The sequence below is a fragment of the Pimephales promelas genome, chromosome 5, assembly GCF_988280905.1.
Source record: "Pimephales promelas chromosome 5, fPimPro1.hap1.1, whole genome shotgun sequence".
In the NCBI taxonomy this organism is placed as follows: Eukaryota; Metazoa; Chordata; class Actinopteri; order Cypriniformes; family Leuciscidae; genus Pimephales; species Pimephales promelas.
Window position 1 is genome coordinate 14,990,580 of NC_142773.1, and position 225,132 is coordinate 15,215,711.

Consider the following 225,132-nt stretch of genomic DNA (forward strand, 5'->3'; position numbering starts at 1 on the left):
GACCTGAGTGCAACAATGGAGGCTCTAGACCCTTCCAGAGCTGAGATATCGAAATTCAAAATTTCTACCAGAAAAAAAAAACGACAGTGTTACCCCTTACGTTTTTTTTTTTTGGGGGGCGAAAAATTAAGTATCCCCAATCTTCTCAAAACTCTGGATTCTGATAAAGGGCCATGAGACATAGACCTGAGTGCAACAATGGAGGCTCTAGACCCTTCCAGAGCTGAGATATCGAAATTCAAAATTTCTACCAGAAAAAAAACGACAGTGTTACCCCTTACGTTTTTTTTTTGGGGGCGAAAAATTAAGTATCCCCAATCTTCTCAAAACTCTGGATTCTGATAGAGGGCCATGAGACATGGACCTGAGTGCAACAATGGAGGCTTTAGACCCTTCCAGAGCTGAGATATCGAAATTCAAAATTTCTACCAGAAAAAAAACGGCAGTGTTACCCCTTACGTTTTTTTTTTTGGGGCGAAAAATTAAGTATCCCCAATCTTCTCAAAACTCTGGATTCTGATAAAGGGCCATGAGACATAGACCTGTGTGCAACAATGGAGGCTCTAGACCCTTCCAGAGCTGAGATATCGAAATTCTAAATTTCTACCAGAAAAAAAAACGACAGTGTTACCCCTTACGTTTTTTTTTTTTGGGGCGAAAAATTAAGTATCCCCAATCTTCTCAAAACTCTGGATTCTGATAGAGGGCCATGAGACATAGACCTGAGTGCAACAATGGAGGCTCTAGACCCTTCCAGAGCTGAGATATCGAAATTCAAAATTTCGACCCAAAAAAAACGACAGTGTTACTCCTTACGTTTTTTTTTTTGGGGGGCGAAAAATTAAGTATCCCCAATCTTCTCAAAACTCTGGATTCTGATAGAGGGCCATGAGACATAGACCTGAGTGCAACAATGGAGGCTCTAGACCCTTCCAGAGCTGAGATATCGAAATTCAAAATTTCTACCAGAAAAAAAACGACAGTGTTACCCCTTACGTTTTTTTTTTTTTTTTGGGCGAAAAATTAAGTATCCCCAATCTTCTCAAAACTCTGGATTCTGATAGAGGGCCATGAGACATAGACCTGAGTGCAACAATAGAGGCTCTAGACCCTTCCAGAGCTGAGATATCGAAATTCAAAATTTCGACCCAAAAAAAACGACAGTGTTACCCCTTACGGTTTTTTTTTTTGGGGCGAAAAATTAAGTATCCCCAATCTTCTCAAAACTCTGGATTCTGATAGAGGGCCATGAGACATAGACCTGAGTGCAACAATGGAGGCTCTAGACCCTTTCAGAGCTGAGATATCGAAATTAAAAATTTCTACCAGAAAAAAAAAACGACAGTGTTACCCCTTACGTTTTTTTTGGGGGGGCGAAAAATTAAGTATCCCCAATCTTCTCAAAACTCTGGATTCTGATAGAGGGCCATGAGACATAGACCTGAGTGCAACAATGGAGGCTCTAGACCCTTCCAGAGCTGAGATATCGAAATTCAAAATTTCGACCCAAAAAAAAACGACAGTGTTACCCCTTACGGTTTTTTTTTTTTTGGGCGAAAAATTAAGTATCCCCAATCTTCTCAAAACTCTGGATTCTGATAGAGGGCCATGAGACATAGACCTGAGTGCAACAATGGAGGCTCTAGACCCTTCCAGAGCTGAGATATCGAAATTCAAAATTTCTACCGGAAAAAAAAACGACATTGTAACCCCTTAGGTTTTTTTTTTTGGGCGAAAAATTAAGTATCCCCAATCTTCTCAAAACTCTGGATTCTGATAGAGGGCCATGAGACATAGACCTGAGTGCAACAATGGAGGCTCTAGACCCTTCCAGAGCTGAGATATCGAAATTCAAAATTTCGACCCGAAAAAAAAAACGACAGTGTTACCCCTTACGGTTTTTTTTTTGGGGCGAAAAATTAAGTATCCCCAATCTTCTCAAAACTCTGGATTCTGATAGAGGGCCATGAGACATAGACCTGAGTGCAACAATGGAGGCTCTAGACCCTTCCAGAGCTGAGATATCGAAATTCAAAATTTCTACCAGAAAAAAAAAACGACAGTGTTACCCCTTACGTTTTTTTTTTTTGGGGCGAAAAATTAAGTATCCCCAATCTTCTCAAAACTCTGGATTCTGATAGAGGGCCATGAGACATAGACCTGTGTGCAACAATGGAGGCTCTAGACCCTTCCAGAGCTGAGATATCGAAATTCTAAATTTCTACCAGAAAAAAAAACGACAGTGTTACCCCTTACGTTTTTTTTTTTTTGGGGCGAAAAATTAAGTATCCCCAATCTTCTCAAAACTCTGGATTCTGATAGAGGGCCATGAGACATAGACCTGAGTGCAACAATGGAGGCTCTAGACCCTTCCAGAGCTGAGATATCGAAATTCAAAATTTCGACCCAAAAAAAACGACAGTGTTACTCCTTACGTTTTTTTTTTTGGGGGGCGAAAAATTAAGTATCCCCAATCTTCTCAAAACTCTGGATTCTGATAGAGGGCCATGAGACATAGACCTGAGTGCAACAATGGAGGCTCTAGACCCTTCCAGAGCTGAGATATCGAAATTCAAAATTTCTACCAGAAAAAAAACGACAGTGTTACCCCTTACGTTTTTTTTTTTTTTTTGGGCGAAAAATTAAGTATCCCCAATCTTCTCAAAACTCTGGATTCTGATAGAGGGCCATGAGACATAGACCTGAGTGCAACAATAGAGGCTCTAGACCCTTCCAGAGCTGAGATATCGAAATTCAAAATTTCGACCCAAAAAAAACGACAGTGTTACCCCTTACGGTTTTTTTTTTTGGGGCGAAAAATTAAGTATCCCCAATCTTCTCAAAACTCTGGATTCTGATAGAGGGCCATGAGACATAGACCTGAGTGCAACAATGGAGGCTCTAGACCCTTTCAGAGCTGAGATATCGAAATTAAAAATTTCTACCAGAAAAAAAAAACGACAGTGTTACCCCTTACGTTTTTTTTGGGGGGGCGAAAAATTAAGTATCCCCAATCTTCTCAAAACTCTGGATTCTGATAGAGGGCCATGAGACATAGACCTGAGTGCAACAATGGAGGCTCTAGACCCTTCCAGAGCTGAGATATCGAAATTCAAAATTTCGACCCAAAAAAAAACGACAGTGTTACCCCTTACGGTTTTTTTTTTTTTGGGCGAAAAATTAAGTATCCCCAATCTTCTCAAAACTCTGGATTCTGATAGAGGGCCATGAGACATAGACCTGAGTGCAACAATGGAGGCTCTAGACCCTTCCAGAGCTGAGATATCGAAATTCAAAATTTCTACCGGAAAAAAAAACGACATTGTAACCCCTTAGGTTTTTTTTTTTGGGCGAAAAATTAAGTATCCCCAATCTTCTCAAAACTCTGGATTCTGATAGAGGGCCATGAGACATAGACCTGAGTGCAACAATGGAGGCTCTAGACCCTTCCAGAGCTGAGATATCGAAATTCAAAATTTCGACCCGAAAAAAAAAACGACAGTGTTACCCCTTACGGTTTTTTTTTTGGGGCGAAAAATTAAGTATCCCCAATCTTCTCAAAACTCTGGATTCTGATAGAGGGCCATGAGACATAGACCTGAGTGCAACAATGGAGGCTCTAGACCCTTCCAGAGCTGAGATATCGAAATTCAAAATTTCTACCAGAAAAAAAAAACGACAGTGTTACCCCTTACGTTTTTTTTTTTGGGGCGAAAAATTAAGTATCCCCAATCTTCTCAAAACTCTGGATTCTGATAGAGGGCCATGAGACATAGACCTGAGTGCAACAATGGAGGCTCTAGACCCTTCCAGAGCTGAGATATCGAAATTCAAAATTTCGACCCAAAAAAAAAACGACAGTGTTACCCCTTACGTTTTTTTTTTGGGGGGGGGCGAAAAATTAAGTATCCCCAATCTTCTCAAAACTATGGATTCTGATAGAGGGCCATGAGACATAGACCTGAGTGCAACAATGGAGGCTCTAGACCCTTCCAGAGCTAAGATATCGAAATTCAAAATTTCTACCAGAAAAAAAAAACGACAGTGTTACCCCTTACGTTTTTTTTTTTTTTTGGGCGAAAAATTAAGTATCCCCAATCTTCTCAAAACTCTGGATTCTGATAGAGGGCCACGAGACATAGACCTGAGTGCAACAATGGAGGCTCTAGACCCTTCCAGAGCTGAGATATCGAAATTCAAAAATTCTACCAGAAAAAAAAAACGACAGTGTTACCCCTTACGTTTTTTTTTTTTGGGCGAAAAATTAATTATCCCCAATCTTCTCAAAACTCTGGATTCTGATAGAGGGCCATGAGACATAGACCTGAGTGCAACAATGGAGGCTCTAGACCCTTCCAGAGCTGAGATATCGAAATTCAAAATTTCGACCCAAAAAAAAAACGACAGTGTTACCCCTTACGGTTTTTTTTGGGGGGTGAAAAATTAAGTATCCCCAATCTTCTCAAAACTCTGGATTCTGATAGAGGGCCATGAGACATAGACCTGAGTGCAACAATGGAGGCTCTAGACCCTTCCAGAGCTGAGATATCGAAATTCAAAATTTCTACCAGAAAAAAAAACGACAGTGGTACCCCTTACGTTTTTTTTTTTTGCGCGAAAAATTAAGTATCCCCAATCTTCTCAAAACTCTGGATTCTGATAGAGGGCCATGAGACATAGACCTCAGTGCAACAATGGAGGCTCTAGACCCTTCCAGAGCTGAGATATAGAAATTCAAAATTACTACCAGGAAAAAAAAACGACAGTGTTACCCCTTACGTTTTTTTTTTTTGGGCGAAAAATTAAGTATCCCAATCTTCTCAAAACTCTGGATTCTGATAGAGGGCCATGAGACATAGACCTGAGTGCAACAATAGAGGCTCTAGACCCTTCCAGAGCTGAGATATCGAAATTCAAAATTTTGACCCAAAAAAAAACGACAGTGTTACCCCTTACGTTTTTTTTTTGCGCGAAAAATTAAGTATCCCCAATCTTCTCAAAACTCTGGATTCTGATAGAGGGCCATGAGACATAGACCTGAGTGCAACAATGGAGGCTCTAGACCCTTCCAGAGCTGAGATATCGAAATTCAAAATTTCGACCCAAAAAAAAAACGACAGTGTTACCCCTTACGTTTTTTTTTTTTGGGCGAAAAATTAAGTATCCCCAATCTTCTCAAAACTCTGGATTCTGATAGAGGGCCATGAGACATAGACCTGAGTGCAACAATGGAGGCTCTAGACCCTTCCAGAGCTGAGATATCGAAATTCGAAATTTCGACCCAAAAAAAAAACGACAGTGTTACCTCTTACGTTTTTTTTGGGGGGGGGGCGAAAAATTACGTATCCCCAATCTTCTCAAAACTCTGGATTTTGATAGAGGGCCATTAGACATATACCTGAGTGCAACAATGGAGGCTCTAGACCCTTCCAGAGCTAAGATATCGAAATTCAAAATTTCTACCAGAAAAAAAAAAACGACAGTGTTACCCCTTACGTTTTTTTTTTTTTTTTGGGCGAAAAATTAAGTATCCCCAATCTTCTCAAAATTCTGGATTCTGATAGAGGGCCACGAGACATAGACCTGAGTGCAACAATGGAGGCTCTAGACCCTTCCAGAGCTGAGATATCGAAATTCAAAATTTCTACCAGAAAAAAAAAACGACAGTGTTACCCCTTACGTTTTTTTTTTGGGGCGAAAAATTAAGTATCCCCAATCTTCTCAAAACTCTGGATTCTGATAGAGGGCCATGAGACATAGACCTGAGTGCAACAATGGAGGCTCTAGACCCTTCCAGAGCTGAGATATCGAAATTCAAAATTTCGACCCAAAAAAAAAACGACAGTGTTACCCCTTACGTTTTTTTTGGGGGGGCGAAAAATTAAGTATCCCCAATCTTCTCAAAACTCTGGATTCTGATAGAGGGCCATGAGACATAGACCTGAGTGCAACAATGGAGGCTCTAGACCCTTCCAGAGCTGAGATATCGAAATTCAAAATTTCTACCAGAAAAAAAAACGACAGTGTTACCCCTTACGTTTTTTTTTTTTGGGCGAAAAATTAAGTATCCCCAATCTTTTCAAAACTCTGGATTCTGATAGAGGGCCATGAGACATAGACCTGAGTGCAACAATGGAGGCTCTAGACCCTTCCAGAGCTGAGATATCGAAATTCAAAATTTCTACCAGAAAAAAAAACGACAGTGTTACCCCTTACGTTTTTTTTTTTTGGGGTGAAAAATTAAGTATCCCCAATCTTCTCAAAACTCTGGATTCTGATAGAGGGCCATGAGACATAGACCTGAGTGCAACAATGGAGGCTCTAGACCCTTCCAGAGCTGAGATATCGAAATTCAAAATTTCTACCAGAAAAAAAACGACAGTGTTACCCCTTACGGTTTTTTTTGGGGGGCGAAAAATTAAGTATCCCCAATCTTCTCAAAACTCTGGATTCTGATAGAGGGCCATGAGACATAGACCTGAGTGCAACAATGGAGGCTCTAGACCCTTCCAGAGCTGAGATATCGAAATTCAAAATTTCTACCAGAAAAAAAAAACGACAGTGTTACCCCTTACGTTTTTTTTTTTTGGGCGAAAAATTAAGTATCCCCAATCTTTTCAAAACTCTGGATTCTGATAGAGGGCCATGAGACATAGACCTGAGTGCAACAATAGAGGCTCTAGACCCTTCCAGAGCTGAGATATCGAAATTCAAAATTTCGACCCAAAAAAAAAACGACAGTGTTACCCCTTACGTTTTTTTTGGGGGGCGAAAAATTAAGTATCCCCAATCTTCTCAAAACTCTGGATTCTGATAGAGGGCCATGAGACATAGACCTGAGTGCAACAATGGAGGCTCTAGACCCTTCCAGAGCTAAGATATCGAAATTCAAAATTTCTACCAGAAAAAAAAACGACAGTGTTACCCCTTACGTTTTTTTTTTTTTGGGCGAAAAATTAAGTATCCCCAATCTTCTCAAAACTCTGGATTCTGATAGAGGGCCATGAGACATAGACCCGAGTGCAACAATGGAGGCTCTAGACCCTTCCAGAGCTGAGATATCGAAATTCAAAATTTCTACCAGAAAAAAAACGACAGTGTTACCCCTTACGTTTTTTTTTTTTTGGGTGAAAAATTAAGTATCCCCAATCTTCTCAAAACTCTGGATTCTGATAGAGGGCCATGAGACATAGACCTGAGTGCAACAATGGAGGCTCTAGACCCTTCCAGAGCTGAGATATCGAAATTCAAAATTTCTACCAGAAAAAAAAACGACAGTGTTACCCCTTACGTTTTTTTTTTGGGGGGCGAAAAATTAAGTATCCCCAATCTTCTCAAAACTCTGGATTCTGATAGAGGGCCATGAGACATAGACCTGAGTGCAACAATGGAGGCTCTAGACCCTTCCAGAGCTGAGATATCGAAATTCAAAATTTCGACCCAAAAAAAAACGACAGTGTTACCCCTTACGTTTTTTTTTGGGGGGGGCGAAAAATTAAGTATCCCGAATCTTCTCAAAACTCTGGATTCTTATAGAGGGCCATGAGACATAGACCTGAGTGCAACAATGGAGGCTCTAGACCCTTCCAGAGCTGAGATATCAAATTCAAAATTTCGACCCCAAAAAAAACAACAGTGTTACCCCTTACGTTTTTTTTTTTTGGGGCGAAAAATTAAGTATCCCCAATCTTCTCAAAACTCTGGATTCTGATAGAGGGCCATGAGACATAGACCTGAGTGCAACAATGGAGGCTCTAGACCCTTCCAGAGCTGAGATATCGAAATTCAAAATTTCGACCCAAAAAAAACGACAGTGTTACCCCTTACGTTTTTTTTTTTTTTTGGGCGAAAAATTAAGTATCCCCAATCTTCTCAAAACTCTGGATTCTGATAGAGGGCCATGAGACATAGACCTGAGTGCAACAATGGAGGCTCTAGACCCTTCCAGAGCTGAGATATCGAAATTCAAAATTTCAAACCCCCAAAAAAACGACAGTGTTACCCCTTACGTTTTTTTTTTTTTTGGGGGCGAAAAATTAAGTATCCCCAATCTTCTCAAAACTCTGGATTCTGATAGAGGGCCATGAGACATAGACCTGAGTGCAACAATAGAGGCTCTAGACCCTTCCAGAGCTGAGATATCGAAATTCAAAATTTCGACCCAAAAAAAAACGACAGTGTTACCCCTTACGTTTTTTTTGGGGGGGCGAAAAATTAAGTATCCCCAATCTTCTCAAAACTCTGGATTCTGATAGAGGGCCATGAGACATAGACCTGAGTGCAACAATGTAGGCTCTAGACCCTTCCAGAGCTGAGATATCGAAATTCAAAATTTCTACCAGAAAAAAAAACGACAGTGTTACCCCTTACGTTTTTTTTTTTGGGCGAAAAATTAAGTATCCCCAATCTTCTCAAAACTCTGGATTCTGATAGAGGGCCATGAGACATAGACCTGAGTGCAACAATGGAGGCTCTAGACCCTTCCAGAGCTGAGATATCGAAATTCAAAATTTCGACCCAAAAAAAAACGACAGTGTTACCCCTTACGTTTTTTTTTTTTTGGGCGAAAAATTAAGTATCCCCAATCTTCTCAAAACTCTGGATTCTGATAGAGGGCCATGAGACATAGACCTGAATGCAACAATGGAGGCTCTAGACCCTTCCAGAGCTGAGATATCGAAATTCAAAATTTCTACCGGAAAAAAAAACGACATTGTAACCCCTTACGTTTTTTTTTTTGGGCGAAAAATTAAGTATCCCCAATCTTCTCAAAACTCTGGATTCTGATAGAGGGCCATGAGACATAGACCTGAGTGCAACAATGGAGGCTCTAGACCCTTCCAGAGCTGAGATATCGAAATTCAAAATTTCGACCCGAAAAAAAAAACGACAGTGTTACCCCTTACGTTTTTTTTTTTTTGGGCGAAAAATTAAGTATCCCCAATCTTCTCAAAACTCTGGATTCTGATAGAGGGCCATGAGACATAGACCTGAGTGCAACAATGGAGGCTCTAGACCCTTCCAGAGCTAAGATATCGAAATTCAAAATTTCTACCAGAAAAAAAAAAACGACAGTGTTACCCCTTACGTTTTTTTTTTTGGGGGGCGAAAAATTAAGTATCCCCAATCTTCTCAAAACTCTGGATTCTGATAAAGGGCCATGAGACATAGACCTGAGTGCAACAATGGAGGCTCTAGACCCTTCCAGAGCTGAGATATCGAAATTCAAAATTTCTACCAGAAAAAAAACGACAGTGTTACCCCTTACGTTTTTTTTTGGGGGCGAAAAATTAAGTATCCCCAATCTTCTCAAAACTCTGGATTCTGATAGAGGGCCATGAGACATGGACCTGAGTGCAACAATGGAGGCTTTAGACCCTTCCAGAGCTGAGATATCGAAATTCAAAATTTCTACCAGAAAAAAAACGGCAGTGTTACCCCTTACGTTTTTTTTTTTGGGGCGAAAAATTAAGTATCCCCAATCTTCTCAAAACTCTGGATTCTGATAGAGGGCCATGAGACATAGACCTGTGTGCAACAATGGAGGCTCTAGACCCTTCCAGAGCTGAGATATCGAAATTCTAAATTTCTACCAGAAAAAAAAACGACAGTGTTACCCCTTACGTTTTTTTTTTTTGGGGCGAAAAATTAAGTATCCCCAATCTTCTCAAAACTCTGGATTCTGATAGAGGGCCATGAGACATAGACCTGAGTGCAACAATGGAGGCTCTAGACCCTTCCAGAGCTGAGATATCGAAATTCAAAATTTCGACCCAAAAAAAACGACAGTGTTACTCCTTACGTTTTTTTTTTTGGGGGGCGAAAAATTAAGTATCCCCAATCTTCTCAAAACTCTGGATTCTGATAGAGGGCCATGAGACATAGACCTGAGTGCAACAATGGAGGCTCTAGACCCTTCCAGAGCTGAGATATCGAAATTCAAAATTTCTACCCAAAAAAAAAACGACAGTGTTACCCCTTACGTTTTTTTTTTTTGGGCGAAAAATTAAGTATCCCCAATCTTCTCAAAACTCTGGATTCTGATAGAGGGCCATGAGACATAGACCTGAGTGCAACAATGGAGGCTCTAGACCCTTCCAGAGCTGAGATATCGAAATTCAAAATTTCGACCCAAAAAAAAAACGACAGTGTTACCCCTTACGTTTTTTTTTTTTGGGCGAAAAATTAAGTATCCCCAATCTTCTCAAAACTCTGGATTCTGATAGAGGGCCATGAGACATAGACCTGAGTGCAACAATGGAGGCTCTAGACCCTTCCAGAGCTGAGATATCGAAATTCGAAATTTCGACCCAAAAAAAAAACGACAGTGTTACCTCTTACGTTTTTTTTGGGGGTGGGCGAAAAATTACGTATCCCCAATCTTCTCAAAACTCTGGATTTTGATAGAGGGCCATTAGACATATACCTGAGTGCAACAATGGAGGCTCTAGACCCTTCCAGAGCTAAGATATCGAAATTCAAAATTTCTACCAGAAAAAAAAAAACGACAGTGTTACCCCTTACGTTTTTTTTTTTTTTTGGGCGAAAAATTAAGTATCCCCAATCTTCTCAAAATTCTGGATTCTGATAGAGGGCCACGAGACATAGACCTGAGTGCAACAATGGAGGCTCTAGACCCTTCCAGAGCTGAGATATCGAAATTCAAAATTTCTACCAGAAAAAAAAAACGACAGTGTTACCCCTTACGTTTTTTTTTTGGGGCGAAAAATTAAGTATCCCCAATCTTCTCAAAACTCTGGATTCTGATAGAGGGCCATGAGACATAGACCTGAGTGCAACAATGGAGGCTCTAGACCCTTCCAGAGCTGAGATATCGAAATTCAAAATTTCGACCCAAAAAAAAAACGACAGTGTTACCCCTTACGTTTTTTTTGGGGGGGCGAAAAATTAAGTATCCCCAATCTTCTCAAAACTCTGGATTCTGATAGAGGGCCATGAGACATAGACCTGAGTGCAACAATGGAGGCTCTAGACCCTTCCAGAGCTGAGATATCGAAATTCAAAATTTCTACCAGAAAAAAAAACGACAGTGTTACCCCTTACGTTTTTTTTTTTTGGGCGAAAAATTAAGTATCCCCAATCTTTTCAAAACTCTGGATTCTGATAGAGGGCCATGAGACATAGACCTGAGTGCAACAATGGAGGCTCTAGACCCTTCCAGAGCTGAGATATCGAAATTCAAAATTTCTACCAGAAAAAAAAACGACAGTGTTACCCCTTACGTTTTTTTTTTTTGGGGTGAAAAATTAAGTATCCCCAATCTTCTCAAAACTCTGGATTCTGATAGAGGGCCATGAGACATAGACCTGAGTGCAACAATGGAGGCTCTAGACCCTTCCAGAGCTGAGATATCGAAATTCAAAATTTCTACCAGAAAAAAAACGACAGTGTTACCCCTTACGGTTTTTTTTGGGGGGCGAAAAATTAAGTATCCCCAATCTTCTCAAAACTCTGGATTCTGATAGAGGGCCATGAGACATAGACCTGAGTGCAACAATGGAGGCTCTAGACCCTTCCAGAGCTGAGATATCGAAATTCAAAATTTCTACCAGAAAAAAAAAACGACAGTGTTACCCCTTACGTTTGTTTTTTTTGGGCGAAAAATTAAGTATCCCCAATCTTTTCAAAACTCTGGATTCTGATAGAGGGCCATGAGACATAGACCTGAGTGCAACAATAGAGGCTCTAGACCCTTCCAGAGCTGAGATATCGAAATTCAAAATTTCGACCCAAAAAAAAAACGACAGTGTTACCCCTTACGTTTTTTTTGGGGGGCGAAAAATTAAGTATCCCCAATCTTCTCAAAACTCTGGATTCTGATAGAGGGCCATGAGACATAGACCTGAGTGCAACAATGGAGGCTCTAGACCCTTCCAGAGCTAAGATATCGAAATTCAAAATTTCTACCAGAAAAAAAAACGACAGTGTTACCCCTTACGTTTTTTTTTTTTTTGGGCGAAAAATTAAGTATCCCCAATCTTCTCAAAACTCTGGATTCTGATAGAGGGCCATGAGACATAGACCCGAGTGCAACAATGGAGGCTCTAGACCCTTCCAGAGCTGAGATATCGAAATTCAAAATTTCTACCAGAAAAAAAACGACAGTGTTACCCCTTACGTTTTTTTTTTTTTGGGTGAAAAATTAAGTATCCCCAATCTTCTCAAAACTCTGGATTCTGATAGAGGGCCATGAGACATAGACCTGAGTGCAACAATGGAGGCTCTAGACCCTTCCAGAGCTGAGATATCGAAATTCAAAATTTCTACCAGAAAAAAAAACGACAGTGTTACCCCTTACGTTTTTTTTTTGGGGGGCGAAAAATTAAGTATCCCCAATCTTCTCAAAACTCTGGATTCTGATAGAGGGCCATGAGACATAGACCTGAGTGCAACAATGGAGGCTCTAGACCCTTCCAGAGCTGAGATATCGAAATTCAAAATTTCGACCCAAAAAAAAACGACAGTGTTACCCCTTACGTTTTTTTTTTGGGGGGGCGAAAAATTAAGTATCCCGAATCTTCTCAAAACTCTGGATTCTTATAGAGGGCCATGAGACATAGACCTGAGTGCAACAATGGAGGCTCTAGACCCTTCCAGAGCTGAGATATCAAATTCAAAATTTCGACCCCAAAAAAAACAACAGTGTTACCCCTTACGTTTTTTTTTTTTGGGGCGAAAAATTAAGTATCCCCAATCTTCTCAAAACTCTGGATTCTGATAGAGGGCCATGAGACATAGACCTGAGTGCAACAATGGAGGCTCTAGACCCTTCCAGAGCTGAGATATCGAAATTCAAAATTTCGACCCAAAAAAAACGACAGTGTTACCCCTTACGTTTTTTTTTTTTTTGGGCGAAAAATTAAGTATCCCCAATCTTCTCAAAACTCTGGATTCTGATAGAGGGCCATGAGACATAGACCTGAGTGCAACAATGGAGGCTCTAGACCCTTCCAGAGCTGAGATATCGAAATTCAAAATTTCAAACCCCCAAAAAAACGACAGTGTTACCCCTTACGTTTTTTTTTTTTTTGGGGGCGAAAAATTAAGTATCCCCAATCTTCTCAAAACTCTGGATTCTGATAGAGGGCCATGAGACATAGACCTGAGTGCAACAATAGAGGCTCTAGACCCTTCCAGAGCTGAGATATCGAAATTCAAAATTTCGACCCAAAAAAAAACGACAGTGTTACCCCTTACGTTTTTTTTGGGGGGGCGAAAAATTAAGTATCCCCAATCTTCTCAAAACTCTGGATTCTGATAGAGGGCCATGAGACATAGACCTGAGTGCAACAATGTAGGCTCTAGACCCTTCCAGAGCTGAGATATCGAAATTCAAAATTTCTACCAGAAAAAAAAACGACAGTGTTACCCCTTACGTTTTTTTTTTTGGGCGAAAAATTAAGTATCCCCAATCTTCTCAAAACTCTGGATTCTGATAGAGGGCCATGAGACATAGACCTGAGTGCAACAATGGAGGCTCTAGACCCTTCCAGAGCTGAGATATCGAAATTCAAAATTTCGACCCAAAAAAAAACGACAGTGTTACCCCTTACGTTTTTTTTTTTTGGGCGAAAAATTAAGTATCCCCAATCTTCTCAAAACTCTGGATTCTGATAGAGGGCCATGAGACATAGACCTGAATGCAACAATGGAGGCTCTAGACCCTTCCAGAGCTGAGATATCGAAATTCAAAATTTCTACCGGAAAAAAAAACGACATTGTAACCCCTTACGTTTTTTTTTTTTGGGCGAAAAATTAAGTATCCCCAATCTTCTCAAAACTCTGGATTCTGATAGAGGGCCATGAGACATAGACCTGAGTGCAACAATGGAGGCTCTAGACCCTTCCAGAGCTGAGATATCGAAATTCAAAATTTCGACCCGAAAAAAAAAACGACAGTGTTACCCCTTACGTTTTTTTTTTTTTGGGCGAAAAATTAAGTATCCCCAATCTTCTCAAAACTCTGGATTCTGATAGAGGGCCATGAGACATAGACCTGAGTGCAACAATGGAGGCTCTAGACCCTTCCAGAGCTAAGATATCGAAATTCAAAATTTCTACCAGAAAAAAAAAAACGACAGTGTTACCCCTTACGTTTTTTTTTTTTGGGGGGCGAAAAATTAAGTATCCCCAATCTTCTCAAAACTCTGGATTCTGATAAAGGGCCATGAGACATAGACCTGAGTGCAACAATGGAGGCTCTAGACCCTTCCAGAGCTGAGATATCGAAATTCAAAATTTCTACCAGAAAAAAAACGACAGTGTTACCCCTTACGTTTTTTTTTGGGGGCGAAAAATTAAGTATCCCCAATCTTCTCAAAACTCTGGATTCTGATAGAGGGCCATGAGACATGGACCTGAGTGCAACAATGGAGGCTTTAGACCCTTCCAGAGCTGAGATATCGAAATTCAAAATTTCTACCAGAAAAAAAACGGCAGTGTTACCCCTTACGTTTTTTTTTTTGGGGCGAAAAATTAAGTATCCCCAATCTTCTCAAAACTCTGGATTCTGATAGAGGGCCATGAGACATAGACCTGTGTGCAACAATGGAGGCTCTAGACCCTTCCAGAGCTGAGATATCGAAATTCTAAATTTCTACCAGAAAAAAAAACGACAGTGTTACCCCTTACGTTTTTTTTTTTTGGGGCGAAAAATTAAGTATCCCCAATCTTCTCAAAACTCTGGATTCTGATAGAGGGCCATGAGACATAGACCTGAGTGCAACAATGGAGGCTCTAGACCCTTCCAGAGCTGAGATATCGAAATTCAAAATTTCGACCCAAAAAAAACGACAGTGTTACTCCTTACGTTTTTTTTTTTGGGGGGCGAAAAATTAAGTATCCCCAATCTTCTCAAAACTCTGGATTCTGATAGAGGGCCATGAGACATAGACCTGAGTGCAACAATGGAGGCTCTAGACCCTTCCAGAGCTGAGATATCGAAATTCAAAATTTCTACCAGAAAAAAAACGACAGTGTTACCCCTTACGTTTTTTTTTTTTTTTTGGGCGAAAAATTAAGTATCCCCAATCTTCTCAAAACTCTGGATTCTGATAGAGGGCCATGAGACATAGACCTGAGTGCAACAATAGAGGCTCTAGACCCTTCCAGAGCTGAGATATCGAAATTCAAAATTTCGACCCAAAAAAAACGACAGTGTTACCCCTTACGGTTTTTTTTTTTGGGGCGAAAAATTAAGTATCCCCAATCTTCTCAAAACTCTGGATTCTGATAGAGGGCCATGAGACATAGACCTGAGTGCAACAATGGAGGCTCTAGACCCTTTCAGAGCTGAGATATCGAAATTAAAAATTTCTACCAGAAAAAAAAAACGACAGTGTTACCCCTTACGTTTTTTTTGGGGGGGCGAAAAATTAAGTATCCCCAATCTTCTCAAAACTCTGGATTCTGATAGAGGGCCATGAGACATAGACCTGAGTGCAACAATGGAGGCTCTAGACCCTTCCAGAGCTGAGATATCGAAATTCAAAATTTCGACCCAAAAAAAAACGACAGTGTTACCCCTTACGGTTTTTTTTTTTTTGGGCGAAAAATTAAGTATCCCCAATCTTCTCAAAACTCTGGATTCTGATAGAGGGCCATGAGACATAGACCTGAGTGCAACAATGGAGGCTCTAGACCCTTCCAGAGCTGAGATATCGAAATTCAAAATTTCTACCGGAAAAAAAAACGACATTGTAACCCCTTAGGTTTTTTTTTTTGGGCGAAAAATTAAGTATCCCCAATCTTCTCAAAACTCTGGATTCTGATAGAGGGCCATGAGACATAGACCTGAGTGCAACAATGGAGGCTCTAGACCCTTCCAGAGCTGAGATATCGAAATTCAAAATTTCGACCCGAAAAAAAAAACGACAGTGTTACCCCTTACGGTTTTTTTTTTGGGGCGAAAAATTAAGTATCCCCAATCTTCTCAAAACTCTGGATTCTGATAGAGGGCCATGAGACATAGACCTGAGTGCAACAATGGAGGCTCTAGACCCTTCCAGAGCTGAGATATCGAAATTCAAAATTTCTACCAGAAAAAAAAAACGACAGTGTTACCCCTTACGTTTTTTTTTTTTGGGGCGAAAAATTAAGTATCCCCAATCTTCTCAAAACTCTGGATTCTGATAGAGGGCCATGAGACATAGACCTGAGTGCAACAATGGAGGCTCTAGACCCTTCCAGAGCTGAGATATCGAAATTCAAAATTTCGACCCAAAAAAAAAACGACAGTGTTACCCCTTACGTTTTTTTTTGGGGGGGGGGCGAAAAATTAAGTATCCCCAATCTTCTCAAAACTATGGATTCTGATAGAGGGCCATGAGACATAGACCTGAGTGCAACAATGGAGGCTCTAGACCCTTCCAGAGCTAAGATATCGAAATTCAAAATTTCTACCAGAAAAAAAAAACGACAGTGTTACCCCTTACGTTTTTTTTTTTTTTTTTGGGCGAAAAATTAAGTATCCCCAATCTTCTCAAAACTCTGGATTCTGATAGAGGGCCACGAGACATAGACCTGAGTGCAACAATGGAGGCTCTAGACCCTTCCAGAGCTGATAATCGAAATTCAAAAATTCTACCAGAAAAAAAAAACGACAGTGTTACCCCTTACGTTTTTTTTTTTTGGGCGAAAAATTAATTATCCCCAATCTTCTCAAAACTCTGGATTCTGATAGAGGGCCATGAGACATAGACCTGAGTGCAACAATGGAGGCTCTAGACCCTTCCAGAGCTGAGATATCGAAATTCAAAATTTCGACCCAAAAAAAAAACGACAGTGTTACCCCTTACGGTTTTTTTTGGGGGGTGAAAAATTAAGTATCCCCAATCTTCTCAAAACTCTGGATTCTGATAGAGGGCCATGAGACATAGACCTGAGTGCAACAATGGAGGCTCTAGACCCTTCCAGAGCTGAGATATCGAAATTCAAAATTTCTACCAGAAAAAAAAACGACAGTGGTACCCCTTACGTTTTTTTTTTTTGCGCGAAAAATTAAGTATCCCCAATCTTCTCAAAACTCTGGATTCTGATAGAGGGCCATGAGACATAGACCTCAGTGCAACAATGGAGGCTCTAGACCCTTCCAGAGCTGAGATATAGAAATTCAAAATTACTACCAGGAAAAAAAAACGACAGTGTTACCCCTTACGTTTTTTTTTTTTGGGCGAAAAATTAAGTATCCCAATCTTCTCAAAACTCTGGATTCTGATAGAGGGCCATGAGACATAGACCTGAGTGCAACAATAGAGGCTCTAGACCCTTCCAGAGCTGAGATATCGAAATTCAAAATTTTGACCCAAAAAAAAACGACAGTGTTACCCCTTACGTTTTTTTTTTTGCGCGAAAAATTAAGTATCCCCAATCTTCTCAAAACTCTGGATTCTGATAGAGGGCCATGAGACATAGACCTGAGTGCAACAATGGAGGCTCTAGACCCTTCCAGAGCTGAGATATCGAAATTCAAAATTTCGACCCAAAAAAAAAACGACAGTGTTACCCCTTACGTTTTTTTTTTTTGGGCGAAAAATTAAGTATCCCCAATCTTCTCAAAACTCTGGATTCTGATAGAGGGCCATGAGACATAGACCTGAGTGCAACAATGGAGGCTCTAGACCCTTCCAGAGCTGAGATATCGAAATTCGAAATTTCGACCCAAAAAAAAAACGACAGTGTTACCTCTTACGTTTTTTTTGGGGGGGGGCGAAAAATTACGTATCCCCAATCTTCTCAAAACTCTGGATTTTGATAGAGGGCCATTAGACATATACCTGAGTGCAACAATGGAGGCTCTAGACCCTTCCAGAGCTAAGATATCGAAATTCAAAATTTCTACCAGAAAAAAAAAAACGACAGTGTTACCCCTTACGTTTTTTTTTTTTTTTTTGGGCGAAAAATTAAGTATCCCCAATCTTCTCAAAATTCTGGATTCTGATAGAGGGCCACGAGACATAGACCTGAGTGCAACAATGGAGGCTCTAGACCCTTCCAGAGCTGAGATATCGAAATTCAAAATTTCTACCAGAAAAAAAAAACGACAGTGTTACCCCTTACGTTTTTTTTTTGGGGCGAAAAATTAAGTATCCCCAATCTTCTCAAAACTCTGGATTCTGATAGAGGGCCATGAGACATAGACCTGAGTGCAACAATGGAGGCTCTAGACCCTTCCAGAGCTGAGATATCGAAATTCAAAATTTCGACCCAAAAAAAAAACGACAGTGTTACCCCTTACGTTTTTTTTGGGGGGGCGAAAAATTAAGTATCCCCAATCTTCTCAAAACTCTGGATTCTGATAGAGGGCCATGAGACATAGACCTGAGTGCAACAATGGAGGCTCTAGACCCTTCCAGAGCTGAGATATCGAAATTCAAAATTTCTACCAGAAAAAAAAACGACAGTGTTACCCCTTACGTTTTTTTTTTTTGGGCGAAAAATTAAGTATCCCCAATCTTTTCAAAACTCTGGATTCTGATAGAGGGCCATGAGACATAGACCTGAGTGCAACAATGGAGGCTCTAGACCCTTCCAGAGCTGAGATATCGAAATTCAAAATTTCTACCAGAAAAAAAAACGACAGTGTTACCCCTTACGTTTTTTTTTTTTGGGGTGAAAAATTAAGTATCCCCAATCTTCTCAAAACTCTGGATTCTGATAGAGGGCCATGAGACATAGACCTGAGTGCAACAATGGAGGCTCTAGACCCTTCCAGAGCTGAGATATCGAAATTCAAAATTTCTACCAGAAAAAAAACGACAGTGTTACCCCTTACGGTTTTTTTTGGGGGGCGAAAAATTAAGTATCCCCAATCTTCTCAAAACTCTGGATTCTGATAGAGGGCCATGAGACATAGACCTGAGTGCAACAATGGAGGCTCTAGACCCTTCCAGAGCTGAGATATCGAAATTCAAAATTTCTACCAGAAAAAAAAAACGACAGTGTTACCCCTTACGTTTTTTTTTTTTGGGCGAAAAATTAAGTATCCCCAATCTTTTCAAAACTCTGGATTCTGATAGAGGGCCATGAGACATAGACCTGAGTGCAACAATAGAGGCTCTAGACCCTTCCAGAGCTGAGATATCGAAATTCAAAATTTCGACCCAAAAAAAAAACGACAGTGTTACCCCTTACGTTTTTTTTTTTTTTTGGGCGAAAAATTAAGTATCCCCAATCTTCTCAAAACTCTGGATTCTGATAGAGGGCCATGAGACATAGACCTGAGTGCAACAATAGAGGCTCTAGACCCTTCCAGAGCTGAGATATCGAAATTCAAAATTTCGACCCAAAAAAAACGACAGTGTTACCCCTTACGGTTTTTTTTTTTGGGGCGAAAAATTAAGTATCCCCAATCTTCTCAAAACTCTGGATTCTGATAGAGGGCCATGAGACATAGACCTGAGTGCAACAATGGAGGCTCTAGACCCTTTCAGAGCTGAGATATCGAAATTAAAAATTTCTACCAGAAAAAAAAAACGACAGTGTTACCCCTTACGTTTTTTTTGGGGGGGCGAAAAATTAAGTATCCCCAATCTTCTCAAAACTCTGGATTCTGATAGAGGGCCATGAGACATAGACCTGAGTGCAACAATGGAGGCTCTAGACCCTTCCAGAGCTGAGATATCGAAATTCAAAATTTCGACCCAAAAAAAAACGACAGTGTTACCCCTTACGGTTTTTTTTTTTTTGGGCGAAAAATTAAGTATCCCCAATCTTCTCAAAACTCTGGATTCTGATAGAGGGCCATGAGACATAGACCTGAGTGCAACAATGGAGGCTCTAGACCCTTCCAGAGCTGAGATATCGAAATTCAAAATTTCTACCGGAAAAAAAAACGACATTGTAACCCCTTAGGTTTTTTTTTTTGGGCGAAAAATTAAGTATCCCCAATCTTCTCAAAACTCTGGATTCTGATAGAGGGCCATGAGACATAGACCTGAGTGCAACAATGGAGGCTCTAGACCCTTCCAGAGCTGAGATATCGAAATTCAAAATTTCGACCCGAAAAAAAAAACGACAGTGTTACCCCTTACGGTTTTTTTTTTGGGGCGAAAAATTAAGTATCCCCAATCTTCTCAAAACTCTGGATTCTGATAGAGGGCCATGAGACATAGACCTGAGTGCAACAATGGAGGCTCTAGACCCTTCCAGAGCTGAGATATCGAAATTCAAAATTTCTACCAGAAAAAAAAAACGACAGTGTTACCCCTTACGTTTTTTTTTTTTGGGGCGAAAAATTAAGTATCCCCAATCTTCTCAAAACTCTGGATTCTGATAGAGGGCCATGAGACATAGACCTGAGTGCAACAATGGAGGCTCTAGACCCTTCCAGAGCTGAGATATCGAAATTCAAAATTTCGACCCAAAAAAAAAACGACAGTGTTACCCCTTACGTTTTTTTTTGGGGGGGGGGCGAAAAATTAAGTATCCCCAATCTTCTCAAAACTATGGATTCTGATAGAGGGCCATGAGACATAGACCTGAGTGCAACAATGGAGGCTCTAGACCCTTCCAGAGCTAAGATATCGAAATTCAAAATTTCTACCAGAAAAAAAAAACGACAGTGTTACCCCTTACGTTTTTTTTTTTTTTTTGGGCGAAAAATTAAGTATCCCCAATCTTCTCAAAACTCTGGATTCTGATAGAGGGCCACGAGACATAGACCTGAGTGCAACAATGGAGGCTCTAGACCCTTCCAGAGCTGATAATCGAAATTCAAAAATTCTACCAGAAAAAAAAAACGACAGTGTTACCCCTTACGTTTTTTTTTTTTGGGCGAAAAATTAATTATCCCCAATCTTCTCAAAACTCTGGATTCTGATAGAGGGCCATGAGACATAGACCTGAGTGCAACAATGGAGGCTCTAGACCCTTCCAGAGCTGAGATATCGAAATTCAAAATTTCGACCCAAAAAAAAAACGACAGTGTTACCCCTTACGGTTTTTTTTGGGGGGTGAAAAATTAAGTATCCCCAATCTTCTCAAAACTCTGGATTCTGATAGAGGGCCATGAGACATAGACCTGAGTGCAACAATGGAGGCTCTAGACCCTTCCAGAGCTGAGATATCGAAATTCAAAATTTCTACCAGAAAAAAAAACGACAGTGGTACCCCTTACGTTTTTTTTTTTTGCGCGAAAAATTAAGTATCCCCAATCTTCTCAAAACTCTGGATTCTGATAGAGGGCCATGAGACATAGACCTCAGTGCAACAATGGAGGCTCTAGACCCTTCCAGAGCTGAGATATAGAAATTCAAAATTACTACCAGGAAAAAAAAACGACAGTGTTACCCCTTACGTTTTTTTTTTTTGGGCGAAAAATTAAGTATCCCAATCTTCTCAAAACTCTGGATTCTGATAGAGGGCCATGAGACATAGACCTGAGTGCAACAATAGAGGCTCTAGACCCTTCCAGAGCTGAGATATCGAAATTCAAAATTTTGACCCAAAAAAAAACGACAGTGTTACCCCTTACGTTTTTTTTTTTGCGCGAAAAATTAAGTATCCCCAATCTTCTCAAAACTCTGGATTCTGATAGAGGGCCATGAGACATAGACCTGAGTGCAACAATGGAGGCTCTAGACCCTTCCAGAGCTGAGATATCGAAATTCAAAATTTCGACCCAAAAAAAAAACGACAGTGTTACCCCTTACGTTTTTTTTTTTTGGGCGAAAAATTAAGTATCCCCAATCTTCTCAAAACTCTGGATTCTGATAGAGGGCCATGAGACATAGACCTGAGTGCAACAATGGAGGCTCTAGACCCTTCCAGAGCTGAGATATCGAAATTCGAAATTTCGACCCAAAAAAAAAACGACAGTGTTACCTCTTACGTTTTTTTTGGGGGGGGGCGAAAAATTACGTATCCCCAATCTTCTCAAAACTCTGGATTTTGATAGAGGGCCATTAGACATATACCTGAGTGCAACAATGGAGGCTCTAGACCCTTCCAGAGCTAAGATATCGAAATTCAAAATTTCTACCAGAAAAAAAAAAACGACAGTGTTACCCCTTACGTTTTTTTTTTTTTTTTGGGCGAAAAATTAAGTATCCCCAATCTTCTCAAAATTCTGGATTCTGATAGAGGGCCACGAGACATAGACCTGAGTGCAACAATGGAGGCTCTAGACCCTTCCAGAGCTGAGATATCGAAATTCAAAATTTCTACCAGAAAAAAAAAACGACAGTGTTACCCCTTACGTTTTTTTTTTGGGGCGAAAAATTAAGTATCCCCAATCTTCTCAAAACTCTGGATTCTGATAGAGGGCCATGAGACATAGACCTGAGTGCAACAATGGAGGCTCTAGACCCTTCCAGAGCTGAGATATCGAAATTCAAAATTTCGACCCAAAAAAAAAACGACAGTGTTACCCCTTACGTTTTTTTTGGGGGGGCGAAAAATTAAGTATCCCCAATCTTCTCAAAACTCTGGATTCTGATAGAGGGCCATGAGACATAGACCTGAGTGCAACAATGGAGGCTCTAGACCCTTCCAGAGCTGAGATATCGAAATTCAAAATTTCTACCAGAAAAAAAAACGACAGTGTTACCCCTTACGTTTTTTTTTTTTGGGCGAAAAATTAAGTATCCCCAATCTTTTCAAAACTCTGGATTCTGATAGAGGGCCATGAGACATAGACCTGAGTGCAACAATGGAGGCTCTAGACCCTTCCAGAGCTGAGATATCGAAATTCAAAATTTCTACCAGAAAAAAAAACGACAGTGTTACCCCTTACGTTTTTTTTTTTTGGGGTGAAAAATTAAGTATCCCCAATCTTCTCAAAACTCTGGATTCTGATAGAGGGCCATGAGACATAGACCTGAGTGCAACAATGGAGGCTCTAGACCCTTCCAGAGCTGAGATATCGAAATTCAAAATTTCTACCAGAAAAAAAACGACAGTGTTACCCCTTACGGTTTTTTTTGGGGGGCGAAAAATTAAGTATCCCCAATCTTCTCAAAACTCTGGATTCTGATAGAGGGCCATGAGACATAGACCTGAGTGCAACAATGGAGGCTCTAGACCCTTCCAGAGCTGAGATATCGAAATTCAAAATTTCTACCAGAAAAAAAAAACGACAGTGTTACCCCTTACGTTTTTTTTTTTGGGCGAAAAATTAAGTATCCCCAATCTTTTCAAAACTCTGGATTCTGATAGAGGGCCATGAGACATAGACCTGAGTGCAACAATAGAGGCTCTAGACCCTTCCAGAGCTGAGATATCGAAATTCAAAATTTCGACCCAAAAAAAAAACGACAGTGTTACCCCTTACGTTTTTTTTGGGGGGCGAAAAATTAAGTATCCCCAATCTTCTCAAAACTCTGGATTCTGATAGAGGGCCATGAGACATAGACCTGAGTGCAACAATGGAGGCTCTAGACCCTTCCAGAGCTAAGATATCGAAATTCAAAATTTCTACCAGAAAAAAAAACGACAGTGTTACCCCTTACGTTTTTTTTTTTTTGGGCGAAAAATTAAGTATCCCCAATCTTCTCAAAACTCTGGATTCTGATAGAGGGCCATGAGACATAGACCCGAGTGCAACAATGGAGGCTCTAGACCCTTCCAGAGCTGAGATATCGAAATTCAAAATTTCTACCAGAAAAAAAACGACAGTGTTACCCCTTACGTTTTTTTTTTTTTTGGGTGAAAAATTAAGTATCCCCAATCTTCTCAAAACTCTGGATTCTGATAGAGGGCCATGAGACATAGACCTGAGTGCAACAATGGAGGCTCTAGACCCTTCCAGAGCTGAGATATCGAAATTCAAAATTTCTACCAGAAAAAAAAACGACAGTGTTACCCCTTACGTTTTTTTTTTGGGGGGCGAAAAATTAAGTATCCCCAATCTTCTCAAAACTCTGGATTCTGATAGAGGGCCATGAGACATAGACCTGAGTGCAACAATGGAGGCTCTAGACCCTTCCAGAGCTGAGATATCGAAATTCAAAATTTCGACCCAAAAAAAAACGACAGTGTTACCCCTTACGTTTTTTTTTTGGGGGGGCGAAAAATTAAGTATCCCGAATCTTCTCAAAACTCTGGATTCTTATAGAGGGCCATGAGACATAGACCTGAGTGCAACAATGGAGGCTCTAGACCCTTCCAGAGCTGAGATATCAAATTCAAAATTTCGACCGCAAAAAAAACAACAGTGTTACCCCTTACGTTTTTTTTTTTTGGGGCGAAAAATTAAGTATCCCCAATCTTCTCAAAACTCTGGATTCTGATAGAGGGCCATGAGACATAGACCTGAGTGCAACAATGGAGGCTCTAGACCCTTCCAGAGCTGAGATATCGAAATTCAAAATTTCGACCCAAAAAAAACGACAGTGTTACCCCTTACGTTTTTTTTTTTTTTGGGCGAAAAATTAAGTATCCCCAATCTTCTCAAAACTCTGGATTCTGATAGAGGGCCATGAGACATAGACCTGAGTGCAACAATGGAGGCTCTAGACCCTTCCAGAGCTGAGATATCGAAATTCAAAATTTCAAACCCCCAAAAAAACGACAGTGTTACCCCTTACGTTTTTGTTTTTTTTTGGGGGCGAAAAATTAAGTATCCCCAATCTTCTCAAAACTCTGGATTCTGATAGAGGGCCATGAGACATAGACCTGAGTGCAACAATAGAGGCTCTAGACCCTTCCAGAGCTGAGATATCGAAATTCAAAATTTCGACCCAAAAAAAAACGACAGTGTTACCCCTTACGTTTTTTTTGGGGGGGCGAAAAATTAAGTATCCCCAATCTTCTCAAAACTCTGGATTCTGATAGAGGGCCATGAGACATAGACCTGAGTGCAACAATGTAGGCTCTAGACCCTTCCAGAGCTGAGATATCGAAATTCAAAATTTCTACCAGAAAAAAAAACGACAGTGTTACCCCTTACGTTTTTTTTTTTGGGCGAAAAATTAAGTATCCCCAATCTTCTCAAAACTCTGGATTCTGATAGAGGGCCATGAGACATAGACCTGAGTGCAACAATGGAGGCTCTAGACCCTTCCAGAGCTGAGATATCGAAATTCAAAATTTCGACCCAAAAAAAAACGACAGTGTTACCCCTTACGTTTTTTTTTTTTGGGCGAAAAATTAAGTATCCCCAATCTTCTCAAAACTCTGGATTCTGATAGAGGGCCATGAGACATAGACCTGAATGCAACAATGGAGGCTCTAGACCCTTCCAGAGCTGAGATATCGAAATTCAAAATTTCTACCGGAAAAAAAAACGACATTGTAACCCCTTACGTTTTTTTTTTTGGGCGAAAAATTAAGTATCCCCAATCTTCTCAAAACTCTGGATTCTGATAGAGGGCCATGAGACATAGACCTGAGTGCAACAATGGAGGCTCTAGACCCTTCCAGAGCTGAGATATCGAAATTCAAAATTTCGACCCGAAAAAAAAAACGACAGTGTTACCCCTTACGTTTTTTTTTTTTGGGCGAAAAATTAAGTATCCCCAATCTTCTCAAAACTCTGGATTCTGATAGAGGGCCATGAGACATAGACCTGAGTGCAACAATGGAGGCTCTAGACCCTTCCAGAGCTAAGATATCGAAATTCAAAATTTCTACCAGAAAAAAAAAAACGACAGTGTTACCCCTTACGTTTTTTTTTTTTTGGGCGAAAAATTAAGTATCCCCAATCTTCTCAAAACTCTGGATTCTGATAGAGGGCCACGAGACATAGACCTGAGTGCAACAATGGAGGCTCTAGACCCTTCCAGAGCTGAGATATCGAAATTCAAAAATTCTACCAGAAAAAAAAACGACAGTGTTACCCCTTACGTTTTTTTTTTTGGGCGAAAAATTAAGTATCCCCAATCTTCTCAAAACTCTGGATTCTGATAGAGGGCCATGAGACATAGACCTGAGTGCAACAATGGAGGCTCTAGACCCTTCCAGAGCTGAGATATCGAAATTCAAAATTTCTACCAGAAAAAAAAACGACAGTGTTACCCCTTACGTTTTTTTTTTTGGGCGAAAAATTAAGTATCCCCAATCTTTTCAAAACTCTGGATTCTGATAGAGGGCCATGAGACATAGACCTGAGTGCAACAATGGAGGCTCTAGACCCTTCCAGAGCTGAGATATCGAAATTCAAAATTTCTACCAGAAAAAAAACCCGACAGTGTTACCCCTTACGTTTTTTTTTTTTGGGGCGAAAAATTAAGTATCCCCAATCTTCTCAAAACTCTGGATTCTGATAGAGGGCCATGAGACATAGACCTGAGTGCAACAATGGAGGCTCTAGACCCTTCCAGAGCTGAGATATCGAAATTCAAAATTTCTACCAGAAAAAAAACGACAGTGTTACCCCTTACGTTTTTTTGGGGGGGCGAAAAATTAAGTATCCCCAATCTTCTCAAAACTCTGGATTCTGATAGAGGGCCATGAGACATGGACCTGAGTGCAACAATGGAGGCTTTAGACCCTTCCAGAGCTGAGATATCGAAATTCAAAATTTCTACCAGAAAAAAAAAACGACAGTGTTACCCCTTACGTTTTTTTTTTTTTTTGGGGCGAAAAATTAAGTATCCCCAATCTTCTCAAAACTCTGGATTCTGATAGAGGGCCATGAGACATAGACCTGCGTGCAACAATGGAGGCTCTAGACCCTTCCAGAGCTGAGATATCGAAATTCAAAATTTCTATCAGAAAAAAAAACGACAGTGTTACCCCTTACGTTTTTTTTTTTTTTGGGCGAAAAATTAAGTATCCCCAATCTTCTCAAAACTCTGGATTCTGATAGAGGGCCATGAGACATAGACCTGAGTGCAACAATAGAGGCTCTAGACCCTTCCAGAGCTGAGATATCAAAATTCAAAATTTCGACCCAAAAAAAAACGAAAGTGTTACCCCTTACGGTTTTTTTTTTTTTGGGGGCGAAAAATTAAGTATCCCCAATCTTCTCAAAACTCTGGATTCTGATAGAGGGCCATGAGACATAGACCTGAGTGCAACAATGGAGGATCTAGACCCTTCCAGAGCTGAGATATCGAAATTCAAAATTTCTACCTGAAAAAAAAAACGACAGTGTTACCCCTTACGTTTTTTTTTTGGGGGGGGCGAAAAATTAAGTATCCCCAATCTTCTCAAAACTCTGGATTTTGATAGAGGGCCATGAGACATAGACCTGAGTGCAACAATGGAGGCTCTAGACCCTTCCAGAGCTGAGATATCGAAATTCTAAATTTCTACCAGAAAAAAAACGACAGTGTTACCCCTTGCGTTTTTTTTTTTTTGGGCGAAAAATTAAGTATCCCCAATCTTCTCAAAACTCTGGATTCTGATAGAGGGCCATGAGACATAGACCTGAGTGCAACAATGGAGGCTCTAGACCCTTCCAGAGCTGAGATATCTAAATTCAAAATTTCTACCAGAAAAAAAACGACAGTGTTACCCCTTTACGTTTTTTTTTTTTTGGGCGAAAAATTAAGTATCCCCAATCTTCTCAAAACTCTGGATTCTGATAGAGGGCCATGAGACATAGACCTGAGTGCAACAATGGAGGCTCTAGACCCTTCCAGAGCTGAGACATCGAAATTCAAAATTTCTACCAGAAAAAAAACGACAGTGTTACCCCTTACGTTTTTTTTTTTTGGGCGAAAAATTAAGTATCCCCAATCTTCTCAAAACTCTGGATTCTGGTAGAGGGCCATGAGACATAGACCTGAATGCAACAATGGAGGCTCTAGACCCTTCCAGAGCTGAGATATCGAAATTCTAAATTTCGACCCCAAAAAAAAAAACGACAGTGTTACCCCTTACGTTTTTTTTGGGGGGGCGAAAAATTAAGTATCCCCAATCTTCTCAAAACTCTGGATTCTGATAGAGGGCCATGAGACATAGACCTGAGTGCAACAATGGAGGCTCTAGACCCTTCCAGAGCTGAGATATCGAAATTCAAAATTTCTACCAGAAAAAAAAACGAAAGTGTTACCCCTTACGTTTTTTTTTTTTTTTTGGGCGAAAAATTAAGTATCCCCAATCTTCTCAAAACTCTGGATTCTGATAGAGGGCCATGAGACATAGACCTGAGTGCAACAATAGAGGCTCTAGACCCTTCCAGAGCTGAGATATCGAAATTCAAAATTTCGACCCCCAAAAAAAACGACAGTGTTACCCCTTACGTTTTTTTTTGGGGGGCGAAAAATTAAGTATCCCCAATCTTCTCAAAACTCTGGATTCTGATAGAGGGCCATGAGACATAGACCTGAGTGCAACAATGGAGGCTCTAGACCCTTCCAGAGCTGAGATATCGAAATTCAAAATTTCGACCCAAAAAAAAACGACAGTGTTACCCAATACTTTTTTTTTTTGGGGCGAAAAATTAAGTATCCCCAATCTTCTCAAAACTCTGGATTCTGATAGAGGGCCATGAGACATAGACCTGAGTGCAACAATGGAGGCTCTAGACCCTTCCAGAGCTGAGATATCGAAATTCTAAATTTCTACCAGAAAAAAAAACGACAGTGTTACCCCTTGCGTTTTTTTTTTTTGGGCGAAAAATTAAGTATCCCCAATCTTCTCAAAACTCTGGATTCTGATAGAGGGCCATGAGACATAGACCTGAGTGCAACAATGGAGGCTCTAGACCCTTCCAGAGCTGAGATATCGAAATTCAAAATTTCTATCAGAAAAAAAAACGACAGTGTTACCCCTTACGTTTTTTTTTTTTTGGGCGAAAAATTAAGTATCCCCAATCTTCTCAAAACTCTGGATTCTGATAGAGGGCCATGAGACATAGACCTGAGTGCAACAATAGAGGCTCTAGACCCTTCCAGAGCTGAGATATCAAAATTCAAAATTTCGACCCAAAAAAAAACGAAAGTGTTACCCCTTACGGTTTTTTTTTTTTTGGGGGCGAAAAATTAAGTATCCCCAATCTTCTCAAAACTCTGGATTCTGATAGAGGGCCATGAGACATAGACCTGAGTGCAACAATGGAGGATCTAGACCCTTCCAGAGCTGAGATATCGAAATTCAAAATTTCTACCTGAAAAAAAAACGACAGTGTTACCCCTTACGTTTTTTTTGGGGGGGGGCGAAAAATTAAGTATCCCCAATCTTCTCAAAACTCTGGATTTTGATAGAGGGCCATGAGACATAGACCTGAGTGCAACAATGGAGGCTCTAGACCCTTCCAGAGCTGAGATATCGAAATTCTAAATTTCTACCAGAAAAAAAAACGACAGTGTTACCCCTTGCGTTTTTTTTTTTTTTGGGCGAAAAATTAAGTATCCCCAATCTTCTCAAAACTCTGGATTCTGATAGAGGGCCATGAGACATAGACCTGAGTGCAACAATGGAGGCTCTAGACCCTTCCAGAGCTGAGATATCTAAATTCAAAATTTCTACCAGAAAAAAAACGACAGTGTTACCCCTTTACGTTTTTTTTTTTTTTGGGCGAAAAATTAAGTATCCCCAATCTTCTCAAAACTCTGGATTCTGATAGAGGGCCATGAGACATAGACCTGAATGCAACAATGGAGGATCTAGACCCTTCCAGAGCTGAGACATCGAAATTCAAAATTTCTACCAGAAAAAAAACGACAGTGTTACCCCTTACATTTTTTTTTTTGGGCGAAAAATTAAGTATCCCCAATCTTCTCAAAACTCTGGATTCTGGTAGAGGGCCATGAGACATAGACCTGAGTGCAACAATGGAGGCTCTAGACCCTTCCAGAGCTGAGACATCGAAATTCAAAATTTCTACCAGAAAAAAAACGACAGTGTTACCCCTTACGTTTTTTTTTTTTGGGCGAAAAATTAAGTATCCCCAATCTTCTCAAAACTCTGGATTCTGATAGAGGGCCATGAGACATAGACCTGAATGCAACAATGGAGGCTCTAGACCCTTCCAGAGCTGAGATATCGAAATTCTAAATTTCGACCCCAAAAAAAAAACGACAGTGTTACCCCTTACGTTTTTTTTGGGGGGGCGAAAAATTAAGTATCCCCAATCTTCTCAAAACTCTGGATTCTGATAGAGGGCCATGAGACATAGACCTGAGTGCAACAATGGAGGCTCTAGACCCTTCCAGAGCTGAGATATCGAAATTCAAAATTTCGACCCAAAAAAAAACGACAGTGTTACCCCTTATGTTTTTTTTTTTGGGCGAAAAATTAAGTATCCCCAATCTTCTCAAAACTCTGGATTCTGATAGAGGGCCATGAGACATAGACCTGAGTGCAACAATGGAGGCTCTAGACCCTTCCAGAGCTGAGATATCGAAATTCAAAATTTCTATCAGAAAAAAAAATGACAGTGTTACCCCTTACGTTTTTTTTTTTTTTTTTGGGCGAAAAATTAAGTATCCCCAATCTTCTCAAAACTCTGGATTCTGATAGAGGGCCATGAGACATAGACCTGAGTGCAACAATAGAGGCTCTAGACCCTTCCAGAGCTGAGATATCGAAATTCAAAATTTCGACCCAAAAAAAAACGACAGTGTTACCCCTTACGTTTTTTTTGGGGGGCGAAAAATTAAGTATCCCCAATCTTCTCAAAACTCTGGATTCTGATAGAGGGCCATGAGACATAGACCTGAGTGCAACAATGGAGGCTCTAGACCCTTCCAGAGCTGAGATATCGAAATTCAAAATTTCGACCCAAAAAAAAACGACAGTGTTACCCAATACTTTTTTTTTTTTGGGGCGAAAAATTAAGTATCCCCAATTTTCTCAAAACTCTGGATTCTGATAGAGGGCCATGAGACATAGACCTGAGTGCAACAATGGAGGCTCTAGACCCTTCCAGAGCTGAGATATCGAAATTCAAAATTTCTATCAGAAAAAAAAACGACAGTGTTACCCCTTACGTTTTTTTTTTTTGGGCGAAAAATTAAGTATCCCCAATCTTCTCAAAACTCTGGATTCTGATAGAGGGCCATGAGACATAGACCTGAGTGCAACAATAGAGGCTCTAGACCCTTCCAGAGCTGAGATATCAAAATTCAAAATTTCGACCCAAAAAAAAACGAAAGTGTTACCCCTTACGGTTTTTTTTTTTGGGGGGCGAAAAATTAAGTATCCCCAATCTTCTCAAAACTCTGGATTCTGATAGAGGGCCATGAGACATAGACCTGAGTGCAACAATGGAGGATCTAGACCCTTCCAGAGCTGAGATATCGAAATTCAAAATTTCTACCAGAAAAAAAAACGACAGTGTTACCCCTTACGTTTTTTTTTGGGGGGGCGAAAAATTAAGTATCCCCAATCTTCTCAAAACTCTGGATTTTGATAGAGGGCCATGAGACATAGACCTGAGTGCAACAATGGAGGCTCTAGACCCTTCCAGAGCTGAGATATCGAAATTCTAAATTTCTACCAGAAAAAAAAACGACAGTGTTACCCCTTGCGTTTTTTTTTTTTGGGCGAAAAATTAAGTATCCCCAATCTTCTCAAAACTCTGGATTCTGATAGAGGGCCATGAGACATAGACCTGAGTGCAACAATGGAGGCTCTAGACCCTTCCAGAGCTGAGATATCTAAATTCAAAATTTCTACCAGAAAAAAAACGACAGTGTTACCCCTTTACGTTTTTTTTTTTTTTGGGCGAAAAATTAAGTATCCCCAATCTTCTCAAAACTCTGGATTCTGATAGAGGGCCATGAGACATAGACCTGAGTGCAACAATGGAGGCTCTAGACCCTTCCAGAGCTGAGACATCGAAATTCAAAATTTCTACCAGAAAAAAAACGACAGTGTTACCCCTTACGTTTTTTTTTTTTGGGCGAAAAATTAAGTATCCCCAATCTTCTCAAAACTCTGGATTCTGGTAGAGGGCCATGAGACATAGACCTGAATGCAACAATGGAGGCTCTAGACCCTTCCAGAGCTGAGATATCGAAATTCTAAATTTCGACCCCCAAAAAAAAACGACAGTGTTACCCCTTACGTTTTTTTTGGGGGGGCGAAAAATTAAGTATCCCCAATCTTCTCAAAACTCTGGATTCTGATAGAGGGCCATGAGACATAGACCTGAGTGCAACAATGGAGGCTCTAGACCCTTCCAGAGCTGAGATATATCGAAATTCAAAATTTCGACCCAAAAAAAAAACGACAGTGTTACCCCTTATGTTTTTTTTTTTGGGCGAAAAATTAAGTATCCCCAATCTTCTCAAAACTCTGGATTCTGATAGAGGGCCATGAGACATAGACCTGAGTGCAACAATGGAGGCTCTAGACCCTTCCAGAGCTGAGATATCGAAATTCAAAATTTCTATCAGAAAAAAAAATGACAGTGTTACCCCTTACGTTTTTTTTTTTTTTTTTTGGGCGAAAAATTAAGTATCCCCAATCTTCTCAAAACTCTGGATTCTGATAGAGGGCCATGAGACATAGACCTGAGTGCAACAATGGAGGCTCTAGACCCTTCCAGAGCTGAGATATCGAAATTCAAAATTTCGACCCAAAAAAAAAACGACAGTGTTACCCCTTACGTTTTTTTTTTGGGGGCGAAAAATTAAGTATCCCCAATCTTCTCAAAACTCTGGATTCTGATAGAGGGCCATGAGACATAGACCTGAGTGCAACAATGGAGGCTCTAGACCCTTCCAGAGCTGAGATATCGAAATTCAAAATTTTGACCAAAAAAAAAACGACAGTGTTACCCAATACTTTTTTTTTTTGGGGCGAAAAATTAAGTATCCCCAATTTTCTCAAAACTCTGGATTCTGATAGAGGGCCATGAGACATAGACCTGAGTGCAACAATGGAGGCTCTAGACCCTTCCAGAGCTGAGATATCGAAATTCAAAATTTCTATCAGAAAAAAAAACGACAGTGTTACCCCTTACGTTTTTTTTTTTTTTGGGCGAAAAATTAAGTATCCCCAATCTTCTCAAAACTCTGGATTCTGATAGAGGGCCATGAGACATAGACCTGAGTGCAACAATAGAGGCTCTAGACCCTTCCAGAGCTGAGATATCAAAATTCAAAATTTCGACCCAAAAAAAAACGAAAGTGTTACCCCTTACGGTTTTTTTTTTTGGGGGGCGAAAAATTAAGTATCCCCAATCTTCTCAAAACTCTGGATTCTGATAGAGGGCCATGAGACATAGACCTGAGTGCAACAATGGAGGATCTAGACCCTTCCAGAGCTGAGATATCGAAATTCAAAATTTCTACCAGAAAAAAAAACGACAGTGTTACCCCTTACGTTTTTTTTTGCGGGGGCGAAAAATTAAGTATCCCCAATCTTCTCAAAACTCTGGATTTTGATAGAGGGCCATGAGACATAGACCTGAGTGCAACAATGGAGGCTCTAGACCCTTCCAGAGCTGAGATATCGAAATTCTAAATTTCTACCAGAAAAAAAAACGACAGTGTTACCCCTTGCGTTTTTTTTTTTTGGGCGAAAAATTAAGTATCCCCAATCTTCTCAAAACTCTGGATTCTGATAGAGGGCCATGAGACATAGACCTGAGTGCAACAATGGAGGCTCTAGACCCTTCCAGAGCTGAGATATCTAAATTCAAAATTTCTACCAGAAAAAAAACGACAGTGTTACCCCTTTACGTTTTTTTTTTTTTGGGCGAAAAATTAAGTATCCCCAATCTTCTCAAAACTCTGGATTCTGATAGAGGGCCATGAGACATAGACCTGAGTGCAACAATGGAGGCTCTAGACCCTTCCAGAGCTGAGACATCGAAATTCAAAATTTCTACCAGAAAAAAAACGACAGTGTTACCCCTTACGTTTTTTTTTTTTGGGCGAAAAATTAAGTATCCCCAATCTTCTCAAAACTCTGGATTCTGGTAGAGGGCCATGAGACATAGACCTGAATGCAACAATGGAGGCTCTAGACCCTTCCAGAGCTGAGATATCGAAATTCTAAATTTCGACCCCAAAAAAAAAAACGACAGTGTTACCCCTTACGTTTTTTTTGGGGGGGCGAAAAATTAAGTATCCCCAATCTTCTCAAAACTCTGGATTCTGATAGAGGGCCATGAGACATAGACCTGAGTGCAACAATGGAGGCTCTAGACCCTTCCAGAGCTGAGATATCGAAGTTCAAAATTTCGACCCAAAAAAAAACGACAGTGTTACCCCTTATGTTTTTTTTTTTTTGGGCGAAAAATTAAGTATCCCCAATCTTCTCAAAACTCTGGATTCTGATAGAGGGCCATGAGACATAGACCTGAGTGCAACAATGGAGGCTCTAGACCCTTCCAGAGCTGAGATATCGAAATTCAAAATTTCTATCAGAAAAAAAAATGACAGTGTTACCCCTTACGTTTTTTTTTTTTTTTGGGCGAAAAATTAAGTATCCCCAATCTTCTCAAAACTCTGGATTCTGATAGAGGGCCATGAGACATAGACCTGAGTGCAACAATAGAGGCTCTAGACCCTTCCAGAGCTGAGATATCGAAATTCAAAATTTCGACCCAAAAAAAAACGACAGTGTTACCCCTTACGTTTTTTTTTGGGGGCGAAAAATTAAGTATCCCCAATCTTCTCAAAACTCTGGATTCTGATAGAGGGCCATGAGACATAGACCCGAGTGCAACAATGGAGGCTCTAGACCCTTCCAGAGCTGAGATATCGAAATTCAAAATTTCTACCAGAAAAAAAAACGACAGTGTTACCCCTTACGTTTTTTTTTTTTGGGCGAAAAATTAAGTATCCCCAATCTTCTCAAAACTCTGGATTCTGATAGAGGGCCATGAGACATAGACCCGAGTGCAACAATGGAGGCTCTAGACCCTTCCAGAGCTGAGATATCGAAATTCAAAATTTCTACCAGAAAAAAAAACGACAGTGTTACCCCTTACGTTTTTTTTTTTTGGGTGAAAAATTAAGTATCCCCAATCTTCTCAAAACTCTGGATTCTGATAGAGGGCCATGAGACATAGACCTGAGTGCAACAATGGAGGCTCTAGACCCTTCCAGAGCTGAGATATCGAAATTCAAAATTTCTACCAGAAAAAAAAACGACAGTGTTACCCCTTACGTTTTTTTTTTTTGGGGGGCGAAAAATTAAGTATCCCCAATCTTCTCAAAACTCTGGATTCTGATAGAGGGCCATGAGACATAGACCTGAGTGCAACAATGGAGGCTCTAGACCCTTCCAGAGCTGAGATATCGAAATTCAAAATTTCGACCCAAAAAAAAAAACGACAGTGTTACCCCTTACGTTTTTTTTTGGGGGGGCGAAAAATTAAGTATCCCCAATCTTCTCAAAACTCTGGATTCTTATAGAGGGCCATGAGACATAGACCTGAGTGCAACAATGGAGGCTCTAGACCCTTCCAGAGCTGAGATATCAAATTCAAAATTTCGACCCCAAAAAAAACAACAGTGTTACCCCTTACGTTTTTTTTTTTGGGGGGCGAAAAATTAAGTATCCCCAATCTTCTCAAAACTCTGGATTCTGATAGAGGGCCATGAGACATAGACCTGAGTGCAACAATGGAGGCTCTAGACCCTTCCAGAGCTGAGATATCGAAATTCAAAATTTCGACCCAAAAAAAACGACAGTGTTACCCCTTACGTTTTGTTTTTTTTGGGGCGAAAAATTAAGTATCCCCAATCTTCTCAAAAAAATCTGGATTCTGATAGAGGGCCATGAGACATAGACCTGAGTGCAACAATGGAGGCTCTAGACCCTTCCAGAGCTGAGATATCGAAATTCAAAATTTCGACCCCAAAAAAAACGACAGTGTTACCCCTTACGTTTTTTTTTTTTTTTGGGGGGCGAAAAATTAAGTATCCCCAATCTTCTCAAAACTCTGGATTCTGATAGAGGGCCATGAGACATAGACCTGAGTGCAACAATAGAGGCTCTAGACCCTTCCAGAGCTGAGATATCGAAATTCAAAATTTCGACCCAAAAAAAAACGACAGTGTTACCCCTTACGTTTTTTTTGGGGGGGCGAAAAATTAAGTATCCCCAATCTTCTCAAAACTCTGGATTCTGATAGAGGGCCATGAGACATAGACCTGAGTGCAACAATGTAGGCTCTAGACCCTTCCAGAGCTGAGATATCGAAATTCAAAATTTCTACCAGAAAAAAAAAACGACAGTGTTACCCCTTACGTTTTTTTTTTTTGGGCGAAAAATTAAGTATCCCCAATCTTCTCAAAACTCTGGATTCTGATAGAGGGCCATGAGACATAGACCTGAGTGCAACAATGGAGGCTCTAGACCCTTCCAGAGCTGAGATATCTAAATTCAAAATTTCTACCAGAAAAAAAAACGACAGTGTTACCCCTTTACGTTTTTTTTTTTTGGGCGAAAAATTAAGTATCCACAATCTTTTCAAAACTCTGGATTCTGATAGAGGGCCATGAGACATAGACCTGAGTGCAACAATGGAGGCTCTAGACCCTTCCAGAGCTGAGACATCGAAATTCAAAATTTCTACCAGAAAAAAAACGACAGTGTTACCCCTTACATTTTTTTTTTTTTTGGGCGAAAAATTAAGTATCCCCAATCTTCTCAAAACTCTGGATTCTGATAGAGGGCCATGAGACATAGACCTGAATGCAACAATGGAGGCTCTAGACCCTTCCAGAGCTGAGATATCGAAATTCAAAATTTCGACCCAAAAAAAAAAAACGACAGTGTTACCCCTTACGTTTTTTTTTTGGGGGGGCGAAAAATTAAGTATCCCCAATCTTCTCAAAACTCTGGATTCTGATAGAGGGCCATGAGACATAGACCTGAGTGCAACAATGGAGGCTCTAGACCCTTCCAGAGCTAAGATATCGAAATTCAAAATTTCTACCAGAAAAAAAAACGACAGTGTTACCCCTTACGTTTTTTTTTTTTTGGGGCGAAAAATTAAGTATCCCCAATCTTCTCAAAACTCTGGATTCTGATAGAGGGCCATGAGACATAGACCTGAGTGCAACAATGGAGGCTCTAGACCCTTCCAGAGCTAAGATATCAAAATTCAAAATTTCTACCAGAAAAAAAAAAACGACAGTGTTACCCCTTACGTTTTTGTTTTTTTTGGGCGAAAAATTAAGTATCCCCAATCTTCTCAAAACTCTGGATTCTGATAGAGGGCCATGAGACATAGACCCGAGTGCAACAATGGAGGCTCTAGACCCTTCCAGAGCTGAGATATCGAAATTCAAAATTTCTACCAGAAAAAAAAAAGACAGTGTTACCCCTTACGGTTTTTTTTTTTTTGGGTGAAAAATTAAGTATCCCCAATCTTCTCAAAACTCTGGATTCTGATAGAGGGCCATGAGACATAGACCTGAGTGCAACAATGGAGGCTCTAGACCCTTCCAGAGCTGAGATATCGAAATTCTAAATTTCGACCAGAAAAAAAAACGACAGTGTTACCCCTTACGTTTTTTTTTTTGGGGGGGCGAAAATTTAAGTATCCCCAATCTTCTCAAAACTCTGGATTCTGATAGAGGGCCATGAGACATAGACCTGAGTGCAACAATGGAGGCTCTAGACCCTTCCAGAGCTGAGATATCGAAATTCAAAATTTCTACCAGAAAAAAAAACGACAGTGTTACCCCTTACGTTTTGTTTTTTTTTGGGCGAAAAATTAAGTATCCCCAATCTTCTCAAAACTCTGGATTCTGATAGAGGGCCATGAGACATAGACCTGAGTGCAACAATAGAGGCTCTAGACCCTTCCAGAGCTGAGATATCGAAATTCAAAATTTCGACCCCAAAAAAAAAACGACAGTGTTACCCCTTACGTTTTTTTTGGGGGGGCGAAAAATTAAGTATCCCCAATCTTCTCAAAACTCTGGATTCTGATAGAGGGCCATGAGACATAGACCTGAGTGCAACAATGGAGGCTCTAGACCCTTCCAGAGCTAAGATATCGAAATTCAAAATTTCTACCAGAAAAAAAAACGACAGTGTTACCCCTTACGTTTTTTTTTTTTGGGGCGAAAAATTAAGTATCCCCAATCTTCTCAAAACTCTGGATTCTGATAGAGGGCCATGAGACATACACCTGAGTGCAACAATGGAGGCTCTAGACCCTTCCAGAGCTGAGATATCGAAACTCAAAATTTCTACCAGAAAAAAAAACGACAGTGTTACCCCTTACGTTTTTTTTTTTTTGGGTGAAAAATTAAGTATCCCCAATCTTCTCAAAACTCTGGATTCTGATAGAGGGCCACGAGACATAGACCTGAGTGCAACAATGGAGGCTCTAGACCCTTCCAGAGCTGAGATATTGAAATTCAAAATTTCTACCAGAAAAAAAAACGACAGTGTTACCCCTTACGTTTTTTTTTTTTGGGGCGAAAAATTAAGTATCCCCAATCTTCTCAAAACTCTGGATTCTGATAGAGGGCCATGAGACATAGACCTGAGTGCAACAATGGAGGCTCTAGACCCTTCCAGAGCTGAGATATCGAAATTCAAAATTTCTACCAGAAAAAAAACGACAGTGTTACCCCTTACGTTTTTTTTTTTGGGGCGAAAAATTAATTATCCCCAATCTTCTCAAAACTCTGGATTCTGATAGAGGGCCATGAGACATAGACCTGAGTGCAACAATGGAGGCTCTAGACCCTTCCAGAGCTGAGATATCGAAATTCAAAATTTCTACCAGAAAAAAAACGACAGTGTTACCCCTTACGTTTTTTTTTGGGGGCGAAAAATTAAGTATCCCCAATCTTCTCAAAACTCTGGATTCTGATAGAGGGCCATGAGACATGGACCTGAGTGCAACAATGGAGGCTTTAGACCCTTCCAGAGCTGAGATATCGAAATTCAAAATTTCTACCAGAAAAAAAAAACGACAGTGTTACCCCTTACGTTTTTTTTTTTTGGGGCGAAAAATTAAGTATCCCCAATCTTCTCAAAACTCTGGATTCTGATAGAGGGCCATGAGACATAGACCTGCGTGCAACAATGGAGGCTCTAGACCCTTCCAGAGCTGAGATATCGAAATTCAAAATTTCGACCCCCAAAAAAAAACGACAGTGTTACCCCTTACGTTTTTTTTGGGGGGGCGAAAAATTAAGTATCCCCAATCTTCTCAAAACTCTGGATTCTGATAGAGGGCCATGAGACATAGACCTGAGTGCAACAATGGAGGCTCTAGACCCTTCCAGAGCTGAGATATCGAAATTCAAAATTTCGACCCAAAAAAAAACGACAGTGTTACCCCTTACGTTTTTTTTTTTTTTGGGGCGAAAAATTAAGTATCCCCAATCTTCTCAAAACTCTGGATTCTGATAGAGGGCCATGAGACATAGACCTGAGTGCAACAATGGAGGCTCTAGACCCTTCCAGAGCTGAGATATCGAAATTCAAAATTTCTATCAGAAAAAAAAACGAAAGTGTTACCCCTTACGTTTTTTTTTTTTTGGGCGAAAAATTAAGTATCCCCAATCTTCTCAAAACTCTGGATTCTGATAGAGGGCCATGAGACATAGACCTGAGTGCAACAATAGAGGCTCTAGACCCTTCCAGAGCTGAGATATCGAAATTCAAAATTTCGACCCAAAAAAAAAACGACAGTGTTACCCCTTACGTTTTTTTTTTGGGGGCGAAAAATTAAGTATCCCCAATCTTCTCAAAACTCTGGATTCTGATAGAGGGCCATGAGACATAGACCTGAGTGCAACAATGGAGGCTCTAGACCCTTCCAGAGCTGAGACATCGAAATTCAAAATTTCTACCAGAAAAAAAACGACAGTGTTACCCCTTACGTTTTTTTTTTTGGGCGAAAAATTAAGTATCCCCAATCTTCTCAAAACTCTGGATTCTGATAGAGAGCCATGAGACATAGACCTGAATGCAACAATGGAGGCTCTAGACCCTTCCAGAGCTGAGATATCGAAATTCAAAATTTCGACCCCCCCAAAAAAACGACAGTGTTACCCCTTACGTTTTTTTTGGGGGGGCGAAAAATTAAGTATCCCCAATCTTCTCAAAACTCTGGATTCTGATAGAGGGCCATGAGACATAGACCTGAGTGCAACAATGGAGGCTCTAGACCCTTCCAGAGCTGAGATATCGAAATTCAAAATTTCGACCCAAAAAAAAACGACAGTGTTACCCAATACTTTTTTTTTTTGGGGCGAAAAATTAAGTATCCCCAATCTTCTCAAAACTCTGGATTCTGATAGAGGGCCATGAGACATAGACCTGAGTGCAACAATGGAGGCTCTAGACCCTTCCAGAGCTGAGATATCGAAATTCAAAATTTCTATCAGAAAAAAAAACGACAGTGTTACCCCTTACATTTTTTTTTTTTTGGGCGAAAAATTAAGTATCCCCAATCTTCTCAAAACTCTGGATTCTGATAGAGGGCCATGAGACATAGACCTGAGTGCAACAATAGAGGCTCTAGACCCTTCCAGAGCTGAGATATCAAAATTCAAAATTTCGACCCAAAAAAAAACGAAAGTGTTACCCCTTACGGTTTTTTTTTTTGGGGGGCGAAAAATTAAGTATCCCCAATCTTCTCAAAACTCTGGATTCTGATAGAGGGCCATGAGACATAGACCTGAGTGCAACAATGGAGGATCTAGACCCTTCCAGAGCTGAGATATCGAAATTCAAAATTTCTACCAGAAAAAAAAACGACAGTGTTACCCCTTACGTTTTTTTTGAGGGGGGCGAAAAATTAAGTATCCCCAATCTTCTCAAAACTCTGGATTTTGATAGAGGGCCATGAGACATAGACCTGAGTGCAACAATGGAGGCTCTAGACCCTTCCAGAGCTGAGATATCGAAATTCAAAATTTCGACCCAAAAAAAAAACGACAGTGTTACCCCTTACGTTTTTTTTGGGGGGCGAAAAATTAAGTATCCCCAATCTTCTCAAAACTCTGGATTCTGATAGAGGGCCATGAGACATAGACCCGAGTGCAACAATGGAGGCTCTAGACCCTTCCAGAGCTGAGATATCGAAATTCAAAATTTCTACCAGAAAAAAAAACGACAGTGTTACCCCTTACGTTTTTTTTTTTGGGGCGAAAAATTAAGTATCCCCAATCTTCTCAAAACTCTGGATTCTGATAGAGGGCCATGAGACATAGACCCGAGTGCAACAATGGAGGCTCTAGACCCTTCCAGAGCTGAGATATCGAAATTCAAAATTTCTACCAGAAAAAAAAACGACAGTGTTACCCCTTACGTTTTTTTTTTTTTTGGGTGAAAAATTAAGTATCCCCAATCTTCTCAAAACTCTGGATTCTGATAGAGGGCCATGAGACATAGACCTGAGTGCAACAATGGAGGCTCTAGACCCTTCCAGAGCTGAGATATCGAAATTCAAAATTTCTACCAGAAAAAAAAACGACAGTGTTACCCCTTACGTTTTTTTTTTGGGGGGGCGAAAAATTAAGTATCCCCAATCTTCTCAAAACTCTGGATTCTGATAGAGGGCCATGAGACATAGACCTGAGTGCAACAATGGAGGCTCTAGACCCTTCCAGAGCTGAGATATCGAAATTCAAAATTTCGACCCAAAAAAAACCGACAGTGTTACCCCTTACGTTTTTTTTTTGGGGGGCGAAAAATTAAGTATCCCCAATCTTCTCAAAACTCTGGATTCTTATAGAGGGCCATGAGACATAGACCTGAGTGCAACAATGGAGGCTCTAGACCCTTCCAGAGCTGAGATATCAAATTCAAAATTTCGACCCCCAAAAAAACAACAGTGTTACCCCTTACGTTTTTTTTTTTTTGGGGCGAAAAATTAAGTATCCCCAATCTTCTCAAAACTCTGGATTCTGATAGAGGGCCATGAGACATAGACCTGAGTGCAACAATGGAGGCTCTAGACCCTTCCAGAGCTGAGATATCGAAATTCAAAATTTCGACCCAAAAAAAACGACAGTGTTACCCCTTACGTTTTGTTTTTTTTTTGGGCGAAAAATTAAGTATCCCCAATCTTCTCAAAAAAATCTGGATTCTGATAGAGGGCCATGAGACATAGACCTGAGTGCAACAATGGAGGCTCTAGACCCTTCCAGAGCTGAGATATCGAAATTCAAAATTTCGACCCCAAAAAAAACGACAGTGTTACCCCTTACGTTTTTTTTTTTTGGGGGGGCGAAAAATTAAGTATCCCCAATCTTCTCAAAACTCTGGATTCTGATAGAGGGCCATGAGACATAGACCTGAGTGCAACAATGGAGGCTCTAGACCCTTCCAGAGCTGAGATATCGAAATTCAAAATTTCTACCAGAAAAAAAAACGACAGTGTTACCCCTTACGTTTTTTTTTTTTGGGCGAAAAATTAAGTATCCCCAATCTTCTCAAAACTCTGGATTCTGATAGAGGGCCATGAGACATAGACCTGAGTGCAACAATGGAGGCTCTAGACCCTTCCAGAGCTGAGATATCTAAATTCAAAATTTCTACCAGAAAAAAAAACGACAGTGTTACCCCTTTACGTTTTTTTTTTTTTGGGCGAAAAATTAAGTATCCCCAATCTTCTCAAAACTCTGGATTCTGATAGAGGGCCATGAGACATAGACCTGAGTGCAACAATGGAGGCTCTAGACCCTTCCAGAGCTGAGACATCGAAATTCAAAATTTCTACCAGAAAAAAAACGACAGTGTTACCCCTTACGTTTTTTTTTTTTTGGGCGAAAAATTAAGTATCCCCAATCTTCTCAAAACTCTGGATTCTGATAGAGGGCCATGAGACATAGACCTGAATGCAACAATGGAGGCTCTAGACCCTTCCAGAGCTGAGATATCGAAATTCAAAATTTTGACCCAAAAAAAAAAAACGACAGTGTTACCCCTTACGTTTTTTTTGGGGGGGGCGAAAAATTAAGTATCCCCAATCTTCTCAAAACTCTGGATTCTGATAGAGGGCCATGAGACATAGACCTGAGTGCAACAATGGAGGCTCTAGACCCTTCCAGAGCTGAGATATCGAAATTCAAAATTTCGACCCAAAAAAAAACAACAGTGTTACCCCTTACGTTTTTTTTTTTGGGGGGCGAAAAATTAAGTATCCCCAATCTTCTCAAAACTCTGGATTCTGATAGAGGGCCATGAGACATAGACCTGAGTGCAACAATGGAGGCTCTAGACCCTTCCAGAGCTAAGATATCGAAATTCAAAATTTCTACCAGAAAAAAAAACGACAGTGTTACCCCTTACGTTTTTTTTTTTTGGGGCGAAAAATTAAGTATCCCCAATCTTCTCAAAACTCTGGATTCTGATAGAGGGCCATGAGACATAGACCTGAGTGCAACAATGGAGGCTCTAGACCCTTCCAGAGCTAAGATATCAAAATTCAAAATTTCTACCAGAAAAAAAAAAAACGACAGTGTTACCCCTTACGTTTTTTTTTTTTTGGGCGAAAAATTAAGTATCCCCAATCTTCTCAAAACTCTGGATTCTGATAGAGGGCCATGAGACATAGACCCGAGTGCAACAATGGAGGCTCTAGACCCTTCCAGAGCTGAGATATCGAAATTCAAAATTTCTACCAGAAAAAAAAAGACAGTGTTACCCCTTACGGTTTTTTTTTTTTTTGGGTGAAAAATTAAGTATCCCCAATCTTCTCAAAACTCTGGATTCTGATAGAGGGCCATGAGACATAGACCTGAGTGCAACAATGGAGGCTCTAGACCCTTCCAGAGCTGAAATATCGAAATTCTAAATTTCGACCAGAAAAAAAAACGACAGTGTTACCCCTTACGTTTTTTTTTTTGGGGGCGAAAATTTAAGTATCCCCAATCTTCTCAAAACTCTGGATTCTGATAGAGGGCCATGAGACATAGACCTGAGTGCAACAATGGAGGCTCTAGACCCTTCCAGAGCTGAGATATCGAAATTCAAAATTTCTACCAGAAAAAAAAACGACAGTGTTACCCCTTACGTTTTTTTTTTTTTTGGGCGAAAAATTAAGTATCCCCAATCTTCTCAAAACTCTGGATTCTGATAGAGGGCCATGAGACATAGACCTGAGTGCAACAATAGAGGCTCTAGACCCTTCCAGAGCTGAGATATCGAAATTCAAAATTTCGACCCAAAAAAAAAAACGACAGTGTTACCCCTTACGTTTTTTTTGGGGGGCGAAAAATTAAGTATCCCCAATCTTCTCAAAACTCTGGATTCTGATAGAGGGCCATGAGACATAGACCTGAGTGCAACAATGGAGGCTCTAGACCCTTCCAGAGCTAAGATATCGAAATTCAAAATTTCTACCAGAAAAAAAAACGACAGTGTTACCCCTTACGTTTTTTTTTTTGGGGGCGAAAAATTAAGTATCCCCAATCTTCTCAAAACTCTGGATTCTGATAGAGGGCCATGAGACATACACCTGAGTGCAACAATGGAGGCTCTAGACCCTTCCAGAGCTGAGATATCGAAACTCAAAATTTCTACCAGAAAAAAAAACGACAGTGTTACCCCTTACGTTTTTTTTTTTTGGGTGAAAAATTAAGTATCCCCAATCTTCTCAAAACTCTGGATTCTGATAGAGGGCCACTAGACATAGACCTGAGTGCAACAATGGAAGCTCTAGACCCTTCCAGAGCTGAGATATTGAAATTCAAAATTTCTACCAGAAAAAAAAACGACAGTGTTACCCCTTGCGTTTTTTTTTTTTGGGCGAAAAATTAAGTATCCCCAATCTTCTCAAAACTCTGGATTCTGATAGAGGGCCATGAGACATAGACCTGAGTGCAACAATGGAGGCTCTAGACCCTTCCAGAGCTGAGATATCTAAATTCAAAATTTCTACCAGAAAAAAAACGACAGTGTTACCCCTTTACGTTTTTTTTTTTTTTGGGCGAAAAATTAAGTATCCCCAATCTTCTCAAAACTCTGGATTCTGATAGAGGGCCATGAGACATAGACCTGAGTGCAACAATGGAGGCTCTAGACCCTTCCAGAGCTGAGACATCGAAATTCAAAATTTCTACCAGAAAAAAAACGACAGTGTTACCCCTTACGTTTTTTTTTTTGGGCGAAAAATTAAGTATCCCCAATCTTCTCAAAACTCTGGATTCTGGTAGAGGGCCATGAGACATAGACCTGAATGCAACAATGGAGGCTCTAGACCCTTCCAGAGCTGAGATATCGAAATTCTAAATTTCGACCCCCAAAAAAAAACGACAGTGTTACCCCTTACGTTTTTTTTGGGGGGGCGAAAAATTAAGTATCCCCAATCTTCTCAAAACTCTGGATTCTGATAGAGGGCCATGAGACATAGACCTGAGTGCAACAATGGAGGCTCTAGACCCTTCCAGAGCTGAGATATATCGAAATTCAAAATTTCGACCCAAAAAAAAAACGACAGTGTTACCCCTTATGTTTTTTTTTTTGGGCGAAAAATTAAGTATCCCCAATCTTCTCAAAACTCTGGATTCTGATAGAGGGCCATGAGACATAGACCTGAGTGCAACAATGGAGGCTCTAGACCCTTCCAGAGCTGAGATATCGAAATTCAAAATTTCTATCAGAAAAAAAAATGACAGTGTTACCCCTTACGTTTTTTTTTTTTTTTTTGGGCGAAAAATTAAGTATCCCCAATCTTCTCAAAACTCTGGATTCTGATAGAGGGCCATGAGACATAGACCTGAGTGCAACAATGGAGGCTCTAGACCCTTCCAGAGCTGAGATATCGAAATTCAAAATTTCGACCCAAAAAAAAAACGACAGTGTTACCCCTTACGTTTTTTTTTTGGGGGCGAAAAATTAAGTATCCCCAATCTTCTCAAAACTCTGGATTCTGATAGAGGGCCATGAGACATAGACCTGAGTGCAACAATGGAGGCTCTAGACCCTTCCAGAGCTGAGATATCGAAATTCAAAATTTTGACCCAAAAAAAAACGACAGTGTTACCCAATACTTTTTTTTTTTGGGGCGAAAAATTAAGTATCCCCAATTTTCTCAAAACTCTGGATTCTGATAGAGGGCCATGAGACATAGACCTGAGTGCAACAATGGAGGCTCTAGACCCTTCCAGAGCTGAGATATCGAAATTCAAAATTTCTATCAGAAAAAAAAACGACAGTGTTACCCCTTACGTTTTTTTTTTTTTTGGGCGAAAAATTAAGTATCCCCAATCTTCTCAAAACTCTGGATTCTGATAGAGGGCCATGAGACATAGACCTGAGTGCAACAATAGAGGCTCTAGACCCTTCCAGAGCTGAGATATCAAAATTCAAAATTTCGACCCAAAAAAAAACGAAAGTGTTACCCCTTACGGTTTTTTTTTTTGGGGGGCGAAAAATTAAGTATCCCCAATCTTCTCAAAACTCTGGATTCTGATAGAGGGCCATGAGACATAGACCTGAGTGCAACAATGGAGGATCTAGACCCTTCCAGAGCTGAGATATCGAAATTCAAAATTTCTACCAGAAAAAAAAACGACAGTGTTACCCCTTACGTTTTTTTTTGCGGGGGCGAAAAATTAAGTATCCCCAATCTTCTCAAAACTCTGGATTTTGATAGAGGGCCATGAGACATAGACCTGAGTGCAACAATGGAGGCTCTAGACCCTTCCAGAGCTGAGATATCGAAATTCTAAATTTCTACCAGAAAAAAAAACGACAGTGTTACCCCTTGCGTTTTTTTTTTTTGGGCGAAAAATTAAGTATCCCCAATCTTCTCAAAACTCTGGATTCTGATAGAGGGCCATGAGACATAGACCTGAGTGCAACAATGGAGGCTCTAGACCCTTCCAGAGCTGAGATATCTAAATTCAAAATTTCTACCAGAAAAAAAACGACAGTGTTACCCCTTTACGTTTTTTTTTTTTTGGGCGAAAAATTAAGTATCCCCAATCTTCTCAAAACTCTGGATTCTGATAGAGGGCCATGAGACATAGACCTGAGTGCAACAATGGAGGCTCTAGACCCTTCCAGAGCTGAGACATCGAAATTCAAAATTTCTACCAGAAAAAAAACGACAGTGTTACCCCTTACGTTTTTTTTTTTTGGGCGAAAAATTAAGTATCCCCAATCTTCTCAAAACTCTGGATTCTGGTAGAGGGCCATGAGACATAGACCTGAATGCAACAATGGAGGCTCTAGACCCTTCCAGAGCTGAGATATCGAAATTCTAAATTTCGACCCCAAAAAAAAAAACGACAGTGTTACCCCTTACGTTTTTTTTGGGGGGGCGAAAAATTAAGTATCCCCAATCTTCTCAAAACTCTGGATTCTGATAGAGGGCCATGAGACATAGACCTGAGTGCAACAATGGAGGCTCTAGACCCTTCCAGAGCTGAGATATCGAAGTTCAAAATTTCGACCCAAAAAAAAACGACAGTGTTACCCCTTATGTTTTTTTTTTTTTGGGCGAAAAATTAAGTATCCCCAATCTTCTCAAAACTCTGGATTCTGATAGAGGGCCATGAGACATAGACCTGAGTGCAACAATGGAGGCTCTAGACCCTTCCAGAGCTGAGATATCGAAATTCAAAATTTCTATCAGAAAAAAAAATGACAGTGTTACCCCTTACGTTTTTTTTTTTTTTTTGGGCGAAAAATTAAGTATCCCCAATCTTCTCAAAACTCTGGATTCTGATAGAGGGCCATGAGACATAGACCTGAGTGCAACAATAGAGGCTCTAGACCCTTCCAGAGCTGAGATATCGAAATTCAAAATTTCGACCCAAAAAAAAACGACAGTGTTACCCCTTACGTTTTTTTTTGGGGGCGAAAAATTAAGTATCCCCAATCTTCTCAAAACTCTGGATTCTGATAGAGGGCCATGAGACATAGACCCGAGTGCAACAATGGAGGCTCTAGACCCTTCCAGAGCTGAGATATCGAAATTCAAAATTTCTACCAGAAAAAAAAACGACAGTGTTACCCCTTACGTTTTTTTTTTTTGGGCGAAAAATTAAGTATCCCCAATCTTCTCAAAACTCTGGATTCTGATAGAGGGCCATGAGACATAGACCCGAGTGCAACAATGGAGGCTCTAGACCCTTCCAGAGCTGAGATATCGAAATTCAAAATTTCTACCAGAAAAAAAAACGACAGTGTTACCCCTTACGTTTTTTTTTTTTGGGTGAAAAATTAAGTATCCCCAATCTTCTCAAAACTCTGGATTCTGATAGAGGGCCATGAGACATAGACCTGAGTGCAACAATGGAGGCTCTAGACCCTTCCAGAGCTGAGATATCGAAATTCAAAATTTCTACCAGAAAAAAAAACGACAGTGTTACCCCTTACGTTTTTTTTTTTTGGGGGGCGAAAAATTAAGTATCCCCAATCTTCTCAAAACTCTGGATTCTGATAGAGGGCCATGAGACATAGACCTGAGTGCAACAATGGAGGCTCTAGACCCTTCCAGAGCTGAGATATCGAAATTCAAAATTTCGACCCAAAAAAAAAAACGACAGTGTTACCCCTTACGTTTTTTTTTGGGGGGGCGAAAAATTAAGTATCCCCAATCTTCTCAAAACTCTGGATTCTTATAGAGGGCCATGAGACATAGACCTGAGTGCAACAATGGAGGCTCTAGACCCTTCCAGAGCTGAGATATCAAATTCAAAATTTCGACCCCAAAAAAAACAACAGTGTTACCCCTTACGTTTTTTTTTTTGGGGGGCGAAAAATTAAGTATCCCCAATCTTCTCAAAACTCTGGATTCTGATAGAGGGCCATGAGACATAGACCTGAGTGCAACAATGGAGGCTCTAGACCCTTCCAGAGCTGAGATATCGAAATTCAAAATTTCGACCCAAAAAAAACGACAGTGTTACCCCTTACGTTTTGTTTTTTTTGGGGCGAAAAATTAAGTATCCCCAATCTTCTCAAAAAAATCTGGATTCTGATAGAGGGCCATGAGACATAGACCTGAGTGCAACAATGGAGGCTCTAGACCCTTCCAGAGCTGAGATATCGAAATTCAAAATTTCGACCCCAAAAAAAACGACAGTGTTACCCCTTACGTTTTTTTTTTTTTTTGGGGGGCGAAAAATTAAGTATCCCCAATCTTCTCAAAACTCTGGATTCTGATAGAGGGCCATGAGACATAGACCTGAGTGCAACAATAGAGGCTCTAGACCCTTCCAGAGCTGAGATATCGAAATTCAAAATTTCGACCCAAAAAAAAACGACAGTGTTACCCCTTACGTTTTTTTTGGGGGGGCGAAAAATTAAGTATCCCCAATCTTCTCAAAACTCTGGATTCTGATAGAGGGCCATGAGACATAGACCTGAGTGCAACAATGTAGGCTCTAGACCCTTCCAGAGCTGAGATATCGAAATTCAAAATTTCTACCAGAAAAAAAAAACGACAGTGTTACCCCTTACGTTTTTTTTTTTTGGGCGAAAAATTAAGTATCCCCAATCTTCTCAAAACTCTGGATTCTGATAGAGGGCCATGAGACATAGACCTGAGTGCAACAATGGAGGCTCTAGACCCTTCCAGAGCTGAGATATCTAAATTCAAAATTTCTACCAGAAAAAAAAACGACAGTGTTACCCCTTTACGTTTTTTTTTTTGGGCGAAAAATTAAGTATCCACAATCTTTTCAAAACTCTGGATTCTGATAGAGGGCCATGAGACATAGACCTGAGTGCAACAATGGAGGCTCTAGACCCTTCCAGAGCTGAGACATCGAAATTCAAAATTTCTACCAGAAAAAAAACGACAGTGTTACCCCTTACATTTTTTTTTTTTTTGGGCGAAAAATTAAGTATCCCCAATCTTCTCAAAACTCTGGATTCTGATAGAGGGCCATGAGACATAGACCTGAATGCAACAATGGAGGCTCTAGACCCTTCCAGAGCTGAGATATCGAAATTCAAAATTTCGACCCAAAAAAAAAAAACGACAGTGTTACCCCTTACGTTTTTTTTTTGGGGGGGCGAAAAATTAAGTATCCCCAATCTTCTCAAAACTCTGGATTCTGATAGAGGGCCATGAGACATAGACCTGAGTGCAACAATGGAGGCTCTAGACCCTTCCAGAGCTAAGATATCGAAATTCAAAATTTCTACCAGAAAAAAAAACGACAGTGTTACCCCTTACGTTTTTTTTTTTTTGGGGCGAAAAATTAAGTATCCCCAATCTTCTCAAAACTCTGGATTCTGATAGAGGGCCATGAGACATAGACCTGAGTGCAACAATGGAGGCTCTAGACCCTTCCAGAGCTAAGATATCAAAATTCAAAATTTCTACCAGAAAAAAAAAAACGACAGTGTTACCCCTTACGTTTTTGTTTTTTTTGGGCGAAAAATTAAGTATCCCCAATCTTCTCAAAACTCTGGATTCTGATAGAGGGCCATGAGACATAGACCCGAGTGCAACAATGGAGGCTCTAGACCCTTCCAGAGCTGAGATATCGAAATTCAAAATTTCTACCAGAAAAAAAAAAGACAGTGTTACCCCTTACGGTTTTTTTTTTTTTGGGTGAAAAATTAAGTATCCCCAATCTTCTCAAAACTCTGGATTCTGATAGAGGGCCATGAGACATAGACCTGAGTGCAACAATGGAGGCTCTAGACCCTTCCAGAGCTGAGATATCGAAATTCTAAATTTCGACCAGAAAAAAAAACGACAGTGTTACCCCTTACGTTTTTTTTTTTGGGGGGGCGAAAATTTAAGTATCCCCAATCTTCTCAAAACTCTGGATTCTGATAGAGGGCCATGAGACATAGACCTGAGTGCAACAATGGAGGCTCTAGACCCTTCCAGAGCTGAGATATCGAAATTCAAAATTTCTACCAGAAAAAAAAACGACAGTGTTACCCCTTACGTTTTGTTTTTTTTTGGGCGAAAAATTAAGTATCCCCAATCTTCTCAAAACTCTGGATTCTGATAGAGGGCCATGAGACATAGACCTGAGTGCAACAATAGAGGCTCTAGACCCTTCCAGAGCTGAGATATCGAAATTCAAAATTTCGACCCAAAAAAAAAAACGACAGTGTTACCCCTTACGTTTTTTTTGGGGGGGCGAAAAATTAAGTATCCCCAATCTTCTCAAAACTCTGGATTCTGATAGAGGGCCATGAGACATAGACCTGAGTGCAACAATGGAGGCTCTAGACCCTTCCAGAGCTAAGATATCGAAATTCAAAATTTCTACCAGAAAAAAAAAACGACAGTGTTACCCCTTACGTTTTTTTTTTTTGGGGCGAAAAATTAAGTATCCCCAATCTTCTCAAAACTCTGGATTCTGATAGAGGGCCATGAGACATACACCTGAGTGCAACAATGGAGGCTCTAGACCCTTCCAGAGCTGAGATATCGAAACTCAAAATTTCTACCAGAAAAAAAAACGACAGTGTTACCCCTTACGTTTTTTTTTTTTTGGGTGAAAAATTAAGTATCCCCAATCTTCTCAAAACTCTGGATTCTGATAGAGGGCCACGAGACATAGACCTGAGTGCAACAATGGAGGCTCTAGACCCTTCCAGAGCTGAGATATTGAAATTCAAAATTTCTACCAGAAAAAAAAACGACAGTGTTACCCCTTACGTTTTTTTTTTTTGGGGCGAAAAATTAAGTATCCCCAATCTTCTCAAAACTCTGGATTCTGATAGAGGGCCATGAGACATAGACCTGAGTGCAACAATGGAGGCTCTAGACCCTTCCAGAGCTGAGATATCGAAATTCAAAATTTCTACCAGAAAAAAAACGACAGTGTTACCCCTTACGTTTTTTTTTTTGGGGCGAAAAATTAATTATCCCCAATCTTCTCAAAACTCTGGATTCTGATAGAGGGCCATGAGACATAGACCTGAGTGCAACAATGGAGGCTCTAGACCCTTCCAGAGCTGAGATATCGAAATTCAAAATTTCTACCAGAAAAAAAACGACAGTGTTACCCCTTACGTTTTTTTTTGGGGGCGAAAAATTAAGTATCCCCAATCTTCTCAAAACTCTGGATTCTGATAGAGGGCCATGAGACATGGACCTGAGTGCAACAATGGAGGCTTTAGACCCTTCCAGAGCTGAGATATCGAAATTCAAAATTTCTACCAGAAAAAAAAAACGACAGTGTTACCCCTTACGTTTTTTTTTTTTGGGGCGAAAAATTAAGTATCCCCAATCTTCTCAAAACTCTGGATTCTGATAGAGGGCCATGAGACATAGACCTGCGTGCAACAATGGAGGCTCTAGACCCTTCCAGAGCTGAGATATCGAAATTCAAAATTTCGACCCCCAAAAAAAAACGACAGTGTTACCCCTTACGTTTTTTTTGGGGGGGCGAAAAATTAAGTATCCCCAATCTTCTCAAAACTCTGGATTCTGATAGAGGGCCATGAGACATAGACCTGAGTGCAACAATGGAGGCTCTAGACCCTTCCAGAGCTGAGATATCGAAATTCAAAATTTCGACCCAAAAAAAAACGACAGTGTTACCCCTTACGTTTTTTTTTTTTTTGGGGCGAAAAATTAAGTATCCCCAATCTTCTCAAAACTCTGGATTCTGATAGAGGGCCATGAGACATAGACCTGAGTGCAACAATGGAGGCTCTAGACCCTTCCAGAGCTGAGATATCGAAATTCAAAATTTCTATCAGAAAAAAAAACGAAAGTGTTACCCCTTACGTTTTTTTTTTTTTGGGCGAAAAATTAAGTATCCCCAATCTTCTCAAAACTCTGGATTCTGATAGAGGGCCATGAGACATAGACCTGAGTGCAACAATAGAGGCTCTAGACCCTTCCAGAGCTGAGATATCGAAATTCAAAATTTCGACCCAAAAAAAAAACGACAGTGTTACCCCTTACGTTTTTTTTTTGGGGGCGAAAAATTAAGTATCCCCAATCTTCTCAAAACTCTGGATTCTGATAGAGGGCCATGAGACATAGACCTGAGTGCAACAATGGAGGCTCTAGACCCTTCCAGAGCTGAGACATCGAAATTCAAAATTTCTACCAGAAAAAAAACGACAGTGTTACCCCTTACGTTTTTTTTTTTGGGCGAAAAATTAAGTATCCCCAATCTTCTCAAAACTCTGGATTCTGATAGAGAGCCATGAGACATAGACCTGAATGCAACAATGGAGGCTCTAGACCCTTCCAGAGCTGAGATATCGAAATTCAAAATTTCGACCCCCCCAAAAAAACGACAGTGTTACCCCTTACGTTTTTTTTGGGGGGGCGAAAAATTAAGTATCCCCAATCTTCTCAAAACTCTGGATTCTGATAGAGGGCCATGAGACATAGACCTGAGTGCAACAATGGAGGCTCTAGACCCTTCCAGAGCTGAGATATCGAAATTCAAAATTTCGACCCAAAAAAAAACGACAGTGTTACCCAATACTTTTTTTTTTTGGGGCGAAAAATTAAGTATCCCCAATCTTCTCAAAACTCTGGATTCTGATAGAGGGCCATGAGACATAGACCTGAGTGCAACAATGGAGGCTCTAGACCCTTCCAGAGCTGAGATATCGAAATTCAAAATTTCTATCAGAAAAAAAAACGACAGTGTTACCCCTTACATTTTTTTTTTTTTGGGCGAAAAATTAAGTATCCCCAATCTTCTCAAAACTCTGGATTCTGATAGAGGGCCATGAGACATAGACCTGAGTGCAACAATAGAGGCTCTAGACCCTTCCAGAGCTGAGATATCAAAATTCAAAATTTCGACCCAAAAAAAAACGAAAGTGTTACCCCTTACGGTTTTTTTTTTTGGGGGGCGAAAAATTAAGTATCCCCAATCTTCTCAAAACTCTGGATTCTGATAGAGGGCCATGAGACATAGACCTGAGTGCAACAATGGAGGATCTAGACCCTTCCAGAGCTGAGATATCGAAATTCAAAATTTCTACCAGAAAAAAAAACGACAGTGTTACCCCTTACGTTTTTTTTGAGGGGGGCGAAAAATTAAGTATCCCCAATCTTCTCAAAACTCTGGATTTTGATAGAGGGCCATGAGACATAGACCTGAGTGCAACAATGGAGGCTCTAGACCCTTCCAGAGCTGAGATATCGAAATTCAAAATTTCGACCCAAAAAAAAAACGACAGTGTTACCCCTTACGTTTTTTTTGGGGGGCGAAAAATTAAGTATCCCCAATCTTCTCAAAACTCTGGATTCTGATAGAGGGCCATGAGACATAGACCCGAGTGCAACAATGGAGGCTCTAGACCCTTCCAGAGCTGAGATATCGAAATTCAAAATTTCTACCAGAAAAAAAAACGACAGTGTTACCCCTTACGTTTTTTTTTTTGGGGCGAAAAATTAAGTATCCCCAATCTTCTCAAAACTCTGGATTCTGATAGAGGGCCATGAGACATAGACCCGAGTGCAACAATGGAGGCTCTAGACCCTTCCAGAGCTGAGATATCGAAATTCAAAATTTCTACCAGAAAAAAAAACGACAGTGTTACCCCTTACGTTTTTTTTTTTTTTGGGTGAAAAATTAAGTATCCCCAATCTTCTCAAAACTCTGGATTCTGATAGAGGGCCATGAGACATAGACCTGAGTGCAACAATGGAGGCTCTAGACCCTTCCAGAGCTGAGATATCGAAATTCAAAATTTCTACCAGAAAAAAAAACGACAGTGTTACCCCTTACGTTTTTTTTTTGGGGGGGCGAAAAATTAAGTATCCCCAATCTTCTCAAAACTCTGGATTCTGATAGAGGGCCATGAGACATAGACCTGAGTGCAACAATGGAGGCTCTAGACCCTTCCAGAGCTGAGATATCGAAATTCAAAATTTCGACCCAAAAAAAACCGACAGTGTTACCCCTTACGTTTTTTTTTGGGGGGGCGAAAAATTAAGTATCCCCAATCTTCTCAAAACTCTGGATTCTTATAGAGGGCCATGAGACATAGACCTGAGTGCAACAATGGAGGCTCTAGACCCTTCCAGAGCTGAGATATCAAATTCAAAATTTCGACCCCCAAAAAAACAACAGTGTTACCCCTTACGTTTTTTTTTTTTTGGGGCGAAAAATTAAGTATCCCCAATCTTCTCAAAACTCTGGATTCTGATAGAGGGCCATGAGACATAGACCTGAGTGCAACAATGGAGGCTCTAGACCCTTCCAGAGCTGAGATATCGAAATTCAAAATTTCGACCCAAAAAAAACGACAGTGTTACCCCTTACGTTTTGTTTTTTTTTTGGGCGAAAAATTAAGTATCCCCAATCTTCTCAAAAAAATCTGGATTCTGATAGAGGGCCATGAGACATAGACCTGAGTGCAACAATGGAGGCTCTAGACCCTTCCAGAGCTGAGATATCGAAATTCAAAATTTCGACCCCAAAAAAAACGACAGTGTTACCCCTTACGTTTTTTTTTTTTGGGGGGGCGAAAAATTAAGTATCCCCAATCTTCTCAAAACTCTGGATTCTGATAGAGGGCCATGAGACATAGACCTGAGTGCAACAATGGAGGCTCTAGACCCTTCCAGAGCTGAGATATCGAAATTCAAAATTTCTACCAGAAAAAAAAACGACAGTGTTACCCCTTACGTTTTTTTTTTTTGGGCGAAAAATTAAGTATCCCCAATCTTCTCAAAACTCTGGATTCTGATAGAGGGCCATGAGACATAGACCTGAGTGCAACAATGGAGGCTCTAGACCCTTCCAGAGCTGAGATATCTAAATTCAAAATTTCTACCAGAAAAAAAAACGACAGTGTTACCCCTTTACGTTTTTTTTTTTTTGGGCGAAAAATTAAGTATCCCCAATCTTCTCAAAACTCTGGATTCTGATAGAGGGCCATGAGACATAGACCTGAGTGCAACAATGGAGGCTCTAGACCCTTCCAGAGCTGAGACATCGAAATTCAAAATTTCTACCAGAAAAAAAACGACAGTGTTACCCCTTACGTTTTTTTTTTTTGGGCGAAAAATTAAGTATCCCCAATCTTCTCAAAACTCTGGATTCTGATAGAGGGCCATGAGACATAGACCTGAATGCAACAATGGAGGCTCTAGACCCTTCCAGAGCTGAGATATCGAAATTCAAAATTTTGACCCAAAAAAAAAAAACGACAGTGTTACCCCTTACGTTTTTTTTTGGGGGGGCGAAAAATTAAGTATCCCCAATCTTCTCAAAACTCTGGATTCTGATAGAGGGCCATGAGACATAGACCTGAGTGCAACAATGGAGGCTCTAGACCCTTCCAGAGCTGAGATATCGAAATTCAAAATTTCGACCCAAAAAAAAACAACAGTGTTACCCCTTACGTTTTTTTTTTTGGGGGGCGAAAAATTAAGTATCCCCAATCTTCTCAAAACTCTGGATTCTGATAGAGGGCCATGAGACATAGACCTGAGTGCAACAATGGAGGCTCTAGACCCTTCCAGAGCTAAGATATCGAAATTCAAAATTTCTACCAGAAAAAAAAACGACAGTGTTACCCCTTACGTTTTTTTTTTTTTGGGGCGAAAAATTAAGTATCCCCAATCTTCTCAAAACTCTGGATTCTGATAGAGGGCCATGAGACATAGACCTGAGTGCAACAATGGAGGCTCTAGACCCTTCCAGAGCTAAGATATCAAAATTCAAAATTTCTACCAGAAAAAAAAAAAACGACAGTGTTACCCCTTACGTTTTTTTTTTTTTGGGCGAAAAATTAAGTATCCCCAATCTTCTCAAAACTCTGGATTCTGATAGAGGGCCATGAGACATAGACCCGAGTGCAACAATGGAGGCTCTAGACCCTTCCAGAGCTGAGATATCGAAATTCAAAATTTCTACCAGAAAAAAAAAGACAGTGTTACCCCTTACGGTTTTTTTTTTTTTTGGGTGAAAAATTAAGTATCCCCAATCTTCTCAAAACTCTGGATTCTGATAGAGGGCCATGAGACATAGACCTGAGTGCAACAATGGAGGCTCTAGACCCTTCCAGAGCTGAAATATCGAAATTCTAAATTTCGACCAGAAAAAAAAACGACAGTGTTACCCCTTACGTTTTTTTTTTTGGGGGCGAAAATTTAAGTATCCCCAATCTTCTCAAAACTCTGGATTCTGATAGAGGGCCATGAGACATAGACCTGAGTGCAACAATGGAGGCTCTAGACCCTTCCAGAGCTGAGATATCGAAATTCAAAATTTCTACCAGAAAAAAAAACGACAGTGTTACCCCTTACGTTTTTTTTTTTTTTGGGCGAAAAATTAAGTATCCCCAATCTTCTCAAAACTCTGGATTCTGATAGAGGGCCATGAGACATAGACCTGAGTGCAACAATAGAGGCTCTAGACCCTTCCAGAGCTGAGATATCGAAATTCAAAATTTCGACCCAAAAAAAAAAACGACAGTGTTACCCCTTACGTTTTTTTTGGGGGGCGAAAAATTAAGTATCCCCAATCTTCTCAAAACTCTGGATTCTGATAGAGGGCCATGAGACATAGACCTGAGTGCAACAATGGAGGCTCTAGACCCTTCCAGAGCTAAGATATCGAAATTCAAAATTTCTACCAGAAAAAAAAACGACAGTGTTACCCCTTACGTTTTTTTTTTGGGGGCGAAAAATTAAGTATCCCCAATCTTCTCAAAACTCTGGATTCTGATAGAGGGCCATGAGACATACACCTGAGTGCAACAATGGAGGCTCTAGACCCTTCCAGAGCTGAGATATCGAAACTCAAAATTTCTACCAGAAAAAAAAACGACAGTGTTACCCCTTACGTTTTTTTTTTTTTGGGTGAAAAATTAAGTATCCCCAATCTTCTCAAAACTCTGGATTCTGATAGAGGGCCACTAGACATAGACCTGAGTGCAACAATGGAAGCTCTAGACCCTTCCAGAGCTGAGATATTGAAATTCAAAATTTCTACCAGAAAAAAAAACGACAGTGTTACCCCTTACGTTGTTTTTTTTGGGGCGAAAAATTAAGTATCCCCAATCTTCTCAAAACTCTGGATTCTGATAGAGGGCCATGAGACATAGACCTGAGTGCAACAATGGAGGCTCTAGACCCTTCCAGAGCTGAGATATCGAAATTCAAAATTTCTACCAGAAAAAAAACGACAGTGTTACCCCTTACGTTTTTTTTTTGGGGCGAAAAATTAATTATCCCCAATCTTCTCAAAACTCTGGATTCTGATAGAGGGACATGAGACATAGACCTGAGTGCAACAATGGAGGCTCTAGACCCTTCCAGAGCTGAGATATCGAAATTCAAAATTTCTACCAGAAAAAAAAACGACAGTGTTACCCCTTACGTTTTTTTTTTTGGGCGAAAAATTAAGTATCCCCAATCTTCTCAAAACTCTGGATTCTGATAGAGGGCCATGAGACATAGACCTGAGTGCAACAATGGAGGCTCTAGACCCTTCCAGAGCTGAGATATCGAAATTCAAAATTTCTACCAGAAAAAAAAAACGACAGTGTTACCCCTTACGTTTTTTGTTTTTTTTTGGGCGAAAAATTAAGTATCCCCAATCTTCTCAAAACTCTGGATTCTGATAGAGGGCCATGAGACATAGACCTGAGTGCAACAATGGAGGCTCTAGACCCTTCCAGAGCTGAGATATCGAAATTCAAAATTTCGACGCAAAAAAAAACGACAGTGTTACCCCTTACGTTTTTTTTTTGGGGGGCGAAAAATTAAGTATCCCCAATCTTCTCAAAACTCTGGATTCTGATAGAGGGCCATGAGACATAGACCTGAGTGCAACAGTGGAGGCTCTAGACCCTTCGAGAACTGAGATATCGAAATTCAAAATTTCGACCCGAAAAAAAAAACGACAGTGTTACCCCTTACGTTTTTTTTTTTTGGGCGAAAAATTAAGTATCCCCAATCTTCTCAAAACTCTGGATTCTGATAGAGGGCCATGAGACATAGACCTCAGTGCAACAATGGAGGCTCTAGACCCTTCCAGAGCTGAGATATCGAAATTCAAAAATACTACCAGAAAAAAAACGACAGTGTTACCCCTTACGTTTTTTTTTTTTTTTTGGGCGAAAAATTAAGTATCCCAAATCTTCTCAAAACTCTGGATTCTGATAGAGGGCCATGAGACATAGACCTGACTGCAACAATGGAGGCTCTAGACCCTTCCAGAGCTGAGATATCGAAATTCAAAATTTTGACCCAAAAAAAAACGACAGTGTTACCTCTTACGTTTTTTTTTGGGGGGCGAAAAATTAAGTATCCCCAATCTTCTCAAAACTCTGGATTCTGATAGAGGGCCATGAGACATAGACCTGAGTGCAACAATGGAGGCTCTAGACCCTTCGGGAGCTGAGATATCGAAATTCAAAATTTCGACCCGAAAAAAAAAAAGACAGTGTTACCCCTTACGTTTTTTTTGGGGGGGCGGAAAATTAAGTATCCCCAATCTTCTCAAAACTCTGGATTCTGATAGAGGGCCATGAGACATAGACCTGAGTGCAACAATGGAGGCTCTAGACCCTTTCAGAGCTGAGATATCGAAATTAAAAATTTCTACCAGAAAAAAAAAACGACGGGGTAACACTGTCATTTTTTTTTCGGGTCGAAATTTTGAATTTCGATATCTCAGCTCTGGAAGGGTCTAGAGCCTCCATTGTTGCACTCAGGTCTAAGTCTCATGGCCCTCTATCAGAATCCAGAGTTTTGAGAAGATTAGGGATACTTAATTTTTCGCCCAAAAAAAAAACGTAAGGGGTAACACTGTCGTTTTTTTTACGGGTCGAAATTTTGATTTTCGATATCTCAGCTCTGGAAGGGTCTAGAGCCTCCATTGTTGCACTCAGGTCTACGTCTCATGGCCCTCTATCAGAATCCAGAGTTTTGAGAAGATTGGGGATACTTAATTTTTCGCCCGAAAAAAAAAACGAAAGGGGTAACACTGTCGTTTTTTTTCGGGTCGAAATTTTGAGTTTCGATATCTCAGCACTGGAAGGGTCTAGAGCCTCCATTGTTGCACTCAGGTCTAAGTCTCATGGCCCTCTATCAGAATCCAGAGTTTTGAGAAGATTGGGGATAATTAATTTTTCGCCCAAAAAAAAAAACGTAAGGGGTAACACTGTCGTTTTTTTTACGGGTCGAAATTTTGATTTTCTATATCTCAGCTTTGGAAGGGTCTAGAGCCTCCATTGTTGCACTCAGGTCTATGTCTCATGGCCCTCTATCAGAATCCAGAGTTTTGAGAAGATTGGGGATACTTAATTTTTCGCCCAAAAAAAAAAAACGTAAGGGGTAACACTGTCGTTTTTTTTTCGGGTTGAAAGTTTGAGTTTCGATATCTCAGCACTGGAAGGGTCTAGAGCCTCCATTGTTGCACTCAGGTCTAAGTCTCATGGCCCTCTATCAGAATCCAGAGTTTTGAGAAGATTAGGGATACTTAATTTTTCGCCCAAAAAAAAAAACGTAAGGGGTAAAACTGTCGTTTTTTTTACGGGTCGAAATTTTGAGTTTCGATATCTCAGCTCTGGAACAGTCTAGAGCCTCCATTGTTGCACTCAGGTCTAAGTCTCATGGCCCTCTATCAGAATCCAGAGTTTTGAGAAGATTGGGGATACTTAATTTTTCGCCCAAAAAAAAAAAACGTAAGGGGTAACACTGTCTTTTTTTTTCTGGTTGAAATTTTGATTTTCGATATCTCAGCTCTGGAAGGGTCTAGAGCCTCCATTTTTGCACTCAAGTTTAAGTCTCATGGCCCTCTATCAGAACCCAGAGTTTTGAGAATATTAGGGATACTTAATTTTTCGCCCGAAAAAAAAACAAACGAAAGGGGTACCACTGTCGTTTTTTTTTTTTCGGGTCGAAATTTTGAGTTTCGATATCTCAGCTCTGGAACGGTCTAGAGCCTCCATTTTTGCACTCAGGTCTAAGGCTCACATCCCTCTATCAGAATCCAGAGTTTTGAGAAGATTGGGGATACTTAATTTTTCGCCCAAAAAAAAAAACGTAAGGGGTAACACTGTCGTTTTTTTTCGGGTCGAAATTTTGAGTTTCGATATCTCAGCACTGGAAGGGTCTAGAGCCTCCATTGTTGCACTCAGGTCTAAGGCTCACGGCCCTCTATCAGAATCCAGAGTTTTGAGAAGATTGGGGATACTTAATTTTTCGCCCAAAAAAAAACGTAAGGGGTAACACTGTCTTTTTTTTTTTTCGGGTCGAAATTTTGAGTTTTGATATCTCAGCACTGGAAGGGTCTTGAGCCTCCATTGTTGCACTCAGGTCTATGTCTCATGGCCCTCTATCAGAATCCAGAATTTTGAGAAGATTGGGGATACTTAATTTTTCGCCCAAAAAAAAAACGTAAGGGGTAACACTGTCGTTTTTTTTTTTCGGGTCGAAATTTTGAGTTTCGATATCTCAGCACTGGAAGGGTCTAGAGCCTCCATTGTTGCACTCAGGTCTATGTCTCATGGCCCTCTATAAGATATCCAGATGTTTATTTGCCTCTGCCATAACGACCTATCGGTTTTCATTAAACCGAGAAAAATGGAATTTTGTTTTATTTACGATCACTGAGAAAAGTTCTATTATTTAAAAAGCAAAAAAAAATTTTTTTTATTATTTTCAAGGTGAAAAGGATTCATTTGCCTGGATCCACGCCGAAGAAAACGTCTAAATGTCACATTTTTAATGAAACAGCCTAAATAGTACACTTTGGAAAATGTGTAGATGTCACGGTTTAACCCCCTCAAACGTGAAACTTACACGTTTGCGTTAACACGCTCCAGTGGAGAGATATCCAGATGTTTATTCGCCTCTGCCATAACCATAGATATATACACTAGACCTCACCTTGGGGGTCTAAGCATGCGTCAAAACCGCTGCCATCTTGGAACAGGGGTCTTGTCATAGGAAGTAGCTAGGTAATGCTGCTATCTCTGCCTTTACTTCAAATTCATTGATGGTGGCGGACTTTTGTGCAGCGTATGATGTTCACGGATTAAATCTGAACTAGAAAGAATGTTTTTTTTTTTTTTTAAATATTTTTTTTTTCTTTCTGGAATCAATGATAAATACATGTCTGACCGTTGGAACAAACCAAAAAAACAAGAAAAATCGCATTCATGATGATTTATGGTGATTTACTGTGTCTACTACATTGACGCTGATGCATTAAAGTGGAGGGGCTCCCCTGTTTCAAGATGGTGGCTCTATTGACGCATTCGTTCCAATGAACTTCTGTAGCCAAGGTGAGGTCTAGTGTATATGTCTATGTGCCATAACGACCTATCGGTTTTCATTAAACCGAGAAAAATGGAATTTTGTTTTATTTACGATCACTGAGAAAAAAAGTGCATCTATCCATCATAAAAGTACATCTATCCATCATAAAAGTGCATCTATCCATCATAAAAGTTCATCTGTCCATCATAAAAGTTCATCTGTCCATCATAAAAGTTCATCTGTCCATCATAAAAGTGCATCTGTCCATCATAAAAGTGCATCTGTCCATCATAAAAGTGCATCTGTCCATCATAAATGTGCATCTGTCCATCATAAAAGTGCATCTGTCCATCATAAAAGTGCATCTGTCCATCATAAAAGTGCATCTGTCCATCATAAATGTGCATCTGTCCATCATAAAAGTGCATCTGTCCATCATAAAAGTGCATCTATCCATCATAAAAGTGCATTTGCCCATCATAAAAGTGCATCTGTCCATCATAAAAGTGCATCTATCCATAATAAAAGTGCATCTGTCCATCATAAAAGTGCATCTATCCATCATAAAAGTGCATCTGTCCATCATAAAAGTGCATCTGTCCATCATAAAAGTTCATCTGTCCATCATAAAAGTGCATCTGTCCATCATAAAAGTTCATCTATCCATCATAAAAGTTCATCTGTCCATCATAAAAGTGCATCTGTCCATCATAAAAGTGCATCTATCCATCATAAAAGTGCATCTGTCCATCATAAAAGTGCATCTGTCCATCATAAAAGTTCATCTGTCCATCATAAAAGTGCATCTGTCCATCATAAAAGTTCATCAATCCATCATAAAAGTGCATCTATCCATCATAAAAGTTAATCTATCCATCATAAAAGTGCATCTGTCCATCACATAAGTGCATCTGTCCATCATAAAAGTGCATCTGTCCATCATAAAAGTGCACTCCTCCCAGGCCCGAGTTTTTGCCTCCACAACCACCCGGGCTGCAGTCCGCTTGGCCTGCCGGTACCAGTCAGCTGCCTCAGGAGTTCCACAAGCCAGCAAGGCCCCATAGGCCTCCTTCTTCAGCCTGACGGCATACTTTACTTCCTGTGTCCACCACCGGGTTCGGGGATTGCCGCCTCGATAGGCACCGGAGACCTTACGGCTGCAACTCTGAGCAGCCGCTTCGACAATGTAGGTGGAGAACATGGTCCACTCGGACTCAATATCTACAGCCTCCCTCGGGATCTGGTCGAGGCTCCTCCAGAGGTGGGAGTTGAAGATCTCTGCCAAACGTTTCCAGCAGACCCTTACAGTACGCTTGGGTCTGCCGAGTCTGTTTAGCTTCCTCTCCCGCCATCTGATCCAACTCACCACCAGGTTGTGATCTGTTGACAGCTCTGCCCCTCTCTTCACCCAAGTGTCCAAGACATATGGCTGCAGTCAGATGAAACGACCACAAAGTCGATCATCGACCTACGCCCTAGGGTGTTCAGGTGCTGCATGCACTGATGGACACCCTTTTGCTTGAAGATGGTGTTCGTTGTGGACAAACTGTGACTAGCACAGAAGTCCAATAACTGAACACTACTCGGGTTCAGGTCAGGGGGGCCATTCTGTCCCTAGAGCTAGTTTCCATGTCCAGGGATCGGGTTGTTGAGGCCCCCGCCTTCGACTGCCGCCCGTTCCTCTAAGCACAGGCCCCTTACGGACCCTTCTGAAGGTGGTGAGCCCACGGGAAGGAGGCCCCACGTTGCTTCTTCGGACTGAGCCCTGCCGGACACCGTGTGGGAGGCCCTGCCACCAGGCGCTCACATACTGGCTCCAAGGTGGGGCCCCGGCTGTCCTTGTTTTCACTTCACTCATAAGGTTTTTTGAACCGTTCATGGTCTGACCCGTCGCCTAGGACCGGTTTGCCTTGGGAGACCCTACCGGGGGCATATAGCCCCGGACAACATAGCTCATAGGGTCGTTCGGGTACTCAAACCCCTCCACCACGTTAAGGTAGCAGTGCAAGGAGGGGTTGATTAGAATCACTTTATTTTCTATTTCAGTTTATTCTAATGGGGATTTGTTATACCCTATATGAAGAGTTCAGATGCAAAAGCCTCGAAGTGCCATTTGAAATTTTCTTCTAAAATTATCATTTTTTATCAAGCTTGTATATTTAAGTTCAGTAATTTCACTTAAATGACAATGAAGATTACCTATTAATGGTCATTTAAGTGAAATTACTGAACTTAAATACACAAGCTTGATAAAAATGGTCATTCTAGAACCAAATTTCAAATGGCACTTAGAGGCTTTTGCATCTGAACTCTTCATATATACATTACACATACAGTATTTGAATATATGAGTGGTTTTCTGTTTTGTTTCAATAAATATAACACCAATATAATGGTTTGAATAGTATCTACTTATTATGGGAGATGTTCATTTGGACCAACATGTTTCAGGTGGGGATCATCAACATTTGCTTCTTAGACATCATAAAGACTGTAAAAGTACAAAAGTTAGAAAACATATATCAATAGGGTCCTGAGGACAGGAGTTCCAGTGATCCAATGTCACAATTTATTTGTACATTTTTTGTGTTCATTTGAGTGTTTATGCACTATACATCATCTAATCATGACTTGATGATGAATTTAGGGTCTCAGGTGTATCTACCATAAGGGAGTGCGTCTTTTTCCACTCGTAGAGTGGGAGCATTCGTGGAATTTCCAGAGAGTTGGGGGCATCAAATTCAGGTTTCACCTCCTGTATCATGATCCCACTGGTCCAGTTCACCACATTTGAGCCATGAATGTTTGTTGTTATTTTGTTCAGATTGTCCCACTCGAGATGAAACACATTCCCTCACCAGTAGTAATAATAATAATAATGAAAGTATAATTAATTAATTATTAAGTATAAACATTTTTTTTTCAACTTAACAGAAACCTGGAGAGACCATTATCTGCCAGTTAATGTGGGCTTCCATAACGCTAAATGCTCTTCACCAAGAAAGACCTTTCTAATTGTGTGTTGGTGCATAGTGTAGGCTATGTATTTGTGTAGTTAGTTTAAAAATGTATGTTAAATAAACCTCACATTACCAGTGAATCCTAATTACATGATGTGATTTTTAATTAATGTATATTTTTGAACACGTTGTATCTTAAAATGTATTATTTAATTAAAATATCTATGTTATATTTTTAATGTGCAACAAGTGAACATTGGGAACAAGCTCAACATGTGCTCAACAATAATTTACATAGCCAGTTATGAAAAATGGAGGAGATTTATCAAATCGAAAACTAAAGGAGAAAAACAGACTGCCTATAAATGTGCTTTTTTGCTTTTTTGGATATCCAGGGTGGCAACCAATATAGCCAGAAAATACATACATGTGACAATATTTCAGGTGGGGATCATCAACATTTGCTTCTTAGACATCCTAAAGACTGTAAAAATACAAAAGTTAGAAAACATATATCAGAAGGGTCCATAGGGGAGGAGTTCCAGTGATCCAATGTCACCATTTTTTGACATTTTTTGGTATTTATTTGAGTTGTTATGCACTATACATCATCTAATCAAGACAATCCTCGTATCTATCAATTCCTCATGCAAAGACGAAGAGAAAATGGGGTAGATTGTGTCTGTAGGATGTATTGTTCAGATTCTATGTAGGTTTAAAGTTTTCATTTTCCGCAGCCAAAAATCAAGCATGGACACAAAAGATGATACAAAAAAATCACATATGGGACAAAAATTTGCACGGGGAACATCAAAATTCCTTTTCTAGACAACCTTAAGAATTACAAAAAACTAGGTTAAAAAAATATATTTTTCGGGTGCAGGTGAACCCCCCCTTCCTACCCTACTAATGGCATTTGAAATTTTCTTCTAAAATGATCGTTTTAGCTTATATATTCAAGTTCAGTAATTTCACTTAAATGACAATTAATAGGTAATCCTCATTGCAATTTAACTGAAATTACTGAACTTAAATATACAAGCTTGATAAAAATGATCATTCTAGAAGAAAATTTCAAATGGCACTTAGAGGCTTTTGCATCTGAACTCTTCATATATATATATATATATATATATTATTTTCAAGGTGAAAAGGATTCATTTGCCTGGATCCACCCCGAAGAAAACGTCTAAATGTCACGTTTTTAATAAAGCAGCCTAATGAGTAAAATGTCTATTTTTCCGGCGTCCCCCAGCTCCTCGTTTAAGCAAAAGGTACGCTAAAAACAACGTATTACATCGACGTTAAACCACGTTAACCGTGTTAACCATAACCTTTTAAATACTCGACCTATAGCTCCATTGCTTAGCAACGAGAAGAAACTTCTGTAACTTCAGTGCCCAACCCGTATCACGACAAGACGTGAAATAATCACGTTGGTCAACTTTGGAAAACGTGTAGATGTCACAGTTTAGTTTAAACTCAAAACCATAAATAGGGCTATACTGCCCTCTTGTGTCAAATTATATTTCTATATTTATTTTTCCAACAAATAAAACCAAACCCGCAATAAATCCCCGTCCAATACACCCTTGAACTCAACAGATTCAGTGGCTCAGTTGTTAAAGTGTTGGGCTTTAATCAAGAAGACCTGAGTTCAATTCCCATACTTGCGTTAATTTGTTGTGATTATATCAAACAAAAGTGGCCTAAACAATATTTCTTCAACCCGGTATCCAAGACGTGAAATAATCACTTTGGTGCACTTTTGAAAACGCGTAGATGTCACGGTTTAAACCCCCTCAAACGTGAAACTTACACTTAAACTGAAACTTACCTATTGGTTTTCATTAAACTGAGAAAAATAGAATTTTGTTTTATTGACGATCACTGAGAAATGGTCTAATATTTAAAATGCAAAAAACATTTATTATTTTCAAGGTGAACAGGATTCATTTGCCTCGATCCACGCTGAAAAAAAACGTCTAAATGACACATTTTTAATGAAGCAGCCTAAATAGTCCACTTTGGAAAATGTGTAGATGTCACGGTTTAACCCCCTCAAACGTGAAACTTACACGTTTGCGTTAACACTCTCCATTGGAGAGATATCCGGATGTTTATACGCCTCTGCCATAACGACCTATTGGTTTTCATTAAACCGAGAAAATGGAATTTTGTTTTATTTACGATCACTGAGAAATGTTCTATTATTTAAAATGCAAAAAAAAAAAAAAAAAAAAACATTTATTATTTTCAAGGTGAAAATGATTCATTTGCATGGATCCACGCCGAAGAAAACGTCTAAATGTCACGTTTTAATGAAGCAGCCTAATGAGTAAAATTTTTCCAGCGTCCCCCCAGCTCCTCGTTTAAGCAAAAGGTACGCTAAAAACAACGTATTACATCGACGTTAAACCACGTTAACCGTGTTAACCACAACCTTTTAAATACTCGACCTAGTTCCATTGCTTAGCAACGAGAAGAAACATCTGTAACTTCAGTGCCCAACCCGTATCACGACAAGACGTGAAATAATCACGTTGGTCCACTTTGGAAAACGTGTAGATGTCACGGTTTAGTTTAAACTCAAAACCATAAATAGGGCTATACTGCCCTCTTGTGTCAAATTATATTTCTATATTTATTTTTCCAACAAATAAAACCAAACCCGCAATAAAAGCCCATCCAATACACCCTTTAACTCCTATCTTATTTCAGGTTAGGAAATCATATCGCTAGCAACAACGTTTCTGTCTAACTTTAGCTACCTATTGTAACCGATGTCACTTTTCATCTCGCGAGCTTGTACGGCTTTTAATCTGCGTTTTTTTTTAATAAAACATACACTGAAAATGGAGAATTAACATCGCAGTCATGTGATTTAGTCAGCTTGATTAACATTATTACAATATATTACTATTTAACACAGATGTTATTTGCTAATTACATAAACTATAAGCTCAATTCATTAGTATAAATATATATTTAGTATATAAATATATATTTAGTATAACATTTTTAAGTATATATATTTGTATGGTCCTCGAATGTGTTCAAATATTTCACCAGTATCAGCCTTTTCACAATTTATCACTCTGCTTGTCTGTGTTTGCCCAACTTGCATTATTAAGTAAGTCAGTAGGTGGCAACAAGTGACTGTCTTTATTAGTGTACAATTTAACTTTAACTTAACAGATTAGTGCCAAAAAAATTGATTATCTAACCTTAGAAAGAAACAAGTTGCTGAAACCAATCTTTAATGCTAATATATAAATTGCTCATTTTCGTCTGGACACAAAAAGATTGCACTGGTGTTTGAAATTCATAGGCTATGCAAAATAATCCTTGAAAGATTTGTCATTGAGGCCATTCCTGTTAGGAATATGGATTGTGTATTGTCAACAATAAGCAGAAACATTCTGCATTTGCATCCAAGCATGGATCATTCATTTCAACATTTATCCTCATTCTCATATTTAAGAATCATCTTCTAAGAGTCATCTTTTATGCTACTGCCAGTGCCCACTGACATACTTTTAAAGCTATTGTTATACCATTTTTATGACCTTTAAACACCCTAAAATGCACACATGTGGGTCTGAGAAATCCAAATTTTCTCGGGGGAGTATGCCCCCGAACCCCCTTAACTTCCTCACCTTGGAATGTGTGTGACTGTGTGGTAATGTGGGCTGGTATGGTTACAGTGCCAGGGATGGCAGTCTATAGGCCTGCAATATGCATTATTCTCTGTATCGAATCATGCTATCTTATTCCCCACCCCAGCCCCTGATGTTTCGGGTTCAGCCCCTGATGTTTTTGAAACCTAGAAACGCCCCTGGTATGCACTATAGTGCTGGTAAGGATTGCATACAACTTCATGTCTTAAATGGGCGAACTAACCCTTTAAGAACAGAAAAGAACCAGACAAATAAATCATAATACCCGAGTCATGTGGTGTAGAAAGACTTTTCACATACTTTTATTTCCACAGTTCTCCTCTAACATTTTTTACATTATTTAAGAACAGACTGTTATACACAGATACTGAAGCAGGTCAAGGGAGGGGAGGTGAACAGAACAGAACCCAATACAAAATGGTCTACTCAAAGCACAACAAAATGTATGTGTATAAAATAACGTGGGAGCGTCGCACGCACGACGACCGCCACCGAATCGATTTCTTGTTATTCTTTCGTCTTTTAAATAGATTAATAAAAATACAATCTTTTCATGGACTGTGAGAAAACTGCGAAAAATTAGAGGGATCTAAAGGCGTGATGATGGTTGGGCAGTTTTTCCACAGAGGGCAAACGTGCCACGAGTTCTTTATTTTCTTCTTCTAAAACGAGTGGCCAGGGAAGAAAAGAAAAAAAAAATGGCACACGGCAACTACCACTGGCTACTTTTCACCATATATTTGAATACTCCACATGATCAACAACAGTACACATTGAGAGAAAAGAAAAGAAAGCTCTTCGCGAGCGCAGAGAGCGTGAAGAACGCCTTCCGGATTTCAGCTGGTCTTCTCCGTGCTGTAGTGCTTCGAGGTTCGGGAACCTGTCGGGTTAAGTGGAGTGGGGTTTTTTCCCTCCCCCAATTCGCAGTTTAAAAAAAACAAAAAAAAAAACAGGAAATGAACGTAAATAAAGTGACAACATCATGTAACGGTCATAAGAGGAAACAAAGAGCAGCTTCTAGTGAAAATGGTAGCCCATGGCAAGAGACACGTATGGGGGTCGGAGTTGTGAGCGAACCTCCTGGATTGGTTAAAAACCTGGTATGAATCAAAGACAACAGTCTCAGCACCGAGTTCCATTCCTTATACTCCCGCCTCATGAAAATAGCTCACACACAAAGCTTCACTTATAAATATTTCAACTACAGACGACATTTTGCACTTTAACGCGAGCCCGCCGTCCGCCGATGATGATGATTCCGGAGCCGGACGACAGCCGTCACTCAAACGGCGGGAACAAAGGGATACGTCGAGTTGCCTTCTAAATGTCCTGGGATTGGGAATGTCGGCGCGCCATTTCTTTCTTTCGTTCTTTTCTCTCGTTTCTTTTGTTTTGAGATAGTGTTACTTGACGAGACCTGGTAAGGTTTGACAACCGCGGCAGGGTGTTGCCCCATCCCCCCCACGAACCCTCCCCCACCCCACCCCCCTCCAGCAGCGGGTCGGGGCGAGGTGCAGCACATCTGCGGTAGCCTCTCGCCCAGACTTAAGCATTTCTTTGACTTGGATGATGGAGTCATGCACAGAATGCCCTGGGGGCTGCGGCCCAGCCCTGGTTACTAGCGCTGGAGCTCGTCCCTGTCATCTGTTGGCAGGGAAGTAGTTGGGGTCCAGGTAGTTGTAGCCTGTGCTCTGCGGTAAGCAGTAGTCTCTGTCCACGAAGGTTTCTGCCGGGCAGACTGGCTCCAGTCTGTGCGTGGGCTTGTGGGTCTCGGTTTTGAACAAACTGATGGGGGTAAACAGAAAGGTGTGTGGTTAGGACAAGACTGTTGTGGCAATGTTCAAGATAAAATTATGGAAGAATTGCGCACAAACTAAAATAATTGAAATAATAACTTTGAGCCAGCACCAGTTCCAAACCCGTTCGTTTTTGGTGGAAAAGGGGTATGTGAGGCGCCTAAAGATCCCCAGCTCCGTGTTTGTTTAGTGAGGCTGTGACTCACCAGTCGGAGCAGGTGCTGCAGAAGTCCACGGCGTTGTCCTGCGGGCAGTCCTGACAGTGCCACCGCACACCCTGGATGGGCTCCATGCCACACATGTCACACTGAGCGAGAATTACAAGCAAATGTGAAAAACAGTCACCGAGTGTTGTTATACAGTTGTCAATGAGCCATAAAAGGCCTTGTTCTTCATGGCTCAGAGATGGTATTTATAGTTCACTCAAAAAGACATTTCCTTAATCATTTACTCGTGTCGTTTCCAAACCTGTACGACTTTCTCTCTCCTGTGTAACACAGGACAAGATATTTTGTCCAACGTTTCAGTAATCTTTTGTTTTCCACACACGGAAATAAGTCATTCAGGTTTGTAACGACACAAGGGTGAAGTAAATTTCCCTTCCAAAAGAAATCGGTGAGAAACCGTCATGGAGACTGGTGAACGTTATGCGTACCTTATAGCCGACGTGCTGCATGAGAGCGCTCTCGGCCTGGATCTCCTGTAGTTTCTGTTTCTTGAGTTTCTTCAGCTCCATCAGCTCCTTGTACTCCGGCAGGTGCCTGAGCTCCACTGGCACCCCGTCCTCGTCCTGAAACATCCCAGCAGGGTCAGAACGGCACAACACTCTTCGCCACATCAGCTGTTGCTATTACAAAGGCCTATTCACACAGTGTCTGGATTTTTAGCACTAAATCAAATCTCTAGCCAACCCAAAACCCACAACGAGTCTGGAATGTAATACTGGGAAACACTTTACTTCGATGGTCCACTTTAGACATTCTACTAAATATAATGGCGCTTTTCCACTACACAGTACCAGCTAGACTGGCCTCGGCTCGAACAAGGAGGTGCAGACTTTCCTTTGTTTGGTGGCCGAAGAGAGGATCCAGCGAGAGCTTGATGAGGCAACGAGAAAGGAAAGGCATCGCTAGGACGACCGGGTACTATTTGTGGCGGTACTGTCTGCAATGAAAAAAACGGAGCGAAAAACGAGCCGAGGCGAGGCGAGCTTCTACTAGTAATGGAAAAGCGCCATAAGTAACTTTGCAACTACATGTATACTAACTCTCATTAAAGGGATACTCCACTTTTTTGGGAAATAGGCTCATTTTACCACTCCCCCAGAGTTAAACTGTTGAGTTTTACCGTTTTCGAAATCATTCAGCCGATTTTCTGATATTTAGAAAAATATCAAAATAAACAAATCAATGACACTGCTTTTGTTGGTTTTTTTAAGGTCATGTGACATTTCCTTTTCATCTCTTCGGTAACAAAAAATAAAATGTCAATTTGACAATTAACTGAAGTATTAACAGAAACTTCGGTAACACTTTACAATAAGGTCTCATTTGTTAAAGGTGCTCTAAGCGATGTCGGGTGACGTGACTTCTTGTGGACGTTTAAAGTATTTTCAGTCCCACTTTATATTAAGTGGCTTTAAGTACGAAGTACTTACATTGAAATGAATAATTTGATACAATGGACTTATTGTGCACATACGTGTTTTTACATTGTACTTATATTTTAAAATTCCAGCATGTAATTCCAGCTATAATTACTTTATGTAATTACATTTGTAATTACACAGTTGACCTTCCCCTCACACCTTAAAGGAACACTCCGACTTTTTGGGACTTTAGCCTATTCACCTTATCCCCCAGAGTTAGATAAGTCCATACATACCTTTTTCATCTCCGTGCGTGCTATAAGTCTGTTTGACGCACCCACCGCTAGCCTAGCTTAGCACAAAGACTCGATGTGACTGGTTGCAGCTTTCATACTGATCCAAATGAGTGGCAAAATAACGCAAACGTTTTCCTATTTACATGTTGTGATTTGTATAGTCACATAATATACAAATAACAAAGTCAAATGAGACACAGACATCTTTTAACCGTATAAAACCTGGGAACTATTCTCTGAAGGCGAAGCACTGCTACTTTGACGGCGTAATAACCGCATCACCGGAGACACGCCGTGGTGAGGAGCGGAGAGTTCGCTCGGTGTTTGGGTAATAGAGTCAGCAATTTATAAATAGTAAAAGCGTAGTTTAGAGTCATGGGTTTTCGCTCTATTGTAAATAGCTGCGACTGTAAACAGGGGAGGTAATACCATGTTTCACAGAATTCCAACTAAAAACGCTGACTGGATGAAGAAATGGCTAACTTACTCTGGATATTTATCCAAACACACCTAAGATTATCAAGGGACATTATGTTTGCTCGGTACATTTCAATGAGGACGACTATTTTGAAAAAATGGAATTTGCCACACGGACCATAATGTGCTGAAGGATACGGCCATCCCATCGATAGCACAGACAGGACAAGTGGATCACCTGCGACCTGCGGCTGAGGTAAGTGTTCCGTTATGTTTTTAGATGACCTACTGTAACAGTGCCTTTAGCCAGATCTAATGTAACGTTAGTGACACTATTATATGATTAGGGTATGAATATGTTTTTATCTTGATGCGGTGCGGACGCGCTTGGGAAAAAAAACTTGAACTTGCACCCTGCGCGCGGCGCGCCTAGTAGCCTAAATTTGAAATAACCATGGAAATAACGAACTTGAGCGTGCAAAAGGGTACGATAGGCTGTGAGTTCATTGTGCAAAAACAATTTGTGCTATTACTTTCCCCTTATTCTATCCTATAGTAATGCAATACTGTATATTATATAGGCAAATGTATTTACTGTTGAATACATTTGGTTCAGCTAATAAATTGCATTTAAAATATATTGATTCCTGTAATAATAATTATTTATTCATGTGATATTTATAAATCTGGGTGCGTTTTTGGTTGGAAATCAATGAAACATGGTACTGTATTACCTGGTCTCCCCTGTTTATTGTCACAGCTCATACAATAAAGCAAACACCCATAATAAACTTTGCTTTTCTATCTAACGTTAGTAATTGCTGACTCTTTATTCCAACGCTGAGCGAAGCGAACTCTCTGCTCCTCGTCACGGTGCGTCTCAGGTGATTGTTATCACTCTGCCCAAGTAGCAGTGCTTCCCCTTCAGAAAATATAGTATTTATGCGGTCAAAAGATGTCTGTGTCTCATATGGCCTTGATATTTGCTCACTCTGTGACTATACAAACCACAACATGTAAATAGGAAAACGTTTGCGTTATTTTGTCACTCATTTGGATTAGTATGAAAGCTGCAACCATTCACATCCAGTCTTTGTGCTAAGCTAGGCTAGCGGTGGGTGCGTCAAACAGACTTATAGCACGCACGGAGATGAAAAAGGTATGTATGGACTTATCTAACTCTGGGGGGTAAGGTGAATAGGCTAAAGTCCCAAAAAGTCGGAGTGTTCCTTTAACCTACCCTCGAACCGACCCACCTGTCCCTAACCTTAACCGTATCACACCTCAATAGCAGCAAAAGTGTTTTACAATACAACAGGAACACAATAATACATTGTACTTATTGTTCAATGTAAGCACATAGTACTTAAAGCCACTTAATATAAAATGGGAACGTATTTTCAAACAAAATGGAGGCTAGATAGACCCTCCCTCCTCCTCATCTGCACTGACCCCCTAAACCCTACCCCCAGGGCCTTCTTGTCAGTTATTGGCTGGAACAGTTTGTTATGTTTCGTGGAGTGGGTCGCCGCAGTTTGTTTTTGTAGCCATTTGTGGAGCCTGGGTTGTTTGCGTAGACCGCGTTTTTTTACAGTGTGTTTAGGGGACAGGCAGCTAGTGGATAGTGAGGAGATGTTTGCTGTATGTGACAAAAAATGTTTTGGCCTAAAAAAACGTGTGACATCACGTTTAACATTAGTTAATGCATTAACTAACATGAACCAACAATGAGCAATACATTTGTTGCCGTATTAATTAATCTTTGGTAGCCCTCAAACCGTATTCACTTTATAGCCCTTAATCCTGTAACTGTGGACACAGAGGAATTTTTATTTATTATAACTGTTATATCACTGTCTTCGATAAAGTTTTGTCTATCCATTTATGGTGTTTTTTGAAAGGTTGAACGTATTGCTTGTGATGTCATGATTTGTAGAAAGTCTACATTTGGTGCATGTAAGGTTCACCGATGCTTGGCATCACTCGACTGGTTCTGTTCTCTGCAGGGTCCGCTGACCAGTGTCGAGTAAAGGTTACTTATCAGAGACAGAGAAAATGTCAAGCCACTGCAGTCCGTTCACAGTCACTCAACACACAGTTCAGCCGGGGAGACGCAAACATCGAGTCGTCTCTAATGATTTTGGCAGCGGTGCTTCTCAAAAGGCAGCACATCATTATCAAATGATCAAACATCAAGCAAATCCCAACTGTGGAAATGCCAGTTTGCAGACTTTAATGGATTTCCTGTTTGAGAAAGGCCATCAAATGTTTGCCAGAGGGGAAGAGAGGAAGTCGCTATGATGAAACAAATGGCTTGAAACATGGCTTTCAAAACAAGCAAAAAAACATTTGTTCCATCCATCGATTTCTGGTATTTGTTTTTCCGTTCTCAGCTTCTAAATCAATTTGCTTGCATATGATTAATAAAACACTGGCTTTCACTTGTTAAATCGCACGTGGCATGATCAATAACAGCCCACGCTGAAGAGTTGAACTGGGACTGACCGAATCATCCGCGCTGTTATCCTGGAGGCTGTTGAAGAAGTGCGAACGCTCGTCCTCATCATCCATGTAGACGGGGGGCTCGTATGAGGTGAGGAACGTTGAGGGCCTGTACAGGTGTTTATTGAGGTGGTGCTGTCGCTTACTGGAGGCCTGCAATTACAGACAACAAGCACTGACATTAAATAAGCACTAATTAAGCATTTTAAAGCGTTAAACTAGCGCTGGACAACGATTAATCGCATCCAGAGGAGGACAGAGCACACAGCTTTATTACTTGAGTAAAAGTACAGATACCACATAGCTAAATTTTCCTCAAGTACAAGTAAAAGTCCTACAGTTAGATGTCTACTTGAGTCCTTTTTGAGTATCAAGAGTACATTTTCTAAATATTGCATTACTACTGCCACAGTGCTAACATTTATGGACAGAAACGTCCTACATGGAGTTATGAAAAATGTTAATACCTTGGAGAATGTAAAAATAACTGAAAGTAAAATCAAGTCATTTTCATCATTTTGCCAAGTGTTCTTTAATATTTCAGAAAATTCAGAAAATTGAAAGGGTTGGTGGCAGATTCCCGGGATGGACCTGCTGCGTCTTCATCCATTGTTTCGTCCATGGTTTCGTCTCTTATCTAAATCTGACAATGGAGTTGACTTTGGTGAAAGGCTGAAGGTGATTGCTGATAGGCTGTCCCAATCAGTGACGCCAGGACAATCCAATCACGTTGGAGAGATAAACAACAAATTGAGTGTTTCCGAGATTTTTCTTTTTTCCTTTATTTGTTTTAGAAGTAGTAACAGGCACTCACTGTCATGGATAGAAATGTAGTGGAGTAAAGAGTACAATATTTCCCTCTAAAATGCACTTGAGTGAAGTCATGAGTACTCCCCAAAAATGATCCTCGAGTAATGTATAGATCCCTCAAAATTGTACTTTAGTACAGTACTCAAGTAAATGTACTCCGATACTGTCCAGCTCTGATCGCATCCAAAATAAAAGTTTGTGTTTACATAATACATATGCGTGTACAGTGTTTGATTATTTTGTATATATAAATAATACATACACATGCATGTATATATTAAAGAAAAAAATATTTATATATAAAATATTTATATATAATATAAATATACTGTATATATATATATTAGCGTTAGTGAGAAGAAACAACTTTTAAAAGCATCACTGATAGGCTACAGTAGACTTTTTCTTTTAAAGAAATGAATGCTTCTGTTCTGCAATGATGCACTAAATTGATCAAAAGTGACAGTAAATATTTTAAAAAAAAATTATATTTCAAATAAATGCAGCTCTTTTAAAACTTTCAATTGATAAAACATTTCTGAGAAAAAGGCATAGATGATAATTATAAGATGAATTTACCTTTTTGCTGTACAAGCACACATTGGGTGTTCTGCCTGGTACTGGAATACCAGCTTTTGTCAGTTTTATGAAATATTTCTGTACCCTGCTAGCAACCTGTGAAGAAGAGGAACAAAGATTTGGTAAACAAAAAGAGCTTGCCCTGAAATCCCTGGTTAAGCTTTCCAACCATGGCTTTCTGATGTTCAGACTCTTGTAAGATTAGTAAAAAGACAACAGTATATCTGCAGGATTTTAAAAATTAAACCTAAACCCTAAAAGACCCTTTTAAAGACCAGCACAATTAAAATGAATACAGAATGAGTGGGGAAGGGCAATGCCAATGGTAACATTAAACCATAAAATGACTGTAAACACATTATTTAAAAGTTTTATAAAATGACAAGCCACACATTTTAGCCTTTAAAAACCATGTTTTAAGAAAAGGGATGAGTAAATAGCATATGAAGAGTTCAGATGCAAAAGCCTCTAAGTGCCATTTGAAATTTCTTCTAGAATGATCATTTTTATCAAGCTTGTATATTTAAGTTCAGTGATTTCACTTAAATGGCAATGATAATTACCTATTAATTGTTATTTAAGTGAAATTACTGAACGTAAATATACAAGTTTGATAAAAATCATCATTAAAGAAGAAAATTTCAAATGGCATTTAGAGGCTTTTGCATCTGAACTCTTCATATTTTTATCATATCAATGTCAAATATATCATATCTTACTATCTTTTAGATTTTTAGAATGCACATTAGCTTCTTGACGATTCACATTTACAACTCAACTACAAATTTTTGCTTTGGTCTGAACAAAAACAGCACATCTCTGGCAGTAGCACTTGATTGGATTGGCAGAAACACAGTGGTTACCCTTGTTTATAGCCTTATTCAATCATCACATTAAGCCATATCGCCATTCCTGTCCCCAAATTTAAGACGTCTTGAAATTGTAATTAAAGGGGTGGTTCGGGATTTTGGACATCGGGCCTCATTTCAAAGTGAGCCTTAGTGTTATTTATCAGTAAAGACATTTTTTTTAAAAAATAATCCAGTCGTCCCAGTTGCTTAGTTGGCCGGTGCTAGGCTAGCGCGAATCATTGGTATCTGTATTAGCATGCCATTAAAACAGTTTTAACCACTCCACAGTTCACCAAAAGCACATCAATTATAACACCAGACTATCGATGTAAATGTCTGTTGAGGGAATAATGTTAGAAATCAAACTACCCTTTCATCGCATTGCAATAGTTATACTCTGTTCCCTCTATCTATCAGCATAGTCTACAGCAGCGGCGGAGTGATATGTTACCTAGGCAACCGAGAGAGCCGGTCCACATGACAATCAATCACGCACGCAAGTGTATTTACCTGCCGCTGATACCGTCATCACTACAGAAACAGAGTTTATTTCAATAATAAAACAACAAGACATATAATTATGGCCACGTTTGAAAGCAATGACAATGTTTCGGACTTTGAAGACGATGAAGATGAGGAATGTGTGTTATTCAACGAACCATACATGTATGAGCCAGAATACACAGATGAAGAACTAATCGAGATGGATGCTAAAAGGTCAGAAAGAGAAAAAAAATCTGTAGAGACAGCAGCCCCTGGAGATGCCATAGAGAACCGGGACAGAACATCGGTAGACTGGTGGTGTCAATGCAGAAAATGTATACAAACGCCGACGGAAGACGAGTGTTTTTGCTGCAGGGAGTGGGACTTAGCTACACTATAGTGTCACTCTCCACAATGCATTGAACTGTAACGTTATCTCCACTAACGTTGTCAGTGTCGATCTATCAGTTATGAAAGAGTAGCTTCATTAGCTGCAGGTTAGAGTAGACTAACAAAAGTTATTACCTGTTCATCTGTAGCTGTTGGTGCATCGGGAAAGACGGCTGGAACTGCATTCAAACTCAGTGACTTGTTGTCGTTTCTATCACTTTGTACAAAGTCATCCGATCTAAAATGATCGCTACAAATTCGGGCCTTTAGTAGTGTCTCTGTCGGTGTATCCATACTTGACGTTCCGACTGTAACGTAGTGCGATTCTGTTGTGTTTACTTTCCGGCGCAGCTCTACTCCCGGAGCAAAGTAAAATTCTGCCACTGCTGAGAAACTAGTTCCTGTAAATGTAATGCGATCATTGAAATATATTTTGATATGTCAAACTACATTGAGTAGTTTGATTTCTAACATTATTCTATCAACAGACATTTACATCGATAGTCTGGTGTTATAATTGATGTGCTTTTGGTGAACTGTGGAGTGGTTAAAACTGTTTTAATGGCATGCTAATACAGATACTAATGATTCGCGCTAGCCTAGCACCGGCCAACTAAGCAACTTGGACGACTAGATGATTTTTTTTTTTAAATGTCTTTACTGATAAATAATACTAAGGCTCACTTGGAAATGAGTCCCGATGTCCAAAATCCCGAACCACCCCTTTAAGTCTTTTCTCATCCCAATTGAGGTATTTAAGACTTTTTATGGAGCTGTAAGGAACTGAGAACTGGATGACTGCTTTACTGAGCAGTGAAAAGGTGACTAGAGACTTGAATGGCCATCAAAGCCAAGAGAAGATCATCTTCAGAGAGCATGACGGTGTAGAGCAGGGCCTGAAGACGCACCTGTTTGGCGGTCCGGTTGCCAAGTTCATCTGCGATCTTCTGCCAGCGTTTAGACTCGACCTCCTCTGGTGGGAACTTCAACAGCAGCTGCTCCAACTTTTTCTACAAGAGTCACATACGAGATGTGAAGCCAAACCTTACAGCTCAAAAGCATCACAAATCTGTTCAGTAACAATTAGCTTCAGTCCACTACTTTGAATGGACAAGTAGCTTTCGAACATTTCGGACATTAAACTCATCTCTGTTATTTGTTCATAAAAGTTAACGTCCACTAAGAGCTCTTGGGTAGTTTCATACCTGCTCCTCAACGGTCCACAGCTGGTTGAAGGTGTCAGGTTTGTTCTGGTTGCACAGCCTCCCTCTGATAAACTGTACGATACACAGTCAAAAAGAAAAAAGAAAAAAAAATAGGTTAACATTAAAACGGAAATACATTTTTAAAAACTCCATTCATTTTCTTTATAGGGAAATTGATTTAAAAAAAAACATTTAAAGCCAATTCCTATTGAGAGATTAGAGGTTGTCAATCAATGGTATATACTTTTGCTTAAGCCATTTGTTTTTAAAATAATAGTGTTTAACAGCTACATTTGTGGTGAAAACTACATTACCCTTTCTGTACAAAAATTACACCAATTAGAGTGTCACTGAGACCAAATCACACTAAAAGAGCCTTTAGCTCCACCCACTCCCATAAAGCACGGCGAATGATGTAATCTAGTAGGTCTCCCTAAGCTCTCAAAACTGTTTGTAGATATTTGCACTAATGTACTCAGTCTTGTATCTTTGTATTGCCTTTTTTGCTTCAAATCAAAACTGATGCACTCTATTGGCTTTTGGATTGGATAAAGAGATCTACTAAGACCAGAAGCAGACCAGGAAAAAGAAAAACCAACGAAACACTGATTTTACAGTCATTTGTCATCAGCACGCTTGTAGCGCTTTCCATGTTGAAACGTTAAAGCAGAATGAATACGGATGGAGATATCGTGCTCTCAGGGAAGATGTGCATGCAGAACACATCCGAGTTCATGCCCTAAGGCTTAAGAACATATCTAACAAGAAACAATGTCAAGTTAAATGTTAGGTCTTGATCTTATTATGTATCAGACGCAGCGGTGTGTGATGAAACATGGTGAAATCGTAGGTCATGGGGAACAAATGAGCAAAGCTTAAAAGAGAATCTGTAAGCCCATGTTCTCCTCCTCAAAACACAACATCAGGTTCATGGAGTCAAGATGGCTGTAAATGACGACAGAATACAAATGACGGTAAGTACGAAGAAGACTTTATCTGAGATTACCTGAGTTCTGCTACTGGACATGCTGTGTTCTGGACCGTCGCTTGACGGCAGGGAGGAGGAGTAGACGGATGAGGAGTCTCCCTCCTTCTTGGAATCCACAGGACTTTTTGGTCGAGCAGGCAACCCCACTATAGAAAGACAGTGAGCGTGTTTACTTTGGCATGATTCCCTTTCCATGCATTTACCACTGAACTGACAAAAACACTTCACTATGATGAAGAGGCCCACTAATGATAAAGAAAATCTTTCAAAAATCTAGAGCAATCATATGATTTTAAATTTTTTTTAAAAGCAGCACTCTGCAAGATTTACATTTTTGTCAAACTGTGACCCCTAGAGTTGCTATGGAGTACTTGTACTGTCGTAAATAGCACTCATGCAGAGATGTCTCTGCACTCACGGCCTGATTTCCTCCCCCTGTATACCGATACCTGTTCAGTAGGATGGAAGCTGAGCCTGTAACGAGTGGAAATAAGGTGTGGCCCCTTTAAGAGCTGAGCCCTGTTGAACTGTCGGCAGTCTGTATTGTACGCACCTCGAACACCACATGTATATGTTATGTTTATTTTAGCAGATCTTTCTTGCCGTAAAGCAATTCATTACATCGCGAGACCTGATATCACGCGACACTTCCTGACATTCAACCCGAAAATAGTCATATAATCATTGCAATAACTCCGAAGCTATTCAGTTAAGGTAAAAAACTGTATAGAGCTGCTTTAAGTACTGACAACAACTTACATTTCCCTTGTTATAAAAATGTCAACACAGCTTTGACCTTGACACAGACCTTGAGTTTTTTTTATTGCATGTTTCCATTTGTTGTTCGCAACAGAGGACTTTTGTGTAGGGAGGGAAAAATGTTTTTCAAATATTAATCCAATTTAAAAAATTTAAGCAGTTTTGTTAAAATATTTTTGCGTCACCCTGACATTTACAAAAATATCACAATGAACTTTAATAAACAATAACACCCCACAAAAATATCAATATGAACTTTAATATTTAACATTAGTTATGTCATTGTAGGAATGAATTAGGGGCTCCACTGCTCTAATTGCTCTAATATATATATATATATATATATTCTATATCAATATGACTATAAAATAATAATGATTTAATATATATATATATATACATACACTAAATACAATATTATTATTAAATATTATTATTATTGTGATATTTCACTGTTAAAAAAACATATAACAATAAAATAAAAAGAGTATTTAAGATATTTTTTTCATTTTACAGTATAATAACAATCATTTCACAAAATATTTATATATATATATATTTTTACTATACAATAAATAATTAAAATATTACATTTTATTAATTTCTTCATTTTTAAATCCAATTTTTGTGTTGGCAATTGTAGTGGATCATTCCATATTGCGATTTCATTTTATTTTAAATTGATTAATCGTGCAGCCCATTACGAATTGCATTTTTATGTATTTTTGGGCCCACTGAGGTCTTCTATCTACATCCTACTCCATGAAAACATACACACACACACACAAAAAGTCTATCACAAATAAGTGGTGCACACCTTTGTCAAAGATTAACTGCAACTGCCGTGTTTTGCGCTTCTTGTCACAGAACTCCCTTTCAAAGTCGCCACGGCCTGAGGTGTATTGGTCCCACGCAATGTCCGGGAGCTGGACCACTCTCTGGGGGCGAGGCAACCCCATCTCCACCTGTAACAAAAGCACAAACATCAGTAGCATTACATCCGCAAACCAGAATACATCACTAAATATAACAGCCATTACAGACAACAGCAATGTAGGGCCAGGAGGAATGTTCTGTACCTGTTTCTGTAGCTGGTCCACAAAGGCGATGGGGTCTGACAGGGCTTCCTTCTGATGCCGGGCCAGCGTCTCTAGGTCCAGGATGGCTTGGTTTCGCTGGGCCTCCAGAACGCTGATGGTCTGGAGCAACCTCTGATAACTAACATGTAGGACAGAGGAGATGCCTTGTACATTATTAACAGCTGATGCTATGCATCTAACCATCAAACTTTCAGCAGTTCACTCATTCATTATTTAATTTTAGTACAGCACAACCACAAGCTTTACATAAGAAAGCCTCCGTAAACGGTTCCCATAGAAATATACATTCTATAAATAGAAATGTTTCCTGTTTGTCACGGGGTGGGTGGGTGGGTGATGAGTGACAGCTTCATGCAGGAACTAGGCTTTGTGCTTCCACCGGGAGATAGATGGACTAGTTGTTTTTCATGGAAACACTCTTAGGGAAAGATTTTTAAAATTTAAATAATGATGGTAAACCCCCCCCCCCCCCCCCTAGAAATAAACATAAAAACGTTGAAAAATCTAACCGATCATTTACAACAAAGAATAATGAAACACTTAAATTAAATAATACAAAAACACTAGAATGGGCAACAGGATTGCAGATTTTTGCTAATATCGATGTACGATTATAATTGTTGGAAATAGAGGCACGACAAGCCAACAATCACTATTCTTCGCTACTGGATTTGTGTTACATAAAAGTTGCCTGCAACTAAAAGAAGAAAAAAAACATAAGATTTTATGCCTCCAATATATGATTTGGGATTCAGAAGCTCACGTTCGAAAGAGCTTTTCTCGATTCATCCTGTAAGTTATGAAGATGACGTTCCCTGAGCGCTTCAGAGCTTTGACCTTTTCCCAGCGCCCTCAGGAAAAATAGGATCCACAAATAGGAGGAGCAGAAAAAAAAGCGCATTAGACAAAGATGCTCCTCTGAGCAGGACATTCTGCCTACTGCTTAGAAGTAATCTAACTCAGAAGCTCAACAGACCTTGTATAAATCAATCTAGCCTAACACGGCATGAATAAAAACCAATTGATGAAAGCAAATTATTTAATCTCAAAAGGAATTCATTTAAAAGGACTTGCTCCATTTGATTTGCCTTACTTTAGGGCAGCCGTCTAGTTTTTCTTACATTTCCGTGCCGTCTCGCAGGAGCTGTTAACAGCCTCTCGATTCAGAAGCACAATGAAGATAGGCATGTAGCACTGCAGGTTGGGGAAAGCAGCCAAGGATGGCAATAAGCCCAAACCTGACATATGGCTGGCTTTTCACTGCCACCTATGGGTTAATCATCTGAAAGGCAGGCTAGATCAACTAATAACAGACAAAACTAAACAAATATATAGTGATATGGGCTTCGTACTGTGCCATTTTAGCCTGTCCTGAATACCACACACTTGGGATTCAGTACTAAAACAGCAAACTTTTAATGTGAGGCACATGGAAGTTTATTGTGTGGTACCTTACTTGTTAGTGGTGCTTAGTTAAAGGAGTAGTACACTTTTGAAAAAACTTTTGCTGATAATTTACTCACCCCCATGTCATTCAAGATGTCCATGTCTTTCTTTCTTCAGTCGAAAAGAAATTAAGGTTTTTGATGAAAACATTCAAAGATTTTCTCCATATAATGGACTTCAATGGGCACCAAACGGTTCAAGGTCCAAATGAGAGTTTCAGTGCAGCTTCAAAGGGCTTTAAACGACACCAGACTATGAATAAGAGTCTTATCTAGCGAAACGATCGCTCATTTAAAAAATAAATAAAAAAGTTTAAGTTTTATAAGCACAGACGCTCGCCTTGCTCTGTTCTGCGATGAGCGTTCGTGATTCTCCTGTTCAAACTCGTTCATCAAAATGAACAAATCTTTTTTTGAGTCATGACTCGAAGGGTCCTAAATAAGACCCTTATTCATCGTCTGGTGTCGTTTAAAGCCCTTTGAAGCTGCACTGAAACTGTCTTTTGGACCTTGAACCGTTTGGTTCCCATTGAAGTCCATTATATAGAGAACATCCTGGAATGTTTTCATCAAAACCTTAATTTCTTTTCGACTGAAGAAAGAAAGACGTGGACATCTTGGATGACATGCGGGTGAGTAAATTATCAGCAAAAGTTTTTTGTTTTTTTTTTAAAGTGAACTACTCCTTCCTAAGGCGATCATCACTATCCCCTCTTCTCATACTTTGGTTTAGATCAAACCCCTAAAACCTCCACATCAATGGAGACCACATAAAGTCTGCTGCTACTTGAGGAGTGCTACTTTTTAATAACAAAAATGAACCAAATGTATTGTAAAAAGCACTATATAAACAAAGGTGACCACTTTCGCCTAGTAATGTTACACCATACCCTTAAACTAACCAACCACCCAGCGACTATCAAAACACTCGAGCAACGTCCTAGGAACCAAACCAGCAATGCTTTAAAAAAAAACACTGAACATTTTAGCAACAGCCAGGCAACCAGAATTTCCTGCCATTGTGGTTGCCAGTTTTTGCACAGACAAGCAACAACCCTCATTTGGCTCTTCAAAAAAATACAAATCTGCATAAATATATCTGAAGTTTGAATTGATGTCAAGCACACAATAAATCCTAATTAAACAGAAGGAGAAAAACTGCACCAGGAGTTTGACGGGCCTCATAAACTGACGTATTGACCGACAAGCTAATCCAGCTGGCTGCTCCTTATCCCTGCACTCACACTGTGAGACGGGCACATGCTGAATGAGTACGACCCAGGACAACCTGTTCACCAGCAGCAGGCTTCCCCTCGCTTATTACCTACCACTGTCCTGGAGATTACAGCAGCTGTTGCTCATTTTCTCCAAGCACAGTTGACTATTAGGCTACAGAAAACACATATGCAGAGTTAAGCTGGAAAACACAAAAATGCGTATCTGGGTCAACATTCCTGTCTTCAATTTACAAAGCACAAACACTTTGAAAACTAAAAAGACAAGAGCAGGATAGACAAATCAAAACTTGAACTGCTTGGTACTGCTTGGCTTTGACAATCACAAGTTAAAAAAAAGCAGCATGCTAATTCTTTGCAAAGCTATAAAACACACTGAATCTCGAAACTAAAATATTTGGACCTGAAAAGCATTAGTGGTACCACCAATATGCTACTAAAAGATACCAGACCTTTATTACGCATCAGCTAGGGTTCTCTGATTGGCTCTAGACCTTTGCTATTAGGTTTCTCATTGGCTAAAGTCAAAAGAGCAGCACTATCTAAAGATGCATGATATTCCGATTTTTTAGAAATGGCTCAAGTCCGTCCTCCTTAAATCTTAAGGTGAGGCCACATCTGCCACTTTTCTCTGATTTTTCAATGGCAAAATCCAGTAATTTCTATATAAGTTCACGTCTTTGGGAAATTTGAGAGAGGATGAAAGATTTCCCCATGGAGATCCGATGGGTTTCCCGCAATGGGTTTCAAATTGGTCACGCGGATTCGCCATGATAACCAACAGAAAGCTGCTTTGTTTGAAAATGACTTGTGATTGAGCTTTGCTTTATACATTGCCACACTATTGACAATAGATAGACTTTTTTGCACACAAAATTTAGCAAAATTTTCACTAATGTGACCACACCTCAAGCCTACGGTATTTTTCCATCTGTCAGTTGACTGAAAAGTACTCTGCTCCACAAGCTCATGTCAGTTGCAAAAAAATACGTAGTTTTAATCCTTTAGATTTAAAAAGTTTAATACTCCGGGTTGGTTCAAATCAGGAACAGTATGATGAACAGTGACAATGGTGCTTGCCGTAGCAAATGCCACAAATGAATGAAAACAAAAGGGCATAAAGAAGACAAAGCACATCTTTGTTGACCACAATTATAAAAGCAATGACGACTTCAGACAGGATAGCATAAACCTGAACATACTCTTTGTTGTGTTTGAGAGCCAAGTGATCAGACTCGAAATAGTAGACATCTGGATCCTCCTCTTCCTCCTCATCTTCCTCTGCCTGAGCGGCCAGCAGCTCTTTGGTGGATCCCGCCACTCTACTATCCAACACTTCGACCTCTCCACTGACGCCTGCTTTCTCTGAGAGTTCACTGTCTGCCTCGCTAGAAAGCCCCAGTGCATCATGGGGAGGCTCTTTATGGCTGGTGTCCTCCGAGAAAAAAGGAACCTGCGTGGCCTCCTCCTTCAGCGAACCATTGTCTATGTGCGGGGAACTGGGTTTGGGGGAGCTGGCTTTGAGCCCACTACCAAAGGCAGCGCGGCGCGGTGAAGTCCTCAGGGTGTATCTGTGTTCTTGAGGCTCTGTGAAGGAGGGGGGCTCCGTGGGCAGCTGGGAGGCAGCCAGCATCGCCGTTTCTCCTGAGATATTCGAGCAGTCGTCAGAAGGGTCCTGTGGCTCAGCCTGAAAGCCACCATTGGTGCTCTCCTCTCTCACGAGTTCATCCTGAGCCTGCCCGGCGTCCCCCACGACGTCCACCTCTACCTCCATCTCGGGTTCCCGGGACAGCACGGCCTCGGCCGCTTCCTCCGCCGTGCAGTTCCTCTCACAGTCAATCTGAGGACTGTCGGACTCATTGGCTTGCTTGGGATGAGGGGATCTACAAGGCACAATAGGGTCAGGGGATGAGGGCGCAGCCTGGTTGCCGTTTAACAGTGAAGGACTGTTGTTGAGCGTGGCAGGGGAGGCACAGGGCACCGCGGGTAAGGCTGCAACTTCTGAGTCCTCCTTATAGAGTTCGGCGAGGCCATTGGTGGCCTTGACGTTCTCACCAGCCTGTGGGGGATGGGTGATCTTCTCCACCAGGCTGTCCTCTTCCTGCTCTGCCTCTTTGTCAAGGCTGAGCTGAAGGGCCGTGGACGCGTTCGATTTGGCGCCCTCGTCATTGTCCTTCAGTGCAGCGGGATCAGGGCTCTCCGGTTTGAGAGAAGGTTCCTCCTCTACCCCCTGCGATTCACCTGAGCGAGGGCAGCGTTTGGCCCTCTTCAGGGCGGGGGAGGCTTCTGGCACACCCCCGGCCCTCGGACGCTCGCAGTAGTCCGATTTGTCCGACTCGTCCTTCTCGGAGCTGGGCAAGCCCCGTTTTCCGTAGGAGGGCAAGGGCTCACCCTCCGCCTTGCTCTCGGCTACCTTTCCGACCTGTGCTCCGGGCTGCTGGTGCTGTTGACAGTCCTGCTTCTTCTTGGGTGAGCGGGCTCTGGGCACAGGAGGCGGGGAGCTCTCTTCCGGCTGGGCGATGCTGCGGTTCCTGAGGGTTCGACCACAAAAGTTCTCATCCAATCCATTTATCCCCACTGATGATCTTGTGACGCGCGAAGAGCGGGACGCGGCCATACTATGGTGGGTGCCTACTGTCTCCTCATCGTGGTGCTCTCTCCTCAGCAGCAGAATGTGGGCACCTGAGGGACACAACCAGAGAATACTTACAGACCATTCAGATTCACAGTTAGAGACTATTGAGACTATGAGACTAATCTTACGGTAAAAAAAAGAAAAGAAAAGTCAAGATTTTCCATTGCCCTGCAAATGATACATTTTATTCTTAAGATATTTGTGTCAGAGCTTAACAAAAAGAGAAGGTATTTACAATAAATACTATGAAAAAGTGAAAGTGTCCCAGCTATAAATATAACTTATGAACACTATGAATCCATAAACACATTTTTGCTGAACAGTGACATACAGTGATCTGTTTGTAATTTCCATTCTATTAGCACAAATCATCCATGCCATTTCAGTAAAAGCTTGCTTTTGTTAGCCAGCTAGTCAACTTAATTTCAGTGTCATATTTAAAAAAAAACAACAACATTTATATGATTTATCAAAACAATTAACATATGATGGATTAAAGAGCCAAATATGGAAAAATGAAGTAAAAGAAACATTTTAGCAGCATTTTAAAGATGTGAACTAAACGGTTTGCTGGATGTTCCTCCACAGTGGATCAATGGATTGAGATGGAGCAGGAAGAGCATAACTGATGTGTCAAGAATTAGAACACATTCATAGAATATCTGGAATGTTTCCAAGTCAAAGTTACACGGAAAAGGAGACAGACGTCTTTATTTATAGCTTTATGCTAGTGAAAAATATTAGCTAGATCTCTGAAGGAAATGTGAGAGATGTTTGCCACCACAAGGTCAAGGTGCAGCTGTGTGATTCTTTACTGGTTCAAGTCAAAAAGATCCCGTCCATGTCTCAAATCCCTATTTTACTGCAAGTCTAAAGGTTTTTTTTTATTTGCTTGCGTGAAAAACCTAATACAACCTCAACACTGCACAACAAGACCTTTCTCAAAATATAGACAATCTACAACATAAAAAACTTAAATATTAGGCCTAGATCAATTTAGCACAGAATCAACATTGCATTGCTGCCCGTGATCGCATCAAGGATCAGACAAATCTACCTGGGTAAATCTGCATACAAAAATTCAATAAAAAGTCAAAACAAAGTTTACATCCTTGCATCCAAATATACTTTGTAAGAGGCTACTTATTAAATGGGCAAAACAAATCATGGAATCACATAAAAACGTAACAGGCCTTACAACAACATGCAATACCTTGATAGAGTTTTCTATGTAAATCCGCTAGATGGATGTTTGACCGTAACACTTGCGTTTAATTATCCTTATAAGTGGGAGCAACTAGCCAGCAAAGGATTCTGCTTGGTCTTCAAGCCGTCCTCAAACTGCTAGCTATGTTTGCAAATCAATAATTGAACAAAAAAGAAAAAGAAGGATGATTAACTTTCAATGGCCTCTCATTTTCAGGTAAGCATAGGTCTACGCAAAATATGGGACAGGACTGGCCTTAAAGGGTCACTCCACCTCTGGAAAGATGAATGTGTATTTATAATGGGTATATATATATATATATATATTATAATACATATGTAGTATTTATAATATTTATAATTTATTATTTTTTGAATTTGGAGCTTTCTAGACTGAGAAAAGCCAGAAAATGAATTTTTGGCTTATGTGGATGAAAGACAACAACTCCCAGAATGCACTTGCTTCGCTGCCCAAGGAGGCCACACCTACCGGTAACCGCACAGTAGGTAAACAACAGTCTACGATAGTGAGTCTCCGTGATGAGTCTGCCCGAAAATGTGTTTCGAGATTGCCCAAGATGTCCGGGATTCGGCTTTTGCATTCTACAATCGCCATTCATCAAGTTTACTGTGGCGAGCAGCACGAGCGAGGGCTGTGTGGAGAACGACGCGAGGCCGGTGGCGTGATTATTAGGGATGCACCGATACCGATACCGGTATCTGGTATCGGCCTCGATACCACATTTTCTAAAGTACTCGTACTCGTTAAAAGTCCCCCGATACCGGGGACCGATACCATGTTCTGAGAAATGGGTTAATCACAGGCGCCGAGTGCCCACCCCCAGGCTCCGGCTGCAGCTCAGAGCGGGGAGATGGGGAGACATGTCAGCCGTGTGGAACAGTGATGCGCGGGTCAATGTAAACAACCCGCACACTACCAATGTTTTCAACTACCCGCCCGCTACTCGGACCGCAAAAAAAAGTAAGAAAATATTGTACCCGACCCTCTTCCTGACCGTATTTTTTAAAAGTAGTACATGCTCATCGTAGCGTCATTGGGCCATAAACGTGTAACAACACAGCATCGCAAGAAGACGTAGCCTACATATAACAAAGGCAGCACTTTGGTCATCATCTTTCATTATTTCGGTAAATGTCTCCCACACTTACTCTTTCTATTTGTGTATTTGCGTAGCTTCCACTCCCCAGTCTTCACCTTTTCTCTTGCCGCCTCCATCTCTCTGCAGACTAGTGATCATAGACATGGCCGGTTCGTGAACGAATCGGTTCTTTTTAATGAACCGGTCGAACCAGTACGCTAAATCGAACTGAATCATTCGCATCAGTTCACGTCTTGCGTCAGTGCTGATCCACAAGTTACTACAGTTACTCACTTTCAGACATGCCTGACAGTCCCTCCGAGTTGAAATAAACCAATATCCCGAATTATATTTTACTCCAGTAACTCTAACAGTTCACTGAACTGAGACATGTTGTTGATACTGCTGATACTGCGCATCCGCGTATAGTAACGAACGCAGAGGTACAGCGGTTCTCGGATCACACCAGAACTGAGAACTGTTTAGACTGAGCTTGTGTGTCATCTCGTGCCAGTTATTCAGCCAATAAATAAATTCGGCCTATATATTTCATAGAAAATTCTATCTAGTACTATATAAATACAAAGGTTTAATTGGCATTTTTTTCCAAACGACCTGACCGACCGCGACCCGAATATCATTAAAAATATTTTTGGATGACCCGTAACTGCGGGTAACCGCGGGTGACCGCGGCGCAGGCACCCGCTCATTTTGGATCAACCCGTGCATCACTGGTGTGGAACAATTTCAAAGTGAATGGCTTTGGATTAGGAGAATAAGTTTACTTGTAGTCGCCAAGTTACTTATAGTCAGTTGAATGTCTGTTGGGGGACCAAATAAATAAAGTGTTATCAGATAGGCTACTGATCGTACTAATAGGTCTACTAATACTCTAATGACAGTTAGTTGACATGTAATTGAAAAGTTACTTGTAGTTAGTAAAGTGGACTATCGAAATAAAGTGTTACCCAAGTAATTTAATCAAGGACCTAAAAACCCGTATATAAAAATATTTAAATCATGTTTTTTTTTTTTTATTAAGTACTCGGTATCGGTATCGGCGAGTACTGAAATGCAAGTACTCGTACTCGTACTCGTTTTCCAAAAAAGTGGTATCGGTGCATCCCTAGTGATTATCGATGAGCGACACCTGTGAGACGCACTGGTCTCGTATCTCTCACGGAGGAGCGGGAATTTTCTTAGCAATGTTAAAACGCACATCAACCGATCACTTGTTTAGCGTTTATGTAAACACTACATTCAGATTCACCAATCAGAATGAATTCAGTTAGACTGAAACAAAAGCTGTACATGTAAACAAAGAATGGCGACTGCAGAAAGCAAAAGCTGAATCCCGGACATCGACGGCCGGACATGTCCGGGAAAAAGAGGACGGTAACCCCTAAAGTTACTACTCGGCTTTCTCCGCAGAACAAGTGCCTGCTAGCTTAGCTTCCAAAAAAAAGGCTGACACTATGTGTAACCCCAATCCTCCATAATGCATCCATCTGCGTATTCAGTATCTTCGTCCATATTTTCAAAAAGTTTCCGCCTGTAAAATCAAACGCATTAGCACTGATCTGTGATAAGTCTGTTAGCGCATTAGGTCCAACCCCCTATGGGCGAGTTTGAAAGGGTGGGATCTAGTGCTTGTAGTCTTTACAGAAATCCCCCCCTCTTACACTTCCTCCTACAATGACGTAAAATGACAATTTTTGCGTCATTGCAGGAGGAAGTGAAAAAGGTAAATAGCAGATTTCTCTCGTCTCAGGGGAAAATGAGAGAGTGTTTCACGACCATTCAATAGTATAACTAGAAATCTAACAATGGTAAGCTTAATGCAAATGGGTGGAGTGTCCCTTTAATACCTGGGGGTATGTGCAATAGTATACTAGTGATGATGACGCATTAGCAAATATCACTCAAGTTATTTTTGAGGAGAATATTGTTGTTAATGCGTTTTAAAGGAACTTCTTTATCGAAAGTTCCTCTTAATCTCACAGTCTTTGGCTTTGGTAAAACTGAGTCAAACATACACCAAAGGCAGAATAACAACCTACGGGTTGGCTATGATCTACTGTTATCTAATATTCTATAAATATGTTTGATATTCAGAGGTTATCTGAGAGTTTCCCACAAGCTATCAATCTACTTATCACACATGTGCTGGCTAGGCTTCCCTGGTGCATTACTAAAGCTGCAGATGTGAAGGGGGATGGTCTGTATTTGAGCTGCCTCTTATGAGAGCAATAAAAGTGCTTTTCAACAATGGCCACTACAACACAAACCTTCGTTCTTCAAAGACTGATCATCATGGGTATCTTAAATTAAGTAGCCAGTGCTTCACAGAAACCTTTTACCAGGGTCAAAAATTAACATTCATAAAGCACCAAAATATAAGTTGCACAAAATAGCAAATTGCACATTTACACAATCAAACATTGAACAATGCACATCATGTTTTTGCTAAACAAACCTCATTGGTTTTTGGAGCTCGTTTACCATATTTAAAATGCTCTACGTATGTTAATTGTTCAATGTTTATGTATGAATAAATGCTTAAGTTAAATCTGTTTATCATTTTTCAATCCATTTATGAACTTGACGTGCTAAAGTTTTGGTGGAATGGACTTTCAACGGAGGGACAAATCTCATTTAAAATATCTTCAAAGATGATAACATATGCTTCAAATATAAACAAAAGTCTTATATGTTTCGAATGACATGAGTGTGAGTGAGTGATGGCAATTTATTAAATGTTATTCAAAAGAACATTTACTGGTACATTCTCTCAATTCACTCCCCATTAGCAGCCAGGTGTGGCAAAAAGTACAATTTGGACCCCGGGTATGACTAATGAAGCAGTCAGTCTGAAGACCAGCGCTTACCGAACATGATACATTGATATGGGATAATGGGACCGGCGGTGAACTCCACAAAATCTGCAATGTAGCAGCAAAAACAGCATATTTCAGCTGGGGACTGAAGGGAGACTGAAGACTGAAGCACTGGCTGGTACTGTCCTTGTCTGACTTACTCAATAATTAGTGTAATACCAAAGTCAAAAAATAAGCTGGAAGTGTGTGACAAATTAGATTACACTGTATCAAATTCCTCGGTTGCGCCATTATGCTAAGGCCATGCAAGAGGATACGTCTAGTACATATGCAGGAGGGAAGGGGCATCATTTTAGCCTGTCCCTGTTTTGGTTAAAACTGTGATGCTGAAAAGAAAAAAAAGGAATTACTTTGAAAAATTCTCACTCCGAAATCGCTAGGGAATTTTACAAATTACAAATTATGAAGTAGAAAGACTGAAAAGTCATTTTCTTGTAAAGCAAACTCCAATAATCTTGTATCATATTTACAATGCACATATTTCATATTAAAGGGGTGGTTGATTGCGATTTCACTTTTTTAATTTTAAATAGTGTGTAATGTTGCTGTTGGTGCATGAACAGTATCTGCAAAGTTGCAGCGCTGAAAGTTCAGTGTAAAGCAGAGATATCGTCTTTTAAAAATCAGGAAGTATAATGCCTACAAAAACGACTCGATTGGGACTACAATGAGATACTTCCCGGGTTTTAAACACAACTAACCCATACATTTACATTAACACTCCCTCCGGAATATGCAAAAATGGGGTGTGGCCATATTTCTGCAGCTTTTTTTGGAAGAGTTATAGAGCTGTAGCCATATTATGCCGTCGAGAGTGTGTTATTTGCACACAGCTGTCAGGCCTTCTGCGCTCAGGCTTCCCACGGATGCTGTAATTCGTCAACAATGGCTAAAATTTTGATTATAAAAGTTTGATTATGGTCCTGAAAATTTAGCTCTATGTGCTGCGTATTTTAAGAAAATCAGCTTCTAGAATCTCCACGAATTCAACACCAGATTCAACAAGAAACTGTTACTAAAACATGAAGCAGCTTTAAACTTTTTCAACTTTAAAACCAGAGGCAGCAGTTGTTGGGCCACAACCTGTAATTAAGACTTAATCATTTTAAATGTATCTGCATGTATAATCTTAGACATAATGTTTTAGTTTTATACAGTTATGCTATTTCGTGTTGACAAATGTACATTTTGGACTTGAATTTGTAATTATGTACATATATTTTCCATGTAGGCTACACTTTATGACGTAAAGTATGATGTGAGAGCGGCGTAGATTGTCGGACATAGCAACAGTAACTAGGGGGGGGGGGGGGCAGGTCTTTGCGAAGGATCAATTAGTTCGATGCTTTGTGTGCAGAAGCTTTGTATAAGACAACCATGTATAAAGTTTTATTTTTAGGCCAACAATATCTTTTGTATTACTTTGCAACAGATTTTCACGTTCTGTTAACATTTTATCACAGACGTCACATGTACACCTAAAGAAAACGATACACTGGGTGAACTAAGTTTAGTGAATAGATAACGGTTGTTCATTATATCGATAAAACAATAACAATAACAAAACGCTAATATGCTAATATTCAGCAGCATTTTCAAGTAACACCTATCGAAATTCTTATATAATAATAGGCTAATAGTAGAATAGAATAGAGTAACAATAATAAAAGAATTTACCATTCAGAAACGTTTTGTAAAAGCCGTGTTTGGGGAGGTTCTGCTTGCCTCTCTTCACCGCCGCTTTCTGGGTCTGATTCTGGCTCAAACTAATACGGCAGTATCGACACCATTATTTCCATTGACCGGAGCATGTGCAACTTTCACCCATAAAGGTAATGGGTGTGAGGTTTCCGGACAACGTGCACTACAAAGTTTAGCCTATCACAACACACCAACCCAAACTAACCAATCTGAGCCCACTGCCTGTTTCTGGGGGAGTGGTTTCACAGTCAACAGGTCCTTCATATGACAGAGGAGAAAGCGGCTTACAATAAAGGGGAAATTAATGAAAAATAAGACTTTTTAAAAACAAACAAACACGAAGACAGGTTATATTGCACCCCATAAACACAATAAAAAAAGCAGTAAATCATCAAAGAGCACAATCAGTCCGCACAATCGCTGCCGTGTACCATTAGTGTGACGCGATGATGAGAAGCATTGAATGAGATTTTGCACTGCTGACATTGGTTTTGCTTGGGAAACGAGAAGCACCTGAGGAGAGTCTTGCACGCAGCCCTTATTCACACTCCACTGAAGCCTCCTGGTGAGTGTCTAATGTGATCTGACCATGCATATAAAAGACGAGACGGAAAACAGACAGATGGGGTGTTGTCAGGCCTGAATACTAAAAGCACTAAAATGGTTATAAAACATCATTTTCCATCACTACCCATGTCAGTTTAACTACTACTTTTCCTCTCCATAGAAAGACTATAAAAGACCTGTTTTTCCACACAGTAAATCCAGACCTGTGGTTTAAGCTGGCACAAACACACACAGGCTGAGCGAGGGATTAGTTACAAACGAATCCGCTTTGTATTCTTTTCCCAGTTTTTCTATCTATTGCAATAAACTCATATGAAAATAATCAGAAAACATTTTTTTTTTTTTTTTGAAGAACGTTCAGAGTCACTACGATGGTGAAACGAGAGGGAAAAGCTCTCGCTCACTGCCTAATGTCATCAACACACATGCTTACAACCCTTCTGACATGACTCATTTGTGCATAATGAGGTTATCTGGGAACTCAAATATGAGTAAGTGGAGGTTAAGCTCTGGCTGATCCTCCTGATATGTCCAATAAAGGAGAAACCCCCTAAATAACGGAGTATGATGAGTAATGTGACAGAGCACACTCAAAGCATTTCATTGTGCAAGGGAACATAAGAAAATTCACTAGGATCGACTTATTAAAGCAGTGGTTCTCAACCAGACGCCCCCAGCCAACTTCCAAGTGGGTCACAGAATGACTTAAAATTATAAGGATTAAATAAATTCATTTCAATTGCTAAGCGCACACAAATCACGATGTAAATTGAATTCATGTTTCCTTTTTCCCTCTAATTAATATTATTAAACATTAAAAATCTCGAAACTTTCTGTAATGACAACATGAATTGAGGTTAATTTATTTTTCATATATCTCGTTAATACATAATGCTTAGTCTAAACGACAGCAGAAATTGCAGATAATATATTAGATGCGCTGCAGGGATGATGTATTTTTGTTGGCCAAGATTTTTGAATGGGGTTTTTGGTTAAATGCCTAAAATAAGGTCTGTGGTCAATACAAGCTCAAGATACTTTTATTCTATAACATAAAATACATCAGTAATACCCCTTTGTAGTGTTGTTACGGTACCAGTAAAATTTCACAGTTCTCTGTACCAATTTCGGTACTGTAGCAAAAACTGAGCTATTTTTCTATTTTAATTAACTATTCATTTACTTGTATTGAAAAAAAAGTGGATGGTAAGTGGCTAAATGGGACTACAGAGGTTGTCAGGGACATTAAAAGCCATCCAACCAAACTTTCATGGAAATTTTTTAAAAATAAATACTAAAAACAGTGGTGGTGAAATATTATAACCGTGGTGTAGTTCGTTTATAGCCAACGTTTAGCTTTATATTTTTGCTGATGGTGCTTCAAAATTCATAAAAGTTGTGAAGATCATCATGATAAACAAAATGTGTGAGAATCAACAACCTGAGTTGGTCTATTTTCTGCAAAAATCAACGAAAAATTCCTTTGGGGATTTTGTTGAGGGAACCAGGGCGAAGCTAACTTCCAGGTTGACCTACAAAAATAAGTCATCGCTGCAGAAATCTACATGGGGGGGCTTTGAATATTGTTTTGGGCAATGGGGTATCGTCAAGTTAAAAAGGACGAACCACTGTATTAAAGGGAAAGTTAACGATGTCACAACGGTTCTTACACCAAAACTGGCAAATGCCATTCCACCAATTCCAATGTGCCAGGTTTAAAGGGATACTCCACTTTTTTTGGGAAATACAACTCCCCCAGAGTTAAACAGTTGGGTTTTACCGTTTTCGATATTTCTATATCAGTAACCAGACAGTTTCTGGTCTCATTGACTTCTGATATACTATGGAAGTCAATGGGAACAGAAACTTTCAAGTTACTGATATTCTTCTAAATATCAGAAAATCAGCTGAAAGAATTGGGGAGGGAGTTCTCTGTAGAGCCCATTTCCAAAAAAAAAAAAAAAAAAAAGAAAAAAAAGTAGAGTATCCCTTTAAAAAAGCAGAGGTGCAATTTAGCAGCTACAGCTGAATGCAAAATTTCAGGTAAAAAAATAAAAAAATAAAAGTCATGCTTCTTTGTAAGTATAACACTCACTGGTCACTATATGTTTGTGTGTTTGGAACATGAGGAGGACTAAACCATTTATTGAGTCCATTAAAATGGCATGTTCAGACTAAACTTATACATCTTTTCTGAATAAAATTAGCTAATAAATGTAAAATGTTTTTTTTTTTTATTCACAAATAACAGATCCTCTGAGTCTCTGGATTACAGGAAGCATTAGTTAACACTTAAGACACACTGGGGACATCACTCAGACCCCAGGAGCCCATCTGTGCAGCGGCTCTTATTGTTCTTATAACAGCCAATGAAGATGCTTCATGTCATCAGCATTGTCCAGACACAAAACTGAACAGTTAAAAGCAGAAAGAGTAGGTCACACATTATGTATTCATCCACATATTGTTCCAAACCAGCTGTTCATCTTTTTAGTAGGACACCATTAAAGCACCATCAAAGTTTGACTAATTCTACTAATTTTGACTTAAATTTAAATATTTATTTAATGGCTCTACCTGCCGTTTACAATACATCATTGAGTTCAATGCTGGAAATGCACTGGCGTGGCAATGCTCCATTTTTGAATATGAACTTAAACGAAACCCATGTCCGCTGACCCAAACCTGCCAAGGTTGAACACACCTTTAAACTTCAGCATGCTCATTATATTTTCGAGCTTTCCTGTCCATGCTACAAAATATTATTTGCAAAATTTACATTTTGTGTTTAGCTGAATAACAACATAGAGGTTTGGAACTAAATGAGGGCAAGTAAACAATGACAGGATTTGTATTTTTGGATGAACTTTTTCTTTATTATTTTAATATGAGAAGTAAGTCAGCACATGGACATTAGCTAATATTGTACTGTTCTAAGTAAAAAAGACACATGCTTGTATGATGCCTTGACATGAGAAACTGTACATGTAAATGCATTGCAATTCAATTCACGAATTATTCAAAATGTGCATTTCTAGGGCTACAACAACTAATCGATAAAATGGATAAAGAAAATAATCAACAACAAAAAAAGATTCAACATTGGGCACGATGTGAAATAATCTTGGGAAGAATGAATTCAATTTTATTTTATTACAAGTATCCGATTAAATGAAGAAATAAATCGACAGATTATAATTGATACATGCTTTTGATAATTTATTTAAACCAAACATTCCCCTTTATTATTATATGTATATTAAGGAAGGCTCATGTCTCTTTGTACTTCCACAAGTAGTAGTAACCGCCCATAAATATCAGATTACTCGATTAATCGTCAAAAACCAACCAATTCTCAAAATAATCGTTAGTTGGCAGCCCTAAGATTTTAATCATGTATTAGTAAATGTTAAAATTAACATAAATTTAGACGAATAAATCCTGCAGAAGTCATGTTATGTTGATGTTAACTTGATTAAGTTGGCTAATGAAACCATATTAGTGTTAACAGACACTACAGCCTCGGTCACTGGCAGGTGCCAACAGAAACTCAAAGGAGCTGGGACATCCCAGAGGAGTGAAAGGTGCGCCAACGGCCATCAAAACTCACTCAAATTGTTTTACAGACATTAATTTACGCGGTTGTCATTCTGCTCGCGCTCTGCGCGTACGCGTCGAGAATTCGAAACTTCCTGAATAATCTCTCAGCTCGCGCGCTTGGCGAAGAACTTTAAATTGACACGTGCTCGCCAATGAACTCTCACAAAACAGCCCAGTCCAAAAATATGGCAAAGCAGAGAAAAGCGCTCGGTGCAGCTCAGCATGTTTTCCAAATTGCTCGTCGCAGTGGTTTCAGAGAACCCAGTTTGGCTCAGTGATTGAAAAAAAAAAAATGACAAACCCACATTTAAAGCCTGTTCTCAGAATTAGATTTCTTCAGAAACGGGGCTGCCTTTATAAACCTGATACACTAACAAACAAACAGCGACTTAAGCACTACAACACATTAACTTACCGTTGTTTATCTAGAAACATTATCTTATTCAATAGCTTTTACCGGGCCTCTCCGGCAACACAGACCGCATCTGCGGCTCGGCATGATGATGTGCAGCCCGGCTGCGCCTCCCAAAAACACCCGTGCAACTTTCTTTAGCTCTGACGATTCCTGATTCCTCAACTCTTACATTAGTCTTTAATGCAACACGTTTGCTTCATGCACTCAAGAAAATATTTCATGTTTATAGACCTAACTAACCGCTTAACTGAACAAAACAAATGTGTCCGCAGGGTTTTAGTAGCTCCCATGCTAACGACTGCATTCACAGGAAGCGCGACTGCACTTTCATTTTGCGCCATACACAATAAAACACACTTGTCGTGTAACGTTAAACGGGCAAGGAACAAACAACAAACAATTCGACGACAAACAAACAAATCTTGTTTTCCCCTCACAACTCAGCCACTAATTAGCATTCTGGCTAAGAGCGCTAATAAAGATGATAGAGGCTCACTTTAGCATGCTAATGCTAACGAATTTGGCGCACCCTTTTTAACGCACATTCAGGACACTTGTTAATGCACGGAATATGTGTTTTCCCCGTGTAAAATAAACGCAACTAGCTGAGCAGGTGATTAAATGACTTTCGAAGATGAAAGGCCTAAATGCTGAAGCTAACAGGCTAGCGTGTAACAGTGGCAGCGTGCACATACACAACTGATAAGCCGCAACAACTTTGCCTATCAAAATCCGCTCGAACTGCTACAATTGGAGCGGCTTCTGCACCGGACTCTGCTTTAACTTCAAGATAAACTCGGGGAATTGGACTTGAGTGACGGATAATTCAATGTAAAAGGGTTTATGAAGCTACAGAATTACACTTACCTCACTTCCGCAAATCGTTTGCTGCACATTCGGCAGCCGCCATGTTTTTTTTTCTCTGTCGGTGCTGCTGTGAATGTGAATCCCACAATCCCGCTCTCACTGCGATACTGTACAGGACAGCAGCCGCGGCCCACACGCTCGCTGCTTTCATAATGACCGGCTCTCAAGAGCTCTGCTGTCAGCACCGATCTCACCGACACTTTCAGCCTGATGATGAACAGCATATTGTTCTGAAGAATGCAATATTATAAACTATTGATATGGCCGCGAGAGGTAATAATGGCTAGTGATGCACCAATGCTCTTTAGGGCTCAGTAAACTACCTTAATAGTATGTTTTGACTGATATCAAGGAATTAAGTTCACAGTCAAAATAATTGCTTGACATCAGTGATATTATTTCAAGCAATTTCTATAAAGGGACTTTCAAACTGGGGTCTAGGGACCCTCAGGGTGTGCTAGGAGGTCCAGGAGAGAAAATCATAAATAAAACCATATATTTAAATGAATCTTTCAACTCATATGAGTAAACAAATTCTACATCTAACAGTACAGCAATAAGAATATAAAATGAAATAATGTAACTTAATAGAAACCCTAAAAGGGACATGGATATGACAAATATTGTAATGCTTAATTGCATCTCATATCCCTTTAGGGGCTCCACAGTACCTACATTTTTTTTTTCTTCAATCATATTTTGGGATCTGTGGCATCTGAAATCACCTGTTCTACAATATTGTGTGAATCATGCAAAACCTGCCAAAATAAGTTCTACTTATTTTTCTCCCCAAAACCCAAAAAAGAAAATATAAACAAACATTTTCACGACATTAAGCGTGAAAATCTAATTATCCTCAATGTTAAAAAAAATAAAAAAATCAAGAAACGGTACTATAACGGCAAATTTTTTTACATAATTCAGTAAAAATTTTACTGTTTTACTGTAATGGAATTCAGAAACACACAAAAAATAAAAAATCTGGACTCATTATGAACTCTGCCACAAATGCGCTTAACTTTCACGAAAATAATGTCACAAAGTCAAGAAAAATGTCCTAAACAGGCTTTATTTTCTTTATGCGTATGCATTCTTTCTTCGATTTCCGGACGCATGTTTGTGAAATTTATCCATTCACATAAGCATATTAATTTCAGCTCATACGAATGATGACAGATATCGACAGCACAAGTTTTGGGGTTAAATAGTAGCCACTCAGATACAGCTTTCGTCTCTGCGGACAATTAATATCGAAAAACATCACATCCTTCTATACATTAAATAATGCCTTGAAATGTACACATGTGCGGCAGCAGGATTTAATCGCTCTGATTTTTTTTTCCTTTTACATAGCAATTTTAAACAAGACAGCCATTGATGTGTTCAAATGTGCACCTTATTGTTTGCATCTCCATGCAACCCAGCTATGCAACAAATAAAAATGAAGAAATCGATTTTCTTGCCAGCATAATGTGCCACATCATTCCTATTAGCGTGCATTCTGCTTTGTCTGCTTTAGCATATCAAATCATTTGATGAATCCAAAGAATGCCGGAATAATCACACCCTTCTGGAATAAATAACATTTAGTGCAGGAACGTGTTCTTTAAGTACTAGTACATTCAAATACATATCGAACATCAGAGCTGAAGCATGCACCTTTTGAATCTACAGTACAGTGCAAAACAGAAAAAAATATCTTCTTTCCTGAGACTACGTAGCTTTTAGTATCCCTTCATACCCAAAACATGAAGCTTTCATCCACTAAGACAACATATTCTTTCATTTTCTTAAGCGAGGCGGTGCCTAAAAAATATGTACAGATGCAGTGGACTTTTTCGGTGTACGCAAATCATGGTGTATTTGGTTCAGGCGAAGCAAATTCTGTCATGAATGCAGTTGCACACTGAAATCGAACTGTGAAAATTGGTTTCTAGTGTCAAAAGGAAGTGGATATGCACGATATATACACATGTGAAGCACACTGGAGGATGATTAATCCATCCGTCTGCTATAAAGAACAGTCATAGAGAGAGTGTGTGTTGAGGTGAAGCCGTCAGGTCCTTTGCTAGAATGCTTGAAAAACAAAAGTGAAGTGCAAAATAATAAGCGTGTCGGTCCCCTTGCGGCCCAGCAGCATCTCGGCGCAACTACACCGAGCGCGTCTCCACTTCGATCTTCTCCTCTGCTTGAGAACTCTCCGACTCCTGATGGCTGACACTGGGCCGCACGGTCACCACCGGCCCTCCTCCGTGGATGGAGTGGAGGAAGTTCCAGGTCTCTTCTGATATCTGACCTGAATCGGCACCTGTTAAACCATAAAAAAAATGCCAAAAGGTGTTTGTTACTTGGCACAAGTAAAGCAAGCACACTATTGTAGGGCTGCATGATGAATCATATTTTAATCGTGATCATAATTCCTGCTTCTCTTGATTAATTAAAGGGATGGTTCACCCAAAAATGAAAATTCTACTAATTACTCGCCCTCATGTTTCAAAAACCTTTCTTTTATTCATCGTCGAAACACGTACGAGAGATTTTTGTCCCTCCATTATTCATAGTCAATTATGCCTTGAGTGAACATTTGGGAGAACCCTAGCAATATGCATGCTGATAAACAACTAGTTAATAGTGAGAATTTTGGACCTTAAACTAAAGTGTTACCATAATGAATACACTCAAGGCTGTTAATTTGATGTTAAATGAAAAACAAAGTGTAAAGGACTGATAATTTAATTTGTTTCTCTCTTATATTGTACAAAATGTAAAGAACTTTGTATATACATATCATATATATACATAATATATATATATATATATATATATATACATATATCAGCTCATATATATATATATACATTATATATATATATATATATATATGAAGATATATAATCTTCCCAACCTGGCAACCATGTCTACGCACTCTCCACTAAAAAAAAAGTGCTAATGATCACTAAGAAAACAGAAGAAAACTAAGAAAACACTGACAAACATTTGAGTTTAGTAGGGTCAAAATCGAAAATCAGACACTTAAAGTCAGGAATCGTATATTTGTTATAAAATAAAAATTATAATTCCGTTTATCGATTCCTGTGTTATAAAACCACTGTCACCGTCCCACAGGTGGGACGCTTGCCATTATATTTTTAAAACAATAATATCTTAGAAAAGACCTTAAGTAATATTGACAAACTATATATCATTTAAAAGCTTACAATCTCTAGTTTCCATTTTTGGTGACTGATTTTCAAAATAATTTACACAGGAGCCGTAATTTATCAATTTGCAACAAGAATATTTTCATACTCATAAAGCGTGTTCAGACCTTTATTTTGAAATAGCAATGAACACGAAAAATCATGAAAAAAAAGTTTGAAACCTGGTTTGATTTCATGCCAAAAGATAGCATCCATTCAATTATTTTAGAATGTTAAAATGTTTAAAATATTAAGAAAAAAAAATTGATTCACCATTTGTGTTATGGCAATAAGCTATAACGCGCATGCGTGTTCTTTGTATGTGATTCCTAGAGGTTGAATTCATATCAAAATCTGCCAAACTTACCATACTACTTCTGCATAGGATGTCTACTTCATAAATTGTGTGAAACTTGTGAAAATAATGGTTCATATCACTCAAAACACATATGGAAATGGAGGCGCCCTTATATGGGCTGTAATGGAGTCTGGTTGTGCCCTAGTCAGTCCCTCCAGGATTTCACGATTTTTTTTTGTGATTTTTGCGATCAAAATGACTGATTTTGTGGTGGTAATTTCCAAAAATTTGTGAAAAAATTTGCGATTTATATATAACATTTACCATAATAGTATTCAGTCCTTCCAGAAAAACGCGGAGTTTTTTTGTGATTGTTGTGGGCAAAAATTGATTGATTAGCCTACTCGGCCCGTTTTCTTTAAAAATGCGATGGAATATGCGAGATATTTATGCAATTTTATGCGATGAAATTGCAGGAATTTGCAAAAATTGAGAGAACTTGCAAAAATTGCGGTTTGATGAAAAAGATTTCTCTTTTTCAGTGATTCCCCCAACATCCTGTTCTCACTAGGCTAATGTAAGAGTCATTTCTTATTACTTCCTTTGATAAGCAAGCATACTACATCATAGAAAGTGCTGGGAATATTTAATTTCTCATATTGTTTTATTTCAGACTATAACGAGTGTAAATAAGGTGTGGCCCCTTTAAGAGCTGCGCGCTCCCTGTTGAACTCTCTGCAGTGTTATATGTGCGCCTCAAACACCCCATGTGTGCGGGTAATTTCTGTTTGATGCTACTTCTTTTATCTTATGTTGTTTATTAAGTAACGATGTGACTACAGAACGTGTGAGACAGTTATACGAGTTCGATTTGTGAGATGTCAATCGCCTCCGTGAGTCTGTCCGGCGTCGCGTAATTGCGTCACTTCATAACGTTCCCATGGAAACAGGGGGAAATGGCTGCTCTTGTGTGAAGCAAACGGAACATTTTTTAACTTTCTACTAAAATACACGTGACTTTTTTTTGCAACGAAAATGCGAGGATTATGAAATTATGCAAACCCCGCATATTTTGCAAGGAAATCGGCAATTTATGCGGCGAAAGTGCGGCGTATTTGAAAAAATGCGGCCCCCGCATAAATATGCGGACTTTGGCTGATTTTGCATTGAATTCAGCGATCGCATTAACGCGTTTTTCTGGAGGGACTGAGCCTAGTGAAAAAGTTTGGTACTGCGCCCAAACAAAATCTCACTGAAAGTTCATTTTTTGAGATATCAACCTAAAATTTGAAACACAACTTGTTCAGATTTTTGGCTTTGATTTTTCTGCAGTTTTAGAGTAGTCCAGGTTTTGAAAATATATATTTTAGATAAAATATGAATAATTAATTTTTTTACATTGTACATTTCTATAAACTCAAACTTCTATAACTTTCTTCTGTTTCACTTTCTTAATTTATTGAACTTCGAGAAAAATCTGCCAAATGTCTTCTTTAAAACGAGACCAATCTTACGTCTATATTCCAAAGCATTCTTGAATTACAACCATTTAAGTTTGAAATAAGCATTTCCATGTCTATTCAAAAAAGGGGGGTGACAGTTAAGAGGTTAAACCATTCAAGTGCAAGAAGACACAAAGCAGAACTCAATTCAACACCTCCGCACTGTTTTCTGCACACAGAGAGCTCATATGTGATGCGATCTTGGAAAACCCACCACATGGTGAAATTTGACATATTACAGGTTTTGAGACCATATTAAAGCTGTGTTCAAGCCCTTTCCAAATCTGCTTTTATTTATTTTATCGTTTGTCTGCAACAAAAGTTATAGTTATCTGAAGTCGGCTGATCACTGTGATTTTTAGTAATCATTATAGATTAGGTATCATTCGAAAGCTTACGAACTCAAAATTCAACCTGTGAAAACCATTTTGAAATTGGACGATTGAGAGGCGAGCAAGGTCTTTTAAACGAGCAGCTTCAAACTCTGCTGTTCTCTTGTGCTCCGCATTACACCACACAATAACGCTGGATAAAAATAAATAAATAAAAACTTGCGGGCTGTTGTATTTCACCCAGGACTGGACTTTATTCTGTTATGTGGTTTATTTTGATAGGTGAACTGTCTTTGTAGTGTTAGCATATCGTATCGGCCGATATATGTTTATTTTTAATGTTATCGTTATCGGCCTGGTAAGAAAATATGGCCGATATATTAAAGCAGATAAATAATGTATTATTCCCTTCAGCTGAGACACTGTTTATGTTTTTGTATTTCTTGAAATATGATTGAAATCTCTTCAAAAAAATTTAAATACGGTTCGGTACAACATGTGCCGCGCAAATCGTCATATCGGCTATACAACCCTACAATGAGAACATCATTATAATTGTGCGTTTGGGACATGGATTTAATTGTGAGACTTTTGTATTTGTAATCAGGCTCTCAAAATTAGATAAAAATTTGGATTTAAGTTTATCGGCCGATATATCGGTTATCGGCTTTCAAATATAAAGAATTACCGGTATCGGCCAAAAAATTTCATATCGGTGCATCCCTAGGTTTATGATAAATATACTAAACCAAGCGCATGAATTCACATTCTCTAAAAATGTCAAAAGAAATGTGTTAAATGAGAACAATTGTGATTAATAATTGATCCAAACAAAATTTCATCAAAATAATCCTGATTATCAGTTTACCCGTTTTCTAAATCCTGAAGAACGTTGAGACCCACACAACATTGGACAGCGTTGCGCGTTTTGCACAAGAAAGTCATACAGGTTTGGAATGACATGAGCGTGAGTAAATGACAGAATTGATTATCCAGTTTTGCTTAGAAAATGATCACATTGAGGAAGTAAAATGGAATACGGACGCCATTTCATGATGACTGTAAAAGATTCAGATGGTAAAAATTACCTGGCTTTAACGTGATGTGTCCATTTTTATTTACAGCAATCTTGGAGTTATCAATTGGCCCCGGCGGATCTGAAAGACACAAGACCATTCGTCATCGAAAGCACACCGAGTATACCAACCAAAAGCTCTAATAAAGAACTCCTTATTGATCAATAACCACAAAACATGATGCTAATATTCAATTTCAAACTTTCAGATACTTTAGTAGTCTCAGCAGCAGGGATGAGAAATGACTTACCAATGTCCTTGCCTTTGACAAAGCCTTCCCATTCCCGGAACCACTGCATGCTGATACAGTATATCACCACAGGAGACTCCTCCTCCTGAAACGCCTTATTGAGCTACAAGGACAGAAGAGAGGAGGAAAGAGAAGAAAGCACATGAGACCATGAGATGTAGGAAGAAAGAATCCATTACCTGAGCGTTTCTTCATGAAATATCGTCCCACCCCAATGTTTACAGGATAAACTGAGACAGAAGCTCTGTTCCAAATCCTAGTAAGCTACCTCGTGGTCTATAGGGTTAGATAAGCAACTGCTTTCTATAGCGCCCCTCACAGACAAAGCATGTTTGCATTCCACTCCACTGCTTTTCTATGTCCTTTACCATGGGTTCTCGACTCTGACCATCAAAGTCCACTTTCCTGCAGTTACGTTCTAACCTTGATCAAACCTTTTGATTTTTTGATTTTGTTCAGATGAATTTGAGAAGGGTTGGAGCTAAACTATTCAGGAAAGTGGGTCAGAGTTGAGAACCCTTTCTTTCTAAGAGGTTCAAAGAGTGTAATGATTCAAATGTTTTCTCGATGCATTTTTATAAATCCTGCCGATGTGTATGACAAATGATCAAAATAATTAGCCCTAATCAGCTTATCGTTTCTTTAATATTGGTGCATCCCTGCATAAAATTCCACATTATCGTTCCTTTGGCCTCCTTTGTTTGCCCTTAATTTGAGCCAACCTGAGTGTCTCTGGCTGAAATCAAGTACTTTTGTGCTCATGCATAAATAATAACTACAATTTTGGAGAAGGGTGGGCGTCGACTTGCCGATCTCAGTCTGAGAGAGTGGTGTGGAGGTTGTGAATGGTGCACAGATAACAGTTCAGACGTTAGATTAGCTGAAAAGACCAGACACTCTTCACTCTGGATGTCCCTTAAAGGGACAGTTCACCCAAAAATGAAAATTCTGTAATAATTTACTCACTCTCGAGTTGTTCCAAACCTGTATGAATTTCGTTGTTGTGCTAAACACAAAGGCAGAATGTATGTAAGCAGTCAATGGTGCCCCACAACTGTTTGGTTACCCATATTCTTTCAAATATATTATTTTGTGTTCTTTGTATGCAGGTTTGGAACAACTTGAGGGTGAGAAAATGACTAGAGTTCTCTAAAAGTACCAACTTCGGTACTGAAATTTAAAAATGTGATAATATCAGCATTTCCCTTCTTGCACTTTGAGCACTGTTGAAGTCTGATTGGCCAGTGTGTTGACACGCTCCACATATACGTCTCTCATTGGCCATTGTGTTGACAACCTCATAATATGTCTGTGATTGGCTACAATGACCAACAAAGACATCTTTGACACTTCACCAAACGCTTGCAGGGATACACAGGGGAGCATTTAAAAGCTGGCGTCTATCATCAGATCCCTAATATATCTGCTGATAGAAACCGCTTTCAAGCGCTCGATGAAGAGTTTTCAAAGACAACATCCTTTTTAAAGTGTCGATCATTGTAGCCAATCACAGATATATTTTGAGGTCGTCAACACAATGGCCAATCAGAGACATATATGTAGAATGTGTGAACACAATTGCCAATCACAGACATATGTTAAGCGCGTGAACACAGTGGCCAATCAGAGGTGTTTAAGAATCCGTTCAACATCGCTCAAAATGCAAGATGGAAATGCTGGTATCAAATGTGTATCATCACATTTTTTTTTAAATTTCAGTGCCAACTTGGTATAGAAGTCGGTACTCTAGACCACTCTGATGAGAGAGTAAAAAATTGAGGGTGTACTATCCCTTTAAATCTACTTTGACACTGAGGCTCCTACCCGAACAAACATGTCCAGCTCATTCTTGCGGCGTTTCTCCAGCTTCTCGATCTCGGTCTGGCAGGTGTGGCAGACATACAAGTGATTGACAGCGGGGCCGCCTCCATACCTAAACAACAGCATGCCGACAATTAGCATTTAATACTTCCACATGAAGTCAGGAAAAGAACAGTGATAAATGCGTACCTGCTATACAGATGATCCCATACACTTTGGGGAAGCATCATAACAAGATCATCAATGGATGTGGCTTTATTTGGCGGAATACCTGTTGGAGAAGAAGAAAAACATTTTTTTAACCACCAAATAATTAGTTTTTCTACTCAAACGACCAAAAAAACCTCTCTTCTAAAAGTCAATATGAAACTGTATTCATGAAGATTTCTGAATAATTAATATCCTCTATTAGATCTTTTCCTTTAAATTAATTTGAATCAGTTCAAACGAATCAGATCAAGGGGAGGAAAGGAGCTTTGAAGTGCTTTCTGATGAGATTCACATCTGAGCTCATACTGCACTCTCAAGTTTAGTAGAGCAAAAAAAAGGACAGGAAAAGTGGATAAACAAACATAATCAGTGAAAAGGATGTGGCGGCAGTTGACCTTGAAAATGTTGGCGGAATCTGCAGTTATGTGTGGTGGTGTGGAGTCATATCTGTGGTATATAAATACTTTACAATGGGAAAAGTAGGAAAGGCCCTGATCTTTACGGGGTAAAGACATTGATTTTTTTTTTTATTACATTAATATGCTCCTTGAGGTTCAAAGTTATAAAGTTTTTTTTTAACTCACAAAATATGTGTGAGTGTCATATGTTCTTACTTGTAAATCACAATCAGAGTTGTCAAATATTAGCCGACAATGATGAATAACTATTTATCAATGTCTTGTTCTGGAGGCAGGCATATGCAAATGTATTCGCCCGTGTGACGTCACAGATCCTACAATATAAAAACGAGCCCGATTATAATTATGAGACTCATTAACAAGAGTGATCCTCACCTCCGTGGGCACACAGGAAGTCATGGTTGGAGATGGGTCCTGGCTCAGCGAAGGTTTTGAACTTATTCAGCCACTGGCGGGAGATGTAGAACTGCAGGAGGCTTGGCTCCATTATGTTGAGCAGACTGGTCACCTTCCGCCTCTCTTTCTGAGACTCTTCGTTACTCTTCCTGTCACACACACACACAAAGGAAATCAGCACCATTTAGCGACTGACAACACACGCTTTACCACAGCACAGAGATTTACAGTCCATCTCAAGGCCGTTTTTCCTGCGTAACACAACCTTGAGGTTTTTTGCCTAAAAGATAGCTGAATCTTAAAATATTGTTTGCTCATGTAAAATAATCAATAATCTGATTTTAAACAGGATACTAAGCAGAATCAAATTTGTTCATAGTTTTAACACCATTTAGTATGTAATGAAAAAAACATCAAATAAAAAAAGATCCTCAGCTACTTTGCCTGTATTCACCCACTCACTCAGCCACCCACCCTCTCACCCCCTCATCCACTCACTCACCTGACCACCAACTCACCCAACCACTCCCTCAACCACTCACCCAACCATCCACTCACTCACTCACCCAACCAATCCCTCAACCACTCCCTCAAGCACTAACTCACTCAACCACTCAACCAACCAACCAACCACTCACCCAACCACTCCCTCCTCCACTCATCCAACCACTCCCTCATCCACTCACCCAACCATCCACTCACCCAACCACCCCCTCATCCACTCACCTCACCCAACCACTCACTCATCCAACCACTCCCTCATCCACTCCCCCAACCACTCACTCCCTCAACCACTCACCCACCCAACCACCCCCTTATCCACTCACTCACCCAACCACCCCCTCATCCACTCACTCACCCAACCACCCCCTTATCCACTCACCCAACCAACCACTCCCTCATCCACTCACCCAACCATCCACTCACCCAACCACCCCCTCATCCACTCACCTCACCCAACCACTCACTCACCCAACCACTCCCCCAACAACTCACTCACCCAACCACTCCCTCATCCACTCCCCCAACCTCTCACTCACCCACCCAACCACTCACTCACTCCCTCAACCACTCACCAAACCATCCACTCACTCACCTAACCACACCCTCATCCACTCACTCAACCACTTACCCAACCACCTCCTCATCCACTCACCCAACCACTCCCTCAACCACTAACTCACTCAACCACTTACCCAACCACCTCCTCATCCACTCACCCAACCACCCCCTCATCCACTCACCCAACCACACACCCAACCAACCACTCCCTCATCCACTCACCCAACCACCCCCTTATCCACTCACTCACCCAACCACCTCCTTATCCACTCACTCACCCAACCACCCCCTCATCCACTCACTCACTCACCCAACCACCCCCTCATCCACTCACTCACTCACCCAACAACCCCCTCATCCACTCACTCACTCAACCACCCCCTCATCCACTCACCCAACCAACCACCCCCTCATCCAACCACTCCCTCATCCACTCACCCAACCATCCACTCACCCAACCACCCCCTCATCCACTCACCTCACCCAACCACTCACTCACCCAACCACTCCCTCATCCACTCCCCCAACCACTCACCCACCCAACCACCCCCTTATCCACTCACTCACTCACCCAACCACCCCCTCATCCACTCACTCACCCAACCACCCCCTTATCCACTCACACAACCAACCACCCCCTCATCCAACCACTCCCTCATCCACTCACCCAACCATCCACTCACCCAACCACCCCCTCATCCACTCACCTCACCCAACCACTCACTCACCCAACCACTCCCCCAACCACTCACTCACCCAACCACTCCCTCATCCACTCCCCCAACCACTCACTCACTCCCTCAACCACTCACTCACCCAACCACTCACCAAACCATCCACTCACTCACCTAACCACACCCTCATCCACTCACCCAACCACACTCTCATCCACTCACCCAACCACACCCTCATCCACTCACCCAACCACTCCCTCAACCACTAACTCACTCAACCACTTACCCAACCACCTCCTCATCCACTCACCCAACCACTCCCTCATCCACTCACTCACCCAACCACTCACTCCCACAACCACTCACCCAACCACTCCCTCATCCACTCACTCACCCAACCACCCCCTTATCCACTCACCCAACCACTCACTCACCCAACCACCTCCTTATCCACTCACTCACTCAACCAACCACTCAACCAACAACTCCCACATCCACTCACCTCACCCAACCACTCCCTCATCCACTCCCCCAACCACTCACTCACCCACCCAACCACTCACTCACTCCCTCAACCACTCACTCACCCAACCACTCACCAAACCATCCACTCACTCACCTAACCACACCCTCATCCACTCACCCAACCACACCCTCATCCACTCACCCAACCACACCCTCATCCACTAACTCACTCAACCACTTACCCAACCACCTCCTCATCCACTCACCCAACCACTCCCTCAACCACTAACTCACTCAACCACTTACCCAACCACCTCCTCATCCACTCACCCAACCACCCCCTCATCCACTCACCCAACCACACACCCAACCAACCACTCCCTCATCCACTCACCCAACCACCCCCTTATCCACTCACTCACCCAACCACCTCCTTATCCACTCACTCACCCAACCACCCCCTTATCCACTCACTCACTCACTCACCCAACCACCCCCTCATCCACTCACTCACCCAACCACCCCCTCATCCACTCACCCAACCAACCACCCCCTCATCCAACCACTCCCTCATCCACTCACCCAACCATCTACTCACCCAACCACCCCCTCATCCACTCACCTCACCCAACCACTCACTCACCCAACCACTCCCTCATCCACTCCCCCAACCACTCACTCCCTCAACCACTCACCCACCCAACCACCCCCTTATCCACTCACTCACCCAACCACCCCCTCATCCACTCACTCACCCAACCACCCCCTTATCCACTCACCCAACCAACCACCCCCTCATCCAACCACTCCCTCATCCACTCACCCAACCATCCACTCACCCAACCACCCCCTCATCCACTCACCTCACCCAACCACTCACTCACCCAACCACTCCCCCAACCACTCACTCACCCAACCACTCCCTCATCCACTCCCCCAACCACTCACTCACCCACCCAACCACTCACTCACTCCCTCAACCACTCACTCACCCAACCACTCACCAAACCATCCACTCACTCACCTAACCACACCCTCATCCACTCACCCAACCACACCCTCATCCACTCACCCAACCACTCCCTCAACCACTAACTCACTCAACCACTTACCCAACCACCTCCTCATCCACTCACCCAACCACCCCCTCATCCACTCACCCAACCACACACCCAACCAACCACTCCCTCATCCACTCACCCAACCACCCCCTTATCCACTCACTCACCCAACCACCTCCTTATCCACTCACTCACCCAACCACCCCCTCATCCACTCACTCACTCACCCAACCACCCCCTCATCCACTCACTCACTCACCCAACCACCCCCTCATCCACTCACTCACCCAACCACCCCCTCATCCACTCACCCAACCAACCACCCCCTCATCCAACCACTCCCTCATCCACTCACCCAACCATCCACTCACCCAACCACCCCCTCATCCACTCACCTCACCCAACCACTCACTCACCCAACCACTCCCTCATCCACTCCCCCAACCACTCACTCCCTCAACCACTCACCCACCCAACCACCCCCTTATCCACTCACTCACTCACCCAACCACCCCCTCATCCACTCACTCACCCAACCACCCCCTTATCCACTCACCCAACCAACCACCCCCTCATCCAACCACTCCCTCATCCACTTACCCAACCATCCACTCACCCAACCACCCCCTCATCCACTCACCTCACCCAACCACTCACTCACCCAACCACTCCCCCAACCACTCACTCACCCAACCACTCCCTCATCCACTCCCCCAACCACTCACTCACCCACCCAACCACTCACTCACTCACTCCCTCAACCACTCACTCACCCAACCACTCACCAAACCATCCACTCACTCACCTAACCACACCCTCATCCACTCACCCAACCACACCCTCATCCACTCACCCAACCACTCCCTCAACCACTAACTCACTCAACCACTTACCCAACCACCTCCTCATCTACTCACCCAACCACCCCCTCATCCACTCACCCAACCACACACCCAACCAACCACTCCCTCATCCACTCACCCAACCACCCCCTTATCCACTCACTCACCCAACCACCTCCTTATCCACTCACTCACCCAACCACCCCCTCATCCACTCACTCACTCACCCAACCACCCCCTCATCCACTCACTCACTCACCCAACAACCCCCTCATCCACTCACTCACTCAACCACCCCCTCATCCACTCACCCAACCAACCACCCCCTCATCCAACCACTCCCTCATCCACTCACCCAACCATCCACTCACCCAACCACCCCCTCATCCACTCACCTTACCCAACCACTCACTCACCCAACCACTCCCTCATCCACTCCCCCAACCACTCACTCCCTCAACCACTCACCCACCCAACCACCCACTTATCCACTCACTCACTCACCCAACCACCCCCTCATCCATTCACTCACCCAACCACCCCCTTATCCACTCACCCAACCAACCACCCCCTCATCCAACCACTCCCTCATCCACTCACCCAACCATCCACTCACCCAACCACCCCCTCATCCACTCACCTCACCCAACCACTCACTCACCCAACCACTCCCTCATCCACTCCCCCAACCACTCACTCACCCACCCAACCACTCACTCACTCCCTCAACCACTCACTCACCCAACCACTCACCAAACCATCCACTCACTCACCCAACCACCTCCTCATCCACTCACCCAACCACCTCCTCATCCACTCACCCAACCACTCCCTCATCCACTCACTCACCCAACCACTCACTCCCACAACCACTCGCCCAACCACTCCCTCATCCACTCACTCACCCAACCACCCCCTTATCCACTCACCCAACCACTCCCTCATCCACTCACTCACCCAACCACCTCCTTATCCACTCACTCAACCAACCACTCAACCAACCACTCCCACATCCAGTCACCTCACCAAAACACTCATACACCCAACCACCCCCTCAACCACTCACTCACCTACCCCCTCATCCACTCACCCAACCAACGCCTCATCCACTCACCCAACCACCCCCTCATCCACTCACCCAACCACTCACTCACTTACCCATCCACTCACCCAACCACCCCCTAAACCACTCACTCACTTACCCAACAACTCACCCAACCACCCCCTCATCCTCTTACCACCCAACCACTCACTCACCCTTGTTTATTAATTTAAATACTGGTAGTCTGAGGTGAGAAAATGTGATTTTTAACCTTTTGAAGAGAAAAAAAAAATCATGTGTGTGCTAATATGTTCTTACTTGTAAAAGAGCACATATGCCTCTGCGTTTTGAACACAGGACTCAGACACCTCAGTAACACTCTGGTCATCAAACTCGTACCACTGCTGGTTCAGTTCATTTCGACAATAGGCAATATAGTGGCCACCTTAAACAAAACAAAAAGCACATTAAAAAGCATCAGTCCTGTCAGGAGAGGCGTAGCCTGCAGATTAGATCACATGATCTGACACACACCGAGTTGTAGCGCTCGTGTATGCAATGCTATATTGGTGACATTTCCTGATCCCATTGTCCCTGCTTTGTCTCACGGTTTCCTCTTTTTTGGGTGAAAGCGTGTCTTCCGAGTGGTGCGCAGCGATAAGCAATAAGCATGTGATCTTAAGATTTTGGGTTTGATTCCTGCCTAGAACAACTTTAAAATATTTGAGTGTGTAGTGTTGAGTGACTTCGATTCCTTTATCATCTGGGAAAGTATTGTACTAATCTTTTTTCATCCTGGATTAGAAATGTTTTTTTTTTTTTATCTGTGTTCATTCTAATCTAAATTTCTGTTCATCTTGAGTTCATTCTCACCTGTACTTCTAAACCTATCTGTCCTCCATGTACTGTATATTTTATTTCCGCTATTTTTGCTCTTCTAGCTATGCACTGCTTTTGCTACCCTTATCACTGCTTACAGCTATATGTTTTCTCTATTATTGAATCAACTGGAATAAACTACACAACTCTTATAATCTGAAAAGATTTTACTTAGGGCCAGATTTATCAGCTTGCGCCAGATCAAACCTTATTTTGGCATTAAAAAAAACTACTGTCAGAATTTACTAAAGTGACAAATTAGCATTGTAAAGGCGCGGACAGGGTTATTTTTTGCTGCTGACCTTGATCCATATGCATTGGTGGGAGTTTCCCTTTCAGATGCTAAATTTATGGGAGGAGAGTATTTAAATGAACTATGCAAGGTGATTTACTAAGGTTTGCACTAGTCAACAACAATTTTTTGTTATTTATTAACAACATAAATGTATTTAAACAAGTAGTGTGTGCGTGTGTGCGCGCATTTCTTTACAAAGAAACAATCTCTTTTTAGAAGTTGGTCATTAATAAACTTGATTCTTGAAGATTGTTAAGATTGGATAGTTTCTGTGAAATCTGTCAAATTTCCCCAAAATCTGAAGCCTGGCTCAGTCTTCTGGCAACTAGCGCTGACTCATCCCGACGGCAACTCAGAGCAAAAATCTAGGCACAAATATTGTATTGTCTTCCAGGTTTAAATGACACCAGTGATCAAAAAGAGACTCTACTTTCACCACCTGACATCACTTAAGCCCCTTTCACACAGAGATTCCGGAAAATACACGGATAATGTGACCTGGCATTTGTCCCGGGATTGTTTGATTTTGGTTCATTCACACTGCCAGTGATTTGCTGGGATATGTGAGTGCGTTCACACACAACCCGCAAATATCCCGGAAAGAAACATGACGTCAGGATGAGACGTATAACGTACCCGTCGAAAACATGTGCACGTGCATACCGTTCCTCAAAGCTGGTGAACGATCTCAGCTTCAGTGCGGATAGTGAGGAGCTCCTGGTCTGTGCTTCGTCCCAATTTGCAGACATTTGTCAGTCCTTTCTTTGTTGATGACGAACACAAACTTTCTTCTAAGAGCAACAGAGTCGCGCAATGGCACGAGCGTCATCACTATGACACACCCCTTACGGCATTGGTCCTGGCTTTTGTTCACACAGCGCGCGTTCCCGAACTGATTCCGGCAATGTTACTAGGTCCCAAACCCGGGATCGATGCCGGTATCAATCCCGGGTCGTGTTTGCGTTCACACAGAAGGCTTCTGGCAATTTCCCGGCAATTTTCCGGGATCAACGCGCAGTGTGAAAGGGGTTTTACACATCTCTTCTAGTAAAGTTGAGTGCTTATTTCCACCACGGGAAACATTTTTGCAATTACGAATCCCACAAGACATTATCCTCAAAATTTTAAACTTAATCTAAACTCTTTATCGCAAGAAAAAAAAAAAGTCAGAATTGCAAGTTATAAACTCTGAATTGATGTCCAAAAATTCAGTTTTATTTTCTAAGAATTGTCGCAATTACCTTTATTAATACATTTATTTGTTTTCTTCCATGGTGGAAACAAGCTTCCATAATTTTTAAATAATAATAAAAATATGAATACATTTATAAACTGCTGTAAATGACAATAATACTTCATGACCATCTCCCTCATTGAAAAGCTTGGACTTACTGCTGGCAGTGCCGTGGTGACAGATGACTGACAGCAGGTCGTAGGTGGTGGTCTGGTCGGAGCTGTCCTTGGCCAGGAAGGGCTGCATCTCGAGGCCTTCCAAAGGGAAGGACACGTGGGTGCCGATTTTGGTGGAGAACATAAGTTCATGTCTGAAGCGCTTGAGGTGAATGCACAAAATCTGTTTTGGAGGAGACGGTAAAGAGAATTTGAACAAAGCAGGGAATTCTGCAGTCAGTTTCCTGCAATAAAACCAAAACAGCAAGAATGTGCCATGCCTGTTCATATAAAATATAACTACCTGGGCAATTTTTTACAGTAGTGTTGTAGTCAAGACCAACTAAACCGAGACCGAGTCAAGACCAAGACCAGTGTGTGTTGAGATCAAGACAAGACCAAGATTTTGAGGGGGTTGAGACCAAGGCAAGGATAGACTAGGTCAAGACCAAGACCGGACCAGCACTCCTCAAATCATCTGAAAGATGCCATATCTACTGCCTGAGAAATGTAGAAGCACTCTAGCTGATATTGCTTAATTAACATGTTATAATATAAAAAAAAAAAACAAGCACTCATTCAGGTACTTTTTTGCAACCATATCTTGGATTTTTGAGGGCATTCGTATTAATTTTGGTGACATTTTTGACAATCCCCCATTAATTTCTGACCCGGCACAACAGTAAGAAATCAAATCAGAAAAAAGTTGTTGATTGCATTTAAAGCCGGATGTGTTACATCCATGTAAATGATGGTAACAAATAAATCAGACAACGTAACGCCAATTTGTGATATCCTCGCAGTTGTGGTCTTGATCGGTCTTGAAATAATATCCCAAGTCCTCAAATTCTGAGACAGAGACAAGACCGAGTACAAATGAGGTCAAGGTCGAGACAAGACCTTAAAAAAATGGTCTTGAGTACTACAACACTATTGTACAGCAAGACTGTTTAGTTCTTTTTGAAAAGTTGAGGGTTTCCATCAGTAAACAGCTTTGGCCATTTAACAGATGCACTGAACAATCCTCAGATCTAATGACTCCCATATGATGTCTGCACTTGCCATTATAGATCGCTGAGCATATTTACCAGATGGCTGCAGATATTGTGGGTTAAAGGCATCCTTAGACTCTCTCTAAATATAAATCCACCGGATGTAGGAAACCAGACCTTATTACTCATTATATTACTATTATTTCTCAAGGGTCCATGTTTTGTGCTCATTTCAGGCAGCCTTGGTACAAGGCCAAAACATAGTGGACCTATTTTGTGTTTTTTTTTTTTCAAACTCTGGAATTAAAGGGTTAGTTCACCCAAAAATTTAATTTCTGTCATTAATTACTCACCCTCTTTTCATTCCAAACCCGTAAGACCTTCGTTCATCTTCAGAACACAAATTAAGAAATGTTTGATGAAATCCAAGGTTTCTGAATCAGCCACAGGCAGCAAGGTCGTTGCAAATTTCAAGGCCCAGAAAGGTAATGAACCTGGAAGCACTGCACTGTGCTTACTACGTGGAAAATAATTGTTAAATAAAATCTTCTTTTTAAAATCTATTTTTGTTTGTTTTCTGCGCACAAAGTATTCTAGTCGCTTCATAACATTAAAGTTGAACCACTGTAGTCACATGGACTATTTTAACGATGTCTTTACCACCTTTCTGGGCCTTGAAAGTTGCTGCCTATGGCTGGTTCAGAAACCTCACGGATTTCATCAAAATATATCTTAATTTGTGTTCTGAAAATGAATGACATTAGGGTGACTAATTCATGACAGAAATTTCATTTTTGGGTGAACTATCCCTTTAAATAATGTGATGCCTGAACTGGTATAATAACCAAAATAGCTTATATGATCGCTTACCTCTGGCAAACTCTGAACTTTGCAGAATTTGACCCCATTCCGTAACCTGAAACAACCAAAAGAATCAACATTAACACTTATTTCTGCAACCACCTCATTCAATTTGATCAACAAAAAAGTTCATACTCACTTCTTGCATTTTTCACAGCTGTACATGTTGTCTCCTGAAAAAAACAACAACAAAAAAACAGACACCTAGCCAGTGAGAATTAAATATAAACATAAACACAGTTCTATAAAGTAAAAGATTTCCATATTTATCTTCTTTTTTTTTGTTTGTTTAGATGACAAAACTACTCAAAACTACTATCAGCTATCATCAGTACTATCAGCTATTGGTTAGTTTGGGTGATACAAAGCTTTGAGAAACGTCAAACCTTTTAGTTCATCCCTGGCAAAAAAGGCAGCCAGACAGTCCTGCAGCGTGACCACAGGCCCCCAGAACCAACTAAAATCAATGAGCAGAAATAAACAATCGTGAACAATTATTCAAAAATAAAATTAAATAATTTTCCTTGGTCTACAATGTAATAGATGCTTATATACAGGGAACTAAAATGAACACGCACCAAGCGTCAAAGAAGAGTTAATTTCAGTGTTGGTGAGTCGATGAAACGTGTCAATCACCAGTTGGCTGTCAACATTTTTATGAATTCTAAGGCCGTGCCGTGTGCCCACCAAAGCGTTTTTTTCACGTGCCTGGCGTATGTTTTCAATTCTTTTCAATGGGAGTGCCACGTTTTTTAAACGCCATGAGCATACCGAGGCGCTGAGCGTTTTTTTTACGCTGAAGCGCCGAGCGCCCAGCGTTTTTTACTGGTCGCTGGGAGTTGAAAAATGTTCAACTTTGGATAAAACGCAGCACTCATCACTGTCACTTTTTACCCAGCCGTCCAACCACAGTTGAGGAGGGGCGGGACTAATACCACAACAACCAACTGTCACAACATTCAACTGCTGCGGATATTCTGTATCATAGCAACGAAACGTCTCAACAGAAAAAACGCTGCGCTGAAAGACGCTCTCAAGCGCCCAAAGCACGGCGTCTTCAGCAGAGCGTCTAGCGTTTTCAGCTGGCTAAAAACGCTTTGGTGGACACATGGCCTAATAGGCTTGCTGGCTGCTACTAGTTGGTGTTCAGCCACAAAACTGTTCCATCACGTGATTTAAAAGCAAGGTGAAAACAAAGGAAAAACTCCAACGTCCCACTTAAGGTGATACTAGTATTACAGCTGTTGTCACACATTAACTGGTAAGAAAATTTCCTCACCGTCACATCCCTCAAATATAACGATGCAAAATTGGGAGAACACGAACCATTTAAGCCGTGCCAATTGAAATATTCAAACTCAAGACGACCCGAAAGGGAACTCAATTTGTCAATTCGAGCGATGTGTGGTACTTCAATACTCAACTAAGCGGTCTTTTATGTCTTCTTGAGCTTGAACACTCATATTCAAACAAAACCATGTCAAAATGCCCACCGTGGCAAGTTCTACATAAATGCGTCAAAAAATAACGTAAAAACCCCCTGTCGAGTGTAAATTGCTTTAAAGGTGCATTGCGTAACATGTTAAAAATAGCCGTTTTTCGAACCCATACATGCTTAAACAATTGTCTGATGGGCTGAATGAGCCCTTCTCTGATCACTGCGATTGCCTCTATAATCCTGTACAGTGAAATAAATAAGAGGGATTCGGGATGGAGTTTGAGACTGGGCGTGACGTCATGCGCGTTCACGCTCACCTGGCTATGTCTGGCAGGTTTGTGTATTCACCGCCATTCCCCGTATCAGCGATGACCATTCGAGCGATAAAAGTAGAAGATGGATTCAAAGAGACCGGCTTGTAGTTCATTCCAAACCCCAACACAAACCCCACTTAAGACAAAGAAAATAAAACTTTTGTCTAGAGCCACCAAAAGGGCCAAATTGGAGTCAGACAGGCGTCGGAATAAGACGAGAGTCAACATTGGGAAGGCTTTCAACAAATGGACGACTCCGATCTGCTCTAGGGCTCAAGCGGGATCCTCAGTCTTTTTTTTTGATAAAATGGTAAGATGTAGCCCAGTCTCTAAAGTCTGATACGGCCAATCTATGTGTAATGCTTTAGCGTAAGCTAGATAAGTTTGCAGTTTTGCTTGTCGCCAGAGGGGGCATAGTTCTGCAAAAACTCAGAGACTTGTGCTATGCACCTTTAAGACAAACCATGTGTAAATGTATGTATTTTCGCCCTTAAAATGGCAGTTTACCAAAGACAGTCTCAAAAACGTGGGTTGAAACCACCCGTTTTCTACATCATAAGCATGTAACCAATCCCGTCAACCTGCGGGACGGGGCTTTTCCTATCATTTTTTCTAAGGATGCTGATTTTTAGAAGGCAGCCATCTAACTCTGAGATGGCGAATGAGAATATGGTTTGTGTAACATTAGCAACACAATATTAGTTGTTTGATAACCTAGTCAAACCAAAAGCTAATCATATCAATTACCGTTGAAATTCTGAATGGATTGTATATAGCCTAGAAAGCACGCAAAAATGGCTCCCTTTAAAATCACTAAAAGCTTTCACTAATCACAGTTCGCAATTTTAATCAATGAAGTAGCCTACATTGAACAATGAATCTCTTATTTACATCCTGTACTCAAGCACCCCCGTAGAACCAGGCTTTCTCTTCCTCTGAATCCAAGTTCTTCCAAGTTTTTGGTTCAAACATACCTCTTGATATATTCCATGACGAAAGAAATCCAGCCTTGAGGGGCGTAGGCTTCTCCACAGGAACCTGCCTTGACAAGAGCCGTCTGGTGGGAGGACGAGTGCAGCTTGGCAAGGTCCTCTTTCCCTGGGATGGGCAGAGAGATGTCCTGGAAGTTCTCCAAAGTCACCGATACCTGAGAAAGGAAGGACGAGTAACAGAGGAGCCTGATTTAAAATGCTAACTCCAACTACTGCCAGGAATGATAACAGTGATGAAAATAGCTCTATTGAAACAAAAATATCATCATGATGGTCAAGCTTTGTACAATTTACTGTATTATCACTGATTATTTTTCATATGCAAGCAGGGCTGGACTGGGACAAAAAAAAAAGAAAAAAAATCAGCCCTGAACACTTCTACGTGCATTAATCTGCATGTAAATTACTGATTCGAATTTATTTACTATCAAAACCCAGAAAAACTATTAAAATAATAAGCAAAGCAAATGCAAATGATTTTATCAGGCTTCATTGTAAATAACTAAAGGTCTTAATTTATGTGCCACTTATTATTCGAATAGAAATATTAATGCTTAGGGTATACTATATAAACTATATAAATTATATTTCATGAGGTACAACATCACTGCGAGGTGTCCCAGGACCTACAGAAGCCTAGAAAACAGTTCACTGTTCTCTGCAACTTTGTCAATGATCACATCAGAGTCAAGAGAGAAAAGGATGTCCCTCTCTGTTGCCATCAACATAAAAGCTTCCAAGTGCTCTTGTGACAGCTTGCTTCCGAGTCCGGTTTTAATGAATTTAAGTGTTGGAAATGTGCGTTCACAGGCAACCTGAGTGATTGACAGGGTGAGCAGGAACTTGTATGCCAGACCTAGGAGGTGGTAGGCATTTGACATCAGATTGAACCTCCCGAGAATCTTGTAGCAACACAGTGGACATTCATTACACGAGGAACACTCTTTGCATCGGATTTCAACCCCCTCATCTTCGGTCTTGTCTTCCAATGTTTTGACCTTGTACTCATCGAGTGGATACATTTTCAATTTTTTCAACAAATTTCCCTGCAGCTGCTTTGACTGAGGAAAAGTCTCTTGAAATGCTTTTCAGGCTTTCATATGTTGCCATTACCATTCTGTGGGCAGACAAAATATCCATTCCTTGTGTTTGCAGGTATTTGGACAGTGGTGATGTCTGCTCAAATATCCCAAGGAAGGTTTGTGCTGTCAGTATCATCTCATACTTAAGCAGAGCCTCAACAAATCCTCGTGCTTGAACGCGAGCAGTTGTTTTCATGGTCATATCCTCTTGCATTGCAAGGACAAAGACAATTATCTGGATTTGCAAATGATGCAAACATTTTCCTGAGAGCATTATCTTTGGCCCCCCACCTTGTCTCGCCAATTGGTGAGATTCGGTTCTAGTGCTTGCCCTGGCTCTCACTTTCCCACAAATTCATCCTTTTGTATGACTCGCGAAAGAACACAGCGACATCATTGAGAACTGCAAACAGTGAACCACTTTCTATTACTGTTTGGGTTGTGTCAGCCAGAACGAGGTTTAGTACATGTGCATAGCCCCAAACATGCACTTGATTTGGTGCCACTTTGGACATCTGAGTGGAAAAGCCTTTGTATTGGCCTTGCATATTAGACGCACCATCTGCAGCATGTCCGATGCACTTGCTCAGATTCAAATTGAGCTTTTCAGCAAGCTCTGAAACAAGACTGACAAAATATTGTCCAGTCGATTCCTTACACTTGACCATGCCGATAATCCTTTCGGGAATATTGTCTGTAACATATCGTACGACAACAGAACACTGGTCTTGTGAGGTGATGCCTTGTGTGGTGTCAATCTGAAGTGATTCTTTATGTCTCTCACGATGGTCTCCTGGATAAGCTGCCATGGTGTTAATGACAGAATTAATGGTTCTTGCAGACAGTAACGAAACCAGGGAACCTCTGGCTTTTGCCCCAGTTTGATGAATCTTCTTGGATTTTTCAATGCATTCCTTTAAATGCTCTTTTAGACAGATGTCATACTTGCTTAACAGGACTATAATTTCCAAGAAGTTACCATGATCAATATTGAAGTCATCAAGCATGTATGCAGCCTCATTCTCTGACCTATAGCTAAGGCCTCTTTTGCCAATCATCTTTACATCAACTCCAGTACTTGTCGTTTATTTCGGATTTGTCTCCTGTGTGAGGACAACTGATCTTTCACATCAGATTTAGAGGCATTTAAAAAGTATGCATCAGCACAAGTTTTGTCACTTTTCATCTCTAAGCGCTGATGCACATGTTTCCAGTCTGTCATACCAGTTATGAAGGGAGATTTGTCAGTTGACTTGGCAAATGCTAAGCAGACAGACCAATGTAACGCATGACGTTCTTAGCGGTAAGTAAGCCACCTTCTATTAGTGCCATCCTTGCAAAAGAACACTTTGCACTACTGGATTACTTGATGTTTGTTGAGGATGATACTCAAAAAAAGTCTTTAAGCTTTCATGGTGGGGACGAATGTAGTAATCAATTTGTTCCTTAGTGTTTTCACTTTCCTCTACTGTGTGTGTTCTTACTTCTCCGCTCTCTCCTATTCTTCCATGTACTCTATCCTCTACTCCATCATGTGTTCTTTCTTTTCCTCTGTCTTTTTTCCACTCTTCTCTCTCCTGTCTACTCTCATCTTCACATTCCTCTCCTGCCTCATGCCGTCTCACCTCTGATGCGGACACACTGGCCCTAGCCTGAATAAACACAGATGATGTCACAAATGAACAAAACTAGACACAATATGTTCTAAACACTGCACCAAAATAAATTTGACAGTGTTTCATGTTCTTACCCAGGTCTAAAAGGCTCAAATTTAAGTTTATAATTGCAAATAATGAAAGTATTGTATTGTTTCTTTAAATTAGAAGAGTATGCAGTAAAGAAAAAAAAAACATGTACCACTTTTCAGAATAATTACAAATGGAACATTTTAGGACCTGTTGTTTAAATAAGAATAAATTGCTTTCATGTCACACCACATTTTTAGGGTTTTCTGACAACATACAGTACAACCTGTAGCTTATATGTGTTTATTGATCCATCAACATTTGACCTCGGTTTTTCTAGTGTTACACTAATAATAACGTCATACTAAATTCAAGTCTAGCAGCTAATCTGCAGGAACTTCATATATCAGTCTATCACAAGTACGTTGTCTTCTGTTATTTTTAAAATGCTTTTCTCTACTAACTGAAGAATCAAATGCTCGTCAAAGCGAGGTTGTTTGGGTGAATAACACACAAGTCACTCACCCGATCGCAGGTCAGACACTGAACTGAGCTGACAATGGTGCCGTCGAACACTTCAGAGATGATGCTGCGGTATTTCCTCTGCCGCTTGCTCTTAGGTGGGTTGAACGAGGGTACTGTCAACACGACATACCACAACCATTTAGGATCAATGTCTAATCTGTTTCAGTTCAGGTTATGGAAATAAGCAAACAACAATAAATAAAAAAAGTAATACATTTAACTAAACTAATATCTAAAACTAGTTTATTCCCGAATTGATTTAGCCGGAATTCTGGTACCTTTCTTATGAGTTGAGCTCAGGTTTGTCCACATGGATTTGGGGGGACTGCAGGACAGTCTAGATGTGATTCCGTCATTTCCACAGGGACTCTGCGGTCTGACGCTACTGCTGACATGGCTTTCAGGTTTTGAATCTGAACAAAGAGGAAACACAGAATTTGGTCAAGAAAAGCAAGCAAAACATTTGCAGACAAATTAAAGAACCAAATTCCAAAATTCCTCATTCTAAACTTTTTTTTTTACCTCTGAGCAAAGAACAAAAAACTAAAAAAGATTTTCAGTGAGTATATCAGGGCCTTTAGGGATATCAGACTGACATGTTAATATAACAGGGCTGGGTATTGACACAAATTTCACAATTCGATTTCGATTCAAAAGCTTGCAATTCGATTCGATTCCGATTCGATTCAATATTGATTATTTTGGATATCAGTTACAATAAATGGCAAACTTTCTCAAGGAAATCAAATCTCTAAACTAATGCTGTAAACTATGGGAGTCTAGTTGTAGCCTATAGGCTTCATTATAGCCTAATATAAAGGTAATAATGAACTGTTTTGTAGCTATACAAACACTTAAATTACACTTTGATTTATTTTTATAATAAAAATATATATGAAATATAAACATTTAAATGGTGTCTGTCATAAAAACTTGCCAGATTTATTCAAATATGCATTAAATATTGAAGAACATTAAGATTATAATGCATATGTAATATGGTGTATATATTTAGCAAAATGCTCCTCTCTAGAGTTATTTTTTTCTAGCTGACTAACGAGTTTATGTGGGTTTTCTGAGGTAAACAAGACACAAGACGTCTTTCCACGGTTGAAACGCTGATTGAGCGAATCAATGTGACATGATACGGATTTCGATAAGTTGAACTCTATCTTTTAACACACTTTCAGATGCTCATTCATGTTTATTTTGCACTGTGACTGGTATTATTAAGCCGGAAGAAAGATCAGCGCTGCTGCTTCTCTTAAGCTGCGCCAGAGCGATCTCACGCCACAGCGCCAAAACGTTATTTATGTATTTGAATTTCTAAAGAAAATGGACGTAATTTGAAAATTGAGACTTTGTTTCATATCAATAGTAACAAAGGACAAAGATTATTGTGAGTTTTTGGATGCGCGCAGCCGCGATACAATGTTCCATTCATTCAAATGAAACAGGATGACTAATCGATTCTTGAGATTTAAGAATGGATATCGGTTCGTAAAAATGAGAATCGATTAATATCGAGAAATCGATATTTATTACCCAGCCCTATAGTATAATTAACTTCATTTCATTAACGTCTTAATATGTTCACCTGAAGTTCGGCCCTGAGCTTTAATGGCTCCTTGGCTGCTGATAATTGGCCTAGACTCGGTGGTCGTGTCCACGTCTTTATCCAGGTCACAATGGGAACCGGCACGGTACAGGTTGTTGATGAGATTTTTCTCTTTCTGCCAATCCCGGTTGTTTTGGTTCTGCTCAGGCATCAGCATCTCAGCTTCGTTGATGTCTTCTGGGACTCTGGGGCCTTCGCTTTCGGCATGATCGCTGCTGCCGCACGACTCACAGGACTGGAAGTCGTCTGATTGGCTGTGGTTGTCCTCGTCAGGACTCTCATCCATGACCACAGCTTGGTTTGGGTCCTCGGGTTCAGGAATGAGCTCTTTGAGCTCCTCGTGGAGTTGGTCCATCAGACAACGCAGGAACTCCTGAGAGTCCTTAGGATGGAGAGAGATTTTAGTGTTTTACAAAATAAGAACAATAAAAGAATGTTTAAACTCTATGCTAAGGGCCGTTCACGCCAAGAAATGGAACTATAATGCTAACAACTTGACTACAAAGTTGTAATAATCGTTCTAATTCAATAAGAATAAGGAAGTTCACTCTACAGAGGAACATTATCATTAAATTCACTTTCAGCAAGCCTTTTTTCAGCTGATGAATGATAAAAATATTGACAACTTCGCTTAAAATAAACAGCACGTTATAATGGACGCTTCAAAAATTATTGTTATATTTATAGATATTGTTCTTGGTGTTAACCAGCCTTTAAAGATGCACTCAGTAATTTGTTTATGTTGCGCTGCCCAATATAGCAATATCTTGGACTTGCACTGCCATCTAGTGGAGTGGATGAATAAATCAAACATTTCCAGCGCCTGAAAGACATTATTTTAAGCAGTCCTGCACGATATGTGGAAGAAAACTAGTTATCGTGACCACAAATTAAGAACTCCCCGTTTATTAAATTGTGGTGGCATTTTTTATTCACATGCTCCCTTGTTTCAGTTAAATCCATGTTTAAATTTAGTTAAATTGTGGCCGAATTTACTTAATTCGTCTTAATATCCCTGGAAAGTGCCTGGAATGTGGCATCAGTCCATCTGTCGCTGTTTTCCATGTTTGTGGAGTAAGCCGTGTTTACACAACTTTTTAAAAATGGCCAATCAACGTACAATTACATCACTGATCGTTCCTATTGTGTGGGTTAAACCCTACTTTAATTTAGACCACCAAAAGGCGTTCCTTCCTAGAACGACATTTTTTCCCAGTCCCTGCAGTGCGCCAAAAAGTGGGTACCTCTGTCATTAGTTATAGTTACTAAGAAAACGTTCCTCTAATGCGAAAGCCTGTATTCATAGTCAACCATTAATTATTCTGCAAGTCTGTCCAATAGCAGGAGGTGATAGAGAAAAAATTAGCAGATATATCTGCCAGTATTGATATCTCGGCCAGCAAATGACAAAATTTACATTTTTGGGTAAACTATCTCTTCAATTACATTTGTCTTGTAGACCTGTCCATTACATTTGACGGTCAAATCCTGACGTGTGCTCTGACAATGACAGTCACGCACACAGTTTACTGGTATTATAAAAAGAATGCAACATTCATGAAGCATCCCTTTTATAAATCAGAGATTAGCCAGAGACCCCATCACCATAGGAACAGCTGAAGCTTATGAGAACATTAGTCATTACTGGCTCATCCACATGGCAACAAAGCCAACTGGCATTCTAACATCCTGATATTAAAAATCCTACAACAGAACACAGCAAATTAGACCAGAAGGCCATCGCTGTATAAAGTCAATGCAACACAAGAACAAAGGGTTTCCTGGCTGTATGATGATGTCAACCAATGCCCATTTCCCTTCATACTTAGTAGAGGGGTTGACTTTAAAACAAGGACTTCATTGACTGAATGCCCCCTCTACTGGAGTCCACAGACTGAGTCTGAAAATGAGATTAATGCTTCCTACAGTCTCTGAAAAGCCTGTGATGGCCCATTCATGTCAACGCTAATTCTCCAAACGGCCTTCCTCTCCAGCCAGGCGTGACAATAGATGTGGGCCACAGTTTGAATCAGTTTGTGCTCCATATAAGAGAACAACATCTCTCATATTCAAGACTAAAACATGGTCTTTACTTTTTAAATGCAGATGGAGGACAAAGTATGGCAAGAAAAAGGATGAAAAAAAAGAACAAAGGCTATAACAGATGAAATTCCCTCTGCTAGCAGGATCATTCGAGCTTGACATCATCTGTCATTGGTTGAAATGAAAGGATAGTGCCGCCACAAACTCATGCCATTGGTTGACTAATTTTGGCTGGTCGGGGTGAAGCTAGTTCTCTCCGAAAATGTATTTTTATAGGAATTTACGGGCCTATAAAACATGAATAATTGAATAAATCTAATCAAATGAACAATGAAAATACAATAAAACAGGCTTTTTGTCAATGTGCTGCACGACAGAGTTTAATAACAGGGTTTCCACATTGTGGAAGTCATAGGGCCTTACAGTTCCCAAAATGTTGTTTTTCATATCGTTAACAGACAATTTTAGAGAATTTGCCTACAATTAATATATTAGTTTTAGTGTATTGGATGGTACTGGATATTTCATAGTGGATAATAATTCCTCCTATTTTTATATTTAGTTTACCCTTAAACACTAATAATTTAATAACACGTATCTTTAGCAAATCTTAAAATTAATGTTTTTCATTCTGTACATTGTAATGTTGTGATGCTTAAATTCACAAAAGCAACTGTCATCAACAAATGATTTTAGTTTTTTATTGTGCATAAATTGACCAAATAGAATGAATATTTTAAAATACACTAATTTTCAAAAACTTGGAGTCTGTAAGACTTTATATGTTTTTGAAAGACATTTCTTATGCTAAACAAAGCGGTATTTATTAGATAGAAAAATTGAGAAATAATTACAATTTTAAATAACTGTATTCGATTTTAGTATTTTCAAAATATAATTTATTCCTGTGATGTCAAAGCTGAATTTTCAGAATCATTACTCCAGTCTTTAGTGTCACATGATCCTTCAGAAATCAATCTAATGTGCTGATTTGAACAATTCTTCTTATTATCAAAGTTGAAAACAATTGTCTCATTTTTTCAGGATTCTTTGATTCACAGGGGAAAAAAACAACATTAATATAAAATATAATTTTTATGAAACATAAAATGTCTTTACTGACACGTTTGATCAATTTAATGTATCCTTGCTAAATAAAACTCAAACTTTTGAACAATAATATAGGCCATAATATAGGGCAGAATAGTAATAATGGTGAATACCTGTTGGGAATAACCACGAAACATTGGGTTTACAGCCTTAATGCCCTGGAATAGATTTGTGGGAACAACATAGGAGTTCCTGCAAACACACACACACACACATGCACAATAAAACTTTAATGAAAACTAGTTTCTTGAGGAAACAATGAGAATAAAATAGGAAATGGCACAAGACGAGTGTACCTGTTTTTGTGCCACAGGTCTGTGATGAGTTTCTGATAGCTCTTGCATAGCGCTGGCTTCTTGTCTGTCTTCACCAGACCGCCACAGTCCAAGAAAAACTGAGTCAGTGGAGGACTAGAAGAGAAACCAAAAAGAGGGAGTGGAAGAGACTGGAAGAGAACAATTACAGCACATGAGCGATTTCTGTGGTTCTTACCAGTTAGAGAGCGCCTGGAGCGCTGCATTCATGTAGCAGGTATTGCCGATGTTCTTCAGTCCAGTCAGACCTGTGAGGAGAAACAGGTGACCAGGTTCAGACTAACAGTGTTTGCAATGCAGAGCAAAAGCACAGAACTCAAGACATGAGAGATGAAGGACCTCTGGTCCTCAGTTCGTCCTCCTCCTCAGTTTCCATGTCCAGGTCATCACAGTTTCCCGTGGGAGGGATTCTCAAGGAGGTGGGGCTCCCGGGAGCTTTGGAGTCCTGAGAGAACAGAGATGATCAACAACAGCACACCTTATGCAAAACAGCAAACAAGAGTACTTGCTTGCCCATAAACGATGTTCACAAAATCTGTGGCCTCAAAATTAACAGGTGTGCTGTCTTTCTTTAAATTAAATTAAAACAATCAGCTGAACACTGATAATGTTCAGCATTCAAAACATAACTGAGAAATATTATGTCATTGTAAAATCTGGACAGTTTAAAGCTCATAACCATATTTTGTTGTTACTTGAAGAGTGCAGTGTTATTTTGCATCATGCAGTGTTTGTCATGAAAAGGCTACTGAGTAAATGTCTGTTACTTCAATAAATTTAAGGTAATTCCTATTTTATTTGTATACTTTTTAATCATTAACTTTAAAAGCACACTCTTTTATGACTAAAATAACAGTCAAGGGTAAAAAACAAATTCCCAAAAAATAAAATGGAAAAAACGGAATTTGGGAGGAAAAAATAAATAAAACGGAACTTGGGAAAAAATAAAACGGATTTCATAGGGACGTATAAGTTTGCACTGCAAAGACGCCGTTGCATATATATATATATATATATATATATAAATAATGGGAGGATTTTACCTACGCAGAACCAAACTTTCACACTATGTTTTGCTGCTTTACATTCAAAGGAAAGCCGCGTCAGAGCTCTGACCTGTACTGGAGAGATGGGTTTGGCAGAGCTGGGTGAGTGTGTGTGTGGACCCAGTTTTCTTTCCAGGAACACCTCCTTTGTGCAGGCGTAGCACCACACTCTCAAAGTGGTCAGATTCACTGTCAGGTTGTGCCGCGTCTCCTGGAAGAAAAAGGAACCGTGCTTAGGTGGACATGTGAATGACAATAAAAATGTACCTACAAGTTTAACATTCAAATGCAAAAAAATATATATATATAAATCACAAATTTAAACCACATAAAAAATAAATAAAAGAATTAACAAAAAAAATAGAGCTGTACTGTCCCAGTCGATGAATTTGTCGATACGTTCTAGCTCGACCAAAATTCTTATTGGTCTATTTTTTGCCGTGTTCATTTCATCAGTTTTGCCGTGCTGAGGCGCACTCATTTCATCAGTTTTGACGCGCTCATTTCAACAAGTGGAAAAGCACTAACTTGTAATGGGTGTTTTTACAGGTAACAGTCTGTCTTCAAAACACTCCTTTGTTTTCACCATTCTTTGGATTAGCCCAACCCACTGCCCACTGGAGAAGCGAGACAGATAAGTAGGCCATAGAAGGTTTGATGCTGAATATTATGTATTAATTGTGAGAGCGTTTAATAGTCAGTCCTCTTCTAACATGTCAACAACAAAGAAATCGACAGTGTGGCAGCATTTTGTTAAAATTGATAACGGGGAAAAAGGTCAAATGCAAAGTTTTCAAGCAACAGTTGCAGAGTACAAACTGATTCAGAGTCTCTATATATGTTTCATCACCTCCAAACTGTGACCTAAATCCATCATCACACCTGGCTGGAGAGGAAGGCCATTTGGAGAATTAGCGTTGACATGAATGGGCCATCACAGAGACTGTAGGAAGCATTAATCTCATTTAGTCTGTGGACTCCATTCAGTCAATGAATTCAACAGTTTAAAAGTGGCAAGCTAACTTGTCTGCGTTAGCTTGCCCTGTCTGTTTTCAGTAGGCTATATTAACATATCAGAATTTGCATATTTCAATGTTTTAGTGTGATAACCTTACTTTTTTATTTGTTATTTGAAGCCTAATGCGCAATCGCGCTGTGCCGACTGTGTGTTAGTTTTAAGCCTAAAATGCTTTATTTTTCAGTAATGCACTTTATTTCGTTTCTGCTCTTGATCTGGTTTAATACATTTTTTTTATTAAAGTGGATGTGCCTTTTGTGTTTATTTAGAGTAAAAGCTTTAAGTTAATAGTCTATAGTCTCCTAAGCCTCCCTCTGTGTGAGGACATGCACAGTGCGGCTGAAATGATAGTGTCTGACAGTTATAACTTATGTCAAAAATTGTTTTCTAAATTATGTTGCATATTCCTCAACAGTTCTTGTGATATCACTAGTTGAAAACATACTATTTTCTATTTTCAGAAATCATAGGCTATTATATTGCGCAGGCGCACGTGATGTAACGCTGTCAGCGCTGACAGACTCGTGTGTCAGACTCATTTCAGAGCAAAATAATTAAGACAAAAACAATTTTAATATACTGCAAATAACCTACTAGTTTTTTATGTTTATTTATATTTAATTTAGACAGACAGCAAGGCTACCAAGTACTGTGGAGCTAATTAATTTAATAAAGGTTGTTTTTTTTTCTAACATAATTTTAAGCCGATTTTTAGATGAAAATTTTAGAACTTTAGTTGACCAAGATTTTTTTTTTTTTTTTTTTTTTGCTTGAGTACAGCCCTAGAAAAAAATACTATAACTTAGCCTGGAAATCCAGTCCAAATCTGAAAGATTAAGGGTCTGGCAATGAGTAATGAAAATTGCCCAACTCGAGGGGCGGCACCAAGCATGCATTTGAAAATCTTCCAATCCAATCACAATCACAACACACCCCACATCCTTAGCTACCAGCGGAGCTAACTGTTAGATTAGACTCTTGCCGTATCCGTAACCGTACTCTCGCCTCTGGCCCACCTATTTCAGATACACCGATGTGATTGGTGTAGCTCGACTACAAGGGCATAGTCAATGAGCATCATTACTCGATTCCAGAGTGACTCGCTAAGCAAATTCAAAATGTGCTCTCGTGACAACTCTGGATTTCCAGGATAGCTATTCTAGAGATGCACAGTATGTTAGAGTCCATGACAATACCATCAAACCATCTATCAGAAAGAGGAGGACGACGAGTGGAAAGAGGAATAGAAGAAGAATGAGAATGAGGAGAAGGAAGAACAGTTTAATTTCCTCATAATATACATTTGCACATCACCACATTTTCAATGATTCTCAATCTCAAGCAAGCAGTTTGCGAATCCTGCATTGAACTCTGAGATTTGAGAAGCAGTTGTCAGTACAATAAAGGGAACACAGCAACAGTTTAGGATTACACTGCTGGGGTATTGTGGTAAAGATGGATTTTAACCAACCACCGATTCTTCACATGCTCGTCCTTGGGCAGTGCATAAAAACCGTCTTTACAGTCACATTGCAGAGCACAGGGTCTCCCTGACATGATGCTGTCCAGTCTCCACAGGAATCAGCTAAAGAGTTTTCCCTGGTGTCTGTGCGCGCAATATGCCAACGTTTCTTCTTGGCGTCACAACGAAACGGCTTATGACTCGTTTGAAAAACGATTCATTTCATCGCCTCAGAGTCGACTCTTACTTCTGAAAGACAATAACTTTATATACAGTGCACTTTCAGATTTAAAACTTTAATGTTTGAAATAGGATAATTAATCCTCCTGAACACACTGGAATTATTTTTAGTGCCCTTCTGCGTGACAGATTTAGTACATTATTCACTGAAAAAGTGTCTCAGTATCCGGGCATTAACCCATTGTGCTGTGCCTGATGATGATCCAAGCATTATACCTTTATGTACAGCTGTCTTTGAAGATTTTATCCCAATATCTTTTACTGATTTGTCAAAGACGGTTCGATGTGCTCGACATTCGGTCTGCTCCTTGGACAGCCTACCCGCCAAGGTGTTCAAAGATTTGTTAGACACGGTTGGACCTTTTATTTTAAACTTGATAAATATGTCTCTTTCAGCTGGGTACATGTTTAAAAAGGCTATCTTACAACCTCTCTTGAAAAAACACAATTTGGACCCCTCTGATTTGTCTAACTAAAGGCCAGTTTCTAAGCTGTCTTTTCTATCAAAAGTCTTCAAAAAGCCCAACTTCAATTCCACCTTAATTCTAATGAGTGAAAAAATTTCAGTCTGGTTTTAAATCCTGTGACAGTACAGAAACTGGTCTTTTAAGAGTTTTTAATGATCTTCTTTTAATTTGTGATTCTGGAAGCTCTGCTGTGCTAGTACTAGATTTGACTGCAGCGATTAATACGGTTAACCATAAAATTCTCGTCTAGACTCGAGTCCTGTGCTGGCATCACAGGCACTGCTCTGAAATGGTTTCAGTCTTATCTGTTAGACAGATCTTTTTCTTTTAACCTCAGGCCCTTTCACTCAATGAAAACCCTGATTACTAGTGGGGTGCCTCAGGGATCAGTTCTGGGCCCAGTCTTATTCTCGCTTTACATGCTGCCCTTGGGATCAATCTTCCAAAAATACACCATCTCTTTTCATTGCTTTGCAGATGATGTCCAAATTTACTTACCTTTAAATCAGGGTATCTCAGGCCCCGTTTACACGATGGGAAAACACAGATATTTCTCTGCGTTTTGCCCTTTCATTTACACGAAAACGCCGTTTTTATCACTATTCTAAAAACTCCGGCCAAAGTGGAGATTTCTGAAATCGCCGGTTATGTGTTGTCGTGTGAACTGGGAGAAACGGCGTTTTAGGTTCTCTCTTGTCGTTTCTGAGGATTCTGATTGGCTTGAATGGCTTTATCCTTAACCCCTACACTGCCGCCTATAGGTTTGGCATAGTTATGATGGCGCTCGACAGCGTATTTATGCAGACGTGTAAACGATGTTATTTTTGAAAACGGAGAGGGGGAAAATATTTGTTTTGCTGAATACCCGGCTTTGTGTAAACGTGGCCTCAAACTCAGTCCTGGAGGGCCACTGCGCAGAATATTTTCATTCAATGTTACACACCACATGAAAGGTCATTTTCAAAAATCCATAATGGGGTACTTTAAGAATATCACAAGTTCTGGATAAAATCAAATCAAATTTCAGCTCAAAAATGGCAAAGTTCACCAAAACATGTGACTTTGACTACTGTGGGGCAATACAGTGTACCAACAACAATAAATAAATGTTTGAAACGCCAACATTGAAACTTCAACATCAGTGTCTTTCTGCTTCCCAAATAAAAGCAGCTTGAGTACAATGATCTCCTTCTTGCACATATAATGCAACAGAAAGACTCTTAAAAATGTAGGGTGAAACAAAAGTGTATTGCAACAAAAATGAAAGCGTAGTGTGGAAATGGCGAGTGGAGACGTTAGGTCAAGGTTTGCACACACAGCGGTGGCTGAGGGGTCTATGCATTATTCATGTGTCTGGATTGGCTTTCACTGCGGCACCACAACTGGTACAGACAGGGGCAGATAAAACATTTATGAGAGCTGCACCAAAATACAAGCCCTGCCAACATCCGCCACTCCGACCACACCGACTGACAGGATGTAATACATGCCCATATCTAATTGAACTCACAGCAAGGCTAACATAATAGAAAACTCATCTACATTATACATTGTGGTATACGCACGTGACCCAGGGAATTTACATGATTGAAAAAAATAATTAAATAATAATCATCTTTGTGTCTACAAAGACACTTGCATTTCCCTAATGGGAAAATAAATAGCCTTTGTGATTATATGTAAGCTTAAACTCTTAAAAAAGGTGGTTGCAAGCAAGAGAAACACCACCAACCAAACAGGAAAACTCATCTACTCACTAGTCCGCTTTCACTGTCTCTTTTTTCCCACTTTCCACAACTTCTGTCTCTCCTACAGAAACTACGAAATAAGCTTGTGCAATTTACATATTAATGAGACAACGGAAAAAACATACGGAGAGCAGCAGCTTTCGTTTCTGCTCTGAGCCGCTCGGATCATGCCAAATGCTTTGAGTGCGAGTTAGAAATCAGGAATGGTGAGAGAACATTGTGCTTGGTAAGTTTTTCATCTTCAAACCAAGATTGGGTCTTAAATGCCGACAAAGCTCAAATACCGTCTGACTAGCTCGCTAGTTTACTCAGTAGGCGGAGAGTAGATGGTGTTTTGTGGCTGTTAGAACTCACTGGGTCACATGAGCGCTTGGACTACAAAAGCATGCATTTTCGACTACCTCTGGAAGCTCAAAATGTTTTAGACCCCATTTACACCGGGACGTTTTAGCGACGTCTGTGACCCGATTATCCAAAACACATCTTGATAACAGGTGTAAACGGCCTTAAAGGGGAAATGAAGCGGTGAATCAAGTTTACATGATTTACAAGATGGATTTCCAATATAATCAACAATTATATAAGAAACATTACAAATGTAAACATTTAGAAGAAAAAAAGAAAAAAACTTTGTATCTTTCGCCGCCATGGCGCCGCCATTGTGCAGGTGACGTCACGGGGTTGGTTGGCTCAAGTTTAACAGGCTCTGGGCATTGAAAATCGCGACATCAAACTGTGTTTATACCAGTGTTTTGACCGCGAACGACTAATGTTAGGTACAGATATTAGACAAAAAGACGACGTCTCATGTTATATGTTGACAAACTGCACATAGAAACATTGTTCGCGATGTCTGCCGTCAGTTTGATGTCGCGATTTTCAATGCCCAGAGCCTGTTAAACTTGAGCCAACCAACCCCGTGACGTCAACTGCACAATGGCGGCGCCCTGGCGGCGAAAGATACAAAGTTTTTTCTTTTTTTCTTCAAAATGTTTACATTTGTAATGTTCCTTATATAATTGTTGATTATATTGGAAATCTATCTTGTAAATCATGTTAACTTGATTCACTGCTTCATTTCCCCTTTAAAGGTGGTGAAGTTGAAATCATGTGACTTCCGCCGATTGCATTTAGACTTCAAGATTCATAAAAGTTGTGTTCATTTGCAAAGATTTTTACGATGAACCAAACGTGAAAGAATCATAAAAGTGTGTTTGTTTCATTGCTTATTTTCTACAATAGCCAATGGAACCCTATTGGGTTTTTGTCGAGGGAACCAGGGTGATGTCTACAAAAATACATCTGCAGTACATCCTTGCTAGAGGAAAACCATTTAGTTGAAGAATAAAAAACCTGACCTGCATTCTGTTTACTGCAACAAATGCAGGTTATTGTGAAGGAAGTATGTCTGATGGCCATCTTCTCTCAGAGGTTTTCACACAGACACACAGGGGCTTTGGTAATGGGTAATAATCAGAGTGGGCTTTAGAAGGGAGTGAGATCCCACTGGAGCGCTTATTAATAATGGATGAGTTCAGCCACAGGCCAAGCTGGGATTCAAAACACACTTCAGTGATTCATCTCATCATTCAAGCCTCGGTCAAATTCAGAATAACAGGCGTGAAATCAACACAGAGTGACACGTGTGATCAGGGATCAGATCCACCGGTCTAGATCCACATGTAATCGCTATGAGGGTCACACATCAAGTCTGAAATGTACAATGACAACTCACTGTGGGTGGAAACGTCACAAGCTGCAGGTACATGTATTAAACGAAATAAAACATTTGTAAAATACTATAAATAAAAACGGACGTAAAAAGGAGCTAAGAAATGGTAGAAACAGAGAATACGATGACTAACCTGAGAGTGGACAGTGCTGTGATCCGCATGTGACTCTCCACAGCCAACATATGAACAGCCGTTCTGAATGAGTGATAAACATCAAAAGAAAAAAAAAGAAAATTTTAATATCAGCCATTTATTGGGGAAGTTTTTAAGGTATAATGTTAAAACGCAGTATTTTAATATCGGTGCATCCGTATTAAACAAAATTACCTCTAGACAGGCCCAAAGGTTCGGTCCTCCGACTTTACAGTCTTGGCACTGACCCTGTCAACAAACACATTTATACTTTATTCAATGGGAATGCAATAAATTGATGAAAAGTGAGAGTAAGTGTTACACTTTAGATTAGGGTCCAGTTCTCACTATTAACTACAGCTTTTGCATCAATAAACTTGTTATACAGCATATTTGTTTAGCTATTGGGTGACTTTAAAGAGACAGTTCACACTAAAGTTGTTCCAAACCTGTATGAGTTTCTTTCTTTCTGTTGAAGAAAGCCAGTAAGCATTGATTTTCTTAATATTTCTTTATTTGTTCCTACTACGGAAGTAAATGGGGTCCATCGAATGTCTAGTTACCAACATTCTTTAAAATATCTTCTTTTGTGTTCAACAGAAGAAACTCATACAGGTTTGGAACAAAATGAGGGACAGCCAATATCCTAATAATATGCATGCTAATAAGCAACTAGTTAATAGTGAGAATTGGACCATAAACTAAAGTGTTACCAAGATTTCTATTTCAAATAAATACTGTTCTTACGAACTATCTATTTAACGAGGAATTCTGACAAACATCTATAACCATTTCCACAAAATATTAAGCACAACAACAATATATCCTTTTACTTGAGCACCAAATCAGCATATTAGAATAATTTCAGAAGGGTAACGTGACACTGAAGACTTGAGTAATGATGCAAAAAAAACAAAAAAATACAACAACTAAAAAAAAAAATAAAAAAAAAATCAGCCAATACTGGAAAAACTCCATTTTAAAATAGAAAAGTTATTGAAAAAATGATAACTATTTCAAAATATAACTGTTTTTATTGTATTTTGATCAAAAACATCCAGCCTTGGTGAGAACAAGAGACTTCTTTCAAAATCGTACTGATTTTGAAAAACTTTTGAATGTCAAAATTTTTGAAAATGTGTACGTACAGCAGCTCACAGCTCTGCAACATGAACATATGGGAAAACAACTTCTATTAAAGGGATACTCCACTTAGGCTCATTTTACCACTCCCCCAGAGTTAAACAGTTGGGTTTTACCGTTTTCAGATGTATTCAGTTTATTTCTGATATTTAGAAGAATATCACTAACCAGACCGTTTCTGGTCTCATTGACTTTCATAGTATATTTTTTTCCTACTATAGAAGTCAATGAGACCAGAAACGGTCTCATTACTGATATTCTTCTAAATATCAGAAAATCGTCTGAATGGATTCGAAAATGGTAAAACTCAACTGTTTAACTCTGGGGGAGTGGTAAAATGAGCCTATTTCTAAAAAAAGTGGAGTATGCCTTTAAAAGATACAATCTTCTTTCGCCAGCAAGCAATTAGTGGTTTAGTGCTTTAGACTATAATGGAGAACTAAACACTGATTCTAACCCTAAGCTCTTATTTGTCAGGAAGCCACACATTATTAGTGCAACTTTACAAACTCCAAAAGAGAGGTCATTGCTTTCTCAATAATGCACAACACATTTGAGGAACAAGACATGGGCGGAAGCAATGATACGATAAAGGTTGCGACTGGGTCTTGGTTTGACTCACGTGAGACTTCTGAATGAGTTCTTCCTTGGTGATCTCCCCCACACACTCCAAGTGAGGGCAGTCATTGTTCGACGCTCCAGACATCACTCTTTGGGAAACGAGAGAAAGATGAACACATCAGTAAACTGTTATTTCAATATCAGCTGGGATTTGATTATTAAAACACATCAGAAATAGTGACAAACACAGTGAATTTGTAGTGCAAACAATAAGTCATCCTAGTGTGTATCAAAATGAAATCAGAGTCCATCCCCTTTAAACATGAACACATGTGGTCAAAGGAGACGCATGTTATTACCCCGTGAAAACAGCAACCAGGATGAACATCACCAAGAAATGTCAAGAAACCATAGAAAGAAAAAAAAAAACAAATGGGCAAGACCAAAAAAACAATGGCATAGAAAAATGGGCCAAGCCAAAATTGGAAAAATATTAAGTGGTCTTTAAATGGTCTTCTTAATTTTAATCACAGGTCAGGAAATTAGCAAGAATACTATTTAAAATATTTTACATAGTCTTAAAAAAATAAATAAAGTAATTTTTTTGTTCAGTTTCCAACACAACTGTAACACAAACCCCTTTTTTTTAAAATAAGGTCTTCAATAAACATTTAGTTCTTAGTAACAGAATAAAACCACAGGCAAAAAGCAATTGAAGGTTTTGTGCATCTCTTTACGCAACAGAGACATCTGTATCAGGGTTAAACACACTGGACAGATTCCATATTGGCCAAGCGGACTAAATGAACACACTACACACACTTGGGTAATATAGCCAAAGTATTACGCCAGAAGCAAGTTAGACCAGTGAACTTCAATAGCCCAAAGATATCCGTCATTTCGTGAATGATGGAATAACCTCTTGCCAATGTGCATAGCATGGAACAAGAACATGTTTATGAAGTGTGCCTTTGTGAAAAATTACACTTTCAAAAGGAGTATACTTATATATGGAAATAATGCACTTTAAAAAAAAAACGCTGGTGTAAAACAAATGCAATGTTTTCTGAAACATTTGCAAGGGATTTGCAATTCACAGGAAATGTGCTCTAGTTTAAATTTATATTAAATGCAAATAGTTCTTAAGAGTGATTTCAAGCAAGACTTAAGTACATTTTTAAGTCAAGTGAGACTTAAGTACATTCTTAAGTCAAGTAAGACTTAAGTCCATTTTTAAGTCAAGTAGGCTAAGACTTAAGTAAGTCATGTAGGCTAAGACTTAAGTACATTTTTAAGTCAGGTAGGCTTAGACTTAAGAACATTCTCAAGTCAAGTAAGACTTAAGTACATTTTTAAGTCAAGTAGGCTAAGACTTAAGTCCATTTTTAAGTCAGGTAGGCTAAGACTTAAGTTCATTTTTAAGTCAGGTAGGCTTAGACTTAAGAACATTTTTAAGTCAAGTGAGACTTAAGTACATTTTTAAGTCAAGTAAGACTTAAGTACATTTTTAAATCAAGTAAGACTTAAGTACATTTTTAAGTCAAGTAAGACTTAAGTACATTTTTAAGTCAAGTAGGCTAAGACTTAAGTACATTTTAAGTCAAGTAAGACTTAAGTACATTTTTGAGTCAAGTAAGACTTAAGTACATTTTTATGTAATTTCATTATTCTATTGTCTTTGAAATATGGTTATAGTGTACTGCTGAATGTACTGACAAAAAATTGTGTGGAATTAAAATGTAATGTCATTTCTATTGACATTTGTGAATTTGTAGTGTATTTACATATAGTATGTAGCCACATTATGAATAATCTGCGATGTAGTATATACAATTTTTTTTTTTTTAAACTTTAAAAAAAAATTAAATGTAATATTGAACAACACACTACAGTTCAGAAATTACAATCTAGTACTTAGATGTGTTTTAGTATGCAAGTCAACACATCAAAATACATGTTTCACAAGGGTAATAAAACACTCCCATGTCTTCTGCCATAAATCTACACAATGGCACTAAAAAAACAAAAACAAACGTTATCTGATTCTGAGGCTTCAGTACTCAATCTATAACCTGAAGCCTAATGCATACGGGAGCATGTACAGTCGGTAGGACTGTGCACATACTATACCGAAACTCCGAAAGCAAAAATAAGATCATAAAATTGTATCTTTAAAAATCTACTGACAAACCAGTTTAGCAGAAAAGGCTGTTTACAAGAACGCTAAAAGAGCAGATGAGTTTCAATAAGGCCACACTGTCAGATGAGATTGATACCTAGAAAATAATATTAATTCTCTGAAAATTAAACCATAAGCATAAGACAATAAGTGCATATGTATTGTGTAATTAGCTCTGCTCCATTTTATATGGCTGGATTTCCCAAAGGAGCGTTCACAAGGGAACTGAAGGAGGTTAGTAAGTTTAAAGAAAGCTAAACCTTTATTAAATCAGGGGTTTTCAATCTTTAAGCTGACACGGACCCGTCCCGAATATGATCATCAACATATGAGGGAAACCCGATTATTCCAAAAAAAAAAAAAAAGAAAGAAAAAAATAGTATATTTCATTCAGTGAACAATTAATAATAAAAAATGTGTCTTAAATATTATTTGGAAAATATTTAATTTCAATTAAGTTGCATATTTGTTTTTTCTACTTTTTATAGCACTGTTATAAAGTATTTATTATTTACTCGCTATCTTATTTTAATGTCAATTTTCATGAACTCTTCATTTTAATGGCATTATTATGATTATTTATTTATTTTATAATCTTGCTTATTTATTTATTAATTTTGAATATTTTTACTCTAAAAATTTCCACAGATCCCTTAACATTACCTTGCGGCCCCTTCATTCGATGAATTAAATCATAAAAAAATGTTAATATAAATACTACTAATTAAATAAATAAATCATTAAATAAAAACAAATCAAAATAAAACTTTTCATTAATAATAAATTATTTACCTGCATGACCATAAACCCACACCAGAGAACAGCAAACATGCAAGAATACTCACATAGCATTGTGCATTTATGTAAGTAACATACATTAATGTACAGTTTAGTTTTTTATATTAATTAAATGTTCCAAATATTAAAAAATACAACAAAATATATAATAAATGTAAAAAAAAAAAAAAAAACAGTTGCACACTAGGAGGGCTTAATGTAGTAAAGTACAGTTCAGTGCTGTACAGTAAAGGGCCTCAGCTGTGTGTGTGACGTCACACCAGCATTAACGCGTCAGCATTAGCCAGAATATTCGCTAGGCTAGTTAGCAACTAGCTGCCTGCTGCCTGTCACGCACATACTTCAACGCAGTTTTTCCAACAATTACAAATCTTTCAATAGTTCCAACCACACGAGCAGCTGAAGTCCCTGCAGACTGTCACTGAATGAGGTGTTTAAATGTGAATGAAGGGCAGTAGAAGGCGTGTGAATGCGACGGGCTAAAGCTAACGTCACATCATCTGACAGCTCATAACACAGAGTTGACACTGCACACAATCAATGCGCAGGTTAATATTCACTTAGCTGGGGGAAAAGCTTTAAATACGCCATATTTCAGATCGCATGCAGCCGCTGATATAATAGTAGTTAGCTCACCTCTAGGGAAATGGACGAAGGTTTAAATATGGATCGATTGTCGCTTCCGATCTGCTGATGGAGAGAGTGGCGGTTAAAAGGTGACGATCTTTCGGCGTGTGTCCAGCTACATTATCTGTAGTATTCTTCCGTTAGCAGAAAGCGGTTTTCAAATGCCTGCCATCATCGGACTGTTTAATTTCAGACTGGAGCTACATGGTATGACACATTCAAACAGCCCCTTCCGGTTTCGCGGAGTGATGGTCAGATTGAGAGAGTGAACGCCGCCTAGTGTGGACGAGCGGAGCGACTCAGCTGGGATCTGACTGTCCCAGCCCAGACGCCCCCGTGCGTACACAGAGAGAACTACACCTGCAGGGATTTTTTTTTTTTTTTTTTTTTTTTTTTTTAAATATCAAGATTTACAAACGAACATGGCTGCATAACTTCCTTTTCTTATATAGGATACAAAGAAAATATAGCCAGAGGGAGCAGCTCTTAATACAGCAAGAAAATAAATGTAGTCTAAGTACAAAAATAAGGATATTTGTAAGGAAAATAAACATTTAAAAAATAAATGGTAAGGAATTATGATATAACATACATAATAAGGGGTGAATACAGTCTTTGTTCATCCATTTATGTCAGTTGAGAAGAGTTTTAGGGAATACCCACAGGGATTTTTTTAGATGCCACAGACCCCCACATCTCATCAATACCGTACGAGGGAGGCACCATATCCTAAAAAGTTATTATTTTAATTGTATAATAATTTAAAATGTGTGAACTATTCAGTTTATGTTACTATTACATCATTTTTTTTCTAATCACACTGTAGACTTTGGTGTATTTTATTAATATATTTATTTTTATCAAATTTATTAGTTTTATATCATTTATTTATATCACGTTTACTTTATTTTATTCGATTTATTGTAATTGATGTAGTTAGTTTAATAATCTTGTATATTATATTATTCTACACAGCATTAGTTTTATTAAATGCAAGTTTTAGTCATTTATTTAGTTTTAATTTAACTAAATTGTATTTTTTTAACAATCACATTTATATAATTAGTTTAAATACGATTGTATTTACTTATTTAATCCAATGTATTAATTTTATTATTTTATAAAATGTTTATTTAATTTGTTTCTTGTCTCTTATTTTAATTTAAATAGAATTGTGCATATTTATTTATTTTAATATTTTTAGTCAAAAACTAATTATTTATATAAAATTTAATTTATTTACTTTAATAATTGTAGTTATTTAAGTTTTATTTATTTAGTAATTTGTTTTAATCAAATTTATTTCTTTATTCATTTATATCAGTTTGTATTAATTAATTATTTATATCACGCTTCATTTATTTATTTACTTATTTTAATCCTATTTATTTATTTTTATTATTTTAAAATGTTTATTTATGTACAGTAGTTTATTTTATTCATTTTATTATTTATTTATATCAACTTGTATTTATTCATTTTAATAATTTCTGGTTATTTAATCAAATAATTGTATTTATTTATTTTATTCAAATTAAAATGTATTTACTGTATTTACGGTTTTAATGTCTAAATATAATTAATTAATTTATTATTTTTTAACAAAATGTTATTTATTTTAATATTTTTGCTTAATTAAAATTGTTTATTTATTTTTAGTTAGTTATGAAGTTTTTTCTTTTTTTTTTCTTTCTTTTTTTTTTTTTACATTTTGAAAACGTTTATTCTGAAACCTCACTGTGGCACCGGAAGTGAGTTTTAGCAGCGTCTGTTTGCCTCCTCCACACGAGCTCACATGCGCGCAGTTATCGCATCGCATTGGCTGGTAGAGGACAGACGGTGTGTCGCCGAGATAAGGCATAAAAATGTAAGCATTAACATTACCCCATGTTTGTCATGTTATACTAATATTAAAAACCCACATTAACGGCTATCACTGTCAGAATGTATGATGTTGCTGCTTGTTATTAATTTGTTTAACACAGAGTTAACCATGAGCGCCGATCGAAATATAAACCATGATAAAATGTGGGTCATTTTTTATAAAGGTCATGCTTTTTATTTATTGCCATGATCAGTGGTGCTAACATTGAATCACGCCGTTAACAAGAGCAATATTTAATTTAACCTCTATGGTCTTGATGCAAGCGTGTTTTCTTGATTCTCAATGAGCAATATTGCATGTTTTGGGCTGTTGCGTGGAAAAAGAGTTCATAATATTCAAGCAGTTATTCTCTTATGGTCAATGACCATTAGAGAATAACTGTTTTGAAATTCTTTAAAAATAACAGTGTGTGTGTGTGTGTGTGTGTGTGTGTGTCAGACTCAAGTGAACAATTAATAAGACTCTTGATAAGTGTCAGTTGAGGTTTGGCAGGTCATTTGGTCATTCCTTTTTTCCATTGGTAGATGCTGATTTAAACATATATAACACAAGTGATGTGTTTCTTCAGGTTGTATTGAAGTGGAGAAAGAGCTGCGGTTGAGACTCATCCCGAGGGATTATGGGATCATGACGGAGGACCTGTTCAGGAGCTCTCGCATGTCCATGAAGGTGGCCGCTTTGCACTTTGTGGACCTTCCACTGTCGGTTTATTACTCTCTTCCACAGGTAAACTGACCAACAGTGGACATAAATAAAGCCAGACACTTCTGTTTCACAAGCTTATTGACTTGTGCATGTCAAACTGGGCTGCGTTTCTCTAAAGCATTGATCGTAGAGTCCATTGATGGCAACTGTTCTACAATCTACTTAGACTTACCATGCTTTTTGGAAATACACATTTATTTATTTTCACAAACAAGAAAAAATTAGGGTGGGACTTGATTGTCAATGGGGAATTTATTGGCTCTTTGGCCAAGCATTGTCCATATTGATTTTGTGGTGATTTTAAAGGCGAAGTGCAAGGACTGTAAGCCAGGCATTGGTTGCTTCCCACAAACGATGTAAACAAAGTGCTTTTGTTCAACATCGGCTTATTCATTTCATTGTGTGAATTTGTGGTAATCTGTTTGTCCTAACAGCAGGAGTGTTTGGGGAAACCTGTGTGAAAACATTAGCTTTTTTGCTTTTGCTTGGATACGTGAGTTGCGTGCAATGAGCTCACTGTCGTGGATAAGCTGCTGTCAAGCTCTAAAAAAAAGGCACATAAAAGTGACACTATTTCAGTCAAGCATTGTATTTGAAGTCTTCTAAAGCCATATGACAGCTTTGTGTGACAAACAGACAAACATTTTAGTTTAAATCTCTGCCATAGCTTTCAAATCTCATTCAGGCTTGCACTTATTCAAAGTTCAAACCTAGTGTGATCAGGTCCTCTGTAATACCTTCAGAAAACAGACACTGTTTGATAGTAATATGTGTCTGTGCCTGTGATTTCTAAGATAAGATTGCTCATCATTGGATCAGATCTCTCAGGCCAAATGCCAGCCAGTCATTTCCAGTCATGTAATCCTCACTGTCACGCTGTCTGATCTCTCTGTGCCTCGAGCCGAGCGGCTTGATCCAAAGGTAAACGCTGCCTTGTGTCTCTCTGTTCCCTCTCTGAGCAGGTGAGTCTGAGCACCGGCACCAAGAAGCTCTTTGCCGCCACTGCCTTCGGCGCAGTCTCCCTCATCTTCCTCGCACGCCGCTTCAGGAGGAGGAAGGGCAAGAAAAATGCCAGTTCGCCTGCAGAGCAGGAAACATTTCAATTCCTCACTTCTGTCCCTATGAAAAAAGGTAAAAACATATAATAAAAACAGCTTTTTAAAAATTTGAATAATATTTCAAAATATTAATCTTTTCGCTTTTTGAACAAAAAATAAATATATACTGTATATATATTATAACAAATGTATAACTTTGAAAAAAAATTATAATTTGTTTTCTAAACACAAATTTGCTTTATTTTTTTTATTTCAACCATTTTTTTTTTTTTGAAAAATGTGTCTGTGTGTAAATAAATTTAATTATAATTCAAATTATCTTAAGGATAAAAAAATCTAACTTAGCTAATGCTGTAAAATATATGGGGAGCCCTTGAATTAAAAATTTGAATAATAAAATTTAATAATAAAATTTGAATAATATTTCTAAATATTATATTAACAAATTATATATAATATTATATTGTTTATATTAATAAACAATAATATTAACAAAATATTATACAATATTATATTAATATATATATATATATATATATATATATATTACATATATATATTACACACATATATATATAGATATACTGTATATATTACATATATATTATATAACAAATTTATAACTTTGAACAAATAAAACATTTATAATTTATGAACTAAACACAAATTTGCTTTATTTTATTTTTTTTTTAAAGTAATGTGTAATCAAGAACTCCACATATAGTACAATTACAATTAGAGCCCAAATTATTAAATTCAGTTGCTATTTAATAATAATAATAATCAATGCTCAAAAAAAAAAAAAAGTAATGTTGCACATAAGGCAGGTATTAACTTCTGAATCTAATTATAAAGTTGACATGAAAATTACAAATTTGTTTGGTTCGGGACGAATACATGTACCGTTACACCCCTAAAATATTCTTATAGATATAATAGAATATATTATGTAATTGTTGTTCTCTCTTTTATTTCAGAGATTGACTATCAACATCTGCCTCTGAACTCAAAGAGCTGCTACTCATGGAATGTGGTTTCCAATGGTGGCCTGTACGGCAAGCTTTCGGGCTCCCTGCAAAGCCTGGCCTCGGTAAGCAACTTTTTTATACTCCTCTTTAGATAGATAGATAGATAGATACATAGATACATACCTGTGACTTCAACAGCACATGCTACACCAAAAATGCCATTGACAAAAAGGTAGTCTTGTGAAATGTGTGCCTTTTGGCATTAGTGCGCCATTGAGATGTTGAGATGTCACATGTTTTCACAGGGGAGGAGCAGGCACTCCTCCAGTAACTCCACCTGTGCTAATGACTCCAGCTGCTGGGACGGGGCAGGAGATGAGGGTGACGTCTGTAATTTGCTCAACATCCCTGTTGCCACTCCAGAGAATCTCTACCTGATGGGTAAAAACCAACACACATTCAGAATTGATGCATCCTCTCCCCTCAGCCTCATAAAGGCCCATGTATACTCACGGCAGAGTTCTTTAAAAGTTCAAAATGCTATTGCAGCGGTATACTTTTAGCGAACACGTAGTATTTGCAGATGAATACTGGTTGAATAGACATATGTGTGTCCTCTCACAGGAATGGAGTTGTTCGAGGAGGCCCTGCGGCGCTGGGAACAAGCGCTGACATTCCGCAGCAGGCAAGCGGAGGATGAGGACAGCTGTGCGTCGGTCAAGCTGGGAGCTGGAGATGCCATTGCAGAAGAAAGCATGGAGGTATTACTCCCCAACCACTGTAGGCCTCAGTAGGGACACTTTAATTCATTTAGCTGACGCTTTTATCCAAATCGACTTACAATTACTATATATGTCAGAGGTCGCACGCCTCTGGATCAACTAGGGGTTAAATATCTTGCTCAGGGACACATTGGTGTCTCACAGAGGATTCAAATTTTTACTAATGCTTATTTAAAAACACAAATAATTTGAAAACAATGTTAATGTACAGTTTACTCAGTCATTTTTCCTTAGCTGAAACTCTGTTACATAAAACGTAATATACTAATAATATTGACTGTTTATTAGGACATCATCAGTGCAGATTTCATCCAAAAGCTGGAGTCTCTGCTACAGAGAGCCTATCGGCTTCAGGAGGAGTTTGAGGGAGCGCTGGGAATGACAGACCCTTCAACATGTCCTAGTAACGGTGAGTGTTACACTAAAGACTGTCATGTTAAGTTAATACATATCTGTGTAACATTTATTTCTGGGCTTGACTCTGTTATGCATTGCTGTACTGCAAAAATGGATTTTTTTTATTTGTGCATGACATGTTGATCCATTGCATAAGCAGTGCGCCTTCAGTTTTCAAGAGACCAGATTGACACAAGTAATGGGTAATGACATGTTTATTTATGTGAAGCTGCTTTAAACAATTGTAAAAAAGCGTTCAGCACACAGCATTCGATAAGTTCCGCCGCAAAATGCACGTCCATAAAGACGTCATATTTAGTAGGGCTGGGTATTGACACAAATTTCACAATTCGATTCGATTTCGATTCACAAGCTTGCAATTCGATTCGATTTCGATTCCGATTCGATTCAATATTGATTATTTTGGATATCAGTTACAATAAATGGCAAATTTTCACAAGGAAATCAAATCTCTAAACTAATGCTGTAAACTATGGGAGTTGTAGTTGTAGCCTATAGGCTTCATTAGCCTAATATGAAGGTAATAATGAACTGTTTTGTAGCTATACAAACACTTAAATTACACTTTGATTTCTTTTTATAATAAGAAGATCATATGAAATATAAACATTTAAATGGTGGCTGTCAAAAACTTGCCAGATTTATTCAAATATGCATTAAATATTGAAGAAAATTAAGATTATTATGCATATGTAATATGGTGTATATATTTAGCAAAATGCTCCTCTCTAGAGTTATTTTTTCTAGCTGACAAACGAGTTTATGTGGGTTTTCTGAGGTAAATATGACGATACATGACATTGATTAGAGACGTTTTTCCACGGTTGAAACGCTGATTGAGCGAATCACTGTGAAATGATATGGATTTCGATAAGTTGTACTCTATCTTTAACACACTTTCAGATGCTCATTCATGTTTATTTCGTGCTGTAACTGGTATTATTAAGCCGGAAGAGAGATCAGCGCTGCTGCTTCTCTTGAGCTGCGCCAGAGCGATCTCACGCCACAGCGCCAAAACGCTATTTATGTTTTTGAATTTCTAAAGACAATGGACGTAATTTGAAAATTGAGACTTTGTTTCATATCAATAGTAACAAAGGACAAAGATTATTGCGATTTTTTGGATGCGCGCAGCCGCGATACAATGTTCCATTCATTCAACTGAAACAGGATGACTAATTGATTCTTGAGATTTAAGAATCGATATCGGTTCGTAAAAGTGAGAATCGAATAATATCGAGAAATCAATATTTATTATCCAGCCCTAATATTTAGTTTTGTGTCCTTATGACTGTAAACACTAAGCGAACCAGGACTAAATGTATCATTATTTTTGGGTACAAACCAAAGAACCAAGAGAACCAAAATGCAAGTGTTGAACGCTTAGTGTAAACTTATACCTAAACTTATATTTCGAGTGTCCCGTTAACTCTTACTTTTCTGTAAAGAACCAAGATTGTCATTTATTTTCGTTTGCTGAAGTTGACAACCTTAACTGCAAGTGTAAATGGACTATGTTGACTTGGTTTTCCTAATACTGATGAAAATTTGTGACTTGCTTTCTTCCGTGGAACACAAAAGATGATTTGAAGGATGTTTCAATTACTTGATGTTTCATCCAGTGAACATCACTGGGATCCAAAACAACACAGGAGACACTGATTTTTATTGTATGATCAAAGATGCAACAACATCATTTTCTTTTTTTTTTCTTTTTTTTGAGAGAGAGCCTTAAGTTCTTCATTAAACACAGAACTGGACACAGTACATTACTGAGGCTTATATTCTGTATCTAAATAAAGAAGCTAGTCCAAAAGTTTCCTTACAACTGTTTACAGGTCTACCTCTCTTACCCACTCCCAACCTCTCAAGGCATTATACGCTCAATTCACATGCAAACCAATAGGCACGTTTGTCCTTCAATTGCATTGAGTCTCTCCATGTGACTTTGTTTATGCTGTCTGCTGTTTTGGAATTAGCCCAGTTGGTCACCCATGTGAGATAAGGGCACTTAAGTCTAATCTTCCCTCATTTCCTCTGGCAGACAAACACATGGATCTCTCCGTGCGGGAGGACTTGGAGGACACCTGTCTCAGAGATTCAATCAGCATCGCCTCGACAGATTCCTTCGTGTCTGCCGCAGAGGTGAGAGGAAAGTCTGTGTGCCAGTGTGGCGCACGCTGGACAGTTTGAACCTTCATAACGGGTCACCGTATGCCAGTCGCATCGAACAGATTTTCATTTGCTTTGAGATTCAACATGAATGTGTTTTATTTTGGGCTGTTTAGCACTCAAGTTTTCCGATCACGTTCACCATTGATATTCCATTATGTGTAGTCTGACTCTACAATCATAAAGAGTATCATACTGGTTGAGGTGCGCCCAAGCACTTGCTGTGATATTCCGCCATACAATATAGTTATCCACTTTACACTTAGTGTCACCGTCCTAGGTCGAGTCACACTACTAGTGTAACTTTCTTTAAATAGGGAAAATGTGGAGATGTTTGGTTGCTTCTCTGCTTGGCCCATAGTGAATGAACTGGGCTCGTGAAGTGCGATCAAAGTGTCTCGCGCGCGGCGCGCCAGAGCGATTGAGTGCACGCGCTGAGACGAGAGAGGTATGTATCAACTCGTCTTAGTTAAGGGAATAAGTATCCCTTTAAGTGACCCTCATTGCGATCGTCTTATTCTTAGAAGAACTGTCAAACTGGCATTTAACATTTAAGTTTGGCTTGTTATACTACTGGTTATGAATACCGATATGAAATTTTAGAGCAGTAAAGGGGGAATTGTATAAATGAAACTTCTTTACAACAAGAGATCTTATGCCAATGTCCTAGTGAATAAAATACCCTTATAAATAATTTGTTACATAGCACATGTATATGACCTATATTTCTGCGGCATTCAGTATGGGATTTTACCGAATCATTCATAGATTATGTGGGCTATTTTGAAGTCCCCCAATGGTGAAAATCAAGTTTGTAATGTTATTTCCATATTCACAGAACCGCAAATACTACCGTAAATGAGTTCCATTCAAGCTATTTTAAGGCATGATGACATTTTTTCCAAGGAAAAACTTGTGTAAAGATGAGTTTTAAGGGATAAAATTGACTACAGGGGGACTTAAAGTGGATTGACTCTTTTGTCTTCTATGGGTTTGTTAAGACAATTTGGTTACAAAATGTCCATTTAAACCTTAAAGGATTTAGTCGTGGTGCACATCCCTAGTCGACAGTCAATCTTGTTGGTGATGGTGACTGGCACCAACCTATAGAATATATTAGATGTAAAATATACACAATTTGAAAGAATTCTGCCAAAAATCTTGCAATCTTTTGCAGTTATCTGAGCACAGAGAGAGGAGTGCCCATGCACTGTGTCATCACCCCTTCTACGAGGAGGCCCTGCAGATGGTGGAGGAGGGGAAGATCTCCTGTCGAGTGCTGCGGTGAGTCCAGTATGTCAAGGAAAAGTATTTTTAAAGCACTGTACTGTTAATGAACATCGCTATACCGCACATGCTGCTGAGAGTTTAGATGAGTATATAGTGTTCTGCATGCTTTCCTCGAAATAATAACACAATAAACACAAAACAAAAATGCCAGTGGTGAAAAAACAGCAGTTAAGAAAGCGGCTGTTCTTAGGGATGTAGACTAGCCTAACTTCGTCATACTCGTATTCTGTCTGAGACCGCTCCGTAGGGCTTTGATTATGAGGCGTGTCTGAACCAGGAAAAAAAAAAAACCTCTGCACTCAATTGGATAGTCGGTAAACCTACAACCAATCAGAGCAAAGCAGTAATTCAACAACTTTGCATAGCATAGTTGTCAACAACAGAAGAATTTACTTATTTTAGAAGTAAAATAACGAGTGTTGCTTCTTTCACTTGGTCCTTCATGAGTGCGACCAAAGGAGAAACCACAAAGACCACAGGCTTTTCATTACATCCCATCTTCTTAACTTAGCGACCGTCAGAGCCAGCTGATAAGTTACATTACATGGTTGTCCCAAACGTTTCTTGTCTGATCATAATTACTCCTCAATGGATCGAGTCCAGACCGAACTTCCCGAGCAAAAAATGTTGTGGGCAGAGTTCGGGCTGGCATCCAGGCTAGATGTGGACATGTTTGCACCAGCTCTCCACTATTCACCACTCCATTTAAGTCACATTTATTTATACAGCACTTTGTACAATTGATTGCTGTAACGCAAGCAGATTTACAGTATTAAACATGAAAAAAATGTCACTTTCAATTAGAAATTACAACTTTACAAAGCAGGTCTCCAGTATGTTCATGTTTTTACTCACATGTGGCCTGAAGGATTTCTGTGTCAAATCCCTGGAGCTACACCTACCTATATTAAGTAATCGCTACAGATCTATGGTAGTTGGAAAGTTTGTTTTTGGCAAGCTGTTGCGAACCTCAAATCTTTTAGTGATCAGATCTGTTTCAAAAATCAGCATGTTTCTGCAAATATTTCTTGTTTTATGCAGCAGACTGTGTTGTTCATTGATAATCTTCTTTTTTTTTTAAATCAGAACAGAAATGCTTGAATGCCTTGGAGACACTGACTTCCTGGCGAAACTGCACTGTATACGGCAGGCGTGTCAGGTAAACGACTCCTTTCTCATGTCCTGAATACAAAACTCAGCTTTGTTGGTTTTAGTCCATTGACTACTAGGCACTATTTTTTTTTTTTTTTTTTTGGACTACCTGTTTTTAATGTGAACAGGCAGTGGTTCTATTTAAAACATTTAATTATTAAATGTTGTGAACTTCATAGTTTTGGACAATTTTAGAATTTCTATCAAACATCTAGGAAGCCCTGAAGCGAAACATAAAAAAAAATCTAGCATTTCGAGATTAAAGTTGAAATGTTTCGAGATTAAGGTCGAAACGTTTCGAGAAGTGTGTGCATTCATAACAGTGCGCGTCCACTGGCTCAGAGTGCCTGTCTGCGTGTGTGTGTGTGTAAAGCAATGCACTTGTGAAGTCGAACTGCCATGGATCAACACAAAATAGTAGCTTTTTACTTTTATCTGGGCTTTCAACAAAAATCTATACAGGTTCTAATCTACCAACAACAATTACCACGGCGGTGCCAATAGACAAGCGCACAGACTCCGCCAGAGTAGGTATCACAATCTGGTCCAAACTTTATGTGGCGGTGTTTTCGTGCTGGTCTAGGCAACACTATCTGGGTCAAGAACACAACAGTTAACCGCTCTGTCTCCCTCTTCACCGTAAATACGTTCTGGATACATTTTAAGTGCATCATTCTGTATCCAATCATTTGGCCGGATCCTGTGATTTCCTCAGATTTAATAACCTCTAATGCTGGTTAGGAGAGCTTCTCTGATATTATTGTAAAGCGCTTTGAGTGTAGGCCTAGTAGAGATATGAAAGCGCTATATAAATGATTCATTCATTCATCCATTCATAAAGCTGGATACTTCCATCCAGTCTGAAAAGTGTTTTCTGGGTTGGTTTTTCTAGGCTAAAGTCTATTCAGTGTGTCTTATAACATCTTATATTGGTAGCCTAATGCTGGTAGATTGGCACCTGTTGAATTTCCTTTTGTTGAAACAAAACACACACACACACACACACAGTGTGAAACACTTGCTATGCACCATTTTGAATGCCTGTGTGTGCGGCAATGTGAAACAAGGGCAAGCACACACGCGACTTCTACGGAAGACTGTTCTCGTACTTTAGAAATATTCTGACTTTAATCTCGAAATTTTTCGACTTTAATCTCCAATTTTTTTTTACTTCTACTGAAGACTGTTCTCGTACTCTCGAAATATCCTGACTTTAATCTCGAAATTTTTCGACTTCTACGGAAGACTGTTCTCGTACTCTCGAAATATTCCGACTTTAATCTCGTAATTTTTCAACTTTAATCTCGAAAGTTTTCGCCTTCTACGGAAGACTGTTCTCGTACTCTCGAAATATCCTGACTTTAATCTCGAAATTTTTCGACTTCTACGGAAGACTGTTCTCGTACTCTCGAAATATTCCGACTTTAATCTCGTAATTTTTCAACTTTAATCTCAAAATTTTTCGACTTCTTTGGAAGACTGTTCTCGTACTCTCAAAATATTCCGACTTTAATCTCGTAATTTTTCGACTTCTACGGAAGACTGTTCGCATACTCTCGAAATATTCCGACTTTAATCTCGTAATTTTTCAACTTTAATCTCGAAAGTTTTCGCCTTCTACGGAAGACTGTTCTCGTACTCTCGAAATATTCGGACTTTAATCTCGAAATTTTTCGCCTTCTACGGAAGACTGTTCTCGTACTCTCGAAATATCCTGACTTTAATCTCGAAATTTTTCGACTTCTACGGAAGACTGTTCGCGTACTCTCGAAATATTCCGACTTTAATCTCGTAATTTTTCAACTTTAATCTCGAAAGTTTTCGCCTTCTACGGAAGACTGTTCTCGTACTCTCGCAATATTCTGACTTTAATCTCGAAATTTTTCGCCTTCTACGGAAGACTGTTCTCGTACTCTCGAAATATCCTGACTTTAATCTCGAAATTTTTCGACTTCTACGGAAGACTGTTCTCGTACTCTCGAAATATTCCGACTTTAATCTCGTAATTTTTCAACTTTAATCTCAAAATTTTTAGACTTCTTTGGAAGACTGTTCTCGTACTCTCGAAATATCCTGACTTTAATCTCGAAATTTTTCGACTTCTACGGAAGACTGTTCGCATACTCTCGAAATATTCCGACTTTAATCTCGTAATTTTTCAACTTTAATCTCGAAAGTTTTCGCCTTCTACGGAAGACTGTTCTCGTACTCTCGAAATATTCGGACTTTAATCTCGAAATTTTTCGCCTTCTACGGAAGACTGTTCTCGTACTCTCGAAATATCCTGACTTTAATCTCGAAATTTTTCGACTTCTACGGAAGACTGTTCTCGTACTCTCAAAATATTCCGACTTTAATCTCAACATTTTTCGACTTTAATCTCGTAATTTTTCGACTTTAATCTCGAAATGCTATATATATATATATATATATATATATATATATATTTTACGCTGTGGTTCAGGGCTTCCGTAAACATCAAACTGAAAGACTGTATTTTTCATTGTAATGTCGCAATGTGTTTAATTCTTTTTTATCATTTTTTTGCCATGAATATAGCCTGTGATTAATTCTGTGGGGTTTATTGCATTTGTTTGTTTCATGTGTTCAATTGACAGACCTAAATAAAAAAATCAGTTCAAGTGAATGGTCTTGCATGGGGCAGAGTCTTGGGGTGTGTTCACACTTGTTCGGTTTGTTTGGTCCGGACCAAAAAAAAATGTAGTCTTGGTCTGCTTAGCATTCACATTGCCATTTTTTACACTGAACCTAAAGATTCTGAACCCAAAGGCATAGCGATATGTTCACAACCTTATTGGTTGTCTTTTATGGTTGAGCATTCTGTCTTTTGACATCACTTCAAGTTTTTGGCGTGTTTGGATGTTTTTGATCAGTGTTGCGTTCATATTTCAAACCTCACCAGACTTCGTTTAGAAGTGGACAGAAATTCATCTTTTTTTGCTGCACCAGGGTTCAGCGTTCAAATGAACTGCACTAACAGAGCAATCGCACCAGGGTTCATTTTAATCGAAACAAACATGCCAAGTGTGAACGCACCCTTAAGTAGTCTGCGGGACACTTCTTCCTATGGTCTTGTGCACTTCACTGACATGTGCACGTGGTAGCCATTCACAAGTCAACAAGACTGCAAGTGTCCTCAAAATGTGTGGGTAAATTTTTGAACCGTATCCTTTATTTTGATTCAGGTAATCTTATGTGAAAGAGCAACTAGAGCATTTCTGGCTGACACAGGAAAGAGGATATTGTCTTCAATAATTACTAAAGCAAGGAAGGTGAGTGTCCTTTCTGTTTCGTGTGATCACATATGAACATATTCCCCAACCTAACACACCTGTGTTGTGTGGTTTGCAGAGCCCAAAGAGGTTTGAGGAGGTGTTCGAAGAAATGATCTGCTTCATGGAGCAAACAGACCACTGGGAGAACACAGAAGTTGAGCTTTCTGCAAGAGGGGTGAGAGATCTCATTTTGATACAGATTCAAGACCTGTCCTGAAAATACATCTTCAAACACACGATCTTGATTAAGAAGGTTTTTTATGTTTTGTTTTCTCTTCAGGTTAAACATCTCAACTTCTATGACATCGTTCTTGACTTTATTCTTATGGATTCATTTGAGGATCTTGAGAATCCACCAGTCTCAATCCAAAATGTGGTGAACAATCGTTGGCTCAACAACTCCTTCAAAGAGACGGTGTGTACAGAATTTCTAACATTTGATCAATTTCAATTACATAATTATATGTCATAACTTTATTTGACCTTCATAGGCTGTTGCATCAAGTTGTTGGTCCGTTCTGAAGCAGAAGAGACAACATATGAAGGTATTGTTGAGATGTGCAACCAGGATGTCAAGGCCCACAGTTTGGCTTGAAACGCATCTCTCTTTTTTCTTTTTGCATAAATTCAGTGTCAATCTAAATTGTAAGATCTTATACTTCCCAGCCCAAAAAAGTCATTGTTTGGATTGATTGGATCATTATTGCATATGTTTGGAAACCGTTCTTCTAAACCTAATTGATTAAGTGTGACAATCATGTCGGAAAACAAATCATGGCCATATTCCAGGATCACAATTTCAAGATTCAAGTCTTTCTGTGAAACAATGGTTGGGAGGAGTATGAAAAATCATTTCCACACAGGAGTCCAGACCATAAATTCATTGAAAGTCTTTGGGATGTGCGGGAGACAATTCAAGACTTTATTGTGTGTGCTCAGGTTCAAGATGGCTTCATTGCACATTTCTATGCAGTGTGTGAACACATAAGTCCGGTCTTGGCTTGGGGGTTTCTAGGTCCCAAAAATTCCCTGCACGATTTCTGCGGCTTCTTCAAGGTAATGTGTAATTTGATGACCTCTTTATCCTAAAGCAAGTCAGTCTCAAATGGTATGCCAACATATACTGACCACCTGTGTCACCACATTTAATAGCAAAATGACATTTATTTGAATGATAAAATTGATAGAGCAGGGTTCTCTGGTCTATTCTTGGAGATCCTCTTAGAGCATGTCCCATAATGTACACTAAATTGGGAAGAACTGGTGAAAATACACCAGATCGAGTATCTTCTATGCACAACATGACATCATAACTTTTGCATAAAATGTAGATCTACATCTGGGAAGCGATATATTTTTTTTTCCTAGGATGGTAGGGGAAGACTCATAAATGGTATTAACCCCAGTGACGGGCAGGTTTAGGGACGGGGTTGGGGTAGGTCATATTTATATATATATATATACATACAGTAACGTTAAGTCAACGGCGTTCATAAACATGCTGAAAAGCGATTATGCGTGTTGATAGCACGACAAAAATGGAAATACGAATTGACGTGTCATACATACGCCATTTCATGAGATCAGTCTGCTATGCAACTAGCAGGAATCAGGCATTGCACACTTCCTAGCTAGAACTTTTTGATGCATTTGCCAAGTTTCGTGGCATTCAATCTTTGACATATCCAAGAGTTGCACTGGATTAAACTTACACTTTTGAGTTTGCTGATGGAATATGGAAAAATTGTAATGCATCTGCTAACAACTACGGCTGCGTTTACACTGGCACAAACATCCAATCGTTTACTCGCATCTGACACAGATTGGAAATTATGAAATTAATGGGTTAGATGAGAGGCATCAAAAATGTGTAGTTGGTATACAGGACCATGGCCCTCCAAGAGCAGGATTGGACACCCTTGGATAAATTATTATTGTAGCTTTTTCTCCAAGTAGGTTAGGGGTCCTCAAATCTGGTCCTGGAGGTCCACTGCCCTGCAGAGTTTAGCTCAAACCCAGAGCAAACTCCCCAAGCTGTAATTTTCTAATAAAGCCGAACACCCTTGATTATCTTGCTCAGGCATCTGATTAGGGGTGGATTAAACTATGCTGGGCCAAATTTAAAACTGATGATCAGGGGGTTCAGGATCACTGATGTTCATGTGAGACTACCAAAGTATAACTAGGTTTATCTTTTGCCCCATAGGAGCAAGTGCTGTTCTTCCTGAAGGACATCTTTGACCTGGATAAAGTGCGATACTCTAGTCTGGACACACTGTCTGAGGATGTCCTGCACCTGCTTCACCGACGCTCAGAGCTGCTGCTGGCCTACCTGGGCACCGACATGATCCGCCACCTAAACGGCTGTAGTGGCACACCTTTGCACCTGGTACACAGTGCTTTACTGGAGGCACAGGTTCAGTGAGCTACAGCTGTACGTCACATCCGTGTTCTTACCTACCATTGCTGAGTCCAGCACACATCAATATTAGTGCCATTTCAATGCAGTGTAAAGTTTGTGTATTTAAATGGATTTAAAAAAAAAAAAAAGGACAGATGCATTAGGGTTTTTTTGTTTGTTTTTTATATGCCTTTGTGTTCAAGTAGTAAATTTGTCTATTAGTTAACTTGCACAATGAATTATCAGGTCCTTGATGTTTTAAGACTGAAGCTTTATTGGAAGTATTGTGATAGCTTTATTTGTTTTACTGTACGTCACTTTAAAGAAACTAATGTTCAACACTAGCAATTAATGTGTACATTCTTTGTTGATTTTGTGACTGTAATTCATTACATGTCCATATTAAGCCAGTATAAATGTACTGTATAAAGGAACACTGAAATCACTATGAGAAATAAAAAACCTTAACCATTCTTAATGATTACAATTTTATTGATGACAGTGGCAACAATCTTCAACATTTCAGACCAACAATTCTCAGCAAAAACTCAAAAAGTACATTCAACAGCTTTAACAGTTCATGATAGCTTGTTTTACCTCAAAGGCATGCTCCAAATTTCTCAGCTAGCCTCCGATTTTCTCTTCGTTTTTAGACCCCCGCGAATTCTGTTGTGAACAGTTTGCTCAAAGGAAAGCACATCTTGCATGCATACAAAAAGATATGCAGCAATGGACAAAGACTAAGTAACTGAAACCAGTCTATTAAAAAGAAAAGAAAAAAAGTTCCTGGTCTGGTCATGGTCCACATGTACAGCATTGATCAGCACATTAAATCCCTACACTTATCAACAAAAGGCAAAGCATGTACTCGAACATTTCATAGAACCATTAGTCAACCAATAATACAGAAACATATGGCTACATTTCTATAATCAAATCTAACTGGCATCACCCTAAACTAACAGAAACATTGACTTAGCAATGACAGATTCCTCATGGTACATATTTTTACCTTATAATTGGAGCCCTTGAACGGTCTACGTTCAGCAGAGGGACAGACTCAAAGGACTCCTCCTTACGGACAAACTAGGACCTGATTCTACGAACTACGCCTGCAGCATCTTCAACACTGTGAGTGAGAATGAAGGCAGCAATGTGGGACAAACATTAGCACTACAGAGGGGCATCAAGAAAGCTTGCAAACCAATGAAACATGAGCATACATACAGTATACGTCAGTTATCAGAGAGTGCATTCATAGGACTAGCTCTGCATCATTTCGCATCTGCATGCACTTTATGACAGTAGAACAAGACCACGCTTAACAGACTTACCAGGAAGCTAACAAATCGGCAATCAAATTTAAAAAAAATATATCACATTGGGTTCATTTAGAAAAGCATAACAATCCTAGTTAAAGATAGTCAACAGAGGAAAAACATTGTTTTTTTTTTGTTTGAGCTACAAGTCAATGCCATGCAATTCATATGGACAAAAACATACTTCCAGCAGATCTGAATTCCAACATTTGTGGCGTACGCCAGTCTATTTACTACAAGAGGCATCCTTGAATTGAAAAGGCGGCACATATTGACCTCTGTATCAAATGAGTGAAAAGCATTACACTAGATCACAGGTTCAATTGCTTTGATTTTTTTTTAGGATACTCTTACCTGTGTTATTGCTGCAGAACCTAAGGTGCAAGGTCAGGGATGACACTGCAAAATTAGACATTGCACTGCTCACTAAGTGAACAGTCAGATCAAACGACCTCAAATCACACAAACCGGTCAGGCACAGATTTAAAAAATTGGACATTAATACTAATTAACATCTGAAGGAGGTCATTTGCTGAGGGTCTTTATGAGCTATGCAGTACAAAACACTTGGCAGTACAAATCACAAAAAAGTGTCTAGTCATTGTTAATTCAGATGGGAAAAACGATCTACAGACGTCCTGACTTAAACACAGTGATGCAGTTCACAGTTTCATACGAGAAGTCAGAGACAAGTCTTAAATGACTAAAGCAGTGTCAACATGGCAATGACTCAATTTGTAAATATCACACAATGCTGTTATGGCAAAAATAACAGTCCAATGTGAAAAAAGGGTAGTCATTATCTTGAATGCATGTAAATTCAAAATTGCAGCCCTGACATACTTACCCAAAAAGGGCAACATTAAGATTATTAAATACATTGCGCTTCAGTAAGTCAAAGACAACGCATTGACAGCATAACAAATTGGGCTGCAAAGTCACGTACATTTTGTACTTACAGTGGAGAGCTCATTTCACTGGTGTGGAAGGCCAGAGTCTCCAAAAACCTACAGGCCTATATTGGAAAAACGCTAACAAACAATGGGCAGACAAAAAAGTAGTCCACGTTCGCATTTGAGCTTTTTTTTAATTGTATCAAAACGTTTTAGAAATGCCAGCAATATTGATAGAAATATATACACAATTGGTGGATTTTAGACATTTAAAATATATGATGGTTGGGGACAAGTCATTTAGCAAGGCATCAGAACACTTGACCTGCCCTGTAAAAAAGCAGCAAACTTAAACAAACTAAAATACTTGCAACATGATTGCAGTCACAATATACAAGGAACAGTTTATGTAAAGACGCATACTTGCTTACCGCCTTCCTAATCTTGCCTGTGAGGGAGGAAATGTCTCTCATTAACAGTGCACACTACCTCAACAAACCAGGTGAAATGCAGTACAAGAATGAGCAACACTACAGCACTGAAGAGTTATTGAATTAATCACATACCTTGCCAACACCAAGCCACTTTGCCTTAGATAACCTGCCTACACCTACATCCACAGCAATGACCAGTACGAAAAAAAAAACAAAAAAACAGCCATATCCTTCCATTTGTCAAAGCAATCAAATGATCATTGATACTTTTTAGTTGTGACGTTAAAATAGACCAGGAATCAAACTTAAAATCAGGGGTAATGTAGACAGTTGGAGAAGAGAAAAAAAAAAGAGCAACATTTTCTTTCTGTAAATTTGCATACAAGACAACCCCCCCCCCCCCCCCATCCCAAAACAGGAAAAGAAATTTTCACAAAACATTGCCCAATTTTGCACCCCACTTACCAACACAGGAGGTTTCATTGTTTTATTGCAAAACACAACAGGCATATCATATTAAAACTGAGATGATTTACATGGAAATGACTATAGATCAGTCTCAAAACTACATGAAATACAGGAGATACAGGAGCTGGAATGACCAATATTACCCGACTAAAAACAAACCGTTCATTTACAAGAGTGGCAAAACAAAAAGGAAAAATATATATATATATATACTTGACTTTGGAGCCGGTCTGCGATCTAGCATAAACACTCAAACCAATGAAATTAAGATCTTCATCATGGCGTCTGCATCCAAACATTTAACAAAGGTTTTTTCTGACAATGTAGCATTTACTATGTCCACTTCACATTACTGGCCCTGTGCAGAAGAAATACATAAGAAATACACAACATGTTAAGAGCAGAAACATTTATGCAACACCCTCCCAAAATAAAAAATTAAAAGAAAATAGATAAAAGAAGCCTGCTTGAGGAGGAAAGTGTTTGGTTAAGTGTTGTATCGATGACTCGTCTGGAAACCTGCGAACCCTGTGGAAGGAAATGTTAGGGAAAAAAAAGGGGGGAACAAAAACAGTAGACATGCACATCTGAAGAGTTTTTTAGTGGAAGTGTACCTGCTGAGCCTGGGGTGCAGCTCCCATCGCCTGAGGGGCGCCTTGGCCGTAGTACGCTGCCTGTTGGCGGTAGTACTCTGCCCACGCTGCACTGTAATCCGGCTGACCTCCCGGCTGAGTCGTCGCCGCTGCTGCAGCCGCCTGAGGAGCAGCTTGACCTGAGATTAAACCAAACACAAAGCATTACAGAGAGAACAGCAACCACCACCACTTAGCACATGGTTAAAGCTAAATAAGTCCATGACAACGTTTGTAAGTGGGGGAACGACCCCGGCCACACGACCTCCGATAGCCGGGACAGAAACCCACAGCTTTACTCTAGGGCAGCCGAGTCCACAGCAGCTCTACTGCAGATGACTGTGAAAGAGTTGCGGCTGCCCAAAACTTTTAGAAAATCCATACATCTACATTCACATTCATGTCTTACCTTGTTTCTTATAGTACTCTTCCCATGCCTTCGTGTAGTCCTGCTGAGGTTGTCCTTGACCTGAAGACACAAGATCTAAAAGACGTTAATCATGAGTCTACGCAGCAACAAACAATGACACAAATATTTAACTAACATAAGAAAAACAGTTCACTTAAAACACAAATTGAAGATTAAGGTTTTCAAATTTCAGTAATTTCACATTTAATATTTTTAAGTAGGGCTGGGCGATGTGGTCAATAATTATCACGATAAAAGTCAAATCTTTATTTCTTTCTAATTTAAAAGGCAGATTTTTGCTCCTGAGTGAAAAGTTGTCAAAACCATACAGTTAATTGTGGTTTACTCTCAGAACATGACAAAAACTTGCCAAACAGGTGAACATTTAACAAATCAGAGGTAGAGTATTCAAAGCATTTAATAAAATATTTTACATATTTTACAAAAGATGCACAAATTAACTTACAAGTTAGCCCTCAAGAAATACCACTAACGGGATGATAGTTTGTGTTGCCCGACTTAAAAAATCTTTGCCACAGTATGTTTTGTCTTCTAGAAATGCATATTTGTCAGTAGCTAGAGTTGGGATGCAGATGTAAATTTGTTCACAAACAAAAACGGTAACATTTGTAAAAAATTGAAAACCTCATAATGGTAAAATTTAAATATTCTGACTGAGTTATGACTATAATTTTATTCAAATTAACCATTGGTCATCCATACTATTCATTTAGATCATGATGACCATAGGTAAAACCATATATAGCACCTTAACACCATGGTAAATACCATAGTTACATGTTGTGAAAAATAAAATTGTTTACTATAAATACAAATACTATAACTTAAGGACAATCAATGAAATTCCATTCCATTCCATATTTCTGCCACAATACCATGTGGATTCCCGTAGCACCGGAAGTTTTCCCAGTGGGCCGCTGTACAGCGTGGGCCAGCCAGTGAAGTGTAAATCCATGGTAAATGATGGTGATTGAAAAGCAACTGGATTGTTCATGGCACAATTTTACATTGTTTCTCAGTGCTGTTGAGAATGTCAGTGCAGATTCATCTGGTTTGGTAGTTTAAATCACAGAGACATTCATGTTCTTCAATGAATTCAAGAGCTTCGCACAGCACTGTTTAGTGCCCGAGAACGATCCGAGAGTAAACAGGTCATCTGCTCTCGTAAAAAGGCTCTACGCTGCCATTTAAGCAGAGCAAATAAATGAGGTGTGGTTTAGTTGCTTCTTTCCGCTTTTGGCTCATAAACATTATATCGAACATTTATCAAACTTTAGTTACATTTGTATTTGAGAAATTGTATCGCGATAATTATCGTTATTGCCCAGCTCTATTTATAAGTGCAAGCGGCATTGAAATACAACAATATCAGGCACAAACTTGGAAATTTAGATATTTATCTATTGTACGCAAATACGAAAGTGAGAAGTACAATCTCATTCATGGTTGTCAATGTGTTAATCCTATTCCCCCTGTTGAGACACTACAGCTCCTCATTCTCAACAGCAGGGTTTGAGACCAATATTTCTGAGGACAAGCACCAAAAACAAAATTCTCACGCCACTAACTTCCCTCACAAGACTCCAAAAGTACCACAGGACAGATTGGCCATTCAAGCCCTGCTGCTATCTATAACCTGCTCTCTCAAAGAAAATAACCTGAAGCTACAAAATATTTATACCCAATTTCTTGTAATATTCCTCCCAGGCCATGGTGTAATCTGACTGTCCACTTTGAACTGGAGCTTGTGGGTCACCTGTTAAAAATGGTACAATTTGAGAAATTGACAACCATTCTTTTCAAAGGCTGCAGAAAGTCCTCCACCTGGCTAGGTGGCGCACTTTGCACAAACAGGTTGAGTGTCTCTGTCCACGAGTGCTAAAAAAGGCCACCCCAGCTCAACGGATGAAGACCATTAAAAAAAAAAAAGAACATTATACTGTAGTTATGGCTACACTGAAAGCCTACTAAGTGCTACCGTACAACAGACTGTAGGTCTACAGTGAAGGGAGGGTGGCGTTTTGTGGAGTGCAGGTAAAAAAGTACCTTGTCCATTGGACTGGGTTGTGCCTGGGGCTGCTGAGGTGGGTGTCATGGGGCCCTGGGGCTGCTGCTGGTACTGAGAATAATAGGCTGCCCATGCAGCAGCATTAGCATCAGCTGCTGCTTTATCTGGAGAACAAACAACCGCTTAGCCAATTTCATTTTTCCTCCAACAGGCAACTGAAGTGGCAATGACTTTGACTAGCAATGGGGAAAACTTCAGCAATACCACTCTGAACCAACCCCAATTTGCACAAATATGAGCACTTACTGGGATCTGGCTGCCCTTGCTGCCAGTGGGGGTATCCGTTGCCCCAGCCTTGAGGCTGGTATGGAGCTGGGGGACCACTGAGGATAAAAATAAGATTCACTAAGTTCATCTGAAATTGAATTGACTCCTTTTAGAAAAAGTGAAAAGAATAACACATGCTTAACACCATGAAGCAGAAAGTTCTTACTGTGGTCCAGGAGGGCCCTGGCCGTAGGGCCCAGGGTTATATGGGCCCATGGGAGCAGGAGGTCCTTGTGGACCAGGAGGGCCATGAGAAGGACCTCCGTGGGGCCCAGGACCACCATGAGGGCCACCCATAGGGCTAACTGGACCCTATAATAAACCAAAACAAACATTTTAGAGTCCGTATAAAATAAAAACGGACAATTCTCAATTTTTTACATAATGTTGTAGTCCTTAATTAGTATGCCCTCAATCTTTAATCAAAAACATTAACCTTCCCTCAGCCTAAAAAAGTCTGTTCTCTTCATGACTTGGGATGGGTGGGACTAAAGCCCAAAATATATATATATATATTTTTTTTAAACTGTACTTTCAAAGTACACTCCATTTGATAGAGTTTGCAAAAGCAGGCGGTCAACACATGCACTCTAGGAAGTTGTATCTTCGTCCAATGTCTGCACTATTTTACTCCAAAAGAAAAACATCTTTGTAATCTTGTAAAGTTGCAGCTATCTCATAACCCCCTCGTACAAGCGCTTGTCAATAAGCAAGAATTAGCCTGTGTCTGAGCAGCATTTCATGTTCACCCAAAAAATTTGCAAAAAAACCCAAGGCACTCAACTCCAATTTTTTCCTCAACCAGTTGCCTGGCATAATCAATCTGTTGGGGTGATCCACGGACTGTGAAGATCTTTATATTAGGGTCTGAATTAGGCGGAGGGTTTCTTTGTAATTCTATCCTGGCTCCGGACTGCTGGCTGATGTTCTTAATTGTTTCACCCCCTAGAGCGAGAGAAAATATTACAAAAAGTTAATTCACTTACCCAATTAACAACATAAAATTGCATACCCTCTTTCAAAGGTAAAGTATTTATCAGCAACAACTAACCTTTGCCAATAATGAGGCCGGTCTTCATGGAAGGCACAGTGAAAGTGAATTCTTGCAGGCCTCCAGGAGGGCCGCCCATGTTCCAGTTTCCCTGCCCACGGCCTCTCCCTCTGCCCCCACCGTGACCAGGGGGGCCCCCTGCCTGCACACTTCTCAGAAGGTCAGTTATTATATCCGCTGCATGCTGAGCCCTGTCTGGAGGCCCCATAATCTGAGCGATCCTCTCTGGAGTAGTGCCATCATCTAAACCAAAGGTCAAGCATTTGTGTCAAAGATCTGAGTGCGATTTTGTTTTTGCTTTTATAATGAAGTGCATATGAACGTATTCACCTGGTTTGAACTGAATCCTAACACCAGTATCATTCTGAATCTTCTTGATCATTTCACCATTCCTTCCAATCACAATTCCCACTGCAAACCTTGGCACAGGAACCTAAAGCAACAGCAAAACAGTTTCAATAGTCAATTGCCTTTTTAAAATCTTATTTAAATGTATAAAAATCACAAAGACTCAAAATATCAAGCAGTACTTACATCCAGACCACCTTCTCCACCACCGCCACCATTACCACCACCTCCAGCTCTAGAACCATATTCTCCTCTCTGTTCCCGGAAACCCTGATCTCTGATCAGATCCATCACCATGTCTTTAGCTTGCTGTACAGACCAAGACATGTCATTTAAAAATAGATATATAATCTACAGTTACAATGTACCAATGCAAATGCCTTGATGTACTCACCTGAACTTTAAAAGGATCACCGGAGATCCTGAGCGGTTTATCAGCACCTGTGTTTTGGGGTCCATCTTGAATCATGACCATTTTGACTCCAGCACGTTCCTGATGAACAAATGTTGAACAATTACAATTTTACATTTATTCATTTAGCAGATGCATTAATCCAAAGAGACTCCCAACGAGGAACACAAGCGATTCAGCTTAAAGAGCCAATAAACAAAGCACTTAATAATAAACTTGTTTCTAAAATTGTTCAGAATAGTTCAAGCTAGGGAGGGATTAAAGAATAGCGATAGCATAGGTGAAAGAATAGATGATTTCTCTCCCTCTCAGCAGGTTTCAGTTAAATTAGTAATTGCATGTCTGGAAAACATGTAAAGGTCCGAAGTCAGAGAACATGCCGGAATTCCAAACCAGCTTTAATTGAATGCTAAATAAACCACATCTGTGCACCTTACCTGTAACTGTTTGATTGTTTCTCCTCCTTTTCCAATGACCAGACCAGCTTTGGAGGCTGGGACCATAATCTCCTGAACAGACATCCCTGGTCCATCATTGTGGTGAAATGCTGGAGAAGGTCTGCCTTTCTCTACAATCTCTGAGAGTAACCTCTTTGCACCCCTATTATGGAAAACATACATTTGTTTTCACCCACTTCTAGAACACCCATTTTAACCATGAAATGCTTTTAAACGTGTGGAGATACTCACTGGATTGCTTCAGGTGAGCCTGTTAATGTCACTGACCTCTCAGGCATGCCACCACTGTCTGTTGGGAAGAGTGCAGAATAAGAGTCTTTTCATATATGCTTTACAAAACCTCAGACGCACAATGTCAGGGCACAGCATTCTGACTCACCAGGAGCGATCTGTATTTTGCAACCAGAGTCCTGCTGGATTCTTGAAATCTGTTCTCCTCCTCTTCCAATGACTGCAGATGAGTGATTAATTAACACTGCGTTATTGATGGGATTTAAATGAAAGTCCTCCAAAGCCTCTAGTCGTGGATAAGAATTCGGAAAAAACGAATCGGACAACTTACTGAAGCCGACCATGCCATCGGGAACCTTGTACTCTTCTGATATGGACCTACATATTGACATGATAGCATTAAAATACATGTGCAAAGCAGAAATGTACTTGTTTTAAAAAAACAAAAAAAACAAAAGCATTAATATTTTAAATATATTTGCATTAAATACTTTGCTTAAAATAAATAAAATGTACCTTGGGCCACCCATGCCTCCCATTACAGATGAAAAAGCTGGAGCAAATAAAAGCATGAACTTATGAGAAGACCAAACAACATAGCCACATCTTTGTAAAACACATTTAACAGGTAATCAGTTCAATGTGGAACAATCAATGCTTACGATCGCTTGGTGGAACCTTCTTGGTTTCTGGTTGATCTAAAGAGGACAAAAAGACCAAGTTAACCAACTAATTACTACATATCAGCCTATTACAGCAAGCAATCCATAGGAAAACCATTTAACCCTCTGATAGTCATTTTAGGCAGATTTAAAAAATAAATAAATAAAAAATCTCCTTAATTGGAATTGCATGAAACTTGATGACTCGACACATGCACAAAAAAGGTATGACTCGAAAAGGCTAAGTGTTAAAAACCCAGTGTAGCTTCTGCTCCTTTAATTGTGGTGAGGTTTTTGTTCTGTTTTGTGTGTTTGCAGGGTGGAAATGTGACTTTTTTTTCCAGCTTTCCAACATAGAAGCAAAACAGTGGAACTGAGGTAAAAGTAAAAAGAAAAACAAAAAGTGGCTTTGTGGTTTTATTTAGGATTTATTTTATAGTTATTCAGATTTATAATTTCCAAACTGTTTAAGAGTAAGCGCTCGCACCACAAATAAGGTAGGAAAACATGTCTGGAAAAGTTATTTGAAGCAGCACAATGAGAACATCTACGCACCCTTTGTGTTTGTACAGATCAGGCTCTTTTTTGCCATCTCTTGGTTGGGAATCTTCCATTTGGTTTATTTATAGGTAAGTTTGTATAACTCGTACAACAATACACTTCATTTCCACGCATTTTTACGGAAAGCCTTGCTTGGACACACGCTCGACTTAGTGCTTGTTTGTACCAACAAGATTTAAATATTAGTTCCATAAATTTTAAGTGAAAGTTAGAGTCTTAAAAAATAATATAAAACTTATAAGATTTTTCTCTTAAGAGAACCGCAAATTTTATTTTATGCAGAGTTTAACATTTGTAGTGTTTAATGAAAATATTAACATGAGGCATAACTTAAAGGTTTGGCCAGTCTCAATATATTAAATATAACATTCATTTATTTAAAAAAAAAAAAAAAAAAGTCACCTTAACCAGTTCCGCAGGATCAAAATATCACAAGTTAAGAATACAAGAGGGTTAAAAAACTAAATGTGGTTAACAATATACCCAACTATACAGCCGCAACATGGCTCCTGTGAACTTACCTCCATCTTCAAGGGGTCTCTTCTGTCCTCCATAACCAAACTCATTGGAGGACGGAGAGGGGGGTATACCATCACCTCCTATTTTTGCCGCTATCTATGAACATAATGTGAATTACAAAGTTAAACGGGGTTTGATCTTTCTATATAAATCACAACAAACCTGAAAGAGTATGAGCCCTATCTGAGTCTCTACTGTTCCCCTGAACAAAACTAAGTTAATTCGACCTAGCAGCTGCAACAACAAAAAAACTAACTTTCGCTTTTTCTACAAATTAGTAGAAAATTCACTTACTTAGCCTATAAAATGGCTATTTTTAATCCTATATCCAATGGCCTGATTCCACCTAAAGTTATGAGTGGCTGTTTGTGTGCATGCAAATTAACGTTACAGTTCACGTAAATATCAAATATTGTGCAGTCAAACTATTTGTTTGCCTTTAGTCTATAGTACATAAGTATTATTTGTAACACGCCATTCTGCTTCAGCTAAAACTTGATATAAGGAAGTAAATAATTGAATAAACGCTAAACTGAAACCCCTTTGTTGCAACGCATCAAGGCCTCGCATTAGCACGTTAGCTAACGAGATCGCTAGGCTTCATTTTGTTTTTTAAGCGGAGAGCTTGAAGATACAAAACATTTTCAGACTCTTTCGAAACACTCACTTGTCTTGCTCTCTGAAGGGCGTCTTTAAAAGCATCGTTCATCCCTGCACCGGAGTTAGAGGACGGCGGAGCCACGTTAGAATAGTCGGCCATGTCTGCAGGAACAGTCTTCTCGAGCTGAAGGAAGATGGCCGTCACGCGCGAGAGTGATGAAGAGAACCGACTGCAGCCGCTTCGATCCTGATCCAACTTCCGCTAGGCAAGCTACAGCGGAAGTGGAATAAAAGTCCCTCCTTCCTTCCAAAACGCACCTTGGCTCATAATGTTGTTTCTACCTAAATTATTACTACAGTAATCATATATGACAACTTAGAAATGTGATTAAATTATGTACACATTAGGTAGTCCTCTAGAAAACTGACACTCCACAATATCGACATAAAACGTGACTATTGATAAGCCTAGTAAGACATTGACATCTTTACTAGCGCTTCCAGTCAGTGCTCAAAGCACTGTACACAGCACAAAGTTAAATTCTTCTAAATATGTAAACCATACAATGTAACAACAACAAAAAAGCCTTACAATGAGGCTCAGGTCAGTATGTTCCGACAACCACAATATGTGGAAATATAAAATGAACAAGCAAGCAGTCACTGATTAAACAAACCCTTACAAAAATTAACCACTTTACTGCAAATACAAACCAAAATAAAAGTCTATTAATTAACCACAAATTGACATGCTGCAACTCTATGTACATTTTAACCGTTTGTAAAACTGTGATTATTGCCTACAATAACCATGGCTACACTTTCACTAAAATAAAACCATGGTTAATTGTCCCACACTAACTGTATGATACTGTTTGAAATGGAAAAAAAATGATATTGTACACTGTTACTTGGTTTCAGAAACACAGTTGAAGTGTCAACTGACAAATCGAGGCTGAAGAGAAAGAAACACATGTATAAAAGCTGAGCACCTACAAAAAAAAAGCCTTAGCCTGGATGAGGTTCAAACTGCAACAATCACTAGAAATTTGATAAAAATGAAATCCAATGTTTCAAATGTCAAATGTTCAAAATGCCTGCAATTATATAGGCCCTGTGGTATATTTATTTATTTCGATAAAATTACCAGAATTGACGGAACATTTTCAAGCTGTTAAAACAAGAAATAACTAAACTTGAAAGTGGGTCAACCCACTTTTCAACCACAAACACCTTGGTGACAAAAAAAAGTAGGTAGATTGTTTGTCATTGTTTGTCATGAGAGAAACATTTTCTACAGAGCCACAGACGAACAAAATATTTGTATCTCACTGGTATGTGGTATATCTCTCAATATTAGATCCTTTAAAATAATTTCATTTTAAATTATTTTTTAATTTTATTTTATATATAAATGCAATTTTTGTGTTATGAAGTTTTTAGAGAACCATTGGATTTATTATGATCTTAAAAATTATAAAAATGAAATTTAACAGTGTATAAACAAAATTGATGTCCTTTATTTTAATTTTTTTATTCTCTCTACTTTCAGTCTAAAATCAAATAAGGAATTGTCAGGTGAGTTTTTATGTTTATCTACGCTGATTTTGCTTGATTGACTACAACATGCACTGTGCAGATTCTGAGGCAAGCTATATAAGAAGTGCACACTTTAGTCAACTTAAAAAAGGCTACTCACTATGGAAATAACATGGCCACATGAAATTAATGTAATGTTTTCAGACACTTGTTGCATGTTATTTATAATTAAATGAAAATTTTAAAGTTATATCAAATGTTGCATAACTTAAGAGTGCCTTTTTTACATAATACATAATACTAAGCACTTAGTATGTACGTATGTACTGTTTATGTACTTAGTATTTCTGTTGTCTTTGTATGGTTAAAGTGTTCTGCCAAACGTTCTGACAGGCATTTCAACTAAAATATAATCTAAGTTCTATTAAACTTGTATGTCATGTATTTAAGTATATTTGTAATTACACATTTGTAATGATGATGTTGCAATTTTGTACATTTAAAATATACACTATACGTTCACATTCAATATAAAGCCCATATTTTTCACAAGTGACCATGAAAGACAAGAATAAACCTAATTGAATGTTGTGTATAAAGGACAACATCCATTTTTTATTGATAATACACAACATATTTCAGTGTGTAATAATTTGTTTAACTAAGCTGTTTGATACATAAACATTTCTGATTATGCTCCAGAGTTCACCGCAATGATGCCTTCCTCAGACCCGTACCACTGTCCTTCTCATCTTGAGACCTTAACCAGGGTGATAAGGCTGGAGATGCTTTTTTTTAATTTAATAAATAATTATGTTTATCCTTATGTGTATGTTATTCTGATTTAAACACTTTCATGTTTATTTTAGATTGATCAATTGTTTGTCTACAAAGACAAAACTCTGGAAGAAAGTCTTGAAGAAGGTTTGTTCATCAGCATTTCATAAATGAAATAGAGTGAAATCAAATGAGCAACACACTTATCTCCTACCTTTTCATTCTGAAAGTTTTATGTGGAATAAAGTCTAACAACAGATATGAGGTGAAGGATGACACTGGGAACAACATTTTTAGAATTATTGAGGACAATGATGGTTGTAACAGGACTTGCCTGGGTGGATCACGTTCCTTCACAATGAATGTTTTTAATGACTCAAATCAAGAGATCATCAGACTGGAGCGACCATTTGTTTGTTGCAGCAATAATGAGGTATGACCTTTTCTCTGTCTTGTTTACCCCTTGATTATGTTGTACTGTATATGATATCTTGTATGTATATTTTAGCTGGAGGTTCAGTCTCCACCTGGCGTTGCCATCGGACTTGTTCGACAAAACTGGCATGTTTGCCTACCTAAATTCACAATTGAGAATGAACGAGGAGAACCAGCATTTAAGATTGCAGGACCATTTGTACCTTGTACAGTCTGCATGGATGCAGACTTTGAGGTGATGCACAAACTTTCCCCTGACTTGTAGCCTTTTAGAGGCTTAAATAAATCTTTTGATAGTATGCACATATTGTTTACATACATGCTTTTTTTAATTGTACTCTTTTTAATAAAAACCTGTGTGTAATTACAGCATTAATAAATTACTGTAATTATATCTATAATTGCCCTTTTGACCCCAACACCTAATCAACCCTTAAACCATTACACCAAACATGTCCCCATAATCTTACAGTGTTGCCAGTGTTTCACATGAAATTGTGCAACTTTTATTACACTGTTCCCAACTTTTTTTAGACCCTTCCCCCATGTCCCAATTGGACTAATTTTGCTATGCAGACCTAGCTACCCTGATCCCACCTCAAATTCTATATGCTTTTAAGGGCATTTTAAGCTCATTGTCCATCCCACACTGTAGGTGTCAGGATTCCACCAGCTTCACTCACTCCTCCCTCCCACTCGTTCATAGTCCCCTGAGTTTTAATCACCATCACCTGCACCTCATCAGTTCACCTCACTATATATTCAACTCCTCTTCACACACTCATTGTCTAGTCTTGTCTCTACATGACACTACAGACTTGCCCGCTCCAGCCCGCTCCAGCCATTGATCACCTGCTGACCTTCACACAGAAGTTCAGTCTCCAGTCATCAGCCTGTTCCCAATGACTCTCCATCCACATCAGTAAACAAAGACTCTGGTTATCCTTGAGCTTAGTTCCATCCTGAATATCATCTGCTTGCATCCTCAACATGGGCCCTATCTTGCACCCGGCGCAAATGACTTTGTACACCGATGCATTTATCATTCCTATTTTGCACCCGCGCAAAGCGGGCTTTTCCCTCCACAGACACACGTCTGTGAATTAGGGAATGAACTTGCGCTCCCTGGGCGGGTTGGTGCAAAAAAGGAGGCGTGTTTCGGCGCAAACATTCCCTAGTGCTGTTTTGCAGTTTCAGAAAACAATTGCGCCACTGACCAGAAAAAAACCTAGTCTAAAGTCATTGGCGCGTTGTGCGTACATTCAGATGCTATTTTAAGTGCGCATGCATGGCCATGATACAGAGTGTGAACAATGCACATACACTGTAGATGATTCTCTCATCTACACAGATGCATTTTACTTTTTGCAAATGATACATTATTATAAGGAAAACTATTAAAACACAATGGAAATTATTGTTGTGTTCATGACGATGGGAAAAATAGGCATACAGCTTACACATTTACCCAAATTAATATAGCCTATGCCTTTTTAACCAAAGCTAATTTGGGTGTGTTTGTCCTATCCCCAATGTCACTTCTCTTTCTTTTACGGCCCTGACAAGAACATAGTTCTCCTTGGCTGTGAACCAATTGTGAAGCGCGCCTGGTAAACGTGCCGTTATAATAGTATTGCGCCATGGAACAAGCGCACTACGGCGCACCTCGTTCATCATGCTCTTAAAGGGAATGTGAGATGACGCTCTGATTGGCAACATGACATCATGACTTTTGCGTAAAGTCAAGTGGCGCGTTATCTATACGCATTTTGAGCTATCCACGTGTATGCGTGTATGTCTACGCCGTTAAATGTCCGAGTGATTCCGCGTATATGTACACGCCGTTAAACGTCTAAGCGAAACAAAGCAAAATGTAGATCTACATCTGGGGATCGATATTTTTTTCCTAGGATGGTAGGGGAAGAGTCATAAATGGTATTAACCCCAGTGACGGGTAGGTTTAGGGACGGGGTTGGGGTAGGTCATAGATTTATATATACAGTAATATAACATTAACTCAACGGCGTTCATAAACACGCTGAAAAGCGATTATGCTTTTGATAGCATGCCAAAAATGGAAATACGAATTAGCATGTCATACATACGCCATTTCATGAGATCAGTCTGTATTTACTCACCCTCATGTTGTTCCAAACCTCTATGTGTTTATTTGTTCTGCTGAACACAAAGGAAGATATTTGGAAGAATGTTTTAATCAAACAGATCTCATTCCCCATTGACTACCATAGTATGTATTTTCCTACTATGGTAGTCAATGGGGAATGATATCTGTTTGATTAAAACATTCTTCCAAATATCTTCCTTTGTGTATAGCAGAACAAATAAACACATAAAGGTTTGGAGCAACATGAGGGTGAGTAAATACTGACAGAATTTTCATTTTTGGGTGAACAAACCCTTGACCCACCCACAAAGTTACTTGCGCTCAGATCGTTAAAATAGAGCCCCAAATCTCTGTCTGGATCTGCAACTTGTAATGAACACTATTTCACTTACCACCTGACTCCGGTTCAAACCAACCATGACAGAAGGGGATTTCAAGTTGTGTTATATTTCCACACAGTGAAAGGAAAAAAACCTGACCCACAAACACATATCTTTGGTTTTAAATGCCAGAGCTATGGTCTTGCTTTTCTTAACAGTATAGCAAAATAAAGATTACGTTGTAAATCCAGTGCTGATTTCTAAAGACATTTAGCTAGTAACCACTGTTAATATGTTAAAGATGGTTCACCAAACAGTAAATTTAAATTTTAACAGTTTAATTTTTGGGTGAAATATGCCTTTAATGTGTTGTAATTTCCTGTCTTATCCTGTGACCACAGCTGGTGTCTTTGAATGGGGCAGCAATAAACACATCATTTGGCAAGATTTTCAAACCTTTCTCAGCCTGTGGACCAGCAGGTGCAGATTTTGTGCTGAGGTTTCCAAGAAACTTGGAAGTCAAAATGAAAGCTGCACTTTTGGGAGCCTGCATACTTATTGTAAACATTTTTATTATTCCCCAGTGTTCTAGTATAAGAATTAAAAAATAATAATTTTCTATTTAGGGACTATTAATTTACTATTACAAATGTTCTATTAATTATAACTCATTTGCTCATTCATTTTTAGGACTGCTTGTATTATGAAAACCGACAATAACATGAAACTGTGAGTGGCAAGTGCACTGGTGTAGTTTAATAATAATCTGAAGGGAGTATTCTGGCATTTTTATTTACACAAAATATATGTAATAGTTAAGGCATTTTTGGTCCTTGTGTGCATGTAACGCGTCTTTTTCTTTTTTGGTTACAGTACTTCAAAGAAGACGAGGTGGAAGACAAATGCCTACAGACTGCTTGCTAAATTTTCATTACCAATAAAGGCTGAAGAGAGAAAAATCATTCTGTAAATGGCCAATATTGAGTTTTTTGTATTATCTCTTTCTGTAAAAAAAAAATAACAACAAAAAAAATACCTTGCAAATGTTGTTAAAGTTGCTATCATTAAATCATCTACTTTTATGGGGCACATAAATCTGTTCTGTTTATTTTCAATTCAAGAGTAACAAATTGCACGTAATGTTTCAGCTTGTGATTCTCACTTATAGGAAGGTGATGGTTGCATCTTGAGGTTGCATGTATCTGAAAGGGAAGCAAACACCACAGTAACCCACAAACATCTACAGCTGAAGTTCTTATTAATTCTACAGGTGATGTGGAAAAAAAAAACGGATATTGGACGCTTTTTAAGAATGAAGTGGTGCTTGTCCTTGGTGCGACACCTTTATTTCTGTAAGAAATATGAATAAGACTGGTTAGATCGGGTAACACTCCATAGTGTGTAGCCAATCGCTGAACTCACACATCACATACTGAGCTATTTCCACTCAGTGACGTCATGGACCAATCCTGCATGGTGTAATGCTGCATAGTTTTAGGGTGCCCTCAACTGGTGAATCTGAGTTTAACAAGAATTACACTCTTAAAAATACAATAACAATAGGCTATTATTAGCAAATAGTTTTCTTATTTTCATATCTCAGTCATTAGCTAGTTCAAAATTTGAATAGGGACAATATCTCTTTTGAGCTGTCAATAAAAAACTCAGAGCTCCCCTCCACAAATTAATGTCTCCTAATATTTTCATGAACACGTAAAGCATTTCTTGTTTTAATCATCTTTTCTTTTCAGGATCTCAAACCTGTACATCAGTGTAGATCCCGCATTCTAGTGGAGGAATAAGCTTGTCTGGTTAAAAGAACATGTTGGCCTTGGCTTCAGATTGTCCTACCAAGGCTTACTTATGAAGGTATATTTGGTGCAATACTTCTGAATGCCTGTGACAGTGGAAAGTGTAGTTGTAGAGAATATCCACACATGCGTATCAGCAAATTTGAAGTCACAGAGAGAAATGTTTTAAAGGGTTAGTTCACCCAAAAATGAAAATTAAGTCATTAATTACTCACCCCCATGCTGTACCAACCCCGTAAGACATTCGTTCGTATTCGGAACACAAATAAAGATATTTTTGATTAAATTTGAGAGCTGTATAACTACCACATTGGCTCCTAAGGGACTGCCTCTTGACGGCCCAGAAAGTCAATGAAGAAAATGTTTAAATATCCCAAGTGACTACCGTGGCTCAACTATATGTTTATCAAGCGACGAGAATACTTTTTGTGCGAAAAAACAAACAAAAATAACGAGTTTATTCGACTATTCCTTTTCTTCCTTGTAGGCCAGAAACGAGACTTCCTTAGATTTCCACGACGCATGCGCGAGAATTGCGATCTCCTTACACTACTTCAGTTCAGTTCTCGCGCAAGGCCAGGCTGCGTTCGCTCTGCATTCTATGGTCGTCCTGCAGATCCTTCATGCAGATATCCTTCGTGAGTGGGATGAGAAGGGCAGACATCCGGAAGCTGTCACGGATTTAAGTAGCGCAACGAATCTCTCTCTTCGCGCCACGAAATCTGCAGCTCAAGCCCTGGGGAAGTGCATGGCCACCCAGGGGCCTCGGCCTAAGATTGCGCTGAAACCCGAACATCCGAAGTCCTCCTAGCCACGCTGAGAAAACGACGGCTCAGTCCTGCCAAGGCCGGACCACCGTCAAAGCTTCGCCCCCTGTCAGTCCCTTCCTCTCAGGTTACTGCAGCGGTGTATTCAGCAGCCAACAAGCTGGTCATTCTACCCGCTTGCCTGCACCCAAACGGCGTTTTCACGGCGGCCCAGAGAAATCTCTTAAAGAGCAAACATGCCTTATGTGTAGAAAATGTGCCCACAAAACAGTGTTCACCCCTACACACAAGCACCACACTTCCCGTGTCTCTCTCAGAGTCCACTCTCATAAAGTGGGCGCAGCCCGCTCGAGTCAATAAACGTGCTCATGAATATGCCACAATCAGGAAGTCACTCACAGAACAACCAGCGCTGGCTGTCTGCGAGCCGTCATGCATAAGCACATTAAGCACGCTCACACACACTGCTCAGCTCACTGCGTGCGGCAATCAGGGCGATTTGGCCATCCACCCCCTAGCGTTACGCTTCAAAGCGTGGGAAGCTATCCCGGGGATATCCAAGTGGGTGTTAAGCACGATAAAACGAGGCTATTTGCTACAGTTCGATCGCCACCCTCCTCGCTTCCGAGCGCGGCTCGAAACTACTGTGAACACGGAAGCAGCCAGTATGTTTCGTTCAGAAATAGCAAACCTTTTGTGCAAAAGGGCCATTGAGAGAGTGCCGCCTTCTCTAAGCGCCTTCTCTTTATTTTCTTGTCCCCAAGAAAGACGGCAGCCTCAGACCGATTTTAGATCTCAGATTTTTTAACAAAGTACTTGCGAAAAGACAAAATGCTTACAGTCAAGAAACTTCTTGCGCATGTGCGCCAGGGGGACTGGTTTATTTCTCTTGATCTGAAAGATGCCTACTTTCAGATTCAGATAAATCCCTGTCACAGGCCATTGTTGAGATTTGCCTTCGACACCCAGGTTTATCAATACACCATCCTCCCGTTTGGTCTATCCTTATCACCCTGTACCTTCACGAAGTGCATGGATGCGGTGCTCGCACCCCTGCGGAGTCAGGGCTTGCGAATACTGAGCTATTTGGACTAGCTGGCTGATTTTGGCACAATCACACACGGAGCTTCTTTCTCACAGGACAGTTCTCCTCAATCATCTAAACAGTTTGGGCCTTTCTGTCAATTGAACAAAGAGCTCTCTACAGCCCAGTTAGGCGATTTCCTTCCTTGGAATAGAGCTAGACTCAGTGGCCATGACGGCTCCCTTATCAACACAGCGCACACGCCGTGTTCAGCGACTAGCCGCCTCTTTTCATCTGAACAGCCTCACATCTCTGAAAACTTTTCAGAGAATGTTGGGTTATATGGTCTCAGCTGCAGCAGTACTCCAGCTGGGTTTACTGTGCATGCGCCCGCTTCAACATTGGCTAAACACCCGTGTGACTCGCCGGGCTTGGGCCACAGGCCGCCAGCCGATTAGAGTGACTCAGACCTGTGTCTCAGCTCTGCAGCCCTGGACAGTGACCGAATGGTATCAGCGGGGAGTGACTATGGGAGCTGTATCTCGCCGAAAAGTCTTCTCGACAGAAGCGTCCAACACGGGTTGGGGCGCGGTCTGCGAGGGCTCACTGGCCTTTGGCCTTTGGTCAGCTCAGCAAAAGCTCCTTCACATAAATTGTCTGGAAATGATAGCGGTCAAGTACGTGCTCACGTGGTTCCTCCCGATCATTCAGGGTCACCACGTCCTGGTCCGCTCGGACAGCAGGATTGTGGTATCCTATCTAAACCGTCAGGGCAGAGTCAGATCTAGGAACCTCTTCCGTTTGACAGGACGCATAATGAGTTGGTCCCAGTGCCATCTGCGCTCGCTGAGAGCGACGCATGTGCTCGGCCACCTGAACGACGGCCTAGACAGACTGTCCAGACTCCAGAGAAGGTCAAACAGTCCAGAAGTTATGGCGAATATTCGGCAGAGCAGAGATAGACCTCTTTGCGTCAGAGGAAAACTCTTACTGTCCAGTATTTTTCTCAAAAAGCGAGGACGCGCTGGCCCCAGGACTGGCCCAACCGCCTTCCCTCCTGTCCTCCCTCCCTTCCCAACCGCCTTTACGCCTTCCCTCCTGTCTCGCTATTGCCACAGGTAATACAGAGGATCAGAGAAACACACCACTTTGTGCTCCTCATAGCCCCACGCTGGGAGAATCAGACTTGGTTCCCAGAGCTTACGCAGTTGTCACTGACAGCCCTGTGGCCCATTCCAGTCAGAGCAGATCTCCTCTCTCAAGCTTGTGGCACAATCTGGCATTCCCATCCACAGCGCTGGGTGCTGCATGCGTGGGTGATCGACGACTACCCGTCGCTTTGACAGAAGGAGTGATAAACACTATCATACACGCTAGAGCTCCTTCCACGAGAAGGCTCTACACGTCTAAATGGTCTGTATTTTCATACAGGTCTGTAATGGTGCACCGACAGAGATCTGGACCAACGGAAATGTGGGGTGTCGTCGCTGCTCGTGTTTTTACAAGAGCTGCTGGATAAGGGCAGGTCCCCATCCACGCTCAAAGTTTACGTGGCGGCCATCGCGGCATTCGCTGAACCCCTGCATGGCCAGTCGCTGGGTCAAAACAAGCTGGTCATCCGCTTCCTCAGAGGAGCCAGAAGGATGAACCCTCTGCGCCCCCCATAGGTTCCTATTGGGATCTTTCTATAGTTCTCGAAGCTATGAAAGTCCCTCCCTTCGAACCGCTTCATTCCGTGGATTTGAAATACCTTTCACTTAAAACCGTTTTTCTGATTGCACTGTTATCAGTTAAACGCGTGGGAGACCTTCACACGCTGTCTGTCAGCGCTGCGTGTCTCGAGTTCGGACCAAATGACTCCAAGGTCATTTTAAAGCCTAGACATGGCTATGTCCCTAAAGTGATTGGTACCCCGTTCAGGGCTCAGGTCATTTCCCCATCGGCTCTGCCAGCATCCGATACGGTACAGCTCGCTTTAAATGGTACCTGGTCTGTTGAGGTTCCAAGCATACCGTACTGGTACTAAATGTGACGTGAAACACTGCAGATCACTGATTGGTCAGACAGTACCATTGTATTTGCGACCAATAGACATCGACACAAGAAACCAAACCCGCTAGATTTAAATAGCCAGTAACAGCCACCGCTGTTATCGATCAGTCTATAATCCCACCCACTTTAAAGCGGTACTAACTGCAGTGGAAAAGCAACCGAGCTAAAGCGAACCGAGCAGTGCCGTGTCAAGCCGAGTTGTACTCTCGCCTACTCTTTTATGAATACTGTCGTTTCGAACGTACTGCTTTTTTCACGTACTGTTTTCGCCCAAATATAGGAATATAGGCATATTCGAACGCACTATAGGTTTATGTACATCTGAATCTCGTGATAATTAGTACGTCACCTAGGTAATTCTCGCCTACTCTTTTATGATTTGTACATACTTTTCGCTCGCCTACTCTTTTCCCATACAAGGGAAGTATGTGATTTCGAACGCAGCCATAGAGTAAAATTAAAACAAAGTTGGCAAAAAAGGCTTTTTAAAAAGATAAACATCACATATTCTTTTTTATAAAAATGATTTAAAGGGTGAAATAAGTCAAAACAAGATGTGCATTTACAATGCACATTAGCTTATATTTTATTAGTAATAGTAAAATTAGGCGTTGTTACGAAAAGGTGAAACTGATTGGTTAGTTCTTGTCATATTACCTGCGGTGCACTTGTGGCATTCTAAAAAGTTGAGGTGTTTTCATCTCGCTCCGCCTGGAAAAAATGAGCGCGTCGCCCGGCCGCTTGCCGCACGCATTTGAAACAACAAACTTGAGCGCGCAAAAATCATGATATGTGAAAGGTCCTATGGAACGCTAAAAGGTGCAAAAAACTACGCCCTATATGCTCATGTAACGACACTTTTTACGGGGCACAGACAGTGTCCCCAATGACGTGTCTCATAACGCGTCACAAGACGTGTAGTGTTAAATGATAATGATCTCCACCCTGTCTTTTCCAAAGCCAATCAATTTGAACTGTTATCACCCAATCAGTAAAGAACAAGAACGGACCACATTAATCCAACCCAGCACAAGGATAAGCTTCCATGCTTCAGCTCAATTTAATATTTAATATTCAATTATTTTAATTAACACAATTACAGTTTTCATTTTCTTAAATTGAACAAGCACAACATTCAGCATTCAACTAAATATTCTTAAAGACTTATTATTATTATTATTATTAATATTAATATTATTTCAACATAATATCTTGTTATTTCAACAGAAAATATCTTGCTTGTTGCACGCACACATAAGGGCGTGCAACAAGCAAGATGTGCATTTGTAAATCCGGTGAGTGGTGACAGTAGCAGGCCCCAATCAGAGCCGAACACTGATGGGGGCCCCAGGCAAAATTAATCAATGAGGCCCTTTTAAAAAATATATATTTTATAGGCTACGTCTTAGTTTGGGCTTATCTTAAGCCGAGTACAAATCAGACAGGAGGAAAGAGACCCCAATGGGGCTGGTAAGGGTTAGCTACCCTTGTCGGCAGTATCCAGCTCCGTGTTTACAGGATGCTGGAGACACCCGCCCAAGGCTTCTGAGAAATTAAAGAGAAAAATACCCCTAGAGTCTGTGAAAGCAGGGGGCAGAAGATGACTCAATGTTGGACAAAATGGTTAACAACTTAGGAATGGAAACGGATATGACTATGGAGAGTAAGGCTAGTTCAAGATCTGCAGTAAGTAAAGTTATTGAACTCCAAGTTTGTGTCTGTGGCTGGAGCAAGGTGACAACGGTCAGGGGTTTGAAGGTTCATCAAGAGAAAATTAAATGCTTGAGGGAGAAGAGACAAGGGCCTCGGCATTGATCAGTACTTCTTTCTGGTATGAGGGTGAAGGACGAACCGGAGGAATAGCAGACAGTAAATAACTCAAAAAGGGTTTATTAAAGGTGCATTGTGCAATATTTCATGTTAACAATACCAGTTTTTCGAACTCATACATGCTTTAAAAATTGCCACCAGTGAGAGTGAGAAGAAACACATGCAAAAAGGCATGAGCCTATGTAAGCAAACTAAAACTCGGGTGCTTTCAGTTTGGTCTTCTGCCGAGGTTGCTGTGGCCACTGAGCGTGTACGGGGTTTCTTTGACAACAGTGGATAAGCTGAAAGCGTTAATAAGTTCATATATCTGGAAATGGTTGGGAGTTCCACGCTGCCTCAGCAGAAACAAAAAACTATTTTTTTTTGTTTTCACCCCCATGTCATCCAAGATGTCCATGTCTTTCTTTCTTCAGTCGAAAAGAAAATAAGGTTTTTGATAAAAAATATTTCAGGATTTTCTCCATATAATGGACTTCAATGGGAACCAAACGGATCAAGGTCCAAATGAGTTTCAGTGCAGCTTCAAAGGGCTTTAAACGACACCAGATGATGAATAAGGGTCTTATCTAAGACCCTTCGAGTCATGACTCGAAAAAAGATTTGTTAATTTTGATGAACGAGTTTGAACAGGAGAGTTACGAACGCTCATCACAGAACCGAGCAAGGCGAGCATTTGTGCTTATAAAACTAAAACTTTGTTATTTATTTTTTAAATGAGCGATCGTTTCACTAGATGAGACACTTATTCATCGTCTGGTGTCATTTAAAGCCCTTTGAAGCTGCACTAAAACTCTCATTTAGACCTTGAACCATTTGGTTCCCATTGAAGTCCATTATATGGAGAAAATCCTGGAATGTTTTCATAAAAAAACCTTAATTTATTTTTGACTGAAGAAAGAATGACATGGATATCTTGAACGACATGGGGGTGAGTAAATTATCAGTAAACGTTTTTTTTTAAAAGTGAACTACTCCTTTAATAGACAGAAATTGGTGGTTAAACAATTTATAAATCCAGCTAAATAATGTCACTGAACTAATTAAAATTGCACTTTCATCTTACCTTGGTAAAAAATATTTCTACAACACTAGCAGTGATTTACAATCACACTGACTTTACAGGGTTAGTTCACACGAAATTCAAAATTCTGTCATTAATCGCTCACCCCCTCGACTTTCATTCATGTTTGGAACACAACTTTTATTTCATATTTGTTTTATTTGATTCAAAAATATTTTGATGAAAGCTTAGAGCTTTCTGTCCCTCCATTGACAGCTACACAAATGAAATAGAAAATTGATCAACTCAGTTGTGGTAATTGGTAAACCAACGGAAGCTCAAGCATGTTCGCTTGATGAGCGAGAACCAATGAGGTTCATTCTCGTGTTATTCAGCACGTTTGAGCTTCAGCAAGAACCAATGAGGTTCATTCTCATTACGCAGCACGTTTGAGCCGTTGTTGACCGTGTAAACATGCAAGCCTGTAAAAATAAAACATCATGCAAGCTGTACTAAGAAACGTATCACAGAAGTTATACAAGCAACTTGCGGTTTTTGGTTTGTCTGTATGCACCGTTACAAGTAAATGCAGGTGAGTTTAGCAAGTAAGGCTAAAAGCTAGGTTCTTCTCCTTTTTTGGATAATTTTACCAATTTTATAATTTCAATTTAAAAAAATAGTTTGCTGGCTTTTTACTTTTTATAAACGGAAATGTAAATGTACTTTCCACATGCATGCAGACAAGCAACAACTATAATACCATACTTTAATTCTTATTCCAACAATATACTGCCAATATCGTGCATAAAAAAGTGTTCTGTTACCAGCTACCAAATACCAATCAAGAGTGTGGTGTAGTAAATTTAAATCTTCTATTAATAACCAGTCAGTTGTTGTTTTTTTAAATCTGGCTTCTTTATTTATCAGCACTTGATGAATTGATGTGTGACCTCGTAGATCCCCACAGACTCACTGGCTTTCTCGTCATAGTCTGTCCAGTCCTGAAACATGTTAAAAGATTGTTGTGACCTCCTGAATGAACTGAACAAAGTTGTGAAATGACAGTTCTTGCCTTCTCTTGCAGATTGATTTCAGGGAACTGAGAGGAGGTTTCTGCTCCACTAGCAGCAAAACCAGCCTGCAAAGCAACAAGATGAATGTTTATGCATTTTATTCAGATTAGGCTAAAGCTTCTGAAGACCATTTGACTATTTCTATAATCATGTAGGGTATCATTCAAAGGAGTCTTTGTACATGTTTTTGAAAGAAGTCCTTTTAGCTCAGCAAGGCTGCGTTTATTTAAAATATTATTACTACTTTTAAATAGTAGTTTTTAATATTTTAATATGCAATTTATTCCTGTGATGGTAAAGCTGAATTTTCAGCATCATTACTCCAGTCTTCAATGATCCATCAGAAATCATTCTGATATGATGATTTGCTTCTCAAGAAACATTTCTTATTATTTTTAGTATTCTCATAAATGTTGAAAAACCATGATATTTTTATCAAGATTCTTTGATGAATAAAATGATCAAAAGAACAGGATTTATTTAAACTCCTCTTTTGTAAATGTCTTTACTGTCACTTTTAATGAATTTAATGCATATTTCTGAATGAAAGTGTTAATTTTTTTTTTCTTAAATGACCCCAACCTATTGGGGTCCCCCCAAAAAAGGATGCACCTCTAGATGGAAATAAATATTACGATGTTATTTCCATCAAGAGATCATCAATGTTTGGTCAAGATCTTGTATTGACAGTCCAATAAGGATTCATGCGTGTACTGTAAATGGTTCTTCATGTCTCTCCCAACTATTCTTTCACAATTTGAGCCTGATGAATCTTAACATTGTCATCTGGAAATATGGCCATTTTTGTTTAGCACTCCATCAATTATGGTTAGAATAACTGTTGCCAAACGTTAAATGCTAGAAACATCATAATCAGTGCAATAATGATCCAATCATTGACTTAAGCATTTGCCAGTTGAAATCCAAACAGCAACCCCTTTTTGGTCGGGCAGTGTATATACACCCTACTTAAATATTTGGAATATCTCACTTGAGGTTGAAAATCGACAGGTTCCAGCCCTCGACACTCGAACTGCACCATTGTCTTAAACCTTTCACTGTCTTCTGCCTACAGGAGAGAAAATACATGTATCAGCATGACTGAGCAAAAAATACATGAACATATGCAACGGTAAATATTCATATACAATTGCATCCTTAACTTGGTACAATGTGGCTTTTGAAGTAACAAACAATCCTCAAAATAAATGTAATCTGCCTAACTTACATTGTAAGGTGTAATTGTGTCCTTCATGATATCTGGAAACGGCAAGACATCCAGTCAAGTCCAATAAGCGCAACCAAAAATGCAGAAACAACAATAAAGATGATATTATGGTGCAACTTATCTGAAGATTTGGCCCATTTGGAAGAATATTTTCAGCACATTTACTAACTAGAAGGTTGGTTACCTATTGAGTTTTCTCGAGAACAGAGTTTGCACTTCTGCACCATGCTAGCACTCCCTCGTCCTCCTTTCAGTGGCATGCTGTCCTGAAGGGAGGAAAGGGCCAGTGATCACAATACAGACCTTGATTTATTTGTACTAAAGCCATTTATTAAACATTCCACAGCAATTTTTCATACAAAGTCACAAAAATACGCTTTTTTTAATCATACGTGTTTAGAACCACATGAGGATGAGTACATGATGACAAAAGTTTAATTTTGAGAGAACTATTTCATGTCGTCCCTGCATAGTAACACTTATCACAGTATCATCACTTATCTATTATATTTTATGCATTTTTCCACAGAAAGGAAATAAATCAATAAATGGCAATGAATAACTTTCATGTTTCAATGCAGTATTCCACAAAATATTGAAAAGGAACATATCATTGTAATCCCAGGATTGACTGCTAATATTGCTGACTCCTCCTTCTCATTTTTAAAGTTGCTTTGGGCAAAAGCATGTTAACAATGCTGAAAGATTATGCAAATCAGTTATTCATTATATTTCCCACACTTTGCCACCTACCAGTAAGGTGATGTACTGCCATTTATCCGACACCTCACCACAATTCCCACACTTCAGCTGCAAAGACAGGAGTCAGTTATTAAAGGGATAGTTCGCTCAAAAATAAAAATGTTCCAAACCTGCTGAACACAGAAGAATATGGGTAACTAAACAGTTGATTTTCCCCATTGACTTCCACAGTAAAAATGTTACATACCAACGATGGGTCAATTCAACTGTTTGGTTACCGACATTCTTCAAATATCTTCTTTTGTTTACAGCAGAAGAATGAAATTCATACAGGTTTGGGACAAATTTAAGGGTGAGTAAATGATGACAATTTAATATTTTGGGTCAACTATCCCTTTAAATTACGTCATTAAACACATGGCCACTGACAACTTGAACACTATTAAGAATTATCAGTATTCATCACATTTACGAATGATTCTAAATATGTCATGTTGTTATATACGCTGAAAAGTTAGTTATTTCTCCACTTCCATTAAAACAGTGAGCAACTAAATACACTGTTTGACTGGCAGCCTGTCACAATGCTGCATACTAGCAGCGACATGAACACTTTACCTTTAAATACCAGCGGAAATCATCCCCCTCCGGCCTTACGTTTGTTACATTCTCCAAAGTCGCTTTAAACTGCAACCCAAATTTCTACATAGACAAAAAAAGTAGTTAGGGGAGCAACAATTCACTGGCTTTCTATCAAAGGTAAGTATGCACAGCTTTCACATACTTACCCCCATATTGAGCCACGCCTCTGTTGCTCGACGTCATCCAAATGCGCATAAAGACTGCGACAGATGCCACGACAGATGCTCCGCCTAGCGGACATGTGTGGTATTACATCTATGAAACGATGGAAAAGAGGTGTACAAAGAACCAAAGAGAGTTTTTATAGTTTTATTATTTTATTCCACCACACCATAGTGGGTTATTCGTCAACAAAACCAGATATAAATAATTTATCTGGTGAATTATTCCTAGAAAAACAAAAAACCGTGGCACAAAGGCATGAAGGGGAAAGGAAACACAAGCTCATTGAAGCAGTGTGCACAGGGTTACTGAAGTAAAATTCTGTTAATCAATCTCTTGGTGTTAACGATAAAAGTATTTGAGGTATTTCTTTGTTACAAAGACCAACATACCTGACTGTAATCCCTGATTTTCATTTGGTTTTACATCGAATCAGGTATAATTACTGGTATAATTGACATAAAACCTAACTCTCCATGCACACTGAGATACTGTAGGTAAAACATTTTCTGGTAACACCAAATGTAGTAGGCAAAACATGACAAATTAGGTCATGTTATATGTACAAAAGACTACAATTATATGAACCATGAAACAACATTGAGATTCAACGAGAAAGCTACAAATTACAAAAATAAAAAAACTAAATGACATGTACCATAATGGCATCCTTACGAAAAACACATCTCTTCACTCACACGCATAAAAGGGCCTCAGATATGAGGTAATAGGGGTTTTTTTTTCTTTGTAGATGGAACAACCCACCCAACCTGAGCTCTGACTTCAAGTATGTGTGCTAACAGCACTGTGATCAATGTTGTCTCTACGAAACATTCAATACTATTCATTTATTTTCTGAGTAGCTGAGAAAGCATAGACACTGATAGGACAGGTCGAGTGTGTAATCAAATCTTCCAAAAACATACAGCACCATCAAAACCCTCTAAAAAACTATAAGCAAACAATTATCCACAACAACATTTCAAATGTAAATAATAGTAACAATAACAAAGGCATTTCAGCTCCTGCATCCCCTTATTCTCAACGGGATGCCACTGTGAATTATTCAGTTCTGCCCTCTCCTCAATGGAGGGAAGGGTCACAGCGAGGTCAGTGAGGTCTACTTGACTCGGACGTCCTTCTTTGTCTGGGTGTCCCGTGGCCGTTCTGTAAACCGTTCTGTCGTTTGATGAATCCTCCGTTCAGGAAATCTTGAATATGGTGCACGATCAGATTGATAGCCACTAGAGAAATGCAATACAAGCACGTCAAGTTAAATCTCTCTCCATAATAGTGTATCAAAAAGGTAAACTTGCTCTTATTATCCTACCGAGATTATCTGCTCCTCGAGGGATGATGACGTCCGCATACTTTTTGGTCTGCAAAAAATAAATGTTAAAGATAATTTAGGGCATTAAGAATAGAGAAAGCCGGTGGAAAGTATCAAGTTAATATATATGTGATCAGCGCAGCGTTTACGAAGATACTCACAGGAAGACAGAACTCCTCAAAGGCCGGCTTCACAAAGGTGATGTACTGGTTCAGAACCTGCTCCAACTCTCTGCCTCTCTCACTGATGTCCCGCAACACTGAGTGAAACATGAAAATATGCATCATTAGTCTGTGCTAGTCTACATAACTAATGCTAAGGGACACCGCTGGGTGATCTCACTAAACATTCACAGTAATTTTACCTCAACACAGATATTATAGCCGGAAGTACAGCCTAAAAATCCTTTATTCATTACATAATGTCACCTTTTTAACAAGCAAATCACATAATTTACAAATCAAAGGTACTCATTCAATTATATACTTAAAAATAGATCAATGTTGGGGAAAAAATACTTTTGACTGTGTGTATGTGTGTGTGAGTGTGTATGTGTGTTTATATATATTATGAAGAGTTCAGATGCAAAAGCCTCTAAATGCCATTTGAAATTTTCTTCTAAAATGATCATTTTTATCAAGCTTGTATATTTAATTTCAGTAATTTCACTTAAATGGCTGAACTTAAATATACAAGCTTGATAAAAATTGTGATTTTAGAAGAAAATTTCAAATGGCACTTAGAGGCTTTAGCATCTGAACTCTTCATATATATATATATATATATATATATATATATATATATATAAATATTAGGGCTGTGAAACGATTAATCGCATCCAAAATAAAAGTTTGTGTTTACATAATATATGTGTGTTTTATTATTTTGTATATATAAATACACATATGCATGTATATATTTAAGAAAAATGTGTTATTAATATATGAAATATTTATATTTATGTATGATATTAATTTTGTGTAAATATTTATAAAGTATATATATGCAAATATTTATTAAATATATACATGCATGTGTGTGTGTATTTATATCTACAAAATAATTACACACAACACACACATATTATGTAAAGACAAACTTTTATTTTGGATAATCGTTTCACAGCCCTATATATATATATATATATAAAAAAATACACACACACACTAGAAAAACAAATTATTGAACACACAATGCCTCTACCTCTTCGCGAGAGGCGCGTGTCTGGGTCCGTGTCCACAAACAGCTTCATTTGGAACAGATCTCGAATCTCTTGTGAGTAGAACATGAGAATCCCCTCAAAGAGAACAACATCCGCCGGATACACGGTCACAAACTCATCCTTCCTGTTGGGAGAACACGTCATTCAGCAGTGATATCACAACGCCAAAAACAGCACCCAGAAACGACAGAGAGAGCGGCACTGACCTGGAATGGGTAACAAAGTCATAAACTGGGATCTGCACAGTGGTCCCCTGAATGATGTCACGCAGAGTCTTCATGATGAGCTCATTGTCGAAAGCATCTAAGCATTATGGAAACAGTGACGAACAGATTATTCTCCATTCAATTAGAAGCTAGTCAAAGAGACAACACAATTTTGATCCTTAAAAGAAGTAGTCCGCATGACACATCTTTTAAATCCTTTAGATCAAATAAAAAAAATGTTTTTAAAAAAAAGACCTGTACCCCTTTTCCAGCAGAATGGTTTGCGTTCAGGCCAGAGGAACAAACAGTAATGTAACGCTGTTACGTGTTGTTTACCTGACTATAACCAGTCAAAAATCACACATCAGCTATTCTCACAAATCTGATATTTTAACATGGAATTGGGAGATAAAGTCAGAAATGCTTGATATAAAGTACCAATTGCATGTTGTAAAGTCAGAATTGTGAGATATAAACTCCCAATTCGGAGAAAAGAAGTCGGAATTGCGAGATATAAACTCACTGGGTCTCTTTCATGAAACACGAGCAGACAAAATTTTGGTGTAAATCGTGTGTTAAGTGGTTCTGGCGTAAACTTTCGGATTCATTAAAATGCTCGTATTTTCAGGGCCTTTAAGGGGTTTCTCTGCGTCCCTCAGAAAAAAAGGGCTCCTTGAACAACCCTCAGACCTTAAAGTACCTGGGTGATCGAAGTTAAACTGGCCCTTGAGTGCTTTGGCCTTCTGTTCAGGCGTGAGCTCCATGTAAAAGCTGTCTTGACTGAGGATGACCACCTGCCGCTGATGACGGTCAATTTTATTCTGGCCCAACAGCTCCATGATCTTCTCACATACTGAAGACTGAAGACAGGACACAGGACTTAGTAAGTGCCAAACAAGCCACCGTTTTTTGTATTATTAACCATATAAAGCCAACTGTAACATAATCGAGGCCTCTAAATTATCAACACGATCAAAACTTCACCAAAGAACATGTTGTACACAATGTACATTCTGTCATCTGATTGATGGGTTTATTAGTTTTTAGTTAGTAAAATATATATTTTAGTATGATTCTGAAAATGTCCACCTTCAAGTTTTGGTGACTTTTATAAAGTAAACATAAGAATAAATTTGACATTGTTAGTAACAATATTTCAAGATAAACAATTACCAGACTGAAGCAACTCGGGTTTACTTAACATCAAAATCTTTTTTTGTTGTTTATTAAACTCTCAATCATCATTGTATTGTATGTTTAGCCTACACAACAAAAACTACAGAGCATTTCAATATCATCTTACTACGGCATTATTTTGAAATATATAGCGATGACTGATATTTATATGCATTTTATATGTTAGTATTCTTAACTGTAATAAAGATTTCATTGACTTTATTAGAAGCTATTTTGCCATAGAAATATAGGCAACCATATGTATCAAATATGATCCTTTTTATTTTAATATAGTGTATAAATGTTCAAAAAATCATTCCATTTCATACGTCAGGCTTTACATGGATAGTTAAAGGGATAGTTCACCAATAAATGAAAATGGTCATGTCAGTGAACACCAGAAGTGGCTACCAACATTCTTAAAAAATTCTTGTTATGTTCTGCACAACATAAATGCGAGTAAATGGCGACCCCATGTCCATATCTGAGTGATCTTTCCCTTTAACTTGAACTGTAGATAAAGAAGAGTTGGCGTCTCTGCAGACATGTGCTATGAACTGTGTGGGGGTGGGTCAGATCTCCCATGTAAGGAAATCCAGCAGGGAAGCATGGCCTGGGTTTATCCATCGGCCAACTGTACAGTTAGAATGTGTGCCAGGCATTATTTGTAATCAGGTGAGATACGTGTAGTCCCTCACACACTGACACTGGTCAGCGAACACAAGGCAGCAGAAAGTGTGGACAAACCACACTTTGACTGCAAGTAACATGGTTAAAGAGACATTTCTGAAGTTCAGCTGTAATTCTTTCGCAGTGGAGTTACATTTCCTACACATGAAGGTCAGCGGAAGATTAATGACGTGTTGCTAAAACGGGGTCACTGGGACAATGTAAACATCCTACGCTATTATGACGTCACGTTCCCGCAACTTTCGGTCGCCTACGAGGAGGAAGTGGCACTTTTTTCTTTTATAACAGCGACTTAAAAGGCGTCTGGCTAGAAATAAACACGTAGCAAACGTCAACATCTGATTTAGACATTCAAGGTGGCTCGTAGACAAATACACGACTACATAAAATGTGATAATTCAAAATGAATTACGCCACGTGGAGCTAAACATTACATTATCGGCATTCATTATGATGATAAACACGAAATCTGGACACGTCATAACGGGACAACTTATTGGGCCGTCGTTTAGTTTCAGTTAGCTGCTATAAATTCGCGGTTTAGAAATTTACTCACCGTTTCCACTAATGAAAGACTAAATTGCCGAATGACAAAATAGTGTATAGATTTTGACCTATAAGACGTGAATACGTTTTAAAATCCCCAAATGCCGTATTTACAATGTGTTTTGTTATATAACGTTATCCCATTGTGAGAATTGCCTAAAGCCACGCGGTCGATGGAAGTAACGTTACCGGCGTCATAGAAAACCCCCGTTAACCGACATGATATTAGCGGGAGTCTGTACGGTTTTACTGATAAATCCTCTAAAGCTCAAACCTTTCCACTGGCGGTGCCTCCAGACACACCGATGAGAAAAGGCTGTCGGATGGTGTGGCCGTTCTCCTCCTCTCTGTCCTGAAGATGTGTTTCAGAATCGCCAGCCATGCTTGCAGTGAGTGGAGAGCCCAGTGTGTGTGTATGTCGCTATTCTAATAATACACACACACACGGTGCTCGAGTCGCGCTCCTCCTCTTTTACTGTCCCACTCACTTTAGTGCTCCTCTCACAAAGAAAATAATGCTTACTTTGCGTTTGCAAGCTGTTTCCCTTCTTCGTTTAGTTTAGACGTGTATTTTTAATTTCCTTTATTTTTCATAAGGATCATTTTTATGCATTAATCAGCCATCTGTATGTAAATCTGCCTGTCTGTAAGTAAGTTCAAATAAACGTCCTACAAATTAAAAGATAATTTACAAAAGAAAACCGAATTTCCCCTCACATAGTAAGCCAAAACTGAAGAAAGGGTTTGTTGTATAGAAAATTAGAAAAATATAAAAATAATAAGAAAATGACGATATTGGAATGATTTATCTTATGTATTACATTTTTCAGATTAAAAGAATGGATGATTTTAGATCTATTTCACAATGATATAAATTCACAAAATGAGTAGAGCCTCCAAAAATTTGGAGAAGATATATTTTATGCAATATTTTAAACTTTCTTTGATTTTGATCTCCGAAAACGTCACATGACAATGACATAATCTAGAACAAACCAATGGAAATCGTTCTCGCGCATAAGCCCCGCCCTAAATATCGACCATGGCTGGACTGGTCCGAAATCTACAGCAGATCAGAATCCGATCAGGGATCAGATGCGGAAGGTAAGTGAACGTCAGTGCTTTGAACCTTTGCTGCTTACTCGTGTTTTTGTTTTCAAGCCTTAACATAACGCTTGCTCTGTGTAAGGCTCCATTTAAACGGAGAGCTGATGTTGTTGCCATCGACTTTTACAGACTTTTACTACGATAAAACAGTCATAAACTTAACTTACAAATACAAAGTTTTACAAAGTTTTGATGGCTGTTTATAATTTATAGATCTTCTAATTTGTTTAACGCTGTTTTGGTGCAATATCTGGAGAAAAAAAAAACTCGTTTGTTGACACTCGTCCAGGGGGTCAAAGTTCAGTGTTAGGGAGATGAAGATGGCCCTGTTGAGCTCTCTCTTGACCCCTGGTCTCCGTGGGGCCCTTTACTCCACCACCGGGACCAGGAGCATATCCTCAGGAACCCTCCATATCAAAGAGCCACTCAACTTCTGGTGTGGTGGCCGAGTCAATCTCAAAAATGGGAAAGCCAAATCCGAACCAGTATATGAGCCTGCAACAGGTAACCTAACTACAAAACTAAATTTCTTCATTTAACCCCACTCAAGGCATTGACCAATCAGACTTTGACCCAGACCATCACATGATCTTCACAGTCACATTGGCTATCATGCCTGTGCATTGATTTTTTTTTTATACTGCATGTTCTATGATTAAAAACATTACCTTCTCTGATCTTGTCGTGTCTTGATGGATGTATCCCAGGTCGTGTCCTTTGCCAGCTGCAAGCTTGTGGAGCCACAGAGGTTGATGCAGCTGTCAGGAGCGCCAGTGCTGCTTTCACAGTGTGGAGTAAACTGGCTGGCATGGAAAGAGCCAGAGTCATGCTAGAGGCGGCCAGACTCATCGAGGTAGACCGGAATACACTGATCCAACATCCTAAGGCATTACATAATAATGCTGCATTGATTCAAGAAGTGCCGAGTCTGATCTTTTCAGTTATTTCTGTTGTCGAGAATAGAAGAGAAGAGAGGAGATAGCTGAGATAGAGGTAGTCAACAATGGCAAGACCATCACTGAAGCACGTTTAGATGTGGACTCGGCCAGACTGTGCCTTGAGTATTTTGCAGGACAAGCCACTGTCCTTTCAGGTTAGTTGGTTTGTTATTGATCGTTCTCCGCTGAATGATTTCTGAAGGATCACGTGACACTGAAGACTGGAGTAATGATGCTGAAAATCTGGCTCTATCACAGGAATAAATTACATTTATTTTTTTTTACTGTATTTTTGATCATCCTTGATGACCAATAGGTCCAAAAACATGAGAAAACTTTTGGCTGGTAATGTACATATAATTAATTAATAATTGTAATTGTACAGATGGGTTAGTGGCTGTTCTTTCTCAGGTCAGCATGTTCAGCTAGCAGGAGGTTCATTTGCTTACACGCGTCGGGAGCCGCTGGGGGTGTGTGTGGGAATAGGAGCTTGGAACTATCCCATCCAAATCGCAGCCTGGAAATCTGCCCCTGCCATCGCTTGTGGTATGTGTCATATGAGTGTGGCTTAGCAAAGTTTCGATGGAATCACACATCATAATAGTTTGTTGTTGATGTTATTATGGCCAATATCTGGTAAATGGAAATGAAAAAAAAAATGTTTTAAAGTGGATTTACATTTGCTAAAGATGCACAATTATTTAACCAATACCAGTAAATAGATAAAAAAAATCTGTAATATCGGCCAGTCTTGTGTACTCGAGACTCGGTACCATATTTTAATGGTCTCGGTCTTGTCATGGACTCGTATGCATTTTGACTCGTAATTGACTCGTACTCGGACTTATTCCCGAGTCCACTCGAGTCCCATTCAAAATATGTCATGATTATTGCTGTACGTTAATATTTCTTTAAATTGTTGTTTGATTGAAACGTCCAATGATTGCTGACTTTCTTGTGCGCATGACTTGAGACTATAACGTTCGCAGTGCGCAAATGCAGCAGGACCCAGGTCAGATGTGATGTGGAGCCTCTGGCTCAACTATGTATCGAAAATATCTGCCTTATTATGCATAATTTAGTTTGCATATAAGAGCCACACAGAATTTGTGTGCAGTGATGTTATGTGAAGGAGCACTTACTGATTGTAATTAGTGTAAGTCATAATTACTGTATAATAAAATTACCTTTACACCACTATGTGGCCTTTTTACCATTTCAGTGTACATGATTCAATGGTATATTTGGTTTACTGTTAGAGTATGGTGCCAATTTTATTGTTACCACCAAATATTTTACATATTCTTGAAGATATCTTTAAGTCTGGTTTGAGACCCAACCTTAGGTTATGCAACCTCTCTGGTCTCGACTCGACTCTCTCTGGTCTCGACTCGGACTCGACTCTCTTTGGTCTCAGTCTCGACTCGACTCTCTTTGGTCTCCGTCTTGACTCAGACTCAACTTTTTTTGGTCTCGGTTTCGACTTGGACTCGACTCTCTTTGGTCTCTGTCACGACTCGGACTCAATTTTTTTTGGTCTCGACTCGGACTCGACTCTCTTTGGTCTCGGTCTCGACTCGGACTTGACTCTCTTTGGTCTCGGTCTCGACTCGGACTCGACTCTCTTTGGTCTCGGTCTCGACTCTCTTTGGTCTCGGTCTCGACTCGGACTTGACTCGACTGTCTTTGGTCTCGGTCTCAACTCGGACACGACTCGACTCTCTTTGATCTCGGACTCGACTCGGACTTGACTGTCTTTGGTCTCGGTCTCGACTCGGACTCAATTCTCTTTGGTCTCGGACTCGACTCTCTTTGGTCTCGGTCTCGACTCGGACTCGATTCTCTTGGTCTCGGTCTCGACTCGGACTTGACTCGACTGTCTTTGGTCTCGGTCTCAACTCGGACACGACTCGACTCTCTTTGATCTCGGACTCGACTCGGACTTGACTGTCTTTGGTCTCGACTCGGACTCAATTCTCTTTGGTCTCGGACTCGACTCTCTTTGGTCTCGGTCTCGACTCGGACTCGATTCTCTTGGTCTCGGACTCGACTCTCTTTGGTCTCGGTCTCGACTCGGACTCGATTCTCTTGGTCTCGGACTCGACTCTCTTTGGTCTTGGTCTCGACTCGGACTCGATTCTCTTGGTCTCGGGCTCGACTCGGACTCGACTCTCTTTGGTCTCGACTCGATACTCGGACTCGACTCTCTTTGGTCTCGGTCTCGACTCGGACTCGATTCTCTTGGTCTCGGACTCGACTCTCTTTGGTCTCAGTCTCGACTCGGACTCGATTTCCTTGGTCTCGGACTCGACTCTCTTTGGTCTCAGTCTCGACTCGGACTCGATTCTCTTGGTCTCGGGCTCGACTAGGACTCGACTCTCTTTGGTCTCGACTCGGACTCGACTCTCTTTGGTCTCGGTCTCGACTCGGACTCGATTCTCTTGGTCTCGGACTCGACTCTCTTTGGTCTCAGTCTCGACTCGGACTCGATTTCCTTGGTCTCGGACTCGACTCTCTTTGGTCTCAGTCTCGACTCGGACTCGATTCTCTTGGTCTCGGACTCGATACTCGGACTCGACTCTCTTTGGTCTCGGTCTCGACTCGGACTCGATTCTCTTGGTCTCGGACTCGACTCTCTTTGGTCTCGGTCTCGACTCGGACTCGATTCTCTTGGTCTCGGGCTCGACTCGGACTTGACCCTCTATGGTCTCGGCTCGGACTCGACCCTCTATGGTCTCGGTCTCGACTCGGACTCGAGTGAGCTGATCTCGACTACAACACTGATATTGGCAGATACAGCAGATATTGTGCAAGTTCTCCTACTTAGAATAATGAGAGAGGTCTGTAATTTTGTAAATTTTTGTAAATTATGGTGGAAAATAAGTATTTGGTCACCCACAAACCAGCAAGATTTCTGGATCTCAGAGACCTCTCTTAACGAAGCTCTTCTGTCTTTTTGTCTTTTTTGCCCCACTGTAACTACCAATATATTGCTCATTCCCTACTTGAAAACACATATATCAGCTCTGTTGGTACCTGGCCTCAGTTTAGACAATCAGTTAAAGCTTGCCTAAAGTTGCAACGCAATATACAGAACTTTTCGGAGTGAAACAGAGTGCAGGGACTTGGGTTTATCCCTCAGTTGTTGGATTTAATGTGAGCTTGCTGTTGTATGTAAGAAAGGATTAAATTATGGGAGAAGTTTGACATGCATTACGAACGATGTCTGTCGTTTCACCCGAAAATCTAGTTATCTAGCACAAATCTAGGCCAATTTTTAAAAGTGAAATGTATGCATGAATTGTTCAAAATTAGAGCATAGGGCGAATGTCCATTTCATTCCGACTTCATGAGCAAACCCTCTAGATTTGGATGTATTTTAAAACCAAATGTTTGACTTTAATCTACCTTAGTCTCCGCTGTTATTCACACTAGATATAAAAAAGTGAAGCTGTCATTTGTGTTGAAGGCTACTGAGCTGTATTAGTTTAATACCCACCTCTTTCGCTCTTGATCTGTGCTTGAAATTATTATCTTAACAGTCTCATTTACAGCCTGATGTTACGGTTCAATTGTAGGCAACTCCATGGTGTTCAAGCCGTCTCCGGTGACCCCCGCGACTGCAGTGCTGCTGGCTGAGATTTATTCACAGGCCGGAGCTCCCGAGGGACTGTTCAATGTGGTGCAGGGAGGAGAAGAGACGGGTTCTCTCCTGTGCCATCACCCGGCTGTGGCTAAGATCTCCTTCACGGGAAGTGTGCCCACGGGAAAGAAAGTAAGAGGACTCCAGCGGTAATAATACAGTAGCTGACTGTCACAGAGGTTTACCTTGGTTTAATGTCGGCTTTTGTTAATCTTCGAAACACACATTTCTGTCTTTTATTTGACAGTCTAGGTAACCAGTTACCAAAAACCACACTGCAGTTCTGTCGTCTACTGCAGTGCAAGAGCTCTTTATAGTTGGCTGGATTCTGATTGGCTGTCAGTGTTGGTAATTATTTATCTGCTGGGGGAAAAATCATTTTGATTGCAACGACTGTTATGGTCTAGACTCTGTTCTTTCACATTTCGGATGATTTTTAAAACATTATCTTTATCGTCAAACTATACTATAAAAAAAACAATGCAATGGATTAGTCTTTTCTTGTTATCCGCAACAGAGTATTTGATCCTTGTTGCTCTTTTCCCTCACCCATGATTTATTAATAAACAAAGAGCACAAGATAAACAGAATATCTTGTATCAATAACATTGTTGAAAAGAATCAATAAAAAGAGTTAGACTAAATTAAATCTGTTCATCAAATAAAGAGATCGCATCTCCTCTCAAGACTTGGATTAAAGTGCTTGATTAGTTTCACGACACCTTCATGACTTCTCGGATCTTGGATTTTTTGGTGGCCTGGAATGTCGAGGAAGAGACAGAAACCTCTCTGATTTCTCTCTAATATCAGTAACACTTTACAGCACAAGTGTCAAACTCAGTTCCTGGAGGGCCACAGCCCTACTGAGTTTCGTTCCAACCCTGCTTCAACACACACACCTGCAGTTTTTAAAACTTGTTTAGGTGTGTTTAATTAGGGTTGAGGCTAAACTCGACAGAACTTGTGAGTTTGACAACCCTGCTTTACAGGAAGGATTCATTAGTTCACTACATGAACTAAGAAAGAACTTCTACAGCATTCATTAATCTTAGTTCATTTCAACAGTTACTATTGCATTATCAAAATCAGTCTGGTATAATATAGACACTACACAGTCTATTGTGAAGTTTACTAATAGTAGTAGTAATGCACTTAAACCTGTGTTTAAATGCATGTTTTGTCCCAACAGATAATGGAAATGGCATCCCGAGGGGTCAAACCAGTGACACTGGAGCTTGGAGGTAAATCTCCAGTGATCATCTTTGAGGACTCTGATCTAGAAAACGCCGTTAGAGGAGCACTCATGGCCAACTTCCTGTCTCAAGGCCAGGTACTGTATTGAAAGGTCAAGTCAAAGTATGATCATACAACGTTTTGGCATCTGTAAAATATATTTTTCGAGAGTTAGCCTTGTCCGGCCAGTAATAAGCTTCTTCTCATCTACCTGTCACAGATGATCACAGCCAAGCTGATATAGACCAACTGCAATATTGCTTTAGACATCATTATAACATATAATTTTTACAATAGTATTGCTTTATACAGTATTTTAGTTTACACAATATTTTAAGTTGTCTGATTAAAAATGTGTTCACTTTAAAATAAGTTATATATAATAAATATATTATAAATTAGACATAAAAAAGGCAGACGAAAAACAGAAAATAACGTTAAAAAGTATTTTATGCTCGCCAAAGCTTCATTTATTTGATAAAAAAAACAGTAATATTGTAAAATATTATTTCAATTGAAAATAACTGTTTTCTATTTTAATATATTTTAACATGTAATTTATTCCTGTGATGCAAAGCTGAATTTTTAGCATTATTGTCACATGATCCTTCAGAAATCATTCTAATATACAGACTGATCTCATATAATGGTGTATGTATGACACAGCAATTCGTATTTTCATTTTTGGCGTGCTATCAACACGCATAATCGCTTTTTCAGCGTGTTTATGAACACCGTTGATTTAACGTTACATTACTGTATATATAAATATATGATCGACCCCAACTCCGTCCCTAAACCTACCCGTCACTGGGGTTAATACCATTTATGAGTCTTCCCCTACCATCCAAGGAAAAAAAATCACTCCCCAGATGTAGATCTACATTTTGCTTCGTTTTGCTCGGACATTTAACGGCATAGACACACACGCATAGACGCGGATAGCTCAAAATGCGTATAGATAACTTAGCAATTTATTAACTTTATTAGCAACGTGGCATCATGACTTTTGCGTAAACATACACGCCACTTTCAAGTCAAGTGGCGTGTATGTTTACACAAAAGTCATGATGCCACGTTGCTAATATGATGATATGATGCTCAAGAAACATTTTATTCTCAATGTTGAAAACAGTTGCTGCTTAATATTTTTGTGAAAACCAATGATGCATTTTTTTTTTCAGGATTATTTAATGAATAGAAAGTTTTTTAAAAAATCATTTATTTGAATTAGAAACCTTTTGTAACATTATAAACGTATTTACTGTAATTTTTGATCAACCTAAATCATCCTTGCTGAATAAAAAGACCGCATCCATAAATGCACTCTTTAAGATCTTCATAAACATGCGAACATGTATTACCCCATTCCTTAATATTTGTTTGTTTTACTCCCCTCGTGTAGGTGTGCAGTAATGGAACCAGAGTCTTTGTGCAAAGCTCAATTGTTCCTCAGTTCTTAAAAGAGGTGGTCAGGAGAACTAAAGCCATCCTGATAGGAGACCCTCTGTCGGAGGAAACCCGTATGGGAGCCCTGGTCAGCAAACCACACCTGGAGAAGGTGCTGGGATATGTGAACCAAGCCAAGAAAGAGGTAAAGCTTATTTAGCTACTTGTTTAGTAGAAAATATTCATTTAGTGGCATGATTGTAGTGTTTACTATATTATATGGCTTAGTAAAATAGGAGCTTTTTCTTGACAGGGAGCCAGAGTGCTCTGTGGAGGGGAGCCCTTCATCCCAACGGATCCTAAACTAAAAGATGGATACTACATGACACCATGTGTGCTCGGTGAGTTAGCAGCTGATGTTTTCAGGTCATGTGTTTGGTTTATTTCTCATTCTGTTCACTTCCTCAACTCAGTCCGTTTAGTGTGTTCGTTCACGTCTTGTTTGCAGATGGCTGCACGGATGACATGACGTGTGTCAAAGAGGAAATCTTTGGGCCTGTGATGTCAGTACTGTCCTTCGACACTGAGGACGAGGTTCTTCGGAGAGCCAATGACAGCTCTCTGGGTCTGGCTGCAGGGGTCTTTACTAAGTAAAGTGAAAGTTAGTTTTATACACTACCGTTCAAACATTTGGGGTCGGTATGATTATTTTTGTTACGAAAGTTGCATTTAGTTGATCCAATATAGAGTAAAAATACGTTTTAAAATGTTTTCCATTTTAAAGGCCATTTCATAGCATTATTCAGTGTGTCCACTGAAACAGAAAGACAGGGTGGGGCATATCGAACAGCTCCTCCCCTTTTTAAAAATTGCCAATAGTGTTTAGTTTATATGACAGCTCAGCCTGAGCCGTTGAGCTCTGTAAAGCCGCATTTTCCACCAAATCTAACCGTTTCTCCTCCTAATCTCACCCATATGCTTTCAAATAGCATTCTGTGTAGCACTCAAATGGTTGCGATTTATTTTCAGGTCTGCGCTGACTCTGTCGTGTCTCTGCCAAGTGCGTCCTGAAGCGGTTCGTAACACTAATGTGAAACCAGAATTCATTCGCCCCAATTGAAAGCATATGAAGAGTTCAGATGCAAAAGCCTCTAAGTGCCATTTGAAATTTTCTTCTAAAATGATAATTTTTATCAAGCTTGTATATTTAAGTTCAGTAATTTCACTTAAATGGCAATGAAGATTACCTGTTAATTGTCATTTAAGTGAAATTACTAAACTTAAATATACAAGCTTGATAAAAAAGGTAATTTTAGAAGAAAATTTCAAATGACATTTAGAGGCTTTTGCATCTGAACTCTTCATATTTACACCTGAAACGTTGTCTATCCTCTATATCGTGCACTATGTGCCAACATGTGTGAACAAGTGCCTGATTCCAGCCGCAGTCTAGCGTCTATATTTATAATGTAGGGGGCGAGACTCTTTAGATTCTAGAGACAGAAAGTCTGATGAGAAGCTGAAGTGCAGAGTGATGTCATCAAAATCGTTGATCCATATTGGTGGAAATGAGACTGTTTTGAACTCTTTTGTTACATCAGAAATGTCTTTACTGTTGCATTTGATCAATTTTATGTCTTTACTGAATAAGTATTAATTTCTTTCTAAACGATTTTCCTGAATTCCAAACTTTTGAACGGTAGTATTTGTGATTAAAGCTAGACTGGGGCTTTCCCATTTGCTCATATTTTCTTTTCCTGTCTGTTTCTGACTCACTAGAGATATTAAGAGAGCACATCGAGTTATAGAAAACCTTCAGGCTGGAACTTGTTTTATCAATAACTACAATATCACACCTGTGGAGGTGCCATTTGGAGGATACAAGGCCTCAGGTCGGGTGACGATAGGAGTTACATTTTTACATCTATAACACTAAATACTCTCAAATTAAACTCAACCTTCTATCTCTGATTTCAGGTATTGGAAGAGAAAATGGCCAGGTGACCATTGAGTTTTATTCTCAGTTGAAGACTGTGGTGGTGGAGATGGGTGATGTGGATAGTCTCTTTTAAACACGTATTCAGGTCCCAGATTAATGACTGGATCCTACTGGAAGATCTCAAGGTGTCATTACCCACGTAGCCTAAAGACTGACATGCACAGTTACTGAAATGCATTAATGTTCACCACTAATGGACCATGTTTAGCCTGCCAACATAATTTCTTAGTAACGGCAGCTATTTGTGTATATTTCACAAGTGCTTGTATTATATGACGGTACAATTCTTCATGATCGTAAAATTGTTAACTGCATTTATTTGAAAGAAACTGTCATTATATCCAATTGTTAAATAGCTATAATGTATTATTTTTGTTTATTTATGTGTTTATCAGATCTTACTCATGCTGTGAATGTATACTTTAAACTATTCATTCGCTCAAGGAAACACTGCAAATATGGTAATTTTTTTAAATGAATGACAAAAGGCGGTAAATAATTGTAATAAAGGAAGTCTAAAGTATTGTTTATTTTATGTGCATACCCTTGTACATACAGCTGATGTGTCATTCATTCAACATTGTTTTCTACAATCAGCGAATAAATATCTAATATCTCTGTCCTTCTTCATCAACACTAACAGAAAGTCACCTCATTGTAAATTATAAATAAATAATAAATGATCTTAGAATTTGTGAATTAATTCTCTGGAGCTAAAAACTTTTTAAACTTCAGCCTGGTGCAAAGCCATTTTTACTATATTTGATTAAAAGATATTGGCAAAAACATGTTTGTCTGATGTGAACTTGTTTTAAAAGCATTTCTTCTTTTTCCTCCTTGGAAGTTTGCTTCTCACACATTTCCTCTGTGCAAATGTATAATGAAAAGGCATCAAAATGTGTTTTAAAAAAACAAATGATCACCATATAAATCATAAATTGCTTACCTTCGCTATAGCTTTTCTGGGCTGTTTAAACTGTGCAAGAGATTCTGTAAAAGGTAGCAGACAAAGCTGAATATCAAAGCAGGCCAGACCTTCTGAACGAAAACCTCTGTTTTAGATACTTACCATCTTCAGATGGCAGGTCCTGATCCGAGTTTCTGGTCATCTGTCACAAGAGAAATGTTTCAGAATCCAGTCTGGTCAACACATATCAAAGCTTACCCTGTACTTTAAGATCCATCTGCTTTGTACCGTTGCTACAGCTCTGATTTGAGAGAGAGAGGGCGTCACCATCTCCGTGTTGTTCTCGCTCAACTGGCCCCCGTCCAGCAGCTTCCCGAGTCGGTTATGTGCTGCCGTCACACGCACTTTCATGGTGTGGAAGCGAGACTGCAGATCGCCCACTCTGAAGTGCACTGGCTTTCCCTCGAACCACAGATTGTCATTTACACCTGCCTTGAATCCTGGTGGCTCGTATTCAGGTGGAGTGACTCAAGTTGCAAGGAGATAAAAGATATTTCACTAAGCACGTTCATTTGATCCCAAAAAACATAATATTTGTCATGAATCAACAGTTCTTATCCACTTCACTCTCCATACTGCAGAAGGATATATTGTACCATCATCATAGTAGTAGAGTTTCATAGTGAGGTAAACGGCAGTGGGCAGAGCTTCCAGATCCTGCATGAGGAGGAACAGCTTCCTGATCAGGAGAGTTGAAGCTTTCTTAGTGTCCTCTAAGGTCACTCTCATGGTCCCACTCACATTACTGAAATGAAGAAAAGAGGTGAGGACTAGTGTGTGTGTGTGTGTGTGTGAAGTGAATGGACATTTCAAGATGTTTTTTTTTACATTAATTTACACTAAATTAGCAACATAATGCCAAAAACCATATCCACTACTGTTCAAAAGTTTGGATTCAGTAAGATTTGTAACGTTTTTTTTTTAGTTTCTTAAGCTCACTAAGGCTGCATTTTTTTGAAATACAGTATCAGAAATAAAACAGTAAAAATAAATAATGTAATTTATTCCTGTGATGACCAAGCAAAATTTTCAGCATTATTACTTTAGTCTTTATCCTTCAGAAATCATTCTAATGTGCTGATTTGATGCTCAAGAAACATTTATTATTATTATCAATGCTGAAAACAGCTGTGCTGCTTAATATTTTCGTGGAAACAGATGCTTTTGTCCAGGACTCCTTGAAAAGAACATTCAAAAGAACAGCATTTATTTGAAAAAGAAATATTTTTTTAACATCATAAATGTGTTTACTGTGACTTTTGATCAATTAAATCGTGAATAAAAATATAAACTTATTTAAAAGAAAATCTTACAAACCCCGAACGTTTGAACGGTAGTGTACAGAATTATTGTTCTCTAGTCATCAACTGAGGGCATACAGGAAATGCAAACTACAAAAAAATCAGGTTTTACAGATCAGCAATGAACAATACCTCACGATGTCCATCTGTGGTCCACACTCTGAGTATCTGAACTTAAACTGATAGGACTCAATGACGTGCTGAGACAACAGAAGCATGCAAGAGACAAAACAGCAGGTTTGGAAAAGTCAAAAGTTACTGGTGTCCACATTTTTATTTTTATTGTTTCAAAATATATAGCACTTATATAGTAAATCAGTAACTAACACATTTGCTAAATTTGCTATTTTATTCCATTAAAGATGTAAATTATGAGATTAATTGCATCGCAATCATTTTATTCCACTGACAGTCCTAAAAAAATGAACTAATCTGCATATATTTTATAGCATTCATCTTTCCTTGTGACATACATACAAAAATGAAACATCTCAGTGCTGAGTTTTTCCTCACCAATGTGACCTTTATCTTATTTTGGAGTTGTTTTTGTTTTCATTGTTTCTGAGGGGCCGTTTACATGACACTGTTTTCAACTAAAACAGAAAACTTTTTATGTGTATTAGCCATTCATTTACAGAACAACATTTGGGGCCCTGAAAACACAAAGTTTTGAAAATGGGTTTCAAAGTTTTTGAAAAACGATACAGTTATTGTTACAAAAATAGTGACGGAATGAGTGTTACATGTTCAGTCTAAAGCGTAGTAGTGTTTCAACAACTAGCCTGGCAGCAGAATACAATGTTTTTAGTCATTTTTCATGGATCTGTGTGAACTGGGATCGTTTTGACAACGTTGTCGTCTCTGCGTAAAAAAAAACGCAAAGGAAAAACTTTCCGGTTTTAGTACATTGTTGTCATGTAAACGTACCCTTAGGACACTATCTTTCTATTTGTTGTTAGCATGGTTTCTGATTATGTACACCTTTGTCTGGTTTGTGCATCTCTATTGTGTGTATATTCCTCTGCTTGGTATCTTTAAATAAATATACAGCTTGCATTTAGATCCAAGCCTCAACTTATACTCCAGTGCTCCACAAATATCAAATTATTTCTCTCCAACTTTATGCATTTAACAATATTCTAATGCAGGTCAAAAAAAGGGTAGACTTAAATATCAATTTAGATAGAAAATAAATATTTGCTCGGGGATTTTCTTTAGTATAATAAAATATAAATTATTTGATTTTGGAATTCCACTCACACAATAGCTCACACGGTATAAATAGTCTTGAACATGAAAGTATATTTGGGGGTCCTTGGCATAAAATTAAATCTAAAAACTACATGGAAGATTGAAACTTGGAACTTACATTAATGTCATCTGGGCTTGTGTGTACCTGTGTATAAAAAACAGTGAATTTATATGTTTGTTTCTTAAAAAAAAATTATATTAATAAAAACACAAATTAACTTTAATGCATACTGACCCCAATGACCACCATTTGAAGCTGTAAAAAATAAAGTAAATTAATACAGTGACAAAAATAATAGAAAAATAGATTTCTATCGAAATATGGTACTTTTGACTTACATATCTCTTCTCCAAAGCATCAAAACATCCCATCAGCCTTGGAGGACAGAAGTATGGTTATAATCACTTTTCATCGCATCTTAGCATTTTTTTTTACATCAGTGAATCATTACAAATATATTTCCCCTTGTACACTGAAACAAACAAACATGGGAATTCACTGTACACATTCATCATATGGAACAAATTACCATTTGACGAGTTTGCGGGCTCCAGGGCAAGTACAATCCTTTTTAAGGACTTTGATACACAAATCTGAAGAACAACATTCATCAATGAACAAACTTGTATGAGATATTTTCAAATGTTTGGCCATTAATAAACCAGTGTGTATATTTATACCTTCCAGGTATCTGGATCTGTAGGAGTCCTCTGGAAATATCCCACGCAGATAGGTGATGGAGGAGACAGCTATAACCACCATGCGCTTGACAAACACCAGTGACTGAGTCTCAGTATCCAGCGCCTGAGGAAATACACTGGTTCAGTTCAATTCACTTTAACACAGCTTGACAAAGAACACTGCCTTGCCTTTATATCCACATACAGTACACACACAAATGCTCGCAAATGACACAGAATGACAAATGCTTTGTCATCTAATAGAATTATAGCTTTTTGGACCTTTTTAAGCATAGATGTGAAAATGCAGTATCCAAACTTAAATAGTTAGCTTTGGAATACAGAACTCTTTTTTTAAAGACACTGCTTAAGTAAAACAAATAAAAAATAAAATGTTACATTTTTTTTAAGTTTAAGTGTACTGAACAGCAAATGTACTGTACTAAACATTTTATTTTATTTTATACCAAATCTATATTTTACAAAATAATATCTAATTTGAATCTAAAATCGATAGAAAATCAAAGTCATATTATATGTATAACCAAGTTATGTTCCAAATTTGAAAATGATAACACAAAAAGGTTCCTGTGATTTTGTTTAGGCGCTATACCAAATAGTCACGGGGTGACACCATATGATATGGGTGACACCCACATTCCATTGATATTATTTAGATGCATCATTTTAATACATTACTGTCGCAAAAAATAAATAAATATGGAACCGTGAGACCCATACCTTTCCAACAATATGTTTTGTCACGCTTAGAAAAAGATTTTATTATAAAATAGTGCCGTAAATTTTGTAAAACGTCACTACCTACGTAATCTAGGTAACACCTGCTGCGTTCAGAACTACTAGCTAACGTTTTAGTGAGATTACTGAAGCAAATAAATATTGTTCTCATTGGAAATATGACTAACGTTATCAGAAGACAGTTCCCTGTCAAGCATGACTATGATAAACTGTGAGAACTGAGAACATATTAATTAAGTCAAATATATCCTGACCTGAACATCAATTTGTCTTCATGTACAGAACTATGAATGACGACCATCTCAGTTTAGGGCAGTGCAGACAAATTGTGAAACAGTGAAAAGGACATATAGCACTATTAATGGGTCTTAAAACATCACAACTGAAATATTACAATAATATTTTGTTAGCTTAGCCATATTTGATGTATAAGACAACGGTATTGACTAGCTAAGCTAACGTTTTTTTATCACAGAAAAGACCGTTTAACGTTAAACGTCTAACGTTAACGTTACGTCGGCCTGTTATTAACTTATTTCCAGTTAACGGTAACGTTAGCTACGTTACCTCAGGGAGTGTTTATGGTAAGGTTGTTAAACTTGTGGTAACTGCATTTGCAACCACTGCCATTGATAATCACAACAATAATAAAATAAATAAAAATGTGATTCTGACAGCTTCTTATAATGAATGATGAGCAGACCTGAATCATGATGTTAACGTTAATATAAGTTAACACGACGGCAACCATTTAAAAGTTGAATTGAGCTCCTTATTTGAAAGCATGTCATATTTTGTAAGGGTATATTTTTTACGTTCACACTTTAAATGTCATTGATTTAGTATCTTACCTCAGCAATCACCTGTTTGTCTTCAGTCAGTGTCTTCTTAATTCTGGTTGTCATGTTTGCGCTAATTTAGCTTCCTCAAACGGAAATAATCCCCTCAACAACCGTTATGGCTTCAATAAACAATTCACAAGTTGATAATTCAATAAATCTATCGATGTTTATGAAAGACAACGTGTTATTTGATTAAAATAATCATTATTGTTGAACACCGTTGAGCGCGCGCGACTCGAGTCACTCACAGATCACGCGCATTTGGCGGCAAACAGACAATGATTTGATTAATATATTTACTAATATTTATTTATTTTCTACACATTTATTTAGCCTTCTGAGTTCATTAAACTATACAAGAACCGTAATTTAAATAAAAAAAATGTTGATAGTTAAAAATGGTTTATTGTTTGAAATGCAACAATTTGTTGACAATACAATCTCTTTTCACAACAAGAAGGACGGTAAGACACATTACACATACTAGCTCGAATGTTACAGTATATTTCAGGTCGTTTTGAGTAAGACACACTTTGGTCCTATAACTTTACACAATATATCGCTATAAATATATTATCACTCTTACACAATGCTGCACAGTCTAGTGTGTTTTTTATTGTTTGGAGAAGTAGTCTTTGCTCTGCTGGACGTCGGGCTTGATTGTGTCTTTTCCGGGCTTCCATCCGGCTGGACAAACTAGAATAAAAATGACAACAAAAAGGCATATTTATATGAAATATTACAGATATATTTTTTAAATGGAAACCCGCATTGCACTGAATAAAAATGAAGAACTTTCAGACCAAAGGCAAGAAAATATGCTGTATACCTTCTCCATGTTTGTCAGTAAACTGAAAGGCCTGCACTAAGCGCAGGGTTTCATCAATGGAGCGTCCCACTGGCAGGTCATTGATGGTTATCTGCCTCAGGATGCCTTTGTCATCAATGATGAAAAGACCTCTAAGTTAGAAAAAAAAAAAGTTAATAACAATATACAGAGGGAGATCTGAATTGTTTTGTTCTAATATTGTGTGCTAAAATATGGAATCATTGATGAATGGAAAGAACAGCATTTATTTAAAACAAATCTTTTGTAACATTAGAAATGTATTTTCTGTCACTTTTGATTAATTTAATGTATCCTTGCAGAATTAAAGTATTATCTTCTTTAAAAAAAAATAGTGAATGGTAGTGCATATAGTACTTTATATTTATATCTTTTTTTTTTTTTTTTTACTTAGGGTAATCCCTCCATACCTGTATGCAATACCCTCATCTTCCTTAAGTACACCATAGTCTTTAGATATGGAGTGAAGGGAATCTGCCACCAGAGGGACCTTCATATGTCCTAAACCACCTTGTTTCCGAGGTGTGTTTATCCTGTTGTGATAAAAACATTTTTTATTTAATAAGCATGTCAAATCTATAGAATAGTACTTCAAAGTGTCTAAAGACAGGGGGGGGGGGGGGGGTCATAGGCAAAGAATAAGGTGGTGGTTTTTAGGCAATTTCACAATAAAGAGTAGAGTGTAACACATTTTATACCATTGTAAAACAGGGTTATTATTGTTAACTAAAACTTAAACCATCAATTATCATAAGTTGGCATGAAACAGAAGTTACGATAGTCTTTTCTTCCTTATTGTGAGTGAAATGGCTTCTCAAACAAAGAAAAAAAAAAAGTTTGCTTTCCCCTAGATATTTTGCTCTCACTTATTAAACCTTTTGAGTTATTTGCAAGAGAACGCAAACGCATTTAAATTAGAGCTGTCAAATCGATTAATCTGAATCTAGCATAAAAGTTTGTGTATCAATATATATATATATATATATATATATATACACACACACACAGACACTACACACAAAACTTTTAAGTTAGATGCGATTAATCATGATTAATTGCTTTGACAGCACTAAGCTAAATATATAATTTCTCCCATCTCATATTAGAGTCCTATTGATACTTTAATAGCACAGTCACTGTTGTTTATTCACTGTTGTTCATTTCGCATGCAATGGGTGTTTCTTTAAAGCACAACAACATAAAACAGAGTCTGAGAGAGGGTGGGTTTTGTTATAAAAAAAAACTTTAACAGCACTGACTAGGGAAAAAATATTTAAAAAGTATGATATGGCCTCTTTAAAGTTTGACCTTTTTGTCTTCATGTTTATCACTCACCATGCAAGATGACAGAAGTGAGAATCAACAGAGGCACCAATGACCTCACAGTTGATTTTCCCGAACTCCTCGGCCGCATCACTGAAGGCGATGATCTCAGTGGGGCAAACAAAGGTGAAATCCAATGGATAGAAGAATAATACAACATACTTTCCTGGAAACAAGTGCAATAAAGCATTTGTCAAGTGCACAAGGACACAATGTGTGCTATCTCTAATAAAATATTTGTGATTCAATGTCACACCCTTGAGTTTCCTGGTAATGCTTCCTTGCAGAGGTTTTTTGTTTTTTTGTTTAACAGTTAAATATTATTGATGTATTTTCATATTAAATGACATTCTGCTTGTACTGTTAAGGTCATACCTTTGTAGTCAGACAAACTAAGATCTTTAAACTGTCCATCTGGCATCACAGCTTTGGCTGTGAAGTCTGGAGCAGGCTTGCCAATATGTGCTTTTCCAGCTGCCATTTTCTGCAAGGTTCAAAAAAATGTGTTTCATGAAAAAACTCTTTTTGTAGAAACAAAACATATATGTTAAAAGCCACATTTCAGAAAGGAAAACACCCGGACAGTATAAAGAGCATACACACAATGAGCAAAATACTATGATTAATTGCTTGTTAGGAATAGAATAGAATAGAATATGTAAGTTGGTCTTCGGGAAGTATAGCCAATTTTCTTTCGTTATTTCAATATTTCCTCAAATTGCAACACAGGCTTATATGCTACTAATAGTTACTAACTTTCGTGATATTATAATAGTTACTTAAAGTTATTTAAGTTAAAGTTGACGTAACTATATTATTTACATGCATCTAGTCAAATTCAGCAATTTAATAATTGTATAACGTTACGTAGTTTTTAAAACCATTTTACATAGATCAAACTGCAACAGGTGGGCGCCTTGCAAACATGTTCTCATGGGAAAAATTTCACAATGCATTATTAATTCAAACGTATATAAAGACATCATACATGTAAATATCGCAATTACGGAAAACGAAACTCCAAAAGCAGTAACGAAATTAACTTACATGGAAATTTCCATGGTAAAACAACAGCAGCTGTGTTTGATTACTTTTCATAAAACGCATCAATGGAAAGAAAACAAAAGTTTTAAGTAACTGAGTATTTCATACCTTCGGCTGTCTTCCACAATCCTATCTGTTAATGAATGAGTGTGTGAACGGTGTGAACTCTCACGGCAGTGGTTCGCGTTGGTTTAAATAGGTCACGCTCAAGTATCGCGATACTCCGTGAGATCCTCGACTCAAAAGTAAATGCTCCGTGGTGGAGACGGAGCGACCACTGAGATCTGTTTATGCCAGCATGACTTTGCACATTTTCTGTGCTGAACACATGCGTATACGTGCGATGTGCTGCTTCTAAATCCACTGTTATACAAATTACCCAAATAGCCAACTACTATAGTGCAAACTTCGTTTAATTAGTAAGCAACAGCCAATAAAATGGTTTCAGCGAGTCTATGAACTTACAGGCAAAACACTTAATTTCTGCCTGAAGCAAAACTTTGTTCCTCAAATACAACCGTACAGCCTAATGGACTGTAAATTTCATGTCATGGGGCTTGTGCAATGTGACTTTCTCAGGTTTTGTCACTCTTTAATTCACTAGATTTTCCTCAACTTCATGATAGACATTACATAAAGACCCTCACTGACCTCAGATTATTATAATCTAGCTGCCCTTCACTGAATTGCTATGTCATAAGGTAAAAGCACTTTGTTTCTTTAAGGAGGAGGAGGAGGAAACCTAGTTTGTGGGATTTTCCGTGCTGCCTTGTGCCAGACTGATACTTTAACATTCCTCTGGGGTTGCCAGAGGTTGTCAGTGTTTACTCATATTTCATATTAATTTCCTCTTCCATGTTATCGGCTGCGGTTCCCAGAGAGTAAATCTTTGCACTCATCATTCATAAATCTTTGTAGGATACACTAAACACAATAGCTTGGCATTCCAAACATTTCCCCTAGGCCTATGTTTAAGCTATCGTATGTTCTTTGATTTTAAGCAGTGTGCAAAAGTAGCTGTCATTTGCAGACTTAATCTTTTTACCTCTACCTCCCCCACTCTTTCAGCGTCCCGTCTCTCAACTAGTTGTCATGGGCACCAAATGAAGGGCCTGATAAGAGGCGGCTGGACACAAAGAGATCATATTAAAAACGCAGCTGTGGGCTTCAGATCAAATGATCCCTCAAACGAGTGTTTTAAAAAAAGAACTGCTTTCAACCAACAAACATTGGCATAATCAGTATATCTCTCATTGACCGTCTCTACTGCTTTGTGTCACGGTTACAGGTTTTAGTGAAAATGTATAACAAACAACGTCCATAACCGGGCTGTGCTTACTTGAAAGTATAGGTTCATGAAAGGAATGCTTTAGCGGGATTACATATCTAAACAGACTTACAGCATGTGTCAATATTAAATGTTTGACAAGTCTATGCTGATAAGAGCAAAGTAACATCAAGATATAAATATAAATCATGTTATAATCATGCCGTTTGATTTGGTTGTTTAAAAAACATTAATTACTGTAAAATGATGCATTTTCATTTTTGTGTCACTTTACTGAGTCATAAGGCATGCAATTGTTCTTCATACACACAGCAAACTGAACAAAATGCGATACACAATATGCTGAGTCACAGTCTTGTTCAACAAGGAAAGAAAGAACAAAACAGGTTTAATAGAAATGTGCACAGCATTAATCCCACATTTATTTATGAAATTGCTCATGACCATTCACAAATGAAGAGTTCAGATGCAAAAGCCTCTAAGTGCCATTTGAAATTTCTTCTAGAATGATCATTTTTATCAAGCTTGCATATTTAAGTTCAGTGATTTCACTTAAATGGCAATGATAATTACCTATTAATTGTTATTTAAGTGAAATTACTGAACTTAGATATACAACTTGATACAATGATGATACAATCATCATTAAAGAAGAAAATTTCACATGGCATTTAGAGGCTTTTGCATCTGAACTCTTCAAATATACTTGATACTTGAATAAAGTCATTATTCATTTATCTTTTTGTAGCCCAGGAGCTGACAAAATGGAGAAAATCATTATTTCTTGTCTTTTATGGAGAGAGAACTTACAGTGGGGCCAAAATTTATTTAGTCAGCCACTGATTGTGCAAGTTCTCCTACTTAGAATAATGAGAGAGGTCTGTAATTTTCATCATAGGTACACTTCAACTTTGAGAGACAAAATGAGAAAAAAAATGTTATCTGTATCAAAGACACCTGTCCACAGCCTCAAACAGTCACACTCCAAACTCAACCAAAGACCAAAGAGCTGTCGAAGGACACCAGGAAGAAAATTGTAGACCTGCACAAGGCTGGGAAGAGTGAATCTACAACAGGCAAGCAGCTTGATGTGAAAAAAATCAACTGTGGGAGCAATTGTAAAAAAAAAAAAAGGAAGACATACAAGACCACTGATAATCTCCCTCGATCTGGGGCTCCATGCAAGAATGGTCAAAATGATCATGAGATCCCAGAACTACACGGAGGAACCTGATGAATGACCTGCAGAGAGCTGGGACCAAAGTAACAAAGGCTGCCGTAAGTAACACACTACACCGAGAGGGACTCTAATCCTGCAGTGCCACTGCTTAAGCCAGTACATGTCCAGGCCCATCTGAAGTTTGCCAGAGAGCATATGGATGATCCAGAAGAGGATTGGGAGAATATCATGTGGTCAGATGAAACCAAAATAGAACTTTTTGGTAAAAACTCAACTCGTCATGTTTGGAGGAAGAAGAACACCGTACCTACTGTGAAGCATGGGGGAGGAAACATCAAGCTTTGGGGCTGTTTTTCTGCAAAGGGGACTGGAAAACTGATCCGTGTTGAGGGAAGAATGAACGGGGCCATGTATCGTGAGATTTTAAGCCAAAACCTCCTTCCATCAGTGAGAGCCTTGAAGATGAAACGTGGCTGGATCTTCCAGCATGACAATGATCCCAAACACACCTGTGTGGCTCCGTAAAAAGCATTTCAAGGTCCTGGAGTGGCCTAGCCAGTCTCTCCAGACCTCAACCCCATAGAAAATTTGTGGAGGGAGTTGAAAGTCCGTGTTGCCCAGCGCCAGCCCCGAAACATCACTGCTCTAGAGGAGATCTGCATGGACAAAATACCAGCTACAGTGTGTGCAAACCTGCAGGTGACAGAGGTCAAATATTTCAGATGTCAGAGGTCAAATATTGACAGAGGTCAAATAATGACCTCTATATCAAATATATATCAAATAATGACAGAGGTCAAATATTTCCTGTAAGTCGGTGAAGACTTACAGGAAATATTTGACCTCTGTCATTGCCAACAAAGGTTATATTACAAAGTATTGAGCTGAACTTTTGTTATTGACCAAATACTTATTTTCCACCATAATTTACAAATAAATTCTTTAAAAATCCTACAATGTAATTTCCTTGATATTTTTTTTTTTGTGTCTCTCATAGTTAAAAATGATGAAAATTACAGACCTCTCTCATTATTCTAAGTAGGAGAACTTGCACAATCAGTGGCTGACTAAATACTTTTTGGCCCCACTCGGACAGAATAACTTGTTTAGGAGATAAATAACAACTTGAACAATTAAAGATTTCCTAACTGCATAAAGTGAATCACAATCGCCACCACTTGCAGCTGTCAAGCAATTATGGTAAACTATTTCATGTCAGTTCAATTGAAAATGCTCTTAAAAAATCTACTTATACATTTGTAGTGAATGGGTTGCAATTTAGTCTATTTAAAATATATTTAAAATGTAAATGTAATGTAATGCAAATGTAAAATCACTTGTTTACATGTGCTTTAAAATGTTAATCAAAGTTCTGCTTTAATAATTACAAACTATTAATAAAACAGTTATTTAAAAATGTAAAACCTTAAATTTGACATTATTACAAAATGCACTTTAAACAAAGTAATGTGTGTACTCTCTTTAAACGTGCCCTTTTATTTCATTAATATTTTATTTGTACAGTTTCAAAAAATATATATGCTTTAAGATTTGAAGTACAATAAAAGTGCACATTCACTAACAACTAAGTGCATTTCAATTTTACAAGGGCTGGTCATTATCGGTTTTCAAAATGGGGAAAACAAGACTTGACGCAATGATTGACATGTGGGGAAGTTGACATGTTACAAACTGCACAGTTTGAACTAATTAAATGAAATTCATTTCACACAAATATTACTGAAAGTTAATTGTACTTAATAGAAAACAGTTACGCAAAATCAAAATCTGATTGTATCAAGCGTAACTTAAACTGACTGAGCTGCAGCAGATTTAGTTTCCATCAACATACATTGCATCAGACTGTAAGGAGAATACATGTTGAAATTATGTGTAATTTTGTGTGTTTTTGCACCAAGATTAATAGGGAGAGGTGTGTTAGTGTTTAATGTTATGTTATGTTATGATTTACAGGGGTTTCTTTTATGTTGAGCACTGTGATAAAGAGTAGAGCCAGTGGTTAAAGGATGGACATCTATTCTAAATACTGCATGATGCTAAAATAGAGATAATCTCCTCGAGAGTTATTGGCACATGCAAGTGTGCTGATGCTAACTAGCACTAGCTTTAGAGTTAACATGAGATTAATGCAAACAAACTAGTTTGTTCATTTAATATTTCAGTTAAATTGTAATTAACATGTTTGTTTAATAGGTAAAAAATGATCCCCTGCTTTCACCGACAAGGCTTGGGTCTAGTCCCAGACTAAAATGCAAGTTTGAGCCGTTTAACTTAAAGGAGTAGTTCACTTAAAAAAAAAAAATAAAAAAAAATTTGCTGATAATTTACTCACCCCCACATCATCCAAGGTGTCCACTTCGTTCTTTCTTTAGTTGAAAAGAAATTAAGGTTTTTGATGAAAACATTCCAGGATTTTCTCCATCTAATGGACTTCATTGGGAACCAAACAATTCAAGGTCCAAATGAGAGTTTCAGTGCAGCTTCAAAGGGCTTTAAACGACACCAGACGATGAATAAGGGTCTTATCTAGGACCCTTCGAGTCATGACTCGAAAAAGATTTGTTCATTTTGATGAACGAGTTTGAACAGGAGAGTCACAAACGCTCATCATAAAACAGAGCAAGACAAGCATTTGTGCTTATAAAACTAACTTTGTTATTTATTTTTGAAATGAGTGATCGTTTCACTAGATAAGACACTTATTCACTGTCTGGTGTCGTTTAAAGCACTTTGAAGCTGCACTGAAACTCTCATTTGGACCTTGAACCGTTTGGTTCCCATTGAAGTCCATTATATGTAGAAAATGCTGGAATGAACCTTAATTTCTTTTTGACTTAAGAAAGAAAGACATGGACATCTTGGATGACATGGGGGTGAGTAAATTATCAGAAAAAGCTTTTTTAAAAGTGAACTACTCCTTTAAAGTAACTTGCACTGACATATGTAATTAGGTCAGTGCCATAGTTTTGTTTTAAGATGCACACACCAGTAATGTTTCTTTAGGCACCTTTTAAAAGCCGGGCTTATTTATTCTACTAACTTAATCTTTGAGTTAGTTCATTTAAAATATATATATATTTTTAGTTTGTTTCCACAATGGTTTGACTATTCTGAAACTATTGGGTTTTACAGTGCCTTAATTGTGAGTTTTGGGTTTGTTTGTTTTTTGTTGCAATAACCAATTAAAAACATCCATTTATTTGTCCATTTTAACTCATAAAATACTATTTTTTAAATATTAATGAAAACTGCAATATGTTGTACAGCAATATGTTGTACTGCAAATGTTGTACAGTCACTACAGGTTTGAATTTTTGTACATTTAAATACAGGAATATTGCATATTATATTTTGAATGGAATTTAGGAAACAAAATGGCTCCACGACCCGTGTTAAAAAAATAAATAAAACGGTAACGCTTCCTTTTACAGTCCAGTTACCCATGTAAATACTATGTACTTATTTTAGTAACTACTGGGTAATAACTAGTAACCTACCCCTAAACCTACCCCTGTTCCGTGTACTTACCTTATATTAGCCAGTAAGTACACTGTAAGTACACTGTACTTCACTGTAAAAGGAAGCGTTACCAAAAAAACTTCATGCACCGCTTCTTCACATCAAAACAACTTGGTAAGGTGTTCACTAGGGGTTATTCGACAGCAACAGGCTCTGTTACTGCTTGTCTTGAGGAGCCGTGCTGTCAGTGCCTGCTGTGATGGGAAACTCTTGTTTTTCCCTCATGCCATCTCATTATCCATAAGTACGCAGCCTGTTTTACATCACTAGGCAGTACTTGGACATATTCATATCCAGTGATTGACAAAAGGGCAGGGTGGTTATTTTCTCCAATCAAATTCACTTTAATGGTTCAGCAGGGGTTTCAAACTCAGTCCTGGAGGGCCACTGTCCTGCAGAGTTTAGCTCCAACAATTAAACACACTTGAACCAGCTAATTTTTAGGCCCTACGATACTGATGAGCTGGTTCAGGTGTGTTAAATTGGGGTTGAAGCTAAACTCTGCAGGACAGTGGCCCTCCAGGATCGAGTCTACACCTCTAAATCACTAAAGCTCATTTGATTAGAGAGAACTTTCAGAGCTGGAGCTTCGTGATCCTTGCTGGTGTCTTGATTTCAACACTTCAAACTCATGAAGTCATCCAAAGACTTCAGTCTTCATGTTTACATAAAAATTGTAGTTCTTGTGAGTTACTTGTAATCAAATGATCCTCCTCTTGACATTGTGGAGATCTGCGTGTTCCTCTGGACAGCAAACACCTGGACAGACACTGGCTGGAGGATAAACCACATGACAGGGACCCTGGGGCTCTAGTGCCGAATTATGCATACTGCAGACACTCCATCATCTCCCCGTGCTCTGTTAAATGCTATTACTATTAATTGTGTGATTAATTTGAAAGGATTTCACCTTGCAGTGGTGAAGATTTAAGGAAAGACTGTTATGCACAAAGTATAAGCAATCATGCATTCCTGTAAAACAGATATGGGGTACAATCAAGATTTCTCATTACCCTTAAAAAAAAGCTTTACAGAACCAAATGAACAACCATGTAACTGTTTACGAAATGGTTAAATCCCATCCATGTGCACATCTAAGAAACAACAACTGATTTCTGTGTGTTAGACCTTGAAGGCTCTACTACTGACGTTGACCTTTCCACTATACAAAGTAATAATGACTTTGACCTATAGTAGCCTACATGTTGCTAATAGAATATAAATATATTGTGTATATTCATCATCTCAGACATTCTTTGTCATTGAAGTAATCAGCAATGTTGAGGGTAATGCATTACAAGTAATGTGAGTAATGTAATCAGATTACTTTTTTTTCCAAGTAAGTAACTTTTTTGTTTGTTTTCCGCATTTATTGTCTGGCAGTTATTATTATTACCTGTATTACCTGTCCAATCCTGTTACTTTCAGTCGTGTTACTCGCATGAAAAATAACAGGATTGAGTTAAAGTAACAGGAGTGAGTAGAGTCCTCTGTTTTGTTGATTTAATAGTGTGAATATTAGTTTATACCATTCACCTTGAGTTTTACAGTTGAAAATACTTGTACAAATTATTGACATTTGGATAGTTTTACAATGTGAATAGTACCATACTTCCAGGGAGCAGTGCACCACTAAGTGACTTAAACTTTTTGTCTTTGTATTTTTGTCCTTGTCTTTCAATATCTTATCTTGTAGAAAATGAAGAGAACCCATGCAATAGAAACATGGCAAGCTGCAAGTGAAGGAGCGAAACACACCCGCAACCCTCTCTTTTGTCTTTCCATCCCTCCCTCTCCTTGTTACATTCTTTCTTTCTCTCTCCACCTTCTTCGCTGAAGGACTTCTAGCACATCCCTTCAATGCAGAAATCTCATACACACACATGCACACATGGCTATGTGGACTACACACACTCTCTATCTATATCTCTATCACTCACACAGACACAACATGGACACATTCCTGTTACCAAGTGTCCATTCCTGTAGATTACATTTGATTTTTCTTCTAAAAAATAGTTAAACCACTGTTTTGTTTTTGTTCCATTTATTGTTTAATAAATGAAAGTATACTAAAACAAGATAAACTTGAGGCTTTTGGTCTTTGTTAAAATTAGAAGGTTTTTATTAAAATTCACCTCGCCTTAATATATATAGTGATTTTTTAAAATCACATTATAATAAATATAATAGCACACAAAACAGAATTGTCATGCTTTTAAACATGCTTTTTAAAAGGCACATGAGATGGTAACAGGACTCAGAAAACATGCATCCATTTTCTACTTAGAAACCTTGTAAAAAAGGAAATACTTGAGATACACACCAATACTGAATAGTTAAATATGTGTAGATCCCATGTATAAATAGCATCTCCTCTCCTCTCGCTGCGCCTCTTGTGGACGTGCGCGGAATCACTCTTTCACCTCACAGCTGATTTGCTCGCCATCTTGACATGAACATAAACATAAACATACCCTCTGCTCAATGATCGTACTATTATCTCCAAAGACCGGAAAATTTACAGCACATTACCAAAACAGCCTTAATCCTTTGTTGCCGCATCGAGAAAAAGCGAACTAACGTTAGATGTTTAGGAAATCATTGCGCACGTATAGCTGCTGAACACACATCACATGTCAGTATAATGTGGGGTTCCTGAGCACTTGGCTAAGGTAAGACGGTTTTCTTTTCTAATACGAGGTTTCAAGGTCTTTTAAATCTATTCAGCTCGGAAAATCGGGTTTGTTTGTTTTCCGCATTTATTGTCTGGCAGTTATTATTATTACCTGTATTACCTGTCCAATCCTGTTACTTTCAGTCGTGTTACTCGCATGAAAAATAACAGGATTGAGTTAAAGTAACAGGAGTGAGTAGAGTCCTCTGTTTTGTTGATTTAATAGTGTGAATATTAGTTTATACCATTCACCTTATGAGTTTTACAGTTGAAAATACTTGTACAAATTATTGACATTTGGATAGTTTTACAATGTGAATAGTACCATACTTCCAGGGAGCAGTGCACCACTAAGTGACTTAAACTTTTTGTCTTTGTATTTTTGTCCTTGTCTTTCAATATCTTATCTTGTAGAAAATGAAGAGAACCCATGCAATAGAAACATGGCAAGCTGCAAGTGAAGGAGCGAAACACACCCGCAACCCTCTCTTTTGTCTTTCCATCCCTCCCTCTCCTTGTTACATTCTTTCTTTCTCTCTCCACCTTCTTCGCTGAAGGACTTTTAGCACATCCCTTCAATGCAGAAATCTCATACACACACATGCACACATGGCTATGTGGACTACACACACTCTCTATCTATATCTCTATCACTCACACAGACACAACATGGACACATTCCTGTTACCAAGTGTCCATTCCTGTAGATTACATTTGATTTTTCTTCTAAAAAATAGTTAAACCACTGTTTTGTTTTTGTTCCATTTATTGTTTAATAAATGAAAGTATACTAAAACAAGATAAACTTGAGGCTTTTGGTCTTTGTTAAAATTAGAAGGTTTTTATTAAAATTCACCTCGCCTTAATATATATAGTGATTTTTTAAAATCACATTATAATAAATATAATAGCACACAAAACAGAATTGTCATGCTTTTAAACATGCTTTTTAAAAGGCACATGAGATGGTAACAGGACTCAGAAAACATGCATCCATTTTCTACTTAGAAACCTTGTAAAAAAGGAAATACTTGAGATACACACCAATACTGAATAGTTAAATATGTGTAGATCCCATGTATAAATAGCATCTCCTCTCCTCTCGCTGCGCCTCTTGTGGACGTGCGCGGAATCACTCTTTCACCTCACAGCTGATTTGCTCGCCATCTTGACATGAACATAAACATAAACATACCCTCTGCTCAATGATCGTACTATTATCTCCAAAGACCGGAAAATTTACAGCACATTACCAAAACAGCCTTAATCCTTTGTTGCCGCATCGAGAAAAAGCGAACTAACGTTAGATGTTTAGGAAATCATTGCGCACGTATAGCTGCTGAACACACATCACATGTCAGTATAATGTGGGGTTCCTGAGCACTTGGCTAAGGTAAGACGGTTTTCTTTTCTAATACGAGGTTTCAAGGTCTTTTAAATCTATTCAGCTCGGAAAATCGGGTTTGTTTGTTTTCCGCATTTATTGTCTGGCAGTTATTATTATTACCTGTATTACCTGTCCAATCCTGTTACTTTCAGTCGTGTTACTCGCATGAAAAATAACAGGATTGAGTTAAAGTAACAGGAGTGAGTAGAGTCCTCTGTTTTGTTGATTTAATAGTGTGAATATTAGTTTATACCATTCACCTTATGAGTTTTACAGTTGAAAATACTTGTACAAATTATTGACATTTGGATAGTTTTACAATGTGAATAGTACCATACTTCCAGGGAGCAGTGCACCACTAAGTGACTTAAACTTTTTGTCTTTGTATTTTTGTCCTTGTCTTTCAATATCTTATCTTGTAGAAAATGAAGAGAACCCATGCAATAGAAACATGGCAAGCTGCAAGTGAAGGAGCGAAACACACCCGCAACCCTCTCTTTTGTCTTTCCATCCCTCCCTCTCCTTGTTACATTCTTTCTTTCTCTCTCCACCTTCTTCGCTGAAGGACTTTTAGCACATCCCTTCAATGCAGAAATCTCATACACACACATGCACACATGGCTATGTGGACTACACACACTCTCTATCTATATCTCTATCACTCACACAGACACAACATGGACACATTCCTGTTACCAAGTGTCCATTCCTGTAGATTACATTTGATTTTTCTTCTAAAAAATAGTTAAACCACTGTTTTGTTTTTGTTCCATTTATTGTTTAATAAATGAAAGTATACTAAAACAAGATAAACTTGAGGCTTTTGGTCTTTGTTAAAATTAGAAGGTTTTTATTAAAATTCACCTCGCCTTAATATATATAGTGATTTTTTAAAATCACATTATAATAAATATAATAGCACACAAAACAGAATTGTCATGCTTTTAAACATGCTTTTTAAAAGGCACATGAGATGGTAACAGGACTCAGAAAACATGCATCCATTTTCTACTTAGAAACCTTGTAAAAAAGGAAATACTTGAGATACACACCAATACTGAATAGTTAAATATGTGTAGATCCCATGTATAAATAGCATCTCCTCTCCTCTCGCTGCGCCTCTTGTGGACGTGCGCGGAATCACTCTTTCACCTCACAGCTGATTTGCTCGCCATCTTGACATGAACATAAACATAAACATACCCTCTGCTCAATGATCGTACTATTATCTCCAAAGACCGGAAAATTTACAGCACATTACCAAAACAGCCTTAATCCTTTGTTGCCGCATCGAGAAAAAGCGAACTAACGTTAGATGTTTAGGAAATCATTGCGCACGTATAGCTGCTGAACACACATCACATGTCAGTATAATGTGGGGTTCCTGAGCACTTGGCTAAGGTAAGACGGTTTTCTTTTCTAATACGAGGTTTCAAGGTCTTTTAAATCTATTCAGCTCGGAAAATCGGGTTTGTTTGTTTTCCGCATTTATTGTCTGGCAGTTATTATTATTACCTGTATTACCTGTCCAATCCTGTTACTTTCAGTCGTGTTACTCGCATGAAAAATAACAGGATTGAGTTAAAGTAACAGGAGTGAGTAGAGTCCTCTGTTTTGTTGATTTAATAGTGTGAATATTAGTTTATACCATTCACCTTATGAGTTTTACAGTTGAAAATACTTGTACAAATTATTGACATTTGGATAGTTTTACAATGTGAATAGTACCATACTTCCAGGGAGCAGTGCACCACTAAGTGACTTAAACTTTTTGTCTTTGTATTTTTGTCCTTGTCTTTCAATATCTTATCTTGTAGAAAATGAAGAGAACCCATGCAATAGAAACATGGCAAGCTGCAAGTGAAGGAGCGAAACACACCCGCAACCCTCTCTTTTGTCTTTCCATCCCTCCCTCTCCTTGTTACATTCTTTCTTTCTCTCTCCACCTTCTTCGCTGAAGGACTTCTAGCACATCCCTTCAATGCAGAAATCTCATACACACACATGCACACATGGCTATGTGGACTACACACACTCTCTATCTATATCTCTATCACTCACACAGACACAACATGGACACATTCCTGTTACCAAGTGTCCATTCCTGTAGATTACATTTGATTTTTCTTCTAAAAAATAGTTAAACCACTGTTTTGTTTTTGTTCCATTTATTGTTTAATAAATGAAAGTATACTAAAACAAGATAAACTTGAGGCTTTTGGTCTTTGTTAAAATTAGAAGGTTTTTATTAAAATTCACCTCGCCTTAA

General features: G+C 39.2%; 10 protein-coding genes across 16 annotated transcripts; 3 read left to right on the forward strand and 7 right to left on the reverse strand.

The window, feature by feature from the left end:
- Positions 1-68,831: 68,831 nt before the first annotated feature.
- On the reverse strand, positions 68,832-100,145 carry zzz3 (zinc finger, ZZ-type containing 3). Of its 2 annotated transcripts, none has more exons than XM_039661249.2 (12): positions 99,991-100,145; positions 86,205-87,684; positions 82,302-82,440; positions 82,040-82,187; positions 80,482-80,609; positions 79,476-79,547; positions 79,179-79,280; positions 76,547-76,642; positions 75,161-75,310; positions 71,010-71,144; positions 70,561-70,661; positions 68,832-70,343 (listed from the first exon to the last, which is right to left on the reverse strand). In XM_039661249.2, exons 2-12 carry the CDS (start codon positions 87,617-87,619, stop codon positions 70,199-70,201), a joined length of 2,631 nt encoding a protein of 876 aa, XP_039517183.2. In that variant the 5' UTR covers positions 87,620-87,684; positions 99,991-100,145; the 3' UTR covers positions 68,832-70,198. The 2 variants fall into 2 exon arrangements, with proteins under 2 accessions (XP_039517183.2, XP_039517184.2); XM_039661250.2 differs by lacking the exon at positions 99,991-100,145 and adding an exon at positions 99,124-99,352.
- Positions 100,146-101,561: 1,416 nt separating this feature from the next.
- On the reverse strand, positions 101,562-143,628 carry usp33 (ubiquitin specific peptidase 33). 2 transcript variants are annotated; one of them, XM_039661234.2, is made up of 25 exons: positions 143,341-143,628; positions 139,789-139,876; positions 138,219-138,272; positions 138,024-138,086; positions 131,294-131,434; positions 130,517-130,622; positions 130,356-130,425; positions 130,160-130,273; positions 129,977-130,055; positions 126,690-127,092; positions 125,371-125,505; positions 125,093-125,205; positions 124,367-124,534; positions 121,783-121,955; positions 119,443-119,513; positions 119,196-119,229; positions 119,066-119,111; positions 117,207-117,387; positions 114,959-115,085; positions 109,474-109,643; positions 108,659-108,740; positions 108,473-108,581; positions 106,649-106,751; positions 106,411-106,479; positions 101,562-102,298 (listed from the first exon to the last, which is right to left on the reverse strand). In XM_039661234.2, exons 2-25 carry the CDS (start codon positions 139,870-139,872, stop codon positions 102,141-102,143), a joined length of 2,853 nt encoding a protein of 950 aa, XP_039517168.2. In that variant the 5' UTR covers positions 139,873-139,876; positions 143,341-143,628; the 3' UTR covers positions 101,562-102,140. The 2 variants fall into 2 exon arrangements, with proteins under 2 accessions (XP_039517168.2, XP_039517170.2); XM_039661236.2 differs by lacking the exon at positions 124,367-124,534.
- Positions 143,629-145,082: 1,454 nt separating this feature from the next.
- On the forward strand, positions 145,083-159,930 carry miga1 (mitoguardin 1). Its single transcript, XM_039661185.2, has 16 exons — positions 145,083-145,198; positions 145,785-145,942; positions 146,884-147,052; positions 147,957-148,069; positions 148,253-148,388; positions 148,572-148,708; positions 149,018-149,138; positions 151,191-151,291; positions 152,496-152,602; positions 153,695-153,767; positions 156,967-157,053; positions 157,133-157,231; positions 157,337-157,471; positions 157,548-157,601; positions 157,996-158,112; positions 159,263-159,930. Exons 2-16 carry the CDS (start codon positions 145,844-145,846, stop codon positions 159,479-159,481), a joined length of 1,767 nt encoding a protein of 588 aa, XP_039517119.2. The 5' UTR covers positions 145,083-145,198; positions 145,785-145,843; the 3' UTR covers positions 159,482-159,930.
- Positions 159,931-162,575: 2,645 nt separating this feature from the next.
- On the reverse strand, positions 162,576-171,043 carry fubp1 (far upstream element binding protein 1). 5 transcript variants are annotated; one of them, XM_039661184.2, is made up of 19 exons: positions 170,878-171,042; positions 170,213-170,306; positions 169,131-169,166; positions 168,985-169,021; positions 168,800-168,846; positions 168,617-168,688; positions 168,469-168,526; positions 168,217-168,379; positions 167,762-167,860; positions 167,554-167,676; positions 167,350-167,452; positions 167,020-167,262; positions 166,753-166,913; positions 166,135-166,280; positions 165,948-166,024; positions 165,680-165,805; positions 163,613-163,672; positions 163,186-163,343; positions 162,576-162,929 (listed from the first exon to the last, which is right to left on the reverse strand). In XM_039661184.2, the coding sequence occupies exons 1-19, from the start codon at positions 170,968-170,970 to the stop codon at positions 162,921-162,923; spliced, it is 1,905 nt and encodes a 634-aa protein (XP_039517118.1). In that variant the 5' UTR covers positions 170,971-171,042; the 3' UTR covers positions 162,576-162,920. The 5 variants fall into 5 exon arrangements, with proteins under 5 accessions (XP_039517118.1, XP_039517117.1, XP_088987141.1 ...); XM_039661183.2 differs by having other exon boundaries at positions 163,613-163,687; XM_089131015.1 differs by lacking the exon at positions 162,576-162,929 and having other exon boundaries at positions 163,108-163,343; positions 170,878-171,043.
- A 1,044-nt stretch (positions 171,044-172,087) lies between these two features.
- Positions 172,088-176,968, forward strand: LOC120471366 (phospholipid scramblase 1). Its single transcript, XM_089131717.1, has 9 exons — positions 172,088-172,144; positions 172,363-172,388; positions 173,052-173,119; positions 173,219-173,273; positions 173,357-173,559; positions 173,635-173,796; positions 176,408-176,566; positions 176,697-176,735; positions 176,880-176,968. The coding sequence occupies exons 1-8, from the start codon at positions 172,089-172,091 to the stop codon at positions 176,724-176,726; spliced, it is 759 nt and encodes a 252-aa protein (XP_088987843.1). The 5' UTR covers position 172,088; the 3' UTR covers positions 176,727-176,735; positions 176,880-176,968.
- An 8,412-nt stretch (positions 176,969-185,380) lies between these two features.
- czib (CXXC motif containing zinc binding protein) lies at positions 185,381-188,402 on the reverse strand. The gene is made up of 8 exons (XM_039661211.2): positions 188,282-188,402; positions 188,112-188,195; positions 187,545-187,601; positions 186,976-187,057; positions 186,792-186,823; positions 186,555-186,632; positions 185,563-185,628; positions 185,381-185,491 (listed from the first exon to the last, which is right to left on the reverse strand). The coding sequence occupies exons 1-8, from the start codon at positions 188,285-188,287 to the stop codon at positions 185,414-185,416; spliced, it is 483 nt and encodes a 160-aa protein (XP_039517145.1). The 5' UTR covers positions 188,288-188,402; the 3' UTR covers positions 185,381-185,413.
- A 728-nt stretch (positions 188,403-189,130) lies between these two features.
- On the reverse strand, positions 189,131-193,904 carry uck2b (uridine-cytidine kinase 2b). Its single transcript, XM_039661217.2, has 7 exons — positions 193,742-193,904; positions 191,756-191,915; positions 191,056-191,152; positions 190,831-190,973; positions 189,789-189,886; positions 189,628-189,676; positions 189,131-189,541 (listed from the first exon to the last, which is right to left on the reverse strand). The coding sequence occupies exons 1-7, from the start codon at positions 193,847-193,849 to the stop codon at positions 189,408-189,410; spliced, it is 789 nt and encodes a 262-aa protein (XP_039517151.1). The 5' UTR covers positions 193,850-193,904; the 3' UTR covers positions 189,131-189,407.
- A 518-nt stretch (positions 193,905-194,422) lies between these two features.
- Positions 194,423-204,394, forward strand: aldh9a1b (aldehyde dehydrogenase 9 family, member A1b). Its single transcript, XM_039661215.2, has 12 exons — positions 194,423-194,571; positions 194,864-195,078; positions 195,282-195,427; positions 195,538-195,667; positions 195,924-196,058; positions 199,091-199,287; positions 200,345-200,485; positions 201,794-201,982; positions 202,091-202,178; positions 202,286-202,427; positions 203,557-203,669; positions 203,755-204,394. Exons 1-12 carry the CDS (start codon positions 194,510-194,512, stop codon positions 203,847-203,849), a joined length of 1,653 nt encoding a protein of 550 aa, XP_039517149.2. The 5' UTR covers positions 194,423-194,509; the 3' UTR covers positions 203,850-204,394.
- A 114-nt stretch (positions 204,395-204,508) lies between these two features.
- zte38 (zebrafish testis-expressed 38) lies at positions 204,509-209,727 on the reverse strand. The gene is made up of 12 exons (XM_039661216.2): positions 209,587-209,727; positions 207,977-208,100; positions 207,826-207,889; positions 207,635-207,671; positions 207,531-207,551; positions 207,414-207,440; positions 206,177-206,244; positions 205,340-205,488; positions 204,972-205,210; positions 204,846-204,885; positions 204,723-204,766; positions 204,509-204,641 (listed from the first exon to the last, which is right to left on the reverse strand). The coding sequence occupies exons 1-12, from the start codon at positions 209,638-209,640 to the stop codon at positions 204,588-204,590; spliced, it is 921 nt and encodes a 306-aa protein (XP_039517150.1). The 5' UTR covers positions 209,641-209,727; the 3' UTR covers positions 204,509-204,587.
- A 235-nt stretch (positions 209,728-209,962) lies between these two features.
- On the reverse strand, positions 209,963-213,037 carry prdx1 (peroxiredoxin 1). Its single transcript, XM_039661218.2, has 6 exons — positions 212,900-213,037; positions 212,123-212,231; positions 211,760-211,913; positions 210,835-210,957; positions 210,407-210,537; positions 209,963-210,273 (listed from the first exon to the last, which is right to left on the reverse strand). Exons 2-6 carry the CDS (start codon positions 212,226-212,228, stop codon positions 210,191-210,193), a joined length of 597 nt encoding a protein of 198 aa, XP_039517152.1. The 5' UTR covers positions 212,229-212,231; positions 212,900-213,037; the 3' UTR covers positions 209,963-210,190.
- Positions 213,038-225,132: the final 12,095 nt, after the last annotated feature.

Coding starts and splice junctions, on each gene's coding strand:
- zzz3 (XM_039661249.2), bottom strand. CDS start 87,619: ATGGCCGCGTCCCGCTCTTCGCGCGTCACAAGATCATCAGTGGGGATA. Junction 76,643..79,178: donor GCAACCGGACCGCCAAACAG/GTGCGTCTTCAG, acceptor TCTTCTTCACAG/GTTGCTAGCAGGGTACAGAA. Junction 70,662..71,009: donor TGCAGCACGTCGGCTATAAG/GTACGCATAACG, acceptor ATTCTCGCTCAG/TGTGACATGTGTGGCATGGA.
- usp33 (XM_039661234.2), bottom strand. CDS start 139,872: ATGTCTGGAGCGTCGAACAATGACTGCCCTCACTTGGAGTGTGTGGGG. Junction 119,230..119,442: donor TGCCAGGGATGAACTAAAAG/GTTTGACGTTTC, acceptor TGTTTTTTTCAG/GAGACAACATGTACAGCTGT. Junction 106,480..106,648: donor TGTCAAAGGCAAGGACATTG/GTAAGTCATTTC, acceptor TGTGTCTTTCAG/ATCCGCCGGGGCCAATTGAT.
- miga1 (XM_039661185.2), top strand. CDS start 145,844: ATGACGGAGGACCTGTTCAGGAGCTCTCGCATGTCCATGAAGGTGGCC. Junction 157,472..157,547: donor ACAACTCCTTCAAAGAGACG/GTGTGTACAGAA, acceptor TGACCTTCATAG/GCTGTTGCATCAAGTTGTTG. Junction 157,602..157,995: donor AGAAGAGACAACATATGAAG/GTATTGTTGAGA, acceptor GTGTGTGCTCAG/GTTCAAGATGGCTTCATTGC.
- fubp1 (XM_089131014.1), bottom strand. CDS start 170,970: ATGGCCGACTATTCTAACGTGGCTCCGCCGTCCTCTAACTCCGGTGCA. Junction 167,263..167,349: donor TAGGATTCAGTTCAAACCAG/GTGAATACGTTC, acceptor CCTTTGGTTTAG/ATGATGGCACTACTCCAGAG. Junction 163,688..165,679: donor AACCCAGTCCAATGGACAAG/GTACTTTTTTAC, acceptor AACGTCTTTTAG/ATCTTGTGTCTTCAGGTCAA.
- LOC120471366 (XM_089131717.1), top strand. CDS start 172,089: ATGAGAGAAACATTTTCTACAGAGCCACAGACGAACAAAATATTTGTA. Junction 172,389..173,051: donor ATCAAATAAGGAATTGTCAG/GTGAGTTTTTAT, acceptor ATTATGCTCCAG/AGTTCACCGCAATGATGCCT. Junction 173,120..173,218: donor ATCTTGAGACCTTAACCAGG/GTGATAAGGCTG, acceptor TGTTTATTTTAG/ATTGATCAATTGTTTGTCTA.
- czib (XM_039661211.2), bottom strand. Junction 186,824..186,975: donor TTCTCGAGAAAACTCAATAG/GTAACCAACCTT, acceptor TGCCGTTTCCAG/ATATCATGAAGGACACAATT. Junction 185,492..185,562: donor AAATCAATCTGCAAGAGAAG/GCAAGAACTGTC, acceptor AACATGTTTCAG/GACTGGACAGACTATGACGA.
- uck2b (XM_039661217.2), bottom strand. CDS start 193,849: ATGGCTGGCGATTCTGAAACACATCTTCAGGACAGAGAGGAGGAGAAC. Junction 191,153..191,755: donor GTTTAACTTCGATCACCCAG/GTACTTTAAGGT, acceptor CATAATGCTTAG/ATGCTTTCGACAATGAGCTC. Junction 189,542..189,627: donor TCGAGGAGCAGATAATCTCG/GTAGGATAATAA, acceptor GCATTTCTCTAG/TGGCTATCAATCTGATCGTG.
- aldh9a1b (XM_039661215.2), top strand. CDS start 194,510: ATGGCTGGACTGGTCCGAAATCTACAGCAGATCAGAATCCGATCAGGG. Junction 202,179..202,285: donor CATGACACCATGTGTGCTCG/GTGAGTTAGCAG, acceptor TCTTGTTTGCAG/ATGGCTGCACGGATGACATG. Junction 203,670..203,754: donor TGGAGGATACAAGGCCTCAG/GTCGGGTGACGA, acceptor CTCTGATTTCAG/GTATTGGAAGAGAAAATGGC.
- zte38 (XM_039661216.2), bottom strand. CDS start 209,640: ATGACAACCAGAATTAAGAAGACACTGACTGAAGACAAACAGGTGATT. Junction 207,890..207,976: donor CAGATCCAGATACCTGGAAG/GTATAAATATAC, acceptor GTTGTTCTTCAG/ATTTGTGTATCAAAGTCCTT. Junction 207,441..207,530: donor TTCAAATGGTGGTCATTGGG/GTCAGTATGCAT, acceptor TTTTATACACAG/GTACACACAAGCCCAGATGA.
- prdx1 (XM_039661218.2), bottom strand. CDS start 212,228: ATGGCAGCTGGAAAAGCACATATTGGCAAGCCTGCTCCAGACTTCACA. Junction 210,958..211,759: donor CACTTCTGTCATCTTGCATG/GTGAGTGATAAA, acceptor TTATCACAACAG/GATAAACACACCTCGGAAAC. Junction 210,274..210,406: donor TACTGACAAACATGGAGAAG/GTATACAGCATA, acceptor TTTTTATTCTAG/TTTGTCCAGCCGGATGGAAG.